The 254,201-nt window shown below is 42.2% G+C and overlaps 10 protein-coding genes, 2 non-coding genes and 1 pseudogene across 27 annotated transcripts; 6 read left to right on the forward strand and 7 right to left on the reverse strand.

Annotated features, from left to right (window-relative positions):
* The first annotated feature begins 648 nt into the window (after positions 1-648).
* Positions 649-9,022, forward strand: PPP1R14D (protein phosphatase 1 regulatory inhibitor subunit 14D). Its single transcript, XM_007180386.2, has 4 exons — positions 649-902; positions 8,271-8,354; positions 8,558-8,590; positions 8,785-9,022. Exons 1-4 carry the CDS (start codon positions 654-656, stop codon positions 8,857-8,859), a joined length of 441 nt encoding a protein of 146 aa, XP_007180448.2. The 5' UTR covers positions 649-653; the 3' UTR covers positions 8,860-9,022.
* Positions 9,023-9,987: 965 nt separating this feature from the next.
* On the reverse strand, positions 9,988-17,005 carry ZFYVE19 (zinc finger FYVE-type containing 19). 2 transcript variants are annotated; one of them, XM_007180388.3, is made up of 11 exons: positions 16,778-17,002; positions 15,115-15,236; positions 14,892-14,945; positions 14,389-14,507; positions 14,147-14,292; positions 13,691-13,799; positions 11,685-11,894; positions 11,173-11,252; positions 10,763-10,861; positions 10,500-10,627; positions 9,988-10,417 (listed from the first exon to the last, which is right to left on the reverse strand). In XM_007180388.3, exons 1-11 carry the CDS (start codon positions 16,829-16,831, stop codon positions 10,339-10,341), a joined length of 1,200 nt encoding a protein of 399 aa, XP_007180450.2. In that variant the 5' UTR covers positions 16,832-17,002; the 3' UTR covers positions 9,988-10,338. The 2 variants fall into 2 exon arrangements, with proteins under 2 accessions (XP_007180450.2, XP_057399529.1); XM_057543546.1 differs by lacking the exons at positions 13,691-13,799; positions 14,389-14,507 and having other exon boundaries at positions 16,778-17,005.
* Positions 17,006-17,144: 139 nt separating this feature from the next.
* Positions 17,145-55,736, forward strand: DNAJC17 (DnaJ heat shock protein family (Hsp40) member C17). Of its 6 annotated transcripts, XM_007180394.3 has the most exons (12): positions 17,145-17,283; positions 45,043-45,112; positions 45,411-45,469; positions 45,697-45,784; positions 47,521-47,612; positions 47,853-47,949; positions 48,552-48,667; positions 49,046-49,123; positions 49,656-49,736; positions 50,232-50,342; positions 54,297-54,411; positions 55,591-55,736. In XM_007180394.3, the coding sequence occupies exons 1-12, from the start codon at positions 17,206-17,208 to the stop codon at positions 55,605-55,607; spliced, it is 1,002 nt and encodes a 333-aa protein (XP_007180456.1). In that variant the 5' UTR covers positions 17,145-17,205; the 3' UTR covers positions 55,608-55,736. The 6 variants fall into 6 exon arrangements, with proteins under 6 accessions (XP_007180456.1, XP_007180457.1, XP_007180458.1 ...); XM_007180395.2 differs by lacking the exon at positions 54,297-54,411 and having other exon boundaries at positions 55,591-55,725; XM_007180396.3 differs by lacking the exon at positions 54,297-54,411 and having other exon boundaries at positions 48,552-48,595; positions 55,591-55,725.
* C3H15orf62 (chromosome 3 C15orf62 homolog) lies at positions 46,271-54,301 on the reverse strand. Its single transcript, XM_057543550.1, has one exon. It carries the CDS (start codon positions 53,223-53,225, stop codon positions 52,698-52,700), a length of 528 nt encoding a protein of 175 aa, XP_057399533.1. The 5' UTR covers positions 53,226-54,301; the 3' UTR covers positions 46,271-52,697.
* Positions 55,737-56,354: 618 nt separating the features above from the next.
* GCHFR (GTP cyclohydrolase I feedback regulator) lies at positions 56,355-59,709 on the reverse strand. Its single transcript, XM_007180401.3, has 3 exons — positions 59,542-59,709; positions 57,724-57,818; positions 56,355-56,494 (listed from the first exon to the last, which is right to left on the reverse strand). The coding sequence occupies exons 1-3, from the start codon at positions 59,575-59,577 to the stop codon at positions 56,371-56,373; spliced, it is 255 nt and encodes an 84-aa protein (XP_007180463.1). The 5' UTR covers positions 59,578-59,709; the 3' UTR covers positions 56,355-56,370.
* Positions 59,412-101,129, forward strand: RMDN3 (regulator of microtubule dynamics 3). Of its 5 annotated transcripts, none has more exons than XM_057543544.1 (13): positions 59,412-59,568; positions 71,283-71,464; positions 73,274-73,466; positions 73,881-74,024; positions 82,072-82,366; positions 83,131-83,233; positions 86,414-86,474; positions 88,060-88,135; positions 88,295-88,372; positions 88,614-88,712; positions 88,980-89,033; positions 89,173-89,253; positions 100,823-101,129. In XM_057543544.1, exons 1-13 carry the CDS (start codon positions 59,543-59,545, stop codon positions 100,847-100,849), a joined length of 1,419 nt encoding a protein of 472 aa, XP_057399527.1. In that variant the 5' UTR covers positions 59,412-59,542; the 3' UTR covers positions 100,850-101,129. The 5 variants fall into 5 exon arrangements, with proteins under 5 accessions (XP_057399527.1, XP_007180460.1, XP_007180461.1 ...); XM_007180398.3 differs by lacking the exon at positions 100,823-101,129 and adding an exon at positions 89,552-90,298; XM_007180399.2 differs by lacking the exons at positions 59,412-59,568; positions 100,823-101,129 and adding exons at positions 70,815-70,897; positions 89,552-90,298.
* RAD51 (RAD51 recombinase) lies at positions 90,291-126,896 on the reverse strand. 2 transcript variants are annotated; one of them, XM_057543549.1, is made up of 10 exons: positions 126,625-126,896; positions 122,878-123,029; positions 118,840-118,977; positions 110,437-110,554; positions 108,415-108,506; positions 101,958-102,052; positions 93,578-93,691; positions 93,116-93,245; positions 92,775-92,896; positions 90,291-92,065 (listed from the first exon to the last, which is right to left on the reverse strand). In XM_057543549.1, exons 2-10 carry the CDS (start codon positions 122,962-122,964, stop codon positions 91,942-91,944), a joined length of 1,020 nt encoding a protein of 339 aa, XP_057399532.1. In that variant the 5' UTR covers positions 122,965-123,029; positions 126,625-126,896; the 3' UTR covers positions 90,291-91,941. The 2 variants fall into 2 exon arrangements, with proteins under 2 accessions (XP_057399532.1, XP_007180464.1); XM_007180402.3 differs by having other exon boundaries at positions 122,878-122,980; positions 126,625-126,895.
* A 26,062-nt stretch (positions 126,897-152,958) lies between these two features.
* Positions 152,959-153,442, reverse strand: LOC103014100 (DNA-directed RNA polymerase II subunit RPB9-like; annotated as a pseudogene).
* A 2,240-nt stretch (positions 153,443-155,682) lies between these two features.
* KNL1 (kinetochore scaffold 1) lies at positions 155,683-221,817 on the reverse strand. Of its 4 annotated transcripts, none has more exons than XM_007180403.3 (26): positions 221,698-221,817; positions 214,906-214,959; positions 213,756-213,795; positions 211,984-212,049; positions 207,332-207,393; positions 199,524-199,576; positions 199,242-199,275; positions 197,194-197,231; positions 191,079-191,131; positions 185,137-190,221; positions 181,534-181,672; positions 181,044-181,111; positions 180,555-180,653; positions 173,603-173,718; positions 171,263-171,353; positions 170,560-170,676; positions 169,297-169,384; positions 165,591-165,668; positions 165,380-165,419; positions 164,062-164,163; positions 163,505-163,605; positions 160,363-160,431; positions 159,583-159,692; positions 158,910-159,028; positions 158,082-158,204; positions 155,683-157,374 (listed from the first exon to the last, which is right to left on the reverse strand). In XM_007180403.3, the coding sequence occupies exons 2-26, from the start codon at positions 214,938-214,940 to the stop codon at positions 157,275-157,277; spliced, it is 7,026 nt and encodes a 2,341-aa protein (XP_007180465.2). In that variant the 5' UTR covers positions 214,941-214,959; positions 221,698-221,817; the 3' UTR covers positions 155,683-157,274. The 4 variants fall into 4 exon arrangements, with proteins under 4 accessions (XP_007180465.2, XP_057400160.1, XP_057400162.1 ...); XM_057544177.1 differs by having other exon boundaries at positions 221,575-221,807; XM_057544179.1 differs by lacking the exons at positions 214,906-214,959; positions 221,698-221,817 and adding an exon at positions 211,173-211,225.
* Positions 221,818-222,167: 350 nt separating this feature from the next.
* TRNAS-GCU (transfer RNA serine (anticodon GCU)) lies at positions 222,168-222,249 on the forward strand. Its single transcript has one exon. It is a non-coding gene; the product is annotated as a tRNA-Ser (tRNA).
* Positions 222,250-225,064: 2,815 nt separating this feature from the next.
* LOC114237779 (small nucleolar RNA SNORA26) lies at positions 225,065-225,184 on the forward strand. Its single transcript, XR_003623290.1, has one exon. It is a non-coding gene; the product is annotated as a small nucleolar RNA SNORA26 (small nucleolar RNA).
* An 8,705-nt stretch (positions 225,185-233,889) lies between these two features.
* On the reverse strand, positions 233,890-237,734 carry RPUSD2 (RNA pseudouridine synthase domain containing 2). Its single transcript, XM_007180404.2, has 3 exons — positions 237,093-237,734; positions 235,525-235,821; positions 233,890-234,833 (listed from the first exon to the last, which is right to left on the reverse strand). The coding sequence occupies exons 1-3, from the start codon at positions 237,717-237,719 to the stop codon at positions 234,099-234,101; spliced, it is 1,659 nt and encodes a 552-aa protein (XP_007180466.2). The 5' UTR covers positions 237,720-237,734; the 3' UTR covers positions 233,890-234,098.
* A 3,541-nt stretch (positions 237,735-241,275) lies between these two features.
* CCDC32 (coiled-coil domain containing 32) lies at positions 241,276-250,728 on the forward strand. Of its 2 annotated transcripts, none has more exons than XM_028166077.2 (4): positions 241,276-241,410; positions 243,237-243,487; positions 246,509-246,665; positions 249,747-250,728. In XM_028166077.2, exons 2-4 carry the CDS (start codon positions 243,244-243,246, stop codon positions 249,883-249,885), a joined length of 540 nt encoding a protein of 179 aa, XP_028021878.1. In that variant the 5' UTR covers positions 241,276-241,410; positions 243,237-243,243; the 3' UTR covers positions 249,886-250,728. The 2 variants fall into 2 exon arrangements, with proteins under 2 accessions (XP_028021878.1, XP_007180467.1); XM_007180405.3 differs by having other exon boundaries at positions 241,325-241,410; positions 243,232-243,487.
* Positions 250,729-254,201: the final 3,473 nt, after the last annotated feature.

Raw genomic sequence — 254,201 nt, forward strand, 5'->3', positions numbered from 1 at the left:
AAGCTCGCCTTTGCAAACATACAGGGCCAGGGTAGTGCCTCTTCCCTCACATCCCTAAAGGCAGCTCACACTCAGACACAGAGGATACTGACCCCATTAGGGCCAGAGATAACCACCCCTCTAATTATCCCTGAGGCGACTCTGCCGTCAGCAGCACCACTCTCTGAGCAGGAGCCCTTGCCAGCCAGGGACCCTACTCCTGCAGGATCCGTGTGACCGCAGCTTCTGGGGGCCCAGGTGGATCTAGGCCAGGAAAGTGAGATGCTGAGGGCTCTCAGGTGAGTATGACTCGGGTCAGAGCCCCGCATCCCTCAGGACCCTCTTCTGAGGGCCTCTTCCTCCTCCGGAGGCATGGCATCCTCTTGACCTTTGCTTGGTATATCACTCGGTCCCAGCAGCTGCAGAAAGGGTGGCCGGGGCACGGCTCAGGAGTGCCACTCACTAGCAGCCAGGAGCCAAAAGACTGGCATTCCCAGCACTAGCCAAAGGCCTGTTGATCTTTGACCCCCACCACTGCAGGAGCTTTGGCCCTCCCTCCTGCCCGCCTTCCTTTCTTCCCTGCTGGCCTCGCCCTCTGTTCTGTCTCCTCATTCCCTGGCTCTCTTGCTCTGACTGGCAGTTTTTCCCAGCTCCTTGACCAAACCAATCCTTCCATGCTGTCTTCAAGCCCTGCTTCCTGCACGTCTCCCAACCCGGACAAGGAGAATCCAAGTAAGAAGGTCCAGTGGGCTTCTGGGAGGAGGAGGACGTCATCCACAGACTCAAAGTCCCAGTCCGACCCCTCCAAAGCATCCAGGTCCCGGAAACTCAGCCGGCTGACGGTGAAGTATGACCGGGGGCAGCTCCAGAGATGGCTGGAGATGGAGCAGTGGGTGGACGCCCAGGTTCAGGATCTCTTCCAGGTGGGTAAGACACCGCGGGCCGGGGGACCGGGAGAGAGCCTGCTCTGAGGCCTCAGAAGGAGCTGGAGGGCAGATGAGACATGCTCCCATGGAGACAACGTTTTTCCCCACAGGTGAAGCATGGGTTTGCAGTCCTGAAATCTGCCTCCCTCTGGTCTGGGCTCTGCCTCGCACTCTCTACATAATCTGGGGCAGGTCTTTTAACATCCCTGAGACTTAGTTTCCTAATCTATAAAATGGGGCTATCAATGCCTGTCGTATCCCTTTTGTAGGACTTTTTGAGGCTCAGATGAGATAGTAGAGGAGTTATTTTTCTTTATTTTATGTCTTTATTTACTTTCAACTTCAACACACATACACGTCTAGAGCGACATTGTTCATTCCTGTAGCTGTCAGCCATGTGTAGCTATTTAACTTTAAACTGATGAAAATTAAATTAAAAGGTCAGTTCTTCAGTCACACTAGCCACACTTCAAGTGCCTCATACATCCAGGTGGCTAGTGGCTACCAAGTTGCCAGCACAGATACAGAACATTTCCCTCATCTCAGAACAGATAGTGCTGGACTAGAATGTCAAAGTGACCAATAGCGAACGCTAATACCAGCACCTGACCTAGCCTTGGCCCTGGCTCTGACTGACTCCCCTCAACCCCACCCTGGGAGAGTAGCCCTTTTTTTTTTTACCTAGATACCTCCTAATCGGGATCCTAATGTAGTAACAAATGCTGCTCCAACAACAAGAATAACATTTTGAGCACTTAACTCTGCGCTAGGCACAGTGCCCAGCACCTGACTTGTGTTATTTCATTCAGCCCTCCCCACAAGTCCATTAGGTAGGTACGGTTTACCGTGGAGGAAGTGGAGGCTTAGAAATGTTGAGTAACTAGCCCAAGGTCACACCACTAGGGAGCCCAGGGACCAGGAGCTGCAGCTGGGGCTCTGCCTGTAGCACCTGAGCGTTTATTCAAGCTGCTAGTGGTTCTCCACAACTGAAGTACTTCAGTAATAATCCGATGCCCCAGCTGCATTTCAACTGAATTTCAATCTACTAGGGTGGGGCCCAGGCACTGGTCTTTTTCATAAGCTCCACTGCTGATTGTAGCGTGTGGCTGGCGAGAGCCACGCACCAAGCCAGAGACCACAGTCCTCCTTGTCCACATGCCATGGTCCTTGTTTCTCTCCTTCCTTACTCAGGTCCTGTCTTTTCTTCTGGGGGCAGCAAGGGCTTGTGATTCTTCCAGGTAAGGTCTGTGTCAGTGGTCCTGTGGTTGGGGGCGGGGAAGAGTGATGCAGGTGGCCCAGGCTGTCTTGTGAGTCTCACTGTGTCATGTGTTGGTTTGGTCCAGGTGTTGACGGTGTCCCTGGCAGCATCCTGAGCCACTCGCAGAGGGGAGAGAGATGCCCTAGAACTGGGAGCAGGACAGGCAAACTTTCTCGGCCTATGTGTACTCTCACCTTGCAGGACATCTCCACTGCCCTTCATTCCTGCCAGCACCCTCCCTCTCTGGATCAGTTTCAATTTCAGACTGTTGTGCCCTTGTATAAAAAGTCTCAAAAAAAAAAAAAAAGTCTCATATCTCAGACACCTCAGGGCAAAGATCAAGGCAGGGGAAAAGCTGTAAAATAATGAGCTCATAACACTGGAAAACAGGACATGTGGGAGGACCGCTCCCAGGCAATGATTGTAATAAAATACCTGGTCTACAGTTGTCATGGCAATTGTCCAAAGGTGCCAGGTGGCAGTTCCTCTTCTAATCCCTGCCCTTTTCAGCAGGAAGCAGGCAAGTGGCTGGGGAAGGCCCAGGTGGCTGGTCATCTTGGGCAGAGGTTGAGGTAACCCAGTCTCCAGGCTTACCCTGCCTCAGTTCTTCCTTCTTAGAGCCCCTCTCCACCCACTGGGACTCCCCACCACATGCCCACCTTGGGTAGCACCACTGGGAATGGTTCCAGGAGTGGGTTGTGTCACTATTTGTTTAGTTTAGTGGGACCCAACCTTCCTTTGTTGGAGCACCCACCTCTTCTCACTGGGTGTGCAGCCTACTTTAGGGTCTTGTGAAAAGCCAAGTCTGGGTTCAACAAAACAAACTGACTTGGGGGCCTGGAGCTCCTGTTGTCCAGAAATGGAGTGTGGGTTTGGCTTCTAAGCAGGGACTTAAACACACATGAGTTTCTCCTATTTTAAGGAGACTCTTGTTTAACAATATGCCCCCTTTTTGTTACCATCCCTATTTCCTGTCTCCTTTACAAGGCTCCTTAAAGGATTTGTACCAACTCAGAGGCTTTACCTACTTTTTCCTTTCCTATCACTATTCAAACCACTGGATTCTGACTTCTGTTCCCACCACTCTATTGAGACCTCTTGGCAAAGTCACCAATCACCACCTTGGGGCTGAATCTAGTGTACACATCAGCAGGGGACACTGTTGACCACCCCAGAGTTTTGAAACATTCCTTTCCTATAGCTTACATGATACCATGCATTTTGATGCAGCCCTTTTGATGTGATGACATTTTAAGAAACAATCTATTAAACTTACAACTTTAAAAATGTATTGTCAGGAATTCCCTGGCGGTCCAGTGGTTAGGACTCGGAGCTTTCACTGCCATGGGCCCAGGGTCGATCCCTGGTCAGGGAACTAAGATCCTGCAAGCAGTGAGACCAAAGGAAAAAAAAAGTATATATATATATATATATATATATATATATATATATATATATACTTATATATATATGGTCAATGAAATGTGAAACAAACATTTGTTAGCTAATCTCTGAACTTTACTCGATTGCTGGTTTCTATGGCAGAGAGATCAGGAGTAAGGGGACAGAGTATGGAGTGGAGCTGAGAAAGGGGTCAAATCAGGCAGCATCTGTCAGGAAACCACCACATGTAATACAGAGTCACAAGATGACCATACTTGTTCACCTCGGTCAGAGTTGTTTGATATATCTGCTCATTTTCTGAAGATTCAAAAAATACTTGAGGGAAAGAATATTTTGGATTATGATTTGAGCACATATTCTCAATACCAGACTGCAGTGACAATCTGACGCTCAGTGATATACATACCCTATGTTCAGTATACGTAAAGTTAATGTCATAAATGATATAAAATGGTTTTGGGAGCAGGACTAATCCTTTTTTAGAGGTGGAGCGCTAATCATTAGAATGTATTTTTATTATTTGGCCCCAGGATCCACCTTCTGGGATTCCAATTACACATATGTTAGACCACTTGATATGGTCCTACAGGTCACCAAAGTTCTATGCTGTTCTTTTCTTTTCTACTAGTTTTTTTCTCTCCATGCTTCATTTTGGCTAGTTTATTTTGCTATTTCTTCAAGTTTAAATGGTATTTTTTTTCCTGTAGTGTCAAATATGCTTTTAATTCCATTCAGTAGAATTTTTCTTTAAAATATTTTATTTTTTCATCTCTAGATGCTTCACTTGGTTCTTTCTCATGTCTTCCATTTCTCTCATTACTATGTTCATGTTTTCCTCATTTGCTAATTCCATCATCTCTGTCATATCTGATCTGCTTCTATTAATTGATTTTTTCTCCTGCTTATAGGTCACATGTCCTGCTTCTTGGCATGATTAGTGATTTTTTTATAGATTTATTTTTATTTAATTAATTAATTTATCTATTTTTGGCTGCATTGCGTCTTCCATTGCTGTGTGTGGGCTTTCTCTAGTTGCAGCGAGTGGGGCCTACTCTTCGTTGTAGTGCGAGGGCTTCTCATTGTGGTGGCTTCTCTTGTTGCGGAGCACAGGCGCTAGGTGCGCAGGCTTCAGTAGTTGTGGCACACGGGCTTCAGTAGTTGTGGCTCACGGGCTCTAGAGCACAGGCTCCATAGTTGTGACGCACGGGCTTAGTTGCTCCATGGCATGTGGGATCTTCCCGGACCAGGGATCAAACCCGTGTCCCCTGCATTGGCAGGTGCATTCTTAACCACTGCGCCACCAGAGAAGCCCTGTGACTAGTGATTTTTGATTGGATGCTGGACATTGTGAATTTTACGTTGTTGGATTTTTTTTCTTCCTTTAGAGTGTTGGACTTTGTTCTAGGATGCAGTTTAGCTACTTGTGGTTCAGTTTGATCCTTCTGAAGCTTGTTAAGTTCTGTTGGGGTGAGTATAGAGTAGCCTTTAATCTAGGAAATAATTTACCCCCCAAGTAAAGCAGGGCCCTCCTGAGGTCTCTCCTGAATTCCTGTATGATTGGTGATGACTGTCCACTCTGAGTGGAAATTGATTTGTTTCAGTCCTCTGTGGGGTCTGGGAAGTGTTCATCTCTGTGCCCACAGTGCCTCATAGTACCTGGCTTTGTGAAATTTTACCCTGTGAATGTGTATCTTGTGTTCAGCAAAGACTCAGGAGAACCCTTATGCAGATTTCTGGAGGTCTCTTTCTTCATCACTCCCTCCTCTGCAGAACTCTGGCAACTTCCAGCCACCTCAGCCCCGAATTCTGGTATCTGTCATATCAATTTAGTATGACCACTGTGCTCTGCTTGGGATCTCCCTCTCTGCTCTGTGGTCTGGAAATTGCCTCCAGGAAGAAATCCAGGACAATTATAGAATTTACCTCTTTCATTTCCTTTCTTTCCCAGGTAGTGCTGAGCTACGTGTGTGTAAAGTCTGAAAACACTTTTCATATATTTTTGTCCAGTTTTCTAGGTACTTATGTTGAGAGAATAAATCCAGTCCTTGTTACTCCATCATCAGAAGTATAAACATCTTGTTAACTCCTATTCAGCCTTCAGGTCTCAGATTAGAGGTCACCTCTTCCTGGAAGCCTTCCTAAACCCCAGGCTTGGTTAGGTTCCCCTTCCATGTGCTCCCATAGTGTCTCATCAGAGGGCTTATTGCCCTGTATTATAACTGCCATTTGACTTGTCTGTATCCCTCAGGAGACTATAAGCTTTTCAAGGGCAAGATCATGTCTGTCTGTCTTTGCTGTTATGGCCCCATCACAATGCTTGGTGCATAGCATGCTCTCAATAAATATGCATTTAATGAATGAATGCTAAATCAGATGAGCTAGAAACCAAGGAAACAAAGGGGAAAGTCTAGAGTTTAGGGTGAAAGAACTAACTTAGAACCCTAGCACTGTTTATTTTTAAAATGGTATAGAAAGACCAAAACTGTTAACAGTGGTTACCCATTGGCAGTGGAAGGAATGAGAGGGTGAGGCATCTTTTCTCTTTCTTTCTTTTCTTTTCTTTTTTTAAAATATTTTTAAATTAATTAATTAATTAATTTATGGCTGCATTGGGTCTTTGTTGCTGTGTGCGGACTTTCATTGTGGCGGCTTCTTTCTTCGTAGAGCATGGGCTCCAGGTGCGCAGGCCTCAGTAGTTGTGGCTCGCGGGCTCTAGAGCGCAGGCTCAGTAGTTGTGGCGCGTGGGCTTAACCACTCCACGGAGTGTGGGATCTTCCCCAACCAGGGCTTGAACCTGTGTCCTCTGCATTGGCAGGTGGATTCTTAACCACTGCGCCACCAGGGAAGCCCTTTCTTTCTTTTCTAAATCAACTTTACTGAAGTCTAATGGCAGACAACAAAATTTGCCTGTTTTTGAAGTGTACATTTGAATGCACTTCGCCATATATAACCACTACCCCATCAAGATATGGAACATTTCCACCATCCAAAAAGTTCTTCAAATAGCACTTACTTGTTTTTGTTTTTTTTTTAAACAGAGAGGGAATTTTTTTTAAGACAAGTTTATTTTATTATTTGTTATTTATTATTATTTATTTATTTGGCCATACCGTGTGGCATGTGGGATGTTAGTTTACCCACCATGGATCAAACCCGTGCGCCCTGCAATGGAAGCATGGTGTCTTAACCACTGGACTGCCAGGGAAGTCCCAGCACTTACTTTTTTTAAAAAATTAATTAATTAACTTATTTTGGCTGCATTGGGTCTTCGTTGCTGCACATGGGCTTTCTCTAGTTGTGGTGAGCGGGGGCTACTCTTTGTTGCAGTGCACAGGCTTCTCACTGTGGTGGCTTATCTTGTTGCGGAGCACAGGCTCTAGGCACGCAGGCTTCAGTAGTTGTGACGCACGGGCTCAGGAGTTGTGGATCATGGGCTCTAGAGCGCAGGCTTAGTAGTTGTGGCTCATGGGCTTAGTTGCTCCGTGGCATGTGGGATATTTCCAGACCAGGGCTCGAACCCGTGTCCCCTGCATGGGCAGATGGATTCTTAACCACTGTGCCACCAGGGAAGTCCCCAGAACTTACTTACTTACTTACTTTATTTATTTATTTATTTATTTATTTATTTATTTATTTATGGCTGCATTGGGTCTTCGTTGCTGTACGTGGGCTTTCTCTAGTTGCGGCGAATGGGGGCTACTCTTCGATGCGGTGCATAGGCTTCTCATTGCAGTGGCTTCTCTTGTTGCAGAGCATGGGCTCTAGACGTGCAGGCTTCAGTAGTTGTAGCTTGTGGGCTCAGTAGTTGTGGCTTGCAGGCTCTAGAGCACAGGCTCAGTAGTTGTGGCGCATGGGCTTAGTTGCTCCGCGGCATGTGGGATCTTCCCGGACCAGGGCTCGAACCCGTGTCCCCTGCATTGGCAGGAGGATTCTTAACCACTGCGCCACCAGGGACGACCCTTATTTTGGAACATTTTATAATCTATAACAGAAACCCTGTATCCGCTAGTGGTCACACCCCATTCCCTACCACCACCACTCCCAGCATTAGGCAACCACTAATCCACTTTGTGTCTCTATAGATTTACCTATTCTGGACATTTCATACAAATTGAATCATATAATATGAAGCCTTTTGTAACTGGCTTCTTTCACTAACATGTTTTCAAGGTTAATCCATGTTGTGGCATGAATCACTACTTTGTTCCTTCTTATTGCTGAAAAATATTGTATGGCTACATCATATTTTATTTATCCACTCACCAGTTGATGGACATTTGAATATGAATAATGCTGCTGTGAACATTCATATGGACATATGTGGATGTATGTTTTCACTTCTCTTGGGAATAGACCTATGAGTGGAATTGTTGGGTCAGATGATAACTCTATATTTAACATTTTAAGGAACTGCCAAATTATTTTCCAAAGCATCTGCACCATTTTGCATCCCTACTAACAATGTTTATAACTATTGAAATTAAACAGATACTCTTTTTAAAGAACCCTAGACTGTTTCAGGTAGAACATAGTAGTTATTCAGTAACTGTTGAATAAAAGGATGAATGGGGTGGTTTGAGTAAGGTGAGGAGAGGAACTGAACATGAGAAATAGAGTGGGAGATGGGTGAACCTCTGACAGTTAACTGTCACCCCAGCACCAGCTAGCCAGGCTCCTCTGAGCCCCGTGTGATTCCTAAACAGGATCAACCAACTCCGTCTGAGCCTGAGATCGACCTGGAGGCTCTCATGGAACTATCCACAGAGGAGCAGAAGACTCAGTTGGAGGTAGAATGGGGGGCCAGGCCCCAGGCCCAGGGGTTGGGGGATGGAAGCTGGGCTTGGACCAAGGGGAGCCCAAGAACCCAGGTTCTGCCTCCCCATCTGTGTGGGGAGAACCAATTCAGAGGGGAGAATTCCTGGGAGACTGACTGGGGACTCGTGACAAAGTGCTGTGGCTTGGGGACCCACTCTCTGCTTTCTTCCACCAGGCTATTCTCCAAAACTGCCCCCGCCCCACAGAGGTAAGGGATGCTCTGTTAGTCTGGGGGTAAGAGGAGGCCTAGTGGGATGGCAGCTAGTGAAGAGGAAAGCTTGGTCCTGGGTCCTTCTCCCCTTCCCTGACTCTGATGCGATGGGGTCAGGTGGAGACTAGGGAGAGCAGTGTGGTGGGTGGGTGTGACCCCATGCCTTGATCTCACCCCTGTTTCTTTCTCAGCCTTTTATCTCTGAGCTGCTCAGTCAACTCAAGAAACTTCGGAGACTCAGTCGGCCTCAGAAACAAGCCTTGTGAGGCTACCTTCACCAGCTTCAGCACTGCCAGGTCTGCCCTGAACCCCTGGATCCTGGGCTGAGAGGGAAACAGCTCCTTGGGACACAGACAAGGAACATGGAGAGTGAGGAGGGACATTTGGACACCCCTGTCTATGTGCAGTCACAGCTAATTCCTGTCAGCTGGGCTTTCTGGGAGCCAGTCATGGCTATGGCCCAGTGCTTTCCTCGGCAGCTGAGTGAATAAAACCTTCAGGAGCCCCAGCTGAATGGAGTGTGGAGCATATCTGTGCTGAGGGATGGCGGAGGGAGGGACTGAAGTGTTATACCATAAGGCCAGCATCCTGAGTCACTAGGCTGTATCCACATACCTCACCCATCTGTCCATCCATCCATCCATCCACCCAGGGCTTAAGAATTCAAAGATAAAGGTCACAGTTCTGCGTCAGAGAAATCACCATCAAGCAAGGCCCGGAGGCCAAGCAGAAGGCACCTGGCTAAGAGACACAGCATCCTGACATCACCAATAGGAACCCAAGTGGCAAAGACCCATAGGAGAGGTAACAGGAAAAAAAACTAGCTGGGTTTGGGGGCCTCAGGGAAAGCTACACCCTCTTCCCTCACTAAATGATTCAGGAGACCTCAGGCTGAGGACTCTTTCTTGAACCAGCTCCAAGCCAGAGGCAGAAAGAGAAAAAGCAGGGGCTAAGCAGAGGGGTGTAAAGGGTATAGGCTCAAAGGCCAGGAATCAGGTCAGAAGGAAGTTGGTGGGAACAGACACTGGGTCTGAATGGCACGTGGGTTGGGACAGGAGCCCTGGAGGTGGCATCCTTTGGGAGTAAGGCAGGAAGCAGGGTATGCATTCACTGCTTGTGCATGCAGTGTTTGAGTACGGTGGGGCCTGGGGGCTAAGCTGGGCTGCCCAGAGCAGGATGCACAGTTCAGTTCAGTTCAGTAGTATGAATATTCATGCCTACTGCGTATGAGGCCACCAGGATGGGTGGGACTGTTCCTGCCTGCAGAAGCTTGCAGGATGGCTCAAGCTTTTTCCTCACTCTACAGGACTGGACTTACAGCCTACTCTGCTCTTGCCACCTCTCCAAGGCCTAGGCTCAGGGCCCACAGGGTTCTATAGATAAAAGATGCTGGGTCCAATGAATCAACATACTTTATTAAATGCTCTAAGTGCCAGTGGAGGGCCCTGGACCCTTGAGCAAGTTTCAAGGCTCCTCCTTGGATTCAGGCTGGTCTTTCCCCATCATGCCTCTCACTCCTAGTCCAGACTTCAATGCTGGAGGCTCCAGACTTCTGCCTTCCCTCTGGCTCCTCCAGTCATCGTCTCCAATGGAGAAATCCTTCCTCCTTCCAGGGACGGAGGCTCAGGAAAGGGCGCATTCATAAGCAGTCTAGCCTGACATGTTCTCCCATCAGATGCCCTGGAGGGCGCTCCAGCTTGTGTGATTGCCTGTAGGATGGCCTTCCCGGGAGGACCAGGGTTCCCTCAGTGCTCTCGGCTTTTATGCTGGGGGTGGTAGGCAGATGTCTGGTGCTCTTTAAGTTCAAAGGCATCATGGCCTTCCCTGCGGAGCATCGATAGAGGTCAGGGATCACAGGCGGCCCCGCAAGTCTCCCAGCCCCAAAGAACATTCCACCTGCACCCACCGGAAGCAGCGGACACAGTAGAGGTCTCCGTCACAGCTAGCACAGCGCAGGGTGGCATCCTCATTGCAGATGCAGCACCAGGGGAGCTCCTCTTCCTCAGCCTCAGGCCTGGCGGCCACGGCCTGGACCTTTGAAGACCAGGGAGGAATGGGGGACATAAGGTACCCGATGGGGTCTGGGAGGGCGGCTGGACGAACAGTCGGCCAGGCAGGGAGGGAGGCTGTGGTGGTGGCCCGGGGGTCTGTGTCTGGGGTTTTCCTCACCTCAGGTTCTGCCCTGCAGGATTGGGCTTGGGGTTGGAGAGTTGGCTCTGCAGGGATGTTAAAGCCACTTGCCTCATCCAGGGCAGCTTCTTCAGTGAGCTGTGGACAGGGCGAAGAGGTACAGCTCCCCGCTCCAGGCAGCCCCGCCAACACACAGTATTTCTGTGCTCTGTGGCCTTAGCTCTCAACCCATCTTCCTTTATGTTGTCTGTGGCTGACGATACCCCATCTCAAGGGCCCAGGGGCAGGTCTGTGTCACAGGGGCAGGGTGGCCCAGCTGGAACAGGAGCTGCACAGTGACTAGCCATCGAGCCCCAGTGCGGAGGCAGAGTGAATGGGGCCAGGTGGGTGGTGGGGCAGTGTGGCAGGGACAGGACAAGGGGTGGTCGGGTGGGTAAGGCGGGGCCAACCTGCTGAAGGACTCTCTGGATGGCTGTCTCCTCATCCTCTTCGTCATCACTGTCTGGAAGGCGGTAGTCCTGGAGGGTCACTTGAAGAGGGAGAGACGGGAGCAGGGGAAGAGGAGTGAGGTTGAGAGCTCACCTGAGTGGCTGTACTTCTGCCCCCAGGAGAGGTTTGGTTTCCAGTGGCACGTGTTCCAGAACTGAGCAGCCTTTGCAGCCACTCTGATCAGACCCTGCCCCACCACGCCGGGCTGGAGGGCATGAACAGAAGCCTCCGTACCTGAAGGGACCCAGGGTCCCCTGCCCCCTGATGGCTGCCACTTGTTCCTCATCCACTGCTTTGCCCCAGCACCTTCCTCGTGGTTCTGGGTGGAGCTCGATAGACCCCTGGGCACAGGGACCCCCAGCCCCTGACTCAGCCTGGCAGGGAGTACAGCCACTGTGCAGTCTGGCCTGAGGGTGAGAGTGGGGAGGACGGCCCAGTGGACATGAATGAGTGGCGGCTCCCCAGCCTCTACCTCTATCGGGATCCCGTCCCTGCAGCACGGCCAGGCGCTTGGCGAGGGCCAGGATCCGCTCCTGCCTTGTGTTCTCCTCCTGAAGCGCGACTGCTGCCTCAGCCAGCAGCCTCCTCTTCTCCTCCTCCAGGGACCAGGTGGCCTGTCCCTTGCAGCTGGTGCTCTGGGGCCCTGGGCCCCCCTGGTTGAGGTCATTCTGGATAGAGGTGGCTGGAAAGAATGATGCATTCAGGGGGGCAGACATTTCAGGATCTCTCATCAGAAACCACTGAGCCCGTTTTTCAAGGTTTTAAAAAAAACCACAGATTATCAGCTTTTTGTTCAACAATAGCTCCTGTGGTTTGTATTACAAATAAAATTAGTATTTCCTCCATTATCCCAAATGTAAAAAACTAGTAATCTTAGACATTTCTTTTTCAATTATATCCATCCCCACCCACCTGATATTTTAACATGCTGCCCTTAGAGTGGGTGCCCCATGGTATGAGAATCACTGCCCAAAAGGAGCTGGATATGGGGAGGTCAAGGTCCAGCCAGGCTCTCTGCCTTACAGGCTGGAATCAGCATTTCCAGGGAGCAGCGCAGAGAGGACATGAGGGAAGCTGAGGTCTTGAACCTCACTAGGCAGGAAGAATTTTACCAGAGTGGGTGTGGCTCTGACATGGTCCCCTTTAGCTCAGAGTTTCAGAGTAAGATGTTTGAAGTCAGATAGCTTTGGGTTCAAGTCCCAGCTTTACTAATTAATAGCTGTGTGACCTTGGTCAAGTTCCTTAAGCTCACCAGGTCTCAGTTTCCTCATTTATCAAATACGGATAATAACAGTTATTATAGGATTACTGAGGATATTCAGTGAGATTGTATCTCTAAAGCAGGGTTTCTTAATCTTGGTTCTATTGACATTTTGGACAGGATACAGGCATACCTTGTTTTATTGAGCTTCAGTTTATTGCGCTTCGCAGATACTGCCTTTTTTTTTACAAATTGAAGGTTTGTGGCAACCCTATGTTGTCAGATGATGGTTAGCAATTTTTAGCAATAAAATATTTTTAAATTAAGGTATGTACATTGTTTTTCTAAACATGCTATTGTACACTTAATAGACTACAGTATCGTGTACATAATTTTTACATGCACCAGGAAACCAAAAAATTTGTGACTCACTTTATTGCAGTGGTATTCAACTGAACCCACAATATCTCTGAGGCATGCCTGTAATTCTTTGTTGTGGGGTTGTCCTGTGTATGTACAATGTTTAGTAGCATCCTTAGCCTCTGCTCACTAGATGCCAGTGGTACCCTCTGACTTGTGACACCCAAAAAGTCTGCAGACATTGCCAAATGGGCCCTGGAGGGAAAATCATCCATGGTTGAGAACCACTGCTTTGAAGCTTTTGAACAGCAGTGTCCAAAAGAATTTTTTAAGATGATGGGATCATTCCATATCATGGTCTGTATTTGTGCTGTCCAAGATTGTAGCCATGAGCCACTTGTGGCTACTGAGCACTTGAAATGTGGCTGGTACCACTGAGGAACTGAATCTTAAATTTTATTTAATTTCAACTAAATGTAAATAGCCTCTTCCTCCTCCTTATCATCATCATCATCATTGTAGAGAACATTCACTAAGCATTTACTATGAGCCAGGCAGGGTCCTAAGCACTACTGGATTAGCTCATTTCCTCCTCATGACTTCCCTGTGAGGTCGGTTTTACCACACATTCCTCCATTTTACAGATGAGGAAAGTGAGACTTAGGTCAAGTAATGTGCCGAGGGTCACACAGCTAGTAAGTGGTAGAAAAGGGAATCACTGAGCCTAAAGCCCACACGCTTATCCACTAGGCTTACACTGGCTCCCACTGGAGTAAACACTCAATAAATGGTAGCCTTTGTAATGTTGACTATTCTCTGATTGATATTCACCTCCCAGAGAGTGGGCAGCAGAGCCTCTCCCACCTGGGGAAAGAGTCGGGGGGCAGGTCCCTGGGGGAGCCAGGTGGAGAAGATACCTGGGCCTCCTCGTTCCCAGCTCTCATCAATAGCCACCTCCGCTGCTAGCTCTGTCAGCAGATCCTGTGCCTGCTGGGCCTGGGTCCTGGTGTCTGGTGGCTGACGTGCCTGCTCAGAGGAGGGAACCTCAGTGGGGAGCAGCGTAGGCAGGAAGCCGCACCATAAGGCTCAGAACAGTTTAGGTCAGGGGTGGATGCTGAGGAGTTCCCAAAGCTCAGGGAAAGGGGACAATTCCAGAGCCCACGTAATCAAGTAGGTCTGGCAGTCCCCAGCGGGACTAAGGGGCCACTCTTTCCTGCCCCATCCAATCCTGCTGCCTGTCCCTGGTTCCTTGGTCTGGCAGCAGGCCTCAGGAGCAGGAGGTACTCCTGCAAAGTATCTAAGCATACACGTATCTGGGCTTCTGCTGGGTCCTCGTCCCAGGACCTCCATCCCTCCAAAGCCACAGCACTCACCAGCTGGGGGATCTGAGAAGGTGGAACTCTGCCCTGCAGTGCAGCAAGCCGTGCCTCCATCTCCTGGGTGGAAGGGATGGAACCCTGGGGTGCATCCCTCAGTGCAAGTAGCCTGGCTTCTATCTCCGCCTGCGAGGGCACTGACTCTGCAATTGGCATAGAGAAGCCTTGTAAGATCCAGAGGAATCCTAGTCCCACGAGCCCTGAATAGCGTCTTTTCCACCCTGTCTGCCCCCACTCACTGGGCTTGTTCTCCTGGCGGAGCCGTGCTAGACGCTCAGCAATGACTTGGTCTTGCTGGGTCAGTCCATGGCTCTGGGGAGTGTTGGGCTTCTGCTTGGCTTCCAAGGCTGCCACACGCCTGGCAGGATATGAGACAGAGGCTCTTAAAGAATGCAGAAGGGAGGGGTGAAGGCACTCACTGTTTCCCATTCAAATCATTTCTAGGCAGCTAGGGAGGCCTCCAACAGACAATTTTCTGTGGCGCTTGCTCATGTCACCCTGCAGCCCAACCCAGCTGACCGACGGGAGAGTCCAGATGAGAGGGCGAGGTCTACCAAGAATCTTTTCTGGGGAAAGGACTGGTGAGCTGCTTTCTGAGCCCAAGAGGGCAGTCAGGAACCTGAGAGGTAGATATTTTCCTGATCCTGTGCTCATCTGATCTGTAGGCTGGGAAGAGACTCCTACCCTATGGCTCCCTTGTCCTTTCCCCATCCCCATTTGTCTCTGTCCCTTCAGCACTTACTTCTTATAGTTCTGAGGTGGTGACCACTTGGAGGCATTGGCAGGAGAAGATCCTCTATAGAGAAGAAATCTGGTGTCAGAAGTCACCTGCCATCTGCCTATCAGTGTCCCCCACCCCAAACACTTCCTGGGCTGACCTCTAGACATACAGCACAAGGCTGTGAGGCCTGGCCATCTGCCTGCTGCCATGCTTGGCTGAACCCTTGACCATATTGGCTTCTCACCTGGTCAGAACCTCATGGCACTGCTTGCAGACTTTCTGTTGGGTGTTTCCAGCCCGGGGAACCGCTGCACTGAAGCTAAGGCAGCCGGAACAGAAGGCCCGGCCACAGTTCTTACAGCCGTACTACAAGAAACATGAAGCAAGGGGTCTACCTCTCACCTGCCCCTGCAGGCTCCTCCCTGGGACTCTCTGAACACACACACAGAGCAGACACTGGAGTTGTGACCAGCTGCTGGGAGGAGGATGAGGAGTGGGGCCCCTAAGGACTGGGGAGAGACAGGGGTGGAGGGTAAAGCGATTCCTCAGTCTCCAGTCTTCTATTCAAATCTCGTAAAGCTTCATGCAAAATTCCCATGCTTGGGGGCTTCCCTGGTGGCGCAGTGGTTAAGAATCTGCCTGCCAATGCAGGGGACACGGGTTCGAGCCCTGGTCTGGGAAGATCCCACATGCCGCGGAGCAACTAGGCCCGTGAGCCACAACTACTGAGCCTGCGCGTCTGGAGCCTGTGCTCCGCAACAAGAGAGGCCGCGATAGTGAGAGGCCCGCGCACCGCGATGAAGAGTGGCCCCCACTTGCCGCAACTAGAGAAAGCCCTCGCACAGAAACGAAGACCCAACACAGCAAAAGAAAAAAAAAAAAAAAATTCCCATGCTTTCTACTCTGTCTTCAATTCCCTGACACTGGAGTGTGAAAGACAAATAGGCAAAGCCCCATGCTTCAGGTCACTGACTCTTCAAAAAGGAGAAACAGTGCAGAGCCCATGCCTTCTCTGCTCTAGCAGAGATGAAAGGAGGCTTGACTCAGGATGGGATGGTAACAGTAGCCTCCATTTATTAAGCATTTACTGTGTGCCAGGCACTAAACTCAGTACTTAACTTTCATCACCTGATTTAATCCTTGCAATTTATACACACTATCTTACTTAATCCTGATGACCACCATTATTATTCCTATTTTAAACGGGGTCAGAGAGGTTACATGACTTGCCCAAACCAAGGTCACCCCATGAATGACAGCAGAGCTCAAATTTGGATCCTGAGCACTTTGACTCCAAAACCCAGGTTTCTGAGTGCTACATGGATCTGCTTCCCTACCTGCTATTCATTCATCCTATCTGGTTCCTATCTCCTGGTCACAACTGAGGCTGAGGAAGCCTGCAGTTTACCAGGGAAACTTGGCAGGTCTGGCCTGAGGACAAGTGAGACTTCGCCATGGTGCCCTGGGGCAGGAGAAAGGGCGGTAATCTAACTCAAGAAACCGGGGAAGGGCATGCTGCTTGCCGGTGACGGTTTCAGAGCAGAGAGAGTAAAGGGCATGGTGTGATGTAGAGTAGGCTGTGGAGGAGCAGGGTGGAGGGAAGGAAACAGCCGGATCCTACACTTGGCAGACAGAAAAGCCTAGCTTTCCAAAAATGACAGGAGCCCAATTTACAGTTTATGGGGAACTCTCACCTCCAGCACCTCACTGGACCCTCACACCAACCCCGAAAGCGAGGGAGTGTTAGCCCCACTTTATAGAAACGGAAACTGAGGCTCAGTGACTTCATCAAAACCACACAGCTGGAGAGGGCCCGTAAAAACAAGCCTGCGGACTGCAAGTCCTGTGCATTTCCCTCTACTCCGCGTCCTCCCTAGCCCTCTAGCCCTCGGGGAGAGAACACTCGCCTCCTTCTTGAAGAGGGTGAACTTGACAGCGCAGCCGTAGCACCTACTCTCCATCCTGGTTACCGGCGCGGCGCGGCAAGGTCGGCGGAGCTGAGCTCTTGCGGCTCATATCCAGGACCCCCTGGACCTTCACCCAGCCCCTCTGTTACTCTCCACGCCCACTCGCGCGGGCCAGCCAAGGCCTCCGACAGGAGAATCACTACAGTCACCCCAGCCCGAGAGCATCAGCGGCGGGCGCGAGGGCTGCTGGGAGTCGTAGTTCATTCACTAGTGCCCGCCTCCTTCAGAGGCAGTCAAGCCTAGTTCAGAGCACGACATTTCCCAGGGGGCTAAGCGCCTCCATCAGGCTTGGGGTCGATAGTCCCCGGGAATCCCCACACGCTTAGGCTCTTGGGAGTTGTAGTACTAATCCAGTCAGGGTTGGAACCATGGCGGTGGCCAAGGAGCTCTTACAGATGGACCTGTACGCGTTATTAGGTATCGAGGAGGAGGCGACGGACAAAGAGGTGAGAACTGGGGCGAGGAGGGCCGATCCCGAGCGACCTGGCGGGCTTTCCCGTCTTGGCGCGCCCGAGGCTGGCGCCACCAGCTTTCCACGTTCGGCCGGGCCGTGAGTGGGGAACGAGGGGCGGCCCGACGGCCTCAGGTGGTTTCCCAGACCTTTCCTGAATGGTCTGAGGGCCTTACGAGGAAGAGGGGGCACGAGACGAAGGCTCCTAGCGCGGGGAACTGTACTGTGCTCTCCTCGTGGCCCTTGTCTAGAAGAGGCCGCGGTTGAGCCTGTGAGACAACCCTAGCCTACTTCCTGCGCGTGCGCAGTGTCAGCCTCCGATTCCGCTTCTGTCTAAACTGTGGCTGGGGGAACTTCATTGTCTCTCTCTTGCTGGCTGATTTAACTCTGCTTAGAGCCTAGGGCGGAAGAAAGGCCAGGTCTCAAGGCTCCTCCATTCCTTTTTCATACCCTCCGTGGCAGTGTAAGCTATGACTCTGCCATCTCTATTTTCTTTTTACATCCCAGCCCTTTGACTCTTTTCAAGTAGTGGATGCTCAGGTGTTGCCCTCTCACCATGTGCTAGTGGGCCAAAAGCAGGAGGATCAGAAGGATAAGGCAGATGACCTAGAGTTTCACAGGAAGGCGTTGATAAATGTGTCAGGGAGTGGGACACTGACCAAGCTGTAATTAAGATTTCTGTTACTTTCCCGTGGATTATGGTGGTAGCTGTAGCAGTGTAGGAAGGGGAGGCAGATAAGTCACCAGATGGAAATTAATGCCTGCAGATGCCCCTGTACCTCCAGGCTGCTCTGCTCATCGGCGGAACTTGTAAGAGGAAGCTCTGGGGCAGAAAAGCAGGGAGACCCATAGGGCCCTTGAGGAGGGATACTGTCACCCTGTACAGAACTGTTCCCTGCAGCTGCAGCTGAAATCAGAAGTGGGCCATGGGGATGTATACACAGCACCAAAAGCATCTGTTAACACCTATCTCATAAGTCTTAAATTTTCACTATTAATAATGCCTGACACATATATAATACTTACTATGTGCTGGACACTATTCTAAGTGTTCTACATTTGTAAATTGTTTAATTAGTACTTCGTTAGTAGTGAGAAATTACTTTGGACACTTCACACCAGATCTAGCCAGTGTGTTGGAACCTCGAAGTTGAGAACTCCTGAGGAAGGCAATTACGAGCCACTGATGTATATATTAATCAGAGAAGTGACATAATCAGATTTTAAAGAAAATATTCAACATCAGTGTGCAGAAAGGACACAAGTAGGGGGTGGGTAGAGGAGCTGCCACTAGGGGGTCAGGTGGGGCTGTTGTCTAGGCAAGAGGCCAAGGTCTAAGCAGCACAGGGAGGTTGGGATTCAGTTTTCACTCAGGTGAGATAAGGGATAGGTGAGAAGACTTTTTTTTTTAAGAATTTAAAAAATATTTGTTTATTTTATTTATTTTTTTGGCTGCATTGGGTCTGAGTTGTGGCACGCGAGGGCTTCGTTGAGGCGTGCGGGCTTTCTCTCTAGTTGTGGTGCGCGGGGTCCAGAGTGCATGGGCTCTGTAGCTGCAATTCGTTGAGGTGCGCGAGCTCAGTAGTCGTGATGTGCGGGCTTTGCTGCCCCGTGGCATATGGGATCTTAGTTCCCTGACCAGGGATCGAACCCGCGTCCCCTGCATTGGAAGGTGGATTTTTTACCACTGGACCACCAGGGAAGTCCCCTGGAGTCATTCTTGATACCTCCCTATCCTCTCACTCTTGCATCTAGTCCATCACCAGGTCCTAATGAATTCATTTCTCAAATAATCTCCAAACCTGTTCATTAATCTCCGTCTCCACCACCACCGCTCCAGCCCAAACGCCCATCAACTTCCATCTGAATGATTACAGTGGCCTGCCAACTCATTTCCCTGCTTCCAGTCTATTCTGTTCCACTCTGTTGCACTCCTCCGATCTGTCCTACTCAACGGAAAATGGAATAATCTTGGTGCTCCTTTAAAACCCTATTGCACTTTTAATAAAACATGCAATAGAATTTCTTACCCCTTCTTACATGCTTTTCCCTGTGTCCAGAATGCTCTTCCTCCCCTTCTGTTAACCTGGGTTACTTTTACTTGGCCTTCAGAGCTCAGCTTAAATGGCATTTCCTCAGAGAGGCCTTGCCTATTGTTCTTTCATAGCAGCCACTTCTCCTTTCCAGCACTTATATCAGTTTGCAAGTATATATTCATTTGTGTGATTATTTATCTCATGGCTACTCCCCTCTGTACTCTTAGCTCTGAGGAGCAGGTCTGGTCCATTCACTTCTGTAGCAGCCCCTTCCTGTTGACTGGCACAGAGTAGGCTGTCAATAAATATTTGTTGAATGAAGGAAGTAGCAGCTAAGAGCCCACTGGAACAACTTGGCTTGAGAATCAGGAGATCTGGGGCCTCATTCAGAGCCTGACTTTCCTCAAATGTAAAATGAGGGAGTTGGGCAAACTATGACTTCAGGAGTCAAATGGCCCATGACCTGGTTTTTTAATGAGCCATGAGCTGAGAATGGTTTTTCATGTTAAAACGATTGCAAAAAAAACAACCACAACTCAACAACAAAAAACCGAATAACTCAATTAAAAAATAGGCAACGGACTTGAATAGACATTTCTCCAAAGAAGATATATAAATGACCAATAAATACATGAAAAGATGCTCAATACCACTGGTCATTAGATAAACGCAAATCAAAACCACAGTGAGATACCACTTCATACCTGTTAGGATGGCTATTAAAGAAAAACAAAAACAGAAAGTTACTAGTGTTGGTGAGGGTGTGGAGAAATTAGAACCCTTGTACATTGCTTGTAGTGCAGCTGCTGTGGAAAACAGTATGACAATTCCTCAAAAAATTAAACATAGAATTACCATATGATCCAGCAATTTCACTTCTGGGTATATACCCAAAAGAAATGAAAGTAGGGACTCAAACAGATATTTCTTTTTTTTAGTTTACTTTTGGCTGTGTTGGGTCTTCGTTGCTGCACGCGGACTTTCTCTAGTTGTGGAGAGCGGGGGCTACTGTTCGCTGCGGTGCGTGGGCTTCTCACCGTGGTGGCTTCTCTTGTTGCGGAGCACGGGCTCTAGGCACGCAGGCTCAGTAGTTGTGGTTCGCGGGCTCTAGAGCGCAGGCTCAGTAGTTGTGGCGCACGGGCTTAGTTGCTCTGCGGCATGTGGGATCTTCCCGGACCAGGGATCAAACCTGTGTCCCCTGCATTGGCAGGCGGATTCTTAACCACTGCACCACCAGGGAAGTCCCTTAAACAGATATTTGTACACCCATGTTCATAGTGGCATAATTCAAAATAGCCAAAAGGTGGGAGCAGCCAAAGTGGCCATTAACAAATGAATGGTTAAACAAAATGTGGTATATACATACAATGGAATATTATTCATCCTTGAAAAGGAAGGACATTTTGACACATGCTACAATATGGATGAAACTTGAGGGTGTGATGTTGAGTGAAATAAGCTAGTCACAAATGGACAAATATTATATCGTTCCTCTTGTACAAGATTCCTAAGAGTAGTCAGATTCACAGAGACAAAGTAGAATGGTAGTTTCCGGGGACAGGAGAGTGAGTGTGGAATGAGGAGTTAGTGTTTAAATGGTACAGAGTTTCAGCTTTACAAGATGAAAAAAGTTCTGGAGACTTATGGCAGTAATGGTTGCACAATATGAATGTACTTAATGTCATAGAACTATACACTTAAAAATGGTTAAAATGGTAACTTTTATGTTAATATATATTTTAATATGTTTTACAATAAAAACAACCAACCAAAACAGAATAAAAACAAAGAAGAACATATATCATGGGAATTTAGAGAGTCAGCAAGTCCCAAAGGTAGACGTTTTTGTTCCCCATCCAGCCCTAAGGGAGACAGGTGGGGCAAGGTATCATTTTCTTGTAGGAAAGCTTTGAGTTGAGGACCCAGGTTTGGTGTGGAAGTGCTCCTGGGGAGAGGATAACGCCCCAGGAATCCAATCTCCTAGAATCTCAGGCAGTAAGCCCCAGATTCTTATGTGCTAATGCACATGTGCCTGTGTGCGTGTATGTGCGCACACACACAGGACAGGGCCGGGCCCTAGAGCCTGCCAAGATGAAGAGTAGGTCATGGATTAATGCCACTTGCAAACCTTGAAGAGATTCTGAATTAATCTCAGGGATTATTTAGGTGACTACAATGGCCTTCTAATCCTTTCCCTAGTTCTGTTCTTGCCCCCTTGAGCCTCTTCGCACAGCAGCCAGAGTGAGCCTTTAGATGGTAAATCAGATGGTGTTACCTCTGCTCCCAGCTCCCCAGGGGCTTCTCATCAGTCTTAGAATGAAGGCTGAAGGCCCTCCTTGGCCCTTGGGGCCCTCAATGCCTCTCTTGCATGTTCCCTATCACTCTTCCCTTGCTCACCGGGCTCCAGCCACATCAGTCCTATAATTTTTTTTTAATTGTGGTGAAATATACATAACATAAAATTTTCCATTTAAACCTTTTTTTTTAGTGTACAATTCAGTGGCATTAAGTACATTTACATTGATATGCAGCCGTCACCACTATCCATCTCCAGAACTTTTCCATCATCCCAAACTGAAGTTCCATACCTTTAAACGTTAACTCCCTATTCTCTTCTCCCCTTAGCCCCTGGTAACTACTATTTTACTTTCTTTCTCTATGAACTTGACTATTTTATGTACCTCATATAAATGAACATGCAAATATATAATATTTGTTTTTTTATATCTGGCTTATTTCACTTAATGTAATGTTTTCAGGTTTCATCCATTTTGTTGAATGGATCAGAATTTCCTTCCTTTTTAAGGCTGAATAATATTCCACCATATGTATGTACACATTCTGTTTATCCACTCATCTTTTGATGGACATTTGGGTTGTTTCCACCTTTTAGTTGTTATGAATGGTATTATTAGGAACATGAGTGTATGAATATCTGTTCGAGTCCTGCTTTCAGTTCTTTTGGGTATATATCCCACAGTGTAATTGCTGGATCATATGTAATTCTACGTTTAATGTTTTGAGGAACTGCCATGCTGCCTTCCACAGCAGCTGCACCATGGCACATTTCTACAAGAAATGCTCAGTCATTCTAATTTCTCCACATTCTTCCCACCACTTGTCATTTTCGGTGTTTTGGATAATACATCCTAATGGATATGAAAGAGGCCTCCAGTGATATTTTTTCAAACTCACCTAACACATTCCTGCTTCAGGGCCTTTACATTTGCTAGTGCTTCTGTTTAGAACGTCTCTTTCCTGGTAGTTGTATATCTCACTCCCACACCTTATTCAGATTTCCATTCACATATCACCCCCTACCCTCTCAAAGGCTTTCAGAAGTCGTACATCTAATTACTACACATTGTATTACATGCCCATTTGCTTACCATTGGTCTCCCCCGTTAGAATGTAAAAGATCCAGGAAGGAAGAGACTTACTCTTTTTTGTTTACTGCTATGTCTCTAGCACCTAGAACAGTGCCTGGCCCTTGATAGGTGTTCAGTCAATCCTTGTTGAATGATTGAATATGTATTATTACTTTCTTATGCAGTAATACTTTGCAGCAAAGTGAAATTGCTAGACCAATCAAATATATTTACCCAAAGTAAATGTATTTAAAAGCTTTTTCAAAATTGTCTTTCAGAAAAGTGGTGCCATCTTATACTCCCACTGGGTAGGCAGGAGATCGCCCCATCTCTCAGCTGGCAGCTCCCATCCTGGCTCTCGGAAACAGCATGCTGTGTGCCCAGTGCCTTGCACACACACACACACACACAGCAGGTCCCCCACACTTCATTAAATCAAACTTTACAGTGTTCTCCCTGCCTCTTTTGGTGTTCTTTCCCTTTCTTCACCTGTGTTTTCGAGGAGGGTAGAAACATTTCCCACAAACACCATTCGATTCCACAAACTTTTAAGTGCCTACCTACTGTGTGCCTGTCTCAGAGCCTGCTGCTAGGGATACAGATGTGAAGAGAGCAGTTCCTGGAGGGTCACCCCATCGTGTCTGTTTCCAGCCTTTCTGTCTCTTGCTTTTGGGGTCCATCATTTTGAAATGCAGAGGTCAAAGTTGATAATTCTAGAAGGTGATGCTTTCTAATCAGATGGTGATTTCCTAGAGAGTGTAACTCATATGCAGAAAATGATAGCTTTTATAACTAATCTTAACAAGTAAGGCCAAGAGTTGTTGTTTGTTACATCTACCGTGTGTTGAGAATGGATGGAAATCATAATACAGAGCCTTGAGCAATGTTGGGAATTCTAAATGTGCCTTTATAATCATCTTTGTACTTATCACCAGTGACAGTTAAGAAAGTGGATTTTAGAGGCAGACTGCCTGGATATTGGCTCCATGACTTACCTAGTTTGTGACCTTGAGTAAATATTTAACCTCTGTGTGCCTTGGCTTCCATGTCTGCGAAATGGGAATGGTGGCAGTCCCTCTTCTCTGGCGTTGTTATGAGGCTCAATCCAGGCAAAGCACTTGGCAAGGCACTTGGCACAGACTCACTACAAGTTCCCTCATGCTGTTATCATTGTTGCTCCACCTTCCTTACACTGTAAGTGCTAATGTCCAATGCACATCTCCCAAACTCATGTCTAAGTTTGCCCTCCACTTCTCACACCTTCTCACTCATTCCAGTCCTGATGGACCAGTGCTGATTCACCTCACACTACACCAGTGATTCTCGACCAAGGCAGTGGTCAGGGTAGAAAGGAGGTGGGGCATCAGGTAGAGCAAAATTGAGGATCAGCAGAGTTCACTATTCAGTTCAAATCTACAGATGAATGGAGTATGTCACCATGGACAAGGGACTGTGTAGGCATGGTGGGACTTCAGAGCTGAAGAAGACATCACTTCTGCTTTAGCTCACACAATATAGTAAACAATGAATTTTGAGGTAGAGTGAAAGAGGTGGAATAAAAGTATATAAGGAAAATGCTGTTGGAATAAAGAGGAAGACAAGATTCATATGATTGGCAGGATCATGGAAGACTTCCCCTGAGGAGGTGTTTTTGTGCAAGACCTTGAGAGGAGAAAAGAATATATCACAGCAGGGTTAAAAGGGATCATCATGATCATTTACCCTCTTCATTTTATAGACAGGAGGATGGAGGTCCAAAGAGGCTATGGAACTTGCTGAGATCACCCAGTGAGTGAGTGTTGGGTCAGACTGGAGCCCCAGTTTAATATTCCTTCCACTGCTCTGCAGTTGACACGTGAATTTCTCTCCTGTCTATAGCAGCCTTGCCTTTCATTTGAAGCCCTTTGAAGGGTACATAACTCACTGTATCTTGGCAGGTATTATTTGGTGAAGCTTGAAAATGCATTTTGATCAACTGTTTGAAGACTAAAGTTTTAAATGTATTTACCAGGAAAACTACCGTGGAAACTTAATATTGACCTTTTCAGTTTATATTTTATTATTGCTTTAAGGAAAAGGCTGTTTTACCTGTTTGCTAGCTAATACCTTTATTTATTTATTTATTTATTTTTTAAAGGGAACTTTATTTTTATTTATTTATTTTATTTATTTTTGGCTGCGTTGGGTCTCCGTTGCTGTGCGGGCTTTCTTTAGTTGCGGCGAGCAGGGGCTACTCTTCGTTGCGGTGCGTGGGCTTCTCACTGAGGTGGCTTCTCTTGTGGCGGAGCATGGGCTGTACGCATGTGGGCTTCAGTAGTTGTGGCTCGCAGGCTCTAGAGCGTAGGCTCAGTAGTTGTGGTGCACGGACTTAATTGCTGCGCGGCCTGTGGGATCTTCCCGGACCAGGGCTCGAACCCGTGTCCCCTGCATTGGCAGGAGGATTCTTAACCACTGTGCCACCAGGGAAGCCCTAATACCTTTATTTAAATCACTTATTTCTGTTATACCCTAAAATGTGATACATTGACATTGTTTCTTACAGATTTAAAAGGAATAAGTTTTTGAGGACAGAGAAGGACTTGAAGGAATGGCATGAAGGGGTAGAAGTCAAAGTGCTTGGCATGACAAGGAATGGGACATTGCCTAGGGTCTGTTGAGGGTGTGGCAGGAGTTGAATCTGAAAAATGTGGTGTCTCTGGGCCTCTAGGCCCTAGGGTGGTTGGACTTGATTCTGTGGGCATCTGGGGGCCATTTCTGGATTTGAGGTGAGCCTGACTCAGTCCACTGTCTCCAATGGGAGCCTTTCTCAAAGCCTCTTACCTCCAGACCAGGCACTGAGACCTCAAGGTTGGGCAGTGAGCCTGGTTTCACTTGACAGCTGTCGTTCATTCACCAAGGGCCTGACCAGCACTGGGTGGGACCAGGAGCCAGGCCTCCAAGTCCTCTCTGTATCTCTCTGATGGTTAACTCATTCCTGGGTTTGTCTGTCTGGCTGAAACTCTGAATTTTTGAAGTTACTTGGCTGCCTGTTAAGTCAAAAGGAATGATTCATTTGTGTTTGTAAGCTGTAAGCTATTCATTAGCATTCAAGATAATACCTCACATTTACATGACACCAAAGTGCTTTCACATAAATTATCTCATTTGATGTGATCTTCAAAACAAGCCTGTGAGGACTTCCCTGGTGGCACAGTGGTTAAGAATCCGCCTACCAATGCAGGGCACATGGGTTCGAGCCCTGGTCCGGGAAGATCCCACATGCCACGGAGCACCTAAGCCTGTGCACCACAACTACTGAGCCTGTGCTCTAGAGCCTGCGAGCCACAACTACTGAGCCCGCGTGCTGCAACTACTGAAGCCCACGCGCCTAGAGCCTGTGCTCCGCAACAAGAGAAGCCACCACAATGAGAAGCCCGCGCACCGCAACAAAGAGTAGCCCCAGCTCACCACAGCTAGAGAAAGCCCACGTGCAGCAACAAAAGACCCATCCCAGCCAAATATAAATAAATAAAAAAAATATTTTTTTTAAAAAAAGAATACATAAGAATCTATAACTTAAAAAAAAAAAACAAAAAAACAAGAGTGTGGGGCTTCCCTGGTGGCACAGTGGTTAAGAATCCGCCTGCCAATGCAGGGGACACGGGCACGGGTTCCAGCCCTGGTCTAGGAAGATCCCACATGCTGTGGAGCAGCTAAGCCCGTGCGCCACAACTACTGAGCCTGCGCTCTAGAGCCTGTGAGCCACAACTGCTGACCCCGTGTGCCAAAACTACTGAAGCCCATGCGCCTAGAGCCCGTGCTCCGCAACAAGAGAAGCCACCGCAATGAGAAGCCCACGTACCGCAACAAAGAGTAGCCCCCGCTCGCCGCAACTAGAGAAAGCCTGCGCGCAGCAACGAAGACCCAATGCAGCCAAAAATAAATAAATAAAATTTTAAAAAAACAAGTGTGAGGTACACAAGGACTATTAGCTCCAATTTATACATGAGAAGACTGACACTGACAGAGTTTGATTTGCCCAGCATAAGGTGGCTAGTAAATGCAGAGCGCCTGCCCAAACCTGCATTTTCTACTCCTATTTCAGAGCTGTTTTCCATGACCCACACCTCAGGAACAATTAGGGTAACAAGAGATGGGTCTGCGGGCCCCAGAAAGCCGTGTGTTCCCATCTGTGACACAGATAGAGATTTGACTCTGTGAGTAAAGCTGCACGACCTGGGTAAGCTCGAAGGGTATTAAGCCAACCCGGACAACTTGAGGAAGTATGTTAAAATTTGTGTTAAAACTACCACAGTGGAGTTTTCATTTCAGCTAAGGTAGAATTCAAAATATTCTCCATTTGCATAGCTGCTTTCCCTATTTTTGCTGTTCCTGAATACTGTTAGTTGGTTATTATTATTTTTCTCTAAATTGACTCACTTCTTTTTACTAATATAATTTGTTTATAAAGGAAACCAGTGTGTTAAGGGGAAAAAAGAATGAGATGTAGGGAGTACCAGGGCCCAGAGAGAAAGAGTTCTGCACCTGGGCAGAGGAGAGTGGCTTTGGGGGTAGGGACCCAGGTCTCCAGGGGTTAAGAGTGACAGCAGGCTGTGGGGAGAGGTGAGGGGCCGCCAGACCCAGGGTATCTGACAGATCTGAGGGGTGGAAATCTCCAACCTGATAGAAGAATGCAGGTGAGGATTTTGGAGTCTGAGCATGATGTAAGCCTGCTTAGGGTAAGGGTGGGAGGGAGAGGCGGGGCCTGAGAGAAGTGGGCATAGGAGGAGGAGGAGGAGGAGGAGGAGGGCTGTAGACTGTGCTCCCGGTGGATAGCTGGTTTGGGGAAGTGGGCTGAGAAGGAGGGCAGGGAAGGGGTTGAGGCCCAGGAAGGGATACTGGGGGTGCTAAAGGGGGACCCAGAGGTGAGAGCCCGAGGGGTGCGAGGACCAGAAGAGTGACCTCAGGGATGGGCTGGGGATCCAGATCCTTTAGGGTGCATAGGGGCAACATATGGGGAGAAGCAGCCCAGGCCCTGTGCATGGTCTTAGTTGGTTCAGGCTGCACAGGTCACTGTCCTGAGTCTGGACTGTGGGCCGTGGTTAGCAGACTACAAGAGATGTTGGTGTGAGGTCTAGGTGTCCCCAGCATCTCGTTACCACCAGCAGGCCCACGTTTTGGGAATGTTGATCTAAGGGTGCTGGTCTGAGGGGTGGCTGGTACCCTGCTTGCTCAGAGCCTTTGGAGCAGTCTGGTTTCCGCAGGAATTTGGGAATTTCTATGTAGTGCTGTTGCAGTGTGGACCACAGGCTGTAAGGAATGAAAGTGGCCAATCTTTTAGGCAGAGGGGACTTCCAGGTAAGTGCCTAGAGCTCTGTGGTTTACTTCCTGCCTATGACATCAGGCAGTCACATAACCTCTGGTGTTGTGGCTAGTACAGGGTTGGGGAACTGTCTGCCTCCCCCAGGCTTAGGGAGGAATTACTGCCCAGGCCTAGATTACTGACTGTTCCCATTCCTGGAACTGGGCCTGTAATGGCTTCGTAGCTGATTCACTGGCATGGTTTGTTCATTCAGTACCTGTTGTCACATAGAGTGACCTCCCTGTGTGTCCTGTGTATCTGAGTCTGACCTACGAGTCTGGCTTTTGAGAACTGGGCTTAATTACTTGTACTGCTTACCTGGCTCCAAGTTTTATTATAAGAAAGGATAGCAGCCTTTTAAAAAATAATGATCTCTTCTTTGTAGGGCACCTTTCTTTTAAGTTTAATGATGGCTATTTTATATTTATTGGACCCCTTAGTGCTTGGCTTTTTTGTGTCAGTCAGGAGTTCATTCCTTATAAGAGGTGAAACTGGAGGCAGGTGGATTGTCAGAGGCCCTGCTGTGTGCCTGGCGCCAAGCCCAGTGGAGATGGCGGGAGACCCAGCTCCGGGCTCCTTCCCCTGCTCTGGGCTCAGGTTGCTGTGAGTGGCCAAACCAGTTATGGAGCCCCGGGAAGGGCTGGGTGGGTGGCTGCTAATTCATGACTCATTATTCCCCTCCGTGATGTGGGCTCTGGGGGGATAACATTTAGTTCCCACTACGGTTCTCTTATCAGTCTGCTATAGTGATTTCTTCCCTTTTCCAGGCTTAGTTTCTCAAAAGGAAGTATTAGCAGGTAGAAGGGGAAATTATGAAATAGTGTGGGAAGGTCTCCTAGGGTTGGGGCAGCACCCACTTCCTTCTGCTCTTCAATAGGCCTGAAGTAATTGACATAGTTGAGGCTTCCTAATTGTGTTTGGTTGAGAACAAATGGACGTTTGCCCCTTTCATTCAATAGATATTTACTGTGTGCCTACTGAGTACCAGGTGCTGTCCAGTGCACAGTTCTGGCCCCTGGGGATAGGCAAAACTCCCTGCCCCCTAAAGCACATTCCCTTTATTCGTAAGAACCCCCATAATTTCCTGTACCTGTATGCTCTCATTTGAGGCACAATCATAACCAGTTTATCTGTTTTTCCAGACCATACCAGAAAAGAAACAGTAGATTATAAGCACTTCCAGAGACATGCTGGCATCTGGCACAGTCTAGTAGAGGCTGACTGGGGAGGAGATAGAGAAACTATAAAAAGAGTAGAATTTAAGATCATTACCACCTAAGGAAGCATAGGGAAAGCCTGACTCTGCCCTCAGTAACATCTGAACATGTTGTGCTGTTCAGTAGTTTCTGTTCCGAATGATCATCCTGAGATATGGAAGACAGATTAAATTCAAGTAGTGTCCTACGATGGGGAAAGGGAGTAATATTTTAGAAAGACATTAGGAGGAAGACCACACTTCTGCAAATTGGAGTTTAAAGTCCTCGTGGAGCTTATGTTCATCTGAGATCTCTGTCATTCTGGGGCTGAGCCTTGGAGACAGCCTGGTCCTCTGAAAAACCATGGTCTGGGCAGGGGGCATCGGGTGAGAAGCCCCTCAACTGTCACCTAGCTCTTTTCTGTGAAGTCTCAGGAAATGCAAATGAATGTTTCCAAGTGCTAGGGAAACCTGGGGATTTAGGAGAAACCTATAGGTAAAGAAGGAAAACAGCAAGTGTTAAGACAATTCAGTAGCTTTTGGCACCTTCCAGTGGCTGCTTCAACCTTGCCTAGGTGTCCCAGCACTTGCAGACTCGGTTTCATAGAGTAGCTGCCAACCCCAGTGCCTGGGATTAGATGGTCCTGTCTTTCTCTCACATCATTACATGTAGGGTCCTTCTATTTCTTTGTTCTTCTGAAAGTTCCTCTTCCTTCCCAACTTATCATAGATAAGAAAAATATTGTTGCATCTTTTTGCCCTGAATCCAGACTCTTGAGCTGCTAATAAGGTAGAATATTTCGTAATAAACAATATTGACACGGAAGCTTTTCAGAGGCCTGCTGTAGGAGAGTTGTGTTTACATGATGAGAAATTCTTCAGGCACCAGTCACTCCAGGAGGGCTGGACAAAGCTGGGCGTCCTATTTGTAACACAAAATACCAAACTCCAGGCCAACCGGTTCAAAGTCAGAACTGGCCTTCGAGGCTAAAACCCAGCAGTGGGCCTTGCCCAGGGCAGGCTTAGCAGCTAACCATAGTAATAACTAGTTAATCAGGACAGACACACTTGGCCAGCATTCTTAGGCCAGCTGGGTTTTGGTTCATGGCCACTCTGGAAGATCTCAGGCTACCTACCCGTACCCCCTACACTTTGAATGAGAGTAGTTCAGAGCCCCTGGGGGCTAACCAAGGGTAGAATTTTAGAACATCCCCCAGCAGACCTGAAACCAGCCTTGTACACCTCAAGAATTCATACTGGACTCACCTGGGCCCATTGTGGACCCATGTCCATCCCTGGAGTTCCTGTCAGGGTGGCATTGTCCTGGGCTGGTGTCACAATTTACCTCCCTCCCAGGAGTGGATAAACAAGAGGTTTGGACCTTATATTGAGTGCCTGGTTTTTGTTAGGTACTTCACATGGGTTATTTTCTTTAATCCTCACAGCAGCCCTATGCGTAGGGGATACTTCCCACACTTTGTAGTTGAAGAACCTAAGGCTGAGTGAGATCCAGTAATTTGCCCAAGGTCACGCTAGTAGTATGCGGAAGATTCAAAATTTGAAAACACATGTTAGATTCCAGAGCCTTCTTTCTTTCAGTGAACCATGCTACTTCCTAGCTTAGAATAGTTGAAAGAAGCTCAGCATCCCTGGTTTTTTGCTTTTTGTTTTTAATTTTTAAAAATAAATTTATTTATTATTTATTTTTTGGCTGTGTTGGGTCTTTGTTGCTGCACACGGGCTTTCTCTAGTTGCGGCGAGTGGGGGCTACTCTTCGTTACAGTGTGCAAGCTCCTCATTGCTGTGGCTTCTCTTGTTGCGGAGCATGGGCTCTAGGCGCTGGGGCTTCAGTAGTTGTGGCTCATGGGCCCTAGAGCACAGGCTCAGTAGTTGTGGCACACGAGCTTAATTGCTGCGCGGCATGTGGCATCTTCCCGGACCAGGGCTCAAACCCATGTCCCCTGCATTGGCACACGGATTCTTAACCACTGTGCCACCAGGGAAGTCCCCTGTTTTTCTAGATATAATTGACATATAACATATTAGTTTCAGGTATACAACATAATGATTCGATATGTTTGATGTATATATTGTGAAATGATCACCACAATAAGTCTAAGTAAATTACACCCATCACTGTACATAGTTAAAATTTGTTTTTTCTTGTGATAAGAACTTTTAAGATCTACTCTCTTAGTAACTTTCAAATAAACAGTACAGTATTAACTGTAGTTGCCATGCTGTACATTACATCCCCATGGCTTATTTATTTTATAACTGGGAGTTTGTACATTTTGACATTTTGCTCCCCCCACCCTCCGCCAGCTACCTGCCTCTAGCAACCACCAATCTGTTCTCTGTATCTATGAATTGTTTCTTGTTTGTTTGTTTTTTAGAGTCCACATGTAAATGAGATCATATGATATTTGTCTTTCTCTGTCTGACTCATTTCACTCAGCATAATGCCCTCAATGTCCATCCATATTGTCACTAATGGAAAGATTTCCTTTTTTATGGCTGAATGAGTATATCTGTCTATCTGTGTGTATACGTGTGTGTGTGTATGTATATGTATAATCTCACATCTTCTTTATCCATTCATCCATCAGTAGACACTTAGGTTGTTTCCATGTCTTGGCTACTGTAAATAATGCTGCATTGAACATGGGGGTGCATTATATTTTCAAGTTAGTATTTTCATTTCTTTTGGATAAATACCCAGAAGTGGAATTGCTGGATCATTTGGTAGTTCTATTTTTTATTTTTAAATATTTATTTATTTATTTAGGCCATGCCGTGCAGCTTGTGGGATCTTAGTTCCGTGACCAGGGATCCATCCAGGCCGTTGGCAGTGAAGGTGCAGAGTTCTAACCACTGGACTGTCAGGGAATTCCCAGTAGTTCTATTTTTAATTTTTTGAGGAACCTCTATACAGTTTTTCATAGTGGCTGCACTGATAGTGTACGTGAGTTCCCTGTTCTCCACATCCTCACCAACACTTATTCTTGTCTTTTTGATAATAGCTATTCTAACAGGTGTAAGGTAGTACCTTGTGGTTTTGATTTGCATTTGCCTGATGGATAATGATGTTGAGCACCTTTTCATGTACCTGTTGGCCATCTGTATATCTTCTTTGGAAAAATGTCTATTCAGATCCTCTGCCCATTTATTAATCAGATTGGGTTTTTTGTTGTTTGTTTGTTTGTAGGTTGTTTTTTGTTTTGGGGTTTTTTTGTTTGTTTGTTTGCTATTGAATTGTATGAGTTCTTCATATATTTTGGATATTAACCCCTTATCAGATATATGATTTGAAAATATTTTCTCCCATTCCGTAATTTCCCTTTTCATTTTGTTGATGGTTTCCTTTGCTGTGCAGAAGCTTTTTAGTTTGATGTAGTCCCACTTGTTTATTTTTTGCTTTTGTTGCTTTTGCTTTTGCTCTCAAATCCAAAAAAAAAATCATTGCCAGGACCAACGTTAAGGAGCTTACTCCCTATGTTTCCTTTTTGGAATTTTATAATTTCAGGTCTTACATTCAAGTCTTTAATCCATTTTGAGTTAATTTTTGTGTATGGTGTAAGATAGCGATCCAGTTTCATTCTTTTGCATGTGGCAAAATGGGGAATGCAGTTTCCCCAACACCATTTTTTATTTTTTAAAATTTTATTGGGGAAAATTTTTTTATTGGAGTATAGCTGATTTACAATGTTGTGTTAGTTTCAGGTGTACAGCAAAGTGATTCAGTTATACATATACATATATTCATTCTTTTTCAGATTCTTTACCCATATAGGTTATTACAGAATATTGAGTAGAGTTCCCTGTGCTATACAGTAGGTCCTTGTTGGTTATCTATTTTATATACAGCAGTGTGTGTATGTTAATCCCAAGCTCCTAATTTATCCCTCCACTCCCCGCAACACCATTTATTGAAGAGACTGTTCTTTTCCCATTGCATATTCTTGGCTTCTTTGTCCTTTCCCCATTACATAGTCTTGGCTCCTTTGTTGTAAATTAATTGACCGTATATGTGTGGGTTTATTTCTGGGCTATTCTGTTCCATTGATCAAGGTGTCTGTTTCTATGCCAATACCATACAGTTTTGATTACTGTAACTTTATAAATAGTTTGAAATCAGGACATGTGATGCCTCTAGCTTTGTTCTTCTTTCTCAAGATTGCTTTGCCTATTTGGGGTCTTTTGTGGGTCCATACAAATTTTAGGATTTTTTTTTTCCTGTGAAAATGCCATTGGAATTTTGATAGGGATTGCATTGAATCCATAGATTGCTTTGGGTAGTAAAGACATTTAAACAATATTAATTCTTCCACACCATGAGCATGGAATATCTTTCCTCTTATTTGGTCTTCTTCAACTTCTTTAATCATTGTCTTTTTGTTTTCAGTGTACAGATCTTTCACCTCCTTGGCTAAATTTATTTTTAGGTATTTTATTCTTTTTGATGAAATTGTAAATGGGATTGTTTTCTTAATTTCTCTTTCTGATCATCCATTGTTAGTGCCTAGAAATGCAAGAGACTTTTGTGTATTGCTTTTGTATCCTGCCACTTTACTGAATTCTTTTGTTCTAACAGGTTTTTTGGTGGACCCTTTAGGGTTTTCTATATATATAATATGTCATCTGCAAATAGTGACAGTTTTACTTCTTCCTTTTTGATTTGGATGCTTTTTATTTCTTTTCCTTGCCTAATTGCTCTGGCTAAGACTTCCAATACTATGGTGAATAAAAGAGGGTAGAGTAGGCATCCTTGTCTTGTTTCTGATTCTTAGAGGAAAAGCTTTCAGCTTTTCACCATGGAGTATGATATTAGCTGTGGACTTGTCATATATGGCCTTTATTAAGTTGAAGTATATTCCCTCTATACCCACTTTGTTGAGAGTTTTTATCGTAAATGGATGTTGAATTTTGTTAAATGCCTTTTCTGCATCTCTTGAGATGATCATAAGATGTTTATCTTTCGTTTTGTTAATATAGTGTATCACATTAATTGATTTGTGGATGTTGAACTATCCTTGCATCCCTAGAATAAATCCCACTTGATCATTGTGTATGATCCTTTAATGTACATATTATTGTTTAATTCTGTTTGCTAATATTTTGTTGTCAAATTTTTGCATCAGTGTTCATCAGGGGTGTTGGCCTATAATTTTCTTTTCTTGTGGCATCCTTGTCTGGTTTTGGTATCAGGGCAATAATGCTGGCCTTGCAAAGGTAGTTTGGAAATGTGTCCTCCTCTTCTATTCTTTGCAAGAGTGAGAAAGATTAGTATTAATTCTTCTTTATTTTTTTTTAAACTTTTTAAAATTTATTTAAACAAAATTTTTTTTAATTTTAATTTTTTAATTTTTGGCTGTGTTCGGTCTTCATTGCTGTGCGCGGGCTTTCTTTAGTTTTGGTGAGTGGGGGCTACTCTTCGTTGCAGTGTGCAGGCTTCTCATTGAGGTGGCTTCTCTTGTGGAACACGGACTCTAGGCACACAGGCTTCAGTAGTTGTGGCATACGGGCTCAGTAGTTGTGGCTCACGGGCTCTAGAGTGCAGGCTCAGTAGTTGTGGTGCATGGGCTTAGCTGCTCTGCGGCATGTGGTATCTTCCTGGACCAGAGATTGAACCCATGTCCCCTGCATTGGCAGGTGGATTCTTAACCACTGCGCCACCAGGGAAGTCCCTAATTCTTCTTTAAATGTTTGGTAGAATTCACCAGTGAAGCTGTCTGGTCCTGAACTTTTGTTTATTGGGAGATTTTTATTTACTGATTCAATCCCCTTACTGGCAATTGGTCTGTTCAGATTTTATGTTTCTTCATTATTCAGTCTTGGTAGGTTGTATGTTTCTGTGAATTTATCCATTTCTTCTAGGTTGTCCAATTTTTTGGCATATAATTGTTCAGAGTAGTCTCATGATCCTTTGTACTTCTGTGATATCAATTATAATGGCTCATCTTTCATTTCTGATTTTGTTTATTTGAGTCCCCTCTTTTTTCTTGGGGAGTCTAGCTAAAAATTCGTCTGTCTTGTTATCTTTTCAAAAAAAACAGATCTTGCTTTCATTGATATTTCGTTGAACCATTGGTTGTTTGGTAGCATGTTCTTTAATCTCCACATATTTGAATTTTCCAGTTCCCTTCTTGTAATTATTTCTAGTTTCATGCCATTGTGGTCAGAAAAGATGCTTGATATGATTTCAGTCTTCTTAAATTTATTGACTTGTTTTGTGGCCTAATATATGATCTGTCCTGCAGAATGTTCCATGTGTGCTTGAGAAGAATGTGTATTCTGTTGCTTTTTTTTTCTTTTAATTAATTTATTTAATTTATTTATTTTTGGCTGCATTGGGTCTTTGTTGCTGCGTGCGGGCTTTCTCTAGTTGCGGCGAGTGGGGGCTACTCTTCGTTGTGGTGCGTGGGCTTCTCATTGCAGTGGCTTCTCTTGTTGCAGAGCACGGGCTCTAGGCACATGGGCTTCAGTAGTTGTAGCATGCGGGCTCAGTAGTTTTGGCTCACAGGCTCTAGAGCTCAGGCTCAGTAGTTGTGGCGCACGGGCTTAGTTGCTCCGTGGCATGTGGGATCTTCCCGGACCAGGGCTCGAACCTGTGTCCCCTGCATTGGCAGGTGGATTCTTAACCACTACGCCACCAGGGAAGCCCCTAGTCTGTTGCTTTTGGGTGGAGTGTTATATATATGTCTGTTAAGTCCATCTGAACTAATGTGTCATTTAAGGCCAATGTTTCCTTATTGATATGCTGTCTGGATGATCTATCCATTGATAAAAGAGGGGTATTAAAATCCTCTACTATCATTGTATTGCTGTCTATGTCTCCTTTTAGGTCTGTTAATATTTGCTTTATATATTTTGGTGCTACTGTGTTGCATGCATAAATATTTACAGATGTTATATCCTCTTGATGGGTTGACTCTTTTATCATTATGTAATGACCTTCTTTGTCTCTTATTACAGCCTTTGTCTTAAAGCCTATTTTGTCTGATATAAGTATAGCTGCCCCAGCTTTTTTTGGTTTTCATTTGCTTGAAATATCTTTTTCAATCCCTTCACTTTCAGTCTGTGTGTGTCCTTACATCTGAAGTGAGTCTCTTGTAGGCAGCATATAGATGGGTCTTGGGGTTTGTTTGTTTGTTTTTGGCTGCATCGGGTCTTAGTTTTGGCACACAGGATCTTCACTGAGGCATGTGGGATCTTTCGTTGCAACGTGCAGCCTTTTTGTTGTGGTGCGTGGGCTTCTCTGTAGTTGTGGTGTGTGGATTTTCTCTTCTCTAGTTGTGGCATGCAGGCTCCAGGGCACGTGGGCTCTGTAGTTGTGGCATGCGGGTTCCAGAGAGCGTGGAGAGCGTGGACTCTGTAGCTTGTGGCATGGAGGCTCTAGTTGAGGCGTGTAAGCTCAGTAGTTGTGGTACTCGGGCTTAGTTGTCCTGCAGCATGTGAGATCTTAGTTCCCTGACCAGGGATTGAACCTGCGTCCCCTGCATTGTAAGGCAGATTCTTTACCACTGGACCACCAGGGAAGTCCCAGCCACTCTGTCTTTTGATTGGAGAATTTAATTTTTTTTTTTTTAACAATCTTTTTCTTGATGTGAAAAGTAATACAAGCTCATTGTGAAAAGTAAATGTCAACTATAACCCTCTCTTTCAGGGATATTTTTATATTTTCATTTGGCTAGGGTGAACTCCCTTCTTGGCCTTCTGTGACACCACCCTGGCAAAGGTTTGGAGTGCTTTGTTACAGCTGGTAAGGGTGGAAGTCTAGACTCCCTATTTGGCCTTTGATGGCATGGGTGGGGTGGTAGCCACAGTTTTTTCTATGGTGTATGGTTAGAGTAGAGCAGGTATTGTATGAAACAATGATTGCATGGTTTTTCATTGAATGAATTTTCAGTATCATAATGAACACCTCATTATGTCACAATTTCCTCCTTTGTAAAATGAGGATGATAATAATTTCTACCTCATAGGGATGTGTTAAGAGTTAAGTAAGTTACTATAAGTAAAGCAGTTCAGACAGCTTGCTATGTGGTAAGTGCTAGCTACCATTTTTGTCATTTTGGAATGTAGATGATTTCTGACTTTCTCTTTTATAAATAGTGCTATAAATGAACAGCAATGTTTATAAATACTGTATAAATTTCTAAGTATTTCTTTAGAATAGGCTCTTAGAAGAGGCCTTGCGGGATCAAAGGGTCTGCACTTTTCAAAGCTTCCTGATATATAGTGCCCGATTGCTTTCCAGAATCATTGTGTTGGGAATTGCCTGGTAGTCCAATGCTAGGGCTCCATGTTTCCACTGCAGGGGGCACGGGTTCAATCCCTGGTCAGGGAACTAAGATCCCACAAGCCATGCAGTACAGCCAAAAAAAAAAAAAAAAACCAGGCTCATGGTGTCAATTTACATATTCACCATAAAGCCACCAACATTAAATACCATCCTTGTTTTCCTTGAGAGGAAACTGAGAGGTGAAAAGGGCCTAATTTTTGTGTGTGAGGCTGAAAATTTTTCATGTTTTTTTTTTTTTAAATTTTATTTATTTATTTATTTATGGCTGTGTTGGGTCTTCGTTTCTGCGCGAGGGCCTTCTCCAGTTGCGGAGAGCGGGGTCCACTCTTCATCGCGGTGCGCGGGCCTCTCACTATCGCGGCCTCTCTTGTTGCAGAGCACAGGCTCCAGACGCGCAGGCTCAGTAATTGTGGCTCACGGGCCCAGTTGCTCCGCGGCATGTGGGATCCTCCCAGACCAGGGCTCGAACCCGTGTCCCCTGCATTGGCAGGCAGATTCTCAACCACTGCGCCACCAGGGAAGCCCTCATGTTTTTTTTAACCATGATTTTATTTTATTTTATTTTTTAAATTTATTTACTTATTATTTATTTATTTATTTAGGCTGCATTGGGTCTTTGTTGCTGCGCGCAGGCTTTTTCTAGTTGCGGCGAGCAGGGGCTACTCTTCATTGTGGTGCATGGGCTTCTCATTGAGGTGGCTTCTCTTGTTGCGGAGCACAGACTCTAGGCGTGTAGGCTTCAGTAGTTGTGGCACGCGGGCTCAGTAGTTGTGGCGCATAGGCTTAGTTGCTCTGCAGCATGTGGAATCTTCCTGGACCCGGGATCGAACTTGTGTCCCCTGCATTGGCAGGCAGATTCTTAACCACTGCGCCACCAGGGAAGTCCCTCATGTTTTTCTTTTTAATTAATTTTTATTGGAGTATAGTTGCTTTACAATGTTGTGTTAGTTTCTTGCTGTACAGCAAAGTGAATCAGTCATACATATACATATATCCACTCTTTTTTAGATTTCCTTCCCATTTAGGTCACCACAGAGCATTGAGTAGAGTTCCTTGTGCTATACAATAGGTTCTCGTTAGTTATCTGTTTTATACATAGTAGTGTATATATGTCAGTCTCAATCTCCCAATTCATCCCACCCTTCCTTTCCCCACTTGGTAACCATAAATTTATTCCCTACATCTGTGACTCTATTTCTGCTTTGCAAATAAATTCATCTCTACCATTTTTCTAGATTCCACATACAAGTGATATTATATGATATTTGTTTTTCTCTTTCTGACTTACTTCACTCTATATGACAATCTCTAGGTCCATCCACATCTCTGCAAATGGCACTATTTCATTCCTTTTATGGCTGAGTAATATTCCATTGTATATATGTACCACATCTTCTTTAGCCGTTCCTCTGTCGATGCACATTTAGGTTGCTTCTGTGTCCTGGCTATTGTAAATAGTGCTGCAATGAACATCGGGGTGCATGCATCCTTTCGAATTATGGTTTTCTCTGGATATATGCCCAGGAGTGGGATTGCTGGGTCATATGGTAGCTCTATTTTTAGTTTTTTAAGGAACCTCCATATTGTTCTCCATAGTGGTTTTACCAATTTACATTCCCACAACAGTGTAGGAGGGTTCCCTTTTCTCCACACTCTCTCCAGCATTTATTGTTTGTAGATTTTTTTATGATGGCCATTTTGACCTATGTGAGGTGATACCTCACTGTAGTTTTGATTTGCATTTCTCTAGTAACTAGTGATGTTGAGCATTTTTTCATGTGTTTGTTGGCTATCTGTATGTCTTCTTTGGAGAAATGTCTATTTAGGTCTTCCGCCCATTTTTTGATTGGGTCATTTGTTTTTTTGATATTGAGCTACATGAGCTGTTTGTATATTTTGGAAATTAATCCCTTGTCAGTTGCTTTGTTTGCAAATATTTTCTCCCATTCTGAGGGTTTTCTATTCATTTTGTTTATTGTTTCCTTTGCTGTGCACATTTTTCATGTTATTGACCATTTATATTCTATGAATTGTTTCTTCATGTTCTCTCTGTTTTCTTGTAGTTTGTCTTTTTCTTGCTTGTCTTTTTCTTCATGATTTCTATGCATAGTGAAGACTGTGTTGTGTGTCATATTTCATGCAGATACTTCTCTCTGTTATCATTTCCTTCATCTTTTAATTTTGTCTATGATTTTTTTTTTGTCTATGATTTTTTACTTAGAGAAATTAAAATTTTTTCATTTGTAAATCCATTCATTTTGTGTAAGTATGCATGTGTGTGTGCATGCATGTGTGATTCCTTCCCTTGTTTTAATGCTTAGGAATTTCTTCCCCATCCTAAAAGCAGATTAAAAGTCCCATCATGGGGCTTCCCTGGTGGCGCAGTGGTTGAGAATCTGCCTGCCAATGCAGGGGACACGGGTTCGAGCCCTGGTCTGGGAGGATCCCACGTGCCATGGAGCAACTAGGCCTGTGAGCCACAACTACTGAGCCTGCGCGTCTGGAGCCTGTGCTCCGCCACAAGAGAGGCCGCGATAGTGAGAGGCCCGCGCACCACGATGAAGAGTGGCCCCCGCTTGCCACAACTACAGAAAGCCCTCGCACAGAAACGAAGACCCAACACAGCCAAAAATAAATAGATAAATAAATAAATAAAATAAAATAAGGTACTGCTTACTTTTTTTTTTAAATTTAATTTTATTTATTATTTATTTATCTATTCATGGCTGTGTTGGGTCTTCGTTTCTGTGCGAGGGCTTTCTCTAGTGGCGGCAAGTGGGGGCCACTCTTCATTGTGGTGCGCGGGCCTCTCACTATCGCAGCCTCTCTTGTTGCGGAGCACAGGTTCCAGACGCGCAGGCTCAGCAATTGTGGCTCACGGGCCTAGCCGCTCCGCGGCATGTGGGATCTTCCCAGACCAGGGCTCGAACCCGTGTCCCCCGCATCGGCAGGCAGATTCTCAACCACTGCGCCACCAGGGAAGCCCGGTACCGCTTACTTTAAAAAAAAAAAAAAAGGTCCCATCATTTTCTTTCTTTACCATCATTTTCTTTCTTTAGGTTCTTTTAGTTTCTTTTTTTGTATTTAGTTTTTTTATCTATCTGGAATTATTTTGGTATATGGTTTGAGATGAAGAGCTAAAAACTTTTTTTTTTCACTCAGTGTATTGGATTTTAGTAATACTTTTTACTATACATTGAATTTTTATATTTATTACTATTTGTTTCTTGGCCATGCTTATATGTTCCATTAATCTTGCCTTTGTGCTTTATGATAAACTTTGATTAGCTCACAGAGAACTTTGAGGTTCAAGTTCTTTGGGCTTGGAGACCCCAAATGCCTCCTCAGTCATTCATCCTGGTTCATTACTTTTGAACTCAGAAGGCTCTCCACATCTGGCCCTGCTCATATGCACTGTGGGGCTTTCTCTTCTAATTGTTCTACTCTTTGTTTTGTGAATCACACATACCTTATGAATCACGTTAACTTTCTTGTACTTTCAGTATCATACCTGAGTTAACTTTAATCTTTTTCTCCTCTTCTCGGCCCAGTTTGCATTTCTTTGCCTACATGTATGCTCTCATTCCCTAGCATTTCTTCACCCCAAGTTTGTGCGTTAAAACTTGTTTTTATGAATTTATTCTTTTCCTGGTTTTCTTCTATTACTTTTCTTTGGTTGAATTTTTTTTTAATTAACCAAAATATTCTTTGACAAAAACATTATTTTTATTCCCATGTTTTATTGCAACCATGTCTCTCCTTTTTCATGTCTTTTTCTGTTCTCAGTACTTATTCCTCAGTAAAGGAAAACATTTCTTCTCTAAGCTTGTCTGGGGCTTGAAGAGAAGTTGGGCTCTTCCACATCCTCTGTCTTGAATGCCCTTTCTGGCTCTGCTTGGAGAACTGTTACTCACCTTTCAGATCCAGCTCAGATATTGCCTCCTCTCTGAGGCCCTCAGGGCTAAAATTAGCCACTCTTTTCTCTTTGTTTCCATTCTTAGGGCCCTCTCTTACAGGCATCTTACAACCTCAGTGTAATTCATTGTTTTCATAGCCATCTTCCTTGCTAAGCAGTGTCCTTTCTCTTCAGTCTCAGGGAAATTCCTGACTTTCCTCTGTATCCCCAGCTCCAGCTCAGCCCCTCCGTATCCTAGCTGCTCCATGAGTGGACCTGGGAGGTGGGGTAGATTCGGTGCTGTACTGAAGGGCTCTTGGAGAGCTCCCCTCCTACCCTTAGACATTCCTCTCTAAAAATGAATACCAGCCTGACCTTGACCTTCTGGCCTCACATCTCCCCCTACTCATGAGACTGGTAAATTTTTCCAATAGGATCTTGAAACACAGAATGTTCAACCTCTTACACCTTTAAAGGGTGATTTGGAAATGGAGGCCCAGTAAGCCCTTGAGGGAATAGGGGTCCAGGATACATCAAGTTGATTGGGGCAGTTGTGTTTGATTGTAGATGTTGGGAGTGTGGGAGGCTGGAGGGGTGGGGGTAAGATGGGGGTCCACCCATACAGGGAGTGAGGTGACCTAGGTCCAGTTGTACTATTGCTTCAAATAAAGTCTGATGAGACTGTTGAAGACATATGTCAAAGGAACACATTCTGGAAAGAGAACTGATAAGGAAGCAAATTAATATATGTAGATTATTTCCCATTATTATATACTTAGTTTTTTTGCTTGAACAGTTTTGTTTTCCTGTTTAAGTGAAAAAAACCCCACCAATCTTCTGATATAGAACATCTAAAATGAATTATAAAACACAAAACAATATTTAATATCATTCGTTTAGGATAAAAATCTGTGTTCTTTAAAAAAAGAAGAGAAAATGAAGAATGTACTACTACCCAGCACCCCCATGCTTCTTTTATTTTTCTTTCGTACTATTCCTTCTTAGCTCCTCTCTCCCTTTTACTGTCCCTCTTAGATTTACAAAAAAGAACATGTAACTCTTTAAAAGAGCCCCATGATATAAAAGAAACCATCTTCCACAAAATCCTCCAATATCAATAGTGCATGCCTGCTGATCCTGGTCCTGAGGAAGCTCATTCCGAGGGTAGTGTTACAAATTGAGGCAATAGACACCCTCTTCTCCCTTCCTCTTCCTCTCAACCAGTTCAGAGAAAGGGCCTGGGATCAGAGAGAGAGAGGTGGGGGTGGAGAGGCAGAAACAAGACCCCAAAGACCCCAAAACAAGACCCCAAATCATTTGTTGGAATGATCAAGGGGGAAGGTTTAGAAGGACACCCACCATCCAGTTAACACAGGAACCTTGGAGAGAGGGCTGGGGAAATGGGGAAAGAACATTAGCTTTTTAGCTCTCTCTTTATATATTTTTTGTATTGTTTTACTTTTTGAAAAAACAAATAAAGGACCCTTAAATGTAAAGAATATATAATAAAGGCTTGGTTTAAAATAAAAAGAAATAAGGCCCTGGGCATAATGGAGAAAGGAAAAGAAAGAGTAAAAGGGAGAAAAGATGAATGATAAGGTGCCTAAAGAGTAAAGATGACATTCCAAGTGTGAGAGTATATATAAAACTATCACCTCCCCTTCCCTTATTATTATTTCTTAATAGTGAAAAAAAGCTAGATTTTGTTATTGTTGTCATTTCTTTTTAATGGTGAAGACCTAAGTTGGGGTGGGAGGTGAACGTAGGTGGGCAGTTGGGAAGGTTGGGGAGCAGGGAAGCACATCTACACCCTCTCTGCTCAAAGCCTGTCCTGGGAGTGGTTCCTGCTTCCTCAGGCTCAGCCAGGAGAGCTAGATGGGCTTGGTTGCCCTGGCAGGTGGAGGTGTGGTTCTAGCCGTGGCCCAGCAGGTGGCAGCACACCCCAGAGGTCCTGGGCTAGGTGGCTCCTGGCCCTCCTTAGCTCTGGAGGTGGGAGTGGAGTTAGGCACCTGCCCGCAGGCCCTCCCCTGGGGGTGCTGGCTGCTTGCCTCCGAAGCCCCTTATTTAGCACACTTTGGATATAGTAGTTAGAATGGCCATCACAGTAGTTAGAATGGCCATCTCCCAACATTTAAAAAACTGCACCCCCCAATGGGTGAACAAAGTAAAGAGTAGTAACCTAGAGTTCAGCTGAGTAAGCCACTGCGGAGCCTTAAGTGGTGAGGTCTTCCAATTTCAGAGTGATGTGTCTTCAACTTGTATCATCATTCTAGTGGAAAAACATAATTTAATTTTGGTGAAATGAATTGGTTCCCTCTGGGAAGCCTGGGGAGCCAGTCTTCTTAGCTACTGGTAGAGGTTCTGGTCTAGAGGCTCCTCCTCCCAGGAGGTTTGAGCAGTAGGTAAGGTGTGCAGGCAGAACTGAGAGCAAGGCCTCAGGAAGCAGAGGGTAGCTTCTGGGATTTTGTGCTCTGCCTTCCCTTATGTGTGGGGAATATATAAAAGAGAATCTTGGTGGCTATGTTTGCTTATTTTTACTAATATAAGAAATAAAACATGTTCTTTTTAATACAGAGAGGTGCAAAGATAAAAACTAAAAAAGGACCATAGCCTCGCCACCAAGATAACCCGTTATCAATAAAAAAGATAATAAAGTAAGACTTATTTAAGGTTTGAAAATTTGAACTACAGAAAAGTATAAAATGAGAAGTAAATGTTTCCTTCCCCTCCACTTTCAGCTTCTTTCCAAAGGAAACCACAAGTTTCATATGATTGCTTTGAGGAAAGAGAAGAAGAGAAAACAAGGGCTGTGCACATGCCCGAGTGTCTCTATTTACATTTCTTTTACTTTCTTGTTTATTTTCAACCCCAAAATGATCATTGTATATACTAAGCCTTGTTTTTTTCATGCACCATACCTTGAAGATATTTCTTTCTTTTTTTAAAGTTGAGGTATAATTGGCACATTTTGTACAACATGATTTGCTATTCGTTACCATACATTGTTATGATTTTTTTTTCTTGTGATGAGGACTTGAAGATCTTTCTAGACAACACATACAGACTTCTGTCTATGGTAATTTTTTTAATGGGTCTCTCCGTTGTTGGAGATTTTGGTTGGCTGCACTTTGGGGTAATATAAACTATGTTTTAGTGGACATCCTTGCATATTTATTTTGGCATGCTTCTACAAGTCCAAATTCCAGAGTAAGTCAAAGGGAAAGTACATTTTAAATTTTGATGGCTAAATTTCCCTCCAGAAAGGTTGCCCTGGTTTACATTACATTACACCATGAGTGTGTGAGAGTGCCTGTTTCCGGGTGGCTATAGGGACATCTGCCCCCTGCCAGGAGCCCTCTGACATCCACAGTGGTAAGACTGGGTGCTCAGCAGGAAGCAGGCCCAGCCCCTCTACTGCAGGGCAGTGGTCAGCTCCCTCCACGGCCTTTGCCTCCACTGCAGGTCTCCTCTGTGGTTGTGAGGTGACTGTTTCAGTGTGGCAGCCTTTCTTTTAGCGATGGAGAGCACTCCCTGGATTTCCCTTATCACTTTAACAATGTTTTCCTTTCTGTCCTGGGGTGAGAGAGTAAATAACCAAATCTTGACTCTTCCAGATGAAGAAGGCATATAGGCAGAAGGCCCTCTCCTGCCACCCAGACAAAAATCCGGATAATCCCAGAGCAGGTGAGCCTCTCCTAGGCATGGGGAGAAGGAGGCCAACCCACCTGGGTGTGGTGTGAGTGCTGTGGGAGGCCAACGCACACAGCCTGGCTTTGGGCGCTGGGCCCCAAGGCTGCACTTCGCATGTTAGGAGCATCTGGTCAATTGCTGATGCGCTCACCCTTTCTTGCTAGTCCATCATCTGCTGATGTCTGCTTTTCTAGCAGCCTGTGGCTTCTTTGAGGTGCTCTTTTGAGGGAGCACACCATCATCAAGTCTAACTTTACTTTTCTCCTCTCTCTTTTTTGATCCCTATGTTTAGCTGAACTCTTCCATCAGCTTTCTCAGGCCTTGGAGGTACTGACCGATGCTGCCGCCAGGGTAAGCTCATCCTTCTCTATCTAAATTGTACTCCACATTTATAGACCACTGTGTGCTTCATCCTCTATACTTGGCCATGCGTCACAGTCCTTGCTGTCCTAGCCTGAAGACCCTGTCACCAGACTGCCTCCTGATGGCTCTAGGGCTAGCGGCAGGGCTGGGGAGGTGGCTGGGCTCTGTGTGTGTTCCCTGGCTGACTGCTCCTCCGTGTTCCTTTCTTCTGCCAGGCTGCATATGACAAGGTCAGGAAAGCCAGGAAGCAGGCAGCAGAGAGGACCCAGAAACTTGATGAGAGAAGGAAGAAAGTGAAGCTTGGTAGGTGACATCGTGGTGCTGGTAGCCTGCAGTTTCCCTGGACCGCTTTCCTGCAGCTCCCCCACCTTTCCTCCTGCAGCTTCAGTTCCAGCAACTCAGAGCTTTGTGGCCCCGGCTCAGGGCAGAACCCCGGCTCAGGGCAGAACCCCGTTCTCAGGAGTGGCTCCTAAAGGACAGTCTTAGGAATAATAACAGTGACTAGGTGTGCTATTAGCTAAGCACTGTGACAGATGTTTTACTGCCTCCTTTAATTATTACAACTATCCAAGGAGCTGGGTGTTATGAAACCCACTTTTTATAGACAAAAGAGGCCAAGGCACCAAAAGGATAAGAACTTGCTGGAGCCAGGATTTGAACCCACACAGCATGAGTACAATCAGCGTCCTTGTTGGCCATGCCATCCTGGATCTTCTTCATTCGTCCCTGTGAAATCCTCTCAGAAGGATCCAAAGAGATCCAGGCATTCGTCTTTTAAAAAACAGCTTTATTGACATATATTTCGTATATCATATCATCCACCCATTTCAAGTGAACAGTTCAGTGATTTTTAGTAAATTTACCAAATGGTGCATCTATGACTCTAAATCAATTTTAGAACATTTTCATCACCCCCATAAGACTGGTCCAAGCATTCTTTACTCGATTTTCCTCCCCTTCCTCTTGCCTGCTTCACATCCATATATTTATTATGTACACATACCGTCCCAGTACATCCATCAAAAACAAACAAACCTGAAGAGTTTAGGTAAGTAAAGTGAACAGAAAACAAAGCGGCGAGTCCCAGACCTGAAAGAAGCATTTGTCACAGCAGCTGGCCTGGGACAGGGCCACAATCAGGTTTCTCTTGGAAGGTGGGAAGGCTCCAGGACCTGGGGTGATGTCCTTGCATGGAGGCTGATGTTCCTGTAGGAGCCGTTGTAGCTGGGTCCACAGTGAGGCTTGGTAAATGTGAGTTGAGGGGGGAGGTAGAAGATTCTGTCGGGAGACTTCCCTGGTGGCGCAGTGGTTAAGAATCCGTCTGCCAATGCAGGGGACATGGGTTCAATCCCTAGTCCAGGAAGATCCTACATGCTGCGGAGCAGCAAAGCCCGTGCGTCACAACTACTGAGCCTGTGCTCTAGAGCCCACGTGCTGCAACTACTGAAGCCCACATGCCTAGAGCCCGTGCTCCGCAACAAGAGAAGCCACCGCAATGAGAAGCCTGCGCACTGCAACGAAGAGTAGCCCCCGCTCACCACAACTAGAGAAAGCCTGCGCGCAGCAACGAAGACCCAACGCAGCCAAAAAAAAAAAAAAAGAAGATTCTGTGGGAACTTGAGCTCAGTGGTGGGAAGAGCATCAAAGCCATGGCAAGGTCGCAGGTCAGGCTGTGGTGCCAAACCACAGGAACAGAGGCCAGGAGCTCCACCCACTGGCAGCCCTGACCCGTGGCCCTGGGCTACTGACATAAGCACCCACCCACACCTTGTTCACTGTTTGGAGAACCAGCTTGGTCAGCGTGAGCTGCTTTAACTTTTCCAGACCCCGGCCACTCAGCTGGATCCTATTCTCTTCCTTGTTAGGACTTTTCTCGATGGAAATTAATTTGGGAGCACATGGGCATTCAGGGAGGGGCCAGAGTTACTGTATAGGTTCATGCTGTGTGAGACTTTGGGGAAGCAGCCAGAGCCTGGTAGGCTGGGGCCATGTAGAAACTGCTTAGACCAGACATTGGGTCATTCAACCCTTGTTCGTAGACCTGGAGGCCCGGGAGCGGCAGGCCCAGGCCCACGGCAGCGACGAGGAGGAGGAGGAAGAGAGCCGGAGCACCGGGACACTAGAGCAAGAGGTGAGCGTCCAGGCACTGCGGCCATCTGCAGGGGGAGGAGGCTGGTGGAGCAAAGGGGTTGCCGTGACTGGAGAGGACATGCCATTTCCACTTTCTTCTGTGGGATCTGGGTAACCTGTCCCACCTGCAGGTTGCTGAGCCTAGCTTGCAGGTGGAATGTCCCAGGGACCTTTGCAAGGTGAGCCAACCTGGAATTGGATCTGCACAGAACTGTCACCCTCCCCAACTCCCACTCTGCAGATCAGACGCCTGCGAGAAGAGGGTTCCCGGCAGCTGGAGGAGCAGCAGAGGGTGATCCAGGAGCAGATACGCCAGGAACGGGAACAGAGGTTGAGAGGTGAGAGTCCGTCCCCCAAACCTGCCTCCCCCTCTGAGGCAGCTCTTGATGCCCAGAGTGGCCACACTGGCTGCTCAGGGAAGTTGTTCTGGAACCTTCCACCTGCTGGAACCCCCTGGGCACCCCACTTGGACACATGCCACCTGTCTCTTCTTACCAGTTCTCTGAGGCCTATTGGCTTTTCACTCTACCTGAGATCTCCTGGCCCCATTTATCCTAGTCCCAAGCAGAGCTGGATCTGTTTTGGAGCAGATCACCAGGGCGGGGTGGGGAAGGCTCTGGGGTACTCTGTTTCAGTAGAATTGTGTGGTCTGTACCTCTACCTTCTGCCCCCCGTAGGTGTTCATAGCCCTTCGTTGGCAGAGTGCTGACCATGGCCTTCAGCAGGCAGCTGGGCAGCTGTCCCAAGGTGACAGCTCCTCAGGGTTGGGGTGGGATTGCCTCTACTTGCCCTACCAGGCTCCACAGCAGGGCGGGGCAAATACTGCCCTTGGTCAGGAGTGATCTTTTCTAGGTCCTTTGGCCCTGGCCTGTGTCTCCATTGGAGAGAGAACCTCTGACTCCATCATATTCTACCTTGCTAATTTTCCTAAATTTTCTAGGAATGGCAGAAAATCCTGAAAGCAAAGGAACCCCCAAGCTAAAGGTGAGCCCTGCGGATCTACAGGCCACCTCACACCATCTCCTCTCAGCAGAACAGATGATTCCATGGGCACAGGTGCTTCTGGTGGGGATGCTGGATCTCTGGGAGCCACACCACTACCCACATCCCATCCTTCCATCTTCCCACTGCCTGGGCATCAGGATGGCCTCTCAGAGCTGGCCGTGAAAGGCTGCTCTTAGCCCTGAAGGCTGCAGGGCAGCCCTCCCTGAGGCCCTCAAAGGAGAGCATCTTATAGGGCTGGAAGCGTAGCTGTGGGTGAGCAGGCCACCTGCCTGTCTGTTTTCAAGGGGAATGCATTTTGGGGGGTGCTCCCTAGATTACCAGTGCTTTGAAGGGGGGGAGGTGTCTGCTCAGACTGTAAAGCTCAGGTGCAGGGTCTGGTTCTGCTGAGAAGTCAGTGTTTAATGGTGATGCCCACTGCTGTCTTTTCAGCTCAAGTGGAAGAGCAAGAAGGAGGCCAAGTCACAAGGCGGCTATTCCAGAGATGTCCTCCTGCGGCTTTTTCAAAAGGTCTGCCCTGCTGACTTCCCCCTAACCCATCATCTCAGGCCCCACCTCAGCCCAAACCCCAGGAGCTCCAGGCCTAACCTTCCTTCCCATCTCTACCTGCCTTTTTTTCTGTGTCATAGACCTTCTCCCCAGGCCACGGCCCCCCAGTCACTCATGTTGCCGTGTGCCCCCTCCCTTGCTGTCCTTAGAAGCAAAGGGCTTGGCTGCGTGTGTGGGGCGAGAGCAGGCTGTTGTCTGGCACCAAAGCCACATCCTCTTCACCTCTTTCAGTTGCTGAGACAGCTGTGCGTCTCTGCTGGTCTAAATTCCCATGTCTGCCGAGCTCTCCTTTGCTGTCCTCTGCATTCCCGAGGGGCGAGGGAACCTTTCTTTCCCATCTCTGATCCCCCCTTTCTGGGAACCTAGCAATGAGAGGTTATACCCCAGCTAAAAATGGCCTGGTGGCCTCTGGGTGGCCCAGGCTTGTCTCTGGTGTGAGCTGGGCCATCCTGAAGGCTGAGCCATGCTTACCGGGACCCGCTTATCCTCACAGTACGGAGAGGTGCTCAACCTGGTACTGTCCAGTAAGAAGGCAGGCACCGCCGTGGTGGAGTTTGCAACCATCAAGGCTGCGGTGAGTGCTCCGTGGGGCTTTGGGGGCCGTCGACAGCCCTGCCATTCCAGGGGAGGAATCCAGTTCTGTGGGCCCTCTGAGCTTAGGTGTCCACACTCCCGGGGGATCTCTGGGCCAACTCAGAGCCAGGATTCCCCAGAGCCCCTCCAGCTCCCAGGAGTAGAGGCACAGCAAGTGAAGGGATGGACAGGAGAATATTCCGGGGACGGCTTCATTTCCTGCTGCCTGGCTCTGCACCCTCCACCTTCCCCTGGAAGCCAGCACACCTCCAGGTTGGAGCCCTGGCACTGCCTTCTCCCCTTCCTCCACTCCCCAGTCAGAAAGCTCACGTGGCGCACGGGGAAGGTCAGAGCTTCAGCATACCATCGTGTGAAGTTTGCTGTGCCTTGCTTGGAGGATGAGAGCGCTGGTTCTGGTTCTCTCTGTGGGGTTAGAGAGAGCCTCTCTGCAGCCGACTGGAGTGATGGGACCAGGACCGGATGCTGTATTTGACAGGAGCTGGCTGTCCAGAATGAAGTGGGCCTAGTCGATAACCCCCTGAAGATTTCCTGGTTGGAGGGACGGCCCCAGAGCACAATGGGCCCTAACCACCCAGGACTGTCCCAGGTAAGGAGCCAGGCCTCACACAGCCGGGCATGCTCAGGCTTCAGGGCGCCTCTTCCTGTTTGGGCTCTTCTCAGGGCCCTTTCCTCGCAAATCCCAGTCATCAGGAATATGGAGAGATTGGCAGGTCTGCCAATCCAAGCAGGAGGACTGGGATTCCTTGCTGATCCCCTTTCCTCTCTGAGTGCCAGTGGGGCCCACCCTATACAGACCTCTTAGACCTTATTTATCATATTCTGGTCCCCTTTGGGTTCTCTCATCATCACCCAAAGGCGTTGTCCTGGCCTGCGGGTCGCTTGGTTGCAGTGTGAAGCATTTGGCGCTGAGATGACCTGGTGCTTCAGGGAAGGGGCCGGTGATGAGGGTGGCTGCTTCTTTCCCCAGCTTCCTTACAGGTGCGTCCACGGCTGTCCCAGATGGGGACCTACTGTCAAGAGGCAATATCTCCTCTTTAGAAATAACACTGGCTACCCTGCCGACACTGAGGTGCTGCCTGGTGCCCGACTTGTGGTAAAGCAGGCACTTGAGCTGACACAAGCCCAACACCGGCTCTTAGTCCTCGCGGCTCCACGAAGGCTTATGTTCCGCTCCCCGCCCCACACGTATACACACACACAGCCCTGGTCACACTTGTCCCCACTTCGGTGGGACAAGAGCTCTCTCTCCCTTCTCTGAAGTGCCCAGGGGTCTGTGTGAGAGCCTCAGGCTGATGTGTTCCAGCCCCTCGGTGGGGAAGAATGCCCCTCCGTGGGTCAGCAAGGGCTCCACTCCCATTGCCTCAGGCACCCCGCCACCACGCCCCTCACCTGGCCGTGAGGATGGGGAGCTCTCTGGAGTGTGTCCCAGACCCTGGACAGAGGAGGCAAAGGACCTGGTCTGAGCCTGACTCGGGACCCTTCTTTAGAGACCGTTTCCCCACGGTTAAGGCCCAGCATTTCGCAGCCCCAGACGACACTCCATAGGCTGTGTTACAAAGAGCTCTCTTTATCACCATCCCACGGGGGCTTTCAGTTCAGCACAGCCACACAAGAGGAGGGAAGGGGGAGGCCACAGGTTTCGGTTGTGGAGGCGCTGTGTGTCCAGGCTTCCCTTCCCCCTCTGCCACACCTGGAAAGGCCTGGGGTGTCAGAACCACATGCGGCCAACTGGGCTCTGGCTCCAAGTCTTCTGGCCAAGGCCTCAGGGTGGGGCCGTAGCCCCGTCGTCAGAGGTTTTGAGCAAAGCAGAGTTCCTCAGTCCTGGTGAGGAGTCTGGAGACCAGCTTGCCTCTTCATTGTAACAGCTCTGAGCTTCATGTCTGTCCCTGATCCAGTCCTCCGGCCCGTATTCTCATGGGCGCAGGAAGGAGGGAAACCTGCCACTGTTTTTTGTTGCATTTCCCAAGGGCTCCCGTCACTAGTAATTCTGGGAATTCCGCACAGCCCCCTTTCGCAAGCTGTCTGTGCCTGGCATTCCCTAGAGCCTCCTTCCTTGGGCACCAGGGAGTGCTCGTGCTACGGGCAGCTGTACTGGCACTTTGAGTCTCTCATGCCCCCTTTTCTGCTAGTGATTTGTTTGATTTGTTTTCCAGAGTTACACTGTGTATCTCTACCTGCCTCATTCTTCCTACTCTGTCAGCCCCTCCCTTCCCTTGCAGGCCCCATATGCTTCCTCCTTCCCCCCACCAGGCCCCAGGCCATGGTCTAGACCTGTGCTGCCCAGTAGAACTTTCTCCAGTGATGTTAACGTTCACTCTGTCCAGTGTGGTAGCCGTTAGTCGTATGTGGCTGTTGAGCACCTGAAACCTGGCTAGTGTGACTGAGGGCTGAATTTTTAATTGTATTTAATTTCAATTAAACAGCCACGTGCGGCTAGTGGCTACCATACTGTACAAGGTCACGCCTGTTTCATCCCTCTCCCCTTAGGTCTCCCACTTTCCTCTCCAGCCTGGATTGGACCACTTTTGCCCAGACCTGTCCTGTAACCTCGTTCTGTTGACAGTGGCTTCAGAGGGAGCTGGCCCAGGGCACCCATCTGTCATGCCCAGTCTGCGCGTCCTCCACTCCCGGACTCACCCCTTATGCCACCCTCCCTCTCTGCTGGCCTCTGCCTGGTCCCTGTGGTTGCAGGCGTGGCCTCCCTTTCCCAGCCTAGCTAGCTGCCTTCAGGGCTCCTGCCAGCAGGTGCCCCCCTCACATTTCCATCTTGCCTCTGTACCTCTGTCCCTCCACTCTGGGGTGACTCAGAGAACTGTTCAGGACCCAGAGGGAAGGCAGGGACCTGGATTCCTATCCCTACCTTAATCCACGACTGTCCCCTCCTTCTCTGGGTCCCCAGGCTTCTGGCTCTTTCACCCACCTCTGCCCACCCTCCCCCCATTCAGAAGCTGGGCTCACTGGGAAATTGCTCCCTCAGCATCTGTAGAACTTCCTCAAGAAGTGAAATCCCCAGGTCCACTTTGAAGGAGAAGAAGGGATCACTGAGGTCCGGAGCAGGTGTCCTCTGGAAGGGGGGCGTGTCCAAAGGGTCCTCATCGGAGTATTGGTGGAGGGCGTCCGCCAGGGAGAGCGCGGAGGGCAGGGTGGCAGAGTAGGTTGCGGTGTAGGTGGATGGGGGCTCCAGGATGTTGGGGCAGCTGGAGCTTTCTCGGTAGAGGCGCGGGGGTTTGGGCGGGGCCAGCAGGGTGGCCCGGGGCTGCTCATCCCCCCACAGTGGCAGGCGCCGGCCATCTGGCCTCCCTCGCAGCTCCCGGACGACCTCTCGGTTGCTGTACTCCTCGTGGTCCCCTCCAGCCGTGCTGGCCTGGCTGAGCACGCTGCCCTGTCGCCGGAGTCTCCGCGGCCGCCGCATGCTCAGCCCCTTGAAGAAGGAGGTGCTGCAGAAGGAGCCTTTCTGCCAGGTCTCCATGGGGCCCCGGGGAGCCAGCAGACAAGCCTGGTACCTCAGAAGCCCGGTTCAAGGGCAGCTGGGGGCCATCTGGTCCCGCTGGAGCAGTGAACGGCGAGAATCAGGGAGGCAGCCTTTGCTGGCAGAAGCAGAGGCCTCCGGGTTTCTGCTCAGCAGGGACCTTCGGCCGCGTGTCCAGGAGAGCCGAAAAAGCTGAGAGTTCCTGGCGACGGGAGTCTCCCAGAGGGACAGGAGTGGCCTGGTTACTTGATAGGGCAGTGGAAAAACCCCAGGAGGAAGAAACAGCACTCCACTCCGTGGAGCCGGAGCGAGGGCAGCTGTGGCGCGATCTGAGGTGGCTCTTCTTGCCCAGTGCCGGGCTCCTCGCCCTCTCCCTGGCCCTGCGGGGGGCCGGCCTCTCCGCCGCTGGCTCCCAGACTGATTAGTGGCTTGGCTGTTTGTGCCAGTGTGTGGCAGAGGAGATGTGTTGTTGTCTTCCGGCTGACTCAGTCAGGTGGAAGGCTGGTCTCATGCTCTGAGGTAATTGCAGCATCCGCAGGCAGGGATTGGGGCAGCGGCAACGCCCCAGGGCACCGGGGAGCGTAACATTCCTCTGGGGACCATCTGGGGCAGCCCTGCTTTGTGTGTCACCACGCTGCCGCCTCTTCCTCCACAGCCCAACGCCCTGCGTCCTCGCGGGCAGGCCTGGCTCCCCAGCCCCCGTGGGTGTGGGGTGAGGAGCTCCGGGAGGTGGGAGCTAATTGAAAGGCAGGCGTGTGGAACAACTGCTGGGGAAGGAAGAGGCCTGTTGCTGGTGTGGGTGACTCAGCCCTGGGGCCCCGTGACAGGCCCTCATTAGCAGAGCCTGCAGGGATGGGGGGAAGGAAGGAGGCAGAGGGTGTGTTAACTCGGAGCAGCCCTGTGCCTACAAAGGGCTGGCTCCTCCCAGGGCCAGGCTCGGGGCATGCCGAGGGTGACTTCAGGTTTTCTCAGCAGAGCAGCATTACCTTGGGGAGGGGAGAGTTGCCCTCCCCTCGGCCTGATAGCAAGCCTGGCTGCTCCATTTCCTCAGCCTCTCCTCGATTTTCCCAGATAGCCTCCGGGCAGGAAAGGACATCTGGGAGCCAGGGTCCTGCGTTCCTGTGGGGCTGCCTGGGCCTCACTTGGGGTCCCGCCTCTGGGGAAGGCGCTGGGCCAAGCCTAGGAGGTGAGCCTGGCTGGGAGGGCAATTCTCCTAGGAGCTGCAGAGGCCTAGGAGAGAGGAGGAGGCGTGGGGCTGTCGGGAAGGGCAGGGGGATCTGGGCTGAGTAACACTTCCTGGTTCTGTACACCCCTGACTCCAAACCAGTTGGCCAGGGCCTGGCATCTTAACCCCAGCCACTCCCTTCTAATCCCCCGGGTCACTGACCACCGAACTTTTTTCCTGGCCTGTTCCACGAAGGTGCATCAGCTTGGGGTACTGCGAAACAGGCCTCAGCAGCTCTCTACTGTGCAGCCCCCGTGGCCTGGCTCCCTTCTGTGCCAACTCTGGTGGGCTTCATACTTCTTCACGCAGCTTCAGCTGCACGGAGGGAGGAAGTGATTTAAGTGCCACTGCAGACCTTATCAGGGCATGGCGTTGGTGGCTCAGGGCTCTCCTGTAGAGCTGCCTCTCCACCCCACAGCCTTGGCCCACTGAGGTGGTCGTTTTTTATTTTGATTATGAAAATATTGCACTGTTCAATCCCCCACACTGTGCGGGCAAGATCATAAAAGAAAAAGCCACGGGCCCTGACCTCCAGGAGCCCTGGTGTGTATTTTTAGGAGGCAAGCTGGCCTCATGCTTGTTTCTCTCTCCTTCTAGGGTGGGGCTGAGTGAGGCTGTGTCTAGGGTAGGGCTCTCTGTGCATCCTCAGCAGGAGCCAGACCACAGGGAGGGTGGGCAGCTGGGAGGGGTCAGTGCTCTCACCTCCACCTGGCAGCGTGGAGTGTATTTCTGCACCTCTGACAAACCCCCTTCACTGGTAACTTGTGAGAAGCAGAAGCCATGGGGTGGAGGAAATGAAGGGAGATGAAGGCCGGGCTCCAGCATGAGGAAGTGATTCACCTGAGCTGACTGTAGATGTAAAGGGCCTGGGAAAGGGGAGGCGCGGTGGGGTGATAGCTGCTTGAGATGGGCTGAAGGGGAGCCAGCTGAGAAGCTGGCCTGGGGCCAAAGGCCTGCTTGCTCTGAAGGAACATGGGTGAGTTGGGATTGCAGGATGTTCCAGGGTCCTTCCCTTCCTGGGCATCCTCCCTCCTTGACTCTTGGCGGCGGCTCTGCCTAGGCCCTGTCCTCCGAGTCTGGAATCCGCAGGGCTCTGCCCCGCCGCCCTGACGCCCCCGTGTCCTCCCTCTGCACCCCCAGGGTTCGGTGCGGTCTGAGAGGGACTATGAGAGCCTCGTCATGATGCGCATGCGCCAGGCAGCTGAGAGGCAGCAGCTGATCGCCCAGATGCAGCAGGAGGACCAGGCTGGGCAGCCCACGTAGCCTCCTGCCTCCAGCCCTCCCATCCCACAGCCCTTTTCTTAAACATCACCAATAAACTTTTTTTTTTTTTTTTTTTAAAGAGTCTACCTCTATTGCATACACAGGTGTAGGGTGTGGGCCTGCCCAAGCGTGGCCCTGGTTTCTGGGTTCTGCCTCGGAGGGCTCCACCCAGGCCTGGCTCTCCCTCCCAGGCAGTGGGCAGACCCCAGGGAGGCGCTCCGCACGGTGAGAGTCAGTGGCCAGCGGAGCAGAGGAGCGACCACTCATCACAGCCCTTTACTGGCTTGGACTAGCTACGCAGGACCCACGCGCGCAGTCCTGGGGCCACGCTCCGCGGGGGCACCCAGCTCCCTGCCAGGGGCAGCCTGGCTCTTGCCAGCTCCTCAGCCTGCCACAGAACACGGCCTCCTCCAGGGCCCGCGCCAGGCCTGAAGCCGGAGGGGCAGCTGGGGGCACCAGGGCCAGGGGCCCTGCCCCCCCCCCCACTGGCTGAGGCAGGTTTCAGAGAAGGCCATTCATTGCCCAGTGGTGCTGGGCCGAGGAAAATGACGACTTGGGAAGAATGGGCAGGGCGGTGAGTGAGGCAGGGTCCTGGGGTCGGGGCCCATGGCAACCACTCCAGAGAAGGGGTGACTGCAGCTCCTCAGCGTGGGAGGGTCACTCCTTGTGCAGGCACCACACCAATGTCTGGCCCACCCCTGTCATGCTCAGCACACGGAAGCCCCTGCGCTCCAGCTTGTCAAGGACTATTCGAGGAGGGTCATTGACGTAGTACTCACAGCTGCGAAGAGAAGGAGGGTGGCGTGAGGGGGTACAACAGCACAGCCCCGCGTACCAAGCTAGTATCTGCTGCAGACTAGGCCTGGTCAGGAGTACTAACAGGGACTGACGTTTGCTGGGTGCCTTCTGGGTGCCAGGCTGAGTACACATTCTCTGCCCCTCACCTGCTAAGCTCTTTGCATCATCTCATTTATTCCAACAACCTAAGGAAGGTACTGTTATTGTTCCCATTTTATAAGTGAGAAAAGAGAGGAGTAAAGCAGCTTTCCCGATGTCATCCAGAGAGTAGAACTGGCATGAGTCTGACAACAGCTCCATGTGCCCTGGGCCACTGCCCGTTCAGCAGGAGCGGCCTGCTCTCCCTGGGACCCTCCCCCAGGCCTCTGCCCTCTTGCTGCCTGGCTGTCCTGCAGTCGTGGAGCAATAAGTTTGGCCCCCAAGAGCTCCTGGCTCTGAGTGCCACTCCCTAGGATGGAGAATGCTTCGTTTCCCTTCTTTCAGGGTTAATTGATTCTGAAGGGCCATCAGGTAGATAAAGGGCTGAAGCCCCAGGCTGGGCATCTCAGAGGCAAAAGCCTTATGGCAAAGGGATGGGGTTGGCTTCTGCCCTCCAACCCTGACCAGGGGGCTACTGCCAGCTCGCCTCCTCTTTCCCTTCTTTTAACTGGGGTGCACTCTGGTGACCCTTTCTCAGGAGTTTGAGCCTGTGTAGCCAGAGTTCTCCCTGCCTATGGCAGGAAGGGGTGAGGGGGCAGAAAAGGAAGCATCAATCACTGTTTAGACTTGGGGCTGGTGTGAAGGATGCCAAGGGAAGTGGCTAAGTCCCCAGGCAGCAGCTGAACTGGAAGCAGGACCCAGGCTCCCTTCTCCCTGTTTCTAGGGCTGAGCTTTGTTCCTTAGCCATCTCTTCAAGACAGAAGCCTTTCTCTGTGCTTGTCTTTGCCTTGATGGGATCCAGTTTAGAGATGAGAGGGCAGGGCAAGGAGCAGTCCACTTGCAGAGTCCTATACTCAGGGAACCGGACTCTGTCCTGGGACTTTGTCCAGGGGCTCCCTTGTGAAGGGAGGGCCAGTGGGAAAGCTCTCAGAGAAAGCCCACAGAGGACAGATCCCCAGGATGCAGGCAGAGGGGTCCTGAGGCTAGGCAGTGGCATTGTCCTGTTGTGTAAAAGGAACAGAGACAGGTCTAGGGGCTGGCAAGGAGAAGATCCTTAGGAATGCTACTACTTACAAGTTGTTTCCCAGGACGCTTCTTTTTGAGGCCCCCAGATGCCGCATCAGTTCTGGATCGGAGTGCTCATCGCCCACCATGGTGGGGCCCACCTCCTGCAAGGTAAGTCACAGCGGCTGCTTGGCTGGCTGCCAGGTAGAGGTGAGCGGTCTCGCCTCTCCTTCCTCCCCCGCCTGCCGGCTCTGAGCCCGCTTCAGTTAAAGACTGCAGGGAGAGGAAAGGAATCTTGGGGGCTAAACACAAGCTGGGAAGGGGTGGAGTCCATCAGTGATCAGGCTGAGCCATGTGGGGCCTCCCTGCACCCTCTAGGCCGGGCTGGGCAATGCCCAACTACTGGCACCTTCACGCCAGGCACCACCGCCTATATCTGTGTATCAGAATCACCTGGAGAACAGAGAAATGAGAACATATGTCCACACAAAAACTTGCACACGAATGTTCACAGTAGCATTATTCATAATAACCAGAAAGTGGAAACAACCTAAATGTTTGTCAACTGATCAGTGGATAAATAAAATGTGGTATAGCCATTCAATGGAATTTTATTTGACAATAAAAAGGAACGAGTATTGATGTGTGCTACAATATGGATGAACCTTGAAAACATCACGTAAGTGAAAGAGGCCAAAGACCACATATTACAACGAAAAGTAGACAGGTGGTTACCTGGGGCTGAGGGGCCCGGAGGAAATGAGGAGTGACTGCTAAGGACAGGGTATGGGTACAGGGTTTCTTTTTAAGGTGATAGAAATGTTCTAAAATTGCCTATGGTGATGGATGTACAACTCTGAGCAAGCTAAAAACAAAAAACAAAAAACCCCCATCACCATTGAATTGTAAACTTTGGTGAATTCTGTGGTGATATGTATTATAATATATCAATGAAACTGTTATTTTTTTTAAATTGCTTGAGGAGCACTGAATTCCCAAGCCCCAGGCTTCCAGAGTGCTTACGGAGGTCTGGGAAGGGGTCCAGGAGTCTACATTTTAACAACTGCACAGCTGACTGGTTCCTAAACCACTGCCCTGTGGCACTGCCGAGACCTCTCCCGCCCAGTGGTGATCCCATCTGTTATTTCCTGCATCCCAAGGGAGCTGTGTACCCTCTGATGTATCACCCAAGCACTGGGGAGCCAAATGGGGACTCATGGAGCAACCAGCACCTTCTTTTTGCAGAGGAAACTGCGCCCAGGGAAAGGGGCGTGGTTTCTGACTGTTGAATGGTGTTCTCCCATCTCTAACCCCATGGGCAGTCTCGGGTTCTTTCTTCTCTTCCTTTTCTAAGGTCTCAGGAGAGCTCTTCCTGGAAGTGCGTAAGGGTGCAGCTAGTGGGCCACTCGGCACAGGGGTCTTGGCGTCTTAGTACATCCTTTTCTTTAACAAACCTTTCTCCCTCAGGTTAGTCCACTCCCACTCCCCACTCCCTGGCGGAGTGGCTCTGTGTGGGGCAGTGGGTGCTGCACATGTGAGACCAGGACTTCCTGGGTCCCTCCCGAAGGCTCCGACCTCCCGCAGGCAGGTAGGACCGGAGCCACAGGCGCCCGGAGCTCGCTGGGTGGTGGGGACGCACTAACCTGGTCCCCTTCGCGGCGCTGCAGTCGCCGGGCCGCCAGAGCTCTCTGAGTCCCTGGATCCAGGCTGAGTCCAAGACCCAGCCTCCCTCCCGGCCGCCCAGGGGGGCGTGTTCCGGGCGGCTTCCGGGTCCGGCCACCCGCGGGCGTCGCCCGGGAGGGAGGCGCCGAGATGCGGTCTGCAGCGCCCCCCCACCCCTGACCCGGGCCGAACGCCAACTCCCAGGGATGGCCAGCGGGTACTCACCATGCGGATCTGGGTGCTGATGAGCAGGTAGGGCATGGTGCGCGCGTCCCGGTCAGGCTCTCTCCCTAGACTTTGGGCCCGGCGCAGACGCCAGCCCCTCGGGCTCCGGGACTGCGACCGGCCGCCTGGAGTCCAGTTACTCCTGCTCTGGCCTCGGGCTGCGCCAATCCAGCAGCTCCTGGCCCGTTACCGCCCCGGCCGGCCAATCAGGAGCTGGCGCCCGTGACACGCCCCGGAGCTCGGCAATTCGAGACCCGCCCCCAGCGCTAGGGCAGCGCCCTGGGACCCTTGGTGCCCGCTGCTGCTTCCGCGGGTCGTCCCGCGGCGAGGCGGGATCTGTGTTGGGCGCGGGGGGGGAGGGGGGTGCGAGGTGTCGCTCCCCCAGCCCCGGACCGAAGACCCGGGTGTCCCGCCGGGCTCTGCAGGCTGCGGTGGGCCGTGGCGCCCTGCGCGCGTGTTGACTTTGCGCCCTGTTACTGCAACACCTTCAATAACAGGTTACAAAGTCCTACTGGTCCCCGCCCCCTCCCCTGTGAAGCAGAGCAGGGTGCAGACGGCTACCCCACTGAGGCCTCCCAAGCTCCTGCCCACCGCACCCGGGGACGCCTCTAAAATGTTTAGCGGATCCCCACTGCCCGGCCCCAAGACACTTTCTCCAGAGATTCCTTCAGCGCGCGGGAGACAGGCAGGAGACCCCTCGGGTCCACTGCGCTTTCCCGCCTTCCCGACTGCAATTCCTAGTACAGCGGCGGAACCGTGCATTTCTGTGGCCTTGTAGGTAAATCTGTAAAGGAACTGAGCGCTTGGCTGAGTGCCAGGCCTGGAGAGACTTAAACTAACGGAATCTGGCTGTTGGTTCAGAGAGCTTCCGGTGAAGCTGGAGAGACTCAGCGCACGTGTAAGAGCTCACAAGGCAACACCTGGGGGCAAAAGAAACTTGCCCTCACCAGCCACCAAAGAGAGTGCAGCGAGTTCACCTCCACGCGTCCACGCTCTCATCTGAATGTATCAAAATCTGACAACACAACATTCTTTTTCTGCCTTGTTGTGATTGGTTCTTTAAAAAGAAAGCAAGACAGTGGGATGAATTGGGAAACTGGGATTGACATACATACATTAATATGTATAAAATAGATAACTAACAAGAACCTGCTGTATAGCACAGGGAACTCCACTTCAATGTACAGTAGAAACTAACACAACATTGTAAAACAGCTATACCCCAATAAAAAAAATAAAAAAATAAAATACTTGGAGCAAAAAAGAAAAAAAAAGAAAAAGAAAAAGAAAGCAAAACAAAGCCAGCTTGTAACCTTCCCTCCCAGGCTCTTGAAAAATCTTCACTTCACTGAAGGGCACGTTCTGTGCCTCCAGCACTTTGACCCATGTGGAGAAAGGTATAAGGGAAATAGGAAGTTGTAATCCTAAAGGATCCTTACTGTTCTAATTTATTTTTCTGTACTCTCTATCCCTATCCTCAACCTCCAGGACTAACAGTTTAGCTAGAGAGATAAGACATGTTCAAGATTAACAAAGGATTTGTTAAACTGACAAACGATTAATGCCCAGGACATACAAAGAACTCTTACAAATTAGGGAGAAAAAGATAAATCAATAGAAGAAACATGGGCAAATGACTCAAATAGGCACTTTTCAAAAGAGAGAGTGGAAATGGCCAATAAACTTATAACATGATGTTCAATATCATTAGAAATCCCAGAAATGCATATTAAACCAGTGAGATACTGCTTTACAGATTTGCAAAAAATAAAAATGTGTAAGCATCATGTATTGGTGAAGATGTCTAACAATTGAAACATTACTGTTGGGACTGCAAATTGTTATGACTGATACAATCAACTTGGAAAACAATTCGGCATCATCTAGTAAAGCTTAAGACATGCATCACTGTGACCCATCAAACCTCTCCTAGATAAACCTAGGAGAACTCACCGACTGCATCAGGATACACATACAAGAATATTAAAAAAAAAAAAAAAGAATATTCATAATAGCACTGTTTGTAACTAGCAAAAAACTGGAAACAGTCTTTATGGCCATCAAAAGTGGAGTTTTTGGTTGATTCATACAATGGAAACTATAGCAACGAAAATGCTGAATGAAAAAGCAAATCTTGGAAAAATACAGAATAATTCTATTGACCTAAAGCTCACTAACATGCAAAATTAAACAATATATGGTTCGGAGATAAAGACATGCGTGGGCAGATTAAAAAGAAAAGGAAATGATAAATGTAATATTAAGGGTAGTGGTTACCTCTGAGAAAAGGGAAAGGGATGGAGTGGAGACAGACATGCAGGGTTTTGGTTTTTTTTTTGATTGGAGTATAATTGCTTTACAATGTTGTGTTAGTTTCTGCTGCACAGTGAAGTGAATCAGCCATATGCATATACACATCCCCTCGCTCTTGGACCTCCCTCCCCCCGCATCCCACCCAACTAGGCCATCACAGAGCACTGAGCTGAGCTGCCTATGCTATACAGCAGGTTCCCACTAGCTAGCTATTTTACACATGGTAGTGTATTTATGTCAAACCTAATCTTCCAATTCATCCCACCCTCCCCTTTCCCACCTCCCGTGTCCACATGTCCGTTCTCTACGTCTGCCTTTCTATTCCTGCTCTATAAATAGGTTCATCTGTACCATTTTTCTAGATTCCACATATATGCGTTAATATGTGATATTTGTTTTTCTCTTTCTGACTTACTTCACTCTGTATGACAGACTCTAGGTCCATCCACATCTCTACAAATGACTCAATTTCATTTCTTTCTATGGCTGAGTAACATTCCATTATATATATGTACCACATCTTCTTTATCCATTCATCTGTTGATGGACACTTACGTTGCTTCCATGTCCTGGCTATTGTAAATAGAGTTCCAATGAACATTGGGGTGTATGTGTCTTTTTGAATTATGGTTTTCTCAGGGTATATGCCCAGTAGTGGATTGCTGGGTCATATGGTAGTTCTATTTTTAGTTTTTTAAGGAACCTCCATACTGTTCTCCATAGTGGCTGTAACAACTTACATTCCTACCAACAGTGTAAGAGGGTTCCCTTTTCTCCACACCTCTCCAGCATTTATTGTTTGTAGGTTTTTTTTTCCATAAATGAGTGTTTTTATTCAAACAATATGATTGCTCATACAGAAAACTCAAGATAAACTCAATGTACAAGAATACAGGTACAAAAATTACAGAATTATTTATAATAGCAAAAAGAAATTTAGAAACAACTTATATAATACTGAAAAGGTATTTGCTAACTACAATCATAATAAACTCACTCATTAGACAATTATACATTATTGAAAATTAAATATGGATGCTTTTCCTAATCTTGAGCAAAAAATAAATTAGTTGCTGAAGGATCCAGATAGTGTGCTCCCATGTATATAAAATGGAAAAATATGAAAATTGACATATTTTTTGTTGATATGTACATGTGTAATAAACTTACGAAGTCATGAATGGGAACATAAAAAACTAAATTCAGAGCAGTGGTTACATCTAGGAGGGGGTATAGAGAGTAAGGATGGTGAGATCATGGAAGGTTACCCAGGGACCTTAAATAGTACTGGTACTGTTTTATTTCATAATCTGGGTAGTGGGTACACAGGTTTTTATCATATTTTTATGGACACCATTTTATGTTTGAAATAGTTCATAAGAGAGCCTTCCCTACAATTCCGGCCTTTTTGGTGAGATTTACAAGGGCTGCAAATATTCTCACGCTCTGGGTGTCTTCTGAGTTGATCTTATCCACATCTCTTCCCCAAATCTCTTTGGCAAGTGTCCTCAAATCTTGTTCATCTCAAGTCTCTGATCATTTGAGCAGAAGAGACATTAGGTACGGTCTGTGATTTGGTGTCAGTTAATACAATGGACCATGCCTCCTTTCTTTCTCACGCCACCCCGTGATTCCAGGACCCTTGTATTCTGGTAAGGGAGAAACAAAATATAAATTTGTTTTGGATTCAGAGCTTAAACATTATTCTGTAGGACAGCACTCCAAACTCTAAAAGTCATTTCCCTGCTGTTTCCTAAATTGGGTCTTCAATTGTCCAGTTTATCATTCATTTTATAAGAACAGCTGCTTCTGTGTTATAGGCCAGTGAATTCCATAGGCAACAGTCCATGTTTCACTTTTTTAGGAAGAGATTTAGCCATTGTTTTGGAGTGCATCATTTTTTTTAAAAAATAAATTTATTTATTTATTTATGGCTGTGTTGGGTCTTCGTTTCTGTGCGAGGGCTTTCTCTAGTTGTGGCGAGCGGGGGCCACTCTTCATCGCGGTGCGCAGGCCTCTCACTATCGCGGCCTCTCTTGTTGCGGAGCACAGGCTCCAGACGTGCAGGCTCAGCGGTTGTAGCTCACGGGCCCAGTCGCTCCGCGGCACGTGGGATCTTCCCAGACCAGGGCCCGAACCCGTGTCCCCTGCATTGGCAGGCGGACTCTCAACCACTGCGCCACCAAGGAAGCCCTCTTGTTTGTAGATTTTTTGATGATGGCCATTCAGACTGGTGTGAGGTGATACCTCACTGTAGTTTTGATTTGTCTTTCTCTAATAATTAGTGTTGTTGAGCATCTTTTCATGTGCCTCTCGGCCATCTGTATATCTTCTTTGCTGAACTGTCTATTGAGGTCTTCTGCCCATTTTTTGATTGGGTTGTTCGTTTTTTTGATATTAAGCTGCATGAGCTGTTCATGTATTTTGGAGATTAATCCTTTCTCTTGCTTCATTTGCAAATATTTTCTACCGTTCTGTGGGTTGTCTTTTCGTCTTGTTTATGGTTTCCTTTGCTGTGCAAAAGCCTTTAAGTTTCATTAGGTCCCATTTGTTTATTTTTGTTTTTATTTTCATTACTCTAGGAGATGGGTCATAAAAGATTTTGCTGTGATTTATGTCAAAGAGTGTTTTTCCTGTGTTTTCCTCTAAGAGTTTTATGGTGTCTGGTCTTACATTTGGTCTTTTTAAAAATTTTATTTATTTATTTATTTTTGGCTGCGTTGGATCTTTGTTGCTGCATGCGGGCTTTCTCTAGTTGCAGCAAGTAGGGGCTACTCTTCGTTGCGGTGCATGGGCTTCTCACTGCAGTGGCTTCTCTTGCTGCGGAGCACGGGCTCTAGGCACGCGGGCTTCAGTAGTTGTGGCTCGGCAGCTCCAGAGTGCAGGCTCAGCAGTTGTGGCGCATGGGCCCAGTTGCTCTGCAACATGTGGGATCTTCCTGGACCAGGGATTGAACCTGTGTCCCCTGCATTGGCAGGCGGATTCTCAACCACTGCACCACCAGGGAAGTCCCTACATTTAAGTCTTTAATCCATTTTGAGTTTATTTTTGTGTATGGTGTTAGGGAGTGTTCTAATTTCATTATTTTACATGTAGTTGCCCAGTTTTCCCAGCACCATTTATTGAAGAGACTGTCTTGTCTCCATTGTATATTCTTGCCGCCTTTGTCATAGATTAGGTGACCATAGGTACATGGGTTTATCTCTGGGCTTTCTATCCTGTACCATTGATTTATATTTCTGTTTTTGTGCCAGTACTATATTGTCTTGATTACTGTAGCTTTGTAGTATACTCTGAAGTCAGGGAGCCTGATTCCTCCAGCTCCCTTTTTCTTTCTCAAGATTGCTTTGGCTATTCGGGGTCTTTTGTGTTTCCATACAAATTGTATAATTTTTTGTTCTAATTCTGTGAAAAATGCCATTGGTAATTTGATAGGGATTGCATTGAACTTGTAGATTGCTTTGGGTAGTATAGTCATTTTCACAATATTAGTTCTTCCAATCCAGGAGCATGGTATCTCTCCATCTGTTTGTGTCATCTTTGATTTCTTCCATCAGTGTTTTATAGTTTTCTCAGTACAGGTCTTTTGCCTCCTCAGGTAGGTTTATTCCTAGGTATTTTATTCTTTTTGTTGCCATGGTAAATGGGATTGTTTCCTTAATTTCTCTTTCTGATCTTTGGTTGTTAATGTGTAGGAATGCAAGAGATTTCTGTGCATTAATTTTGTATCCTGCAACCTTACCCAATTCATTGATTAGTCCTAGTAGTTTTCTGGTGGCATCTTTAGGATTTTCTATGTATGGTATCATGTCATCTGCAAACAGTGAGTTTTACTTTTTCTATCCCAATATGTATTCCTTTTATTTCTTTTTCTTCTCTGATTGCCATGGTTAGGACTTCCAGTACTATGTTGAAGAACAGTGGCGAGAGTGGACATTCTTGTCTTGTTCCTGATCTTAGAGGAAATGCTTTCAGTTTTTCACCATTGAGAATGATGTTTGCTGTGGGTTTGTTGTATGTGGCCTTTATTATGTTGAGGTAGGTTCCCTCTATGCCCACTTTCTGGAGAGTTTTTATTATAAATTGGTGTTGAATTTTGTCAAAAGCTTTTTCTGCATCTATTGAGATGATCATATGGTTTTTATTCTCTTTAAAATTATTTATTTATTTATTTTTGGCTGCATTGGGTTATCGTTGCTGCACGTGGGCTTTCTCTAGTTGTGGCGAGCAGGGGCTCCTCTTCGTTGTGGTGCGCGGGCTTCTCTCACTGAGGTGGTTTCTCTTGTTGTGGAGCACGGGCTCTAGGCGCGTGGGCCTCAGTAGTTGTGGCACGCGGTCTCAGAAGTTGCAGCTCGCGGGCTCTAGAGCATAGGCTCAGTAGTTGTAGCGCACGGGCTTAGTTGCTCCGCAGCAACTAAAGTGGGATCTTCCCAGACCAGGGCTTGAACCTGTGTCCCCTGCATTGGCAGGCGGACTCCAAACCACTGCGCCACCAGGGAAGCCCCTGGTTTTTATTCTTTAATTTGTGAATATGGTAAACAGACCAATCACAGGTAATGAAATTGAAACTGTAATTAAAAATCTTCCAACAAACAAAAGTCCAGGACCAGATGGCTTCACAGGCGAATTCTATCGAAATTTAGAGAAGAGTTAACAGCTATCCTTCTCAAACTCTTCCAAAAAATTGCAGAGGGAGGAATACTTCCAAACTCGTTCTGCAAGACCACCATCACCCTGATACCAAAACCAGACAAAGCTATCACAAAAAAAGAAAATTACAGACCAATATCACTGATGAACATAGACACAAAAATCCTCAACAAAATACTAGCAAACAGAATCCAACAACACATTAAAAAGATCATACAGGGCTTCCCTGGTGGCGCAGTGGTTGAGAATCTGCCTGCTAATGCAGGGGACACGGGTTCGAGCCCTGGTCTGGGAAGATCCCACATGCCACGGAGCAGCTGGGCCCGTGAGCCACAATTGCTGAGCCTGCGCGTCTGGAGCCTGTGCCCCGCGACGGGAGGGGCCGCGATAGAGAAAGGCCCGCGCACCGCGATGAAGAGCGGTCCCCGCACCGCGATGAAGAGTGGCCCCCCGCTTGCCGCAACTGGAGAAAGCCCTCGCACGAACCGAAGACCCAACACAGCCAAAAATAAATAAATAAATAAATAAATAAATAAGAAAATCCTTTAAAAAAAAAAAAAAAAAAAAAAAAAAAAGATCATACACCATGATCAAGTGGGATTTATCCCAGGGATGCAAGGATTCTTCAGTATACGCAAAACAACGAATGCAGGGTTCTTAAAAGACAAAAATGATGTTCTCTTTCTTACGCTAGGACATGGATGCAAAGGGTTATAAATGTACTCAATTTTTATACATATATATAAGTATTATTTTGTAGCCATTAAATATTTTATAAGAACATTTTTTTTTTAAGTGTCAAGCGTATTAGAGGTTAGACACAAGAGGTAAGGCCACCATCCCAAGGCATATGTCACCTCTCTTGAAAGAACTAGGTACATAAGGCTCTCGTATTCTGGGCAGAGAGCAGGACAGGGGTTTGGGGTCTGCTCTACTCTCTTCTCTCAGGCTGGGCGGTTGAGGGGTGGGGAGGAGACAGGAGGGCAGTGCCTATCTCAGACTGCCAGGAATTTATTACATTTGCAAAAGTGGTCTGCAGATGCAGCATAAGATAGAGCACTCCATCCAGAATCACCCAGCCCATGGCTGATTCCCCTGGCAGACGCATGCACACCAGATAACATCTCTAATATCCAGGAGGAAATGAATTCCCCTACTTGGTTTTCCCATCTGGCCTCGCCCCTTGCCACAATCAGTTTATCTGGCAGATCTCCCTTCCCTGTAAAAAGAGGAGAAATTGTTTTTCTACAACTCAGCTTTCATTATGAAAATGAAACTGTGCCCACAGTGTTAACAGAGGTTTGTGACTAGCAGAAATTCTTCAGCCTGTTTTACAGAACAACAGGTAAGGAACAGCTTGTTAAAAACCCCTCTGCTTGTAAACTACCTTCACTGATTAAGCTAGCTTTAATTTGTTTTTTTCCTCTCTTTAATTTCATACCCTCCAGGCATCGCATAGCCTGGGTAATATATCACAAGACTCCTTAACCACCCCTACAGATAACACTTCTGAAGTATGGGTCGCTATAGTAACAGGGGCTTAAGTTGTTTTTTTCAGAACCTTGAATCAGCTCTTGTTCAGTTCAAGCTGGCTAAGACTGGTTGGGACCACTGACCCTAAAGCTGGGCCCTCACCGGTGTCCAATGAACAACCTTTTGACATAAGAGGGCCAAAAGTCCACTCTCAGATCACACTAAGCCCCTCCATTTTTGAACATGCATCCCATGAAGAAGCATATAATCCAGATACGCCTGTGCAAAACACTATTTACCTCACCTTTCCCTACCTCTAATCACCTTTTCCCATGCCTAAGTCTACACTACTTCTTTATCCCATAAATAGCTCAAGCCTTCAGAGAGGCGGATCTGAGATTTGTTCTCCCACCTCCTGGCTTGGCTGCCTTGTTAATAAATTATTTTTCTGCCGCAAACCTCTGTGTCTCAGCATTTGGCTTGCCACACATTGCACAAACAAACCTGGTTTGGTAACAAAAACATTGTCAGTGTGGCAGGGGCTGGATATTGGTCATTCCTTATTTTCTTCTTTTCTCCATTCAACTTTTATGGATGGCTTTTGCATTAGAGCTCTGCTAGGCATAGGGGATGAATCAGGCATGAACTCTATCCTGGAAGAGTGAGCAGCCCAGTGGGGTAGACAGACTAGAAAGCAAATAATCATGGAACCAAGTGTAATAGAGGTAAACAAGCCTCAGAGCAAAGAAAGATAAAAAGATTAATTCCACTAAGATGGTGGTCTGGGAAAGTTTCCCAGAGGAAACGGGTTTTTATTCCCTCTAAAGTAAAGTTAATATTTTTTCTTATTAGAAAAGAAATACATGGTTATTTCAGAAAAATGAGGAAAAATATGTAAAAGATATTAAAAACATTACTTTCTCACCACCAAGACAACATAGTTAATCTCTTAGTGTATCACAAGAGGTACTAATCAAACCGAGTCCTTAAAAATGAGCAGGAGGGCTTCCCCGGTGGCGCGGTGGTTGGGGGTCTGCCTGCCAATGCAGGGGACACGGGTTCGAGCTCTGGTCTGGGAAGATTCCTCATGCCGCGGAGCAACTGGGCCCGTGAGCCACAATTACTGAGCTTGCGCGTCTGGAGCCCGTGAGCCACAACTACTGAGCCTGCGCGTCTGGAGCCTGTGCTCCGCAACAAGAGAGGCCGCGATAGTGAGAGGCCCGCGCACCGCGATGAAGAGTGGCTCCCGCTTGCCGCAACTAGAGAAAGCCCTCGCACAGAAACGAAGACCCAACACAGCCATAAATAAATAAATTAAAAAAAAAAAAGAGTAGGAAATTAAAAAAAAAAAATTGAGTAGGAGGTATTGGTGAAGTTCTGTTCCTTAGGCGGTGGGATGGGTACCTCGTTGCTTTTCACTGATTCATTGCAATGTACCTATACATCAAATGTACCTTTTTATTATTAATTAATTAATTAAATTTTGGCTGTGTTGGGTCTTCATTGCTCCGTGTGAGCTTTCTCTAGTTGTGGCGAGTGGGGGCTACTCTTCTTTCCAGTGCGCGGGCTTCTCATTGCGGTGGCTTCTCTTGTTGTAGAGCAGGGGCTCTAGGCACATGGCCTTCAGTAGTTGTGGCACACGGGCTTAGTTGCTCTGTGGCATGTGGGATCTTAGTTCTCTGACCAGGGCTTGAACCCATGTCCTCTGCATTGGTAGGCGGATTCTTAGCCATTGCGCCACCAGGGAAGTCCTCAAATGTCTTTTAAATGTGTAAAATATCTCACAATTAAAAAGTGAATAAATAATATCTAGTCAAGGATTTGGGAAGGACTGGTCTAGATATTTCAGCTCCCATTAAACTAAAATTTAACTTTTAAGGAATACTGATGATAAAATTGGAACCATAGTGCACAAAATCATGTCTTTTTAGTTTCTAAAATTACAGTTGCATAAAATCACAGGAGTAAAATAGAATTATAGAAGGAACTATGGGCCACAGGTAGGTAGAAAAAAATGATTAACACAGATTAAAAACAAAAAACAAACAAAAAAACCCGAAATGATATCTGAACCAATTTAAGCAATCAGAGATAAACCCAAGTTTCAGCCTCAGCCAAATGTTAAAAAATGTTATCATTAGAGGAATGAATTTCATTTACATTCTGGGAATTAAAAAAGTTTTTATAACCCTGTCCTTGATTAATGTTATAACGACAATGTAAGGTTTAAGTTTTTTTTTTAATGATGGGGTGTGCATCTACAATATAAGTTTTTAGGTGTCAACTGGCAGAAGCTGGCCCTGGGGACTCAGGGACCTCTTGTGGATAACCAACAATTTATCTGTTCTAATCTGAAATGCCAGTCACTATTGTCTAGTGTTTAGTAAATGGTTTGAGTAAAAATGCATAAACAAATTAAGCTGAAATCAAACAAAGTCTGAGTTATGACCGAGTGTTAAGGAAAGGTGGGAGGGGGGTCGCGTTTTCCAGGTAGAGAAAGGGTCATTCTAGGCAGAAAGCAGCAGTCGAAAAGGCAGAAAGGGTGAATACGCGGAGCATATTCCGGGAACACTAAGTAATCTGGTGTGAATGGAGGGAAATGGAACCTCAGCTGGCCAGACCGTGTGGGTTACTGCTCTAGCATCCCGCCCAAGGGGTCTCCCAGCTTTCCCCCTCTTCCCGGCTTCTAACCATTCTAGGTTCCCTTTTCCTACTCTCTGCTGGCTGCTCCCCTCTGGTAGAGCCCGTGGCCCCGCCCCCTGAAAAAACCCTGCACCGGAGGCGGAGCCTCGGTGATCTTCTCACCCCCGCCTTCCTATAGGCGCGCGGGGCTGATGGTCGGCACCGTTTGATGACGTCACGGTCATTGACAGCGCGAAGCGGCGGCCGCTGCCAGAGTAGTGAGCAGCGGGGTAGGAGTGTGAGTTGAGCTCCTGACAGGCCAGGGGGCCTTCAAATGGCGCGGCGGGGAGGCCAGGGGTTTGCCTCCAGGGCGGCGGGTTTGTGGTCTGCAGTGTCGTGAGGCTGGGGGAGGAGTTTGGAGGCCCAGCAACCTGACTCCGGAATCAGGGTTAGGGGGCGTGTTGGAGGGGAGGCTGCGTCCGGGCCGGCTGAGCCGCGCGGTAGCCAGGTCCGGGGCTAGCAGAAACCTTAGGGTCGGGACTAGGGTGAGGGTGGTGGGTGCCCAGGGTCTGGGCAAGGAGATTATCTCCAGGGGTTCGACCTTGGAGATGGGTGGACCACGCTCACGAATCTCTCTCCTCCGCCCTCGCCCGCTTGCTCTCGGTGGCTCACGCGGGCTGCAGGTGCAGCATGTCTAGTCTGGGGGCCTTGGGTGGCACCCGCGCCGGGCTAGGACTGTTGCTGGGCACCGCCGCGGGCCTTGGATTCCTATGTGCCCTTTACAGCCAGCGGTGGAAACGGGGCCGGAGCCAGAGCCAGCCCAGCTTCCTGGACTACATGCAGACTTCAGAGCCTGGACGCCAGGGTAGGAGACGGTCCCTTGAGGCCTCAGTGACTGCTGAGGGGTGGGCCTAGGGTCGGGGCTGCCTTTAGCAGAACCTGTGGGACAGGACAACGGAGGAAGGAATAGGAGGGTGGGTGCGAGGTCCGAGAGTTTCACGTTTGGGGAAAGTTTATTGAAAAGGAAAAGCAGCCTTCCTCTTCTGTCGTCTTTCTCCTGTAATTGCAGGAAAGTATATTGCGAAAAGGCTTAGCTTTCACGTTTAGTTCTGGCCACAGGAGTGCTATATATATATTAAAGGCACTTGCTTAGTGTGGGTGAGCTGTTTACTAAGTAGAGGAAAAGTCCAAAAGAAGGCAAAAGGAAAAACTAGTCTTGTAGGAATTAAAATTTTTTGAGGCCTATGTATTAAATTAGGTGTTAAGTTTTGAAGGCACCTTGGAGACTATCTAGTCCAAGTTTTTAAAATCCTTCTTATAAGTCGATATTGAAAAAGATTGTGTAACTTTCCCGAGGCTGTCACAGAGCAAGTAAGTGGCAGCTGCACTGCTTGCTCTCCTGAGTGGCCTGGTCACCTGGTCCTGTGGACTTTCCACAGCATGGGGCTGGGAGTGCACTTACTGCAATTGAAGCTGAATATGGCTGGGAGCCAGCCACGGCTGAAATGGGTAGTGCTTTCAGTTTTGCAAAACTTTCATGTTAACTCATTGGAGCAAAGCATCTAGGGCTGGTTCAAACCACTCCCAGGTGTGTGTGATAGAGGAGCATTCAAATCATCTCACCCTGTGTTAATTGGTAACAAGTGTTTCCTCTGATTACCAAATGCCAGATGGCTTGGAAAAGTTAGTTTTTGAAGTCTTCAGAGAGTTGTCACCTTAGATTGCAATCATTTGTTAGCGTTTTATAGCACTAGGTAGTAACCTAGTGTTGCAAGTGTGCTTGTCCTTCCTTTCTTTTCCTTGTATTTTGTTTGTTTGTAATTTCTTAGCTCTAGTGTTTCTTCTGCTGAGGTTGGGAGAAAGTGGCCACATTCCCAGGGATCTTTCTTGCTTTACGTACTGGAACACTGTTGGGTGTGTATTGTAATCTGGCCTAGATTGTTACTAGATTTCCTTTAACAGCTTTATGCTTGCTTGGACTGTGGGTTCTGCCTTACTGGTTTCTTCTCTGTTTTTACATTTTCCAGTCCACTTGGCTTAGGTAGCTGTCAGTTTTCTAGCATTTACTGTTAGCATTTACCTAGAGCTCAATTCAGGGCTCGGCAATGGTGTTTTTCCAGTGGGGTTTGGGTGAGCTTTTCCCAGTGTACCTTTTCTCTCAGTAACTGCCCCTTTTCTCCTTGCCCCTCTCTGATGATACTAAATGAAGCTCTTGAGAGGAGCTCAGAGTTTTCTTTGCCATTCTTTTAAAGTGAAAGATCAGAATTTGAGTGAGCTCAATTTTAATTTTGCTGTGTGGTTAGTATTGACTGCCTGGGATTTGGGCACGAAATATAGTCAGATAAAGGGTTTTCTTTTACTCTAGCAGGACAGCTATCCTTCCTTCTGGATACCACACTCTTGCGAGCATTTTACATGATCTGCCATGGTATGCAGTACTGCTGAAGGGCCCTGGTGTGGAAGATTTTTGGAACAGAGGGCTCTTGTTTGGAGGTTGGGACCTTGATTTTTTTCTGGATCATTACCTGGGACTTGTGAACATACGCTCTCTGAGCCTCAAAGATCTTTGTAAATTGAACTCCAGTGAGAAACAAGTGTTCCTGAATTCTGGGTGCGAGATCTTTTCCTCACTCTCTCCCATGGGCATCAGTGTCTCCTGTCCTCCTTCCTGCAGTGAGGCCGTTGCGGGCAGCTCCAGGTGAGGCTGGTGATGCTGCGGTGCTGCCGAGCCTTCCACGAGAAGGGCAGGAGGAGGTGCTGGGCCGTCTGGAGTTCGTGCTGACCAGCCTGCTGGCGCTGCGCGGGGAGGTGGAGGAGCTGAGGCGCAGCCTGCAGGGGCTTGCTGGGCAGATTGTGGGCGAGGTCCGGTGAGTAATGCAGCCTCCTTTTCTGCCTTGTCCCCCGCTCCCCAACTTTTCCCTGTCCCTACAGCTTTTCAGCCTTTGCTGTCCGTCTCTAAGGACGAAGCCAGTTTTATAGCTTCTCACCTAATTGGCAGGGAAGCCGTGTGCTTGATTCCTTGCCTTGCACAAGTTCTTGCTGCTTTTGGGCCCTCATGGTCTGTTGTAGCAGCTGAAATGCTTTGTTCTGACTAACCTGGTCTGCGTGCAGGCTGGGTCCGGCGAGCTGCCCTGCTTGCTCTCCTGAGGGTAGAGACCCAGGATTTTCTCTGCTTTTAGCTCTTCAATGAGCAGCAGTAGTAAGAGGCTCCCTCATGGTGAGGGGAAAGGCAGGCTGGATGGGGCCCAATGGCACCTTCTAGAAACGAGCCTGCTTTTCAGATCCCACCTGGAAGAGAACCAGAAAGTGGCCCGGCGGCGAAGGTTCCCATTTGCCCGGGAGAGGAGTGACTCCACCGGCTCCAGCTCTGTCTACTTCACGGCCACCTCGGGAACCACGTTCACAGATGCTGAGAGCGAAGGCGGGTGAGTCTTCTCTCCTGGAGACAGTTGTGGCTTCAGCCAGGTTATGTTTTGTAAAAGTAATGTTTATAATGGAAAATTCACACCAAGCTGCTGTAAATAATTTTTGGAACAAGGTAAGGGTATAAATAAATGAAATACAGAACAGTTGAAATAAGTAAAGCCATCCACCAAAAACAAAAACACCACTTCTTACCTAAAAAAGAAAAAAGAAAAACCATCCACCTTATGTCATCCAAATTGAAATGTTAACAGTGGTTAGTGCTTGCATCTGTTATTTTCCTCCGAGTAGGTTTGTTTTTTATGTAGTTATTATATCTTTTATTTTTGTTTTCCTGTAACATTGGTTGGGCGTTTTCCTGTGTTATCACAAGGACTTTGTAAGCTTTGTTTTATGACTGTTTCCTTCACTGAGTGGCTGGGCCAGGTCTACAGAGCTCTCTAAGCGCTAAGCATTCTCCCTCCCTTGGGAAGTTCTCTTCCCACAGGAGAGGGCTGCTTATGCGTCTTTGTCATCTTCACAGGTGGGCGGTGACTCACCTGAGTAACTGGTGGCCCAGCAGGTCTGACCATAGGCCTGTGTGTGAGACAGGGCCGCAGGCAGGAGTCTGGTGGACAACCCCCAAACTTGGGCAGGCAAAGGGCTTTTTGATTTTAAACCACTAATGCCATTTTGAAACTTTGGTCCCAAGGATGGAGTCTGAATGAACATCTTTGTTGGGGTGCCCGATGCTGCAGGTGGCAGCATCTGCCCGTCTCTGCTGTGAGGTCCAGTCATCCAGGTGGCCTGTGTGAGGTCTAGAGGCTGGTCTCTCCTTAGTGGCCTCTGATGACCTTTCTTCCTCCTCAAGGAAGAGACTGGCGAAGTGAACAGTCAAGCCTTCTGTCAGGTCAGAATGACTGGTTTAGCTAAAAACATGCACATGGAAACTAAAAGCTAAAACCAGCCATTCAGGATGATCTTCACAGCATGTCCCTCTTCAGCTGAAAACTATTTATTTTCAACATCTTTATTGGAGTATAATTGCTTTACAATGGTGTGTTAGTTTCTGCTTATAACAAAGTGAATCAGTTATACATATACATATGTTCCCATATCTCTTCCCTCTTGCATCTCCCTCCCTCCCACCCTCCCTATCCCACCCCTCTAGGTGGTCACAAAGCACCGAGCTGATCTCCCTGTGCTATGCGGCTGCTTCCCACTAGCTATCTGTTTTTCGTTTGGTAGTGTATATATGTCCATGCCACTCTCTCACTTTGTCACAGCTTATCCTTCCCCCTCCCCATATCCTCAAGTCCATTCTCTAGTAGGCCTGTGTCTTTATTCCCATCTTGCCCCTAGGTTCTTCATGACCTTTTCTTTTTTTTTCCTTAGATTCCATATACATGTGTTAGCATACTGTATTTTTCTCTTTCTGACCTACTTCACTCTGTATGACAGACTCTAACTCCATCCACCTCACTACAAATAACTCAATTTCGTTTCTTTTTATGGCTGAGTAATACTCCATTGTATATATTTGCCACATCTTCTTTATCCATTCATCCGATGATGGACACTTAGGTTGCTCCCATGTCCTGGCTATTGTAAATAGAGCTGCAGTGAACATTTTGGTACATGACTCTTTTTGAATTATGGTTTTCTCAGGGTATATGTCCAGTAGTGGGATTGCTGGGTCGTATGGTAGTTCTATTTTTAGTTTGTTTGTTTTTTCTTAATTTATTTATTTATTTATGGCTGTGTTGGGTCTTTGTTTCTGTGCGAGGGCTTTCTCCAGTTGCGGCAAGCGGGGGCCACTCTTCATCGCGGTGCGCAGGCCTCTCACTATCGTGGCCCCTCCTGTTGCGGGGCACAGGCTCCAGACGCGCAGGCTCAGTAATTGTGGCTCACGGGCCCAGTTGCTCCGTGGCATGTGGGATCTTCCCAGACCAGGGCTCGAACCCGTGTCCCCTGCATTGGCAGGCAGATTCTCAACCACTGCGCCACCAGGGAAGCCCCTATTTTTAGTTTTTTAAGGAACCTCCATACTGTTCTCCATAGTAGCTGTATCAATTTACATTCCCACCAACAGTGCAAGAGTGTTCCCTTTTCTCCACACCCTCTCCAGCATTTATTGTTTCTAGATTTTTTGATGATGTCCATTCTGACTGGTGTGAGATGATACCTCATTGTAGTTTTGATTTGCATTTCTCTAATGATTAATGATGTTGACCATTCCTTCATGTGTCTGTTGGCAATCTGTATATCTTCTTTGGAGAAATGTCTATTTAGGTCTTCTGCCCATTTTTGGATTGGGTTGTTTGTTTTTTTGTTATTGAGCTGCATGAGCTGCTTGTAAATTTTGGAGATTAATCCTTTGTCAGTTGCTTCATTTGCAAATATTTTCTCCCATTCTGAGGATTGTCTTTTGGTCTTGTTTATGGTTTCCTTTGCTGTGCAAAAGCTTTTAAGTTTCATTAGGTTCCATTTGTTTATTTTTGTTTTTATTTCCATTTCTCTAGGAGCTGGGTCAAAAAGGATCTTGCTGTGATTTATGTCATAGAGTGTTCTGCTTGTGTTTTCCTCTGAGAGTTTGATAGTGTCTGGCCTTACATTTAGGTCTTTAATCCATTTTGAGTCTATTTTTGTGTATGGTGTTAGGGAGTGTTCTAATTTCATACTTTTACATGTACCTGTCCAGTTTTCCCAGCACCACTTATTGAAGAGGCTGTCTGCTTTATAGTATTAACTACCATTTATTCTTCCTCTGTGACAGAGACTGTGCAATGCACTTCAGAGGTATTTCCTCATTTAATCCTCACAAGGTTCCTATGAAGTAGGTGATGTTCTTTGCCCTGTTTCTCAGACAGAGACTTGAGGCTTAGCGAGGTTTGATGCATGCTTTCCCAGGGTTATACAGCTCCTAAGCACAGGCTCAGCCAGGCTCATCTGCCTTCTGAGGCATGGCTTGGTCATCAGGGCACAGAAGGGCCTTCACAGGAAGACATGTTGCCTGCAGCCCCGGGCAGTTCTTCCCATTGATTAAGAGCTGCCTCGGGGGCTTCCCTGGTGGCGCAGTGGTTAAGAATCCGCCTGCCAATGCAGGGGACACAGGTTCGATGCCTGGTCCGGGAAGATCCCACACGCCACGGAGCAACTAAGCCCGTGTGCCACAACTACTGAGCCTGTGCTCTAGAGCCTGTGAGCCATAACTACTGAAGCCCGCACGCCTAGAGCCCGTGCTCCACAACAAGAGAAGCCACCGCAATGAGAAGCCTGCGCACCGCAACAAAGAGTAGCCCCCGCTCGCCGCAACTAGAGAAAGCCCGTGTGCAGAAGCGAAGACCCAACACAGCCAAAAATAAATAAATTAAATAAATAAATTTATTTAAAAAAAAAAAAAAGAGAGAGAGCTGCCACAGCTCACTGCCCAGGGAGGACCTGTCCAGAGCAGTACGGTCTGTTCGGTACATCTTCTTCAGAAGTTTCAGCCTCGTTTCCTTGTTTGATCCATTATATTCTCCTGCCTCTCCTCATCTGGTTTTCTAAGAAAATTAAGAGTAGTATTTCTCTCTTTTTCCATGTCACTGCCATTGGGCATCTGTGCTGAATTTAACTAGTGCTCAGGTGCCTCTTGAAATAAGTGAGGTCTTGGTAAAAAGCTTTGGTCCTCCATTCATGACTACTGTTGACTGGGTTGTCTGATCCCTGTTATCTGTATTCTCAAGGGCTCAAAGAAGTAGCCCTTTTCTTTTTTTTTTTTTTTTTTTTAATTAATTTATTTATTTATTTTTGGCTGTGTTGGGTCTTCGTTTCTGTGCGAGGGCTTTCTGTAGTTGTGGCAAGCGGGGGCCACTCTTCATCGCGGTGCGCAGGCCTCTTACTGTCGCGGCCTCTCTTGTTGTGGAGCACAGGCTCCAGACGCGCAGGCTCAGCAATCGTGGCTCACGGGCCCAGGTGCTCCGCGGCATGTGGGATCTTCCCAGACCAGGGCTCGAACCCGTGTCCCCTGCATTGGCAGGCAGATTCTCAACCACTGCGCCACCAGGGAAGCCCGAAGTAGCCCTTTTCTATTCAATTTACCTAGTACCTCTGGGCTGAAACATGCTTCCAGAGGGCTGTGTTAGAGGGGGCAAAAATGAAATTAAAATTTGACACATCTGGGGACTTCCCTGGTGGCGCAGTGGGTAAGAATCTGCCTGCCAACGCAGGGGATACGGGTTCGAGCGATCTTACGGTACGTAAGATCCCACATGCCGTGGAGCAACTAAGCCTGTGTGCCACAGCTACTGAGCCTGCACTCTAGAGCCCGCGAGCCACAACTGCTGAGCCCGCGTGCCACAACTACTGAAGCCCGCGTGCCTAGAGCCCATGCTCTGCAATAAGAGAATCCACCACACTGAAAAGCCGCGCATCGCAACGAAGAGTAGCTCCTGCTCGCCGCAACTAGAAAAAGCCCCCGTGCATCAACTAAGACCCAACACAGCCATAAATAAATAAATAAATTTTAAAAAATAAAAATTGACACATCTGGATTGAAAAGGACAAAATAGTTGATAATGGGCCCTGAGACTTAAGGAGCATCTCTATGCAACCCAAGGAAGCCAATCACTTGACATTTGAACTTTATAACAGCGTAGAACAGAAGGAGAGGTCACAGCTCTGCCCAAGACCAGGATACTAGAACTCAAACCCCTTAGTGATGATCTTTAGTAATTGTACAAACTTCTGGGGGCAGTGAGAGCCAGAGTGATTAACCAGGGAAGCTTGCAGGTGCTTCACAGCTTGGGATGCTCACTGGGGCTCCCAAGGCCATAAAGGGCAGGACTGGGCTGCCAGCCACCTGTAATGGTGTGAGAGGAAGGGTGTCTTTCTTAATTACAGCTCTAGCAGGCTCAGCCCCATGATCGATCCTAAGGCATGTGGAAGCCGATGGTCGTGCGTGGTTCAAGACTCTGGTTTAGCTGGCTGCTATCTGGAGCAGTGGCCACGGTGAATCATTCATTTTGCCATGGTCATGGTCCAGGGAGAATTCTGGAAGGAGACCAGAATTCTGGAATGTCTGGTCTGGAATAACTTTAAACATGTGGGCCCTGGGGAAGGAGAGCTTTTTTGAGGGATGAAAGAATAAGACGATTTGATGGGCTACTCTACTCCACTGAAAGCTGTGTTCCCTCTTTCTTCCAAATAAAATAGCAACTTTGAGCTCCCAGGGGATCAACTGAATGTGGTAGAGTCAGAATCACTGGGTGGGTCCGTGAGCTTGTTCTCAGAGCATGTTCCAAACACAGCTTTAGTTCCCTCCCTGTCAAAACCTAACTTGCCCTACAGCTCCTCTGGCAAGCCTTCCCAGGCATCCCAGCCAAGAGCAACTGCCTGCAACCTCATTGCCACTCCTTCTTGGGCGTTTATCACCTCGTTCTGCTTGGTCTTATCTTCCCCCACCACTGAGAGTCTCTCTGGGTCAGGGCCCAGGCCTGGTTGTCTTTGAATGCCTCAGCTCAGCACCTCTAATGGGGCTTAGGAGTTGAAAGAAAGAAAAGTAATTGCCAGGAGGGGGTGCATCTGTAACCGAGTTCTTGATCACTGACGTGGGGGCTCTCCTCAAGGAGTAGAGGTGGCCTCCTTGCTTCAAGGGAGCCTTGGGTCCTCGCCCCACTGTGGGAACAGTGTGTCCTCCTGAGCGCACAGGTCCAAAGGGCCTTTTCAAAGGTCTCTGCAGTCTCTGACTCATCTCAAAAGCTGCCGGTCATGTTAAACAAAAGGGCCACCCCTTTTTCTCTGGTGGATTTCTCCAGAGGCTGGGTTGGTGGTCCAAGAAATGTGAGAGAATGCTGTGAATGTCGAGACAGCAGCTCTTGAGCTCTGGCACGTGAAAAATCTCTTTTGGAAGAGATGGGGCTGGAAGCCCATGGAAGTCCAGGGGGCTGATGTCTGTATTCACTCAACAAGTGTTTGCCTGCCCGCTGCATGTAAGGCAGCGGGGTTGCAGATTAGTGAGGCAGAGCTCCTTGAAGTGGGGCTGAGGTGCAATAAAAGGTCTCCTCACCACGCCAGCCTCGCTAGAGCCTCCCTGCTTCACAGGGCTCTACCAGCTCTCACTCTGGGTGGCAGCAAGGCCCCTCCTGGCCTCTCCTTTTCCTTGTCCAAGTGAGCTCCCTGGCCATTAGGACCCAGCAGGATCACAGCATTGCAGGACCTTCCTCTTGGCCTAGCTCCCTGGAGACACTGCTGACGCCTGTGCTCCAGCAGGGATGAGAGCAGGGGTCCCTCCCTGGGAGATTCCTGATCTGCCAAGGTAGCCTTCAGCTGAACAAGGAACGGGGTCTCCTCTTCTTTTTGCAGTGGGAGATGATGAGACTCAAGCTCGCACCCGCAAAAAATCCATTTACTCATTTTACCTTTGGGCCTGGCTGGGCTGAGTAGGGGCACTGGTAGATGCTGATTTGGCTGATTTGACTTTCTCGTTTGGGGCAGGTTATTGTCTAAGCCTAGGAATTGGTAGCGAGTTTCTCTAGGCTGTCTCTGTGTGGTCTTGCTCATCACCACCCAGGTTGGTTGTGAAATCTGGTACCACTTTTCCTTGTCCCTTTAATTTCTAAAGTTTTTACTGCAAATTGCTAGAGGGGAGAGATACTTGGATAACCTTTTAAAAAGCAAGGTTAGGAAGGTTACAGGTTACCTACAAGTACCTCAGAAGTTCCTGTAATAGATGTAACTGGAGCCCCTTTGTTAAATGAGTCTGAAAGCTCCTCTATAAAGAAACAGCATGGATGGATTGGGCATCAGGTCTGGTTTCTCACCTGCTGCCTTCTGGAGCCTGCCCCCTCGTCATCTCTGGCTTTCTGGATGAGGAAGACAGCACTTCGCCCTACAGCATTCAGCCCCTGACCTTAGGCTGTCTTGTATTGACTTTATTCGTACGTCTCTCTCCTTCAGGTCTGATTGCTCCAGTCATAGGGGTCCTACCCCTTTCATTCCAGGACAGAGAAAGGCTTATCCTTAAGTGACTCAAAGATCTTCCCTGTGTCTTGGAACCTTCTGGCTTTGATGGAATTTGCTTCTCCTTCACTCAGTCTGGAGGGCTCTTTGGTGTCTGGTTGTGACCCCTGGAAGCCTTATCTTCTGCTCTACTCAGTTTTTGTCTGATTCAGTTGGCAATTAGGGAACACACCATAATTAGCTGCTGGTGGAGGCCAAGATCCAAGAGAAACTTGGCTTCCTCTTCAGTGGCTGCATCAGGGTTGGGCTCCCTAGGAGACACCTGGCTCATAGTGGCCCCACAGACACCTTCCCAAGGGATTGTTTGCATCTTTCTCCTTTCCTGCTTCCAGCTGCAAAAGGGCCCCTCCCAGCCCCGGCAAGTTCCCAGGGTTTTCAAGGGCTACTCCTGTTGTGGTTTAGGTTTGGTTGCTGACTTGGGACAGAGGTATACATTGAATTGAGAAAGAAAATGTGGGTATCTGTGGCCGCCCATGGCCGCAGAGACTGGCACCCACCCATGTTGGTTCTGACAGGTGCATTTGGCTGATAAAGCAAAAATGATTGACAGACCCTTAGCCTGGTGAGCCATCTAGCTCAGGAGATCAGCTCCACCTACATCTTAAGGTTTTTTATCTTAAACTTTTATTTCTTTATTTATAAGAAGAATACATGCTCAGTAAAGCAATCATATCTAATACTAAAGTATAGGGGGGAAAATTAATTCCTTGACCCTGAGAGATCTACTGCCATTTTGGTACATACCTTTCTAGGCTTTCTCTTTTTGTCTATTTTCTGGCAGACTTGGTGGTAGCTAAGCAGGGGATTCTCATATTGGCCTCTGACTGTCACAGGGCCCCAGCTGGTCACTCTTCCCCTTCCAGATCATTTTCCCAGCCCATACTTCCCATAGGAAGCTTTCTCTCAAGGACTAATTCCTGCCCCTAAGTGGGGGGGAATGGTTCTTAGTTGGTGCTTTGGACAACAGTGCCGTGGAGAGTGCCTCTTTGTGGGTGGAGGCAAGACCCCAGGGATCTGAGGCTAAGGAATCCCTCCCTTGACCTTGTCACTTACATTTCTCTGCCACAGTTACACAACAGCCAACGCTGAGTCTGACTATGAGCGGGACTCTGAAAGGGAGAGTGATGATGACGGGGAAGATGAAGTGAGCTGTGAGACCGTGAAGATGGGGAGAAAGGATTCTCTGGACCTGGAGGTGGAAGTGGAGGTGGCTTCAGGCCCGGCGCCTGAAGCCCTGGAGGCTGGAGGCTCCCCTGGCCCAGAAGATGTGCTGCCCCTCCTGCAGCAGGCAGACGAGCTGCACCAGGGCAGTGAGCAGGGCAAGCGGGAGGGCTTCCAGCTGCTGCTCAGCAACAAGCTGGCGGTGAGGCTCCAACTGCCTGTCTGTCCTCCGTCCCCCTGCTAACCCCCTGCGAATGTGTCACTGACCCTGCAAGGTGACATGGGAAGGGAAATGAGGGTGAGGTGGCTAGTTCTGCATCTACACCCCAGGGTTGTACATCCTCTTCCTAGGAGGCTGAGCGCCGCCCCTGTGTGCTGCCTGCCCCAGAGCTGTTTTCTCTGCCAGCCCCAGGGCAGTCAGCTGCCTCCTGTAGAGCTACTGCAGAAGAGCTCCTCCTCTCACCTTAAGGAGAAATGTGGAAAGAACTGGAATGTTTTTCCCTATTTCCCTTGAGGCAGAGCCACAGCTGCCTACCCCATTTAAAGTTTTCATCACAAGTGACAAGTGTTAGGTCACTAGGTCACTCAACCACAATTCCCTTCTCAGGTTCATTGCCAGAACTTATGCTCACCTGGCTATAAATGCCCCCAAAGTTAGAATTTCCCTTTTCTTGGGCATTTTCACAATTTTTCATTGTTAGCAAGACTTCTCTGTTGTGCCTCATTACATGTTGGAATTGACCTTTCTTCCTCACAGTGTTAGAAGGCCAGAATGCCCTCACTCTGTGGGTTGTGCAATCTATTGACTAGAGATAATGTCATCAGCTAACTGCAGGTGAGAGGTCACGTGAGGTGGCCTGATGTCAGTGTTTATAACACACTCAAAGGTAGGGTGTGGGGAGAAGGTCGAGCCCCAGTTCTCTGCAGCTGAGAGAAGGGGGCCTCATCCCTCTGTTTGGTTTGCAGCATGGAAGCCAGCAGGACTTTCTCTGGCGCCTGGCCCGCGCCTACAGTGACATGTGTGAGCTTGCTGAGGAGGCAAGTGAGAAGAGGTCCTATGCCCTAAGTGGTAAGTGCTGACAGGTTCCTAGTGGGAAGGCCACTGACTGACTCTGAGGGTGGAGCCAGCCCATCAGCTTGGGGCCAGGGGAACCACCAAGACGCAGGCTGTCGATACAGCTGGGGCTCAACTACTCACTAGGGACAGACTGGCTCCCAGAGACCCCTGCTTCCTCCTGGAGACAGAGAGCAACCTCTGCTTCTCTGCATGGCATGGTGCTTGAGTCACATGGGTATACACGACTTTAGGAGTACAGTTGAACCTTGAACAACAGCGGTTTGAGCAGCACACGTCCACTTATATGCGGATTTTTTTTCAATCCACAATCCACAGTTGGTTGGACCCAATTATAAATTACATGTGGATTTCTGACTGGGCAGAAGGCTGGTGCCCCGAACCCCCACGTTGTTCAAGGTCAATTGTTGTATCATATTAGCACAGTTCTCTGTTCTCATTCCTCAACTACAAAAGACACAACCTTTCTTAATCTGAGGAGGTTTTTTTGCTGTTGCTTAGGAATCTGGTTTCAGTTATGGAGCCTGTGGGGCAGGTGTTTAAGAATATAATGAGTGGAGTATGTTTGGTGAGTGCCCAGAAGGAGCAGTTTGGGAGAATACTGCTAGGTTAGAAGTCCCTGGGGTCTACTTAGCAATTCTGTTGTCAAAATCTGTACCTGGGGGTGTAGGGTGCATCTGACTTGTGCCAGGTTCAAGGCTTGTCCTTCTCTGTCATGAGGTCATTGAGAAACCTGGGACTTTAAAAAGAGACTGGTTTTATGGGGAAGGTGATGTGTCCTGCCTACCTACACACCCTTTGAGTCAGGCACCGTCAGTGGACTTCCAGATCTTGTGGTTCAGTTATCCAAAGTTAACTGCTTTCCTACTTTTATAAGTACAGTCCTGCAAACATTAAATCTTTGATAATGTAGAGTGACAGTACCTCAAGATCATTATTCTAAACAGTTATAGAATTCTGCCAATATAGAAAGGTCAATTGAGTTGAATGTTTGATACAGATCTTCAAAAAAATCCCTGGAAGTTGTAACAAAAGGTGCTTGCTTAATTACTGTTTGCTTCTTTCTTTTCAAAACAGTTTCTGCTTCCCCTCTTAAATTTCAGGTGAGGATTCTGATCAGCCTTTGGGGCTGATTTTTGCACTCTTGGTAGCAACAGCCACCTTTCCTTTCCCTTTTGATCATCTCTGAGCACTAACAGCCAACATGAACCCTACAGGTGGAGGTGGGGCAGTGATTAGAGGAGCTGCGAAGCCCGCACTGGTCTGGTCTGGCTTCCTGAGCACAGCACCTTGGACAAATCTGTTCCTCCTGGAGGTCAGAGGACTATGCAGCATCTTTGAAGGCTCTGCTCTGGGATTCTAGCTTTTTAGGACCAACCTTGCTGGACCTAAAGTTCTTCATTTTGTTCTTTCTCTAGAAGCTGGACCACCAGGAGGCAGTGGGAACTGGTTGCCTCATTCTTCACCGTTATTTTCCTAGTGAGATAGTGCTTTGAAGGGGGCGGAGAGAAGTCCCCTAAGAGAAAATGTCCCTCAGTGGTGGAGCCATATGGTTCTTCTGCTTGGATAGGGGAATGTAGGGTTCTCATCTGCTCTCTTTAAATGTATTTGTTGCATATACAAAATTATACCATGATTACTATCACTTAAACATGAGGAAACATTTCAGAATAGCCAGCCTATCACCTTAACCCATTACTTTTGTTCTGTCTTCCCTTCCAAGCCCTCACCATTTAAAAAAATTTTTTAAATTATTATTTTTAAATTTTATTAAAGTATAGTTAGTTGACTTACAATGTTTCAGATGTACAGCAAAGTGATTCAGTTATACATATATATACTTTTCAGATTCTTTTCCATTATAGTTTATTACAAGATATTGAATATAGTTCCCTGTGCTATACAGTAGGTCCTTGTTTATTTAATATGTAGTAGTCTGTATCTGTTAGTCTCAAATTCCAAATTTATCCCTCCCCTCTTCTTTCCCCTTTGGTAACCAGTTTGTTTCCTATATGAGTCTGTTTCTGTTTTGTAAATAAGTTTATTTGTATCATTTTTTTACATTCCACATATAAGTGATATATGATATTTGTCTTTCTCTTACTTCACTTAGTATGATAATCTCTAGGTCTGTTCATGTTGCTACAGGTGGCATTATTTCATTCTTTTTTATGGAAGCCCTCTCTGTTCTAATCAGATTTCCCATTTTGCAGTGTTCTCTTTTCTCCAGTGTGTAGGCGTGATGGTCCTCATCTGAAGGGCTCCAGCTCCTTGACATTCTAGGGGACCCTTGTCAAGAGCCTACATGTGTTTAGGCCTTGCTTTCTGTTAGTTTTGGTGCCTGGAAAACCTGGGGAAGAACTACATGAAACTCATCTTTGGTCAGATCCCAGTCCATTTGGCTCTGGTGAGGAGTTCTGGCCTAGAACATGATTAATGTTCCTAGATCATGGATCCTCTTGAGAATTTGGTTTGTTTGTTTTTTTAATGTTTATTTGTTTGGCTGCACTGGGTCTTCATTGCTGCACGCAGGCTTTCTCTAGTTGCGGCGAGTGGGGGCTACTCTTTGTTGTGGTGCACGGGCTCTAGGTGCGCAGGCTTCAGTAGTTGTGGCCCACGGGCTTAGTTGCTCCAAGGCATGTGGGATCTTAGTTCCCCGACCAGGGCTCGAACCCGTGTCCCCTGCATTGGCAAGCGGATTCTTAACAACTGCGCCACCAGGCAAGTCCCCCTCTAGAGAATTTGATCAAAGCTGTGGACCCTCTCCTCAATAAAATGCACATATACCTAAAATTATATACAACTTCAGTGGGATTCATGGACACCCTGAAGCCTATCCAGACCCCAAATCAAAAACTCTCCAGGGTAACGGTCTATTGGGGACAGTTTCTGATTGCTTTTGAGTCCTTTTATATTTGAAATGCTTCAAGCATATCAGATGGGTATTATAAAAATAAGGGAGCTGGGGCAGCTGATGACGGATAGGGAGAGCAAGGTGAAGAAGTCATCCCTGAAAAGCTATTTGCAGCTCTTCATTCTGCTCAAGTGCATAAGTATTTACAAGTCCCGTTTGGGTGGGGGTTGGTGAGCTAGAGCAGTCATTCTTCCCACAGCCTTTCCCGTGGAAGGGTGCATGGGAGCCCTTGTCAACTCTGGATCACCTCTGTCTTACAGGAAAAGAAGCAGCGGAGGCCGCTCTGGAGAAGGGGAATGAGAATGCTGAGTGTCACCAGTGGTAATAACACCCCGCAGGGTCCCAGGAAGAGCCAGCATGGGTTAGAGTGCAGGAGAGCCCTTTCGTTTCTCTGCCCTGTGGCCAAAGAGGCATTTGCCAGAGGCACCAGGAGAGGGAGCTCTGGCCTTTATTTTCATATGTCCCATCCTTCCCCAAGCTAGGGACCCAGGGGAGTTTGCTTTGGGAAGTGCCTTGGGGATGAGGCAAGGGGGAATAGTACAATTTTCTTTCTGTTGAAGCTTGGAGAAATGAGTAGCTTTGTTAGTCACCCCTGGCTACAAAACTTGTGGGTTCTTGGCTCCTCAGAGAGGTTGGGAAATTGGCAGTTCCCCTCTCCCATACAAGCTCTCCATTCCCCTAGCTGTGATCCCTGGCTGGTGGTGGACTTTGGCTTCTTCGCTTGGCTCGCGTGAGGAAAAGTAGATGTGAGCTCACCCCCAGGAAGTTCAGCAGTCATTAATATTACAAAACCATCAGCCCTATTTGTGGTCTGATGTGAGGCAAAGTTCTGCCAACCCGTGTGGGTCAGGGCCAACCTGTGTCCTGGGGGCGTGGTTCCAGCACCTCAGTTTTAGTGAAAATGTTCCTTTTCCACCTCCTTGCTTCCCATAACTCTGCCCTCAGATTGTGAGCTGGGAGAGGCTGTTTCTCCATCTGTTGCTGAAACTTTGTCTCTGCAGTGCCTCTTCTCAGACGCCAGGTCACTGTTTCGTGGGTGTCACAGGTGCTGTTTCCCTGTGGGCTCTCTTGGGGCTCCTGGGGTCCCAAGGATGGAAATTGACCTCATACTTTCTTAGCTTTTCCTGGGGAACAGCTGTTTGGACTAAACTGGAAATGAGCCTCTGGAAGTATCCGATACAAATACCCCCAGGTATTTAGTGAGTACACAAAAAAGCAACTTGGGCCTTTAGACACTCATTTGTCAACTGTGCTTCTAGAAAGAATGCAGAGGGGATGGGAGTAATAAGACCTTTGTTTCTGAAGGCAGAAGATAGGAAGCTGGCTGCCTTTGTTCTCCTGGGAGGGAGGATGTAGAGGAGAGGGCTGAAATCGGAGGCCTTTTCTTCCTCTGCTTCTGTTGGTTCCCAAGCTAACATTAGAAATTCCTAGAGAATCCCATTCCCAAACAGCTTCCCAATGATATACTTGTATACTTCCAAGGCTAATGAGACCTTCTTCTTTAATGTCTGCTCAGGAGACAAAAAGCAGTGTACTCAGGTCTCTTATACTTTGATGCTGATTTTTAGATACCTGCTTAAGTGTTTATGATAGCTATGGCTATACTCATTACGAGGGGAAATTTGGACTGAGACCTTGCCTAAATATTGAGAGCTTTATTGTGGAAGACCCACCTTTTTTGTACCTAGGGTACTTTGGAGAACTGTGAGCCTACCACTGTATCTGCTAAAGAATATGAATTGGGACCACAAGTCTGTGAAAAGAGGAATTATGTACAGATGGAAATGATATTTTCATCTCTGGATAAGGATGCAGGGGCCGTGCAATTGCCCATGGGTGGGAATCCCAATACTGGCAGGGACGGTACTCAGTCCTTGTCCCTGAGCTTGCTGCTGCTTCCCCCTAGGTATGCAGTGCTTTGTGGTCAGCTGGCTGAGCATGAGGGCATCCAGAGGCGCATCCAGAGTGGCTTTAGCTTCAAGGTGAGGAAAGGCTTCTCCTTCCCTGGTGCTGGTCTGGTCCAGATTCCCTGCTCCGTCCTAGCTCCTTGCAAAGGTGTTCCTACAGCCTCTGTGACTTGCCTCTGTTCCCTTAGTAACTCTGCTATCTGATGTTAGCTTATATTTATATTTTCCCCTCAGGAGCATGTGGACAAAGCCATTGCTCTCAAGCCAGAAAACCCCATGGCATACTTTCTCCTTGGCAGGTGGTGCTACCAGGTGAGCTAAATTTCAGGGCTTGACATAAGGGCCCTACCTAACTGTCCTGAGACACTGATCACCTTGCAAGGAAGAGCAGGGTCCTCAGCCTGGTCTGGCTTATGTGTTATTTCCTCTAAGCGGTCACGTTAGTGGTGATTAGACCCAGTCCTATTTGGCCCTGTTTGCTTTCAGTACAGAACATTCAATGTTCCTAAAGATACTTAACGTTTTTAGTCACACCTTGATCTTTTGGTGGCAGGTCTCTCACCTAAGCTGGCTAGAAAAAAAAACTGCGACAGCCTTGTGTGAAAGCCCTCTCGGTGCCACTGTGCAGGACGCCCTCCAGAGCTTCCTAAAGGTATTGGGGAAGGAAGGGAAGGGTGGACAGCAGCCAGAAAGGCCAGGGTGACCTTATTTTTCCTAAGGACATTATTGGAAGGGGTTTCTAGTAGAGGGCAGTTTTATGTGTGCCTGTTCTATGGGAAAATCAGAACCATCAGAAAAGCTTATAAAAAATATAGATTCACTGAATCAATCTCCAGGTTGGGGACTGGAACTCTCTAATAAACTTTAGCCTGACTTGGACTTTGGAACACCTTACTGATATATGTTCTCCCTTCTCCAGGCTGAAGAACTACAGCCAGGATTTTCCAAAGCAGGAAGGATATATATTTCCAAGGTAAACTCACCTGCCTATTTCAACATAGATGAAAGTATGTGTGTTGATATTTCTAGGAACTCCTGAGGGCATACATATTCATCCCCTTCTAGTCTCCTGGTGGCATTTCTCCCAGGTTTTCACTGTTGTCTCTTCTCAGTGCTACAGAGAACTAGGGCAAAACCCTGAAGCTAAACAGTGGATGAAGTTGGCCCTGGAGCTGCCAAATGTCACTAAAGAGGTAATACTTAAGACCTTTACTAACACAGGGATCCTTCTCTGAGTCATTATGTGACCTTTTCAGGAAAGAATATCTTCCCTTGAGGTCTTATTTCCTCCTTTTGCATGTGGGCTGTTTCGTATACATCTCACCTAGGGGAGGAGACAGATTTCGTAGGTTCCAGGCTCTTCTGGGAAAGTAGGAAAAAGACTATGATAACAGCTTAGCAAGGAAGCAAAGGGCCCATTCTCAGGTACCAATGGTTTTGGAAATGTTGGCTTAGATTTTGAGTCCTAGTCTTATTCTCTTGTCTCCCTAGGATTCAGCTTTCCAGAAGGACCTGGAAGAATTGGAAGTAATTTTAGGAGAATAATCACATTTCAATGGCCTTCATGACTTGAGGGGGAAAAAAATCAAGTCTTTTTTCTCTTAGATTCTGCTTAGATCAGGAAACAACTGAGCAAGACTGGTTAAGGGAGTGTCCTGACTCCTAGGTCTGACTGCTACCTGCCACCATTCCCCAATTTCTTCTTATTGTCTACTGGTTAACTTATTCTAATCCGTTACCTAATCTGAAATTGGGGAAGTACTTGAGGCCTGGGTTTCTGTTACTCTCTCCGTAAAGTGAATTCTTGAAAAATCAAGACTAGTATAACACCTGCCCTAGGGTACAGTGTGGGTAGAGCACTGAAGGCTGTCTTCCAACTGCTGGTGAGGTGGATGAAACTCCAAAGAGCTATAGGCACAAAACATAGAACTTCTACTCTCTAATCTTTTTCACTGATTAATATTCAACACCAAAGTATATAGTCCTAAAATCACACCCTAACCTACCAGGATAAAAGGTCGGGGAGTCCATGGGTATTGCCTCTTCTCAACCTATCGTGTGGATTGTAACTGTATTCCTGGGCCGAGGGGCTGGACCACTTGACTTCCAGAGTCCTGGAAGCTTTTGGAACAACAGCAGTGCATAAGGCTTATGAGACTGTGAAAATGATGATCTGAGGAGTTGCCTGGAATATATTTTGGTACAAACCTGAAATAAACCAAATTTAACTAGACGTGATTATAATCCCCTTTCTATGTTTATTTGTTATCAGCTCCTTATTCTTGCTTGACACTTCCATAGCTGTTTTCTACTATGAGGCTATTGCAGACAAGTAGAAAAACAGTACCACATAGTTTAGAATAAGCTCTCTGGTTAATAATACTTCCAGAGAAAATTTTAGTTAAATGTAAAACACAAGAAGAGCTTACTTTTAGCCTAACAAGGCCTAGTCCAACTAAGCAGGTGTTCCCAATAGCACAAAGCGTAATCCCATCTGAAAAGAAAATCCTCCCTCCAAGAAAAATTGAGACAAGTTTTTAGGTCAAGGTCACTGAAATACTTTATAGGACTAAAAGATGGAGGTGCTTTTATTTAAGAACCAAGCTTCCATTCCAGAATCTGTTACTGTGGCTTTATTATTTCATCCCAGGTTTGTTCTGTAATGTAGAAATGAAAGAAGGCCTAGGAGGTACTCTGTTCTATCAAGTCAGGGAACAGAACTTTTTAAAACAAAGTTGCATTAAATTGTGTCTTCCTATCTCCCTATATATAGTAGGATCAACACAGGCAACAGCAGAGTTGCACTGCCTCTCCTCCTAATACTAGCCGAGAGGCCCTTTGAAATTGGAGGAGTTGGTTAGAACCCATCCTGAGTAGAAGTCTGAAGAGGAAGGAGTATCTCAAACCCCTGAAGTAGAATAATCTGGGCAAGAACCAGCCCTATACAATACAAAACTTCTTAAAGAATAAAAACAAAGGCCACAGGAAAGCCATGGTGTAGCCATCTTGTGAGATCTTCTATTAGGTTAAAGGAGTATAAAATGAATCATCTGAATGTGGGACTTCCCTTTTAAATTTTCAATTTTAAAGCAATAGAAACTGATCACCCTACCCAGAGCCAAAACTATATTATGAAGGCCCTATCCTGAAATATTCAGCTTGTACCAGAATAACTCCTATAAACAGCACATTCACTACAAATAACTACTTTATTAGCAGTCCCACATTGAATCTACTTACTTGAAGAGCTTCTGAAATGTTTAAGATTCCAGAACTATCTTGAATTGCTCTTAGCATTAAAAAAGAGTAGATGGTGAAGGGCTGGTAGCCCAGCAGGCCTACTCAATACCCCTTATCTAAAAAAACATTCTTATATAAGCTAACTCAGACACACAAACTTTACCTGCTTCTGATTTAAGAGTTTTACTTGACTGACTGACAGAGAAAAAAAAAACCTGTGAGGAGACCCACTCCCTTTGCCACATAGCTCAGACATTTTTTTCCCCAACATTATTCAGACAGCGAGAGAAGTCAGGTCTCTCCAGTTTTAGTTAGTTCTTAGAGACATAAGATTGGCCAATAGCAGTTAGTCCTGAGTCAACCCCAAGGCACTATGATGTCAAAGGTACTTCATACCTACACCCCCAAACCAAAGAATTCACATAGAGATTAATATACTCTAGAAGGAATAAACATTTCAGATCAGCTTGTGACTACTGACCTGTCTCGTGTTTACACCATAAGAAAAGCCGATATAATAGCTGTTTTCCTGGAAGCCTTTTCCTGGCAGTCACAACAGGAAGAGGCCTGTGAAGAACCCAGGGAGCAGTCCTCTCCATTAGACTGCAGCACTTAAGGTTTATCACAGGAAAAAAAACGATTCAGTCCTTGGCATCTCCTACTCCATCCGCATTGATGGCAAACATAGCTTCAGCTTCAGGAAGACAAGGAGAGTCATAGATTTTGCAGATTCTGGTTTCCCCTCTTCCTTTTCTCAGGTACAGTCTGGGACAAAGACACAGACCAAAGCACCAAAGTTATTATAATTAAAAAATTCGATCCCTGACTATTTATGGTAGGTCTAAAAATTTTTTAGACATATATACTTCCTAGAAGGACTTTGGGGATCTTTTTGTATTCCTTAGGGCAGGGGTCCCCAACCCCCGGGCCGTGGACCAGTACCGGTCCGCAGCCTGTTAGGAACTGGGCCGCACAGCAGGAGGTGAGCAGAGGGCGAGTGAGCGAAGCTTCATCTGCTGCTCCCCATCGCTTGCATTACCGCCTGAACCATCCATCCTGGCCACCCCCCCCACTACCCCCACCCCTGTCTGTGGAAAAATCGTCTTCCACAAAACTGGTCCCTGGTGCCAAAAAGGTTGGGGACCGCTGCCTTAAGGGCACTTCCAATCCAGAGGAATGCATTTCTGCTCACCCCCTACCCCGCAGTGGATTTCCCATATTGAAACCTTTATAAAAATAATGAGAGACATCAGTTGCTCATATTTATTCTTCCACATGAGAGCTTTTAATTCCTTTATGAACTAAAACAAACACCTGTTCTAACCAGAGCATGACAGTTAGGTTAAGCAAGGGCTCCTGTGTCTAGTTACACAACAGCAGCAGTTAACGAGGTTCAAATGGAAATGTTATCTTCATGTCTATTGCACAGTTAATATGACACTCCATGATGAAGCCATCTCTCCCATCACTTTACCTTGTTGTTGAGGCATGAGCAATGATATTTCCTCCAATAGGTTTTTTAGGATCTGCAGCAAACATGGCCGCTCCATCCACTTGGGCCACCACCTGGTTGGTGATTACCACGGCTACACCAAACTGACAGGGAAAGGATAAATGTCATTTTTTTGTGGTCAGACATTCCAAGAGACTTACCGCTGCCACTCCTATCCCCCACAAAGCAATGAATGATTAAAGTCTCTATATCTAACTGATATCTTGATGATACCAGGCCCTGGTATCCTGGCCCCCCAGCAAGGCTACTAGAATTCATGGCCCCTGAAAGTAGGCATTCTCTGTCCCTACCCCACAACTTACCTCATCAGCAAGTCGCAGAAGCATCCGCAGAAACCTGGCCAAGTGCATCTGCCTGGCTGAAAGCTCACCTCGACCCGAATAGTCTGTTCTGTAGAGGGCGGTGGCACTGTCTACAATTAGCAGTGCATACCTGCAGGGAACACGGATTCTCTGAAGCCTGTTTCTAGCCCATGTCAGATTCTGCTCTTTCCCACTACCCTGAAATTTTATATTTATAGTTATATATTATTTATTTATACAGCATCCATATCTGAATAACCCTATAACAAAGTAAAAAATTCCAACAAGTTCAGGTGGATTATAGCTTCATATTTTAAAAGTGACTTGACCTAAACGACAAAGCAAGAGTAGCAAAATAGGAACTAAAACTTAAATCTCCCCATATCTAATTGGCCATAGCCTGTACAAGATTCAGGGTAAGGGCTCTGGGAACATATTCAGTATCTTCTATTGCCCACATACCTGGACTCTACCATCATGGCTGATGCTTGATAAAGGAGCTGGGTCTGGTGGTCTGTGTTGAACCCTCGAGCATATGCTACATTATCCAGGACATCACTGCCAGAGAGGCCATATCTAGAAGAAAGAACATTTTGAGGCTGCACACAGAACTAAGGCAGATGAGAAATTCATCTCTAACAACGAAATTACCTGGATGGGTAGGTAAGAAATGATAGTAAGAAGGCTAAAGAATATAATTCCCTTTCTATTAGGAAGCCCAGGGAAACTATAAAGAGATGGCAGCAACTGCTTTAGAGTAGATCTACCTGGCAGGACTTCAGAATAAATCAAATCTATTCTTTGAGGACTCCTGAACTAGAATGAGAAATTTCCAAATATAAGGAAACAATGGTCTCCTGGAAAAACAAAGGGCAGCATGACAGAATTAGGACTGAAACAAAAACAATGATCACTCAAAGATCAATTAAAAAAATATATAAACTGTTGTATAGGAATAAAACCTTCTAAGCTCAAAAACCTTCTAAGGACTCAATACTGTAAGAGGTTTAAGAGAAATAAGTATATTTCATCTATTCTCCCCTTTTTTCTTGCTAGTAACTAGTTACAGTTATAGAATATGTGACATGTATCTAGTATGGTTAAATAAGTGATACCTTAATTCATCTTATACCTCAATAATGATTTTTCTTCCCTTTGCATTTAAAAATACTTCCTATTTTCTTAGAAAAATCTATATTTTCTCACCTTTGTAACTGCTACCTAAGACATGAATACTCAAGGTGGTCCAAGTAAGACAACTTCTCATTAAATGTATGCTAATGGGACCCCATTTCTTCAAAGGTAGTTTGATTTATCCATCTATCAAGACAACTAAATACCTGCACTTTTATAAAAGCTTCCCTGTACCTCTCAAATAGACGTGATTCTCCCTCTTCTGCACTTCCAGAAAACTTGATTTAGGCTTTTCTATGGCACTTGTGAGGAGCTGCCTGCCATTCTTTGACTAGACAACAAATTCCTTGAGGGAAAAGACTAGGCCTTTCCAACTAGCACTTTTTTTTTTATACCTAGTACATTCTGAATAAATGTTGCTGAATACAGCTTTTATCTATAACCCAAACCAAAAGAGAATTATATATCATCACTTTAACTCAAGTAATATTTTCATATTAATGTTACCTAAAATCATTATAGTCCAAAAGTATAATACTGACTCCCTTATGTAACAGTTCAAAAGATAATCTGTTTAAACAAAATCAGTGTGCTATAATTCCTTGAGAACCAAAAACTTCTATGCTTAAGATTTTATCAGTCTTTTAAAAGTAGTCTATTCTATGTAGATTCTGATCATTACAAAAGCATACACTGTGTCAAACCTATTTTTCTGAGACTTAGCTTTAGTAAATAGTTTTCCTCTCATTTTTCCTACCCAAAAGAATAGAAAAACAAAAGAATGTTCTAGCACTTGAAATAACACTGCAATAAACTGAACCTCGATATCAGGAGATCCCACTCTAGCCAACTGAATTTTCCACATCTTATGATGAATTGATTCATCATATTAGGCACATGCAGTCTTTGCACTTTCCTGGACATTTCACCAGCTATTCTTCACCATTATCAACAGAAATGGAAGTTTAGCTCTTGTATTAAGTGGATTGATGATGATGAATTTGTTGAGTCTGGGCATGGAGATAAGAAAATGAAGTGAAGATAGAGTTTTACCTTGGGATCCTGACCAAATGGGAATAAGGAGAGAAAATTTTCCTTATTTAAATCATGACTATAAGACAGAAAAAAAGACTGAAGAGGCCTAAGTACTGTACTGTACAAGTCTTCTAGTCTTGCCTCAAGAAACATTGATATAATCTACTATCAGGAACGGAGATTACCTTTTGCTGTCAGAATATGGAAGATTTACTAGAAAAACAGAGTCATCCTGGCTTTTCTCTCAACAGAGTTCACAAAGACGACTATTGGGATCTCTGTGCTTACATTCCTGAAGAAGCACATAGAACTTTCAATTCCCACAACTTGGAAAAAGTTGGTTGGAAATAAGCAACTTCTCTTAGTGTTTCCAGAACTTCCTCAGGATAAGAATACTCTGTTAAAAAAATTAAATTCCTAGGTCTAAACCAGACTTAATGAATCACAATGTTCAGGGAAGAGTTGTGATAATTTGCATATTTAACAAACACCTGGCACATGAAAAGATGCTCAATATCACTAATCACAAGGGAAATGCAAATTAAAACCACAATGAGCTATATTACCTCACACCTGTCAGAATGGCTATTCTCAAAAAGAAAACAAATAGGACTTCCCTGGTGGCCCAGTGGTTTAGAGTCTGCCTGCCAATGCTGGGGACACCGGTTCGAGTCCTGGTCCGGGAAAACCCCACATGCCACGGAGCAACTAAGCCCGTGTGCCGCAACTACTGAGCCCACGAGCCACAACTGCTGAAGCCCGCGTGCCTAGAGCCCGTGCTCGGCAACAAGAGAAGCCACTGCAGAGAGGAGTAGCCCCCCACGCGCCGCAACCAGAGAAAGCCCGTGTGCAGCAACGAAGACCGAATGCAGCCAAAAATTTAAAAAATAAATTAAAAAAAAAAATCACTTGAGGTGTTTTTTTTTTTTTTTTTGGCTGCGTTGGGTCTTTCTTGCCGCGTGCGGGCTTTCTCTAGTTGCAGCGCGTGGGGAGTTACTCTTCTCTGCGGTGCGCAGGCTTCTCATTGCAGTGGCTTCTCTTGTTGCCGAGCACGGGCTCCAGCAGTTGTGGCTCGTGGGCTCTAGAGCGCAGGCTCAGTAGTTGTGGCGCATGGGCTTGGTTGCTACGGGGCATGTGGGACCTTCCCGGACCAGGGCTCGAACCGGTGTCCCCTGAATTGGCAGGCGGATTCTTAACCACTGTGCCACCAGGGAAGCGCCCTCAGGTGATTCTTAACATACAAGTTTGAAAAACAGCTGTATTGCCTCAAGGGGGTTCTGGCATTCTCTCTTTCATGGTATTTAAAAGAACATTCAAAAAAGGTAGGGACACTGTAGCTAGCAATTGTGGCCATGGTTCTCAAACTTTAGCAAGCATCCCAATCACATGGAGAGCTTGTTAAAACAGATTGCTGGGGACCTCCCTGGTGGTCCAGTGGTTAAGACTCTGCACTTCCACTGCAGGGGGCACGGGTTCAATCCGTGGTTGGGGAACTAAGATCGGCATGCCGTGCATCACGGCCAGAAAAAAACAAAACAAAAAACCAAAACCAGATTGCTGGACCCTATCCTCAGAGTCTCTTGATTGTTTCTAATTCAATAGATCTGGAGTGGAATCAGAGGATTTGCATTTCGAACAATTTCTCAGGTGATGCTAATGCAGCTATACTGAGGACTAGTCTTAGACCCCCTGAGCTAGTCACCTGAATGTGGGTTAATATTCTTCAATAGGCATGGCAAAACTTAATCAGTGAGGGTTGTTCTCTTGTGAAAGGAAATTAGGTATTAATTATCTTGAGGAGGCCCTGTCCTGTAACTTTCTCAGAAATATAAATTTAAATGCAATGTACATAAACAGAAATTCAGTTATAAAAATTTTTCCTGATAGGCAGAAGTGATTGAAATGATTAATGAAATTTCTATTTAAACATTTTTCTTTCAGTTGACAAAAACAGCCATAAACATGGCTCTAATTAATAAGTATTAATTCACTAACAAATACTGAATGCTCTGTTCGAGGGCTAGGGGATACAGCAAGTGATCAAAACAAAGTCCCAGTCCTCATAGCCAACATTCTACCGTCTCATATATCCTATCTGAACACCCATTTATATTACTGGACAAAACCTTAATGACTTTATCCCAAAGAACTCTTCAACTAATAAAACAGCATACTTAAAAATGAAAAGTGTGATCTCTGTAGAACACCAAAAACAACTTGGGGAGGGAAGATACATTTTAGTATACTCATCTTCAGAAAACTAAGATCAGGTTGCAAGAAAGTAATTCTTTCTTCTTGACAGGGATTTTGTAAGCAGAAGCAAAGAGCTACAATTACTGTTCCGACCTAATTTTATGCCTCAATGGTGTATATTCGATGACTTGGATTCCTCAAATTGTAAACTGGGAAAGAGAATTTGGTTATAATTATAAACGAATTAGAAAAGAAAATTCTCCTCAACTTAGCCAGGCAGGTTCCAATGTGAATCTGACATCTCAACATGCAATTAAATTCCATTTAATCACTAGGTTTCAGTAAAATGTGTGGTAGGGGTCAAATGATCACATTTGACCCTAGACAAGGGAAAATTAAGTAAAACAATTTTGAGAGTTTATTTGAAAGCTATATTAGGGGATGTAGAAAAATGAACAAATTCTTTACCAGCTTTTCTGAGGAATAATTTATATACCATAAAATTGACCTGTTTTAAGTGTAAAATTCAATGACTTTCATAATTCAGTTTTAGAACATTTCCATTGCTCAGAAAGATTTCTCAAGTCTATATGCAGTTACTTTCTGTTTCTACTCCCTGTCCCAGGCAACCACAAATCTACTGTCTCTCTAGATTTTTTTTCTATTTTTGGGCCTTGCCTCGTGGCATGCAGGATCTTAGTTCCCCGACCAGGGATCGAACTCATGCCCCCTACAGTGGAAGCACGAAGTCCTAACCACTGGACTGCCAGGGAATTCCCGCTACAGATTTTCTTTCTGGAAATTTCATATAAATGGAATCATATGTGGTCTTTTATGTCTAGCTTCTATCATTTAGCATGTTTTTTGAGGGTCATCCATGCTGTAACAAGTATCAGTACTTCATTCCTTTTAATTGTTGAATAGTGGTCTATTGTATGGATCAACCAGATTTTATTCATTCAGTGGATGGACAATTGGGTTGTTTCCAGGTTTTGGCTACTATAACAATACTATAAACACCCACAAACAAGTCTCTGTGTGGACATGTTTTCATATCTCTTGGGTACATAACCAGAGTGAAATTGCTGGGCTATACGACAAATTTATGTTTAACTGCCACATTGTTTTCTTCCAAAGTGACTGCACAATTTTACATTCTCACCAGCAATGTATTAGGGTTCCAGTTTCTTCACATCCTCCCTGACACTTGTTACTATCTTTTTCATTACAGCCATCCTAGTGGTGGTATCTCACTGTGGTTTTAATTTGCATTTCCTCTTGACTAATAATGTTGAGCATCTCTTCATGTGCTTATTGGCCATTTTACATCTGCTTTGGAGAAATGTCTATACAAGTCGTTTGCCCATTTCTTAATTGGGGTGTCTTACTGCTGGGTTGTGAGAGTTCTTTATATATTCTTGATACTAGAACCTTATCAGATATATGATTTGCAAATATTTTCTCACATTCTTTGGGTTGTCTTTTTATTTTCTTGATAGTGCTCTTTGAAGCACAGAAGTTTCAAATTTTGATTAAATGAAAACTGACTGTATTATCGTTTTTTTCTTTCATAGACTATGCTTTCTGGTGTTGTATCTAAGAAAACTTTGCCTACTTCAAGGTCACAAAGATTTTCTGTTTTTTTCCTAAAAGTTTTATAATTTTAGCTAAATATAGGACTATCATTCTTTAAAAATATATATATATATATACAGTAAATATACATAACATAAAATTTACCATTTTAATCTTTTTAAAGTGTACAGTCCAATGGCAGTTAGTACACTCCCGTTGTTGGGCAACCATCACTACCATCCATGTCCAGAATATTTTCACCATCCCAAACTGAAACTCTGTACCCATTAAACAATAACCCCCCATTCTCCTCACCCCTGCCCCTAGCAACCACCATTCCACTTTCTGTCTTTATGAATTTGACTCTAAGTACCTCATACAGGAGGAATCATACATTTGTCCTTTTGCAACTGGCTCATTTCACTTAGCATAATGTTTTCAAGGTTCATCCATGTTGTAGCATACTGTGAGCATTTCCTTCCATTTTGAGAATAATTTTCCATTGTATGTATATAGGACATTTAGTTTATCCATTCAACTGTTGATGGATACTTGGGTTGTTTCTACCTTTTGACTATTGTGAACAGGGCTGCCATGAATACTGGTGTGTAACTATCTGAGTCCCTGCTTTCAATTCTTTTGAGTATATACCCAGAGGTGGAATTCCTGAATCATATTGTAATTCTACGTTTAATTTTCTGAGGAATCACCAGAATGGTATCCATTTTTAGTTAACTTTCATGTATAGTGTAAGGTAAGGGTCTAAATTTATCTTTTTTGCATGTGGATATCCAACTACATTAGCACCATTTATTAAAAAGACTATTATTTCCTCCACTAAATTGTCTTTCACCTTTGTCAAAAATCAAGTGACTATAAGTGAAAGAGTTTCTTTTTTTCTTACAAATGTATTTATTTATTTGGCTGTGTTGGGTCTTCATTGCTGAACACGGGCTTTCTCTAGTTGCAGTGAGCGGGGGCTACTCTTCGTTGTGGTGCGCTGGCTTCTCATTGCGGTGGCTTCTCTTGTTGTGGAGCACACGCTCTAGGTGCGTGGGCTTCAGTAGTTGTGGCTCACGGGCTCTAGAGCGCAGGCTCAGTGGTTGTGGTGCATGGGCTTAGTTGCTCCGTGGCATGTGGGATCTTCCCGGACCAGGGATCGAACCCGTGTCCCCTGCACTGGCAGTCAGATTCTCAACCACTGTGCCACCAGGGAAGTCCCGAAACAGTTTATTTCTGAACACTTAATTCTGTTCCATTGATCCATATGTCTATCCTTATGGCAGCACCACACTGTCTTGATTACTGTTGTTTATAGTAAGTTTTAAAATTGGGAAGACTGAGACCTCCAATTTTGTTCTTTTTTTCCTCCCAAGAATGTTTTGGCTATTCTGGGTCCTTGACATTTCCATATTAATTTATAATCACCTTGTCAATTTCAGCAAAAAGTCTTGGTGAATTTCAATAGGCATTGTGTTGAACTTATAGATCAATTTGAGGGTGGTTTTTTTTTTTTTTTTTGCCGCACCTCGGCTTGCAGGATCTCAGTTCCCCGACCAGGGATTGAACCTGGGCTACAGCAGTGAAAGCCCAGAATCCTAACCACTAGGCAACCAGGGAACTCCCTTACCATTTTAATAATATTGCATCTTCCAATCCATGAATGTGGAGTGTTTCTCTATGCAGATCTTCAATTTCTCTCAGCAATGTTAGTTTTCAGTGTACTAGTCCTTTTTTTTTTTAAAAAAATATTTATTTTGGCTATTCCAGGTCTTAGTTGCGGCATGCAAGATCTAGTTCCCCGACCAGGGATCGAACCCAGGCCCCCTGCACTGGGAGCACGGGGTCTTACCCACTGGACCACCAGGGAAGTCCCTAGTGTACAAGTCTTGAACTTCTGTTAAGTTTATTACTAAATATTTTATTCTTTTTGACACTACTGTGAATGGAATTATTTTCTTAATTCTTGAATTGTTCATTTATAGTATACAGAAGTACAATAGATTTTTCATATTGAGATTGCATCCTGCAACAAACTAATTTAGTTCTAGCAGTTTTTTGTGTGTAGTTTCCTAAGGATTCTCTACATACAGTATCATATCATTGGTGAATAAAGATAGTTTACATCTTCCATTCCAATCTGGATGCCTTTTATTTCATTTTCTTGCCTGACTGCACTGGCTAGGATCTACAGTACAATGTGGAACATAAGTAGTGAGAGTGGAGATCCTTGCCTTATTTCCAATCTTACAGAGAAAATATTCAGATTTTTACCATTAAAATGATGCTAGCTGTAGGTTTTTTGTAGATGCTTTTTATCAGGGCATCTGATAAATGTTCTATCCATTATTGAAAGTGAGGCATTAGTCCCCAGTGATTATGCTTGAATTGTCTATTTCACCCTTCAATTATATCAATTTGTGTTTCACATATCTTGGGGCTCTATTAGGTCTATATATGTTTACATTTGTTATATCTTCCTGATGAACTGACCTTTAGTTCTAAAACGTTCCTCTTTGCCTCTGATTTTTTTTTTTTGTCTTAAAGTCTATTTTGTCTGATATTAGTACAGCCACTCCAGCCCTCTTATGGTTACTGTTTGCATGCAATATCTTTTTTCCATCCTTTTAGTTTCAACCTATTTGTGTCTTTGAATCTAAGTGGTTCTCTGGAAGGCAGCATATAGTTGGATCTTGTTTTTTATCCAGTCTGACAGCAACTCATAGATTTTTGACTAAAGAAGCATGTTTTTCTCTAAGGAAGGTTATTCTTTTGAAACACACATATGACTTTGGGATACAGAGCAATAAGAGAGAAGAAGAGACACCCTTCAGCCAGACTAACCCTGGCAATCACTACAGTGACATATGGAGCCATATTTCTCTCATCTGATCCAGTAACCTACCTCTCAGCCACTGCTAGCAGCCGTTCTGGCCTAAAGGTACCCTCGGTGTCAATGTACATGGCCTTTCCTTCACCTCCACCTCGGTCAATGGGAAGCTAGAGAGAAAAAGAACAGTGGAAATGACACTGTACTTCTAATATAACTGACCAACTTCCTCATGATGGGTCTATAATTCCTCCCACCCCCAATAAAGCAAAAGGAAAAAACACTTTAAAGTGACAATCAGAGGTAGGGAGGAGGCATTCACTTCTGATACTTCTGATAGAAATAGCAGATATGAAGCTCACTGTGTCCCATAACATGTGAGGCTAGAGTCTAGCCAGAGTTGGAGTGCTTGGAAATATAGACCAAAGTAGGTGACAAAATTCTTTTTTTTTTAAATAAAAACTTCTAATTTTTTTTTTAAATTCTATGACTGTATACCAACACACGACCGATCAATTATCTCAAGACAACAAACATTTGGAAGATCATTTACTTAGCTTTAATAAGTAAGAGACCCTGATCCAATACCCAATTAATTTTAGCATATGCAGACCACACTTACACTTCACTTTATTGAGCAGAGTTCATTCCTTAGGGTTGCTAAAGGAGACTGGAAACACCCCAGGGGCATCCCTAGCACATCTACAGTATGAGCAAGAAAGAATAAAAAGGTGTTTGCTCCAATTGTACACACAGATGTTAAAAATGAACAAAAGCAGAAAAGGAAGAATACAAAGAGTTTTAAAAAAGGAAAGAAAATGGAGGAATGCCATGAAAACTGTCTTATGAGCTCCTCAGGGAAATCTGTTTCAGGCTACCTATCCCACGCCAGACACCCTGAGTTCTACAGATTTTAAGCGAATGCTGCTAAAGTGTAGTTTCCACCCTTGAAATCTACTTGGGAGCCTAATACACCTTTAAATTCTGAGGAAAATCCCTCAGGACAGTTTACATTAAGTGCCTGGTAGCGCCAAAATTTTTTCCTATTTCTGAGAAAATGTATTTTTTCAAAATCACAAAAGTACTACATGCTTGTATTAAAAATTCAAACAATATAGAAAAAAGTAAAAAATTGAAAGTTCTTCTTGATCACTCCCATCTCCCACAGGAGTCCTCTTCCAGATCACTTTCTATACATTTTCATACAAACACTTTTTATATGTGATTCTGCCACTTGCTACGTGAACCTGAGAATATTAATTCTCAGTTTCTACATTTTCTGTAAAATGTAGATAAAATCTCCCTATGGCACTGTTTTGAAGATTAGATAATTCATGTAAACTGCTTAGCACAGTGCCTGACATACAGAATGTACTTGGAAGACTTATGATATCCTCCACCTCTTAGGGCACTGATTTTAGCATATACTCAATTACAGAAGGCTTTGTTAATTTGGAAAGGGGGAAATGATTACATTATCATTATGCAGGTTGGCAGATAAAAATCTTTCAAATCTTAGGAATCCATGAAAGGAGCAAAGGATATGTATATAGCAAAAGAGGGTCTTGATAGAGGAAATGTTTAAAACCACTGGCCAAGAGGACAGACAGCAGAAGCTGCCTCAGTTTGGGGGGAGGAGAAAATCTTCACATTCAGGGGGCTAAGTCCCCAGGAATTAAGATGAATGAAGTTCTCCCTTCTCTCACTTTCTTGTATCTTTAGTGCTAGCATGAGAGGGAGTTCTTTTCCAGCTTAATAGACCTCCTTGGGCAGAAGGGAGGCCATGAGTGGCTGGGCATGGCATTGGTAGGCCGACTGACAGCAGAGAAGTGGACATGGTCCCAGGGTATTGCTGGGCCAGTCACAAGGGGATGGACTATATGCTCTGCACCCCAGTGCATTTCGTCTCCTCCACCTCACCCTCCCAGTGCCACTTCAGCCATCTTGTGTTATTGGGCTGGGACACCACCAAAGTAGCTATTTTTAATACCTGTTTAGTACCATAATTTAACTCTTCTTCCTATTTTGTAGTGATGCAAGTTTTGAACTTTCACCATTTTATAATGCTATGGTGTAAATTCTTTACACATTTATTCTTGACTATATGTGAAAAGTTCTGTAAGACATTTTCTGTCAAGGGCATGTGCATTTAAAATTGGTACTTATGTTAAACTGTCTTCTCAGAATTTTAAAATTATTCTAGAACTTTGAACAAGCATGGGCTATTCATTTTTGTAACCTAAGTATGGCTCCCAACTTTATATAACTTCACTATTAGACAGAGATCTAATACATAGTGGGGTTTCGCTTCATTTAGTTGAGAAAACCTGAAAAAATGTGAGGTGATAATGTTTAGATTTAAATAGTAATCTAACATCCTCTCTATACCTCTGGTTCCAGCTCTTAGGCTGGTGACATGTAATCCTTTCTATTATTAATGAATTAGAATTGTTTTTCTCTGAAAAAAATATCAAAGATCCATAGTTATTCAGCCAACTGTGAATGTTCAGTTATTTTTATAGAGAGGATATGTTTATTTTAGAATTTTGCTTCAGTTTATTAATAGGCATTATCTGACAACTTAATAAACATTTCCAATATAGGAGTCTGTTTGTACAACTTAAGAGCATCAGCGTGATAGGCTGAGTTGCCATGGCAACTATATTGTATAATGTACTTTAAATATTTATTCCACATGAATCCCTGTCAAAACAACATGGGGTGGGGGGTGGCTCCCCTGGTGGTGCAGTGGTTAAGAATCCGGCTGCCAACGCAGGGGACACAGGTTCAAGCCCTGGTCTGGGAAGATCCCACATGCCACGGAGCAGCTAAGCCCATGGGCCACAACTACTGAGCCTGCGCTCTAGAGCCTGCGAGCCACAACTACTGAAGCCCACGCCTAGAGCCCGTGCTCCAGAACAAGAGAAGCCACCGCAATGAGAAGCCTGCGCACTGCAACGAAGAGTAGCCCCCGCTCAACACAGCTAGAGAAAGCCTGCGCGCAGCAACGAAGACCCAATGCAGCCAAAAATAAAATAAATATGACAAATAAATTAAAAAAAAATAAGATTAAAAAAACACAAAACAACATGGGGAAATCATTTCTATTTAAAAAGGTCACATATCATGTCAAATGACCCATGTCTGGGTGTTATTTTAAACACTCCTATTTCCCTTTAGCTAACAATTTTCTAATGGTGCTTTGGGCAATAAGCTATAGCTTCTACAGCTTACTATACCACTCTTCCTCTTCTCATTGCTTCCCCTCTTATCCTAAAAGTTCTCCTATCCCCCTAACTCTTTTTCTACTAGGAGTTATGTATGAGATGGAGCCAACATGGCTTAGGTCTACTTGATACTGGAATCCTAACGTGACTGTCATATGGTGACATTTTGGTTGCAATGAAAAGATCAGTAGAGCAACTGAGGAGAGAAACACAATTAAAATGACAAGTGAGAAAGGAAAATGATGAGAAAAACAGGAGACCATCAAGTTGGGCCTCTAGCTATTAGATAAACTTTTATTCATGAAGAACCAAAATATTTTCCTATCTCAAGAAATGGCGGGACTTCCCTAGTGGTCCAGTGGGTAAGACTCCGCGCTCCCAATGGAAGGAGCCTAGCTGCGCGATCCCTGGTCAGGGAACTAGATCCTGCATGCATGCTGCAACTAAGAGTTCACATGCCGCAACTAAGACCTGGTACAGCCTAAATAAATAAATAAATAAATAAATAAATATTGCAAGAAAGAAAGAAAGAAATGGCATTCACCACTTCAAGACAGAAGTATTGACTGATGGGCATATCTGTAACATGAAAAAATGAGGAGACAGATTTTCTTGGGTAACTTCAGAAAATCAGTCTCATAATATTAGCCTCTGCAGATATATGTGTTTCACTAAAATGTGAACCCTACCCAAGACACAGGATCCTAACAAAATCCATATTTTTTTATGGCACATACCACCTTTAACTATAGCACTGCATTACAATGATGTAATAAACATTTTTTATATAGTGCTTTTTAAATACAGAATGAATTATGAAGGACAGTTCATAACTTGTTTTATAAGGGAAAAATACACAACAGAGAACAATTTATATTTGATGTTTAAATTTATAAATGAGTTCCAACAATGACTGGTTATTTTGTTGAGATGATAAGAACTCACCCTGAATGGAAAGATACTAGGAAGCCCCCTCTGTCATAATGATAAAAGGAGGCAGATTTCCTTTCAGTTATTCTCCAACTCCATCAGTAAGTTTGCCCATGGGAGAAGTGAGTATAATCTATCTAGATTCAAATACAGATAGTCCCTAACTTAACTATGGCTCGACTTACAATCTTTCAACTTTACCATGGTGCGACAGTGATACAAATTCAGTACAAACCATACTTCAAAATTTGAATTTCCATCTTTTCCCAGGCTAGCGATATGCTGTACAATACTTTCATGATGCTGGGCAGCAGCAGTGTGCTGTGCTCAGTCAGCTGCCTGAGCCGAAGGGTAAACAGCTGGTACACTTACAACCATTCTGTTTTTCACTTTCAGTACAGTATTCAATAAACTACACATGAGATATTCAATACTTTATTGTAAAATAGGCTTTGTATTAGATGATTTTGCCCAACTGTAGGCTAATGTAAGTGCTCTGAGCATGTTTAAGGTAGGCTGGGCTAAGTTACAATGTTCAGTAGGTTAGGTGTATTAAATGCATTTGTGACCCATGACTTTCAACTTACGATGGGTTTATCAGGATGTTACCCCATCGTATGTCAAGGAAGATCTGTAATGCCATTTTGTTCAAAACACCTCAAACCACCATCTCTAATTTTGAACTCATCTTTCCATAAAACCGTCTCTCTCTCTGAAATCCTTTTTAGAGTTTACCAAAGTAATACATTGTTGGGCTGAGGGGTATTTTTTATTGTCATCTGCAGCAACATGGATGGACCTGGAGATTATCACACTAAGTGAAATAAGTCAGAAAGAGAAAGACATACTATATGGTATCACTTACACGTAGAACCTAAAATATGACACAAATGAACCTATCTACGAAACAGAAATAGACTCAGTCATAGAGAAGCAACTTCTGGTTGCTGGAGGTGGGGGGCGATGGAGGGATGGCGGGGGGAGATGGATTGGGAGTTTAGGATTAGCAGATGCGAACTATTATATATAGAATGGATAAACAACAAGGTCCTATTGTATAGCACAGGGAACTACATTCAGTACCCTGTGATAGGGACTTCCCTGGTGGTCCAGTGGTAAAGAATCCACCTTCCAATGAAGGGGACATGGGTTCGATCCTTGGTCAGGGATCTAAGATCCCACATGCCGCGGGGCAACTAAGCCCGCCTGCCACACTACTGAGCTAGTGTGCCTCAATGAGATAGCCCATGTGCCGCAAATTACAGAACCCATGTGCGCCCTGGAGCCCACGCACAATTAGAGAGAAGCCCGCGCACCGCAACGAAAGATCCCGCATGCTTCAATGAAGAGATCCCATGTGCCGCAACTAAGACCCGACACAGCCAAAAAGAAAAAGAAAATAAAAATGAATAATAAATAAATAAATAAATATTTAAAAAAGGATATCCTGTGATAAGCCATAATGGAAAAGAATATGAAAAAGAATGTATATATTAGTATAATTGAATCACTTTGCTATACAGCAGAAATTAACAAAACATTATAAATCAACTATACTTCATAAAATCAATTTTTAAAAAAAGGTAGGTGGGTTTTATCGTTTTGATGTGAAGAACAGGTTAGGTCATTTGGCTAAGAGTGAAGGCTGAAGAGAAGCATGAAGGTTTGAGAAGAAAGAACAAAGTATGAGATAACTGTCCTACTGAGTGGGAAGAAGTTTGCCTGAATTCAACCTTTTTCAGAGGAGAAACTCAGTAGGTCTGCCAAGCAGTATTGAATGTTAACTTAAAGTCTGCCATCTTGAATTTAAAGTGACGCCAATCACCTTTATGTTAGGATTTTTCTCCAGTATGATCAGCTACTTGGGAACAGGCACTGAAAAGACAGATAGGGTTTATCTAGGAATGGCATCTCTTCAGATGGGGGATGTAAATCTGAGGGTATCTGTAAAGGAATGACTTTAATGAAGAATCATTTAATGATGAATCATACAATATAAACTAGTGAAGAGGGCAGGTGAAGCCAGGGGAGGCCTAATGGTTGGTAAGAAAGTATATGAAATTAATAATCTGAAAGTTTCTACGCTGTGGAAGTTTTGCAGTAGCAGTCTATCTTCTAACTAGCTATAGTATTCTTTTTTTTTTCTTTTTTGGTCAAGCCACGTGGCATGCAGGATCTTAGTTCCCCAACCAGGAATCGAACCTTGCAGTGGAAGCGCAGAGTCTTAACCACTGGATGGCCCGGGAAGTTCCCCTAGCTATAGCATTCTTGAAAACAGAGAAAGTGCATTTTTTGTCCATGCTAACAGATGCTTGCTAATAACAGGAATCAACACATTCTTGCTGATCTGATTAGTTAGAGCCCCAACATCTCACCTGGCATGTTACAGCCAACGTATGACAGATCTGGGTCTTCCCAGTTCGGAATTCTCCAAACATCTCTGTGATGGATCCAGTCTCAATTCCTCCTAATAGAAGAGCAATAAGAAACACCTCTTAGCACAATACAAATATTTAGAAACAATAATCATAGAAATGTCCTAGGGGGACTTCCCTGGTGGCGCAGTGGTCAAGAATCCACCTGCCAGTGCAGGGGACATGGGTTTGATCCCTGGTCCGGGAAGATCCCATATGCTGCAGAGCAACTAAGCCCGTGCGCCACAACTACTAAACCTGCACTCTAGAGCCCACAAGCCACAACTACTGAGCCTGCGTGCCACAACTACTGAAGCCCATGTGCCTAGAGCAGATGCTCTGCAACAACAGAAGCCACCGCAATGAGAAGTCCATGTACCACAATGAAGAGTAGCCCCCACTCACTGCAACTAGAGAAAGTCCACACGCAGCAATGAAGACCCAACACAGCCAAAAATAAATAAATAAATAAACTTATATTTATTAAAAAAAGAAATGTCCTAGGAGATCATTAGAAAGATGTTTACATAATTTAGAAACCCAATTTTCAACAAGCAGTAATTTTAAAAATACTTATTTTGAAATAATTCTAGATTCATAGAAAATTTCAAAGAAATGTAGAGAGGGCCCGTGAATTCTTCATCCAGTCTCCCCCAATGTTAACGTTTTACATAACTATAATACAGTATCAATATCAGAAAACTGACATGGATACAATCCACAGAGCTTATTCAGATTTCTCCAGGTATATATGCACTCATTTGTGTGTGTGTTGTTCTATGCAATTTTATCACATCTGTAGCTTCATTTCACTATCACCACAATCAATATACAGAACTATGCCATCACAAGTCAATAAGCAGTCATTTAAAAAAATAAATTATAAATAATATCTAATGTTTACCAAATGTCTCTTGTGTATCTGGCATTGTGCTATGTATTTATATATATATCAATTCTTTTAATTCCAATAACTTATAAGGTAGGAAGTCTTTTTTTTAAATAAATTTATTTATTTATGGCTGTATTGGGTCTTCGTTGCTGCGCGCGGGCTTTCTCTAGTTGTGGCGAGCGGGGGCTACTCTTCGTTGTGGTGCACGGGCTTCTCACTGCAGTGGCTTCTCTTGTTGTGGAGCACGGGATCTAGGCGCGCGGGCTCAGTAGTTGTGCCTCGTGGGCTCTAGAGCGCAGGCTCAGTAGTTGTGGCCCACGGGCTTAGTTGCTCCGCGGCATGTGGGATCTTCCTGGACCAGGGTTTGAACCCATGTCCTCTACATTGGCAGGCGGATTCTTAACCACTGCGCCACCAGGGAAGTCCCGGTAGGAAGTCTTTTTGTCCTCATTATGAAGATAAAAAAACCGAGGCGTAGAACACAATAAGTAGTTTGCACCATGTAATACAGCCAGTAAATGCTGAGAGGGGGAACAGAAGAGAAAGCAAATGCTCAAATTTGAGTGTGATTCCTGAACCCATGCTATTTTGTGCCCTAAAAAAAAAGGAAACTTGAATGATCGAATATTTGGGGAAGCAACAAGGACCAAATCTAACTTTGCAAAAATTTAGGACAGCAGTGCTTTCAAAAGTTCAAAAACTTTACAGCTTTCCATAAAGTCCTGAAGATTACTGTGCACTACAATGTATTGATACTATAATGTAGTATTCAAGCATGGAGTGTTTTAACCAGTCATCAGATTTTCTACCTTGTGGTAGATAAAAGGTTATAATTATTTCTTTAGGCAGAGGGAGCTTACTCTCAGAATGCAATATTAAATGGAGATTAAATTATTTAATTGGCAGATAATTTTAGTATTTTTTAAGTCAAGTACCACCCTCCAGCGGTCTTCCTTCTTCAATGTGAATATTTCTCTTTCTTAATTCTATCTAACACATAAACCCAACCCCAATATTTTATTTAGTTATGTTCTATAACCTGGATGCTTTGCTAACTGCAGTTCACAACATAGGATAAGGGATTACTATACCTTGAAGTAGTTTGTCAAGCTCTTTGGAGCCGGTAGTAATCTGTATGATCTCAGACCGCCTTTGGTGGAACTCAGTTGCAGTGGTGAAACCCATTGGAACTAATTTAGCTGCCTCAGTCTGGGGAAAAATAAGAAATGCCAAATCGATGAAATACGCTTAGTAAAACCAGGCATACAGTGGGAAGAGATAACATCTAACAAAATTTCCATAACGATCTCTCTTTAAAAAGTTATCAGGCTTCTCTGGTGGTGCAGTGGTTAAGGATCTGCCTGCCAATGCAGGGGACAAGGGTTAAAGTCCTGGTCTGGGAAGATCCCACATGCTGTGAAGCAACTAAGCCCATGCGCCACAACTACTGAGCCTGTGCTCTAGAGTCCGCGAGCCACAACTACTGAGCCCACATGCCACAACTACTGAAGCCCGCGCACCTAGAGCCTCTGCTCTGCAACAAGAGAAGGCAACGCAATGAGAAGCCCGCGCACCGCAGTGAAGAGTAGCCCCCCGCTCGCTGCAACTAGAGAAAGCCCACGCACAGCAACGAAGACCCAATGCAGCCAAAAATAAATAAATAAAATAAATAAATAAATTTTTTAAAAAAGTTATCAAAATACTAGTAGTTCTAGTTCTAGGATTATTTTATCTCTCTGGCAAATAAGGGATAAATTAATTTAGAGACTCCAAGAAGATTAATTTTTAAATTGCCAATTAAGTAATACATTTATGTAGTTAAAAATAAAAAACTATGATAGACCAACACATATGTACTTTGCCTGACAATACAGTACAAAGTCCTACATATTTAAACCTTCATTTCCTGTTCTATCAACCACAGAATGTATCTCTTAACTTTCTACTTTGTTAAATGAGGACATTTGTCCTTGATTTTTGCTCCCTCCACACCTACTTTTCCATCTCTGTCAGCTGTACATTTTCTTTTACCCTGTCAAGGTTGAGAACGTTTAATCCTACTTTGTAGTCAATGATAAATCATTAATGATCAGTCTATAGGCTGATACCAAAATTTTAAAATAGGGGGACTTCCCTGGTGGCACAGTGGTTAAGAATCTGCCTGCCGATGCAGGGGACACGGGTTTGAGCTCTGGTCTGGAAAGATCCCACATGCCGCGGAGCAACTAAGCCCGTGCGCCACAACTACTGAGCCTGCGCTCTAGAGCCCACGAGCCACAACTACTGAAGCCCGGGCGACTAGAGCCCATGCTCCACAACAAAAGGAGCCACTGCAATGAGAAGCCCACGCACTGCAATGAAGACCCAATGCAGCCATAAATAAATAAATAAATAAATTTATAAAAAATAATAAATAAAAATAAATGCATTCACAAATACATGGAATTAAACATTTCATTCCTAAATAACCAATGAATCAAAGAAATCACAAGGGAATTTAGTAAATTCATTGAGATGAATGAAAATGAAAACAAAACATACCAAAACTTATGGGATACAGGAAAAGCAGTGCTTAAAGGGAGATTTATAGCTGTAAATGCCTATATTAGAGAGATCTTAAATCAATAGCCTAACCTTCCCACCTTAAGTTACTGAAGAAAGAGCAAACTAAACATAAAGCAAGAAGGAAGAAGATAAAATTTGAGTAGAAACTAGTGAAATAGAGAATAGAAATACAATAGAGAAAAATCATTGAAACCAGAAGTCGGTTCCTTGAAAAAATAAGCAAAATTGATTAAAAAAGACTCAAATCACTAAAATCAGAAATGAAAGAGGGGACTTTACTACCAACATTACAAAAATAAATACATGCCAACAGATTAGATAACTTGTAAGAAATACAGAAATCCCTAGAAAGACACAAACTATCAAAACTCACTGAAGTAGAAAAAGAATCCAAGTCCAGGCCCCAAATGATTAGCTGAGCTTGAATCTAAATTCAGTAAAATAAATTGTCTGAGTCGGAAGGAAAGAAGAAAGGGAGGGAGGGAGGGAGGAGAAAATCTGGATAGATCTATAGCAAGTAGAGATTAAACCTGTACTTTAAAAACTTTCCACAAAGGGAAAAAACCAATAAATAGCTGAATCGTGGGTTTGCATTATTCTCTAAACTTCTCTATATGCTTAATATTTCACTTGAAAACTCCTTACAATGTTTATATTATAGTTATTGCAGAACCAAATGGTGTGCTAGAAATACAATTCTTTCACTAAGGTTCCAATGTTAACAACCGATGTCTCTCAAAGGTTTCTGTCAAGTTCAAATGAATTCTTTTTTATATGCCGCTAGTTTCAAAATCATGCTCCATTTTACCTTGATTTTATATCTGAGGCATGTCTTTCTCTAGTATTCTCTGACTTTATCATTTCTCAAATTTTCCAACCTCTCAATCTTACTATGTATTCTGCTAATCCTTTTTCCCCCTGAAGATATCCTTTTCTTCTGCAAATGGGGCTATCTGCTCCCCAGGCTATCTACTGTCCTGGGCTTTCCTTTCCTGACTATTTGAGTTGGAGTCTCTCCAAGCTAGATCCTATGTTTTCTGCCCTCATTTTAGTAAAGCATATCCTCAAGTAACTTCCTAAGAAAGAATAGGATGAGAGAAAAATGTTCTGAATTCTTGTATTTCTGAAAATGTTGTATTCTGCCCTAACACTGGGTGAATAATATTGCTACAAATAGAATTCTAGGTTTAAAATTATTTACCCTCAGAATTTTGAAGGCACTGCTCTACTAGCTTCTACCATCCAGATATCTAATAAGAAATGTGCTATCTTTTTGATTTTTGTTCCTTTAGAGGTCACTTACATTTTTCTCTCTGAAATCTTTCAGAATCTTCTCCTTATAATTGGTATACTGAAAATTTCACACTGAAGAGTCTAGGTGTGCGTCTTTGACACTCTGTGGGGCCTTAGACTTCTGCTTCCCTTTAGCTCTGGGAAATCTTGTATTATTTCTTTGAGAATTTTCTTTCCTTCTTTTTTTCCTATAACTTTTACTAATCTTCAGGATTAATAAAAATTAGAAAATAAAAATACTAAAGAGAGGGGAGAAGAACTATAAACCAATATTTAACTCTAGTTAATATATGCTAAAATATTTAGGGGGAAATGTACTGACATCTACAACTGTCTTCGAAAAGCATAAAAAAAATCCCAGATGGACTGATGGCTGGATGGAGAGATAAACAGATGATAAAGCAAGTATATTAAAATGTTAATAGCAGTGTCTAGGTGGTGGATAAATAAGTGTTCATTGTAAAATTCTTTCAACTTTGCAGTAAGTTCAAAAATTTTAATCAAAAATGTGAAGGAAAAAAACCAAACTCATAGGAGATGTTTTCCCTTGTCATTTTAACCCCGACATTTTCTAGTCTATGAGCTCTTAAAGGAACAGATTATAACCAAAGTGAAATCTGAAGTAAAAACCATGCCAACCGCCTAATCTGGCAGAACTTGACTTCTATTCTTTTGTTTATATAATAAGCTTGCTTTCATCTGTCTTAAATCTGTAGGAGTTTTTTATGTCTGACAAGGCATAAGCAAAGGTCAGGATTTGTTCAGTCACAAAAACTGATGCCCCGTAATCAACAATATATAGACTTTAGGGACACCTACTGGCTTAATATCACAATCTTTCAAAGAGGTATTAGGTATTCAGAATTCTTACTTATTCAATTAAGTCACCACTTCAACAAATTTATTTATTTGAGCAATCCAATAAATGACAACTTCATACTTCATGGATGGCAACATCTTTAAGGGTTTAAATTAAGAATTACTTATAATTTTTGAGCCCACTGAATTAATACTATAAAATAACAGTGCTTAAAAATTCAAAGCTCTTAGTATAATACACAATAAAACAGAATTTACTGGGTTGTATATATATTATTGTATGAGATATTAAATAAATCTCAGATATTGTCCATCTGACTAGGTTATGTGGCAGAACTACATGCACTGAAACTGTAGGATGCATTTTTTGAAGATTCTTTAGCGTCTAAAGATTATTTTTCATAGAAAATTTCTGTATAACAGTAGTCAACACAAACTATAAATATATAATTTTATAAATTAAATACTTGCTTTACACTACAGAAAACTCCAAGAGTAAAGATAATCAAACTCTGTAACAACATACAAGCATACTTCATTTTATTGCCCTTCATTTTATTGTGCTTCACAGATACTGCGTTTTACAAATTGAAGGTTTGTGGCAACCCTGTGTTGAGCAAGTCTATATGCACCATTTTTCCAAAAGCATTTGCTCTCTTCATGTCTCTGTGTCACATTTTGGTAATTCTCACAGTATTTCAAACTTTTTCATTATTATTACATTTGTAATGGTGATCTGTGGTCAGTGGTCTTTGATGTTACTAAAATTGTTTTGGGGTGCCAAAAACCACGCCTATATAAGACTGTGAACTTAATTGATAAATGTTTTGTGTGTTCTGACTGCTCCACCCACTGGCAATTCCCCCATCTCTCCCTCTCCTCAGGCCTCCCTATTCCTTGAGACACAACAATATTGAAATTAGGCCAATTAATAACCCTACAGTGGCCTCTAAGTGTTCAAGTGAAAGGAGTGAAGTTGCACATCTCTCACTTTAAATAAAAAACTAGAAATGATTAAGCTTGGTGAGGAAGGCATGTCGAAAGCTGAAATAGGCCGAAAGTGAGGCATCTTGTGCCAAACCGTTAGCCAAGTTGTGAATGCAGAGGAAGTTCTTGCAGGAAATTAAAAGTGCTCCTCCAGTGAACACATGAATGGTAAGAAAGAGAAACAGCCTTACTGCTGACATGGAAAAAATTTTAGTAGTTTGGGTAGAAGATCAAAGCAGCCACAACATTCCCTTTAGCCAAAGCCTAATCCAGAGCAAGGCCCTACTCTCTTCAATTCAGTGAAGGCTGAGGGAGGTGAGGAAGCCGCAGAAGAGAAGTGTGAAGCTAGCAGAGGTTGGTTCATGAGGTTTAAGGAAAGAAGCCATCTCCATAACATTCAAGAGCAAGGTGAAGCAGCAAGTGCTGATGTAGAAGCTGCAGCAAGTTATACACAAGATCTAGCTAAGATGATGAATGAATCTGGCTACGCTAAACAACAGACTTTCAACGTAGACGAAATGGTCTTATATTGGAAGAAGCCATTGAGGACTTTCATAGCTACAGAAGAGAAGTCAGTGCCTGGCTTCAAAGTTTCAATGGACCAGTTGACTCTCTTTTTAGGGGCTAATGCCACTGGTGACTTTAAGTTGAAGCCAATGTTCATTTACCATTCTGAAGATCCTAGGGCCCCTAAGAATTATGCTAAATCTATTCTGCTTGTGCTCTGTAAATGCAGTGACAAAGTCTGGATGATGGCACATCGGCTCACAACATGGTTTACTGAATATCTGAAACCCACTTTGAGACCTACTGCTTAGAAAAAAGATTCCTTTCAAATTCTACTGCTCATTGACAATGTACCTTTCAAATTTTATTGCTCATTGACAAGAGCTCTGATGGAGATGTACAATGAGATTTAATGTTGTTTTCATGCCTGCTAACACAACATCCATTCTGTACCCTGTGGATCAAGGAGTAATTTCACCTTTCAAGTCTTACTATTTAAGAAATACACCTTGTAAGGCTATAATAGCCATAGATAGTGATTCCTCTGATGGATCTGGGCAAAGTCAGTTGAAAACCTTTTGAAAAGGATTCACTATTCTAGATGCCATTAAGAACATTTGTTTAAAAAAAAAAAGTATATATATAAACAACAACAACATTCATGGTTCATGGGAAAAGATCAAAATATCATTAAACAGAAGTCTGGAAGAAGTTGATTCTCACCCTCATGGGTGACTCTAACAGGTTCAAGACTTCAACAGAGGAAGTAAATCCAGATGTGGTAGAAATAACAAAAGTGAGACAGGCTGGGACCTGGGACCCTTTGCTGCAGTGCTGCAATGCTTGCACCTGGACACACCTCTCCTTGAGCAACAAAATACAAAGAAACTGTATGGGACAAAAAATAACTGTCTGCATGCGCAATTAGGGCAAATTCTGGACAAAACATACAAAGAGACCAAAAAACCCAACTGTCACTTTTGAAGAGCCTGGAGCAAAAGGAGGGTACTGCCACGCCCCCTACATGAAACACGAACTAAGGGATGGGCAAACCACCTAAGCCACCCCTCCAGCCCGACGCCTGGACACACCCCTACCCTCACCCCACGTAAAGAACAAGCTCACCCCCACTCAGGGAGCGAGCAAGCAAAGGAACCTGTTGTTTGTTCTCACTCCCCCCTGCTGCAGCAGGGGCCCCAATAAAGCCTTGCCTGAATTTCTTGTCTGGCCTCTGATCAATTTCCATTGATTAAGAAGGCCAAGAACCCTGGTTGGTAACAAAAGAATGAGAAGTAGAGCCTGAAGGTGTGGCTGAAATGCTGCAATGTCATGATAAAACTTTCATGGATGAGGAGTTTCTTCTTATGGATAAGCAAAGAGAGGTTTCTTAAGATAGAATCTACTCCTGGTAAAGATGCTGTGAAGACCCTGGTGAAATGACAACAAAAGATTTAGAACATGACATAAACTTGGTTGATAAAGCAGTGCCAGGGTCTGAGAGGATTGATACCAATTTTGGAAAAATTTCTACTGTGGGTAAAATGCTATCAAATAGCACTGCATATTACAGAGAAATCATTCATGAAAGGAAGTCAATCTACGTGGCAAACTTCACTGTTGTCTTATTTTAAGAAATTGCTGCAGTCCCCCCAGCCTTCAGCAACCACCACCCGGATCAGTCAGCAGCCATTGACATGGAGGCAAGACCCTCACCAGCAAAAAGACTACAAATCAGTTAAGGCTCAGATGATGGTTAGCATTTTCTAGTAATGAAGTATTTTTAAATTAAGGTAGGTACATTGTTTTTGTAGACATAATACTATTGTATACTTAATAGACTACAGAACAGTATAAACACAACTTATATGCACTGAGAAACAACAAAATTCGTGGCGCTTTACTTCAATATTTGCTTTATTATGGTGGTTTGGAACCTAACCTGCTATTATCTCCAAGGTATAGCTTGTAAATACCAAAGGATAAGTGCATAAAATAAAATGTAATCACAGGGTATTATAAGTGCTAAAGGAATATATGAAGCAAGAAAAATGAATAGTAGCTGTAAGACTTTGGAGGGAAATGAGAAAGGATCACAGTATATCAGGATGAAAATAATTGGATTTAGTCTTAGTTCTGTGATTAACTGCATGACTTTGGATAAATAATTGAATCACTGTGCCTAAGTTTCCTTATCTGTAAGACAGAGATAATACTGGTCCTATCTTTCCCAGTGTCATTATGAAGGCTAAGTGAGAATACTGTATATATGAAAGGGATGGGATTTCAAAGTTAAAGTGCTATAAGGGAACTCTACTCAATATTCTATAATAACCTATATGGAAGAAGAATCTGAAAAAGAGTGGATATATGTATATGTATATGAATCACTTAGCTGTACACCTGAAACTAACACAACATTGTAAATCAACTATACTCCAATATAAAAATTCAATTAAAAAAAGTTTAAAAGAAGTTAAAGTGTTATATAATATAAAGGGTTATTAAGTTACTACCTCATTTAGGTTAAGCCAGTGAAATAACTTTTTTTTTTTTTGAAATCACTTTTATGTCATTTATTTAGGTTAAAAAAAAAAAAAACAAGATATGATTCATAATCACATTTTTTTCTTATTATTAAAGAATCTTGCTTATGACTAGTTGACTAACAGATTATACACACTGAGAGCCTAATTAACATGGCTTTAATATTCAAGCAATAAAAACAGCTTTTCTATTTAAAGTAATACATGTTTATCATAGAAACTGTAGAAACTTCAGAAAATTGAGGCAAAAATAAAAATTGCTCACATTCTCACCATCCAGAAACAAAGTTAATATTTTAGTGTGTCTATCCCCAGTGTATGTGCTATACATATATAAAAACACACATTTAAAAAAACAAAAACATATATGAACACAAACATGTTTTGTTAACCTGCTTTCTTATATCAGTAATATTTTCCTATGTCAATGGATATTCTTCGAAACTATTTTTTGTGGCTGCATACTAATGAGTATATTTCTAAGGCATGAAATCATAATATCCAGAACGATAAGGTACATACCACCCACTGCTGGTGGGAGTGCAAACTGGTAGTCAATTTAGCAGTATTTATGTCATAACCCGTGATACTGCAATTCCCTAAGAAAAATCCCAATTTATGCAAGGAGGCACATACAAAGATAATCAACTGGTAATGCAGTCACTTCTGGAAAGGGGAAGAGGGTGACACAGGAGGGGTGGAAGGAGGAAGACCGTAGCCTTTCACCGTACACCCTTTTGTACCACTACTGCCTCCCTCGGTCACATAAACAGTACTTACCAGAATTTTATCAGCTTTGGCTTCACTAATCCCCTTAATATTTATTAGTTCCTTCTTTGGTGCATAGGCAACAGCCTCCACAGTATGGAATCCAGCTTCTTCCAATTTCTTCACATCATTGGCATTTATGCCACATTGCTGCAAGTGAAGAAAACCATGGATAAATTTAAGCTTCAGTTCCCTCATCTGTCTAATGTGGTTATTTGTCCTACCTACTTCACAGAGCTCTTTTTAACTGTGATATTATATGCAAAAGCTTTGAAAAGTATGACCTAAAATGTGAGGCATTTAATAACAAATTATCAACCTATTCATTATCAAAACCAGTGGGGTTTTTTTGAATTTTATTTATTTTTATACAGCAGGTTCTTATTAGTTATCTATTTTATACATATTAGTGTATATATGTCCATCCCAATCTCCCAATTCATCCCACCACCACCACCACCACTTTCCCCCCTTGGTGTCCATGTTTGTTCTCTACACCTGTATGACAGTCTCTAGGATCCATCCATGTCTCTACAAATGACCCAATTTCGTTCCTTTTTATGGCTGAGTAATATTCCATTGTATATATGTACCATATCTTCTTTTTCTTTTTTTTAAATTAAAAAAAAATTCTTTTAATTTTATCTTTGACTGCATTGGGTCTTCGTTGCTGTGCGTGGGCTTTTCTCTGGTTGCAGCGAGCGGGGGCTACTCTTCGTTGTGGTGCGTAGGCTCCTCATTGCGGTGGCTTCTTTTGTTGTGGAGTACAGGCTCTAGGCATGTGGGCTTCAGTAGTTGTGGCACACGGGCTCAGCAGTTGTGGCACACGGGCTCAGTTGCTCCATGGCATGTGGGATCTTCCCGGACCAGGGCTCGAATCCGTGTCCCCTGCATTGGCAGGCAGATTCCTAACCACTGTGCCACCAGGGAAGTCCCCACATCTTCTTTATCCATTCATCTGTCGATGGGCATTTAGGTTGCTTCCATGACCTGACTATTGTAAATAGTGCTGCAATGAACTTTGGGGTGCATGTGTCTTTTTGAATTATGGTTTTCTCTGGGTTTATGCTCAGTAGTGGGATTGCTGGGTCCTATGGTAATTCTATTCTTACTTTTTTAAGGAACCTCCATACTGTTCTCCATAGTGGCTGTATCAATTTACATTCCCATCAACAGTGCAAGAGGCTTCCCTTTTCTCCACACCCTCTCCAGCATTTGTTGTTTGTAGATTTTCTGATGATGCCTATTCTAACCAGTGCGAGGTGATACCGCATTGTAGTTTTGATTTGCATTTTTCTAATAATTAGTGATGTTGAGCAGCTTTTCATGTGCTTGGCCATCTGTATGTCTTCTTTGGAGAAATGTCTATTTAGGTCTTCTGCCCATTTTTGGATTGGGTTGTTTGTTTTTTTTTAATATTGAGCTGCATGAGCTGTTTATATATTTTGGAGATTAATCCTTTGTCCGTTGATTCGTTTGCAAATATTTTCTCCCATTTTGAGGGGTGTCTTTTCGTCTTGTTTGTAGCTTCCTTTGCTTTGCAAAAGCTTTTAAGTTTCATTAGGTCCCAATTGTTTATTTTTGTTTTTACTTCTATTACTCTAGGAGGTGGATCAAAAAAGATCTTGCTGTTATTTATGTCAAAGAGTGTTCTTCCTATGTTTTCCTCTAAGAGCTTTTTATAGTGTCCAGTCTTACATTTAGGTCTCTAATCCATTTTGAGTTTATTTTTGTGTATGGTGTTAGGGAGTGTTCTAATTTCATTCTTTTACATGTAGTTGTCCAGTTTTCCCAGCACCACTTATTGAAGAGGCTGTCTTTTCTCCACTGTATATCCTTGCCTCCTTTGTCATAGATTAGTTGACCACAGGTGCGTGGGTTTATCTCTGGGCTTTCTATCCTGTTCCATTGATCTATATTTCTGTTTTTGTGCCAGTACCATATTGTCTTGATTACTGTAGCTTTGTAGTATAGTCTGAAGTCAGGGAGTCTGATTTCTCCAGCTCCATTTTTTTCCCTCAAGACTGCTTTGGCTATTCGGGGTCTTTTGTGTCTCCATACAAATTTTAAGATTTTTTGTTCTAGTTCTGTAAAAAATGCCACTGGTAATTTGATAGGGATTGCATTGAATCTGTAGATTACTTTGGGTAGTAGAGTCATTTTCACAATATTGATTCTTCCAATCAAAGAACATGATATGTCTCTCCATCTGTTTGTGTCATCTTTGATTTCTTTCATCAGTGTCTTTCTGAGTAGAGGTCTTTTTACCTCCTTAGGTAGGTTTATTCCTAGGTATTTTATTCTTTTTGTTGCAATGGTGAATGGGAGTGTTTCCTTAATTTCTCTTTCTGATCTTTCATTGTTAGTGTATAGGAATGCAAGAGATTTCTGTGCATAACTTTTGTATCCTGCAACTTTACCAAATTCATTGATTAGCTCTAGTAGTTTTCTGGTGGCATCTTTAGGATTCTCTATGTACAGTATCATTTCATCTGCAAACAGTGAGTTTTACTTCTTCTTTTCCAATTTGTCTTCCTTTTATTTCTTTTTCTTCTCTGACTGCCGTGGCTAGGACTTCCAAAAGTTGAATAATAGTGGCAAGAGTGGACATCCTTGTCTTGTTCCTGATCTTAGAGGAAATGGTTTCAGTTTTTCACCATTGAGAATGATGTTTGCTGTGGGTTTGTCTTATATGGCCTTTATTTGTTGAGGTAGGTTCCCTCTATGCCCACTTTCTGGAGAGCAAAACCAGTAGTTTTAAACTAGCACTATGTATATTAAAATAGACTCTTGTCATGAATTGGATTAAACCTGTAACTCTAAACCTTTTATGACTAGGATTCTAAATGAACTTTGAGACCCTGGGCCCTAAAAGCCCACTTTAAACATTTCCCAAAGTTTTCCACATCAAGCACACATAAAAAAATATGTTTTACACTAAGCTGGGGTAAACAGCTAAGACTGCCCCAGAGCTAAGGTGAGCATATCTTAGCATAACCTTTTTGTAGCACAATAACTGGAAAGCTCTGTTTTAACAACTGATATTAAAGATGGAGAAAACAACTTTTGGTCAGGGATTTATATACCACTGCTCAAAAACAAACCACCCAAAGGTACTTCTTTCTCCCTATATACAAAGTCAGCTTTGATTTTATTAGCCACCAAAACCATGACTTCTAGGACAGCATGAACTAGTAGGGGGATGTGTATGCATTTGGGGGTCAGGGAAGGTTTGGGAGAGTGGAGAGAATAGTACCTGCCCATAGAAACCGGTCTGTTATTAATATTTAAGCAAAAAGCAATACACATGTGTGGGTATAAGGATGCTCACTGAAACCGAAAGTTATGACTCTGAATTTTCCAATGTTTATCACAAACCGGTTTAAGTAACTTCCAGAGAGTGGAAGCTTAGGGGCCAACGGGAGGAATATGCATAAAGAGACAGAAGAATGAAGGATTTCTCAGCATTTTCTCCTGCTTCTTTCAGCCCAAGTCAACTGCACTCACTCTGGGGCCTCTGTACAATGCACAGAAACAGTGCAAGGCCCCAGCTCTGGTGCTTGATGTTCTTGTGCAGAGTCTTGAACTCTTACAACGTAACCCCAAGCCCTTCTCTCTGCCTATGACAGCTGTCTTCCTAGTAACCTCAGCACAGATCGAGGTCAGTGGAGAGACATTGTTCCTCTCCCCTTCCTGCATAGCTGGCCCAGGCCATTGTAATTCCCTGGACAATAATTTCATACTTAGTACAAACAGCAGAGACTCTACCATGGGATCGTAGGGCTTCTTAGTTTCTGACATCCAGCTCTAAGAAAGAAAAATGATAATGTAGTAGAAGAATTATTGACAAAAAAAGAGATCTGGCCAGACATGTTTAGCAACTGTCTTAAGCCTTTCCACAGAATCCTTGACAACCCTCCTGAAAACTCTAATTTGGATTTTGACCTTAGGTAGTAAACCAATGGTTTATGTAAAGGTTGTGATTTCTCCCAATAGGTAGAACAATCTTGTCCAGCATTATAATTCTAAAATCAGCAACCAAGCACATACCTCTAATCGAGAAATAGGTTGTGGGCCAAAGCTCTCTTCTTCCACTGAAGTATCTGCATTTGCTTCAAGCTGCATCTGCATAGCCATTAGTTAGGGCTCAATACTGAAAAGTACAGATGGCCATCAGGAAGAACACTAGAGAAAGTACAGAGCTGCAAACACAGTTTTACAATAAATCTCTTAAAGAATTACTTGCCAGGCTTTTGGCTTAATCACTGACATACCCATGGCAGGAAAAATAAAAAAAATCTCTCACCAGCCTTCCCTTCCACCTAGATAGTTGTATCAGAAAGACTTTAGGAGGAGCCAGGAATATCTTGCTTCTTAAAGTAGAACAGCTTGGACTCCCCTGGTGGTGCAGTGGTTAAGAAACCGCCTGCCAATGCAGGGGACACGGGTTCCATCCCTGGTCCAGGAACATCCCACATGCCATGAAGCAACTAAGCCTGTCACCACAACTACCGTAGCCCGGGTGCCCTGGAGCCTGCGCGCCGCAACTACTGAAGGCCACACACCTAGAGCCCGTGCTCCGCAACAAGAGAAGCCCGCGCTCTGCAACAAGAGAAGCCCGCGTGCAGCAACGAAGACCCAACGCAGCCAAAAAATAAAATTAAAAAAAAAAAAAAAGATGAACAGCTTAACTAGATCAACTATATCCCTCTGTTCCCCTGATTCATATTTCTTAAGGATAGGGGCCAAGTCTCATTTATTTGTATACACCTCATGATACATTATAAATCTTAGGTAAATCTTAGGTGTTTGGTAAATATTTAGCAAGTGAATGCAGACTTTCCAGGACTCTACTTAAAAAAAAAAAAAAAAATCGATGAAAGGTTAAACTGTTTCAGTTCCATCGTTCCCTTCCAGAAAGCAGGGTTTTGGGGTGGTGGGACAGGAGTGAAATAAAGGTACAGAATAATTGCCATAAGCCTCCATTCCTGATAGAGAAACAATGGACTGAGATGAGAGAAGTATCCCCACCTTAGGCAAGGACGGCTTGTAGTCACACAGTTTGCTTCTAATAGAAGTGTATGAAATTTAAAGATCACCATTTTTTGGGGGGGGGCTGTGCAGCATGTGGGATCTTAGTTCCCCAACGAGGGATCGAACCCGCACTCCCTGCATTAAAAGTGCGAGTCTTAACCACTGGACCACGAGGGAAGTCCCATAAAGATCACCATTTTAATCAACTCCAGACCTCACTGAATGCACAAATGAATAAATAACATGGAATTACCTTGCTCAGTTTGAAATATTCCATATAAATATAAGGCCTATACCAAAAGTCAGATTATTTTGATAGAGTTAAGACTGCTCAGGTTGAAAAGAATGAAGAACAAAAAGATTTCTATTATGAGGTATTAGTAAAAGCAAACAAGTCTTGATGGCCACAAGAATAAATATACTTAAATCACACCAAAACAATCTGGACAATTTAACAAGCAAGATAAATTTAACTCAAAAGACAACAGATAAGGGCTTCTCTGGAGGCGCAATGGTTAAGAATCTGCCTGCCAATGCAGGGGACACGGGTTCAAGCCCTGGTCCGGGAAGATCCCACACTCCACAGAGCAACAAAGCACGTGTGCCACAACTACTGAAGCCTGCGCACTTAGAGCCCGTGTTCCGCAACGAGAAGCCAAAACAGTGAGAAGCCCACACACTACAATGAAGAGTAGCCCCCGCTCGCTACAACTAGAGAAAGGCTGGGCGCGGCAACAAAGACCCAACGCAGCCAAAAATAAATAAATAAAATTAAAAAAAGAAAAAAGAAATCTCCATTCTTAGAGACTTGACAGAAGATAACCATTTGTTCTTGATTGGTTCAGGTGTAGCTCTTAGATAGCACGTTTAGCATAATGTGAGTTTATGATAATTCCAAATATCAGAATCACCTGAAGGCAACTTAAATTTAAGTGTCTTCCTTCATAATTTATGAAAAAGATGGCTTGAACTGTATTCATATAGCAATAACCAAAAAGCAAAAGACTGAAAAACTAGACTGTATTTAAATTTAGAACTTCTATTCATCAAAAGACACCATTGTGAGAATGAAGTCAAATGACAGTGAGGGGAGAAAACATTTACCACAAATATAACTGGTAACCAGAATATATAAAGAATTCCTTCAAATCAGCAAGACAGACAGACAACCCAATAGAAAAATAGGCAAGAGATCTGAACAAGCACTGCACAACAGAAGATACCAAATGGCTAATAAACATATCAACAAATGCTCAACTTCATTAATGATCAGGAAAATTAAAATTAAAACCACAGGGCTTCCCTGGTGGCGCAGTGGTTGAGAATCTGCCTGCTAATGCAGGGGACACGGGTTCGAGCCCTGGTCTGGGAAGATCCCACATGACGCGGAGCAACTAAGCCCGTGAGCCACAACTACTGAGCCTGCGCGTCTGGAGCCTGTGCTCCGCAACGAGAGGCCGCGACAGTGAGAGGCCCGCGCACTGCGATGAAGAGTGGCCTCCCGCTTGCCGCAACTGGAGAAAGCCCTCGCACAGAAACGAAGACCCAACACAGCCAAATATAAATAAATAAATTAATAAATTAAAAAAAAAAAAGAAAAAGAAAAAAAAATTAAAACCACAAGGTAACAAAATTTAAAAGATTGACAATACTAAGTATTAGCAAACGTGTGGAACAACTAAACACTCGTTCACTGCTGGTTTGAGTGTAAATTGGACAACTTTAGAAAACTAGTATTAAATATGAAAGGTGAAGATAGGCAAATGCTATGACCCAGGAATTTCACTACTCTGTATTATTAACCCACTGAAAAGCATACACGTGTGCACCAAAATGTATGCAGGAATATTCTCAGCAGCCTTTCTCATACAAGTTAAAACTAGAAACAATCCCGATATCTGCCACAGGTATAATGAATAAGGAATACAACATAGGAACAAGAAAGAACTGCTAAATGCAAAGACATTTACAAACCTGCAGACAAAATGTTGAGCAAAGGCAGACACAAAAATATATAGTCTTCCTTTATACAAAATTCAAAAACGGGCAAAATTAGACAATGGTGTTAGTAGTCAACACTGTGGTTACCTCTGGGGAGAAGGGAGAGTATTAGAGAAGGGGGCACAAGCAGCAGCTGGGCTGCTGACAGCATTCTATTTCTTGACCTGAGTGGTGATTACACAGATATATTCATTTTGTAATGGTTCATGGAGCTGTAAACACTTTTATCTGTGCATTTTTCTATTTGTATATTACACTTCACTTCAGAAGTTTAAGAAAAAACAAATCTCAGTAGAAATCATTCCCTAGGCATCGCTTGAACGGTCTTCCGCATTAAAAAACGCAAATACCTTACTGGCAACTGGAGGTGGGTACTTTGTAAGCCAAACTTTGTGTAATGGAAAGGGCACTGACCAGAAATCCGGAAACCCTGGCTCTGGCTTAAGAGCTGCGACTTTTAAGTCACTACACCTCTCTGGATCTTGGGCTTCCTCGCCCACACCCATAAAGTGGATGTTGCAAGTGAAGGCCAGTAAGGTTCCTCCCAGCTCTAGAATGCGCTTCTATTTTCGCCACAATGAGCTCCGAGGGTCAGACGAGCCCGGGCACAACCCTGCTCCGCCCCGCCCCGTCATATCCGAGTTTTTCACTTGGCATGGAGGGGCCCCTAAGCCCGCTGAGGGAGCTGGGGCCCAAGTCTGGGTCTGGGTACAGGTCCGGTTTACGCGGTGGGAAGGGGCCGGGTCTGCGCCTCACACTCACCTCCGCCTGCAGCGTAACTCGCCCCGGCGGGCTGCACGCTCCGACTACAGTCCGCCGGACCCGCGCGCGGCCGACCCCGGACGGACTGCAGACCCCCTTTCCTGCGCCCCACTTCTCTATGCCCTTGCTCCGGCCTTCTGCACGTAACCCAGGCGAGTTTCAGCTCCTAACTGCGCTCCTGGAGGGCGTCTCAACTGTCTTCAGGCCTCGGTCTCAGGCGGCAGCGTCCACTCCATCTGCCGCTTTCGGAAATCCCGCCAAATCCTATTGGGCAGGGTCACGCCTGCGTCAACGTAACGTCTCCCCGCCCTTCTCGGGTCCGCCTCCCCGCCCCTTCGGCTACTCGTGAGGCCGAGATAGGCCGAAAGAACTTGACTTCGCAGGATGTTTTGGGTTCCCCCTCTTGTTTTTCTCCCTTAGGACTAATTCAAAATTTGGAAGTTACGTCCTTTTTCCCTTTACCAGATCGGGGACTACAACTCCCAAGAGGTAGTGGGCCGGCCCGAGACTACATCTCCCAGTATGCACCGCGGGAGGGCGACGCAGCTTTAGTTCCTCACCACCTGTAGGGAATAGCTAGGCTTTTCGGAACTCTTGATTTGTTTCTTAAGCATCTAAAGTAGGATATTTGGCCCTTCAGGTTGCTTTGAATCTCCAACTCAGTCAAATTCTGGAGCCAGGGGCTTTCTAGGCCCTTGTAGGTGGTGGAGCTGAGGACGCTCGAGTAGATGGATGAAACTGGAACATACAGCTAATGGAGGAGAGGAAGAAAGGACTGAAATATTAGTAAAGCTGTGGTACTTCACTGGAGATTTGCGGGACTCCAGAGGAAGGAGACATTGATTTTGAGAATGTAAATCTTATCGTGGTTAAAAGTTGATTTCGGTTTTAAAGGTTGGGTAGGGTTTCCTGGGCGAAGAAGAGGAGATGGAAAACAGTATAAGCGGGTAGAGCAGCATGGGTATGGAAATTAACAGTGTGGTCAAGGAATACTGTTGTCTGATGAGGCAGGAGAAGTGTCGTAACAGGTGCTGAGACTGTTAAATTTCGTTTATTTCAGGCTATGAAGAGGCTTAAGACCATTATAGAGCTTTAGCCTTTATTCTTTAGGTAATGGGGAAATTACTGAAAGTTTTTAACCTGATGAGTCATGTGCTTAGACCTGTTTTTTGTTACCCACCACTTTATATTTGTGGAGTGCTTTAAAATTCGTAAAGTTTGGGGCTTCCCTGGTGGCGCAGTGGTTGAGAATCTGCCTGCTAATGCAGGGGACACGGGTTCGAGCCCTAGTCTGGGAGGATCCCACATGCCGCGGAGCAGCTGGGCCCGTGAGCCACAACTACTGAGCCTGCGCGTCTGGAGCCTGTGCCCCGCAACGGGAGGGGCCGCGATAGTGAAAGGCCCGTGCACCGCGATGAAGAGCTGTCCCCGCACCGCGATGAAGAGTGGCCCCCACTTGCCGCAACTAGAGAAAGCGCTCGCACGAACCGAAGACCCAACACAGCCAAAAATAAATAAATAAATAAATAAAGTAGCTATTAAAAAAAAAATTCATAAAGTTTTTATTTAATCCTCACACTGTTACCTTGTGGCATTGAAGGATAGATTTCAGGAGAGTGAGAGTAAAGACTACAGAAACTGTTAGGAAGCTCTTGCAATATTTCAGGCAAGAGAGGAAGGCCTGAGCTAGAGCAGTGACAGAAAAGATTCAGGAAGCATTCTGGAGGTAGAATCAACCTAACTTAGTGGTTATAGATGATACCTGGGGATAATAGTGAACTGCCTTCCATACCAGAGATACGCACCTTCACCTCCTATTCTTCACATACTTTCCTCCTGAGAGCACCTGCAAACCCACAGCCCCTCTTGGCTGAGTGAAGATACATGACTTTGACCTTTCATTAAAATGGAATTCCTTTGGCTGTGTGGATGTCAAACCAGAGAAACCCCATCTGCAGAAAGATTAAGAAGTTGAGAGACTAAGAAAGTGGGAGAGAGTCATACAGAAAGAAACAGTTTTGAATTCTGACTGCTTTCCAGATCTTTCCAATTTCTCAGGGGCCCAGCAGCATTTAATGCTCTTGAGGTCCGTGAGATACCCCTATGTTCCAATGATCTTCCATTTTTTTCTGCTTAAACAAATACGTCTTTTCCTCCAAGACAACCCACTAAGAAGTCAGAAATGAGACAAAATAGATTTCTTGATAACAGTTAAATTAGCAATCCATGAGAATATTTATAAATGTGTAATTGAAAAGTTTTGAATATATCCTAAGTTACAATGTAAGTGACCTATCTGAAATCTCAAGGAGGCACCTTCTAATAAGACCAAAACTTAATCAGCAGAAATTTGATAATTCGTCTCAAGAAAAAGTGATCTCATCAGTATAGTCACCCTGGAGTATAGAAAGGGAAATCCAGAAAGGGAAACCCCATGTCACATCCAAGTGATCTATTTGAGTAGTGCAAGGACAATTCAATATTAGGAAGTCAGTTTATAATTGGCTATATTAATAGGTCAAGGAGAAAAAACAAATGGTTAATTTCATCATTTTGGAAAAGCATCTGTCAGGGAGGAAGAAATTTTCCTCTACCCTCCTAAGTTCTTCTGCCTGATCTAAGAATTAAATTGATGTAAGACAAAATCAAACAAAATTTTAATAACATATATACCTGGGAGTGACCCAGGAAACCTGAGTTACTCCTCAAAACAGCAGGAACCCTCACCTTAAATACTGTCTTTAGTAAGGACAAAAGAGGATGTTGGGGGTAGTGGTTTAGGACTTCAGAAGAGAGGAAGGCAATTCACAAGCAGATGGAAAAGCAAACGTTTGGCAAATAAATGTTTGGCCATGCAGAGACAATGGAACACAGGGTGGACTTGTTTTAGGCAATTAGGGGGAAGGTCAAAGTTATTTCCTGACCTTGATTGGGCCTTGATTGTTTTCAACTCGAAATAACCCACAAACCAAAGAGACATTTTGGTGTGCCAAGTTTTGCTCCCCTACATATCCAATAAAATTCAACATAAATTCCTGATTAAGGGGAAAAAACGGTAAAAAGGAATTAGATATTTGCTTAACATCATCAGTAATATATAGATACAGATATCCCAGACAAGCTGCCATCATCTCTTTGCTAATGAAATGTTAGAAACACTTTCATTAAAATCAAGAACAGGGCTTCCCTGGTGGCGCAGTGGTTGAGAATCTGCCTGCCAATGCAGGGGACACGGGTTCGAGCCCTGGTCTGGGAAGATCCCATCATGCCGCGGAGCAACTAGGCCCGTGAGCCACAATTACTGAGCCTGAGCGTCTGGAGCCTGTGCTCCGCAACAAGAGAGGCCATGATAATGAGAAGCCCGCGCACCGCGATGAAGAGTGGCCCCCACTCGCCGCAACTAGAGAAAGCCCTCGCACAGAAATGAAGACCCAACACAGCCATAAATAAATAAATAAATAAAAAATCAAGAACAAAATTATCTATTGCCACTATTACTTACTATTGTGCAAAAAGTGCTACTAAGTGCTATAACAAAAGAATGAAATAATAAAAGATAAAAAACAAATAATAAAAGATGCAAATCTTGGAAAAGATTTACAGATATGATTATATACCTGGATAGTTTAAGGGACAATAAGTACATTAGTGTAGCTAATTACAAAATATAAAAAGATCAGAGCTTTATTAAGTGCTAACAATAACTAGATAATGTAATAGAAAAAAGATCCCATTCAAAGTAGCAACAAAACCCATAAATGTCTACGAATAAACTTTAAGAAATATTCAGGACCTGCATGGAGAGATCTCTAAAACTATGTTTGCAGAAGAGCTCAATGTTATAAAGTTGAAAATTCTCCAAAATCAGTGAATTCCTAATAGAAATCCCAATGGGATTTGTGGCAATCGCTGTCGGTTGCCTACCCAACAGACACTGCCCTCCTTTATGGCTAAGAGAAACTAGTATGTGGAAGGATGCTCTCTAGTAAGATTTTTGGATGACTTTGTCTTCATCTGCATTCTTTTGTGTATGGTTTGAACTTTTTGTACAAATTTGTTTTGATTTTATGATGATAGTTTTTTTTAATTCTTTTTTTTAATGTATTTATTTTATTTTATTTTTGGATGTACTGGGTCCTTGTTGCTGTGCGTGGGCTTTCTCTAGTTGTGGCAAGCGGGGTCTACTCTTCGTTGTGGTGCATGGGCTTCTCACTGAGGTGGCTTCTCTTGTTGCGGAGCACTGGCTCTAGGCACGCGGGCTTCAGGAGTTGTGGCTCACGGGCTCTAGAGCACAGGCTCAGTGGTTGTGGCGCACGGGCTTAGTTGCTCCGCGGCATGTGGGATCTTCCCGGACCAGGGCTCGAACCTGTGTCCCCTGCATTGGCAGGCGGATTCTTAACCACTGCGCCACCAGGGAAGCCCTATGATGATAGTTTTAAATTGTAACAAAAATATAAAATGTCTCAGGATAAACTTAATGAGAAAAGTATACATCAAAGGAAACTTTAAGATATTAAAGAAAGGCCTTCCTTGGTGGCTCAGTGGTTAAGAATCTGCCTGCCAATGCAGGGGACACAGGTTCGAGCCCTGGCCGGGGAAGATCCCACATGCCGCGGAGCAACTAAGCCCGTGCGCCACAACTACTGAGCCCGCGTGCCACAACTACTGAAGCCTGCACACCTAGAGCCTGTGCTCCGCAACAAGAGAAGCCGCTGCAAGGCGAAGGCTGCGCACTGCAACGAAGAGTAGCCCCTGCTCGCCTCAACCAGAGAAAGCCTGTGCACAGCAACAAAGACCCAATGCAGCCAAAAATAAATTTTAAAAAAAAGATATTAAAGAACGACACAAAACAGAAAAGCATACTATCTGCTTGTAATGGAAGACTCAACATCTTTTTAAAAAAATTTAATTAATTAATTAATTAATTATTTGGCTGCACTGGGTCTTCGTTGCTGTGCGCAGGCTTTCTCTAGTTGTGGTGAGTGGGGGCTACTCTTGGTTGCGGTGCACGGGCTTCTCATTGCAGTGGCTTCTCGTTGCAGAGCACAGGCTCTAGGCACGCGGGCTTCAGTAGTTGTGGCACGCAGGCTCAGTAGTTGTGGCTCGTGGACTCTAGAGCGCAGGCTCAGTAGTTGTGGCACACAGGCTTAGTTGTTCCGCGGCATGTGGGATCTTCCCAGAGCAGGGCTCGAACCTGTGTTCCCTGCATTGGCAGGGGGATTCTTAATCACTGAGCCACCAGGGAAGTCCAAGACTCAACATCTTAAAGGTAGCAGTCCTCCATTAGTTGATCTTTAAATTTAATACAACATGATCTCAGTAAAAATACCAACAAGGTTTTTATTTTGGAACTGAACAAGCTAGTTCTCACGTTTATATGGTAAAATAAGCAAGGAGAGCCATGAAAATCCTGAAATAAAAGGGCCTGAACTGACCAGCTATTAAAACAAATTATAAAACTACAATAATTAAAATGTACTTGTGCTAAAAAGGTAGGTCAATGGCACAGCCTAGTTATCCCAGTGTCATAGTTTCCTATCACTGCTAGTAACAAATTACCATAAATCTAGTGGCTTAAAACAACAAAGATGTATTATCTTACAATTCTGGAAGTCAGAAATCCTAAATTCTGAGTTTCACTGAGCTAAAATCAAGGTGTTGGCAGAATTGTGTTCCTTCTGGAGGTCCTAGGAGAGAGTCTATTTCCTTGCTTTTTCCAGTTTTTAGAGGCATCTGCATTCTTTGCCTTGAGGCTCCTTCCTCCATCTTCAAAGCCAACAATCACTTTGACCTTGGCTTCCCTCATCACATCTCCTTCTCTGACTCTGACATCCTGACTTCCTCTTATAAGGATCCTTGTGATTACACTGGGCCCACCCAGCTAATCCAGGATACTCTCCCCATGTCAAGATCCTTCAAAACATCTGCAAAGTCCCTACTGCCATGTGAGGTAACATTCACAGGTTTCAGGAATTAGGATGTGGACATCTTGGGACTTCCCTCATGGTCCAGTTGTTACGATTCCGTACTCCCAATGCAGTGGGCCCGGGTTCAATCCCTGGACAGGGAACTAGATCCCACATGCCACAACTAAAAGATCTCGCATGCCACAACGAAGATCCTGTGCAGCCAAATAAATAAATAATTTTTTTTTTTAAAGGATGTGGACATCTTTGGGGGGCTGTTGTTCTGCCTACCATGCTCAGTTATAGATACGAATACACAGAGAAATTTAGTATATGATAAAAGAGGAATTTTGAATCAGAGGGAAAAAATATAGAGGGTTTATTAAATGGTGTTGGGATAACCACATAGCCATCTGAAAAAATTAATTTTGATCCTTATCTCATACTTTATGTTAGGATAAATTTCTAAATGAATCAAAGATATAAAGTGTCAAACCATAAAAGTTCTAAGAGAAACCATGGGCCTTACAAAAGCTATAAAGGAAAATATTGAAACATTTGACTATTGTCGATGGAAAATTAATCAATATTCAGTCTAAGAAAGAAACAGAAAATTTTATTTGAGCTAACCTGAAGATTATAACCCAGGAGACAGTCTTTCAGAAGCTCTGAGGACTGTTCCAAAGAAGTAACGGGGGAGGCCAGTATGTATGTGATTTTAACAAAGGGGTATGTGCAAACAAGCACACATCTTGGTAGAAGGTTACTGCTATTTGAAAGGAATGGATATCTTAGTTAATGGTGTTAATGCTTTTCTAAGTATGGGAAGATGCAAGAAACTGGGTTCATAAAATTTTCTCCTGAAAATATCTATCTGAGGGCCAGTTCTGCCAGTTTTCCCAGAGCAGGAAATGCCTCATCCTGCTCTTCGCCCTGAATTCCTTTCTCGGGTGTACTGTAGGTCAGTGACTGCACTGCTAACGACTGGAATCTTATAGAACTGGATGGTGGCCAACATTCTTGTTTTCTTTTTTTTCTTTTTTTTTTTTTTTAGAAATTCACATTCTTTTTATTTATTTATTTATTTATTTATGACTGTGTTGAGTCTTCGTTTCTGTGCGAGGGCTTTCTCTAGTTGCGGCAAGTGGGGACCACTCTTCATCGCAGTGCGCAGGCCTCTCACCATCGCAGCCTCTCTTGTTGCGGAGCACAGGCTCCAGACGCGCAGGCTCAGTAATTGTGGCTCACGGGCCCAGTTGCTCCGCGGCATGTGGGATCCTCCCAGACCAGGGCTCGAACCCGTGTCCCCTGCATCGGCAGGCAGACTCTCAACCACTGCGCCACCAGGGAAGCCCTTGTTTTCTTTTTTTAAATATTTATTTATTCATTTATTTACTTTTTGGCTGCGTCGGTTCTTAGCTGTGGTACACAAGATCTTTCATTGTGGAGCGTGGGCCCTTCATTGTAGTACACAGGCTTCTCTCTAGTTGTGGCCTGCGGGCTCCAGAGAGCGTGTGGGCTCTGTAGTTGCAGCACTTGGGCTCTCTAGTTGTGGTGCACGGGCTTAGTTGCCCTGCGGCATGTGGGATCTTAGTTCCCCAACCAGGGCTCCAACTGGCATACCCTGCATTGCAAGACAGATTCTTAACCATTGGACCACCAGGGAAGTCCCTGGCCACCATTCTTTATCTTACAAAACCCTCCCTTTGTGTCTTAATTTTGACCAAGGATGGGAGGCATTTCATGACCAATTTGTCCCACAGCGCTAGGAATACTCATTCTCAGGTCAGGCAAGGATTTCATTAATAGGCCACTCATTGTGCTATTACTGGACTCAGCCCTATTAACCGTAGCCCAAAGCCTCTGGACCGCCTGTCTTACTAGTCTGTTATGGTCCAGGAAATGGCTTCTTCCCATATCTAGAGTTAACACTATTACAATCATTGCTCTTATAGACCTATATATTTGGTCAATCATTTCAAGTTCCCTAGTCATTATTATTATTATTATTATTATTATTTTTTTTTTTAGTCATTATTATTTTACTGAAGGCTTAGTCACACATTTGGTAGTGCAAAAAACAATAACCTTGTAAAATAGGCAGAATACAAGTAATATAGCTAGCAACATTAATAAAGTAAGTAAATATTTAAGCTAAGAATTTCCATTAGTATCTCCCAGTATCTTCCCAGGTCATCTGACCCAGTCTGTTCTGGACCAATCTCTATTCATTAAGTTCACCAAAGATGTCTACACATACAATGTGGGTAGTGGTTCATCATGATCCCTTACAGGATTGGGAAAGGAATGATTTCTTCTAAGGATTATATGGCTGGTGCCAGAAGAAGAAAAATTGATCTTTATGGTTAAGCAGGTATTTCTGCTGTTGGGGAGGTCTGGTTAATACATAATGCAGATGCACAATGCACACTGGAGGGGAAGGAGGAGGCCCGAAAGGGCAGAGAAAAATTTTATGTTTAAATTTTTGTCTTGCCTTAAAATACGAATTTTATTTCATCACTATATATCTTTAAATTTCTAAATGGCAAAACCCATCATAAAGTCAAATAAACCAACAAACTGGGGGGAAATTTGGCAACCTATATCACAAAGAGTTCTTTTATATTTGAAGACATTCTACAAGTCAATGAGAAAGATAACTCAGAAAAGTGGGCAAAGATTATCAACAGTACCCAGAAAAGGACATAAAAATTTCTCTAAAGCATATATAAAGAAGCTCAACCTCATACATAATGAGAGAAATATAAATTAAAACCATACTGAGATACCACCAAAAAGTTTGGAATGCACTGTATTAGCAAGTTTGTGGCACTCATTGCTAGTAGGATTGATTTGACTACTTTAAAGGGCAATTTGGTGACATCTATTAAGGTTACAAATGCAACTAGACTTTGACCCAACAGCTCCATTTCTAGGAAAATATCCTGCAGATAAACTTACACACACGCAAAGTTTCAGCATAGTTTGCCGTAGCAAAAGGTGATAAACAACCTACATGTTTATCAAGAGAGATATCGTACATCCATCCAGTGGATTATGATTTAATAAAAAGGAAAAATATGGGTTGGAAGCTCTTTATGTATTGATCTGAACCTATCAAGATATGTCATTAAGTGAAAAAGGCAAAGTGAAGGACAGTGTGTATTGCTGTGCTATTTGTGTAAAAAGAAGGAGAGAAGAAATATATATTTACATACTCATTCCTACTTGCATACATGTTTGCTTTTGTATTCAAGATAGCTTTGAAACAATGGACAAGAATCTGATAACATTAGTTGTCTCCAAGAAGGGAAACTGGGTGTCTGGGGGCAGACTAAAAGAGACATGTTTACTTTCCTTTCAGTACTTTTTGAATTTTGGGCCATATGAATGTATTACCCACTCAAAAACTAAAAATAATACAGATTTAAGTCTGATTTTAAAAAATGAACACAATACAATTTTTCATTTTGGAAAAATTTTAAAGGATGGGGATACATTACCAGCAAGAATTTGGCATAGTCTAGGGAGGAAAGAAACAAAATTTGGCATCAGAAGTAGTTGCAGGAAGATATACTTCCTTATGGAATAAAAGCGATTCATCAGGCTTCCCTAAAGCCTGGATGAAACCTCTCTCAGAACTATACTACCTCTAGTTAGTTGGCCACCAAGCAAACCTCTTTTCATTTGCAATTTTTCATTTTGAAAAAATTAAAGCCTGGGAAGGGACTTCCCTGGTGGTCCAGTGTTTAAGACTCCAAGCTCCCAATGCAGGGGGCATGGGTTCAATCCCTGGTTGGAGAACTAGGTTCTTGCATGCAGCACAGTGTGGCCTATAAATAAATAAATAAAGGAATAACACAGTGGCTATGTAAATCAACCATACTTCAAAAAAGAAATAAAAATAAAAATAAATTAAAGCCTGGGAATTCCCTGGCGGTCCAGTGGTTAAGACTCCTGCACTTCCACTGCAGGGGCAGGGTTGGATCCCTGGTTGGGGAATTAAGATCTCGCATGCCGCTTGGCGGCCAAAACAAAAAAAAGCCTACAGAAATGTTGAAAGAACGGTGCATTTGAACACCTGTGCACATGTTGCTGTATTTGTTTCTCTGTTTCCTCTCACATGCATATATACACATACCCACATATACATATATTTTTAAAATTTGTGGCCGCACCGCACAGCATGCGGGATCTTATTTCGAAGACCAGGGATGGAACCTGCGACCCCTACAGTGGAAGCGGGGAGTATTAACCGCTTGACTGCCAGGGAAGTCCCGCCCACATATATACTTTAAAAAAGCCATTTGAAAGTAATTTGCAGACATGTACTTCCTAATAAGGACATTCTCCTACATAATACTATTATCACAGTCAAGAAATTTAACATTGCATCAAATTTCCAAGTCCCCAAAATATCCTTTATGAATTTTTTTTTTTAATACAGAATTCAATCAGGGATCAGGCATTGCCTTTCCAAAGGCTCTTTAGTCTCCTGTGTTCTAGGAGAATTCCCCTGCCTTTTTGTTTTGTTTTGATTTCATGACATTTAAAAAAATTAATAAACAGAAAACTCAGTTAAGTAGAGTCAGGAGACCAGAAGGGGGAGCTCTCAAACCTTGCATTGATAGCAGAGCCCAGCAAAAAGCAGAAGACTCCTCTTCTTTCCTGGCAAGGACTCAACCAACAAAAAGCCATGAACTCCTTGTTTACTGCATCCCTCCCAGCTTCCTTTTCCTCTCTATAAATGTGTTCTCCTTCCCTTATAGTGTGGGGACTTGCATGTGGCCCACCATGGTTGCAAATCTTGAACTGCAATTCTCTGCTGATCCAGAATAAATCCATTTTTGCTGGAAAAATATCTGGCAGTGTGTTTTAGGTCAACAACATTGACACTTTTAAAGAGTTAAAGCCGGTTGTCCAGAGAATCCGGATTTGGTTATTTACTTCCTCATGATTAGATTCAGGTTAAGCATTTTTAAAAAATCTGAATACTATATAGGTGATGTATATCAAGCAATCTCATTTGTTCCTTACTAATTCAATTTCCTAGTACTCTGACAAAATGGAAGGAGTCCTTGGGCAGCAGACATGCGTTGTAAATAAAAACACCTTTCTACAAGTATATTTCCCCAAGATTCAGCTGAATACAGTTTTGCTATGATTCCTTAAGATTCAGTCATGTGAATTTCAATCAATGTCACAGCCAGTAAACTCATAGGCATCCAGTTTTCCCATGAAAACAGCCCAGCTGAACCTTGGTTAACATACCTATGAATTTAAAATGTATGTATCTGTTTATATGAGGTACTATTGTTACCAAACCAAACTAGGGTCCACTTGCCTGCTGTGCAGCAAAGGCAATTTACTGACACTGGGGTGTGGTGAAGGAAGGAACAGTGTTTATCGCAAGGCACCAAGCAAGGAGAACCGGTAACTTATGCTCAAAAACCCAAACAGGGAAGTGTGTTTTTTTTTGTTTTTTGTTTTTTTTGGCATGTGGGATCTTAGTTCCCCAACTAGGGATCAAACTCACACCCCCTGCACTGGAAGGGCAGAGTCTTAACCACTGGACCACCAGGGAAGTCCCTCAGGAAAGTGTTTCTAAAGGCAATACTTGGGGTAAGGGTTGCAGCATGCATGATCAGGTCATAGACTTTCTTCTGACTGCTTGGTGGTAAGGTAACAAGGTGGTGTTTCAGAAATCTCAATCATCAACCTGGTACTAATCAGTCTGGGGTCTACACACTTGTGGTCAGCACATAGTCACCATTTCCCACCTGGGCAGGGGGTCTTAGTTTCTGCATAACAACTCAAAGATATTCAACATATTGTTATCCCTTGAGGAGGAACTAGGACTCTGTTTTATCACTGAATTATTGTTTCTTGACTGCTTTTCCTGTGCTTCTGCATTCCCCTAATTAGTAACTGCTTGAGTCTGCTGTTTGGGATTCAGAGAAGGCCTAGTCTTTTTCTACAAATAAGAAATGGGGGACTCAAGGGGATTTTGTACCTAGGAGGGCCTCACAGGGTCCTGCGCAGCCACTCGGTACCTCTGAGTAAACTGTCCAGAATAGGTAGGGGAGAAGTATATATATATATATATATATATATATATATATATATGGATTCTTTTTTTCACACACACACACACACACACACTGTATTTTATTTTTACAAGAGATAAGTAGACTGACACCAAGCATTGTAAATGGATGACCACAGCAAAAGCAACAATGATTGCAATTACCAAACACGAAACACACTCATACTATGTCATAACCTGCTCAGTTTTAATCCCCCCATTTCTTTGATACTCCTCAGTCCTGAGGGTAACAGGGACACGACAAGAAAGGGAATAGTTTTGGATAGAGAGGTTAATCATAAACTTGGCAGTGGAACTCAGTTTTAGGGGGACTCAGTTTCAATCTCCTCTCCTGTTTTAACTTTCCCAAAATCTTTGAGGGAATGGGGCAATAACCACTCTGGATACTTCCTACTAAAATGGGGTGTAGTCCTGCCTCAGCTGGGGAATGGACACCAAGATGGAAATATTCCCAAGTTCCAGGTCTTGGAACCTAGTCTTGCATGATGAAGATGTTAGTTCCTTGGTCCACCATTTTAGTGTAATAGTCCCAATTAGAAGTAGAAGGAGGAGTGACAACCTGAACTTTTATAAACCTTGAAAAGTAGATCTCATTCTCTGAGGAATTCAGGAGAATAAGCCTGAAAACCAGTCTGTACCTGTCACTTCTAGGGAGACTTGTTGTAGCCAGGTAACGAGTTGCCTAATGTTATTTAAGGAGGTTTTAACTTCTGATGTGTTATTAACATACACATAACAGGAGCTATTGGCCACTACACATATGTCTCCTTTTTCTGTTAAAATCTAATCTAAAGCAATTTTATCGCCCAGTACTACTCTGGCTAAAGAATCTAGTGTCTTCTGCTGGGAGGCTATGGCTTGAACTGTCTCATTTGTTACTATTTCCAAAATAAGAAAAAATTTAATAGCTACAAGAGGAGACCACAAGGATGGTCTCCAGCTGGCAACTGCCAGCAGACACTACCTTGAGAACCAGTGAGTGTCCTTGACACAGTTCAGAAAATACAGCAATACAGGAATGTGTCTAAAAATCACATCCAAAAAACAAAAACAAACAAACAAAAATGAATAAAAATGGGTGACTTCCCTGATGATCCAGTGGTTAAGACTACCACTGCAGGGGGCACAGGTTCAATCCCTGGTTGGGGAACTAAGATCCCACATGCCACGTGGCAAGGCAAAAAAAAAAAAAAGAATAAAAATCACATTCACAATGGCCATCCAGCTCCACCTTGGATGCCTGAACTACAGCCACTCCATTTGGATTTTCAAATGATTCCCCTCCTTAGTGGTCAAAGCAGATATACGATACATGTTTGATAGGTCACAAAACAGGCGGTTCTGGTCAGCATAAAGTTCAGGTTAATTATGTATTAGCCAGAATGACTTACCCATACTTCAGTGTGAAGACTTCTTCTATCATTTCCCCTTTTGTTTGCAAATCTTTGTCTAGATCAAAATATTTGTGTTTCAGTGCCAGTGAGGTTGCTGCCTCACCCTGGTCCATCATGTCACTCAGTGCTAGGTCTCCTTTTTGTTTATACAGATATTTGCCTAGTTATCTACTTTGGGGGAAAACTAATCAGACCACAGAGAACAAGCTGAGGTAGGCTAATGGGAAAACTTTTTATAGGCTATACATTTATCAATTATACTGAATTGTTACACAAACATTGTATATGTGCTTTTTTTTTTTTTGTATATGTACTTTTAACAGTAGACTTAAAGCAAGCAATGATACATGTCATGAGTAGTTAGGCTCTGTGACAACTTCACTAGAGAATTTTCTTTCCATTCTAAACATTGGGGCCACCAGTATGGTTAGAAATAAAACAATAACTTTCAATACTAATAGGCAGTTACAAACATTTGTTAAAGAGTTCGATTAGGGCTTCCCTGGTGGCGCAGTGGTTAAGAATCTGCCTGCCAATTCAGGGGACACAGGTTCGAGCCCTGGTCTGGGAAGATCCCACATGCTGCGGAGCAACTAAGCCTATGTGCCACAACTACTGAGCCCGCGTGCCATAACTACTGAAGCCCATGCGCCTAGAGCCCATGCTCCGCAACAAAGAGAAGCCATCGCAATTAGAAGCCCGCAAACTGCAACGAAGTATCGCCCCCGCTCGCCGCAATCAGAGAAAGCCTGCACGCAGCAACGAAGACCCAACACAGCCAAAAATAAATAAATAAATAAGTTTAAAATAAATAAATAAATAAATAAATAAATAAAAGAGAGGCTGTGATAGTGAGAGGCCCACGCACCGCGATGAAGAGTGGCCCCCGCTTGCCACAACTGGAGAAAGCCCTCACACAGAAACGAAGACCCAACACAGCCAAAAATAAAATAAATAAATAAATAAATAAAAGATTACTATAAAAAAAAAAAGAGTTCAATTAAATTAGTAGGATGGGTCTTACAGGCCTAGTCCAGATTCTTGGGTCAGCTGCCTACCATTGTTGCTGTCTTCTTCTCATCCTGGTGTGGATGTTGTTTGGGGTCAGCAGTTCTTTCTATAGACCAGTCCAGCGCAGAGGCCTTTCTTAAGTGCGAAATATGAACTCAAGAGTCAGTTCCCTTCAGTTTCACTGCACATGAGCTAGTTAAGGGTACCCGGTAAGGATCCTTTTATCTAGATGGAAGACAGGTGCCTAATCTCCTGGTTGCAGGTCATAGGGCATCTGATCTTCATCTAAAGACAAATTGCTGTGATAAGCTTTAGAAACAAACTTAGAGTGTACTTTTAATAATTTAATTAAACTTTACAGTTGGGAACCCTCCTACATTCAGTGAGAATATAAGTTGGTACAGCTACTATGGAAAACAGTATAGCCAAATTAAGACTAATTTGTTTGCTACATAAGTGTAATTTCAATAAACTTGGCCTGATTATTTACATAAGTCTAACTGATCATATAGGGTCTTTTCAATTAGCTGTGCTGGAACTTTTCATAAGGAATCTCAGATTGACTCTTTAAAAGGCCTCTCAAGGCCGGAAAATCCACGTCAAGAGCTTGCCACAGATTCTGCCTATGATACCTACAGATTTGGATGAATTCTGCTCTTCTTGAAGTCACCAAATACCTTGAGATTTCTGCACCTGTTGGGAGGTGACCTTCCTTGTTCACCTGACAGGCTGCTGGGAACCTAAGAGTTTCCAGTTTCTGGAGGGATTAGGTAGAAAGAAAAGTGTTTCAATTCTGCTTACATAGGTATAATTTACCAAGTTGCTGTCAATCACAATTAGCTTAAGTGGAAATGTTTCCTTATATCTGGAAAACACAGATTAAAAGCCAGTAATATTTCAGACAAAAAACATAAATATTACAACCATATTCACCAGTTCACTCAGTCCTATGTAACTCGTCCTTGATTGCCTCAGGCTTAAGGGGATACTGCTTTCCTCGAGGATATTGATCAGAATTCCTTAAGGTGATCCTAATCAGCTGTATGTTTTTAGCTCTTCCGACTCAACCCTGAGCCCATACAGCTGGGTTCACCTTCTCTAAGATATGGGCAAGTACGTTCTCAGACTTTCTTATATCCTCTCCCAGGGCTAGTAAAAGCTGTTTTTCCCCACTGAGAGATATGCCTTTCCATTAGGTCAACACTTACAGAGGCTTTTAACTTTGAGAGCAGGTCCCATCCCAACAGAGGGATGGGACACTCTGGGACATATAGGAAGGAGTCCAGTAGTGTGCAGGGTCCTATTTTGCATGTCAATGGTTCTAAAAATAACCTCCTAGTAAAGTTGCCTAATACCTCTTTAATAGTACACTCCCGTTTGGACAGTCTTCCTCTCAGGGTGGTCCAGACTGAGTAAGTGACTCCAGTATCTATTAAAAATTCTACTTTCTCCCCCTCTAGTTCTAAGACAACCTGGTGCTCCTTTGGGGGAGGTTGGGATTATATATTATCAGGATTATAAGGCCCTGTCAGTCTTCCTCTACTTGGGGTATCACGAGCTTTGGGATTTCTGTGGCCCTCCTGCTCTGAGGATGGTCAGGACATTCCCTTTTCAAATGCCCTTCCTTCTTATAGAAAGCACATTGATTGGGCCCCAACTTCACTGGTGGCCCCACTTTGGTCCCTCGGTGGGGGCCGGTGTTACTCACCCACATTGGTCCATCCGATGCCCATGGCTCACCTGAGGTGAACTGGAGAGCAACAGCCAGGAGGGTGCCTTGCCTTTTCAGCTTCTTGTCCCCCTTTTCTTCCTCAGCCATAGCTCGGTTGTTGAACACCCCAAAAGCAATATCTACCAGCTGGGAATTTGGGGTGTTTGGGCCCATTGCTACTTTCTGCAGCTTCCTTCATATGTTGGGGGCACTCTGAGATATAATAAGTATTGACCACTGGGTTACTCTCAGGGGTGTCTAGATCAAGAGTTGTATACTGTTGTAGACATTTTCTAGTCCTCTCTAGGAATGCTGATGGGTTTTCAGCCTCTTGCTGAATATTTATGACTTTTCCCCAATTAATGGGTCTCCGGCAAGAAACCTTTATCCCCTTAAGTGGGAGACTTCGGTAATTCTCAAGCCAGGCCCTATTCACTGAAACACAGGATCCCATGTAGGGTCAATGGCAGGGACTGCTTCCGCTGCTGGTCTCCAGATCTGGTGGTTGGCTGAGTTAAGTGCTGCTTATCTGCCTCTTCCCCAGCCTTCGACAGGACACTGGTCTTCCTCAGCTGTAAGGAGGTTGAGAGGGACTGAAGATCTGCCCAATTAGAGTTATGAGTCGTAAATATTCCACTCATTAAATCTATGAATCTCTCTGGATCCTCTCTCAGGCTTCTAGTATGTTCCTTCCAATTATAGAGGTCTGAGGTAGAGAAGGGGACATAGATGGTTGTAAGCCTCCCTCACCATTAGGGACCTGCCTGAGGTGGCAAACAGAAACCTCAGGTTGATAATTAGCCCCACTTCAGGTGGTTCCCCCTGAAACAGGGCCCAGGAGGAAGGGGCAGACAAAAATCTTGAGAGGGAACAGTCAGGTCCTTCTTCACTTCTGCAGGAGGTGGTGCTGACAGGGAAGGCGGAACAGGGTCAGGGGTTGGTACCCGGTAAGAGGTACCCGGTAGGGAATTCCGTGGCAGTCCAGTGGTTAGGACTTGGCGCTTCCACTGCAGGGGGCACGGGTTCGATCCCTGGTCAGGGAACTAGGATCCCACAAGCTGCGTGGTGGCGTGGCCAAAAGAAAAAAAAAAAAGAGGTGCCGGGTAAGGGGGTGGTACAAGAGGTTGGGCCCGTCCCATGGGAAGTCCTGAATCTACAGGGCCCTCTGATATATAGGCCCTTTATGATTGGCAGAATCAGTTTCCCAATGCTTCCTGGCTTTTGGATTGCTGTCACTTTACAAAGGGCCATAAAGCACTGTATATGTGGCATCTTGACCCATTTTTCTAACCTTCTGCAGTAAAGAACTAACTATGGGATGATACTGTGATTTGGATATCCATTCTCTGGTCATTTGTCTTGGCTTCCTAATGAGCATTGGGGCCAGACAACATTACAGAAGATCACTATCTTTGTTTCTTTGTCATGGGTTGTTATCCAAAAGATTTACAATTACTTGTAATACATCTCAACAGACTACATTCGGGAACAGAAATGTTTCCCATTCTGATGTACCACAGGGAAGCAGCCATTCTCAGGGGCTGACTGATACAATTTACAGACATCAGAGTCTGTTCCTCCCGAGTCTGAAAATAGTTTCCCACCTCTCATCCTCCTGATTGAAAAACCTGGGACTTCCCTGGTGGCGCAGTGGTTAAGAATCCGCCTGCCAAGGCAGGGGACACGGGTTTGATCCCTGGTCCGGGAAGATCCCACATGCCACAGAACAACTAAGCCCGTGCGCCACAACTCCTGAGCCTGTGCTCTAGAGCCTACGAGCCACAACTACTGAGCCTACGCCCCACAACTACTGAAGCCCGCATGCCTTGAGCCCATGCTCCACAACAAGAGAAGCCACTGCAACGAGAAGCCCGGGCACCGCAACGAAGAGTAGCCCCTGCTCACTGCAACTAAAGAAAGCCCGCACGCATCAACTAGAGAAAGACCCAACGCAACCAAAAAAGAAAAAGAAAAGAAAAACCTGATGCGGTTGAGTATCTGGCCCAACTGATCTCAGGTGGGAACTCCTAAGTCATGGCAAGTTTTCTGTTGATCCCCAAAAAACTGCGACAAGTTGCCCAGTCTCCAGTGTCCCAGAAACTTGATAGGGACCCTATCCAGGTCTGCATTCCCTGAACCCAGAGGTCGCTTGTTTCTTATTAAAAAATGAACTTAACCTCCCCAAGTCACAGAAAACATGGCTTCTAAACCCAGAGGTCTCTAGTCTCCCACAAGAGGAATGCAACACCCCAGAGCAGTAGGAACGAAGTTCCCACTCACAGAGCGGGAAGAACACAACCTCCCAGAGTTACAGAAACCCAAGGTTTAATTTGTCCCACCTGAAACCCCAATTGCACGTTCCTGAAATTCTGCTTTAATCAAAAAGTGAAATTATCCCAACACTTGCACTTAATTATAGCACTGGTTCTGAATTCTACTCACCCTCTGAAGTCTGCTGGCACTGAACAAAGTTGTTCAGGTGGGCACTCCACCCACAGAGATCAGCCTGTGAGCAGTCTCTGAGCTGGTAGATACCAAGCAGACCTCTGACCGACCGAGAGACCCCAGGCGGCCTGATCAGTACCGGAGGTGAGTAAGCCCTGGAGGAGTTGCCCCCACCTACTGCTTCACCCCAGTGTGGCCGGCCACCCTAGTCCCGGATCAGGACCCACCAGCGTCGCCAGAAATTGTTACCAGACTCAATGGATCCGTGGCTTGGGGTGCATAGCCAATGAACACGCCAAGTACTTTTGATCAAAGCAGAGGTGTTTTTTACTTGTGACAAGTAAGGAGACAGGGAGATAGCTCTCAAAACAGTCTCCCAGCACAGCAAGATCAGGGAAGTGTTAAGCTAAGGGTGCATGCATATTCATGAAAGGGTGAGTGTGTTCTTCCACGTAGAGGTGGAGTTCTAGTTGAGCAGCACAACAACATGTTCAAACATACTTGCATGTTAAAAAATGGTAGCAATCCCTGCCCTTGGGGTGGACATTTTAGTCTTAAAATGAGGCAAAGTTTACTCTAGGTTAAAAAAATCGAGGCACCTAGTTGAGTGAAGTCAAGAGGGTCAGCAAAGGTCAGCATAATCAATCCTTAAGCTCTAGTCAGTTTAGTGGTTGAGTGTTCAAGGGGGTTTAGATTCTGCAAAAACAGCTCAAGGATGTGCTTATGGCTGGTCTTTAACTTTGATATGGAAGTGGGAGGTTTTGTGACTGATTTATTTTATCTGCTATGATTACTTCTCTTGCCCAATAATAGTTCCTGCATTCTTTGATTTTTTAAAAATAAATTTATTTATTTTATTTTATTATTTATTTTTGGCTCCATTGGGTCTTTGTTGCTGTGTGCAGGCTTTCTCTAATTGCAGCGAGCCGGGGCTACTCTTTGTTGTGGTGCGCAGGCTTCTCATTGCGGTGGCTTCTCTTGTTGCGGAGCATGGGCTCTAGGCACACGGGCTTCAGTAGTTGTGGCATGGGGACTCAGTAGTTGTGGCTCGTAGACTCTGAAGCACAGGCTCAGTAGTTGTGGCGCATGGGCTCATTTGCTCCGTGGCATGTGGGATCTTCCTGGACCAGGGCTCAAACCCGTGTCCCCTGAGCGTTTCTTAACCACTGCACCACCATGGAAGCCCTCTTTGATCTTTTAAAATCATTAATTAGTGAGACCTGTTCTTTGTTCCACATGAAGACCTAGGAGGCCATAGTTCTCCTTCCTTCCAATCATCAGTAAAGAGAACACAAAGAGGTTTCTGAAATTCACACTCTGGTTCTTAACTTAAGCTTGTCCAGCACATGTTACAATTTCTGTTATTGCCTGGTACAGTATTCTACTTCTGCAAGGTATGGCATACTCTGGTTTAACCCCAGCCCTTCCTTATTACTGTCTTGCTAACAAACCTAGCAGGGTAGAGAAAAAAATTTTCCTCCTCAGCAGCTTACACTGAAGTATATGGATACATAAACTTAACATTTTGTTAATAACTATTAAGATCTTCTGGGATGGTGCATGTTACACTGGATAATAGCTGCTATGAAAAAAATCTCTTGTGAATTTGGTTAGTGCAAGTCTAAATATCTTGCTGAGTTCCAGTAAAGGTAATTCGTGTACTTGCAAATCTGAGCATCAGACTGGATTCTGAGGTTCTTTCCAAGGAAATGCTACTGTGGTGATTAAAATTTTCTACCTCATTACTTTTTTGCCCTTGTTAAATATTTCTAGTGAATTTTTTTTTTTTTTTTTTGTAGCTGCACCACGGCATGTGGGATCTCAGTTCCCTGACCAGGGATCCAACTCGTGCCCCCTGCACTGGAAGTGCAGAGTCTTAATCACTGGACCACCAGGGAATTCCCTCTAGTGAAATATTTTAAAAGGGTTGGAATATATATATATATATATATATATATATATATATATATATATATATATATATATTTGTGCCACTTGGGATTTATACCATTTTCAGCCTGAACATCTTGACTTTCTTCAGCTGTGAGTGTAATTACTCTCAGCTATATAGGTCCTACCTGGGCTCAGTCTGACATGTTATTCATTGTTCATTTTCATAAACTTTGAAACTGAAGATATGAACATTTTAAGAGCAAAGATATCAGTATTGCAAGTCAATCTCTTGCCCCTCAGGTATTCTTCATTTGTGGAAACACCTACCTTCAAAATTTCATCTGGGCTTCCCTGGTGGCGCAGTGGTTGAGAATCTGCCTGCTAATGCAGGGGACACGGGTTCGAGCCCTGGTCTGGGAAGATCCCACATGCCACGGAGCAGCTGGGCCCGTGAGCCACAATTGCTGAGCCTGCGCGTCTGGAGCCTGTGCCCCGCAACGGGAGGGGCCGCGATAGAGAAAGGCCCGCGCACCGTGATGAAGAGCGGTCCCCGCACCGCGATGAAGAGTGGCCCCCGCTTGCCGCAACTGGAGAAAGCCCTCGCACGAACCGAAGACCCAACACAGCCAAAAATAAATAAATAAATAAATAAATAAATAAATAAATAAATAAATAAATAAAAATTAAAAAAAAAAAAAAAAGAAATACTTAGAAAATTAAAAAAAAAAAAAATTTCATCTGTTTTCCAAGTCCAATCTGTAACCTTGGGACTGAGTTCTGTTATGAAGTACAATAATGATCTCTTTTTCTTATTGACCACAAAAGAAAAAAGACAAATATATGGTATATATTAATATGATATAGAAACATAATATATATTTAAAACATCATGTAGAAAAGCTAAATGATAACAAAAATATTACTTAGAAATAAATATATAGGGACTTCCCTGGCGGTCCAGTGGCTAAGACTCCACGCTCCCAATGCAGGGGGCCTGGATTTGATCCCTGGTCAGGGAACTAGATCCCACATGCCACAACTAAGAGTTCGCATGCCACAATTAAAAGATCCGGCATGCCACAACAAAGATCCCGCAAGCGGCAACAAAGATCCCGTGTGCCGCAACTAAGACCCGGTACAGCCAAACAAACAAACAAACGAATAAATAAATAATAAAAAGAGGAAATATGTAGCCTTAAGTACATAGTAGAAAAGAAGACTAAAAATTGAGCTAGATATCTACCATCGCAAGAAGTTGGAAAAAGAACAGCAAAATAAACCTAAAAATAGTAGGACAGACAAAATAAAGATATAATCAAGGATTAGTAAACTGGAAAACTGCGAAGCCAAAATTTGATCCTTTATTTTAAAATGCTAATAATCTCCTGGCTAAACTGATCAAGGAAAAAAAAAGAATAAGTTCAAATAGCCAAAGTCAGGATCAATAAAAGGAACATATCTTCACATTGTAGAAAAAATAATAAGCATATATAATAGTATTATGAACTATTTTATGCCAATACATTTTAAAACCTAGATTAAATGGATGAATTCCTAGAATTCACCACACTAACGGATAAAAGTGTAAATCACACGATCATCATGATAAATAAAATAAACTATGTGATAAAACTTTAGTATCCACTCATGTTAAATTTCTTAGAAACTAAGAGTAAAAGGGAACTTTTCTTAACTGCATAAAGGGTATATCAACAGCAACAGTGACATCACAAAACCTTCAGTAAACATCACACTTAATCATGAAACTTTAAAGCTTTACTTTGAGGTGAGAACAAGACAAAGGTGCCTGCCTATCACCATCTCTAATCAACACTGTACTGGAGGTTTAATCTCGTGCATTAAGGCACGAAAAAGAAAGAAACAGAATAATTATTGTAAAGGCAGAAATAAAACTCAGTTTCACAGATGATATGATTATGTATATAAAAAAATTAAAAAGAAATTTCATAAACTATTAGAATTATCAAGAGTTTTAGAAAGGTGGCTTTACAAAAATCAACATACAAAAATTGTATTTTATATAATAGCAAAAATAATGACATTTGAAAAAGATATCTTTTATAATAACATCAAAAAGTAACAAGAAACAAAATATATACACAATCTCTATTGGGAAACTTATAAAACTTTATCAGAAGGCTTTGACTTGAAGACTACATAAATGAAGAGACATTTAGGGATTGGAGACTCAAAATTGTAAATATGCCAATTTCTCTCAAATTGCTCTATTGATTCAATGTTATCAACAAAAACCCCAACAAGTCTCCCTTTCCCCTGTGCATCTTTACAATCTGATTCTAAATTTCATGTGGAAATGCAAAAGGCTAAGACTAGCCAAGGTGATACTGAAGAAAAATAAAATGACAGGACTTTCCTCTCCAGATATTAAAATTTAAGACAGTGTTTTATTGGCTTGGCTATAAACAAACAGGTCAGTGGAACAAAATAAAGAACCCATACATATATGGATTCTTCATTTATGACAGAGGTATCACATGTCATTTCTCAGTAGGGAAAGAATGGTCTTTTCAATAAATGATGCTCAGACAATTGGGTATGCACTTATGGAAAAAAAAAAAACAAATAAACTTCTACCTCACATCATATGTAAAACCAACTTCAGGTTTATTCAAGATCTGACTGTGAATAGAAAAATTATAAAGTTTTAGAAGATAAAATAAAAGACTATCTTCATGACTGGGTTTGGGAAAGATTGACATACTTGTGAAAACAATTTGGCTTTATCTAGTAAAGCTTAAGATTCACATATTTTTTGACTTAGAAACTTCTCTCTTTAGAATGTGCCCTACACTCTAGGGCCTAGAGAAACATTTGCATCAGAAACTAGAATGTCTATCACTGAATTGTACATTTATGGTTAAAATGATCAGTATTATGTATTTTACCACAATAAAAACTATTGCACACCAAAAAAGTTAATTGAAAAAAGTAATTCAATAGAAGGATAGGCTTTTGAAAAAATAATTAATTAATTAATTTTTGGCTGCTTTGGTTCTTCGCTGCTGTGCACAGCTTTCTCTAGTTGTGGCGAGCGGGGTCTACTTTTGTTGCGGTGCACGGGCTTCTCATTGCAGTGGCTTCTCTTGTTGCAGAGCACGGGCTCTAGGGTGCCCGGGCTTCAGTAGTTGTGGCACACGGGCTCTAGAGCACAGGCTCAGTAGTTGTGGTGCACGGGCTTAGTTGCTCCGTGGCATGTGGGATCTTCCTGGACCAGGGCTCAAACCTGTGCCCCCTGCATTGGCAGGTGTATTCTTAACCACTGCACCCCTAGGGAAGCCTGAAAGATAGGCTTTTAAAAAATGTGCTGAAGCAATTCTACGGGCATAGGAAAAAAAAGAACCTCAATCTAAACCTTTTACAAAAATTAATTCAAAACGGATAAAAGATTTAAATGTAAAGCATAAAGCTATAAAATTTTTAGAAGTACATGGAGGAGAAAATCTTCAGGAGCTAGGACTAAGTGAAGCGTTCTTAGATATGCCACCAAAAACACAATCCATAAAAGAAAAATTGTTAGTTGGATTTCACCAAAATTTTAAGTTTGTTCTGCAAAAGACCCTGTTTAAGAGGATGAAAAGACAAGCTCTAGACTGGGAAAAAAACATTTGCAACCCACATATCTGACAAAGGAGTTGTATCTATAATACATAAAGAACTTTCAAAACTCAGCAGTAAAAAAAAAAAAAAACAAATAAAAAAACAATCCAATTTGTTTAGACTGTCAGAATAGGGGCGGAAGACATGAACAGACATTTCATCAAAGAAGACACACAGATGTCAAATAAACACACAAAAAGATGTGAGCCATTAGGGAAATGCAAATTTAAACCACAATCGTATTATTATACCTCTGTTGGAATGGCGAATGTAAAAATTGTGCTAATAATACTAAATGCTGATGAGGATGTAGAGAAACTGGATCTCTCATGCATTGTTGGTGGGAATGTAAAATGGTGTACCCACTCTGAAAAATAGTATGGTACTTCCTTATAAAACTAAATATACACTTGTCTTATGACCCAGCAAGCTCTTGGGCATTTATCCCAAGGCAATAAAAATGTATGATCATACAAAATATGTTCATGAATATTCATAGCAGCATCATTTAGTATAGCCAAAAACTGGAAACAGCCCAGTATTTTTCAATGGGGGAATGATTAAACAAACTATGATACATCCTTACAGTGGGAATAACCCTCTACAATAGCAAGGAACAGACTATTTATACACATGGCAACTTGGGTGGATCTCAAGGGCATTATGCTGAGTGAAAAAAAGCCAGTATCAAAAGGTCACATACCTTATAATTCCATTTATATAACATTCTAAAATTGATAAAATTGTAGAGATGGAAAACAGATTAGTGGTTGCCAGAGGATAAGGATGCAGGTGTGGGTGTGACTATAAAGTGGAAACAAAAGGGAGTCATAACTCTGTGGTGATGAATCAGTTCTGTATCTTGATTGTGGTGGTTGTTACACAAATCTACACATGGGATAAAATTGTATAAAACTATACACACACACACAAATGAGTTGCATATAAAAACTAGTGGAACTGAATAAGGTCTGTATTTACCTCATATAAGTGGAATCATACAATATTTGTCCTTTTGTATTTAGCTTATTTCACTAAGCATAGTATTTTCAAGGTCCATTCTTACTGTATCAAAATTTTATTCTTTTTTATGGCTGAATAATATTCCATTATATGTATATACCACATTTTGTTTACCCATTCATCTGTCGATATACACTTGAATTGTTTCCACGTTTTGGCTAATGCGAATTATGCTGCTATGAACATTAATGTACAAATATCTTTTCGAGTTCCTGCTTTCGGTTCCTTTGGATATATACCTAGGATTGGAATTGCTCAGTCATTTGGTAGTTCTATGTTTAACCTTTTCAGAAACTGATAAATTGTTTTCCATAGTGGCTGCATCACTTTACATTCATAGTGGCTGCATTATTTTACAGCAATCACATTGTTCCAAATTCTCCACACCCTATCCAACACTTATTTTCCATTTTTAAAAACTTACATAACCCATCCTAGTAAGTTTAAGGTGGTATCTCAATGTGGTTTGAATTTTCATTTCCCTAATGACTAATGATGTCAAGCATCTTTTTCATGTACTTTTTGGCCATTTGCAGATATTTAGAGAAATGTCTATTCAAGTCCTTTGTCCATTTAAAAAATAGAGTTGTCTATTTATTGTTAGGTTATAAGAATTCTTTACATATTCTGGATACTTGATCCTTCTCAGATATATGACTCATAATTATCTTTTCTCATTCTTTAGATTGTCTTTTCACTTTGATATTCTTTAATGCACAAAAGTTTTCTATTTTGATGAAGTCTAATTTGTATATATATATTCGTTGCTTGTGTAATCTCTAAAATCCCATTACTCTAATCACATATAAATAAAATGTGGTATATTCATGCAATGAAATATTATTTGGCCATAAAAAGGAATGAATGAAGCTGATACATAACTTGACTGAACCTTCCAACATTATGCTAAATGAAAGAAACCAGTCATAAAATATCACATATTATATGCTTCCATTAATATGAAAGGTCTAGAATAGGCAAAGTCATAGTAATAAAAAGTAGATTATATGGTGCTTTACGATGACCTAGAGGGGTGGGATAGGGAGGATGGAAGGGAGGCTTAAGAGGGAGGGGATATGAAGACATGTGTATGCATAAGGCTGATTCACTTTGTTGTACAACAGAAACTAACACAGTATTGTGAAGCAATTATACTCCAATAAAGAGCTATTTAAAAAAAAAAAAAGTAGATTACTAGTTGCTTTAGGGGTAGGGTGGGTCAGAGTGATGTGAAGATAGGGGGCAATACCTAAAGGCTACGGGTTTTGCTTTTTGTTTGTTTTGCACGCAGGAACCCAGCATTTATACATGTGGGGCTGAAGGGGTTCACTCACTCCAGTGGTGGCCAAAGTGTGGGGCCCTGCACAGGTAGTGCAGGTTCATGGCATCCTCAGCCCTGGCTCTGTGCGACTGGAAGAACACTGCCTCCTTGTGGCCGCACTTTTGGCAGCGGTAGTGCTCGGTTCCCGGCAACGTCTGGTCCTGGGACACGTCAGTGATGTTCTGGGTCAGTTGTGTTATTTTGCTGACGTAGATGATGCCTCGTTTTTCTTCTCTGGCTGGTAATCACAATTCTGGCATGCGTAGAGAAGAATGCGGTTCTCTTTGTCCTCCTTGGGTAAAACATGTTACACTCCTGGCAGAATATAATAACCATGAAGCCTGGTTCCTAGGTCCTGTCTGTTTCCATAGCAACACCTATGGATTTCTTTTTTAAATTGTGGTAAAATACACAAAATTTGACATCTTAACCATTTTTAAGTGTACATTTCAGTAGTGTTAAGTACATTCACATTGTTGTGCAATCTCTAGAACTCTTTTTCATCCTACAAAAGTGAAACTCTATACGTATTAAACAAGAATTCCTCATTCCCCGCCCCTTCCACTTTGTGTCTATGAATTTGACCACACTCAGTATCTCAAGTAAGTGGAATCACGCAGTATTTATCTTTTTGTGACTGGCTCATTTCACTTTGCATAATATCCTCAAGATTCATATATGTTGTGGCATGTGTCAGAATTTTTTTTTCCTTAAGGCTGAATAATATTCCATTTTATGTATATAACATATTTTATTTATCCATTCATCAACTGATAGACACTGAAATTGCCTATCAGTAAATATGCTATGAACGTGAGTGTACAAATATGTTAGAGTTCCTGCTTTCACGTCTTTTGGGTATATACCCAGAAGTAGAATTGCTACATAACATGGTAATTCTTTTAATTTTTGAGTAACTACCATGCTGTTTTCCATAGCAGCTGCATAATTTTACATTCCCATCAATTCAACAGTGCACAAGTGTTCCGATTTTTCTGCATCCTTGCCAACACTTGTGTCTTTTTCCCTCTTTTTTTGGGGCCGCACTGCATGGGCGTGCGGGATCTTAGTTCCCCGACCAGGGATCGAACCGGTGCCCCTTTCAGTGGGGACTCAGAGTCTTAACCGCTGGACCACCAGGGAAGTCCCCATCTTCTTTTTGATTACAGTCATTGTAGTGGGTGTGAGTGGTATCTCATTTTGGTTTCAATTCGCATTTCCCTAATGCAAATAATGCACATCTTTTCATGTGCTTGTTGGCCATTTGTGTATCATCTTTGGAGAAATGTCTATTCAAGTCTTTTGCCTATTTTTAAATTGGGTGATATGTTTTTTTTGGTTTTGTTTTTGTTATTGAAGTTCTTTGTGTATTCTGGATATTAAGCCCTTATCAGATACATTATGTGCAAATATTTTCTCCCATTCTATACATTACCTTTCCACTCTGTTGATTATGTCCCTTGATGCACAAGTTTTAAATTTTGATAGTTCTATTTATCTATTTTCACTTTTGTTGCCTGGGCTTTTGGTGTCATATCTAAGAAATCATTACCAAATCCAATGTCATGAAGCTTTTCCCCTGTTTTCTTCTAAGTTTTAGAGTTTTAGCTCTTACATTTATATCTTTGATCCATTTTGAGTTAATTTTTGCATATGGTGTAAGAGTACAACTTCATTCTTTTGTATGTAGATATCCAATTTTCCCAGCACCATTTGTTGAAAAGTGGGGTTTCTTTATTGAGGTGATTAAAATTTTCTAAAATTGTGATGGTTGCACGTATCTGTGAATATACTAAAAACCATTCATTTGGGCACTTTAAATGATGGGTCAGGGACTTCACCAGTGGCGCAGTGGTTAAGAATCCGCCTGCCAATACAGGGGACATGGGTTCGAGCCCTGGTCCAGGAAGATACCACATGCTGTAGAGCAACTAAGCCTATGTACCACAACTACTGAGCCTGCGCTCTAGAACCTGCGAGCCACAACTACTGAGCCCACGTGCCACAACTACTGAAGCCTGCGTGCCTAGAGCCTGTGCTCCGCAACAAGAGAAGTCATAGCAATGAGAAGCCTGCACACCGCAACGAAGAGTAGGTCCTGCTCGCCGCCACTAGAGAAAGCCCGCACACAGCAATGAAGACTCAACGTAGCCAAAAATAAAAATTAATTAATTAATTTTAAAAAAATGATGAATCATATGTAAATTATATTTCAATAAAGTTGTTTTGAAAAAAGGAAAGTAAAAAAACCCCAACAACCCAGATTGCTGGTCCCCTCCCTTAGCATTTCTAATTCAGCAGCTTTGGGGTGAGGCTGCTGCTGCTGGTCTAGGGACTATACTTTGAGAACCGCTCCATTAACTCATAAGAAGTGATAGTTTCCTAAGGAACTTCAAAATAGTTTTCTTTTACTGTCCTTTAGAGACATAAGGATAACTACGGTTTGTACCTGGTTCTTTCATTAAGGTCCTGACATACTTTAATCTTATCTGAGTTTTCAAATAGGTGGGTGTTCCTAAATGGAGCTTTCGTTGGCATATCGTCAAAGATGTATTGGATACATGGTTAAAAAAAAAAACAACTTCATGAAGAGACACTGTTTTTAAAATATTTCATATAATAAGCTCATTTTAATAGCACAAAAACTAATCTGCTTCCAATCAGTAGAGGAAAAACTTCCAAAGAATTTTATAAAAATAACCAATACTTTGAACAAATACAAAAGCAAATAACTAGGTAAATATTACAATTATGTACTCCAAGCCCAAGAAAGCAGAGACCATCATTACAAGCCAAATCATTCTGGGAACTGGTCATTCCAGGTTACCAAAATGCATAAAACAAAACTTCTATTTTTTAGCTTTACAGAAAAGAAATAACTCCAGTAAGAAAACTAATTTAAGTTTCATGAGAAATAGACCATATTGGTGACTTTAAGTTTTTCAAGGAGTTCACAGAAATAGGGAACATCTACATCTTGATTTTTATGGCAAATGAGTTTTATGTTGACTTTTGAAGCTTAAAAGACCAGTTGCTCTTTTGACAAAGTAGCTCCGAAGTAAAAGCCAATCAAGAGGGCAGATAACATTCGTGGGACCCATAGGTCTTTAACCCCATCCTAAAGTATAAAGCAAAATATTAAGACGAACTAGTTTAAAAATGCAAATATATTTTAGTTTAGGCTTCAATATAAGAGAAACAAAAATTATCATGATTAGGATTTGACTAAAGATTGGGTGAAGTTTTTTCATATTTGTCTATCTTACAGATAATACTGATCATTCAATATCAATGACGTGCTTATCTTTGTGTATGAGAAATGTATGGCTTCAAAAACCAATACTTATATTAAGTTCATTACTATTGCCAAAACTTGACAAACCTGTATTTTGGGTGTGATATTGTTTGAAGCTGGTTATTAAATAAAAGGAGACTGAGAATCTTGCTGTAAAGCATCCTTCAGAAAGATAGAAACTGCCCAGGCAGAAGGGTGTCTATACATCTTTTTGTATTTCTATATACATCTCCTTACTACCTCACAAACACAAGAACAATATTAATATATTTACATATATGTATTGGACCAAAAATGAATTAACTTTCCCTACAAAATTATATTTATTAGGAAAATACTAATAGACACTATTTAAAAGGCAAGGTCTTTGAGAAAAGACGGCAAGCATTCCAATAGCTGAGTGCTATTGCTTTCTCTTAATAACATCTCTGGAATGGAGCAAAAGGAGGATGAGTGGTTGGTAGATAGACATGACTACCCCAGAAATACCTGGTAGGCAGAAGCCAGCAACTAAAAATCATAGCCCAATATATGGAAAATGGCTAATGTTTTTGTCAGTGGTGACACCTCTTCTTATACTTAAAAGTTACTCCTTAGGGCTTGTACTAAAGCGGAGAGCACAACTTTAGTTAGGAGAAATTTTCCCTAAGTGTTCTACTACTTAAACCTTTGGTAGAAAGGTGAGTAACTTGACAGCAGGCTATTTGAGGCCTTTCATTATTCCTGACTCTAGAAATTTAAAAACCGTACAAATTAACTATAACATCATCAGAAGAAATTTTAGGCTTCTGTGACCTAAAGATGAAGATTAAACAGCAATGGAGACTCTGACATAATATTGTTATTTAGTGTACTGTGCTTGATTGTTACAACTGTAGTCCATGGGTCTACTGGTAGAAAGGGCAGTCAGTCCTGAAGCAGAACTTGGTAAATTTGCTTGACTACATTCTTTAGGTAGTTGTCTTCCAGTGGTGCTTTAGATAGAATGGCAGCGATTTCATCTTGGCTGGAAAGAACAAAAGGTTACTTAATTTTTCTGCAAACTTGTCTTAATTTCAGTGGAATTCATATTTTTGAGTACAGTTTCTGAGTCTGCTAGGAAGCACAAATAGGTATTTCTGGAAATAACTAGATTGTCCAGTTTAAACTGAGATTCCAAAAATAAGGCCTAAGAACCAATTCTGTATATAATTGTGAGGTATCTTGACTTAGCTGCTTTCTCTGGCTATAAATATCTGTTGGTGTTTGCTGATGGATTTGAGGTGGGCATATTCTAAACTCTGTCACTTTACAATCTGTCAGCAGTGTGTCAAAAAAGTCACAAAATATACAGTAGAAATGAAATATTTTTAGGTCTGTTTCCACAGACTAATTGAGAAAAGCACTACGACTGCACCATAAAAGTTGTTCAAATATGATCTGGGCTAAGCTTATGCAGGATTTTTATCCTTCTTGATTCCTGTTTAGGTAGGGGTGTTCAAAAAGTGGAGCAAGTATAAAAAAATAGACCAGCTGTCTCCAGCATCCACTGGAGATAGCAATGAAGGTCACTGACTTTAAAAGAACAAATTCTTCAAAATGAAGTCAGATAGAGGTGACATTTGGCTTTCACTATGGTCTATCCATTTTCTGACCACTTTGAGAGATTTTTCAAAAGATATAACAAAGGTAAAAAAGTAGTTGGGGGCCCTTTTCTGCTGGCCTTTTACTCACCCAATGTTTCCAAGGTGATTTTGAATAGAGAAAGGTAATGGGACAGATGGGTAATGGGCTGAGAGAGACAAAGTTATCTCAAACTTTGCAAATGCTGCTGAGCTGCAGAATAAAAGCCTCAATCTGTAAAAGACAAGATCCTCAATTAAAAATACAAAACAAAAATAGAATGAAACACAAATACATTTTCCTTTTATACTGGCATGAGAAACTTTGGTATACATCATTTCTTGTCCTTATCAAACAAATAGAGAGTAAAACAACTGCAACAAAGTGTTATTATGGTTGTATTTTCGTTAGTCATGAAACTTAATAAAATAAATTATTTTAATAAGTTTTCAACAAATTACTTACTGTTATAGATTGAGTTGTGTCCCCTAAAAATTCATGTGTTGAAGCCCTAATCCCCAGGACATCAGAATATGAACTAATTTGTAAATAGAGTCATTACAGATTTAATTAATTAAGATGAGGTCCTCCTGGAGTAGGGTGGGGGCCCCTAATCCAGAATGACTGGTGTCCTAATCAAGAGGGAACATTTGGACACAGACATGCACACAGGAAGAATGTCATGTGAAAATGAAAGGAGCTATTGGGATTATATATTTACAACCAAGGAATGCCAAAAGACTGCCAGCAAATCACCAGAAGTTAGGAGGGAGGCATGGAAAAGATTCTCTTTCACAGCCATCAGAAGGAACTGACCCTGCTGACACCTCAATCTTAGACTTTCAGCCTCCAGAGCTGTGAGACAATAAATTTCTGTTGTTTAAGCCACCCAGTTTGTAGTACTTTGTTATGGCAGCCCTAGGGAACTAACACACTTACTCAGTATTATTCACAGCTATGTTCATTAGGTTATAATTTGGTCCCCATCGCTTTAAAAACTCAATCTCCTCTCCAAGAAGTTTGCAATGGCTCACTACCAGTGAGATTTCTTGAAGCATCTGGGAAAAATAGGAAAAAAAAAAAAAAAAAAGAGAGTATGAAAACATTTCAGTGTTTAGTGGCTCTTTTATAAAGAACCCCCCAAAGTTAAACACTTTACTATATTTATCATTTCAGGATACACTATTACATATACAAAATTTCAGTTCTGCTGTTTGGGACAGTTAACATAATTTTCCTTTAATTTTTTTTTTTTTTAATAGCTACTTTATTTATTTATTTATTTATTTTTGGCTGTGTTGGGTCTTCGGTTCGTGCGAGGGCTTTCTCTGGTTACGGCAAGTGGGGGCCACTCTTCATCGCGGTGCGGGGACCGCTCTTCATCGCGGTGCGCGGGCCTTTCACTATCGCGGCCCCTCCCGTTGCGGGGCACAGGCTCCAGACGCGCAGGCTCAGTAATTGTGGCTCACAGGCCCAGCCGCTCCGTGGCATGTGGGATCTTCCCAGACCAGGGCTCGAACCCGTGTCCCCTGCACTAGCAGGCAGATTCTCAACCACTGCGCCACCAGGGAAGCCCCATAATTTTCCTTTAAATACTTCAATGGGAATTTACCTTGGGTACCTGATGCTGTGTTGTACATTTCTTCTTCCAGGATTGCTGTTGCTCAATGTACTGGAAAATAAGGTTATGAACTAAAAGGGAGGAAGGAGGAGCTTTATCCTCTGAGGAAGGGGAAAAAAAAATCAAAAGCAGGGTATTACTTATTATTCATATATTTTATATATATTTATAAACACAAGCTAGAAATATTAACTAGAAATACCTTCAAACTACTAGGTGTCTAAGTATCTTCTCCATTTTATTTTCAAACACATAAATCAACATATATAGTGAACATAAGACATTCTGATATAAACTCAAGCCTTTATCACATATAGACTAGAACTTAGTTAAAAGTATAGGCTTAAATGTAACATAACTGTGAGTTTAAATTCTGGCTTTCCTTACTACCTGAGTGATCCTAAACACAATATTTACTTCTTTTGAGCTGTAGTTCCCTAACTGTAAAATGGGGAGTAGTGTTGATGTAAGTAGTACACATGCCTGATACAGAGTAAGTAGTCATAATGGTAATTTGTAAATTATGGAAATAGCTATTATTAACCATTGTTCAAGATCTAGTAATAACTTTTTTAAAAAATTTCTTTTAAAACCCACCCAATATTTGGAACAATACCCAAGCAGTTTTAGGTCTAATACACATTTCTAAGAACAAATTATTATTATTGTTGGTGTTTATATTTAATTTAGTATGTAAAAGAGTTCTCAAGGAGCAATATACACTTGTAAATTTCCAACAAAGTCTTGTTGGTTTAAATGTTTTGAACTTACCATCTAACAGAGATTGAAAATTCAGGTCAACAATCTTCCTACAAGCCTTGTCCAGGAAATGGAGACCAACTAGGAAAAACCAACACAAGGATAGTACTTCTTTTTATTATCTGATTCAAAGCCACATATAACTCAGTGCTTTAGACTCCTCCTCTTTCTGGGTAGCAAGGTTTTTTTCATAGGCAGCTGAAGGTTTATCCTTGAATCATATTATTCTCTGTGTATGCAAAGTTTCCCATGAGAATGCTGAACTATATTAACTGGCAGGCCTTTAAATGACATTTAAGGTGTGGAACATTTTTGTAATTTATCAGGGCCTCCTCCTTCGATCCCTAACTTCTGTGTGAAGATAATATTATTTTCAGGAACCATATAAAGAAAATGACTATGACCTCCCCAGACCTACTATCTTTGTAACAATACAGTGAAAATCATGTATGCTTTCAGCATTATAGTAATGAATTTTAGGTAGCCAGGAGAGCTGATTGCTCTTCCAGACAGCAGAGTTATCTCCTGTATCTCAAACTCTGATTCTTTTCACTTTGTTGATTATTTTCTATGTATTAGGCACCGTGGATATGATAGTGAGACAAACAGACATGATCAGTCTATGCTCTAAAGAAGCTTACAACTCAGGGGGACACACAGATAATTGTACTAATAAACATACCAAGAACTACAAACTATAATAAGCTCAATTAAGAAAACTGCAGGAAGCAATGATAACACATACCAGGAGGGCAAGTAGTGGAGGGAATGAGTAAAGGAGAGTCAGGGAAAACTTTCCTGAGAAAGTGATAATTTAGCTGAGCTCTTAAGGACTATTAGTAGACATTTAGTTAGTGAAGAGGAGGTGCTACGGTCTGAAATTCATAGGCTGAAATCCTAATGCCCAGTGTGATAGTGTTAGGAGATGGGACCTTTGGGAGTTGCTTAGATCATGAGGGTGGAGCCCTCAGAAATGGGATTAGTGCTCTTACAACAGAGACCCTGGAGAGCTAACTAGGCCTTCAGTCATGTGAGGATACAATGAAAAGTCTGCAACCTGGAAGAGGGCCCTTGCCTGACTCTGCTGGCATCCTTATCTTGGACTTCTAGCCTCCAGAACTGGACTTCCAGCCTCCAGTAGTTGTTTATAAGCTACTCAGTTTATGGTATTTTAAAAATGGCAGCCCAGAAGGACTAAGACAGGGGAAAGAGCTTCTAGGCATAAGAAACATCAGTATGAATGTCCTGAGGTAGAATGGAATATGACTGAGCATGAAAGACCATGATCTTTTAAGGAAATGAAAGAAATCCATTGTGGCTGACGTGCAGAGAACAGTGTAAAATGAGGCAGGAAAAGGAGGAAAAATTCAATTCATGCAGGGCCTTCCAGGCTATATTAGTATTTTGATCATTAGTCTAAGAGTAGGAGGTGCATGATAAAATTTTAAACAATCACTATTTTTTAAATTTTATTTTATTTATTTTTATTTTTTGCTGTGTTGTGTCTTTGTTGCTGCACGTGGGCTTTCTCTAGTTGTGGCGAGCAGGGGCTACTCTTTGTTGTGGTACACAGGCATCTCATCGCGGTGACTTCTCTTGTTGCGGAGCATGGGCTCTAGGCACATGGGCTTCAGTAGTTGTGGCTCACGGGCTCTAGAGCGCAGGCTCAGTAGTTGTGGCGCACGGGCTTAGTTGCTCTGCGGCATGTGGGATCTTCCCGGACCAGGGCCCGAACCCGTGTCCCATGCATTGGCAGGCAGATTCCTAACCACTGCGCCACCAGGGAAGCCCAACAATCACTATTGCTACAGGAAGGAGAAAGAATTGGAGAGGAAAAGGAAAAGATCCAGAAAGACCACCTATAGTGTTACTGTAGTCATTTAGATTAGGGATGACTATTGACAGAAGAGACACAAAAAAGCAGATGAATATTAAATTAAAATCAATAAGTCTTGTTCATGATTTAGATATGCCTGGTGAGGAAGAAAGAGGTATAGGGACTTCCCTGGTGGTGCAGTGGTTAAGAATCCGCCTGCCAATGAAAGGGACAAGGGTTTGAGCCCTGGTCCGGGAAGATCCCACATGCCGCGGGGCAACTAAGCCCATGCGCCACAACTACTGAGCCTGCGCTCTAGAGCCCGCAAGCCACAGCTACTGAGCCTGCGTGCCACAACTACTGAAGCCCACGCGCCTAGAGCCCGTGCTCCGCAACAAGAGAAGCCACCGCATGCAATAAGAAGCCCACGCACCACATCGAAGAGTAGCCCCCACTCGCCGCAACTGGAGAAAGCCCGCGCGCAGCAACGAAGACCCAACGCAGCCAAAAATAAAGAAAAATAAAGAAAGAAGTATAGAGTGATTCCTAAGTTTTAATTTTGAACCTGAACAGAAGTTGATGGTATTCACTTAGAAAAATAACTTTTTTGGGGGGACCACACCATGCGGCTTGCGGGATCTTAGTTCCTCAACCTGGGATTGAACCCGGGGCATAGTAGTGAAAGCTCCGAGTCCTAACCACTGGACTGCCAGGGAATTCCCAGGAACTTTTAAGGAGAATTGGGCTTGGAGGCTGGGAGATTATAAAGATCCTAAGTTTCAATTTGGCCATGATCACCCAGGGTTGGCCATGCTGAAGCTATCTGTTTCAAGAGAAAAGATCTAAAGATACTGACAGGAGATTTTAACAAAATAGCTAGGACTCTGTTAAGTTACCATATAGTGATGTCTACCTACTTTGATAAACCTACCAATACACACAGAATTTCCAGTTAGCTTTTTAGGTTAACTTATATACAAAAATCAACCAGTCAAGAATCATCAGCCATTAGAGTAAATTCTCCATCACAAAAGACAGATGGAAAAAAGGAACTCAGAGTAAACAGATGTGAATAGCATGTTGATCCATTATTTTGGATAGGCAAAATTTCTATCTAATGTAATTTGACAAAGGGCAACTTTCACTAGCTGAATTTTTATTTTATTTTTTATTTAATAAAATAAAATTCTATTATCACTAAAGTGATTGCCTCTTTTAAGATTTTCAGCAGTGCTTTTATTATGTCAATAGTTATTATATTAAAATAGAGATATGAATCTTTAGTAAGTTTAGCCATACATTTATGTGCAGGGGAATTATCTTATTCTTGCTACTCACCTAGTGGCTCTCCAAAGGTGATGGTGAGTTCTACTGTGTCATAAAGAAAGGTGAATATAGCTTGATCATCACTCCACTCAATGACATCCCATTCAGACAAGCTGAAGAGAGAATAAACAAGACAAAAAAAACCACTTTTTGAGATAAAAGAAAAGAGTTAACTTCTTATACCAGCTGAATAGTACCATAAGCAGCTGCTGGAGTTTTCTACTGGCTTGGGAGACAATCATTATTTTAATTCCAATATTGTGAATATACAAACTTACGCTTTTAAAAGAAATAAGAATGGACTCAATCTTGAGTTGCATATCAGAGAAAAACCAAGTCTAGGCAATATAAAATATTAAATATTTTAAAATTATAATTCCATAGCTCTCCCACCTTGTATACTTTCAGCTTAGTGTTGAATATATTAACTCTTTTTTTTGAGAATGCATTGTATTATAGGTTAAAAACAGTGATACACATTACAAACACATGTCAACTGCACTAGTGGATTTAGACAACCATTTAGGTACAGGATAAAACACAAATTAATGCCACCTACTTTTCCTTACCTCAAATGATCCAGTAGCTCTTCAGTTCTATTTGTTTGTTTTTGCACAAAGTCTATTTGAGCAAGGGTCTGCTTTTTCTGTACCTCCAGCTCTAAGAGATTTCTGCAAATCAAACCAGGTATTTAGAGAAAGATAAGGCCACTGTTAGAGAATTCAGACTTCATTAAAAGTTTATGACAAAAAGTCATGTGCTAAATGGCTCCCCAGTGAGGTGTATGACATCCATTTTGCATTCTTAGTTGTTGTTTTTTTTTTTTAATAAGCATTAAACTAGAAGTTTGGGTCTAATTAAGAAAGGCCTAAATCAATGGCTCTCAAATTGGGATCCATGAAGATATTCTTAGGGGTTCACATGTTCTTTAAGATTATTATTAAGATTTACATTTTCATTTTGATGTTAAAAATGTAAGCATAATGTAGATCGTAAGAATGCCCACCTTGGGACTTCCCTGGTGGCGCAGTGGTTAAGAATCCACCTGCCAATGCAGGGGACATGGATTCAAGCCCTGGTCCAGGAAGATCCCACATGCCTCGGAGCAACTAAGCCCGTGTGCCACGACTATTGAGCCTGCACTCTAGAGCCCGCTCTCCACAACGACTGAAGCCCGCTCTCCACAAGAGAAGCCACCACAATGAGAAGCCTGCACACCACAACAAAGAGTAGCCCCCGCTCACTGCAACTAGATAAAGCCCGCACGCAGCAACAAAGACCCAATGCGGCCATAGATAAATAAATGATTTAAAAAAAAAAAAAAGAATGCCCACCTTAAAGCTGAGACATGACATAATTTCGGTGCCTGCGTTTGGTTTTGTTTAGTTTATTAGAGCTAAATAGAACTTATAATTTGTTAGTCATTTTGCTAGCATCAATTTATTTTTAGCCAAATATTGATATTATCACCTGTCAAATTTACATTTTCAATTGGAATTTTTTTGGTTTTGCCATTATTTGTATTTGATTTCTTTTAGTCTTACAGTTAAATAAGATCCAGAGTATAAGAAACACATACCTCATTTTATATTTATTTATATTTAAGTGCCATATAAAAGCAGTTTAATGCTAGATTTTCTTTAATAGGATCCTGATATTTTACAAGCTTGAGAACTACTGCCTTGGATTAATGCTCTGTAAACAATAAATGCTTAGAAAATACTATTGACTAAGATGGCCTCCAAGGTCAAGTTCAAAATACAGTAGAAGCCCTGACTCAGCCTTAGTCAATACTCATGTCCTCAATCTTGTCAGTTTCTGGAGGTAGGAAGTCACTTAGCCATGTGAAGTTTAGCATATTTTCTAACACTCAAACAGAAGACTAACCTTTGAAGCTTTTCTTCTTCAGTTTTCAGCTGTTCCAGTTCTTTGAAAAGAAAAACAAAACAAATCTATCAGAATGTACACATTAAAATATTGGTACAAAAATCATCTGTTTTATTGAAAAGTCTATCTCACTAATCTTACCTAAATAAATAAATAAACTCAGAACAGGGGATTTTTTCTCCCCATTTATCTCCTTAATTAATTCACTTACCTTTCTCTGCAGCCTTCATTTCAGAATCCCACTCTTCCACAGGATTGTCTTTCTGTTCATCCTCCAAATTCTTAGTTTCTAAAGTAGACAACATGCATTAGAATAACTCAGTCAAAAATAAACAACCAGAGATGAAAAGAATAGATGGTCCCCAAATGAAGTGTTAAGAATATTTCACATTCATCTTTCCCCACCTTTCCTTGCCAAAAAAGCACTGAGCTATAATAATAATTTCATACGAAGACTTGCTTCTAGTGGCAGACAAGTGAACTTTGAGCCATATGTCAATGATCTCCAATAGCAGCTTCTTAGGGGACACTCTGAGATGGAAACTGTTTATATATAATTTGCATATATTAAAGTTATTGTTAGGAAACCCCATGGACTAAGCAGGAACAGATACACATATACAGATGCACATACACAAATTTACATTTTTAAATTTAATTTGTTTCTGAAACCTTGGAAACATCCTTAAAAGCCTTCTCTCTCCCCACATCCAAACCCAAATTTAGATTTTTACCTCAAAAATATTTTCTGAATCCACTTTTATCCTTTGCCACCACCAGCTTCCCTTAATATAAGCTATTGTCCTTTCTTAACCATACCAGTCCAATAACTACTTAACTTCTTATAATTACTCTTAATCTATTCAAATCCAGTATCTACACTGCAGCCAGTACTTAACACTCTTCAAATGCCTATTCACTGTTCTTAGAAAAACTCAAAACTCCTTAAGAGGCCCTCCTTGGCCTGGCCCCTAAAACTGACATCTCCAGCTTCATCTCAGACTGTGTTCCCTTTTGCTCTTTCTATTCTAGTCACATTGGCCTTATTTCAGACCCTTGTACTTGGTATATTCTTTCCCATAGAAGGGCTTCTGCCTGTGCTATTCATATTGAATAGTCGGCTCTCCCCTCCCTTCTCACTTTAACTCCTACTTATTCTTCAGATCTTGACTTAAATGCCACTTCCTCAGAGGGAAGCCTCTCCTGACCTGACTAGGTCAGATTTCTGTTTCAGGAACTTATAGCACCATGGAACCACTCTTCCATAGCAGTTACCATAAAACTATTTAATTCTTATAATCTTTTCTCAGTATTGTAATAGCAACTTGTCAAATCCAAGCATATTTGAATGTGATCTCCCATGATTTGCAACTGAAATAGTATTGTGGTTCTGTATATTATGTTAAAAAATTAAAGCATGGAAACCTTTCTTTGCGTATAAATGTTTGAATTAAAAGAAAGTAATGGGGGACTTCCCCGGTGGTCCAGTGGTTAAGAATCTGCCTTCCAATGCAGAGGACGTGGGTTTGATCCCTGGTCAGGGAACTAAGATCCCACATGCCGCGGGGCAACTAAGCCTGCACGCCATAACTAGAGAGAAGCTCACACGCTGCAACGAAAGACCCTGCATGCTGCAACAAAGATCCTGTGTGCCGCAACTAAGACCCGACACAGCCAAATAAATAAATAAATATTTTAAAAAAAAAGAAGAAAGTAATGGAAGTATTGATAAACGAAGAAAAAAAAAAAAAAGCTCCATGAAGGCATAAAGTTTGTTTTTAATCACCATAGTATTCTTAGCACCGAGCACTATACAAGGCACATAACAGGTACTCAGTAATTTGCTCAAGGAATAATGAAGAAAGAAATAGGGAGCCATTCAGTGGTACCTAGAAAAAGAGTGTGGTTGTTGGTATTTTTAAAGATAAGAGAGAGGTGAACATATCCATTGGAGGAGGCAGAGAGGTTGAATACACAACAGATAAGGGAAAATCAGTGCTATAAGATTCCTGAGAAGACAAGAGGGGCTGCAATTCAAAGTTTAGGTGGAAACATTGATCTTAGGGAAAAGGAAGGATGAAAGAATTGATACAAATATATAAAAGTTTGGTTTGTTTGGTAGCAGAAAGTTTAGAAGTTCTGGCCCTAATAGCTTCTATTTTTTTTCATGAAGTAAAAAAGCAAAATAATGAACAAAGGGGTGGTACAGTTTAAGACTATGAAATTCATATACTTATCAATTCAATGCAGAAAACATGTATTAGGCACTTATTCTGTGCAAAGCATAGTGCTAAGAACTTTGAAGGATATGAAGAAAAATAAAAGCTGATCTTTGCCCCTATGGAGCTTCCCATTTACTTAGGAAAATAAACTATACAAAAGTAACCATAATTACAAGTATGTATGATAGGTAATATAAGAGGTACTAACAAAATAGCCATGGTAGCTCAAGGAAGATAGAGAACATGTCCTTTGGTAAAAATAGAGGGAGAATGCATTAGGCAAAGACAAAGTGGCAGGACTGCACAGAAATCACAAAATTTGGTTGGAATTTAGGATGTATAAGGGAATAATAGTAAAATCATATAAGAAAGGAATATCTGAAAATGATTGTAGAGATTGTTAAATGTCAAGATCAGGAGTTTGGACTTTATGTTGTAATAAATGGAAAGGCAGAAAAGTTTTCAGAGAAGTAACATAATGAAAACTGTCTTTCATAATCATTAATCTGGCAGCAATGTGCACGTTGGACAGGAAAGAGATAGAATGAAATTAAGAGTGTAGAAAGATTAGTTAGAAGACTTGAAATAGCACATGTCAGAATTAATGACAGCCTTAATGGGAATGGGAAAGAACACAGGGGATACTGAAGAAGCAGATATGACAGGACTTGATAAGAGAGACTAAAAGACAATAAAATTTCGAGCCTTTTACAATTTATAAGAATGGTGATGCCGTTAGAGATGAGAAAGAGAACTTGTTTATAGAGAGAACAAGTTTTCAGATTTTATTTTGGAAAGGGAAGACAATAAATTCCATTTTTTCACATAATGTTTGAGGTGCTTAAGGACTTTTGCCGAGAGGTTCAGCAAGACGCTGGAAACATTAAGTCTGGAACTCAAGAGAAAGAGGCTAAAGATGCCCTCACCCAAAATGATTATAAGCCACTTAAAGGCAAAAATCTGTGTATATCTTTTTTCTGATGCTAAGCACAGTATCTGGCATGTAGTAGGTGCTCAACAAATGCTTGATGAATTTCACTGAATTTGGGAATTATTCATATAACATAATTGTTAAGGAAGATGAAAGCATTAGGGGAAAGAATACAGAAATGAGTGGATGATAAAATCTAAATGCCTACACAAGAGGTTAGAGAAGGGACAACAGAGGAGCTAAATGGAACAGCTAGGAGAAAAGAATAGGGTCAGGGTAGTGCAGTATCATAGAGTTCAGGGAAAAGAAAGTTTCAGGAAGAAAAGAATAATCAGCTGTGTCAAATGATGAAAGACATCTAGATGGCTAAGGACTGAGAGCTACCAAATTTGATGATTATGGGAAATTTTGTGATCTTTGAGAGAGTAGTTTCAAGATAATACTAACAAGTCGGGATCATGAGAGATCAAACTGAAAGGATAGATAATTTTCAAACAGAGGTAAATTCATTTATTAAAACAACAACAACAACACAATATCACAGTCTAGGTTATGAAGAGCTTCCCAAAGAGACTTATTATCTTGGGCATTTCTTGTTGATTGTGTTATGAATGACCACAGTAAAGGAGCTTTAATTTGCTCTAATTTAATGTCTCAATCTGCTAATACAAGGCTTCAGCATAGTGCTACCAGCAATGTGTACTGTAGGGAAGCATTTAGATACAACTAAATTTTCTTTTGGAAAAGTATTCAAGATACTTTACCTATTTCCACCTCAGTGAGACAGTTATCAATCTTCTGAAGTATGCTGTCCATCTCATCTATCCTTGTCTGAAGCTTCTCCCTCTTGTTCTAAACACACAATATCATAGACTGTCAAGTTAAAACTCAAACAAAACATTATAACATTATAAATGGTTCAAACTGCTAACATAACTGCTGTGTCTAAGTCATGAACAGGCAAATCTTAAAACAAAGATCAAAACTTCAAGTCTGGTCTTAAAAATTTTTTTTTAAAGCATACATAACAGATTAATATAAGTTCATATTTTGTACTTTATTTTAGCATTTCCATGTAATAAAAGATGTTAATATATATTACTTAAAAAGAGTTCATGGGGGCTTCCCTGGTGGCGCAGTGGTTGAGAGTCTGCTTGCCAATGCAGGGGACACGGGTTCGAGCCCTGGTCCGGGAAGATCCCACATGCCGTGGAGCAACTAAGCTCGTGCGCCACAATTACTGAGCCTGCGCGTCTGGAGCCTGTGCTCCGCAACAACAGAGGCCGCGATAGAGAGAGGCCCGCGCACCGCGATGAAGAGGGGCCCCCGCTTGCCTCAGCTAGAGAAAGCCCTCGCACAGAAACGAAGACCCAACACAGCCAAAAATAAATAAATAAATAAATTAAAAAAAAAAAAAAAAAAGAGTTCATGAAAAATGTTCTATGGTCAAATAAATTTGGGAAACACTGGTCAAATAGAATTATAGCACTTTTTTCTTTTTAGACTAAAAAAATATATATATATATATATTTCTGACCTTAGACTTTAATATGCTAGTTATTATATTCCTCCAAAAGGGGGACACTGCATGTAACATTTCCCAGACTTATTTGTCAATGGAAAGTTTTTTTATGCAAGACCTTTCTTAAAGGATGATCATTTTGGGAAATGCTACTTTAAACACATGCACACACAAACACAGCTGAGTATGGACTATGAGGAAGACAATACTACAGCACAGTCCTTAGCAATGGAAGATCAGAATCCTGTATTGTTTTATTTCAGTATGTATAATGAATAACAAATTTGAGATGACACATAGGCACATATTAGTAAATATATTCTAGAATTACTCAAGATGCCAGGATTTACTACTTTCAATAAATTGAACCCCACCTCTTATGAACAATTTTAAGTTTTTGCTCAGCTCTCATTCACATGTCTCCTAAGGAACATGCTTCGTATTCCATAACCACTATAAAGTAATTTTAATAGATCTTTCTAAGCTCTTAACTGTCTCAAATTACCTGAGCCGACTGTACCAGCTTGCTGTACAGGGACACTTTTCCTTGGTGAGTGAAGACTTTAGTCATCTTGGTAAAACGCGATTTTATTTTGTTCAGGTAAATTCCAAAGGCCTTCAGCTGTAAGGGAAAGTCAAAGATTACACTGCACTCAAACAAATGAGTTAGAGAAGGCAAATAGTCTGGGAAGGCTGGTTCAGCTGCTACCTGCTAAGCTTTGCCCATCCTAGACTCTGATTCCTAAGGCTTCTCATTTGCAAATTTAATACCATTTAATAGTTTAAGTCCAGAACTAAAGATTTCAATTTTGATTCCTACTTTTAATTCACTTATATTACAAATTAGAAAACGACCAGCTCTTAGTTAATAAAATTCTTTAATTAGGGCAAATATAAAATGAGTTGCTTATTATTTAATTAATTAAAGTAAATCTCTTCCCCATCTTAATCTAAGTGAAAAGCAAACAAGGAGGGAACTCTAAATAAATTTCAAATATATTTCATATATTAAATTGATCACTTAAGGTTTGAAAAGATTATATATTAATAATCATTCATGTATAATAAAATCTTGTTTACATATTATATCTGAGAAGTAAATTTTAAAGAACTCATCACTAATTATCAAGTAACAGGTACTAATTTCACAATAAACATTTTTCAAAATGTCTATACTGATTCCCATTCAGAAAATGAGACAAAAGTACCTCCTCATCAGAGTAGTGTCTCACTTTTTCCCATAGGTTCCTATTTACATCAGTGAACAGTTTATCTTGGTTCAGTGCAGAAAGCTTTAATCTAAAATATAGAAAAGTTAATTAGCACGGAGTTCAGAAGTCAGCTAGAATGAATCAGCTCAGATCTACAGGCATACTTAATTTTTCCTAGTTCTTTTCTACATAAAGAGCGGAATTCACTCAGGAACAGCGGCCAGCCTGATTATTTCAACACTTGTTGAACAGTTCAAGAATGTTATGATTCAAAAAAACTTCCGTCCCAGGGCTTCCCTGGTGGCGCAGCGGTTGAGAATCTGCCTGCCAATGTAGGGGACACGGGTTCAAGCCCTGGTCTGGGAAGATCCCACATGCTGCGGAGCAACTAGGCCCGTGAGCCACAACTACTGAGCCTGCGCGTCTGCAGCCTGTGCTCCGCAGCAAGAGAGGCCGCGATAGTGAGAGGCCCGCGCATCGCGATGAAGAGTGGCCCCCGCTTGCCGCAACTATAGAAAGCCCTCGCACAGAAACGAAGACCCAACACAGCCAAAAAGAAAAAATAATAAATAAATAAAAGAAAAGGAAATATCTCACTGACATGTATAAAAAAAAAAAAAAAATTCCCTCCCAAATAGATTTCTCATCTCAATGCATCAACTTGTTCCAAAATGAAAATATGTCACTTATAGAGAATCCTTAAAGCTTGTGAATGCATTATTGTTGTGAAGTTGTAGTTATTATTTTTTGTTATTTATTTATTTATTTATGGCTGTATTGGGTCTTCGTTGCTGTGCGCGGGCTTTCTCTAGTTGCGGTGAGCGTGGGCTACTCTTCGTTGCGGTGTGCAGGCTTCTTATTGTCGTGGCTTCTCTTGTGGCGGAGCATGGGCTCTAGGCGTGCAGGCTTCAGTAGTTGTGGCACGTGGGCTTCCATAGTTGTGCTGCACGGGCTTAGTTGCTCCGCGGCATGTGGAATCTTCCCGGGCCTGGGCTCGAACCCGTGTCCCTTGCATTGGCAGGCAGATTCTTAACCACTGCGCCACCAGGGAAGCCCCGTAGCTATTATTTTAAGTAAAGGTTTCCAATTCAGTTCGGTCTTATCTCACCTTTATAGAATACCATTAATAAAAGCAGCAAAGTCATATATTAGTTTCTTGTTAATAAGTAGAGGAAATACATTTTTATCAGAGTTAGAAGATAATATATACAGGCACATAGGTGCAAAATCAAACAGTAGAGCACATCTAAACAGACTTTTCATTGTATACAAGATCTGCCTACTTCATTCAAAACAAAACATTCTCAGACAAATCCTGAGACACCCAACTCTTTTAAACAACATGAAGATAAGAAACTTGTCTTGTTCAGTGATGAACCCTAGGACTTAGTACAGTGCCTGGCACATAGTAGGTGCTTGATACATATTTCTTGAATGAACGAGCCAGAAATCAGGCAAATCTGCAGTACTATAATTTAACAGCATCTTAAACTTCTAGTTTTAAAACTACATAATTCCCTTTAATTATTTTTACTTATTGAGGTAACTAGTTTATAACATTATATAAATTTTATGTGTAAATTATATTTTGACATCTATGTACTCTACAGTGTGCTCATCACCAAAAGTTTTAAAACTACACGATTCTTAAAAGATTATTTCATTTCTTTTCTATTTCTTAGATTGGTTCAAATTTAGTTTGACAGTTCTAGATAAGTATGATATAAACATTGTCTTGAGTCGCAAGTCTTGATTTACCTGCGAAAATCTAGATATACCTAATTTGTAAATTAGTCTGCAGCATCTACTTATACCAAACCACTGACTATAGTCTGAGGAAAACCTTGTTCTTTTATAAATGCAAATCAAGGGCAAATGTGATAGAATTATAAACCCAAAGTCAATCTTGATTTTAGGCACTATATATAAATCTCTAAAGGATATTATCTTCTTTTAAAGATGTTCTTTTGCAATTTATGATATCATAATCTAATAATTGCTTATTAAGGACCTACTCTTTGCTAAGAATGGCATGCAACCTTTTTATGTACACTATTTCTACTGCTCATTTCTACCTACTAAGTAAGTATTATTATCCTCAATTGATGGATGTGGAAATGAAGGTTAAATGACTTAAGGTTACACAGCTACTGTTGTAGCCAGGATTGAACTTCCATCTGTCTGACTACAAAGCTGAAACTCTTTCCCATATACCATATCACACTGCCAATTAATGCTATCAACTTTTCCTATGCTGGTGTTATTCTAATCAAAACCTTGCCACACAGATAATTTACCCATCCAACAAAACACACACAAAAAAGAAAACTTTCATACTCTTCAATCTTCTGGCGAAGAGCTTCACAATCTTCTTTATAAATCTGTATCTTGGGTCGGTAAACATATTGACTTAACATCAGGTCTTCTGGAGTAGGTGATGTGTTTATAGTAAACTGGAAAAAAAAAAAAATCAGTCCCTCAAAACTGGTATTTTGAGAACCAAACCACGTTCAAGAACTGTTTCAAGTCTCAGAGTGCCTATTTTAAAAAGTTCTACAAAGAAAAATTCGAAAACTGTTAAATTCATACACCTAGTAAGCTACTAGTTGGAATTTGAAATAGTCTCTGATCTCAAAGTCAATTTCTCACAGATGTTTAGAGGAACTGTGGATGTTCCACTCATAGGACTGAAAGTGATTTGAAAATGACTATGCATTATTTGTCAATTATACCTCAATAAAATTGAGGAGAAAGGAAAATGGCTATGCATTGTTTTAAAAACTATCAATACCTGAAAATTCAAACTTACCAAAAACCTCTCTCTTAAAAGAAAGAAAAAAGATGCCAGTTTCCAAGATTATGCTTTTCTATTTTCATTCTCTAGCCCTGTTCCTTACTTGTATCCCAGGTTGAACTCAAATTTTTCTGATATACATAAAATAAAGCAGTAAAAATTTGGTTATTTTAAAATGTCTTAAGTGTCTTTTGGACATTTTTTAACCGTCTTACAGCTCTAATCCAATGACTTTCTGATGTCCTTAATGCAGTATTGGAAAAACCAAGTCGGCTCATTACATATAAAAACCAAACCAAACAAAACGCCACAACTGTACATTATTTATAGGCAGTGTGGCACGGAATAAGTCATTTTACCACTCTAAGCTTTGGTCTCCTCATCTATAAAATGGGCACAATATTGACCAACCTCTTAAGATTAAAGTAAAAGTTTTTTAAAAAGGTACCAAAGCGGGACTTCCCTGGTGGTCCAGTGGTTAAGAATCCACCTTCCAATACAGGGGCCGCGGGTTCGAGCCCTGGTCCGCGAAGATCCCACATGCCACGGAGCAACTAAGCCCATGTGCCACAACTACTGAGCCTGTGCTCTAGAGCCCTCGAGCCACAACTACCAAGCTCACATGTCACAACTACTGAAGCCCGTGAGCCTAGAGCCCATGCTCTACAACAAGCCACCGCAATGAGAAGCCCGTGCACCGCAACGAAGAGTAGCCCGCTTGCCGCAACTAGAGAAAGCCCGCATGCAGCAACGAAGACCCAACGCGTCCAAAAATAAAAATAAATAAATATTAAAAAAAAAAAAAGAAGTACCAAAGCTCAGGGCCTGCTGAAGTAATCTAACAAATGTGCGTTTCCTCTCATTCTCCCCTTTCAGTTGACAAATTAAAAGGAAATAACAAATGAGATTTTAATCTCATTTCTCTCTGTAACAAACTTTCTAACAGATGTGCTCAGAAAGTGTAAAAATGTGCTAAAAGCAATTATAACTGATGTTGACTCTCTTTCTTAAAAAATATTTTTAAGGCTAAATTTATAAAGAAAAATCAAAGCTCTATACTTCTTCTCAAAGAAATCAGGCCTCCTTGGGAAAATGGCTGACTGCCTTTCATATAGGAGCCAAATACTTGATAAAGGAATATTTCTTTTTATAGAAGTATTTAGACAATAAATGAAAAAAAAAAGAAGAAAATTAGGATATCACTACTTTACAACTCCTAATGAATTACTAGATCTAGAAAATGATCTAGTAATAATGGTTGATCATTAAATAATGGTTGATCATCACATCATCACCAGATACTATCTCCTGATGAAAGTACAACTATAAAGTAAACTTGAAAAAAAAAACCCTTCATCTGATAAGGCCTCTGCCAATTTACAGAAAATACAAAGGACAGAGGAACACGTTAAAATGAAAGTTTGGGTATACACAATGGGCAAAATCCATACTTAGCAGAGTATGGAAAAATCTGGCTTCCTCATGAAAAGCGGGGGTTAGGGGAGAGAGGGGGAGAGAGGGAGAGAGAGAGAAGCGGGGGGGAAGGGAGGGTTATGGAAGGGGACCTTATACTTTAAAAGATAATTGAGAAAGAGATATCAAGTGTTTATAATGTTTGGACCTCACTTGGGTTGCAACTTAACCAATTGGAAAATAATGCAGACAATCAGAGAAATATAAATACTGACTTAATAATTAATCATTTTAAGATATGATTATGGTATTTGGATATTTAAAAAATAAGAGTCCCCATCTTTTTAGGGGTACATACTGAAATACAGATAAATTGATGATGCCTGCGATTTGCTTCAAAATAACAGGGGTGGGGAGGTAGGAAAATGTAGAGAATAAAGAGTTGATAATTTTTGAAGTTTGGTGATGGATACACGGGGAGTTCATTAAACTATTATCTATTTTTGTATATGTTTGAAAATTCCTATAATAGTAGTTTTTTTTAAAAAAAGAGTAGGTTTCCTCTTGAACCTTCATAACCACAAAGTGAAACATGGGACCACATTCTCAGAGATTCACCAGGAATGCCAAGTGCCAATGGATATTAGGCTCATGCACTATGGGTACATACTGGATGCAATTGCCCATGCTGTATGCAATACATGGGTAATTTGCTGTACCTTGAGTCCAGGACTATATGCACAGGTCACCCTCCTCACTTGACTTATCTATTTTGATTAAGTGCCCAATTTATGCACAATCAGCTCTTGGGTATTTCAGGCCTGGCAGGGGTACTTGCAGTAGTTCCTCAACCGCACTGAAAGGGTGTAAGTTATAGTGTTTTGGCCTGAGCCACTCCTTGGGCATGCAGGAGGTCTTGGGGCACTGTCATAGCACCTTTTTTTTTCTTTCAGTTTTATTGAGATATAATTGACATATAGCACTGAATCAGTTTAAGGTTTACAGCTAATGATCTGACTTACATACATCATGAAATGATTATCACAAGTTTAATAAACATCCATCGTCTCATACAGATACAAAATTAAAGAAATAGAAAAAAATTTTCCTTGTGATGAGAACTCAGGATTTGCTCTCTTAACAAACTTTCATAGATAACATACAGCAGTGTTAATTATATTTATCATGTTGTACCTTACATCCCTAGCACTTATTTATCTTATAATTGGAAGTTTGTACCTTTTGACTGCCTTGATCCTATTTCCCCACCTCTCACTGCCCGCCTCTGGTAACCGCAAATCTGATCTCATTTTTAATAAGTTTGTTTGTTTGTTTTTGAAATATAACTGACCTACAACACTATGTTATTAGTTCTTGTTACACAATATAGTGATTTGATATTTCTACTTAGTACCTTTTGCCAGTGCTGCCAGCTGAGCTCCTACAACTGCACACACACATATGGATGCTGTACATCTGTCTATGAGGGCTGCCACACATCTCCCCACCTGCCTCAAAAATGCTCTCCCCAGTTCTACCCTAAAGGAGACTCATAGTCATCTAAGTCCTGGAACAGATGCCCATAGCTGTGAACCTCATTTTCCACAGCCCATACATACTCCATTTCTTTGGGCTTCCTCTACTTTGGGATTTTTTAATTTCTTTCCTGATATAGCCTGAATTCTCTTACCATCTTTTTTTTAAAATTTATTTTATTTAAGTATAGTTGATTTCTCTTACTATCTTGATGGGTTTGTTCCCAGATATATTTCCCTAACACTGCCCCTCCTGACCTCCGTAAGGCCTGAGAGGAAAGGGGAGCATTCATACCCTCAAAGATTAGCTTCCTACATATCCTCTCCCTCTTCCACCCTGCCAGCATCCTCTCTGTTCCCACCCTTCCCCTCTGCTCTGGTCCCCTGGTACTCGTTCTGCTTTTCTTAAGACTCTGGCTGCATACCTAGGCACCTTTCTACTCCCCATCTTCAGCTGAGGCAAGGAGATTCTACTAGGAAGGGGCACTATGGTGATAAGAATAATGAGGTTGGCAACCCAAAAGATGCATAAGTATCTTCCCAGTTTCCATCTTTGATTTACTTTTCACGTTAGATATACAATCCTCCTATAATTGATTTCTTTCTAAACAGCTTTATTGAGATTTAATTTACACACTATATAATTCACCCATTTAAGTATACAATTAAATGATTTTAAAAATATATTCACGGGGTTGTACAACATCAAGCACCAGCTAATTTTAGAGCATTTTCATTCTGCTAAAAGAAACCCTGTACCCATTAGCTGTCATTCCCCGTTCTCCTCCACCCCATCCCAGCTTCAAGTAACTACTAATCAGTTCACTTTTTGGCTATTATGAATAATGCTCACATACAAGTTTTTGTGTAGATGTATGTATTCAATTCTCTTAGGTAAATACCTAGAAGTGGAATTGCTGGATCATATAATAGTTCTATGTTTAACTTTTTTTTTTTAAATTTATTTTATTTATTTATTTTTGGCTGCGTTGGGTCTTCCTTGCTGCATGCGTGCTTTTTCTAGTTGCGGCAAGCGGGGGCTACTTTTCGTTGCGGTGCGTGGGCTTCTCATTGCGGTGGCTTCTCTTGTTGCAGAGCACGGGCTCTAGGCACGTAAGCTTCCATAGTTGTGGCATGCGGGCTCTACAGCGCAGGCTCAGTACTTGTGGCGCACGGGCTTCGTTGCTCCGCGGCATGTGGGAACTTCCCGGACCAGGGCTTGAACCCTTGTCCCCTGCATTGGCAGGCGGATTCTTAACCACTGCGCCACCAGGGAAGCCCTATGTTTAACTTTTTGAGGAAATACCCAACTCTTTTCCAAAGTGGCTACACCATTTTACATGCCTATCAGCAATGTATGAAAATTCCAATTTCTCCACATCCTTGCCAATACTTATTATTTTGTGTTTTTGACTACAGCCACCCTAGTGGGTGTGAAGTAGTAACTCATTTTAATTTGTATTTCCTTAATCATCATTTTGTTTATTGGCCATTTGCATATCTTCTTTGGAGAAGTCTCTATTCTGATCCTTTGGCTTTTTTTTTTTTTGGGCCACACCGTGGGGCATGTGGGATCTTAGTTCCCCAGCCAGGGATCGGATATACCCCCTGCATTGGAAGTGCGAAGTCCTGACCACTGGACCGCCAGGAAGTCCCAGACAATTTTTTTAATTGGGTTGTCTTTTTGAATTTCAAGAGTTCTTTATATATTCTGGATACAAGTCTCTTATAAGGTGTATGATTCGCAAATTTTTCTCCCATTCTGTGGGTTGTCTTTTCCCTTTCTTGATGGTATCATTTGTAGCACACAAGTTTTAAATTTTGATGAGCTCCAATTTTTAATTTTGTCACTTGTGCTTTTGGTGTTGTATAGAACTGATTTTTATGTATAGGGTGAAGTATGAATCAAGGTTCATTTTTTTCCTATCGATATCCAACTGATGCAACACCATTTATAGAAAAGGCCACTGTTCTGCAGGGGCATCTTTGTCATAAAGCAAATATTCATATATGTGTGGATCTATTCTTTAAAAGTTAGAACTCATCTGGTCCTAGAGACAATTTTAATGGTAAATTGTAAAAAAAAAAATTCAATGGTAGTTAATTAGAGTTTTCCAGTTCCTGGGTTAATTTTGGTAATTTATATTTTTCTGAAAAACCATCTAGGTCTTAAAATTTATCATCACAGTTGGTGGCTTAAAAAAAATTCTTTTAATCTCTCCTTTAATCTGTGGACATGTCTTCTTTCTCAACCATATATGTTTTAGCTTTCTCCTTTTTCTTAATTAGGCTCTTGAAGAGTTTTCTTATTTTATCGTCTTTTCAAAGTACCAGTTTTTAGATCTGTTACCTTTTCTACTAATTTTTGTTTTCTATTTCAATAACTTTACTATTTACCTGGATTAAATCTGTCTTCCTGCCTTTTTATGGGTGTTATTTTATTGTTCATTTTCCAATTTCTTAAAGTGAGTGTTAAAAAATCCTTTATTTTTAGAGTCTTTTCTATAACAATGATATCTCAGGCTTTTAATTCCCTGGTAAGTATAATTTCTGCTGTATATCCCATATATTTGGCATTAAATGTTCTCCTTACTTTGCTTTCTAAATAGTTTTGATTTCCTCTTTGATATGAGTTATCTAGAAATGTGTTTCTTAATTTCCAAGAAGCTAAGATATTTGTCCTTTTATTAGTTCTAATTTTATTGGATTAAGATCAGATGATGTCCACGAAATCTCCATTTTTTTTTCCATTTTCTTTGTGGCCAAGGGCATAATAAATTTTTGTAAATGTTCGACAGACTTAAGTGAAAAAAATATTATGTAATTTTGTATGTAAGTGATATGTTTGTCTATTAATCTTTTAAACTCAGTTTGACTGTATTATTTAAGTATTCTATGACCTTATATATTTTTGATTTTGATAAGTGTTTTAAAAACTTCTGCTGGGGACTTCCCTGGTGGTGCAGTGGTTAAGAATCCACCTGCCAATGCAGGGGACACGGGTTCGATCCCTGGTCCGGGAAGATCCCACATACCGGAGAGCAACTAAGCCTGTGCACCACAACTACTGAAGCCTGTGCACCTAGAGCCTGTGCTCCGCAACAAGAGAAGCCACCACAATGAGAAGCCCACGCACTGCAACGAAGAGTAGCCCCTGCTTGCCGCAACTAGAGAAGGCCCACGCAAAGCAATGAAGACCCAAAGCAGACAAAAAACCAAAAAAAACAAAAAAAACCCCAAAAAAACAAACTTCTGCTGTACTTTTTTTAAAAACCATATGTTCAGGAAAAAGTATAAAAAACAAAATAGACGGCAAGAAATGAAAAAAAATAAAATTTCACGTTTTCAAAATTCATGATTATTTTTAAAAAAATCAATTTTTCTGCTAACCCCAAATGTACCTTCTACAGGAAAACCTTATATAGGAAAATTTGCTTCCTTAGATTCTTTTTTTGTTTTTTAATAAATGCTTGCTTTGATGCAGTTTAGTAAACAAGTATAATATATTTTAACTGAGATAACTATTTTGCCAAGAAACTGAACTTACTTTGGTTGGGAGATTGCTCTGTCGAGGTTTTTGTATCAGAATGTGGACCTGAAGAAGTATAAAGAACTCCTTTATTGTTATTCTCCCATCTTTGAGTTTCTGAGGAAAAAAAAAAGTTTGCATGACCATTCAAAGTGAGTCATTTTGACTATAACCACCTCCTTTGTTTCTAAATGGCTTAAAGTACTTTGCATATATTTGTGGAAACACTATCCAGATATTTGTAGGCTATACATGAGCAGATTTTATCTAATATTATTTCTTAAGTTTATTCAGTAACAGTAAAATTGGGAAAAAACCCAACAAAACGTAGGTCTTGCAATTGTGATTCTACTCCACATAATTAATTGCCATGTTGGATCCTTAACCAAAAAAAAAAGAAAACTAGTCTCCTGTATATTTGAAATATTTCATAATTAAAAAAAAATTAAACAAGAAAACAAAATAAGGAAATAAGCTGCATTAGAAATGAGAACTACTTTAACATACCTCCTTCAAGCTCTCTTCACAAACGGTATCTCTGAGGAACTGTGATTCTATTTGACTACTGGGGTGTGCTACAAGTAAAGCAAATTCAAGTGATGAAAAAGTCAAAATTAAATTGTAAACTTAATTTTAGTTATTGTTCAGGTTTATGTGTGGTTCATGCTCTTGAAGCTATCCGCTAGGATTTTTCTGGGAAGACAGTCATTTGTAGGGCAAAGTGTATTACAGTTTTAAGGCTCCATATGTTTCTCTACTAATTATAAGCCTCTTAAGAAAATCACTTTTGTAATATACACTTCTCAATTTATTAAAATAACTAAGAATTAAAAATAAACTAAGTATGACTTTACTTATCAACTACCAAAAAGCTTATACAACTTTCAATTATCTCCTGAACTGAAATACATTTATTATTAGTCAAGTAAGCAGATGACTTCTATATTAGTCAAGTAAGCAGATGACTTCTATTATTTAGCCTTCATGAAGGTCTTACTGCTGAAGTCCAGAGAGGTCCCATCAGCCTTGACTGAATCCAGAGAACTGCTGCAACTAGATGGGGTCCTGCTCAGGCTTTTTATCAACACACTGTTAGCATTTTTATCTATAGCTCCTTCAGCACGGTGATCAAAAATCTGAAATGATCAATAAAGAAACATCATAAGAATAATGTTATGACAGTGTATACTTATAATGACTAAATGTTCAATGTTAAGAGAAATACTTCGAACATAAAATTTATCTAATAATCATATAAAATACCTTAGTAAAGAATTAGAATAAGCAACAGGTAACTTTTTAGGCTTTTAGAGTTCAAAGTAATTTTATTTAAAAACATATAGAAATAACTTTGTGCATTATACTATATAAGCAAATGTTCCCCAGAGGTATCTAGGTTACAGCCATATCCTATGAGCTACCAAATGTTGACCTATCCAATTTTTCAACTACTAGTCACCACGGTCAGGGCTACCACACTGCAGAAAACCAGAAGAGAATACCAGCTGTACACGATGGCTCTGTCTAGAGTACAGAGAAGGCATTTATTTCCAGGCTTTAGTACTTCCTTCCCCAGGTGACCAAGACTCCTTTGGATGAAGTCAAATAAGTCATATGGTCCTGCTTTGACCATTTTAACCATTTGACTTTACAGCCTTAAATGCCATTTTCATCTACCTACTTGCTTATGTTTTTTTTAAAAATAAATTTATTTTATTTATTGATTTTTGGCTGAGTTGGGTCTTCATTGCTGCGTGCGGGCTTTCTCTAGTTGCAGTGAGCGGGGGCTACTCTTCGTTGCAGTGCGCAGGCTTCTCACTGCAGTGGCTTCTCTTGTTGTGGAGCATGGGCTCTAGGCGTGCGGACTTCAGTAGTTGCAGCACGCAGGCTCAGTAGTTGTGGCTCATGGGCTCTAGAGCGCAGGCTCAGAGTTGTAGCACACGGGCTTAGTTGCTCCGCGGCATGTGGGATCTTCCCGGATCAGGGATTGAACCCGCGTCCCCTGCATTGGCAGGTGGATTCTCAACCACTGCACCACCAGGGAAGCCCTGCTTATGTTTTTAAGGGCAATATATTCCTTGTCTAAGTGCTAGGATGTGACGTCTATGAGAACAGATTTTTGTCCGTAAATTCCCACTGAAGCATTCCCAGGACTTAAACAGTACCTAGGAAATAGCAGATACCCAATAAATATTTACTGAACAAAATAATACTAATTTTCATAGAATCTATTCAGTTATACATTTTATATTACTGTTACAACTTTCTCAAAGCTTCATAGATGAACAATTTCCTCAGGACCTCACCTTAAAGAACCACTGAAATCATCTTCTAAGCTTATTTACATATTTCTTAACAGAGTTTAAACTTTGTTTCTATGAACCTATGATACTTCCTTTTTTTTTTTTTTAATAAATTTATTTTATTTTATTTTTTTAAAATTATTTCCCTTTATTTTTTAATTAATTAATTTATTTTATTTTTGGCTGTGTTGGGTCTTCGTTTCTGTGCGAGGGCTTTCTCTAGTTGTGGCAAGTGGGGGCCACTCTTCATCGCGGTGCGCGGGCCTCTCACTATCGCGGCCTCTCTTGTTGCGGAGCACAGGCTCCAGACGCACAGGCTCAGTAGTTGTGGCTCACGGACCTAGTTGCTCCGCGGCATGTGGGATCTTCCCAGACCAGGGCTCAAACCCGTGTCCCCTGCATTAGCAGGCAGATTCTCAACCACTGCGCCACCAGGGAAGCCCAATTTATTTGTTTTTTTATTTTTGGCTGTGTTGGGTCTTCGTTGCTGTGCACGGGCTTTCTCTAGTTGCGGCGAGCTGGGGCTACTCTTCGTTGTGGTGCGCGGGCTTCTCATTGTCGTGGCTTCTCTTGTTGCGGAGCACGGGCTCTAGGCACGTGGGCTTCAGTAGTTGTGGCACACGGGTTTAGCTGCTCTGTGGCATGTGGGATCTTCCTGGGCCAGGGATTGAACCTGTGTCTCCTGCACTGGCAGGTGGATTCTTAACCACTGCACCACCAGGGAAGCCCCCTATGAACCTATGATACTTTCTAATCTTTATTTCTTCACCTGTAAAACTCAGTTTCAGTGACAAGTTATCCAAATCAGTGTTCCCTCAACTTTTAAAATCTATGCCTTTTTTTTTAAAGGTTTTAAAAATAACACTTATTTCTTAAAAGTTAACATGTGCAAAATAGGAAACCAAAGAACACAAGAAGAAAAAACAAAGTCATCCACAATCACAAGCAGTTTACTGTTTGATGTGTCATCCTAGGTCTCGTTTGTGTACCTACAAAACTTAGCATCCATTTTTACATAATTAAGATCATACAGTTATGTATCATGCTTTTTCACACATCATGAATATTTACCATTTAAAAGTCCCAAAGCTATGAGTATTTTGATAACCAAGAATACACTAAACCAACTCAATCTGGAAGGAAAAAATGTAATCCTGCCTTTCTTGGCAACAAAAATTTCATAAAAGACAAAAATGGCAACAGGCCTCTAGATAAAGATATTGGCAGTTACGACTAAAATACTACATTCCCTTAATGTTCAATTAAAAATGAGACATAATGCAACAGAGTACGTAAAGTATAATGCTTCTAAGAGGATTCTTTATCTAAACTATTAAAGTATTAGCAAGGAGGTATGTTTCCACTGAATTACTTAACAACATATTCCTATAGTACAGCCAAGAGATACACACACATCAGTGGTTATCATCAAAATTTAAATATGAACACATCCACATATAGCCCTCCCTTTATACTTCCTTCTGCCCTTCTGCTGCCAACCTAATGAACAAGTCCTGACATACATTTCTCAGCGATGGTTTAACAATTCCATGTCCAAGATGTTGTTTTTTTATCAATTATAACGAAGATATTTACAAATTGGTTAATTCACTAGCTCTACTTTTTATCATACATTGTCACCTCAGGACATCTAAGAAGCCTAGGTGTTGCAAAATAAAGAAAGAACCTCCTATGACTTTTTAAATAAACACAAAATCTCACTTACTTCACTTTGAGATACTGGGCTTGATCTAGGCATTCTCCCATCCTCGAAAGAAATGGACTTTCAGCTTCTATATATCCTCATTAGCCAAGAAAATTCAGTCCAGCTTTTCTTTAAGCAGTTTGCATAATAAAAAAACTTTTTACCCTCCAAATATTTTCACACTGAAGATGACTTGTCAAACCACATATACCCTGGCTAGAGATTCTCATATGCAAAGCCAAAATGACAAATCACTAGAAGTGACAGAATATTTAGAATTAATTACACAATTTTGATATTAATTTTTGTACTACTTGCCATTTCATTTTTTGTGACCATTTGTCACTTCAAATTGTGTTTAAGTCTAACTGCTAGTCAATTAATTTCTTAAGATTCTACATGGGAATATTTAAGAAAGGTTTAAGATGACTAGTATAATGCTAGTCAATTAATTTCTTAAGATTCTACATAGGAATATTTCTCCAGGCCTATAATTGGAAATAATCAATTCCTGCTTACCCGAGACTAAAATTAAAATTCAAGAATACTCATAAAAAATCAAGAACATTTCTTAATTCAAGACAGAGCTCACCTCCTGATCTTGTGCGGTATCACTAAACCTAATTTCACTTTTTCTGATTTTTTTCTCATCCTGAATATCATCTTCTTCTTCTTGTACCCAGGTTCTTTTTTGGCTATTGCAGGTTTCTTCCAGTTTATTTTCAGATGGTGAAATCTCTTTTTGGTATGTCTCAGTCAAAGCCTTTTCCTCAGTATCTATGCTAAGAGAGTCTGAGGAATTAATCTCACCCGGATATATAGGAAGATTTTCCTCATTTATATATTGAGATGGGCTTAAGTTCAGTTTAGCTGCGACAAATCCAGTATCTGAATGTTTATTGGAGACTGGCTGAGTTTCTAAGTTATTTAAATCAGTTGTGTCTGCTGGAATCGGCTTCAGGTCATCAATACCAGTGACACTACAGTTTCTCTTGTTTGGCAATCTGGGCAAAAATATTCCCAAAGAACATCTCCTCACTTTATCTTTTATAGTCGTCATTAATGGTACAGAGATGGTTTCAGCTCCATTATGAGAAATTTTATTTTCTTCATCCCTATGATCTTTAACACTGCTGGACACTATGTTAACATTATGTATTTCTGTAGCTTGCACTATACTCTTATTACTGTGTGCCTTATTTACTAATTCAAGTAATTGTTCTGGAGAAGGTGGTATATGAACTGGTTGGAAATCTAAAAATTCTTCAGTTTTTTCTTTCAAATTATTCAGATGTGGTTTGATACTACTAAAAGTTGCAGCATTAGATGCAATTACAGGATCTGATGCTTCTCTAGGATTGATATGAGTTTGAATAACTTGCTTAGTCAAGTCTGAGTTACTGTGGAAATCTATAGCTGTATTACATTTAGCTGTTTGAATATTTTTCTTTAGTTCTTTTTTACAGGCCATAGTAAACTGTTTCTCATTATTGAGCATTGTGGAATCATTTTCACATATGGGTTCAGAGGAATTTCCTCTAACAATATTTAAATTCTTATTTCCCAATTTAGACAATATTGTTTCATCTTTACTGACGATACTCTGTCCTTGTTGAGGTAATGGATGTTGCTGGGTTGACAGATGATGCTGAGAAGCAACACAAACATCATCAACAAAGGTCTTCTTTAAACTATGCTCTGCATTATCAACAAAGGCCTCCATTTGATCCTTTGGAAGCTTACAAGATACTTGCTTTGAGTTAAGTTTAGTCATCTCCCCCAAATCTTCACCATATACTAAAGTTTCATTAGCTAATAGATTTGGGGGCTCCTTAATCAGATCTTGATCTTTGAGTACTGTTAGGACACAGTCTAACTGTCCTTGGGTACTGGTTTGAACAACTTTTTCCTTCTCTAACAAAGAACAAGGAGCAGAAAGAGGCAGTCCCTCAGATTTCAAATAATATTCACTAGCTAAATTGTTTGCATAAGGAAGATCATCTTGCACTGGGCAATGACTGGCTTTTACATCATCTTTATCACATAATGGCATGCCATTCTCCTCCAAATTATCAAAAAAGGAAACAACACTAGGTAAACAGGAATAATTATCACTGGATCCACAAATAGCAGCTGCAGAACTGCCTGTAAAACCCACATTTCTTCTATCTGTACTATTTAAGTGACAGCTTTCAATTTTGGCTTTTTCCAATACATGGGCCTGGACTACAACTTTCATGACCTCTTCATCCACAGTAGTGCTATGGAATTTGATTTCTGTCTCACCTTGACCCCCAGACAATGTATCAGTAGGAACAAAGGGTATCACATGATGCTTTTGCTCAGTGTGAAGAACAATTTTGTTTTCTACAGCCAGTGCTTGTTCTTTAGTGATTTCTTGAACAGAGCTACCATCCTTAGGAAAAGAAACACCCAAGGTTTTTCCTTTTGCTATTCCAAATTTAGGGTACTCTTTAAGTATTTTCTCCATGGCTTGACAATCAATGAAAACAGTATGAGACTTAGTAACTTCCAGATCACTGTGATTATCTACAAACATAATGGTTTTGTTCATAGGCCCAGTGGTTCTTTTATCTGGTGAGAGAGGTTTATATTCTAAGGCAGTTGTATGACTTCTGGTAATCTCCATATCATCCTGCCCACATGTATGTAAAACAGTATTAGAAGTTCCTTCCAAAGGCACCCAATGGGAGTCCTCTCTATCTTCCAGGACACCTTTGTTATTTATTTCCACTGTACAACTCTGGATGACATCCATATCATTTCTGTCATTCTTTGAAAATGCAATGGTCTTGCCGTTTTTGAGTTTAAGGCTCTTCCTTCTCTGACTTTTGCCTGATAGAGATTCATTCAGAAATCCAGGCTTTTGTATATCTTTGTCATTTTTCCAAATGGTTGATTTAGATACGTCCATGTTATCATCAGATATAAATGCTTCAGCTTTCTCTAAAGGATCACTATTAGACCATTCCCCTGGTAATGTTAGCTGGCTGACTTTTGCTACTGAACGATCACTTTCACCATTGTCCGGAAAGAAAACACCCTCCTTAGCAGGATTAGGTGTCACTTTTGATTTTTCTAGGCTTTTTCTTTTGGATAGTTCAAAGTTAGGGCTGTCTGGAAGCACAGTTTTCTCCTTTGCTTGGTAGTCAATGAAAACAGTATGGGACTTTGTCATCTCTAGTTCATCGTGATTATCTATAATCATTACAGTTTTGTCCACAGGCCTAGTAGTTATTTTATCTGGTGAGACAGTTTTACATTCTATAGCAGTTGTGTGACTTCTGGTGACTTCCATGTCATCCTGCCCACATGTATACAAAACAGTTTTAGAAGTTCCTGCCAAAGGCACCAAATGGGAATCATGTTCATCTAGTAAAGGTCTATGATTTATTTCCACTGTATAACTCTTGGTGATATCCATATCATTCTCATCTCCCTCAGAAAATACAACAGTCTTATCAATTTTTAGTCTGCCAAGACTTTTCCTTTCACAAATTTTGACATCTTGCTTTTCATTCAGAATTCCAGTTTTGTCCTTCAACACACCCATGATATCATTAGAAATAAATACTCCAGTTTTTTCTATTGGACTTTCATTACATTTTTCAACTTTTACAGCTTTCTGTCTGTTTACTGTTGTTAGCTGGTTGTTAGTGTTTTCTAAATTAGTCTTACCTAGTTCTAGTACTTCAGAAGGACCAAATCCAACGACAACAGTGTGACTCTTGGTTTTTTGCTCCTTCTCTGAACAAATAATTATCTTGTCATGAAAACAGTCAGGTGTAGGACTGCCTAAACTTTTCCTCAGTGGCTCAGGCAGTTTAGAATTCTGGTCTGGTACAGATTTCACTGTTTGACTGTTAACAGCAGTATTATGATTTCTCATGGCAGACTGTCCTTCTGATGAAAACAATGGCTTTGTAGTAGGAAACAAAGATTGCTCACAAGAAACTGTATTTCTATTATTTCTCAGTGGTACTTGTTTATCAAGATCTCCACCAGAGTATACTATATTATGGTTTGTTGCTATGTTCTGGTTAATATTAGGTGACTGAGAATCTTTATCAAGATAGGGTGAAATATTCAAAACTTGATCTTTTCCTTTGTCCCAGGTGTCAGTTGGGATGTTTTTAGATATTATGTTTGGTTGTCGGCATGGTTCAATATGACCTTTGGTCATTTCTTCCCATTCATCTGAAGGGCTTATGCTGTGAGAGTGAGATTTACTGGTATTCTCAGATGCCAGACTGTAAGATGCAAGAGGAAACTGACTTCCTACATTAGCTATGTGACTTTTAGTCAAATCCATATTTTCATCTGTGAAGATTTCAGTCCTTTTGTCAGTCAATGAAATAAATAAAGGATTTTCCAGGCTCTGCTGTAATCTTTCCTTAGATACATGAGGAACTGAGCTATAATTTATATTCATTTCCCCATCCTCTGACATGATTATGTGATTTTGGATCATCATTTCTTTTTCAGATACTGGTGCAGCTGCTATCTGTACATTTGTCTGAACTTGTTTAAAAATTTGATTATCTATTGCAACTGTGTGACTCTTGGTAATGTCCATGCTTTCTTCTCCCGAATAAATAGTATTCTCCCTGAGAAGAGAGATGGCATCTGGATTGGGATACATTTTAGAATAACTCCTGTCATGCTTTAGCAAATTCTTCTCCTCTCTCATACTTGAGAAACACTTGGTCAGTTCCATGGCATCATTACAACTAGAATAGAAAAATGTCTTATAATCTTGAATAGCTGGACTGGAATGTTTAGATTCTGGGATCATGGCCAATGTTCTGACATCCTGGTTGGAAGTCTGTGTGACTGTCTGAATTTCTCTCCCTGTAATATGACTGCTGGTAATATGTATGTCACCTTCAGGGTTTAAGGAAGGGTCCTGAAAAGCATCATTCGGTTTATCCTTAAAGACTGTCTTCTGTCCTAGTGATTTAGCTCCATGACCTGTTGAAACATCCATCATGACATTCTGAGTTTGATTTTCTATTTCAGACAGATTATCTGCTGAAGGTAACTTCTGTACTGTGTGGTTAATTGTCAGGTCCATAAAGTCATTGCCATAAGTTGTAATATCATCACCTTTAAATTCCCTTAAGCTGGGCTCACTGGATGTGGGAACCAAAGTCTGAATATTGGCTGTATGACACTGGGTAAAATTCATCCCATCATCTTGTTCTCTGAAGAGTCTAGTCATATTACTGCTATTTTCATCTACACTAAGAGATACATGCATTTGGTGCATAGAAGAGGCCCTATTTGATTCTTTGGAATAAATAGGCATCTCAGAATTTTCTTTATCAGGCCCTGTAAAAGGAGAAGCATTCGATTTTCCTGTTTTCAATCTTTTTACAAAGTCATTGAAATTTATTTTCTTTTCTGAAGAAGTGCTTTGATCCCTGGAAAAATTTAATTCTTTCTTCATTCTTGCATCCTCAATGTGGAGCTTTAAGTTAGCCAGAAATGATGTGGTATCTATCTTGGTTGATTTTTCACTTTTGGTACAATCTAAAAGGCCTTTGGTAATCATCACAGTGTGACTTGCTGTCAGGTCCATCTGGTTTTCATCTGAAAAGATGACTGTCTGGTCATTTGCATGTTTCCTTTCATGGTTGTATTCTGTAATTGAAATCTACAAAGAAAGCAAATATAAGAGATCAAATCAAATGCAAACTTCTAAAAAGGTATTTTATAACATGTACTATATAGAAAGAGTATTATATAAACAATCCTAGATGATGGTTTCATGTTACAATGGTTTGTTTGAATCAATGGTGTGGTGTGCAGCACGTAATTTGTTATTTAAATTTTTTTCTGAAGTCTGTGAATACTTTTAGTGTTTCTGAACAAATTAAAAGTTAAGGTTAATTATTCACCCCTAGACTGACTAAAAACTGAAAAGACTGACAATACCAAATGTAACTATAATGTAAATTCTAATTGTTATATTAGAATTATATTCTAATTGTTATATTAGATAGGTCATTCTCATTCTAAGTAAAAAAGACTTGGAAGGAATAAGTGCATGATGGCTAATTTATAGTACACTCTATACTCTTGGGTGGTTGAGTTGTCCTTGAATGCAGTGGTTTTACTTGTAAGGACACAGTCTAACTCTTTATTGCTCAAAGTATGGTCTGTGGACCAGTGCATTAGTATCACCTAGGAGACTGTTAGAACTATAGAATTTCAGGACCTACCACAGATCTGCTGGGTAAGAATCTATATTTTAATAAAATCCTGAGATGATTCATATGCCCATTAAAGTTGAGAAGTCCTTATATAATTAACATATTTCCCTGTTATTTAAACTGGCAGTGATTTAACTATACTTAGTTAACTGGAAAGGTACGTAGTTTTTCCAGTCTATGTTGGTCCATTTTGGTAAGTAATCCCTAAGTCATGCCACTAACATGAAATTTTTTGTGTTTTAAAAGTTTTAACTATCAAAGAATATTAAAATATGAAGGCACTTGCATGAACTCATACCTCTCTCTGGGGCATCTGGGTCTGAATGGGAGCACAAAGCAATGTATTCATCCCTATTAAGTAAAAAGAAAAACTACAGTCAATGACAAAAATATATATCACCAAGAGCCTGACTTTCCTTTTCTTAGGAATTTCATCAGCTACAAGTATTTACTAAAGTTTTTTCAGTTACTAAGTCCTTCCTAAATTTCACTGAGACTTTTAAATTTTCCCATTTTATAAACAGAGAGATCAGTGATTACTGTATTCTCTGTGTGACTGAAGTATTTTTCAAATGTGGTAGAGATTTTTAAAAGGTGGGATTCTAAAAGTGGAAAGTGTGGACTACTTTTTTTCCTCCTTCACTTCTCCATTTTTATTTCCTGGATAGTAGAAGTTACATAGTAAAGAGTACCAACTGATAAGACCAAAATGTTAATAGTACAGATGAACTTATTTGCAAAGCAGACAGACATAGACATAGAGAACAAAAGTATGGATACCAAGGGGGGAAGGAAGGGTGGGATGGATTGGGAGATGGGGATTGACATATAAACACTACTATGTATAAAACAGATAACTAATGAGAATAGACTGTATAGCACAGGGAACTCTACTCAATGCTCTGTGGGGACCTAAATGGGAAGGAAATCCAAGGAAGAGGGGATATATACATAAGTGTGGCTGATTCACTTTGCTGTACAGCAGAAACTAAGACAACACTGTAAAGCAACTATACTCCAATAAAAAAAAAAAAAAAAAAAGACCAAGATGTTAGGGTAAGATTTTGAAGCATCTTTTATTCTATGTTAAGGAATCTAAATGTTTCCAGGATGAGACATGCATTTTATAAAAATAATTCAAGAGAAGGAGAAGAAAGAAGATTCAAGAGAAGATAAACCAATGAAGAAGCTATTCTAAAAGTTCAGATACAACATGTTGAGAGTTTGTGTTAGGGCAAGAGACAATAAGAACGGAAATAAGGGATTAGACTCAAGACATTCTAGAACTAGAGATTGGTTCAAGATGGCAGAGTAGAAGAACGTGTGCTCACTTCCTCTTGCGAGAGCACCAGAATCACAACTAACTGCTGAACAATCATTGACAGGAAGACACTGGAACTCACCAAAAAAGATACCCCACATCCAAAGACAAAGGAGAAACCACAATGAGACGGTAGGAGGGCTGCAATCATAATAAAATCAAATCCCATAACTTCTGGGTGGGTGACTCACAAACTGGAGAACACTTATACCACAGAAGTTCACCCACTGGAGTGAAGGTTCTGAGCCCCATGTCAGGCTTCCCAACCTGGGGGTCCGGCAAACGGGAGGAGGAATTCCTAGAGAATCAGACTTTGAAGGCTAGTGGGATTTGATTGCAGGACTTCAACAGGACTGGGGGAAACAGAGACTCCACTCTTGGAGGGCACACACAAAGTAGTGTAGCATCGGGACCCAGGGGAAGGAGCAGTGACCCCAAAGGAGACTGAACCAGACCTACCTGCTAGTGTCGGAGGGTCTCCTGCAGAGGCAGGGGGTGGCTGTGGCTCACCATGAGGACAAGGACACTGGCAGCAGAAGTTCCGGGAAGTACTCCTTGGCATGAGCCCTCCCAGAGTCCACCATTAGCCCCACCAAAGAGCCAGGTAGGCTCCAGTGTTGGGTCGCCTCAGGCCAAACAACCAACAGGGAGGGAACCCAGCCCCACCCACCAGCAGACAAGCGGATTAAAGTTTTACCAGGCTCTGCCCACCAGAGCAACACCCAGCTCTACCCACCACCAGTCCCTCCCATCAGGAAACTTGCACAAGCCTCTTAGATAGCCTCATCCACCAGAGGGCAGACAGCAGAAGCAAGAAGAACTACAATCCTGCAGCCTGTGGAACAAAAACCACATTCACAGAAAGATAGACAAGATGAAAAGGCACAGGGCTATGTACCAGATGAAGGAACAAGATAAAACCCCAGAAAAACAACTAAATGAAGTGGAGACAGGCAACCTTCCAGAAAAAGAATTCAGAATAATGATAGTGAAGATGATCCAGGACCTTGGGAAAAGAATGGAGGCAAAGATCGAGAAGATGCAAGAAATGTTTAACAAAGATCTAGAAGAATTAAAGAACAAACAGAGATGAACAATACAGTAACTGAAATGAAAACTACACTAGAAGGAATCAATAGCAGAATAACTGAGGCAGAAGAACGGATAAGTGACCTGGAAGACAGAATGGTGGAATTCACTGCTGCGGAACAGACTAAAGAAAAAAGAATGAAAAGAAATGAAGACAGCCTAAGAGACCTCTGGGACAACATTAAACGCAACAACATTCGCATTATAGGGGTCCCAGAAGGAGAAGAGAGAGAGAAAGGACCTGAGAAAATATTTGAAGAGATTATAGATGAAAACTTCCCTAACATGGGAAAGGAAATAGCCACCCAAGTCCAGGAAGCGCAGAGAGTCCCATACAGGATAAACCCAATGAGAAACATGCCGAGACACATAGTAATCAAATTGGCAAAAATTAAAGACAAAGAAAAATTATTGAAAGCAGCAAGGGAAAAACGACAAATAACATACAAGGGAACTCCCATAAGGTTAACAGCTGATTTCTCAGAAGAAACTCTACAAGCCAGAAGAGAGTGGCATGATATATTTAAAGTGATGAAAGGGAAGAACCTACAACCAAGATTACTCTACCCGGCAAGGATCTCATTCAGATTTGATGGAGAAATCAAAAGCTTTACAGACAAGCAAAAGCTAAGAGAATTCAGCACCACCAAACCAGCACTACAGCAAATGCTAAAGGAACTTCTCTAAGTGGGAAACACAAGAGAAGAAAAGGACCTACAAAAACAAACCCATAACAATTAAGAAAATGGTAATAGGAACATACACATTGATAATTACCTTAAATGTGAATGGATTAAATGCTCCAACCAAAAGACACAGGCTTGCTGAATGGATACAAAAACAACACCCATATATATGCTATCTACAAGAGACCCACTTCAGACCTAGGGACACATACAGACTGCAAGTCAGGGGATGGAAAAAGATATTCCATGCAAATGGAAATCAAAAGAAAGCTGGAGTAGAAACACTCATATCAGATAAAATAGACTTTAAAATAAAAAATGTTACAAGAGACAAGGAAGGACACTACATAATGATCAAGGGATCAATCCAAGAAGATATAACAATTATAAATATATATGCACCCAACATAGGAGCACCTCAATACATAAGGCAACTGCTAACAGCTATAAAAGAGGAAATCGACAGTAACACAATAATAGTGGGGGACTGTAACACCTCACTTACACCAATGGACAGATCATCCAAAATGAAAATAAATAAGGAAACAGAAGCTTTAAATGACACAATAGACCAGATAGATTTAATTGATATTTTTAGGACATTCCATCCAAAAACAGCAGATTACACTTTCTTCTCAAGTGCACATGGAACATTCTCCAGGATAGATCACGTCTTGGGTCACAAATCAAGCCTCAGGAAATTTAAGAAAACTGAACTCATATCAAGCATCTTTTCCAACCACAACACTGAGATTAGAAATCAATTACAGGGAAAAAAAACGTAAAAAGCATAAACACATGGAGGCTAAACAATATGTTACTAAATAACCAAGAGATCACTGAAGAAATCAAAGAGGAAATCAAAAAATACCTAGAGACAAATGACAATGAAAACATGATGATACAAAACCTATGGGATACAGCAAAAGCTGTTCTAAGAGGGAAGTTTATAGCAATACAAGCCCATCTCAAGAAGATGTGGTACATATATACAATGGAATATTACTCAGCCATAAAAAGGAACGAAATTGGGTCATTTGTAGAGACGTGGATGGATCTAGAGACTGTCATACAGAGTGAACTAAGTCAGAAAGAGAAAAATAAATATCGTATATTAATGCATCTATGTGGAACCTATAAAAATGGTACAGATGAACTGGTTTGCAGGGCAGAAATAGAGACACAGATGTAGAGAACAAATGTATGGACACCAAGGGGGGAAAGTGGTGGTGGGCGGGGTGGTGTGATGAATTGGGAGATTGGGATTGACATATATGCACTAATATGTATAAAATGGATGAATAATAAGAACCTGCTGTATAAAAAAATAAAAAGAGTAGAAGTTGAAAAAAAAAGAAAAAAAGACATTCTAGAACTGAAATATAAAGGTTTAGGTAACAAACTGGATGTTGGAAATAAGGAAGGGACTGAAGATGCTATAATAAAACAGGAAATACATTTAAAAATACTTAAGTTTAAAGTTTAATATTTAGAATATTTCAAAGAGTTTATGGCAACCTCGACTGAATATGATGAAGTAATTATGGGCTTTTTATTAAAGTCTTATTTACATATCCAGCTTCCATTCTTGTCATTTACTTAACAAATATTGTTTCAGAACCTATTATGTGCCCCAGAACTCAACCATGTACTAAAGCACAAAGAACAAGACAAAATTTCTGGACTCAAAGAGTTCCTAGTTTAATAAGAGAGCCAAAAGTAAATACCTAAAATACAGCATGATAAATTCTACAATAGGGACTTCCCTGGTGGCACAGTGGTTAAGAATCCGCCTGCCAATGCAGGGGACACGGGTTTGAGCCCTGGTCTGGGAAGATCCCACAGGCCATGGAGCAACTAAGCCCGTGCGCCACAACTACTGAGCCTGCACTCTAGAGCCCGCGAGTCACAACTACTGAGCCCACATGCCCTAGAGCCCGTGCTCCACAACAGGAGAAGCCACCGCAATGAGAAGCCTGTGCACCACAACGAAGAGTAGCCCCCACTCGCGGCAACTAGAGAAAGCCTGTGTGCAGCAACAAAGGCCCAATGCAGCCAAAAATAAAAATAAATAAATAAACTTATATAAAAAAAAAATCTACAATAGACTGAGAAATAAAAGGGGTGTTGTAAGAGCACAAAACAGAGTGACTAACTCCTTGGTTTTGTCAGTGAAGGCTCGATTTAAGCCAGTATTACTTAACGTATGTTGCCAGATGGTGAACTGCTTATTATCAATTAATTAATTCATTTTGAGATAAGCAGCTTGCAGCTGATGTAAAATTCCTTTCATCAGTAGAGCTTTGCTAAGCAAAAAATGCCACTAACTAAACAGGAGCTTACTGCCATAGTTGATTTACATTCTATTGCAAGTTCCTTTTCTGTCAAGACTATAACAGTTTGTGGACTGGCTACTTTGAAAGCACTAAAGTTAAGCTAAGTGAAAAGCTAAGTTAAGTGAAAGATGAGAAGACTGTTAGACAAATTGTATTAGGAAGATCACTTTAGGCAGAGGAAATAGCATTTACAAATGGATACAGGCAGGAAAAAAGTCCACATGGGAAAATGCAAGTAGTTATTCATGGGATATAGCACAGGACGCCTATAACAGGCTGGAGATAAAGTTGGAGAAAAAAACAAGCCAAATTATAAAAGGTTTTCCAAGTTTATGCTGAAGAGTGTGGGTTTTATCCCGTAAGCAAAATAGTGTCACTGAACAATTTTAAGCTGGGAGGTAATATGATAAGATTTAGAAATATGTAGAATGGACTAGAAGGATAAGAAACTAAATACAATAGCCCAAGATAGAACAGCGAGGACTTGAATTCAAATACGGGCAGAAGGAACAGAGAATAACTAACAGATGGGCCAGATATTTTGGAGACAGAATTGAAAGAGAATAGGGCCTGGGGAATTCCCTGGTGGTCCAGTGGTTAGGACTCCTCGCTACCACAGCAGGGGGCCCAGGTTCGATCCCTGGTCTGGGAACTAGGATCCCGCAAGCGGCACAGCCAGAAAAAAAAAAAATCAAAGAGAATAGGGCCAAATGGATATGGAGAAAGGAGGAAAAGGTAAAACATGACTCAATTCCTGACTTGAGTGAACGACAGTGAGTGGCAGTTCAAGATAGAGAACAAGAGGAACAGCAGGTTTGAGAGAAATATTAGTAAGTTTGTGAAATTTTAAATTAAAGATTTTGTATAAAGACGAACACTTTCTCTACATTTTTTGTTCATGGTTCTTTTACATATTATTTTTCAAGGAATCTAGATAAAGAGAAAAACGTATGATAACAAAAGTATTCTGATCATACTCACCAGTTATCTCACAGTAGTTATCTTCTGGATTCTTATTCCTAAAAATAATAAAGTAATTTAAAAATCTATACTCTGGACAATTACCAAGAATCACAACAGTTGAAAGAGTAAGGTAGGCAAAAGGTTTTCATAGGGTGACTGGCAGAAAACTCCAAAGACATCTTTAAAAAAAGACTCATCTAATACTGGCAGAAAAAATTACAAGGCAATTAAAGGACCTTACCATTAAATTTTTTCAGATATCTAAATTTCAAGAACACTATAAAAATATGCTTAATACATGAGCTTGCTTTTTCTTTTTAAATTTTTTATTAAAAATAATTTTTTTTTGGCCATGCCACAGGGCTTGCGGGATCTTAATTCCCCGACCAGGATCGAACCTGGGTCCCCTGCAGTGGAAGTGCGGAGTCCTAACCACTGGACCGCCAGGGAATTCCCTATTTTTTTTTTAAGAATGACCTGTAGGGGCTTCCCTGGTGGCGCAGTGGTTAAGACTCCACCTGCCCAATGCAGGGGACACGGGTTTGAGCCCTGGTCCAGGAAGATCCCACATTCCTCACAGCAGCTAAGCCACAACTGCTGAGCCTGCGCTCTAGAGCCCGGGAGCCACAACTACTGAGCCCATGTGCCACAACTACTGAAGCCCACGCGCCTAGAGCCAGTGCTCCGCAACAAGAGAAGCCACTGCAGTGAGAAGCCTGCACTGCAATGAAAAGTAGCCCCGGCTCCCTGCAAATAGAGAAAGCCTGAGCGCAGCAACGAAGACCCAACACGGCCAAAATTAAAATAAATAAATAAAAATAACAACGAAAAAACGAATGACCTGTAAAGCAACTCATTTTCTAGAAATTTAGCTTTAGAAAAAAAAAGGTAAGTCAAAGGAAACAACCCAGGGAATACCCTGGCAGTCCAGTGGTTAGGACTCCGCGCTTCCACTGCAGGGGACCTGGGTTCAATCCCTGGCTGGGGAACTAAGATCCCAGGGCGCAGCGCGGCCAAAAAAAAAAAAAAAAAATGTTAACCCAAATGTCCATCAATGGGGAGCTGACTAAATGCTGGTGCAGACATACAACAGATTATAATAGACTAAGGTAGATCTACATGTAACAACATGGAAAGTGCCAAAAGACATTGAGTGATCCCATTTTTGTCTTGTTTAAAAAAAAAAAAAGCTAAAGATAAACCATGCACTTGGATATACATATAAAATTTCTGCAAGGACATCCAAAATTATCAACAGTGGTTATCTGTGAGGAGCCTAAGTAATATAGCCTAGAGATTTTTCTGTGTCAATATATAAAGAGAATCTTTTTTTTTTTCCAGCTCAACACTAGTCAATTACATGGAAAAATTGTAATTTATTTAACCAGTCCCTTACTGATGGACCTTTAGGATCTTTTACATCTTTTACTATTAAAATAAATGTTACAGTGAATAACTTTATATATTCATCATTTCATACGTTTACAAGTGTATTGGTAAGACAAATTCCCAGACATGAAATCTCTGAGCCAAAGAGCATGTGCATTTAAAATTTTGAATGATATTGCCAATTGCCTTCTACAATATACACCCACTAGCAATGAGAGACTTTTTACCTATATTCTTAACTGATTGGATGAAAAATTATGTCTCAATATAGTTTAAGTTTGTATTTCTCTTATGATTAAGATAAGCATGTTTTCATTTGTTCAAGCCTACTGCTATTTAATTTTTGTATTAATGTTATAATAAGAAAAATTAGTTTAATAAAAAAAATCTGAGGACTTGCTATTTATTGTTTTGTACTAGCTCATGTATTTGAGGATTTATATATGAAAGTAGAATGTTTCATCCCTCTTAATAGGATAAGGTGTACAATGCACATACTTATCAACTACAGCAGTATATTAAATTATGCAAAGAATCTGTTTTCTGAATTAATCCTAAGTATTCCACAAAAGGGAATGGAAATAAAAAACAAAAAGAATTTTAACTTTAAAAACACTTCATTTAATAGGAGTAAACAAGTTTTAAAGTATAATTTACATCACATTTTTTTTACTTACTGCATAAATAGAACATTTCCTCCTGCTTCTGTTTCTATAAATAGAGAAAAGATTAAAGTTTTTCAATAATACACTGATTAAGCATTAGAAAAATTGATTAAGGACATTAACAACAATAAAAAAAAAATACTAATGATGTACCTTACGTTCTGCCTCCCATGGCTCAAGTTACACTTTTTAAGCAATAAGATGGATATTAAGTTATACCAATTATCTGGTTAGATAACCACAGCATAATTATATAGAAAACAGATTTAGCAGGGATTACAGTAACAAATTTACCTGAAATTTCTGACTTTTTCACTATTTTCATATTAGGGTCTGTCTGGAATACTCTAGAAAACAAAATAAAGATTACTGAAAATCTGCAAGGTTTTTTTTTTTTTTTTTTTAATCGTGTGGCTTGCAGGATCTCAGTTTCCTGACTGGGGATTGAACTCAGGCCACGGCAGTAAAAGCCCAGAATCCTAACCAGTAGGACACCAGGGAACTCCCGAAAATCTGGAAGTTTTAATTAGAACACTATGATGTTAATTTATAGTCTGTTTTGAGAAAGGTAAAATAAAGCTTTCTGATTGATTTTATAGTAAAACCAAGTAAGAATAGCACACAACAAAACTCACAGGCCAATCTCACATATGAATATTAGTGCAGAAATCCCCAAATATAAGCAAACTGCCTCTAGTAATGTTTTTGTTTTTGTTTGGCTGCACTGCGTGCATATGAGGCTCTGTCTGGAATACTCTAGAAAACAAAATAAACATTACTGAAAATCTGCTAGGTTTTTTTTTTTTTTTTTTAATCGTGTGGCTTGCAGGATCTTAATTCCCTGGACAAGGATAGAACCTGTGCCCCCTCCAGTGGAAGCACAGAGTCCTAACCACTGGACTGCCATGGAATTCCCTAGCAATGTTTTATTGGGTAGGCCAAAAAGTGCCTTCGGTTTTTAAAGTAAAAATAAAAGATACATTTTTCATTTTCACCAAGGACTTTATCGATCAATGTATTCACCCTTTTTTGTTCCACTACCTTCTGCCATTTTTCAGGCAACTTCATAATTCCATCTTCCCAAAAGATGGATCTTTTTGAGCAAAGTACTGTTCCAGGTGCCTTTTACAGTCTTCCAGGGGACTGAAATATTTTCCATTAAGAGAATGTCGTCAAGACCAAAATGAATGGAAATCCAAAGGTGCAATGTCTGGTGAATAAGGCGGATGAATCAGAAATTCCCATACAAGTTTTAACAGTTTTTGCCCAGTCATGAAAGAAACATGTGGTCTTGTGTTATCCTGATGGAAGATTATGCGTTTTCTGTTGACTAATTCTGGACTCTTTTCGTCGAGTGCTGCTTTCAGTTGGTCTAATTGGAGCAGTACTTGTTGGAATGAATTGTTTGGTTTTCTGGAAGAAGCTCATAATAGAGGACTCCCTTCCAATCCCACCATATACAGAACATCAACATCTTTGGTGTGGTTGGTGGTAGTTCATTTCGCTTGCCCAAGATCTCTTCCATTCCACATTATTATACAGTATCCACTTTTCACTGCCGATCACAATTTGTTTTAAAAATGGAACATTTTCATTACGTTTCAGTAGAGAATCACATGCAGAAATACGGTCAAGAAGGTTTTTTTTGCTTAACTTATGTGGAACCCAAACATCAAAGCTATTCATATAACCAAGCTGGTGCAAATGATTCTCAACGCTTGATTTGGATATTTTGAGTATGTCGGCTATCTCCTGCATGGTATAACGCTAACTGCTCTCAATTATTGTTTCGATTTGATCGCTATCAACTTCAACTGGTCTCACCTGACCATGGAGCATCGTCCAGTGAGAAATCTCCAGCACGAAACTTCACAAACCACTTTTGACACGTTCGATCGATCACAGCACCTTCTCCATACATTGCACAAATCTTTTTTTGCGTTTCACTTGCTTTTCTACCTTTCTTGAAATGATAAAGCATAATATGCCGAAAATGTCGCTTTTTTTCTTCCATCTTCAATATTAAAATGGCTACACAAAAATTCACCGATTTTGATAAGTCTTTTTTAAAATGCACGCTGATATAACAGCTGTCACATACAATCTAACAAAATTGTTTCGAATGAAGTTAAAGATGACTAAGTGCTACTAGAGCCATCTTACGGAAAAAACCGAATGAACCTTTTGGCCCACCCAATAAAAGAATATTTTATGACTAAACTGGATTTATCCCAGGAATGCTGAGATAACTCAACACCCCAAAATTTGTTTTATCATATTAAAGATTAAACTGGGAAAAACTCTAGTTATTTTAATAGCTGGTCAAAAGCATTTATAAAATCCAATATCCATTCTTGTTTAAATACAAAACAAAAATCTGCAACAATAAAGTTAAATTTATCCAACAATACAGGGAGAATAGGTGTACTGATTTTAACAAATGTAAATTGGCTGAGCTACCCTATTAAAAAATGGCTATTGACTAAATTTTTTAAAATTTTAAACTCAATCTACAACCTATAAGTTACAAATTAAAAATTTTCACAGCTAAAAATTATCTGTGGACAAACAACAGAAAAGATAATTATGAAGTCATCCAACACATTGTTTCGTAGCAAAAAAGTATTAGAACTAAACAATGTTGCTATCATACAGTAAGATGAAAATTATCAATGAAAACTAACAATGAATAAACCAAATTACATGTAAAAAAAAGTCAGAGGAAAAAAATGAAAGAAATACAAAGAAGAAAATGCAGAAATATATTTAGATGCCTCAAGATACAAATTTTAGAACACCACATATTAGGTAGACAAAGAGTAAGTTGTAAATATATATAATTAATAAAACATTTAGCAAACATATGGAGACACCTAACTGAAAGGGCAAAATAATTCTTTCCTCCATATTTAACTTTATGTATATTTATCTTAATTATGGTTGTTCCTTGCTCTCTCATTTTTTTTTCAACCTATATAGTGTCTGTGATACAAGGAAAGCTTTCAAAGGTACAATCTGTTGCAAAAATTACTTATGAACCAAGAAAGACACATGCTTTAATAACACAAAATTTAAAGGGTTTAACCACACAAAAACTTTAAAATATTTTCTTCAATATCGTCTAGGTAGACTAGGAAATAAAAAATGAAACGTTTCAAAATGAGAAGGAAAAAAAAGCATAAATGAACAAAATATAGAAAAAATAGTAATGAAAAATAAAGTACAAATTAAGATAACAATAAAATCAATCAAATCAGCTAAAATTAAGTATTAAAAATCTAATCTTTACAGTGCCTTACGAAAAAAAAGGTACATTACTAGAGGTACTAAAACCAATAACAAAAATGTAATAATGACTATGTAACCATTTCTTCTTTTAAGTCTGGCAATTCTACTTTGGGGACTATAATCCCAAGGTAGTAACTCAAAAGAAAAAAGGTAATTTACACAAAAATATCTAACACAGCACAAGGAACAATCAAATGCTTAACAGAAAATTTAAAATAGTTATTTTTACATTAACATTACTATTCCTAAAGAAAACATGTAAGGAAATTCCCTGGCAGTCCAGTGGTTAGGACTCAGCGCTTTCACCAAGTAGCCTGGGTTCAATCCCTGGTCAGGGAGCTAAGATCCACAAGCCAAGTGGCGTAGCCAAAAAAAACAAAAAAACAGCATGTGAAGGAAAAGTCAGTCTGAAACAAAGGGGAGAAAATGAGTTATTAAATCAAACCTTGGCCACACCTATTCAAGGAGTATACTGGGAGTATACAGAGAGAATCATTCAAGGCTTGCAATAGGTGTGTACGTACCTACTGTGGACATGGATTCATTAGCCTGGTGCCATTAAACATTCTGAATCATTCAAATAACTAATAGTTCAGACTCCATGATCAGCAAGCCATATTTACATTATAATTTACTTTCTTAGGTAGAATGCCTATAAGGAATGTATTGAGCTACTACTCAAATAAGGGTTCTGATTCATTTGATTTGGTTCTCATGATATATTTAGTGGTAGCATTCTTATTTATACACAAATCTCTAGTGAATATGTTTAGTAGAAGTCCATCTCTAAGAGACAGAACCATTTTTGGTACAGAAAAAAATAATACAAAGCCTGCAAAGCCAAGGGCAAGATCTAGGAAGACAGTAGCAACGTCACCAAGGAATATACCACCTAGGGAAGTCTACTGGCAGGCAATAGCTAGTCTTCCCTGATAATACCAAATCTTACTATGTCTTTCCCACCCCTCACTCCCAGAATTCAATACATATGAAATATTGACAACTCATGTTTATCCAGGAAGATGTTAATTGATTTATGGATAAAAGATGGATAGAAAAGAAGTATAAAACAATTAGAATTACTATCAATCGACAACAATGAATTTATATTTCAGAAGGTACCTACTGTTTGGAACTATTCAGTAACAGAAAGATGTCACATAGTCTGCCGCTAAGTGGGAACCCCCTTCTTCACCCCTTACCAACATCTACTTACTACTCCTCTAAGGAAAAGAAGAAAGAAAACATGTTCCCAGTAGCCCCACAACTGAAATCCTGGGCAACTATAAACTTATCCTAATGCAAAATCATGTTTTATATGGCAAATACAGAATTGAATTTCTTTAATCTGTCTGATCCTAATGGTTTGTTAAGATAAAGAATTCGGAGGAGAGAGAGGAACAAATGAGGAATGGGAAACAATGCAGATCAAAGCCCAGGACTTTCCTAGGAAGATTTCTGGACAAGAAACAATCAAGCCTCATCCTAAAATGTTTAAATTCAAGGTTAAATTGATCTAGGAGCTCACCTCACAATAGGCCAAGTTAAAGAAGTCTGAATTATACAGAAAACAAAATTTGAAGAAGGTGATATTAAGTAGACAAGCTACCTTTATGATAGCTAAAAGGAGAGGCTGTTTACAAAAAGACAGCTACCCTGGAACACCATTACATCCCCTCTCCCTCCACAGAAATGTCTTGAAAATAGGTGGTTCAGGAAAACCCAACCCATTCAATGATGAGTAAAAAGTATACAATCCATAAGGACACTATAAGATTAAAAGAAAGCAAAGCATAACATAACTTATTAACATAAGAAAAACACTCAGAAAAATGTTGTCCCAGAGAAAATGAAAATTGTATGCATAGAGTTTGCTATGGACTTAAAAAACATAACAAAGCAATCATCTCTATGAAAGACAGAAATGAAAGCAGAAATATAAGAACTCAAGGAAAAGATGGTAAGAAAACAGGAAATGACACACAAATAGATGAAACTCATGAAAGAAGCAGAAGAAAAAATATAATCATCACAGAATGAAGGCAAAACTGGAAGAGACATAAGGGTGAATAAATATCTTGGAAAATATGGTAAAGGACATAGAAAAAAATTTTAACTGAACAAAGTAAAAGAAAATAAAAGGACTTAAGAGAGAATATAATACAGAAGAAAAGCAAAGAATTTAAACATAATTTGTGTTTCTAAATTATTGAGTCCCTCACGAAATTTAAATGAAATAGAAAAAGATATTTAAAGGTTAATTCAAGATTCAAGACCCAAAACAGTCAAAATAAAGATGTATCCAAGTAAAGTCAATAAACTTCAAAGATAAAGGGAAAAAAAATCTGTTAGGTAGCCTGTCAAAAAGATCTAGTTGTTTATGAGGGGGAAAAATCATGCTCTCCTCTGACTTGTTCATAGAAACAGTCAATGCCAGAAGATAACAGAATCACATTAACAAGTTCCTTAAAGAAAATGTGGGGTGGTGGTGGGATGAATTGCAAGACTGGGATTGACATACATACACTAATATGTATAAAATAGATAACTAATAAGAACCTGCTGTATAAAAAACAAACAAAAACCCTCAGTGACTTTGGTGTTTGATAAAAAACAAAAACAAAAACAAAACAAAACATATTCAAAGTGAAAAAAAGAAAATGTGAACTGAAGATTTTATATCCAGCTAAATCTTCAAGTATAAAGGCTATGACTAACAGTTCTGAGCGTCCAAGAACTCAGGGAGTATTGCTTCAATGAGCCCTTCTTGGGAAAACATAAGAGAAAAAGCTTTGGTCAACCAAGAGATAATTAGGGCAACTATAGTAACAGAACTGATGTGAACATTTAAATATATATAATACAACTAAGACACAAATGTGACAGATGACCTAATGTCAAATACCCAGAGAGAGAGATAGAGAGATAAGAGAGTGAGAGAAAGGGAGAAAGAGATATAATACAACTTAAAAAAAAGGTGGGGGGGCGGGGGGGGGAAGAACTTCCCTGGTAGTCCAGTGGTTAACACTCCGTGCTCCCAATGCAGGGGGACCAGGTTCGATCCCTGGTCAGGGAACTAAAATCCCACATACTGCAACTAAGTCTGTGTGCCCCAACGAGAGCCGCATGTCACAACTACTGAGCCCACGCGCTCTAGAGCCTTCACACTGCAACAAGAGAAGCCCACGCGCTGCAACGAAGACCCAGCGTGGTCAAAATAAATAATAAATAAATAAAAATTTTAAAAAAGATGGGTAGGGCATGAGGGGGAGAAAATAAGAGGAAGAAGTAGGCCAATAACCTCATCCATTATAAATGCCAAAGGATATTATATAATACAATGAAGTTTTAATTGAAGTTTAAGCATATTTTTAATAGTACAAAAGTGTATTATTAAGTAAAATTGGGTTGGGAGAGAGGAAATAGACTAACTTTACCATTGCTCATACATGGTCAAACATTACGCAAAGGTATACCACAAAAATGAAAACAAAAATATAACAAAGACAGAAATCTTAACATCAGTCTAGGTAGAATTTGGGTCAAAAAGCAATAAACAAAGCAAAGATGAATATTTCATAATGCTAGAAAGTGCAATCCCAAATGAAGATATAGCAATGATGACTATGCACCAATAAACATAGAATAAACATTCATAAAGAAAAACTACTGGATAGAGTGGGGTGCACTGTCAGTTAGAGACTAATTTACCTCTCTCATAATTCATGCAGATTAAAGTGACAAAAATTATATAAAATTACAGAAGACCCAAATAACATGTATAAAATGGATATAATTGATATATATCAAATTCTACACCCTAAAATACAAAATGTATCTTCTGTTCAAGTGGATGGATCATTCACAGAAATTGATCATATACAAGACCACACAGAAAATTTCAATAAAAATCAAAATAATACAAATTAGCATTCTCACTACAATATAACTGAAAATTAATGACCACAAGATGTCTTTACCACCTAGATATGAATGTGAAAATTCTCAATTAAACAACTCTTCAATGAGAAATACAAATATACTGCTCAGCATCAAGAAAATAATCATAAAAAATTACATATAAGAATTACATTAAATTAATAACTTAGGGAGAAGTGATATCTTTATGATGTTAAATCTTTTTATTCAGGAACTTGTCTTCATTTGCACAATTCTTTCTTTTTTTTTTGGCCATGCCACGGGGCATCTGGGATCTTAGTTCCCCGACCAGGGATCGAACTTGTGTCCCCTGTAGTGGAAGTGCGGAGTCCTAACCACTGGACCACCAGGGAAATCCCTGTACAATTTATATTCTTTTATTATTAAATTTACAGCAACTAAATATAATGGAAAAAAGGACATTTATCTTCTATCTGGTTATTATTTTTATATAGGAAATATGTTAATTTCTAAATATTAATTTTGTATCCTGCTACTTACTGTTTATAGAGGTATTTCAATTGATATTCTTGGATTTTCCTAATATTCAATTATTTAATCTGCAAAGGTGACAGATTTATCCCTATCTTTCCAATTTTTATAACTCCATTTTCTTTCTCTAGTTTTTTTTTGTTGGTTAGCACCTCCAATACAATGTTAAATAGCAGCCGTAAGACACAGTTGTTTTGTTCTGGACTGTAGAGGGGATGCTTTCAATGTTTCTCTTTTAAGCATAACAGCCTTTTAAATAACAATTTTCTAAAGCTTCTCTAATTGAAACACAAATTATCCCAATCAGTTAGTACCAACATATTTGGTGTGACACACAAGAAGTATTACCTGTAACATTTTAATTATTTTTCTTTTCAACTTACTTTATAGTATCTGCAAAGCTGACTCGACGAGAGTTTTTCTTATTTCTCAAAGCATTGGATTCCTACGGGCAGAGAATATATGGTATGATTTTTAATGAAACCACTGTGAATTAGGTCTCCAAGATTACGATAGACAGAGACCAGTTCTTATTCTGAATTAATGTGATATCATTAATTTTGATAATTAATCTGATTCTCCAAAAAATTCCAATATAGAAGCACTTAACGTGAATATGATTTTCAATGTGAAAAATAAGCACAGGGCTTCCCTGGTGGCGCAGTGGTTGAGAATCTGCCTGCTAATGCGGGGGACACGGGTTCGAGCCCTGGTCTGGGAAGATCCCACATGCCACGGAGCAGCTGGGCCCGTGAGCCACAATTGCTGAGCCTGCGCGTCTGGAGCCTGTGCCCCGCAACGGGAGGGGCCGCAATGGAGAAAGGCCCGCGCACCGCGATGAAGAGCGGTCCCCGCACCGCGATGAAGAGTGGCCCCCGCTTGCCGCAACTGGAGAAAGCCCTCGCACGAACCGAAGACCCAACACAGCCAAAAATAAATAAATAAATAAATAAATAAATAAGAAAATCCTTTAAAAAAAAAAAAAAAATAAGCACAGTGACACAAACAACATATTTAAGGAAGGTGATTACTATCCCTTACCTTTTCTCTCTCCTTTAAATGAATGGTTATTTTGCAATTAAGTAGAAGAAAGACTGGGAACAAAACAAGTGATATGTTGCCTTTTATGGTAACCCTACTATACTATTTTTAAGATTAAAAAAATTTTTTTAATTGCGGTAAAATACAATTCACATAAAATTTACCATCTTAACCACTTTTAAGAATTTTAATTTTTGGGGGTGGTGGTGTGATGAATTGGGAGATTAGGATTGACATATATACATTAATATGTATAAAATGGATAACTAATAAGAACTGCTGTATAAAAAAATAAATAAAATAAAATTCAAAAATTAAAAAAATTTTTTTTTAATTTTATTGTGGTAAGAACACTTAATCTAACCTCTTAACAGATTAAGTGTACGATACAATACTGTTAACCATAGTGACAATGTTGTACAGCGGATCTCTAGCATTCATTCATCTTGCATAACTGAAACTTTATACCTGTTGATTAGCAACTCCCCATTTCCCCCTCCTCTCTGTCCCTGGCAACCACTGTTCTCTTCTCTGCTTCCACGAGTTTGACCATCTTAGACAGCTCATATAAGTGGAATCATGTAGTATTTGTTCTTCTGTGACTATTTTACTTAGCATAACATACTGAAGCATCTTAACTGTTTTTTTTAAATTAATTAATTTATTTCGTTGCAGTGCGTGGGCTTCTCATTGCGGTGGCTTCTCCTGTTGCGGAACATGGGCTCTAGGGGGGTGGGCTTCAGTAGTTGCGGCACGCGGGCTCAGTAGTTGTGGCTCACGGGCTTAGCTGCTCTGCAGCATGTGGGATCTTCCCGAACCAGCGCTCAAACTGGCGTCCCCTGCATTGGCAGGTGGATTCCCAACCACTGCGCCACCAGGGAAGTCCTTAACTGTTTTTTTTTTTTAAATTTATTTATTATTTATTTATTATTTATTTTTGGCTGTGTTGGGTCTTCGTTTCTGTGTGAGGGCTTTCTCTAGTTGTGGCAAGCGGGGGCCACTCTTCATCGCGGTGCGCGGGCCTCTCACTGTCGCAGCCTCTCTTGTTGTGGAGCACAGGCTCCAGACGCGCAGGCTCAGTAGTTGTGGCTCACGGGCCTAGTTGCTCCGCGGCATGTGGGATCTTCCAGACCAGGGCTCGAACCCGTGTCCCCTGCATTGGCAGGCGGATTCTCAACCACTGCGCCACCAGGGAAGCCCCCTTAACTGTTTTTAAGTGTACACTTCAGTAATGTTAAGTACCTCTATATGGTCGTGCAACAAATCTCCAGAAATCTTTTCATCTTGCAAAACTGAAATTGTATATCCATTAAACAACTCCTCCTTTCCCCCGCCAACCTGCCCACAACCACAATTTTACTTTCTGTCTCTATGAATATGACTACTGTAGGTACTTCTTAAGTGTAATTTATAAAGTATTTGTCTTTTTGTGACTGGTTTATTTCACTTAACATAATGTCCTCAAGGTTCATCCATGTTGTAGTATGTATCAGAATTTCCTTTTTTTTTTTTAACATCTTTATTGGAGTATAATTGCTTTACAATGGTGTGTTAGTTTCTGCTTTATAACAAAGTGAATCAGCTATACATATACATGTATCCCCATATCTCCTCCCTCTTGCATCTTCCTTCTTTTTTTAAGGCTGAATAATATTCTATAGACACCACATTTTGTTTATCCATTCATCTATCAATGGACTCTGGGTTGCTTCCACCTTTTGGCTACTGTGAATATCACTGCTATGAACAGTGGTATACATATCTTCAAGACCCTGCTTTAATTCTTTTGGGTATACACCCAGAAGTGGAATTGCTGGATCATATGGTAATTCTATTTTAATTTTTGGAGGAACCACTATATTTTACAGCGGCTGCACCATTTACATTCCCACCAACAGTGCACAAGGGTTCCAATTACTCCACATCCTAGCCAACACTTGCTATTTTCTATTTTGTTTTTTTTTTAATAGTAGCCATCCTAATGGGTATGAGTTGATATCTTACTGTGGTTTTGATTTGCATTTCTCTAATGATTAGTGATGCTGAGCATCTTTTCATTATAATTTACTTTTATTTTCCCTCATCTTCCTTAACAATGGCAAACATTTTTACTCACGTAGATACTGAACACAAAAAGCAAAAGACAACAACAAATGAAATCCATAGAGAATTTTAACTGTGCTAATTCTGGATAACTGAGGACAAGTTTTGTTATAACAAAGAATCATCCTCTCTGTTAAGATCTTTGGCAGACACTACAGGCAGCTTTGAGCTTAATAATGACAATAATATGGACATAGTAAATACTACTATATTTCTTACTAAAAACCCCTGAAATTTGTGTGGTATATTGGAAAGAGCACTGAGTTAGAAATTAGGAGATTAGAGCTCCAATATGAAGTTTGCCACTAACTGTGTGGGCTTAGACAAAACATTTAACCTCTCTGGACCTCACATTTCTCATCTATATAATGAAGGAACTAGATTCAAGATTAGTATTGAGGTCCTGTTGGTTTTAAAGCTCTATGAGTCTATGAATCTGTCATTTACTCATTCAAACATTCATTAAATTAAAAAACACCACACATACCAAATCCCATGCTGAGTGATGGAAAAAGACTGGTAAAGGAAACAATACAGTCCTTACTCTAATGGGGATTAATGGTGAAACAGATTAAAACAAAAAATCCACACAAATATAAAATTCAAAGTGTAATGAGTGGTGTGAATAAACACTGTATATAAAAAAATAATTTAGCCTGATAATCACGGAATATTTCTTTGAGGAAGTACATTTAAGTTGAGACCTGAAGGATTAGTTAGTAGTCAGATGAAGAGTTGGGCAGAGGGAAAACATTCTAGGCAGAGCATGTGCAAAGGCCCTGAGGCAGAGAAAGGCTTGATGTATTTGAGAAATAGAAAGATAAGAGAGGCAGAAGTAGCATAAGCACTCAGAATTATATGGTCTCCAAAACTATACACATTTCATCAATCAACAAAATGTACTGAAAGTGAACTATATACCGGGCATAATATATTAAAAAACATATAACGAAGTCCCAACCTCAGAGAGTTCTCAATTTAGAATGGACATTAGTAAACAATTACAACAGAAGATGTTAAGGGATGATTTTCTGAGAGAAATGATACCAAAACTGAGTCTTGAAAACAAATAGGAATTACCAGATAAACAGGACTACAGGGCTTCCCTGGTGGCACAGTGGTTAAGAATCCGCCTGCCAATGCAGAGGACACAGGTTTGAGCGCTGGTCTGGGAAGATCCCACATGCCGCGGAGCAACTAAGCCCGTGAGCCACAACTACTGAAGCCCATGTGCCTAGAGCCCATGCTCCGCAACAAAAGAAGCCACCGCAATGAGAAGTCTGCACACCACAACGAAAAGTAGCCCCCACTCGCCGCAACTAGAGAAAGCCCGTGTGCAGCAACGAAGACCCAACGCAGCCAAAATTAATAAATAAATTAATTAATTTTTAAAAAAGGGGACTACAAATATATGATAAACCAAGTATGATAAAATATTAATTATAGAATCTAGGTAATGACTATATGAACATTCACCCTAAAATTCTTTCCACTTTTCAGTGTGTTTGAAAAACAAATTTTTAATAAAATATTGGCAGATAAACGAAGAATGAGGGACTAGCCATCTAGACAGAGGTAACATCACATGTAAATACCTGCAGGCTTGACAGTTCATGTCTGTTTGGGGAATGGTAAACAGTTCTGAATGGTGAGATACATGTATGAGAGTGGCAAGAAAGAAGTCTGGAAAAGCAAATAGGGGTTAAAAATCAAGAGTGCCAGCTTGCTCAAGTGTTTGGATTTTAACCTTAAGGCCATGGGATGCTTACTTGTACATATTCAACTGAGAATCATTTATGACATTCTCCCTTCATATAGCTAATAAAGTTTCTAACTATTAAAAATATCACTGAAAACAGTCATCTATAAAGCATTTGTACCAGAGACTTACCTGAACAGTTTCATTCCCATTCCCACCTCTGAGGTCCTGAAGAGGACTCCTTGGGGGTTTCAAAATCTAGAACAGAATTATTCAAGAAAATCTGCAATGTCTATTAATAATCACTTCATTTCAAGTTATACCATGAGCAGAAAGGTAGAGATGGTAAAATTCCTGTAAAAACCTCTAAAACTCCTCAAATTCATATTGCTCAGTGGTATACTTTGTGGCTGCTTTAAATATTCGGCATCTATTCCCTTCTCCTTGCCCACATTCCCCAAGTATTTTGCTTACTCTCATCCCATGTGGTCTGGGTAAAGCTCTACTCCAACTCTAGAGTTCAACAGGTAGCCCTGGCTGAGAACAATCTGCACATGATATTCTTTTGTCAATAGTGACTGGTTTGGTAATGAGGACTTGACCCATATCAAGATAATCAAGCCAACATGATTCAATCCTGAGTATTCTCTCTTTTTTTTTTTTTTTTTTTTTTTTATCCTGAGGAAATAGACACTATTTTTTATGTAGGACTTGAACCTGGAAGTTGGGAGAGCTAGATGTACTATAGTAATCACGAGGAAGAGCCGTTCTGATAATGGAGATTACCCAGATAAAGTGATCAGAGTATAAAAAATGAAATCCTAGTACTGGTGATCGTGTCCAGTACTTTCACCATAAGCGTATTTGCCACAGACATCTTTGTTGCAAACATTTTTGCTGCATAACTAACTGGCCGTAAGGCAATTTTGCTATAAAAGATAAAAGAGGGACATTAAAGAGGACATAATGAAACATGAAAAATGAATAAGAAAGTTAAAGACTTTATTGCAAGATATGAAATACTTGAATACATTTAAAATGTGTGTAGATTCATGGCAATACTGAGCAAATAACTGATTTTATTTTGTGGGTTGTACCTACGCATTTGCCTTCTGTCTTTTGCTCATAGTATTTTATACATTGTTTTGTTTATTGATTCGTTCTCTTCATTTGGCATCGTGCTTTTTCTTTTTCATTAAAGTTTCTTCCTTCATTAGACAGGTTATCAGTTTCCAAATACTAGGATACATATTTGTAACTGAGCTTTGTATTGCATTATAAAACCCTTCCACACTGTTGTTTGCTCTTGGCATTATGTCATACGTGTGTTGACAGATGTTCTAAAATTCTATGGGAGAAATGGGTTCAACTCTGCCTTGGAGACCTGGCGTATCTAAGATTTATGTAATATAAAAATGGGAGTACTGCATCAATGAAGAAATGAAATCAAACTATCAATTAGTTATTTAACCTTTACAGCTAAATTGCACTGCTGCCAATTAGTTATGTGGCAAAAGTGTTTCTGGCAAAGATGCTTACAGTGAAAGTACCCTACAACCTCTGGTGCTACTGTTGGAACACCTGATTGGTTAAACTGTGCCTAACATCATCCCTATCTTTGGATTTTTTCAATTTCATAACCCAATAAATTTTGTGCTTAAATCGGTTTGAGTTGGATTATTGTGTGTCTTGCTACAGCTTTGTACACGTTTAAATATATTTTTAAACAGCTTTATTAAAATATAATTTACATAGCATAGCATGTATTAAATTACCATGAAACCTATAAAATAGGAATTTTAGTATATTTACAGAATTGTGTAATCAGGTTAAATATTTGAGTCTATCCAGAGAGCAATAGAAGCCAGCGGGGTTGGGATGGTGATGTCATTCAAAATTACTGTGCTATGTAGTCATCATTCAATAAAAGGTAACAATTATTAGCTCAAATAGGTGTTTCTTACTGAGGAATGTCGTCTTCTAACAGGTCTCTCTACATTGTCACTGAAAGAGGAAAAAAAAATTACATACACAGCGGTAAAAGACTGAATTTCTAAAACCCATCATTATAACATCCCTTACATGCTTTTAAATTGGTCATCACTTAACACTTTGTGTCACTTTCACTTAATAAAATTTATATTACAAGTCTTAAATTCAGTATTTAGAAAGTCAGTGTTTTAAAATACATATGGTATACCATAAGACTTTCTCTTGAAAAACAATCAGTAAAACATAATTTACCATATTGATATAAGCACAATTATAAGATAAATGGACCAAAAGAAAAAAAAAAAAAAAGAAAGAAAGGGAATTCCCTGGCGGTCCAGTGGTTAGGACTCAGTGCTTTCACTGCTATAGCCGTGGTTCAATACTTGGTCAGGGAACTAAGATCCCGAAAGCTGCAGTGCAGCCAAAAAAAAAAAAAAAGATAAATGGACCGTAAATCAAGAGATTCTAGTTCTGGTTTTACTACAGTGTGATTTTTAGACCAGGTTTTGAATATTCAGCTGGCTATGGTGGCCAAACAGATAACTTAGCAGATGCAAGAAAAATAGGTGGTACTGAGACTATAAAGGGAGTTCCTTCCTGCCTGGTTTGATCATCACAGCTATTATGTACTCCGCTCATGTTATTTGTTGCCAAACAAGAATATGAGCCCAGTGTTGCACCACTTGATTTTTCAGGAAAAGCTGAAAATCTAATTGTTGTATGAAATCTTGAAATTTTGGCAACTAATTCAAAAATTAAAAAACATTGTTTATTGTTTAGACAATTTTTTCTTTGTCATATATATATATGCCTGTAGGCTGTAAACTGCCACTAGTTTGTGACGCCAGCTTTGGGCAAATCATTTCATTTCCTTGGGCCTCAATTTTCTCATCCTTAAATTGAAGAGATAGGAAGTGGTCTCTAAAGTCCCTCTCAGTTTTGACTCTAGATGAGTTTATATAAAGATATGGCAGGGAGTGCTGTGACCCTGTAATATTTACTTCTTTTCCCTGGAACAGACTGCAAAAACATTTCAGAAGTTATAAACATGTCTTACTAATTGGAAAAGTATCTTTCCCTGATAAAGAGTTGAACATTTTTAGCTGCATTTCCCAAACTCACTTTTCTTCATTAGCCTCTGAAGACATCCCATCCATTTTCGAAGAAAAACCGTTTCTGTAACAAATACACAAAATGAGAAAAGGTGAGAAAAAAGGAAGAGAAGTTGTAATCTGTGAAGAGATTAAGAGCAGAGCAGAGCTGTAATTTCAGGATTACTTTCTGTGGGAGGGCCAAAAAAAAAAAAAAGGAAAAACTTCACTATGGGGCTATGAAACATGAGAAATTTTGAGGATTTTAAACTACTCTCTTATAATTCCCAATCCTGGAAAATTCTCATATTCAAGAGGAAATCAGTGACTAACTCTGATTGGAATGATATGGACGTTAATGGTTCAAATAAAAATTTGTCCTAGTTTATATGAGTTTATGGATTATATAATAATTCAATCTCAAAATATAGTCAATCAGCTATCAAAATATTGATATTTGCATAAAGTGGATTTGCATAAATGCATATTTATCTTATGAAAATTTAACTTTAAGTACTCCAGCAAAAAAAAATTTAAGACATAAAAATAACATTTTAGGGGCTTCCCTGGTGGTCCAGTGGGTAAGACTCTGGACTCCCAATGCAGGGGGCCCAGGTTCGATCTCTGGTTGGGGAACTAGATCCCTCATCCTTCTGCAACTAAGAAGTCTGCATGCTCAACAAAGACCTGGGCAGCCAAAATAAATAAATAAATAAATAAATAATTGGGTGGGGGAAACATTTTAAACAGTGTAGTTGATTATGTTTACAATCTCACTCAATGAGTATTTGTCTTGGAAAGAGTGTGCAATAAGAAGCATAACCTGAAGTTTCTTTAATTGGTCTTATCTCCTACCTATCCATACCTATATTTTCACTTTATGCATTTTAACCTTAGAACTTTAACCCTGGGTAAGAAAAAATTCCATTGTAGATTTCAAAAAACAGAATAGCTAGAGATTCTGACTCAACAATATTAGCATTTCTACCACAATACTAAATTAATACCACATACATATGGACTTCCCTGGTGGCACAGTGGTTAAGAATCCGCCTGCCAAGGCAGGAGACACGGGTTCGAGCTCTGGTCCGGGAAAATTCCACATGCCACGGAGCAACTAAGCGTGCACCACAACTACTGAGCCTGCGCTCTAGAGCCCGCAAGCCACAACTACTGAGCCCATGTGCCACAACTGCTGGAGCCCATGCACCTAGAGCCCGTGCTCCGCAACAAGAGAAGCCACCGCAATGTGAAGCCCATGCACCGCAACAAAGACCCAACACAGCCAAAAATAAATAAATAGACAGGTAGATAAAAAGACTAAAATACTTACTTAGGAAAAAAAAAATACCACATACACAAACTTTCAGAATCAATGTTCTTACGCTTCTTAGCAATAAGTAAAAAACCAAAACAACAACAAAAAAGGTACTTAAAAGATATCTTATTTTACATGCTTTCATCATATATAACAAAAGTCAAATTAAAGAACAATACTTCATATTGAACTTGAACCTGAAGTAAAAGTCTGCTTATTTTTCAGTATTGATTTATTTAATTAGCTGTTAATACAGATATAAGGTGATGGGCATCTTCTAGGATTTGATCTCTGACCCTCTCCTTTTGTCCTCCATCACTTTCTCAGTCTGCTTACCCATTCTTCTGGTTTCACTTACCTCCTGTTCACAGATAACACCTATATCTACTTAAAATAATATTTTTAATTTAAAAATTTAAGCTATTACATACTATCCTCTTTCCCAAAAGCAACCACCTTCACCACTTTATTTTGTATCTAAAGAAAGCTCTCTTCGGACTTCCCTGGTGGCACAGTGGTTAAGAATCCGCCTGCCAATGCAGCAGACATGGGTTCGAGCCCTGGTCCAGGAAGATCCCATATGCCGCGGAGCAACTAAGCCCGTGTGCCACAACTTCTGAGCCTGCGCTCTAGAGCCCTCGAGCCACAACTACTGAGCCCGAGCACCACAACTCCTAAAGCCCGTGTGCCCTAGAGCCCGCGTGCTGCAATTACTGAATCCTGTGCACCTAGAGCCCGTGCTCCACAACAAGAGAAGCCACCGCAATGAGAAGTCCACACACTGCAACGAAGAGCAGCTCCCGTTCTCCACAACTAGAGAAAGCCCATGAGCAGCAATGAAGACCCAAAGCAACCAAAAAAAAGCTCTCTTACCCGCAACCACCTCCATCTCATATACACACAGACACCCCATACCCAGAAAAATACAGTACAATAAAGGAAAGATTACATGCTAATTTCACTACAATAAATATAAAAATCCTAAAAAGAATAGCAAAAAAAGAGCCACCAATTTGTGGAAAGGTTGTGAAAAGGACAATATATCACGGTCATGTTGGTTATATTCCAGAAATGCAATATTGGTTTAACATTAGAAAATCAATTTTACAATTTACTATACTAACAAATTAAAAGGGAAAAATCCTAAGATCATTTCAACAGATTAAAAAAAAAGTTTGCTGACTTTTAACATCCTTTCATGTTAAAAAAAATTTTAGCAAACCAGGAATACAAGGTAAATTCCTTAACCTAACAAACAGTATCTATTTAAAAAACTAACAGCAAACATCAACTTAATGGTGAAACTGAAAACTTTTCCTGAGATCAAACAAGTACGACAGCTATTTCCACTTCTATTCAATCTATCATCAAGTCTTAGTGGTTCTGTTTCCAATATACATCACAAATTCATTCACTTCTATCTTCAGTGCCACCACCATAATTCAAGCTGCCATCATCTCTCAAGTAGAATATTGCAATTTTTACCTCACTGGTCTCCCTACTTTCACTCTTATCCCCCTAAAATACTTTCTCCACATAGTAGGCAGTTATCTTCTTAAACATAAATCACATTTAAGACATTCCCTTACGTAAAACCCTTTAAAAGCTTCCCACTGTACTGAGAATAAACTCTTTACCAGGACCTACAAAGCTCTACAAGATTTGGGTCCTACTTGACTCTCAGACTTCAGACTTCATCTCATACCACTGTCTTCCTCACTCTCTATGCTAACCACACTGGCATTTTTATTGCTGCACACACAAAGCTTTTTCCCGTCATTAAATTTATATTTGCTATTCTCTCTTGGCAAGAAGCCAAGAAAAGTACTCTTTGTAGACTGTGTATGTCTCCTTTGTGGCATTACCACAACTGTAATTTAAAAGTCCATTATGTAAATTAATTATTCCTTTTATCTTCCCAAACTACCTGATGGAAGAAATGTTCACATACTGAAGTATGGGGAAGCCATTCTGGATTATACATGATTTGGCTTGAACTTTATTCTAATTAAAACAGCCTGTGTTATGGCTTATCAAACATACATTGTACATCTGCTTTAACCATTAAAGAAAAGGGTATACTGTCCAGAAGTAAAGAATGTCTGTTTTGAAGATAGAGATAAATGCCTCCCTTTCTGGGACCTCAGTGCTAGTACTCCTTTTATGATAAGGCTCGCTACCCAGGCTCCCAGGCCATACTGACTTGCTGTGTACTTACTAATCTGTCTTTTTTGGAAACTCTGAAGGAAAGTACCCTTGTCATGTTTGATGTTCTTTGTTCTGACAAAATATAAAACTGTGCGGAAAATCATGCTTCTCCAGAACAGTTCCTCAGAGCTATCTGAGAGGTTGTCTCCCAGGGTATAGTCCTCAGTTTGGCTAAAATAAAACTCTCTTCTATTCTATTATAGATTGATTATTGATTATTTGCATCAACATACACTTGCCCCAACAGTAAACTCCATGAGAATAGGGCTGGTGTCTCTTATGTTCACTGTTATATTCTGAGAATCTAGCACAGTGCTTTGTGAATAATACGAGCTATAAATATTTGTTGTATGACTAATTAAGAAACAATTCTTTGGGCTTCCCTGGTGGCACAGTGGTTGAGAATCTGCCTGCCAATGCAGGGAACACGGGTTCGAGCCCTGGTCTGGGAAGATACCACATGCCTCTGAGCAACTAGGCCCGTGAGCCACAACTACTGAGCCTGTGCGTCCGGAGCTTGTGCTCCGCAACAAGAGAGGCCGCAACAGTGAGAGGCCGCGCACTGCGATGAAGAGTGGCCCCCGCTCGCCGCAACTAGAGAAAGCCCATGCACAGAAACGAAAACCCAACACAGCCAAAAATAAATAAATAAATAAAATTTAAAATAAAAAAAAGAAACAATTCTTTAAAGTTGCCTTCATGATCTATGTCTTGCATTTTTTTCTTCTTTTGGAAATATTTTCAAATTCAGTGATAAATTAAAAATTCACAAATTAAAAATAGTAAATACTATCAAATCAGGATCACCTAAACATCTTCATTGTTTGAAACAGTCATTGTGCATCATTCTTGTCTAACCTGCAGACCAGCTGGCACTTAAGTAATAAGATTCAAAGCTTATTGATGTCCTCTTTTAAGAATATTCTATTCAGTACATATCTGTAAGTTCCACTTCCAACAGAAATAGGAGACTCCAGGTTCTCACATTAAGCTTCATGTGTAAAATGCTATTATGGTTGAACTTCTGATCACTGTCACATTAATTGATTATTGATTGATTCCAAAACTGTGCACCTGGCACACAGGTAGGGGTGCTACAGCTTACTCACAAAGGTGCTCTGGGATATTTTGAATTTTTGAGAGAAACAACAATTCTCAACATCTATCCATCACTGCTAGCTCAAAATAGTACCCATTCACATTACATTAGTTTTGATAACATATTACTGCAAAGCTGGATTTTTGGCAGTTGCTGTGATATAAAGCAAGTACTTTTGATCAATGTGGTACTGGAAATGACGGTGGCAGTATCCAATCTGATTCCAAAATCTAAAAGGTGCGCAATATTCAACAGGCACACATATCCAGTTAGTAAATAATTGTAATTATTTATGAATAAAATTAAAATATTATCTTTTACTTCAATTTATGTATATTATTTTTTTCAAATGGCTACTAAGCAGCTAGAATCATTTAACAACAACTTCTAAAATTGTTTGGGCCTAAGCACTTAATAAATATTGATAGAACTGTTAGGTATTTCTTTTGTTCTAGGGGCACCATGAGCCAAGAAAATTTGGGAACTACTAGTCTGAATAATCCAGAGGTCCACAAACTACAGCTGCTGGGCCAAATGGGCCTTTAACAGTAGTTTTTTACATTTTAAATCAGTTACAGAGAACAAAAAAAAAAAGCATAGAAAGAAGAAATGTGACAGAGATCATGTAGACCGTGGAGCCTGCAAAACCTGAAAATCTACTATCTAGCTATTTGTCCACTCCTTCATTTACTTCACCACTATCTAGAGTTAATATATTTCATAGTGTCCAATGATATAGACTCTAGATCTGTGCTGTCCAATACAGAACAGGTCTAGAGTCTATATCATTTAAATTTAAATTAATTAAAATTTAAATTAATTAAAATGAAATAAAATTTACAATATAGTTCTTGTTACAATAGCCACATTGCAGGTCTTCGTCACGTGGGACTAATGAGTACCGCGTTAGACAGCACAGAAATAAAACATTACCATTAACATTGAAAGTTTTATTGGACAGCACTGTCCTACTAACAATATCTAGAGTATCTTCTACCATCTCTTACTTAGCATCAAACACATCATTAATACTACCACTCCAAATATTTTTACTCAGTTTACATCTATTTGTCATCTTGTAAACGTTCCGAGCCATTCACATAGTCAAGAAGAATTATACTGCTTTGAACCCAAACTTTAATTAGCAAAATCTTACATTAACTCATCTCTATAAATCATTCTTCCCTTCAAGTTCCACCTCAAATACCACTTTCTCCAAGAAGCCTCCTTTAGTCTCCATTGCCAAAAAGCATCAAATAAGCTTTTCTGTGCTCCCATATTCCTTTAGAATGTCCTATAATCCTTTACATTGTCCTGTTTTATAGTTATTTGTGTATATTAATTCTTTCCCGTTCTGGACTGTAAACTCTAGATGCGGGACTGAATCATCCGCTCCCAGCCCTAGCACAAGACAACAAAGAACCCAATACAAATCTGAGGAATTCGACTTATTCAATTCAACCGAAAACTTCAATCTTAATACCTAGAGTAAGCTCTGCTTTGGTCTTCTCTGCCATCTCTCTATAAACCTATCTTCAAAATTCCAATCGGCAATGTATTTTTTTAGAACTTTTTCTTAAACTTTAGTATTGAGATAAACAGCAAGAAAAGACTCCTAACTCTGGCCTAATAATGGACAAAGGAAGATTTTTTAAAAACTTATTTGTGGTGTACTAATATTGGCTTTACTTGTTTACGTTATTACATCCGCCGGAAACCCAAAATCTGCTCAGTGCTGCTAGCACTCGATCAGACATTGTAAATAAACCATAAGCCGAGAGTTTAAAATCACTTATTGCTGTCACTTCACTTATAGCTAAGAAAAGATTAAGAAGTGCAAACAGCCGCGAGTTCCCCAAGGAGAAGAAACTGGGGTGCGAGGAAGAGTCCCGGAATCCTGACAGAAGATGGCGGGGCGGGGCGCCGCGGGCGGGTACGCCGCGGGCCAGCGAGCCGGGTCCCCCCACCGTGGGTCCCAGGTGTGGATGGAGACTGCTAGGGAGGAGGGAGGCGGCACATGTGCAGGCCGAGGTGAGGAAAGAAAGAGCCCCGCACCCGCGGAGAAGAGTCCGTACCTGAGCCCAGCGAGTTCCGAGGCAGCCTGGCTATAGGAGTGTCCCCCACCTCCCACCGCGGGGTCTTCAGACCGCTCAGACAAAACCTAAATGCCTCCGCGCGAAGCCCAGGCCGAAAGTTACCCGCCGCGGCCCAACTGCTTGAGAAATTCTCCGCAGATTTGTTTGTGGTCCGCGCGCTTCTCAGAGAGGCACCTCACCGCCACCCCTCGACGTCACCTCACAACACGCAGACGGCCTCAGTGAAGCATTCAAATCTAACCGCCTAGCTGGAGCGCATGCGCAAAGCCGCTCAACGCGTCGGCCCCGCCCCTTAGGGTCCAGAGCCTTCCTAAGACTCCTTTAATCAAACTTTCTTTGCAGCCTGTATGCCGATTTTATTTCTTTCAAGGTTATCTCATTTTCTACCGAATTTTCCTTTGTCCCTTCCCATTGCAGATCCCCCACAGTATGGGAGCGGCCATCTTCTTTTGATTTCTTGCTATTAAAAGGATAGGAGCTTTGCTTCCGTACAAAATGGCGGCTTCTATCACATTGCGTCACATCCCCCTAGTTTTACTCCCTATAGCTAGCAGGAAGGAGTAGATTTTGGGGACGAGGTGGCCGAGTGGTTAAGGCGATGGACTGCTAATCCATTGTGCTCTGCACGCGTGGGTTCGAATCCCATCCTCGTCGAGAATTGCTTTTGCCTCTGATTTGAACAGATGAACGTAAATTTGCTTGCGGAATGGAAACAGTTGAATATTTGTTCCAGGTATGATTTACTAGTCAATTTACTCTAGCACAATCAACCTCCTGTTTGAATCTTTGAAAGACGGGTTCGGGAGCATTGTGACCTCGCAGATAAAGAAAAAGTTGGGAAAGAGACATTTTCTGGGATTCGGAGTTTAATTATAAAATGGATTTAATGTCTTTTTAATGAAGTAAACAACAGTGCATAGAATTCCACGATTATTACTGTTCCCATATGTTCCAATTGTGGTCTGGTCAATATTAATTAACCCAGCTCCTGATTGAGGAACTTCAGTTACTGTGGATTCTTACCCCAGGGTTTTCACTTCAAAAGCTACCGCGAGACAGTGTTGAGGATTCTCTTCCAGCCCCCAGCAGGTTGCAGGTGTTCAAGAAAAGTATTCGACATTAAAAAGATGTTGACAACACGTGGAAACTTGGTAGTATCTAGAAGCCAGAGACTGAACATCTACCTTCCCAAAGGTAGAAGGTCTTAATTCCTCTCTTGGATTTAAGCAAAGAGGGAAAAACAAGGAGTAGAAAAAGAATAGATTCCCCTCTTGAAAGGTCATCGGGCAGATTCATTCAACTCACATTTAACAACCTTCATTTATCCAGTATTTATCTACAGGCAACACAATGAATTACAGCACTTTAATTAACCATAACCCTGTGATCACGAGAGACATTTTTATTACTCCATTTTATAAATGAGGACATTGAAAGATAAACTTGCCCAAGGTTATACAGCCTCTGTAATTGCAGAAAAGGCATTGTAACCCAAGTCTGTCGAACTCTGGTGGCTCTTAACATCATCCTATATGGTGCTGGAAATTTGTAAAAAGTGGTCATCAATCCCTTGCGGTAATGGTTTACACATTCTCTCTGCAGTGTACGGTACCCCAGAACCTGGCACCGGGCAGGTGTCTTCAGCAAAGTTTTCAGCCCTGAGGGTGGAATTCAGGCTCCAGTGGCTCTTCCTTCGTCAATCCAAATCCCTTGGGAATGTTGATACCTGCCTGGGCTGAGGACTAAGGGTCACTCCAGCACCTGCCTTCAGCCTTGCTCTGTAATCCATTCACCACTCTGCTGCTAGGAGGTGTTTCTACCCGGATTCTACACACTCCCAAGGGGGCCATGGATAGAATTCAATTGGTTACTTCGTTGGGGAAAAAACTGCAGCTTTATTTTCTTTCATCTCTAATTGAAAGCACTTCCTTCAATAAAGATAAGCAGCAAACTACAGTAATATTAACCTTACCCGTGATTTTTGTCACCAATAGAAATAACAGATATTGTTATATCACATTACTGTTATTGCTTTATGCTCATTACTACTACTTCAAGATAATGGTAGTTGTTGGACCTGCCATTAGATCTTGTAAATTTATGCATTCATAAGAAAGTACATGCATTATACTATTAGATCACAGATGTTTTTTTAATTTTAAAATTTATTTTATTAAAGTATAGTTGATTTACAATGTTGTGTTAATTTCTGCTGTAAAGTGATTCAGTTATACATATATATACATTCTTTTTCATATTCTTTTTCCATCATGGTTTATCAGAGGATACTGAATATAGTTCCCTGTGCTATACAGTAGGACCTTGTTGTTTATCCATTCTATATATAATAGTTTGCATCTGCTAATCCTAACCTCCCAATCCATCCCTCCCCACCCCTCTTCCCCCTTAGCAACCACAACTCTATTCTCTATGTCTGTGAGTCTGTTTCTGTTTCGTAGATAAGTTCATTCGTGTCGTAGATTCCACATATATGTTAGATTAGATTCCACATGTAAGTGACATCATATGGTATTTGTCTTTCTGTTTCTGCTTCAGTTGGTATTATATCACAGATTTTTGAACTATTTTGATAACTGTATTCCAACTTAACTGGTTGACTGTATATTACAACAAACTTAATTTTATGCATTTAAAAACAATATTCTGAGAAGGGACCCATAGGCTTCACCAGACTACCAAAGATCTATGTCAAAAAAAGGTTAAGAGCGCCTGAGAGATTTTTCTAAAGTGCCATCAAGACATTGATCTTAACCTTCCTCTGAACTAGGCCTTGCTCTCTCTCCCCGAGACCTTTGCAGATGCTTTACCTACTCCTCTCCCTGGATCATGCTCCTGCTGCCCTATGCCTCCTTCCCATCAACCCCTGCCTGGCTGGCTCCTGCTCCTCCTTCAGATCTCAGCTTAGATGTCACCCCCATCAAGAAGACTCCCCTAGCCCTGCAACCTGCAGCTCCTTATTAGATTTCCCTCACCTAGTCCTGTGCTCTCCTGCTTCTGGGCCTTCGTACCCCTCCTAGATGCTCCTGAAGCTCCCTGTGTTTCCCCCAGCACTTGCCAAATAGTATTGAAATTGTGCATTGGTGCTGCATCCTCTCTAAAGACTGACAAGTCTCCGTCATTTTTCTGAGTTTTGCCTGCTTCTAGCAGTGATGACTTCCTATGGAAAATTGATAAGGTCTATCATTGTGTCCAGTCTCTATAAATAAAAAGTGAGTGGGTTATTTTCTTAAAGGAAAATCTTCAGCTGAAACTATAAAGCACTGGAAGTGTCTAGAGAAAAAAAGAAATTGTGAGTGGAAGCTCACTTTTCTTTTCCTCAGTTCTTTACCTCTTTTCATGCTTAGTTCATTTGTGGTTTCTTTCATATGAAATTGCAGTAAGTCTTGCTATGACAGTCCCAGTTTTTTGCATTTCTGTGATCTCCTGATGTATAAGAACTGTGCTTATTTTACCTGTTTCTGAGAGAATCAAAAGGATTCAGGCTAACACAGAAGGGTAAAGTAAGTCTCTTTAAAACCCAGAGAAAAGATTGTAAAACTCCTCTTGGATCCTGTCTGGAGTCACAGCTGGGAAAAAAAAAAAAAAAAAAAGGATTAACAACATGCCAGATTATTTAAAAGCCTGAGGGCAGGAGTGTGGGGGACTTGGATTAGTAGTAATGGAGAAAAATTTATCAATGTAATGAAGGAAGGCAGTAAAGCGTTAGAGGCGCCATCTACTGGAGAAGCTGCAACTGAAGACTTGGACAAGACAGTTCTGCCTGAATGGCTCATACGTTTTGAAATATCCCCATTACTCCCCCAAATTTGTCAACAAACCACAGCTCAAGGAAATCATTCTCCATCAACACCAGGGTTCTTCACAAGTCCTATCCTGAACTATTGCAGGACCTCTCACCTCTGGAAGACCAGGAGAGAAAGAACCATTGCACAGCCAGATGCATTACCAAGATATTCCAGCTTTCCTGTTACTTCAGTGCCAGGGAATGGATCTTCATTCTCTGAGTCCAGCTTCAAGAAGACCCATTCTCTCTGGAGAATGAGGTGCTCTGGGAAGAACTGTCCAGTGTTTAGTTGGTGATGGTCTGCTGCCTGGGCAGATCCTTATGTGTCAGCAGCCCTCATGGACAAAGCTCTGAAGGAAGAAGTGAAATCCAGGAATTTTTTTTGTGTGTGTGTGCCTCCAGTTTGTTTCTTAACTCTTACAAGAGAAACTCAGACCCAGGGCTGCAAGACTTAACAAAGACTGGTTTTGAGAGGCAGGCAATATCAGAAGTGAATTCATTCTGTTCCTTACCATTAGGAAGTATGGTCCCACTGAGAATCATCTCTGGGAAGACAGTTGTGACAAGACCTGGAGAAGTTCAAGAATGAATCCAGGCATTCTTCTCTGAGTCTGCAACATCAACTCAAAACTTTTTTTTTCCTCAAATAATTCCCTCAGCTGCATGCTATCATATGAAAACATCCACCTTGCCATAACAACTTCTGGGAATGCCTGCTAAGCTGAAAAGTAAACAATATTTTCATATTGAAGATCGATAGAGCAAAAATTGAAATCTAGTTTATAGTAAACTTGTTCAGGAAGACAAAGTGAATAAATGGCAATAGACTAGGGGAAAGGGGGAATAACACTTGCTTATATCCCATGCTTTGTATCTTCTGCAAAGATAGCTATGGATAGATAGCAAGCAAGAACCAGTTACACCTTTCCTTCTCATCACAGTGAGGATGAGCAATGCCCCAGATTTCAAATTTCAAATATTCATTTGAAATCTCCAGAATGAAGTAAAACTGGGTCAAACCCAACTTCAATGGGTGAAATTAATGGATGAAGGACCTGAGGACATGACTGATGATTCCATGGAGTTAGAAGCAATAATTCCTTTTCTGATTTTGGTACTATGGAGTGGTAAGTTTTTCATATTTCTCTTTGGGCTAAATAAAAGGTCATTGACTCTAAGCACTTTTTTCCCCTCTGGCTTTCTCAAAGATTCTGACTTTCTTAAGTATTTTTATCTGAATCTTTTGATTTACATTTATCAATTCTAGATCACATGCCTTCAGTAAATGCTTAGAAATGTTACAATGGACAAATGAAGGCTATATTTGTTCTGAACTATGACAGCATACTGAGTGATAACAACAGACCAGTAACAATTTCAAGTCGTCTCAATGATCAACTTTCTGTTGATAGCTAATACAGCTATAGATTTTAAATTCTGATTTTTAAATACTTGAATAATATAGAAACTTGACACCTAAAATAAAATTTTGCTTTCAGAAAACTGAAATAGCTCCTTGACAGTAGTTTCTATGTGCTCACTAAAAGGATCACTTAAAATCAACTCTCCTTTCAATGACTGTCAGTAATCATTTTTTGGTATAACCCAGCGAGTAACAGAGGCAACCTTTATTTTAGCCCATGATGGAGGACTTAATTTTTTTTTCTTTTGGCTTAAACAACAGAAATTATCTCATAGCTCTGAGGACTGGAAGTCTGAGATCAAGGTGTCAATAGGGTTGGTTCCATCCGAGGGCTGTGAGAGTGACTCTGTTCCACATCTCTTTTCTAGCTTCTGGTGATTTTCTGGCAATCTTTAACATTCCTTTGCTTGTAAAATTCTTAATCCTTATAATTTTGCCTCAATTCTTATTCTGGACAATTTAGCATTTAGGCTGAAATATAAAGCTATTCTTACTCCATTTCAAATGTTGGAAAGTTTACAAGAAAAAAGAACCAGAAAAATTGTATCATTTATTGTTTACTTGAATTAATGAAGTATTTTCAAGAATTTTGTGTCTAGATGCCACATTAATAAAGTGTTAGGAAATGCAATGCACAGGGCTCTCTTTGTGTCTGAAAGTATGCCAAATCTAGAATACCAAAACTCTAAACTGCTTTTAGATCTCTCAGCTCTGTTATGATAAAGAAGCATTATTTCAATCTGCTAAGGCATATTAAAGTGGTCAGTCACTTTTGCAAATTATTATATATTGCTTATCATTACTGTCTCCAAAATTCCAGACATATGGTGCTCTTTTTCCATCCCTGGTGAAAGCGACCCATGGCCGAGACACTTGGGAGTGGTGCCCACCAGCTGCATGGAGGTCAAGTAGACCTTGGGAGTTGTGCAGTGGGTGACCCGGAGAGTCACTATTTCAGAGGTAACCACAGGTTAAAAAAAGAGAGAGAGAGATCTTTTAACGCTTAAAAAAATTTTTTTTTTTACCTTGAAAGATATTATACATACAATGATATAATACATACATGTAATATATTGTGTATGTATAGTTTAAAAGCATAAAACCAGTACAATGTATATACAACCCAGCTAAAGAAATAGAATATTACTAGGACCTTTGAAGCTTCCTGTGTGCCCCTCCCTGCTCGCATCCTCCCACCGAAGAGAAAACTACTTCACTGAATTTTGTGTTAATCATCCTTTTACTTTTTTTTTTTACCAAATATACATATATACATATACATACATACATATATATAACATTTTAGGAATATATATATATATATTTGTCTTGTCTGTTTTTGAATTTTATATAAATGGAATCATTCATCTGTGACTTCTTTCACTCAACACTGTTTTATCCATATAATTCATTCATTTTTACTGCTGCTTATTATACAATTGTCTGAATATATAATTATCTATCCATTCTCTTATGGACAGATACTTCAGTTGTCTCCGGTCTTTTGCTATTATAAGAATGCTGCTGTGGATGTTCTTATACATGTCTTCTGGGGTACATATACAAGTGTTTCTCTAGGTATACAGTTACAAGTGGAATCACTGGTCAACTTTAGTAGGCAATTCTTAACTGTTTTGATGTGGTTAATGGCTGATATAAATGTTGCAGTTTTGAAAATATGGACACGCTTCAAATGAAAGGAAAAGGAGGGTACACAGAGGGTTTGGAGGGGAGGAAAACAATAGTCATAATCATAGACAATATTGTTTGCCATGTGCAAAGCAGTGTTCTAAGCAGAATGAGTGCCTTGGTGATGATACCTCTGACTCCAATAAACTTATCCATCCCAAACCTCGTCACATTCATTAAGCTGCTCCGCTTCCATTTTCAATAATTCAATAATTTGTTTTCAATAATTCTGTGTTCTAGAAAATCCTCAGCCCTGAGGACCAGTGATCCAAAGCCTAAAGAGGCTTTGAAATGAGCCCATTTTCTCTAAACTAAGCCTTTGGGAGCAAGACTGACCCAAGCAAACCTAGGTCATCCATTGAGAGATACAGACATTCTGGGAAACCCATGATTACAACCCACAGCTGGAACTAAAGCCAAACTTGAAAATGCAGTTGCTTAACCAGCCGTTTCAGTCACTACATTCAGCTGCCTTTGCCTCTACCTCTCACACTACTTACTGATGGGAATGTAAATTGGTTTAATCTTTTTGGAGGGTAGTATGGTATTATAAGGAGGTTCACTATAGTTTGTAATAACGAAAAACTGCAAATACCTAAAATTTCAACAATAGGGGATGGATTAATGTATGGTGTAGTCACACAATGGAACACAAGGCAGCTATTATTTTTTAAAAGTCCTAGGGAAAAGCAAGTTGCAGAAAAATTTGTAAGGCCTGATCCCATTTTTATTTAAAAATACAGATAGATTTATGTATCTCTGAAGAGAAAACAGTCCATAAAAAGACCATTTAATTATTAATAGTAGTTACCTCCAGAGTAGGGGTAAGGAGAGGGGGCATATAATAAAAATTAAATTTTTAAAAAGGCTATCATGGGATTCCCTGGTGGTGCGGTGGTTAAGAATCCACAAGCCAATGCAGGGGACACGGGTTCGAGCCCTGGTCCGGGAAGATCCCACATGCCACGGAGCAACTAAGCCCATGCGCCACAACTACTGGCCCTGCACTCTAGAGCCCGCAAGCTACAACTACTGAGACCACGTGCTACAACTACTGAAGCCCGCGTGCCTAGAGCCCGTGCTCCGCAACAAGAGAAGCCACTGCCATGAGAAGCCCGCACACCGCAACGAAGAGTAGCCCCTGCTCGCCACAGCTAGAGAAAGCCCGTGCACAGCAATGAAGACCCAATGCAGCCAAAAACAAATAAATTAAAAATAAATAAATAAAAAGGGTAACATTTTACAAGGGGAAAAAAACACATTCAAGTCCAGCCAACTGTTAACTAGAGGAAAGATAAACTGGATTCAACCTGAGCTCCTTAAGGGCAATAACTTTTTCACAGATTCTCTACAACTGTTCTAGCACCTAGCACAGTAACTGACTGACACAGAGACCAATTACTTGACTAGCACGTAGAAGGTGGAAGAACACATGCATGGGCACGTACACACACACACACGCACACAAAACCCCTGTTTCTTAAGTGTCTGCAGACTAGTGGAGTCATGGTACTCAGGGATTTTTGTTTTCAATAGAGACTGAAGTAATGCTGCTCAATAGAACTTCGTGTGATGATGGAAGTGCTCTCCACATGTGCTGTGCAATAGACCAAGTGAATTGGACATTGGAAATGTGGCTAGTGCAACTGAATAATTGCATATTAAATTTTATTTAATTTTAATTAATTTAAATTTAAATCGCCACACATGGCTAGTATTAGACAGTGCAGATTTGAAGGATTTGTTGAAATATATAGACTCCTCAGAAAAAAATATACATACAGAAAATTTTGCATACAATTTCAAGAGATCCAGGGACCCTATCAAGCCCATCCATGTGTCCTTACTTCAAGAACCTCTGAAGCTGACTAAAAGAATGCGAATAAGACAAACAGGACTAGAGAGGGAAAGAAAATGGGCAAAGGTTAATGTTCCCATTCAGAACCCTGGAAGACAACAGACTAGGTATGGAGGTAGCCTCTGGCCCCTTCCTCCTCCCATCACACAGAACATTGACTTCCCTGCATGTTAAGTGTTTACTGGTCTTCCCCACATCATGTTGTACACTGCAGACTGTGTACTCCATAAGAGCAGGGACCACATCTATCTTATTCACCATTATATAACCAGAGTCTGGTATAAACTTAGTACACAGTTGGTACTCAAACGTCTGCTGAATGAATGAGTTTTACCAGACATCTGATTTTTGCCAGTCCTAGGAAACCAGAGCTCCTGAGTTAAGGAGGGTCTCAGTGATAAGAGGAATTGGTTGGCTCATAAGAGATTAAAGAGATAGAGTTTTCACAAAGTTGGGCAGATACTCAGATCCATGTGAATCTTGTCTTATCCAGGCTGTTTCTATGCTTTGTAGTTCAGAGCGCCCTGTTGAAATACAAGCCATGCAAAGACTTCCATAGTCAGTGACAGTGAATCATACACTGAGACCAGAGGGCCAAAAGTCCCGAAAACATTTCTCCTTGGGTGCTGCCTCCATCTTCTCTAGCTCTGGAATACGTCTGCCTTCTCTCACATTTCCCCTCTACCTGGAATCCTTCTCATGTCTCTACTGGGCAAACTCTAACTCATTGTTAAACGCCTCTTCCTCTAGGAAATCTGTGCTGGTACTTCCAGACCGAATTATGCCATACGTCCACTGGTTCCCTTTGTATTTTGCACACTTAAACATATGTGCTCTATCAGGGCAGGGCCTAGTCATTCATTTCTGTATCCCAGCACTAAATAATGTCTGGCATATAGTAGGTGGTTAACAACCAGTATGAACCACTAAAAGCATATAAACTAAATGTGTTTCTCCACCCACACTACTGTTCAGTATGTGCCATCCTAATGGGTGTGAGGTGATATCTTTGATAGTTTTGATTTGCATTGCCCTGATGTTGAGCATCTTTTCACATGCTTGTTGGCCATTTGCATGGCCTATTTAAAGAGTATGGGTTTCCTTTTGGGTGATGAAAATGGCTACTATCAAAAAACCAAAGTAACAAGTATTGGAGAGGATGTAGAGAATTGGAACCCTTGTGCACTGATAGAATTGTACAATGGTGCAACCACTATGGAGGGCCCTCAAAAAATTAAAAGCAGAAATACCATATGATCCAGCTGAAGGAAACCAAAATGTCACCCCAAAATATGCCCCTTCCTCACTCCCACTGCAGGGGACACGGGTTGGATCCCTGGTCAGGGAAATAAGATCCCGCATGCCACGCCACACGGCCAAAAAAAAGTTTATGTTAATGCAGTGACTTTTGGAAAACCCTTAAGGATGGGAGCTGGTTGCCAGAGGAACCAACCCTGGAACTTCCAGCGCCACCACCAAACTCCAACCTCCGGAAGAGAAGGGCTAGAGATTGACTTAATAACCAATGGCCAATGATATAATCAGTCATGCCTCAGTAATGAAACCTCCTTAAAAATCTCTAATGACTAGGTTCAGAGAGCTTCCGAGTTGGTGAGCAAGAAGGCATCCACATGCTGGAGAGTGGCACACCTGAGCTCTATGGGGTCAGAAGCTCCTGTGCTCAGAACCCTTCCAGACCTCGCCCTGTGTATCTCTTCATCTTGCTTGTTTTTCCTGTCCTTTAAAATCCCTTGTAAGAAACCAGTAATCGAGTAAGGAAACTGCTTTCCTGAGTTCTGTGAGCCATTCTAATAAATGGTTGAACCTGAGGAGGTGTTTGTGAGAACCTTTGATTCACAGCTGGTCAGAAGCACAGGTAACAATCTGGACTTGCCATTGGCATTTGAAGTTGGGGCAAGTCTTGTGGGACCAAGTCCTTAACTTGTGGCATCTGACCCTATCTCCAGGTAGATGGTGTCAGAGATGAGTTACAGTGTAGGACACCCAGCTTGTGTCAGAGAATTGCTTGATGTGGGGAAACCACCACATATTTGAAGTACAGAGTATTCTGTGAGTAACGGAAAATGAGTTTTTCTTTCCTGGTATCTAAAATAGTTAAACACGTAGAAGCAGAGAGTAGAATGATGATGCCAGGGATTGGGGGCAGGGGGACATGGGGAATTGCTATTCAACAAGTATAAAGTTTCAGTTACGCAAGATACTTAAGTTCCAGAGATGCTGTACCACACCATGCCTACAGTTAACAATATTGTATTGTACACGTTGAAATTTGTTAAGAGGTAGATCGCACGTTAAGTGTTCTTACCATAATAAATAATAAACAGATAAAGTTTTGTGAATCACAGGACACTGCCAATAAAGTGAAAAGACAACCTACAAAATGGGAGAAAATATTTGCAAATCATGTATCTTTTAAGGGTCTTGTATCCAGAATATATAAAAACTCTTATAACTCAAAAACAAGCCAATCTGAATTAAAAAATGGGCAAAAGATTTGAATAGACATTTCTGCAAAGAAGATACACAAATGTCCAACAAGCACGTGAAAAGATGTTTATCATTATTAGTTACAAGGGAAATGCAAATCTAAACCACAATGAGATAATACTTCAATCCCACTAGGATGACTACAATCAAAACAATGGAAAATAACCAGTGTTGGTGAGAATGGAGAGAAACTGGAACCCTCGTGCATTGCCCGTGGGAATGTAAAATGGTTCAGCTGCTGTGGAAAAGTTTGGTGATTTCCCCCAAAATTAAACACAGAATTACCATATGACCCAGCAATTCCACTCCTTGGTATATACTTGAAAAAACAGAAAACATGTATTCAAACAAAAATTTGTATACAAATGTTCATAGCAGCACTATTCACAATGGCCAAAAGGTGGAAACAACCCGATGTCCATCAACCAATGAATGGATATACAAAATGTGGTATAACCATGCAATGGAATATTATTCAGCCATAGACAGGAATGAAGTACTGATGCATGCTATAAATTGGATTAACTCAGGGAACTTCCCTGGCGGTCCAATGGTTGACTCCGTGCTTCAAATGCCGGGGGCGTGGGTTTGATCCCTGGTCAGGGAACTAGGATCCCACATGTCACATGGTGTGGCCAAAAAAACAAAACTGGATGAACCCTAAAAACACTATGCTAAACAAAAGATGACAGACACAAAAGGTCACATATTATACGATTCCATTTGTAAAAAATGTCCAGAATAGGCAAATCCATAGAGACAGAAGGTTGACTAATGGAATCAGGGGCTAGGAGGAAGAGGAAATGGGGATTACCTATTTAAAGAGTATGGGTTTCCTTTTGGGTGATGAAAATGTTTTGGAACTAATTAAGAGATGATGGCTGCACATCATTGTGAATGTATGAAACACCACTAAACTATATATTTTAGAATGGTAATTGTGTTATGTGAACTTTACCTCAATTAAAAAACCAAAATGACAAGTAGTAAGAAAACCAGACACACACGGTATTAGAAAAAGAGATCTATTTACAAACCAAAAAGTCCCCAAACTCTAGCTGGAGGGAGAAGAAGGAAGGAGGTAGCAAGTATGAGCAGGTCCTTTAAGAGCCCAACCTCACCCCTGAGAAAGTCTGAGTACCACCCCATGTGGCCAGCTCCTACTTCATGGCCCATCCCTGTTCCAGTTCAAGAAGCAATCCCTCCATTGGCCACAGCCCTCAGTCCTCTTGCCAGTCATCCTGTGCCCAGGCAGGCACTGGTGAAAAGTACTCGAAGCCTGGCCCTTTATAGCACAGGGCATGCAGGAACATCACAAGGTCCTGGGGCAAGGGGTCCTGTCGCACTAGCCGGCACTCTGCACACAGTGGGTCTGTCTCTTGATCCACGACATCGATTTCCGTTGCCTTCCCTGATGCCAAGGGCACTGTGTCCAGATCCTGAGGGCCTGCCTCAACTGCTCCATCCATCTTCTGGGCAGATGCAGCCAACTCTCCTAGGCAGTCTTTGCCCAGCTCTGAGGAAGGGGCTGTAGAGTCTGGGAGTCCTGGAGACAGGTCACCCTCACAGAGATCTAGCACATCCAGACTCTGTTTGGCCTGGTGCTCTGCCACAAGGTCCCGCAGTAGTTCCTCATCTGTCTTTGGAATGTGGCCACCTCGGCCTCGGGAGGGGCCCCAGGCGATTGAGTTGTAGATGGGGTCATTGAGGATGGGGTGACCCAGGAACTGGAGGTGGACTCGGATCTGGTGGGTGCGGCCTGTGAGTGGCCGGCATCGTACCACACTGGAGTGGCCATTGTAGCTCAGTCTCTGGAACACTGTCTCACAGGGCTTGCCCCGAGGATCTACACGGCATACCCCTACCTTGTAGGACACCACCAAGATGGGTTCCTTGCAGGTTACTTCCTCGGCAGGGAACTCCCCCTCCACCCGGCACACATACTCCTTCTCCAGCTACACAGGAGGGAAGAGGGAGAAAGTCAGCACAAAGCCTAAACGCATGAAGCCCAAACCCTCTGCAGTGATGACAATGGACCTGTGTCAGACAGAAGAAGATTCAAACCCCAGCTCCACCATTTGCCAGTTGTGCAATCCTAGGCACATTACTTACTTAGCCTCTTTAAATCCCATTAACTTGTCTGGAAAATGTTTGATTAGAAAAGCATTTACCCCAACAGGGCTGTTATACGGATTCAGTCAGCTGGGCTCTAACGTACTTGGTGCTGGAGCTTGGTATACAGTAAACAATAAATATATTACAATCAGATCCAGAATTACAAGTCTCAAGACCACAATCACCACCATTTAACTCTTCTACCCAAGCATCTTCCAACGCCATCCAGAATTCTTCCCACCAAGTAGATTCTCCCCACAGTCTTAAAAACCTTGCTCAGCCTGTCAGCACTTTAAATCTTCAAAACTGCAAATTACCGAGAGGCAGTATATTTCATCTCTAAAGATCTTTTGAAACATGAGAGATAATAACCTGTCTCTGGCACTTTAGGTGTTGACCTTCCTGAAGATAGAAGGCATGACCAGATAAACATGAAGGCTCACTTCAGATCTAGAACTCAGTGACACCCTTTCAACACAGAGCATTCATGAGGTCGGAAGGTGGCCTGCAGGAGGCAAAAGCTTGGCTCACCTGCCGGTCCCGAACCTGTTCATGAATTCTCTCCGAGACGGCTGCTGTCTTGGCAAACATAAGGACCCCAGAGGTAAGGCGGTCAAGCCGATGCAATGGGTGTAGCTCCTTGAGTTGGTGCTCCTTGCCCAGGATGAAGATGACCGTGTTGTGTCGGAAGCGGCCACAGGGGTGGACAGGAATGGAAGAAGGCTTGTCTACAACCACCACATCTTCGTTCTCTGCTAGCAGGCGGACGGGATCTGCTGTAACTGGTGGCTCATGCCTGTGCACTGTGTTCCGTAAGAAGTCATTGTCCTGCCAATGACATAGGCAACCAGTCAGCCCAGGGTCCAGCCACCTCTAATCAGTCAGCAGCACACACAGCTTCCTCCCCTCTTCCTTACTGACATGGAAGAATGGTCACAGTACATCCTTAAGCAGAAAAAGCAGTGTGCATAGTGTAGTCTCACTTTGCAAAAACACAGACATACAGGTAGATAGCAGGCATTGAAAAACTCATAGAAGGATATACACAAAACGTTAATGGTGATATCTCTGGGTGGTAAGAGTATGGATTTTTGTTGTTGTTATTCTGCTTATTCGTATTTTCTCTACCACAAAGTTATATTCAAAAAGTAAATTTTTCTAAAATAAAGGAAAAAACCTCCATAAATCATCACTTATTGTGACCTTGAACGAACACCAAGCTCTAAGTCCAGAGATTTGGGCTCTACACCTGGATTTGCTACAGGCTTACTGTATGCTCTTAGGAAAGTCATTTAACTTCTCCAGGCCTCAGTTTCTTCATCTGTAAAATGTGAGGGTCAGTCCAGACCTGTGCTTCTCAAAATTGGGATGGGAGAGGGGATTCAAACCACTCACTCTCCCAATGCCTTGCATCCCCTCACAATTATGGTGAGGCAGTGTTAATAACAAGGGTGTCTGGTACCTCAGCTGTGATGGAATTTTAAAGAAGAGTCAAAGCACTGGGCTAGACAATTCTAGTCTCAATCTCTGTCATTTCACAATTCTATCTTATCAGGCTCTACGATAAATAATTTAAGCAGAAGTTATAAGGACACAGGCGTTGGAGGTGGCACTGTTGCCTTACCTCTGTGAGGTTCACCTTAGTTTTCTCAGCTTCCTCACAGGTAAAATGAGGTGGCAGTATCTACTCCACAAGTTTGTCATTAGAATTAAATGTTAAAGTACCTAATGCTTAACTCTGTGCCCAGCACACAGTCAGGAGATATAAATGATAGTCTCGGTTATTACTATTTGTACAGAGATCTACAATGCAAGGTAGAAAGTCATAAGCGCCAGTGCCACAAGACAGTGCATAAAAGGAGCTATGAGAATTACAACTTCTGTGCCTTGGAAACACCGAAGACGCCTTGATGGAGGGGATAAGTGGGCTGAGTTCTGAAGCATACAGGCTGTCTACCCGCAGAGATCGGGCGCTAAGAGTGTTCCAAGTGAAAATGAGAACGCTTCAGAATTACCCCGATTTTACTCCAGTACCTATGCCCTAGTAACTGTGAAATAAAACCCTGCCCCCTTTTGGGCAGGCCCCATGAGGACTCCACCTTGAGCACAACGCTGAGGTCCTGTACTGGCTCCTCGTTGAGGTGCAGGCGCCCCGCCCTGACCGCGGCCTCGTAGTAGGCAAGAGGCTGGGCTCGGAACTCGGTGCTGAAGACGTGCAGCAAGCTGTGGCCCACCCAGCGGCCTTTGCAGTAAGTTCGGAAGTCAAAGTAATAGGGCCGCACTTTGCGCAGGCCGCCCTCAAAGTAGTAGCTGGTCTCGGCAAAGTGTTCATCGCCGAAGCTAACGCCTGCCCGCCGCTTCTTCGGGGGCGGCACGACGCGCTCCCCGGTTGCGCCCCGCCGCTTCTTCCGCTTGCCGGGGCCCGGGGCTGCAGTCGCGGCCTGCTCCCCGCTCCCTGCGGCCTGCTTCGCGTCCCCCGGAGCCGGCTCCACTCCTGGGCCCGCTGGCTCCGGGCGCCCTGGGGACTGCTCACCCCTCGCGTCGCCACCCGCATCTCCATTTTGCTGAGCCGGAGCCCCCAGCCCGCTCGCTGCCTCGGCCCCGGTCGAGAGCGTTTCCGCCATGGGGCCCCTACGGCCACCCCAAGTCCTGTCCAAGGTGAGGCGCCGCAGGTTGGAGCACACTTGCCCAAAAACCTGGAGCCACAGGCGGCCGCCCAGCCACATGACCACCCAGCCGCGGCGGCCAGGTCGCGCTCTGATGACGTCACTCGGCACCAACCAATCAGTGAGGCCTAGTGCCGAGGCGGGACTGCGTTAAGAATAGGAGTGAAGGAGTGAGCAGAATGAGTTGAGTTGAGAGGCTGTGAGAATGATTCGTTAAGTGTAGATTCCATGTAGATATACTCGAAGTCCCTTGAGTCTGGAAAGACTCTTGAAAGTTATTTCAAAACAAAACAAAACAAAATGAGGATTGCTAAACTCTGAATATCCAAGAAGCACTGTGTTGTATACTTTAAAGGGCATTATATTTTGTGACTTATAACTCAATAAAGCTGTTATATATGTAATTAAGCACACACATCTCAGAAACAATGTTTTTACACTTGTCCTTCTCCCTAACAGCATGAGAAGGACTAGAGATCTCCCATTTGCCTCCCATATGCTCGTGTCCTGAGATTAAAACTCCAAGAGGATCAGAAGATGTCAGAGTTCTTAAATGCAAAATACTGAAACCAACTTCTGTTAACTTCATAAGAGACGGAATTATTGAAAGGATATTAGTGCCTCATAGGATTCACAAGAGAGCTGGATAACAGGCTCAGAAACATCCAAATCAAGAGAAGCCAAGGCTTCTGAGAACCAGCCACATGACAAAAGGGTGAATTGTATGGAATGTGAATTATATTTCAATAACGTTGTTATTTTTTTTTAAATACTCAAAATGTGGTCTGTGGATTAGCAACATGGACAACATCTGCTGGAACCGCAGAATCTTTTTCCTCCTTCCCTCCAGATCAGCTGAGTGAGAATCTGCATTTTAACAAGATCCTCAGATGATCTGTCTGCATATTAAAGTTTGAAAAGGACTTTTATAGACCACGCAAAGTAAATTTTTGTCGTACCCTTTGGACATCCAGCATCTTCTCAACACTCTTCTTTGTGTGGGGAATTTCCCACATTAAGTACTGCCTCCAAGAGGTGGAATCCAGAAACTGGCCTTCCCAGCCTCCCTTGCAACTTGGGCATCCATCACCTGGGCTCCTTTGATCAGGCAGAACCTTTGGTTCAGAGGCATATAGCAGAGGAAGCAGGCACAGTGTGGAACACATGTCTGACAAGATAGCATTGGAGGTATCTGATTTGGGGGACTAACGGGGAAGTTCTTGTGTCCAGTGCCCAGCTGCAGTGTCTATGTTCAATGGCATTGGGGTGCTCCCTGAGAAGTCCCTCAGTGAGGTTTAGACACTGAGGTTTACTCAGTGGGTATAGACCCCAAGTCTGACTCTTTGGTCCATCTTGAGATTCTGTGAACTATTTAATATCCTTTAATCCTGTGGTGTACAACAGAATGGCCATTAGCCACCTGTGGCTATTTAAATTTAAATTAATTAAAATGAAAAAAAATTTTTAATTCAGTTCTTCAGTTACAGAAGCTGCATCTCAGGTGCTCAATAATCACATGAAGCTAGTGGATACCTTATTGGACAGCTCAAATACAGAACATTTCTATCATCACAGAAATTTTATTGTACACAGCAGCTTTAATTAATTCCTTTTACTGCTTAAACTGGCTAGAATGAGCTCTATTGTTTGAACTAAGAACTCCATCTAACTTACTATGATAAGGATTTAAGTCTTTAATTTAAGAGCAATGGGAAACTGTCAAAGAATTTCTGGGGTGTGTGTGTGTGTGTGTGTGTGACATGATCTAATCTCCATTTCGAAAAGATTACCCTGGTTGCAACTTGGAGAAGGGACTGAAGAGTGAATCACAAGGTCTAGCTCCAATTTAGTGTGGTCTTTGACCATGAGGGTTCTAATTTAAACAGACACCAAACAAATTTTGAACATTTGCCAAGCATCACTTGGCTCTAGAGATACAGAGGTAAGAAAGACATGGTTCCTGTCCTCAGTGAAGGCCTAGGCTGGCTGAGGAAACAAATATAAAACATATTTGTACCCAGGCTCTTAAAAAAAAAAAAAACAAAAAAAAAACATATTTGTACTAATCACATTGTGGTTAAAGCAGAGACTAAGATAGAGGGATGCTGACTGCCCTCATGTGGCTTCCCAGTGTGAACAGTCCTTGGGGAGGGGGAGATCACCAGGGCTTATGGTGTCAGCTTTGCAAGTCCAGGATCTGGTTTGGATTTATTCAGTGCACACACTAATTAAACTCAAAGGACACAGATGAATCGCTAAGGGTGACCATTTGTTAATTTACAACTGTAACTTTAAGTTAAAAGGTGTATTCAATTTTATACCAGCCACTGTTTGTGCCTCCTGTTAAAGGCATCCTCATCCTAGTATCAAGATATGTAAGAGGCCAAATATGAAATCAAGAAGTTTTTTTGGTGAGCAGGAAATTAGAGAAAACTTCATAAGTTAGTTGAAAGGCCATGGAGCAGCTCAATGACGCACCCATAAATCTATGACAGTGATCCTTTCTATGAATCAGATGCTACCAGATTCGTGCCACCAGGTCAGGTGGCAGTTGGAGGACTCTGGATCCGCCCATCCTCATATATTCCCTGTGAATAAGCACTGCCAAAATCTTGCCTATTATTTGCTCATTTGTTTTCTAACCTTCTTGCTTTCCACTTCCTTCTGTTTGCATATTCTAAGAATGGTTATAAATGTAACAGAGTACCTTGTAGTTCCCTTTCACATGGTGGTAGTTATTACCACCATAGCCACATTGATTGGCTTTGGACACATCTAGAGATTATACCCTCAGCCAAGCTACTTCTACAGATGGTTGGCTGATGTCTTTCCTCACATGTGTCTTTTGGGAGAGAATAACCTGCCCTGGAAATTGCGGATCAGGTTGGGAGGGTTGCATCTCAGCGAACGGATAACCTCTGAAGGATATCAAAAGTCATCTCCTTTAAAAAAAAAAAAAAAAAAGACTTTCTGACACACATTTCCCATGACCACTCTCTCCTTTATGTACTCTGGCCACACTTCCGTCATATCCTCTATAACTCTTTGCTGTTATTTGTAAACTTGTCTGTCTCCATGGCTCTTCCTCCTAAGCTTTAAGGCTGGGACCCATACCAAGTCTTACCTGTCTTGAATTCTCGCTTAACACAATGCCTCGAACACAGCATGAGCTTGATGTCTATTGACTAAATGAATGTGGGAAAGCTTCATAACTTGGTGAACGGGACCTGGATCTCCTGTGAGAGTAAGGAAAGTAATCGCTTCCATCCCCCATTCGAGGAGCAAAAGTCCTCTAATTTGCGTATCGAAGGGCTGAAATTTTCGGGGACAAACACCAGCCCAGAGAACTGCCGAGGAGATTAACTTGCTCAGGGAACCAAGAAAAGTCAAGGCCTTGGAAACTGGGCTTCCCTATCTGAGCAGGAAACACGTGGAAAGCGCCGTCCGCGCAGCTGTAACGTACTGATTGATATAAGCGGAATCAACCTAGCCCTTGGGAAGACTGAGGCCCGGGGCTCCACCGTTTCCAGGCAACAATAGTCCCGCCCATCGTTTCCTAGCACTCTGCTTCTCGCTTCCTTACCCAGCTGAGCTCCACTCGACCAATTGACGCACAGAACATCGCCAGGTTGGGCGGTGGTTGGAGGACTCCAGGGATCCGTCACCTGGAGACTCCGCCTCCCTATTTCTCCCCGGCTGCCAGCGACTGAACTGAGCTGAGCGTTTGCGGGCTGCTGGGCAGGCGTTTGCGGTAGGTGGAGATGCGCGGGGGTGCCCAGCGTTTTGTATCCCCTGCTCCGGCCACATTCCGAGATACCACAGAGGTGCCTCGGGGCCTGAGTCGTCCCGCCTAGCCAGTCCTTGAGGCCGGAGTGACTGAGGCCCGGGATCTGGACACCAGGGTTTTCCGCGCTGGTCTGGACTTCCTGCGGGGGACCGGGGGACCAGGGGACCAGGGCTCTGATGCTAGCAAAGTTTTGGTGTGGGTGGGTTCAAACAACTTCGGGATAGGAGTGGAGCCTCACTGTGACAGTTCATACAGGGACTCCGTCACATGTCTGGCCCTTTTACTTCCGGGCCATTGCGCTGGCTGGGCTCTCACTCCTGGAATTATTCAGACCTTTTCCCAGGCAGCCTTCCTAATCTCAAAGGTCCCTCCTGTAAGAAGGTGTCAATTCATCCTATTAGACTAGATAGTTACGAAAGCCCCCAGGCTTTGTGGGTAGCCCTTCCCACTTAGCTCTGCTCAGGCTACTTTCAGTATAGAGTCCCAAACAGGCAGAGTGATATTGGGTAAAAACATGGCTTTTGGAGAGGCACAGGTCTGGTTTCCAATCAGGGATTCACTCTGTATCAGTAATGTGCCTTTGACAAGTTACCCTTATGATCCTCAGTTTTTTCATCTGTAAAATGATGACAATGTCTATCTTTCCATTTTTCTATTAAAATAAGAACATGAGCCGTGTAGCCCAGCGTCTCCATGTAATGAGCACATGAGTCTTGCATATGACAGTACTCTCTGACAGTTTTCACCAAGCAGCATTTTAATTATCCTGGTGTACTGTATATGGAACTGTGCAGGGCCTTTAGTCTGTGTCCTATTGAAAACAGAATTTAATTGGCTGAGGACAGAGTGGTTGCATTTTGGAGATCTTTGGAGAAAAGTGCAGAATGGTTGTCCTCACTGGAAATGTCCTAGAAATTCCTGTGTGTGTGTGTGCGTATGTGTGTTAAAACATCCATAACATAAATTTTACCATTTTAACCATTTTTAGATGTACTGTCAAGTGGCATTCATATTATTGTACAACCATCACGACCATCCATTTCTAGAACTTCCCAAACCGAAACTCTGTACCCATTAAACAGTAACTCCCATTACCATCCCTGCCTCCAACCACCATTCTATTTTCTGTCTCTATGAGTTTGACTGCATAGACCTCATATAAGTGGAATCATTCAATATTTGTCCTTTTGTGTCTGGCTTATAGAAATTCCATTTTAAGGGACTTCCCTGGTGGCGCAGAGGTTAAGAATCTGCCTGCCAATGCAGGGGACACAGGTTCGAGCCCTGGTCTGGGAAGATCCCACATGCTGCAGAGCAACTAAGCCTGTGCGCCACAACTACTGAGCCTGCGCTCCAGAGCCCACGAGCCACAACTACTGAGTCCATGTGTCACAACTACTGAAGCCCACGTGCCCAGAGCCCATGCTCCGCAACAAGAGAAGCCACCGCAATGAGAAGCCCGCGCACTGCAACGAAGCGTAGCCCCCGCTTGCCGCAACTAGAGAAACCCCATGTGCAGCAACGAAGACCCAACACAGCCAAAAAATTAATTAATTAATTAATTAATTTAAAAAAGAAATTCCATTTTAAAAGACAAACTTCATTATGAAAACAACCTGAGTGCAGAGCCAGAAGAGGAACCTAATTACCCTTTTGTCATCTTTTTCTCTATAACATAGGAATGTAATAGAAGACATTTTAAATTTTGTTAAGAGAAACTTCATAAAAGGCTATTACCTTCCTTCCTAAGTCAGTCCTTATTCACTTGAGCTTCTGTTTTTTCAGCTCAGATTCCAAATGAAAATGTTTGAGAACACTGACTCTACAACTACAAGATCTGGCCCGGATCTTTGGGCCGAAATCTGTTCCTGTCTGCCACATCCTGACCAAGAGGATAGTGCCAGCAATGCTTTCTCAGACTCCTTTATGGATTCTTACCCTGCAGGCACAGGCCAGAGGGAAGCCCCAGACTTTGCTGTGCAGCCAGCTGTAAAGCCTTGGGCTCCTCTGCAGGATTCAGAAGTGTATTTAGCATCTCTAGGTAAGTTAGATGGCTTTTCTTTTTTTTTTAATCAGAAGCTGGTGGTTTTTAAGGAAGCATGCTGAAGTTCTGTTACATCAAACCTGGTTTTCTATTCTCAGTTTGTTTTTTTGTTTGTTTCTTTGTCCTTACCCCATGTATCTGTCAGATGTAATTCTAGGGGGTGTTTCAGGTTGGTTGTTGGGAAGGAGCCCCCTTTTCCTTGTACATCCCTTAACAGTCTTTGTCATCTCCTGCCTCTGACTGTTTCATCTAAATTCTGCTTTATTTATTGGCATTCTGTAGGACACTCTTGTACACTCTTGGTGGCCCATGTATTCAGATAACCCCAAAGTGTCATACCTTATGCATCCTGAAAGAAGAAGGTCATGGTCCCAGAGCTACATGTGGATTTATGATGCTACAGTTTGAGAAATTGTTATATTTAATAGATTGATGGTTGGGATGGGAGTATATTGACATAAAATTCATCCTGCCTCTTGTTAGCCATTTTAGTTTTTTTTTTTTTTTTTTTTTTAAATATTTATTTATTTATTTATTTATTTATGGCTGTGTTGGGTCTTCGTTTCTGTGAGGGCTTTCTCTAGTTGCGGCGAGCAGGGGCCACTCTTCATCGCGGTGCGCGGGTCTCTCACTATCGCGGCCTCTCTTGTTGCGGAGCACAGGCTCCAGACGCGCAGGCTCAGCAGTTGTGGCTCACGGGCCTAGTTGCTCCGCAGCATGTGGGATCTTCCCAGACCAGGGCTCGAACCCGTGTCCCCTGCATTGGCAGGCAGATTCTCAACCACTGCGCCACCAGGGAAGCCCCGCCATTTTAGTTTTTAAATATTTCCTGAACACATCTTCACTGCCCTGTCCTGTGGCCTTAAGTATTTAGAGAGACTCCTAACACAGGAAAGAGATTCAGATTGTCCCGTGCTAGGGGAAAGACAAATATCAGTCTTCGGCAGTGATCGCCAATCTTCAGAATTGTGTTAACCTTTATTATTAGACATCCATGAGATGCATCAATGTGTCACAAAACCAAACCTGAGAATAATTATTTGAGGAAGGAAAGGCAATTCAGGAAGAAGAAGCATTTGAGGAAGGACAGAAAGAAGAGTCAGAATAGAGTTTACATGATTGCTAAGAAGTTTCTTGGAAAAATAGAAGGAATTTGGTTAATGATGTACTGGAGGAAAAAAATATGAGAAAAACACAGGTGGAATGATGGCTAATGAGAAAGATGAGGGTGTAATATGAAATTTGTTGGGAAGCCACCAGAGATAGTATAGTAATACTTGCAGCAATGGCCGAGGAGGTTACCAGTTCTGTTGTAGTAGTCAGAATATCTGTTTAATGATGATAAGGAGAAGAAGCCACAGTCTGAGGAAGCTGAAGAACCAGATCCTTCGGCTTGTTGGTGCTCTGTGCCCAGGGCATATAAGAAACTTTCATGGATTCAGTGATGTTTTTGATTGGTGAAGACTGGTTCAGAAAGTTAAAAACTCCACGGATCTTTTCTAAAATCAGTTAAGATGATGATTAAAATGTCCTCCCCTGAAGAAAATAAGAGGGATTCCTGATGCCTATGGCAGAGTCTGGAAGATAATGGCAAGCGGGTTTGGAGGATGAGAGGCACCTGTTTCTGCCTGATCACATCTGATCAGGGACTCAGCACCCTCAGAAAGGGGAAGACCTTTTCCAGCCCAAAAGACTACCTCCCACCTTGACAATCAAGGCCTGACAACATAAAGATTGTTTTTATTGCCAAATAAACTTATATCAGAGAATCCACTAAGAGCAACAATTAAAAACTTTTAACCAGTTCAACCTGAGATATACATAATCCTTTACCCATCCTCCAGGAGAAAAAAACTCCTCAAATATTTAACATTTATCAACTGTAGGTTTTTTTTTTTACATGGGTGAGCTTTTGGTGGTAACTTGTAGCAACAAAAGGTGTTTGTTTTGATCAGTGGGTTCCAGCTAATGCCGCTTGTTTAGAAATGAAAGCAAGATTGCAAATCATAAAGTTTCTATTGGTGGGCTTGATGTCCACCCCTCCCCTCCAAAAAGTCATCATTTACCTATTTATTATAGTTGGAGGCAAGACTAAATTAAGGCAGAAGGCAAATGGTGATACCCTTACTTGTATTCTTTTAAAGGGGCTATCTGTTCATCAATTATACTTAAAATGCAAAGAAGAGTAACTAAACATGTATCACCAGGAAGCCATAATGGACCACTCTCACAGGGATTACAAGATGTTTGTTTTTGTTAGGCTCCAACATCCAGGCCACAAGCAGAACAACCTTCAAAAAAAATGTTGGGAGGTTCCTTTTCTTTAATCAAGAACTTAATCACACGTAGAGATCTTACAGGTCTCTTATTATTGAGTTCTCATCAAGTCAATTTTTGTGTCTAATGAACCATCAAATCTCTCTTCATTTTATCTAATTCTTTCTCATGAGGTTTGGAAACCACTTTATGACACTGTAACAAAAAAACCATTTACTCCTCCCAGAGACTATTTTCAGGAGTTGAAAAAAGAAAATAGTATACACATGTCAAGCCAGGGAAAACAAGCATTTCTTAGAGAGATACCTGCTGGGCTTCTGTGATTTCAAAGAAACCATGCCATCAATTTGTTTATGAGAACCTATAAACCCCTTTTCTGGGGTTAAACAATTAAACAGTTATTTGATACAATGCAGAGAGAAGGCATTGGGATGGAAAAAGAAAAATGTACGTTTGTCCTCCTTAAAAAAATGAGCTCTTTTTCAGGGAGTGTGCTTGTACTCATCAGTGAGAGAATTTTTAAGTTGATATTTTGCATTTTGTTTTGTCTTGTTTTGTTTGACCGCACTGTGTGGCATGCGGAATCCTGGTTCCCCGACCAGGGGTTGAACCTGTGCCCCCTGCAGTGGAAGCGCAGAGTCTCAACCACTGGACCTCCAGGGAAGTCTGGCATTTTGCATTTTAGATTAGTTTTGTTTCATACTCACTTTCCTTGTTAAGTTCAACTTCCTCTCTCTTTAGAGAAGAAACTGAGAAGAATCAAAGGTTTACATCAGGAAGTGACTTCCAAGGACATGCTTCGAACCCTGGCCCAAGCAAAGAAGGAATGCTGGGATCGGTTCCTCCAGGAGAAGTTAGCATCGGAATTCTTTGTGGATGGACTTGATTCTGATGAGAGGTAATTGATTCTCAGTCCAGCTCCAGGTGACGGTCTGTTTCACTGAAAGCATTTCTCTTCCTCTAAAGAAATCAGGGAGAGCGACATCTGAGTCCAGATATAAGTTGATATCAACATCAGCTTTTCTGAGCTAAAATCATCCTTTGTAAGGTTGCTTTATTTGCTTAGTCCAGTGGCAGATTTTTGGGAATGAGTATTTTTGCTAAAAAGCAAATTCCCCACCTACATCTTTTTTTTTTTTTTTTTTTTTGGCAGCGTTGGGTCTTCGTTGCTGCGTGCGGGCTTTCTCTAGTTGTGGCGAGCAGGGGCTACTCTTCATTGCCGTGCGCGGACTTCTCATTGCGGTGGCTTCTCTTGTTGCGGAGCACAGGCTCTAGGTGCGCAGGCTTCAGTAGTTGTGGCACATGGGCTCAGTAGTTGTGGCTCGCATGCTCTAGAGCGCAGGCTCAGTAGTTGTGGCTCATGGGCTTAGTTGCTCCGTGGCATGTGGGATCTTCTCGGACCAGGGCTCAAACCCGTGTCCCCTGCGTTGGCAGGTGGATTCTTAACCACTGTGCCACCAGGGAAGCCCCCCCACCTACATCTTGATCACAGGTTGAACAGAGTTGAGAATAAACTATTGTCTTCATTTTAAGTACACACTGTGCTTGAGAAAATAGTAATCAATCAACAACTGGAACCAAGTCTTCTTACCTATGAATCTCCACTGCCTTACAGAGTTTCTGTCATATTTCTGTCAAATTTGAGTAGACACTCAAATTTGTGTAGACCAGATGAATGAATTTCTTAAGCATCTACTATGAAGGCACTGTGCTTGATGTCACAGGCATGGAGGGGAGGTGTAAGGACGTTTTAGAGCCTTTTTTTGGTCCTCAGAACTAGGTGGGGAGAGCTGACAAATATATATGTAGACATACCTAACCAAACGAGGCAGCATAAGAAAAGAGCCAGATGAGCGGAAGTGACTCATCTGCTTTAGGAGTTGAAAGACCATTGAGCTCCCTCTGGGGTCTGGTTTTGTACCAGAGGAAAACAGTATCTGCAGATGGGCTGGATGCAGAAAGGAGGAGAGGGCATTCTGCCACAAAGAGCAGGATGGTGCTTGACACCGGGGGTAGGAGCTCTGCCACTTACTGGTTGTATGTTTCTGGGTGAGTAACCTGTGTGTGCCTCAGTATCCTGCTCTGCAAAGCAGGAGTAGTACCTCTTACCTTATAAGGTTGTTATGAGCATTAAATGAGTTACTATGTATAAAGCACTTAGAACAGTGCCTGGCACAGGGTCAGTACTGTGTGTTAGCTATTCTTAATATTATTCTTCCTAACAGAATCTTAAAATTCAGTAAGAAATTATTCAAAATGAAAATCAGTGAGGGAAATAAAAACCTGAATTTTAACACAGGGTCTTAGGGGAATATGACTTAACCTAAGTTTATATCATAGCGTTAACACTGATTTTGAGAGTCCCATGGTATCAGATGAAGATACTGCTGCTGAAATCATGGACAGTATGTGAATAGAACTTCATGGTTACATTTTAGTTTTTAATTTGCAAAGTATTTTCACTTACATTATCTCAAATATTGCATCAGCGTGCCCCCAGATCCTTCAGAAATCAGTGTGGCATCTAAGGTCAGGTCAACTTCCCTCTGAGGGTTCAGAAAATAATATACATTTTACTCTTTTCTTTTCCCAATTGAGCCTTAAACTGCCCCAAACACAAAAGATGAAGATGCACAGATTTCTGAGCCACTAATAATTTGGCATTATATTCTCTCCTCTTGAATATTTCCTTCCTCTCCAGTTGTGAGAAGAAAAGACAACTTTCTCCTGCATAATTCTCAAATAGGAATTCTTCTTCTCAGAAATCAGATCAGCACCAAGCCTCAAGTTCATGTTTCTGTGTATTTATTATACCTAAAATAATGTGGTTTTCCCTTCCTTATAGAAATAATTGAAACAATTTTATGAAAAGTATGGTAGATGAAGATTAAATGCCCACATAGCACCTTAGTCCCCTGAGCTATGGGCACCTGTTGAGCTGTGGGCACCTGTTGCCCTGAGCCTGCATCTGTGGGAATGCTTCTTTCTATCAGTGTTCAGAACAAGCGCCAGGAAACAGTAGATATGCATTTGGTTTCAAACTTCAAAGTTTATGTTTTAAACACAGGCCATTTTGTAGTGGAATTGTGTGGTTCTTCATGTATGTAAAGGCCAGATGTGTGACCCTCCTCATGGCGTGCTTTTGGTAAGGGAGCGATGGGCTGGGAAATCCTACTGTCCACAACGTGATTCCCTCATTTTAGGTGTCTAAAATCTGCTGGTTATGGCCTTATTTCTTGGCTTATGATTTTTTGATATTGAAGAGCACAGAATGAGGTTTATATTATTCCCAGTCATTTGCAGTTTACCGTGAATGTCTAATAGCTTTAGGGTGGAGGATCCTGGGTACTCAAGGAAGGTGGGAGGGGGACACTTCCCCCTCCCCACAGATCCAAACAAAAAAGAGCCCCCTGGCATAGTGGCCATTCCTTTGTGGGGGACATTGCTACTCAGATGTTTCCATCTTGGCATCTTGCTGTAGAAAGAACTAAACAAACAGAAACACAAAAAATCGTGCTTAGTACAACTAAGTGCTATAAGTATAATTGAGCCTCAGACTACCTCAGATATAAGAGATTTCAAGATGCTCAGGTTTCTGCCTCACTAATAATTTGGTATTTATTTGAATGTTTCCTCCCCTTGACAATTTCTCTTCTCTCCCGTTTTGAGGAAACAAAGATGGGACTGAGGCATAAGCTCTTCAGCTGTTCTCATCAAGCCTTCAGAGACTCTGCATTTGAAGGGGTCCTGGTGCCGCTTGTCGCCCAAGTGCCCACTAGGGGGTAAATTATGCCACGGAGCTGCCAGGATGCACAGCTGTCAGAGGAGTATCTGTGCTCCCCCGTGTTAGCAGTGAAAAACAATTATAGGAAGAAATTGGTGGTGGGCGGGAAGGCAGTCTTTGAGTAACTGAGATAATCATTAAGTAATTAATCAGTGAGGTCTGACGCAGCCACCCTTTTCTCCTGCTCTTTCGTAGCACCTTGGACCATTTCAAGAGGTGGCTCCAGCCAGATAAAGTAGCCATCAGTACGGAGGAGGTCCAGTATCTGATTCCTCCAGAGTCGCAGGTTGAGAAGCCAGCGCCCGGGGACGAGCCAGCAGCAGTGGAACAATAAATTACGCACACACACGCCCAGCAGCTGTCTTGGGTCCGGAGGGAACAGCAGAGAGCTCGGCAGCGGCAGCAGCAAGGAGAAATCTAGGGAGGGAAAAAGCCCAGCCTTCCGCTCCACCAAGCAAGCAGCTGCGGGCCCCTGAGGACTTGCTGGGGGCTGGCACGTGTGACTGTCTTGGGTAAAGTGACTGACCCAGTGTGTGCTGGATCAAAATACCGCCTTCCTCTCTGTCTCACAGCTTGTCTGAGCTCTGTTGCTGCAGGTGAGAAGTCTGCTAAGAACCTAGCGAAGGACCAAGTGTGAAAGTATTTGGAGAAACTGATACCCTTGTGTATAATGTATAAGTTAAGTGAGCCATATTTTTTCTCGCCTCTTCTGGATGTTCCCGCCTGTGTTCCAAGCATTCCCTTGGTAAATTGTCAGGGATGCGTGGCACCGAAGAGAGTGAAGTCTGCTTCCTTGAATCCAAGACCCATCTGAGGCTTCTCTAACAAGTCCATAATAAATATAGGGACTTTAGGAAAAAGAGGCTGGGCTTTTCCTTCATCTGATTTGTTTCTTGTGGGGAAAATGAACGAAAGAAGTGTGAAAGTATAGGTGTTTCTGTGTATACATGTATATTTTTTATTTCATGCATGGTTTCTCCCCTGACCTCCTCTGGCACTTAAAAAGAGCCAGGTTCCAAATTAGACTTGTGTTTATGGTATTGGTATTTGAAACCACTCCTGAATAATTCCACACCTGCTCCTTGTGGCAGCTTTCCTGGCTAAGCCTATGCTTCCTACCTTGTTTATGGTGTTCTTGTTCAGTTGGTATTGTCCACATAAAACTTTTCTCATCAGACTAGCTGTGTGTGGTGCTATTAACCTGATTCCTCCCAGAGAGGTACTCCCAGGCAGTGAGGAGGTAAAGACAAATGCATGTCAACGCAGGAGAGCTGGTAACCTTTGCCAGATTCCTGTTTTTAACATGTGCCCTCTGACAAGCCAAACCTCGGTGCCCTGAGGGTAGGATTCTGAGGTCATGGCTCCAGTGGAGCATCTTTCTGGGTAATAGGTTCCAAATCCCTAATGATGAGCAGGTGGCCATAAAAACCTTCAGAGAACATTTGCTCATTTCTAAATCAAGTAGATTGAGAAATTTTGCCTTGTCCAAAAGGATGGGAACCAACCAGGTGATTCTATATACTTGGTTAATTATATGAATATTTTTGTCGTAATTTCCAGATGGGCTTTCCTTTTTGTTTTGCCATTGACTACTGGTGTTAGCTTTATTCTTACTGCTTTTTATTAGTATGATGCCTTTGACAGAGAGAGTGACCCTCTGTTCCCCAGACACTTTGAGCAAGCCAGACACTGACAGTCATCCAGCCCTGGACTAAGCTTGCAAGGGATTCTGCCTGGGGTTCAGGTGCCAAACCTCACTCTTCCTACAGGCTATCTGATGGCTTTCAGATGGATGGATAGGTTTAGAAAGGAAAAAAAACCAAAAGACAAAAACAAAAAAAAAACACCTAATGTTTTCCTTCTCCCTGCATGATAAACAAAATTATTCTTCCTCAGTAACAACAATTTAAGAAAAAAAGCAGTAAGGTCTGAAAATACTCTCCCAAAGAGCAGCTGATCATGGATGGTTAGAGAATGTTTCTGTACCAGAAAACAGCGTTTCTGTCATTCAGGCAGGATTCCAACTTTGCCTTTTCCCTACCTCCCATTTTTGACCTAAGAAACAGAAATCTTAATATGAAAAGGTGGGGAGTGATTCAGAGGAACTGAAAAGGAATTGTAGGATTGAAAGATGTTTGGCCCAGAGTGAAAACCTGGGGTGGGGCGGCGGGGGAAGGCCCCAGATCTCCATTGCCTTCTCACTTCACTCCTCTACAGAGACAGGCTTCCACAGAAGGGAGTCTAATGGGTTGTAACTATGGTTTCTTAATTGGTTTAGAGGTGACAACTTAAGTGATGGCTCTAAAAAAAGGTGAAACTCTATTTACCAAAAACAAATTTGATATTAGTTCCCAAAGCTAACTTTTTAACATAAATTTAACTTAGGCGATTGATGTAGTACTAAATTTGAAACCAAGAGTCTTGGGTGCTATCTTTATCCGTGCTGTGGCTTACCGTGGGATCATAAATAAGTCAAATGACCTCTTTGTATTCCAGTTCCCTTTCAGAAATTGGACTAACCATAGGAAAAACTGTATTGGCCAAAAATGCTGATCTGTTTCCTTTGATCCTGGAAACTCCCAAGGAACTCCAGTTAAGACTTCCTCAAATCAGTAAAATTTATGAGTTGAGAGAGCCTTTCTTATCACCCCTAACTTTCTTCCTTCCTCATGTCCTTGATGAAACAGACAGAAAGCTAGAGCACATGGAGCAATATTTACTGCTAAACCTTAGAGCCAGAGAAGGGCAATTCCCAACAGGGCAAAACAGTAACAACTAGGTATATCCAGAGAAGGCTGGTTGGAGCCAGGGAGATAAGGTAAGTGACTGCCGCTGTTCTCTCCTGGCACAGGGCTTGGCAAGATCAGTGCTGGAATGGCACAGGCTTGCATCCAATACCTGCTCCAGAAATAGGCTCTGGATGTAGGCACAGCAAGTAAACAAATGTCCTACCAGCTGTTGCCGAGGTGTGTCCCTCTCAGGCAGGCCTGCCCACCAGGACTATTGCTGGAAAAGGGAAGATGCCCTGAAGGCACTCCCTGGCCCTGCCTTGGAATGAGTCCCCCAATACTGGGAACAGCTCCAGCCACATAAAACAGCTGATATTTTCCTGAAAATTCCAAACTATCCCAACCAGCTTTGGCCCTACCTCAGTTATAAGATTCAAGACAGGACACTGTCATCGCAATCTTAGGCTTGTGAGAGGGCTGTCTACTTGAACCCAGTGGGCTATTTAAGGCACAGATTCATTCATCTAACCAATGTTTGTTGAGCCCCTGCCATGCTTCAGGCACTGTGCATGGTGGTGAATAAAACAAAACTGTATCTTCCCACGTGGGTTGATGGAGGGGGAGATACGGCCTAGTTAACTGGTGCTGTAGTCTCTGATTCTGTAGAGCCCTAGCATAGGCACACAGTGCTTTGAGAGCATATGGGAAGGAGATATGAGAGCCCTAGGCCAGTTGGGTGGGAGGTAGGAGAGAGACCGAGTTAGCGAAGCTGAGTCCAGAAAAATGAGTAGCAGTTGGAGAGAATAGAGGGATAAGAGCATGGGGGCAGAGAAAAGTCCCAGAAGAGGAAAATAGCAAGTACAAAGGCCTGAAGGCAAAATAAAGTTTGGATACTGGAAAATGGTTCAGTGTAGCTGGAGCATAAAGGACAAAGGAGGAAGCATCAGAAGGTGAGGTGAGAAATTAATAAACAAGGCCAGGTGTGAAGGGCTTTATAAGCCATGTTAAGGAGCTTGGAATTTATTTGGGGAGCAACAGGAAGCTAAAGGGTCATTTTAAGAGGGGCAGTGACAGGACCAGAATTGCATCTAGAAAGATGGTTATGGCTGCCATGGGTTTGACATGTTTAAATTGATGAGGGGAGCACAAATTCACCCTTGGCAATGATCTGTCTACATGAAATAATGCAATCAGATGGCTCGTGGTTTTCCTTTGTTTTTATTTTCTGGCTTGATTTCTTTGAAGTTATTTTTTCACTATTACAGAACAAATAGAATCATGTATGGCAGATTGTATTTTCCAAAGATGGCCATATCAATATATCACATCCCACACTTTCAACTTACAGTGTGGTGTGGACACTCTTCCACTGAGATGTTGGGTTAATATTCCCTCCCCTGGAACCTGGGTAGACCTACGTAACTGCCTTGCTAATAGAGTACAGCATGAATAATATGACTTCAGAGGCTAGGTCATAAAAACATTCCACCTGGGATCTCTCTCTTTCTCAATATGTTCCTTGGTAGTTCTGAGCCAACATGTAAGAAGTCTGGCTACCTCGAAGCCTCCGTACTAGAGAGGCCCCACCGAGAGCTAGAGGGGCTCCTGCAGTTTAGTCCCCAGCTGTTTGAGTCTTTCCCACCCCAGGCATCAGACACACAAGTGATTCAAATGATTTCAGGCCCCAGCCTTCAAACCACCCCAGCTGACACCAAGTGGAACAGAGACAAGCTGTCCCTGCAAGCCCTGTAGATTCATAAACAGAAAAAATGTCATGGTTTAAGCCACTATGTTTTGGGTTGGTTTGTCACTCAGCAATAGATAACTGGTACACCATAACCTAGGTTTCAGTTTTTATGTAGCTAGTTTGAAGTATTTTATTTGCGGTCCCTTATAGTTTCTGATGGTTACAGAATTTTTA

Source organism: Balaenoptera acutorostrata, chromosome 3, assembly GCF_949987535.1.
Source record: "Balaenoptera acutorostrata chromosome 3, mBalAcu1.1, whole genome shotgun sequence".
Classification (NCBI taxonomy): domain Eukaryota; kingdom Metazoa; phylum Chordata; class Mammalia; order Artiodactyla; family Balaenopteridae; genus Balaenoptera; species Balaenoptera acutorostrata.

What these genes read in the sequence shown, in the direction of transcription:
- C3H15orf62 (XM_057543550.1), bottom strand. Translation starts at nt 53,225, where the DNA reads ATGGAGACCTGGCAGAAAGGCTCCTTCTGCAGCACCTCCTTCTTCAAG.
- ZFYVE19 (XM_007180388.3), bottom strand. Translation starts at nt 16,831, where the DNA reads ATGGAGAGTAGGTGCTACGGCTGCGCTGTCAAGTTCACCCTCTTCAAG. An exon ending in TCACCCTCTTCAAGAAGGAG is followed by an intron (nt 15,237 to 16,777) that starts GCGAGTGTTCTC and finishes TGTTTCTTGTAG; the next exon opens with TACGGCTGTAAGAACTGTGG. An exon ending in CCTGCAGGGCAGAACCTGAG is followed by an intron (nt 10,628 to 10,762) that starts GTGAGGAAAACC and finishes TGGTCTTCAAAG; the next exon opens with GTCCAGGCCGTGGCCGCCAG.
- RAD51 (XM_057543549.1), bottom strand. Translation starts at nt 122,964, where the DNA reads ATGGCTATGCAGATGCAGCTTGAAGCAAATGCAGATACTTCAGTGGAA. An exon ending in CGTTGGCTGTAACATGCCAG is followed by an intron (nt 102,053 to 108,414) that starts GTGAGATGTTGG and finishes TTTTCTCTCTAG; the next exon opens with CTTCCCATTGACCGAGGTGG. An exon ending in TTCTGCGACTTGCTGATGAG is followed by an intron (nt 92,897 to 93,115) that starts GTAAGTTGTGGG and finishes TTTCCCTGTCAG; the next exon opens with TTTGGTGTAGCCGTGGTAAT.
- KNL1 (XM_007180403.3), bottom strand. Translation starts at nt 214,940, where the DNA reads ATGGATGGGATGTCTTCAGAGGCTAATGAAGAAAA. An exon ending in GACACTACTCTGATGAGGAG is followed by an intron (nt 170,677 to 171,262) that starts GTACTTTTGTCT and finishes TTTCCCTTACAG; the next exon opens with CTGAAGGCCTTTGGAATTTA. An exon ending in AATGAAGGCTGCAGAGAAAG is followed by an intron (nt 165,420 to 165,590) that starts GTAAGTGAATTA and finishes TTCTTTTCAAAG; the next exon opens with AACTGGAACAGCTGAAAACT.
- CCDC32 (XM_028166077.2), top strand. Translation starts at nt 243,244, where the DNA reads ATGAAAATGTTTGAGAACACTGACTCTACAACTACAAGATCTGGCCCG. An exon ending in AGTGTATTTAGCATCTCTAG is followed by an intron (nt 243,488 to 246,508) that starts GTAAGTTAGATG and finishes CTCTCTCTTTAG; the next exon opens with AGAAGAAACTGAGAAGAATC. An exon ending in GGACTTGATTCTGATGAGAG is followed by an intron (nt 246,666 to 249,746) that starts GTAATTGATTCT and finishes GCTCTTTCGTAG; the next exon opens with CACCTTGGACCATTTCAAGA.
- RPUSD2 (XM_007180404.2), bottom strand. Translation starts at nt 237,719, where the DNA reads ATGTGGCTGGGCGGCCGCCTGTGGCTCCAGGTTTTTGGGCAAGTGTGC. An exon ending in ACCTCAGCGTTGTGCTCAAG is followed by an intron (nt 235,822 to 237,092) that starts GTGGAGTCCTCA and finishes TGTCATTGGCAG; the next exon opens with GACAATGACTTCTTACGGAA. An exon ending in AACAGGTTCGGGACCGGCAG is followed by an intron (nt 234,834 to 235,524) that starts GTGAGCCAAGCT and finishes CCTCCTGTGTAG; the next exon opens with CTGGAGAAGGAGTATGTGTG.
- RMDN3 (XM_007180398.3), top strand. Translation starts at nt 59,543, where the DNA reads ATGCGGATCTGGGTGCTGATGAGCAG. An exon ending in GAGGTCCTATGCCCTAAGTG is followed by an intron (nt 83,234 to 86,413) that starts GTAAGTGCTGAC and finishes TCTGTCTTACAG; the next exon opens with GAAAAGAAGCAGCGGAGGCC. An exon ending in TTGGCAGGTGGTGCTACCAG is followed by an intron (nt 88,373 to 88,613) that starts GTGAGCTAAATT and finishes TTTTGGTGGCAG; the next exon opens with GTCTCTCACCTAAGCTGGCT.
- PPP1R14D (XM_007180386.2), top strand. Translation starts at nt 654, where the DNA reads ATGCTGTCTTCAAGCCCTGCTTCCTGCACGTCTCCCAACCCGGACAAG. An exon ending in AGGTTCAGGATCTCTTCCAG is followed by an intron (nt 903 to 8,270) that starts GTGGGTAAGACA and finishes ATTCCTAAACAG; the next exon opens with GATCAACCAACTCCGTCTGA. An exon ending in ACTGCCCCCGCCCCACAGAG is followed by an intron (nt 8,591 to 8,784) that starts GTAAGGGATGCT and finishes TTTCTTTCTCAG; the next exon opens with CCTTTTATCTCTGAGCTGCT.
- GCHFR (XM_007180401.3), bottom strand. Translation starts at nt 59,577, where the DNA reads ATGCCCTACCTGCTCATCAGCACCCAGATCCGCATG. An exon ending in TCAGCACCCAGATCCGCATG is followed by an intron (nt 57,819 to 59,541) that starts GTGAGTACCCGC and finishes CTTACCTTGCAG; the next exon opens with GAGGTGGGCCCCACCATGGT. An exon ending in AGCGTCCTGGGAAACAACTT is followed by an intron (nt 56,495 to 57,723) that starts GTAAGTAGTAGC and finishes TTCTCTTCGCAG; the next exon opens with CTGTGAGTACTACGTCAATG.
- DNAJC17 (XM_057543547.1), top strand. Translation starts at nt 17,206, where the DNA reads ATGGCGGTGGCCAAGGAGCTCTTACAGATGGACCTGTACGCGTTATTA. An exon ending in AGATGATTCCATGGGCACAG is followed by an intron (nt 48,668 to 49,045) that starts GTGCTTCTGGTG and finishes CTGTCTTTTCAG; the next exon opens with CTCAAGTGGAAGAGCAAGAA. An exon ending in TTGCAACCATCAAGGCTGCG is followed by an intron (nt 49,737 to 50,231) that starts GTGAGTGCTCCG and finishes TGTATTTGACAG; the next exon opens with GAGCTGGCTGTCCAGAATGA.